We start from the raw sequence: 237,455 nt of genomic DNA, 5'->3' as shown, positions 1-237,455 counted from the left end.
GAGGAAATAGCATTTTTAAAGCAAATAGTCTACTTGCAGATCCTGTTGACTATAAAGATATTTATATCTGAAGATGTCATGATCTTCAATTCACAACAGTGAGATAATTCTGACATTAACACAAGTCACCCGTGGGGTGGGGGGTTCGATCTTTACCACAGTAAGGTTCACACGCTTAAAGAATGAAGTTAGCAGAGGGCAAAGAGGTGTGACAGCAGTTAGGAGCACTCGCTGCTCTTCCAGAGGACTATTGTTTGGTTCCCAGCACTTCTGTGAAACAGTTTGCAGTCACCTGTCACTCCAACTCCAGATCCAGGTCCCTCTTCTGGTCTACCTGGGCACCTGCATGCAAGTAACATTGATAAATACAGACAAATAAATGCAAATCTTAAAGAAACAATTTGTCAAAACAGCTGCGAAATAGAAAATATTAATGCTTATTTGATTTTTAAGTTTAGGGAGAACTTAAAAGTAACAAAAAGGTAAAACATCACAAGAAATAGCCATTGATTTTTGAAAAGTTCTGTGTAAAACAAAAATAATTCCATACTTTAAAATAGCAGTCAACTAAGAGCAGGAGAGAATGCTGTCTACAGCAGATGGTGGCCCAGAGATCAACACCTTCCTGTGGTGTCTGGCGAAGAACATGAGGGACCCCTGAAACCTTTTTGTTTAATGGTGTGTGTGTGTGTGTGTGTGTGTGTGTGTGTGTGTGCGCGCGTGCGTGCACCCTTGGAGGCCAGAGAGCATCTGAATCCTTGGAGCTGGAGTTCCAAACATTGAAGATCCTGTTCTAGGAACTGAACTTGGGTCCTCTGGAAGAACAACAAGTGCTCTTTAACTTGAGTCGTCTCACCAGCCCCAAGAAACTCTAATCAGTTAAAAATTTAATATAAAAACAGAAAATTAGCCAAGTAAACCAATGATTGGAATAAAAGTGGCCAAAAATATATGATAACATTTTTTAACTGTAAAAGAAGAATAAACTCAAATGAGACACTAGCCTCCAAACTGCCAAACAGCCTCTACTTAGCTTACACATGAATGGGCTTTATTATAGCGAGCTCATACACACCTCCCCTTCATAGTCTCTGCTCTGTCTCCCTGCACCCACACACTATCCCCTTTCTTGCCTGGTATTCCTCATTCTGCTTCCTTGACACGTAAAATTGCATGATGAAGACTAAAATCTAGAATCCACACATGAGCGACAATGTATGGCATTTGTCGTTCTAAGTATGAGGGACTTTGCTTAGTGTAATAATTTCCAGTTTTTTATTTTCTTTACAGCTGAATAAACTTCCACCGTGCTGTGCACATCACTACCGTATTTTCCTTATCTGTCCAGGCTGGCTTTTTCTAGCCATGGTAAATACTGTCGAAATTGCCAAAGTGTTTTTGGTTTGTTTTTGTACGTTCTTCAATGGAAGCTCCCAGTATTGACGAAGATTTAGAGGGAAGGTATAATTTCATGCATTGCTGGTGGACTACAGATGAGTTTGATGACTCTGGTGAGTGATTCGAAATCATTCCAGAGTCCATGTTTCATTGAAGTGTGTGTCATGATCAGTGTCACAAAGCAGCAGTGTGGACGCATGGCCACCCAGCCCATTTTAAGAATGAAAGTCAGGGACGGGAAGAAAGTTCTGGAGCAAAGAGGGAATGCTTTTTTACTGTTCTTAAGACTGAATCGCAAGGCTTCTGATGGCGCCAGTCGATCAGTGGGCATGGAGAACTGTAAACTCCTCCCTCTGGAGAATGGAGAAGCTGAGGGATGAATACTTTAACCAAGGCTTTAACTTCTCCTTCACAAGATGCACAAAAATAAAATAGAAAATAACAGTTTTTGTGTTTCAGTAAGCCCAGAAATTCAGTAATCACAAAAGGACAATTAGGAGTGGTAAGAAAGCTTTGTTTCCATGACGTTTACATATGTACATGTGTAAAATAATAATGGGATACTGTTATAACTTATGAGGTCTCCAACAGAGGGAACTGGAACTTTTTAAGAAACTTGACAACATCCACGCCGTTTGGGTGATTTAACATTTGAGAGTTATCCGACAGTCACACCACCACTACAACGACCCATGAATATTTCAACAGGTATGTAAACATTTCACACCATAAACACAGGTATCAAATGAAAACTCTAAGTGGAAAGCTATTCAAATAGACTTCCATTCGTCAACCAAATGGACCGGTATACAGACATAAGCAGATAATGGAGAGAATGTCCTTATCACTTCCTGTGTTTTTTTTTTTTTTTTTTGGTTCTTTTTTTTCGGAGCTGGGGACTGAACCCAGGGCCTTGCGCTTCCTAGGCAAGCGCTCTACCACTGAGCTAAATCCCCAGCCCCACTTCCTGTGTTTTTAATAGAAAGCAGAATACAGAACTATATAATCAATTTGTTTGCTTTTGTCATGTGATTTTTCTTTGTGGACGAATACTGTAAATCAGTGTCCTACTTGTGTGAACTGACATTATTCAGAGGTGGGATTATGTGTGTGTGCGTGTGCGTGTGCATGCGTGCATGCGTGCATACGTGTGTGTGTGTGTGTGTGTGTGTGTGTGTGTGTGTGTGATGTTTCCTGAGGATTGTACTCTAATCAGCAGTTACCCAAACCCTCATGACACACTCATGACGATGAGGTCGGACCCACTGGTAAGCCCTTGAAGAAAGAAGAAAGGAGCTCATGAGATCCCTGGGACTCACCAGCCTGTATGAGATCTGCCCCAGGCCCCTTTCTCCCTAAGGTTCATGTATATATAATATAAAAAGTAAGTGATTGGCTGGGGGAGGCGTTTCCCAGGGGTGCAGCTGCCCATCCGTTGGCCAAGGACGTCCCAGTAAAACTGCTTTTAGTCATGCTTGCTCTGGTACCCTAAGGAAGTCATTGGTTCCTCAAGCCAGAATCCTTTCTTGCTCTCTCTGGATGAATATAGATATTTTTTCTTTAGTACTCTCCAACAAAACCCATGCGAGAGTGGTGAACTCCGTAAGAATATAGGTAATCACTCCTTTTTCGAATTTAAACAATTGTAGAGAAACCCGGAGCACCGATGAAGTGTCAAGGGCAGAACCAGAAGCTTTATGGAAATAATATATTAAAAGAGAATTGGTCAGATGAAGGAGCGATGCCTTGTTGCATTTTAAATTGTTCGTGAAACAAGACCCTAAGTTGTTACTCGCTGCTTTACACCAATGCCCCTTGAGTATCAGTGTGAGCGCTCTACCGTGTAACCCCAAAGGAGAGATCCTTTACAGATTGGTCTACTGAGGCAACCCGTGGGCAAGAGATGATAACGTGCTACACTACCGCCAAGGTTCACTAAGGCCAGCCCGCGCAATCCGCTACCACGCTACTACCGCCGAGGGAAGCACGGTTCATGCTCGCATGGTTCATGCTCCGTGGCAGCCCCCATGCAGGCTTTATCTTGGCAGCCGCCTTAGCGCTTCCCAATGGGGCTGAGCTCGCACCTGTGCTTTCCTTTGATTGGCTGTCTCTTGCTGCCTAGGACTCCAGCTCACCAAGCCAAAAGAAAACACGAAAAGCAACAGCAACAATTGAACAGCAAACCGTGGAAAGAAAAAAGCAGAAAGAACAAACACATCTACCCACAGCTGCTAAGTTACAGCGAGATTGCCCCCGATTCCAGAAGGGGGAAAAAATCTTAAATAAACAAGGTCTGTAGTTTGTAAAATCAAGTTCTCCAGAGCTTCAAAGGCCATGACTTTAATGCATGACACAGAGAGAAGAAGATCAAACGTCTTCCCTAGCACTCAGAAAGTTTCCTTCACTGGGGAAGAAAATTCTGATGTGGGGAAGAAGCACGGGGAAAAAAATCATAAAACCTATGGGCATGGGACCAGTAACACCCCACTGCTAAATATCTAAGAGGCTGACAACCCTACCCCCACCCGTTAAGTCTGAGAACACAAGAGACATATGGTGGATTGGGTTTTAATGTAGTCTCTGAGCTCTGCTGTCAAGCTTCCCCATCTGACTCACTGTGGCATAAACGGGGCGGAGGTGAGCTTTGCTAACCAGCACAAGGCTTAGTTTATTCTCTTCCCTTAACCCAACCCAGGGTGTATCCTGCCTAAATCCAGGAACCCATGGGGCTTAGAACTGAGTTCTTGACTTTCTCATTTACTAAGGCTTGGGAGACACTGGTCATCACAGCACCGTCGAGTAACTCCTGACTTAGACAAATAGGTGTGCCCTGCCTTCCAACAGTATCTTCAATGACAGTGGGAGACTTGCCTTGCAGCTTAATGAGTGATGGAAAATAGCACTTAAGACAGTTGTCAGGGCCCACTAAAGACCAAGCAAATTATCAGCATTGGTTGCAATGGGAACAGGAACCAGGAGCCAAAGACGAGAGGGAGGAATCGGGCCCCAGAAGAATGAGGGGAACACATCTTTTAAAATCCACCCGCTGCTTGGCAGCATCTAGACACTACAAAGTCACTTTGGCGCTTCCACGGCGCTGACTGGAGACCACTGGATGGAACTGCTGGACTTTCTTCAGTTTGCCTAGAGAGTGACAAAGTAAAATTAGGTCAGTGACAGAAATAAGAATTTAAGAGAGATTCTAGGCCCACTCTAAATGTAGCGTTTCGCATGTTTTCAGCCTAAGAAGTGAATGGATCGCACCAGGAAACTTTTTTTTAATTGGATATATTTCTTTATTTACATTTCAAATGTTATTCCCTTTCCCAGTTTCCTGTCCATAAGCCCCCTATTCCCTCCCCCTCTCTCATAAAGGTGACCCCACCATCCACCTCCCCTTACCACCACCACTCCGACATTCCCCTGCACTGAGGGTCCAACCTTGGCAGGACCAAGGGCTTCTCCTTCTACTGGTGCCCCCAACAAGGCTGTTCTCTGCTACATATGCAGTTGGAGCCCTGGTTCAGTCCATGTAGTCTTTGGGTAGTGGTTTGGTCCCTGGCATTGTTGTTCTTATGGGGTTGCAAGCTCCTTCAGCTCTTTCAATCCTTCCAATAATTCCCCCAAAAGGGGTCCTGTTCTCAGTTCAGTGGTTTGCTGCTAGCATTCACCTCTGTATTGGACATGCTCTGGATGTGTCTCTCAGGAGAAATCTACATCCCCCACACCAGGAAACCTTAAGACAGAATGATATCTTGTCAAAGGGGAAACCACATCTGAACAACAGTAACATACACCTTACACAATGAGCTGTCTTCTCCCGGACCCCTGCTCAGGTCATGACTAGATATCTGCCTCGCCCGAGGCAGTCAACAAGAACCTGATACAAGCAACGCTTTCAGCTGTGCAAATATTTATCCTGGTAAACCTAAAAACGAAAAAGGAAATACTTGTAAATAAACCCTGCTAGAGTTTGCTGCATTCTGCGTACCCGGTGTTTTCCCTTGTTTTGCAACAGAAAGTCGTAACACGATCCTGGCGTTCTTGTCTCTGGGGTTGATTTTCTTTTCAGTTGCGGCTGATGGAACCTGGCCAAATCAATGTTTAATATCCTTATGTAATTTGAACAATAGCACGGCCAACTGACACGAATGTGCTATAGGAACAACCCAAGCTGTCCTTTTTTTGGGTTCGTTTGAAACAGAAGCTAAGCTGGTATCGGTGTTCTATCGCTTGGGGGAGCACAGTGGTTAGTGCTTTCCGTGAAGTGAACTGAAGCAGGTTTGCAGGAGACATTGCTACGGGGTCCTTCTTCAGGACCAAGTGACCCATGAGGAGGCAGAGAGAATAGGGAGGGGTGAGCAGCTCACTACAAATGAGGCATTATCCTCAGAGGGCTTGATCCTGGGGTGAGGTGGGAAAATGGTGAGAAAAGCATCTTAGAGAGAAAGACACAGCAACTGAATATTTCGGACCAAAGGTCAAAGTCAGGTCAAAGCACGTAGTACAAACCTTTCTTCTGCTCCCTAACTTCCTCCAGGTGTGATCACACCACAGTCCCAGACCATGGGACCAACATGAAACGGTAGGTAATGTCACCTGCGACATCGTGGAACCTTTGCCATTATCTTTTGAACCTCCATGGCATGGTCCTCGGGTATGAACTATATAGAAAATAATGTTGTGTTACAACATCTAAGACAAGTGTCAGGCAGGAAAATGGAACTCCAAACTTCCAGATGCTTCTCTGACACTTTAGACTTCCTAGCTGGGGAAACTCCTAACTGGAATGAGAGAAATTTTAAGGTTGAGTGAAATTTGGGAGTAGGCGCACGTTACAATAGGCAGCGCATTCCAGTTCCAAAATGAGACAGATCTTGTGTCTAAAACTAATCACACAGTGCCTGGTTGCCTAGTGATGACTGGAACAGGAATGGAGGCTGTCAAGTTTTCACTGGAGGAGGCAGTGAGCAACCTGAGATTTAGTTTATCTTCTGTTCATATCATATTGAGTTCACCTTATTTAAGAAGTTGACAGTTTAGGAAAATGTTGAAAAGGAAAGAGGGCATTATGAAAAAAAAAACAGTAGAAGTGAAAATCTGGCTTGCTGAACTACATAACAAAACACTTGAGTTTTTAAAATAGCTAGAGATAGACTTAAGGGCCTGGAGGGTGTGCCTAGAGGACTTCATTACACATCAGCAGAGGAGAGGGGTGTACCTGAAGAGGAGATCTAGAGAGATGGAAATATGAGAAGACTCTGTGCTTGTGTTTGTGTCCGTCATACAAGGCAGGCCAGAGGGACTGTCTTCAAAAAGTCATGATTAGTTATTTTTCAAAACTGGAGCTGAGATGGAGTTCCAGATTCAAGAAGTCTAACTAGTTCTAGCAGTTACACCAAGCAAACATTTCCGTATCCACAAATCGCAGTTTTAAAGATGAACAAACAAAATTAGCGATTAATGGGAAAAGGCAGATTAGTTTAACTGACCACAGACTTCTCAGCAGCCTTGGAGGCCAGGAGAGAAGGAAATATCGTTCCCACAGTGCCGAACAAAAATACTAAGAAAGCCAGAATTTAATTTCTACCCAAAGAAATGTTGCAAACTGGGGTTCATATTTTTTCATTGGAGACCAAACCTCAATTTTAAAAAAAAATATAAAGAAAGGAAGGAAATGAATTCTAAAAGAAGAAGTGGTCTACAGAGAGGGTTTTTCTAGGTAAGTGGTGACCGGATGGGTGAGTGGATGTGAGTCCACACTGTCTGCAGTCAACCAGAAGCAAAATTAATAATGGAAGGAGGAAAAAACAACTAAGACAGTAGACAAAAAAGGCATGTGATGAAGAGTCAGTAAGGAGAAAGACCTGACCTAGGAGTCCAAGGTCTTCTGTGCTTGAAGAACTGATTAACTTCAGAGTTTCCTAAGTCAAGTAAAAAAATTACTGGGTTGAATGGGGACTAGATGAAGTGACACAGGGATACAAACACAAACAAACAAAACACTCATACACACATGTGCACACACATGCACACACACATGTACACACACGCAAATAAATAAAAAGCTGATAGCACACAAAACAAAAAGGTTTCAATGAGACATACTCAAATTATAATAAGAAAATTAATCAAATGTTAATCAAAGTTCATGTAGCTGATACCAAACGAAAGAGACCATTCAGCGAAAGGTGCTGTTTGAAATGAAGAAAATCGCTATGCCTGTGAAGGAATTAATTGTTCTAAAAGTGGCTCTGCTGAAAAGCATCTTTCTACCTATAAAACCATTGTTCTTGCTTCTCACGCTCTAAGAAAGTATTCCTATCCCACCTCTCAAGTCATTGGTCCTAAAACTACTAAGCCCAGTTCCTCCCTCCCTCTTGTTAATGAACCCGGGGACAATCCCGCAGGTGTAAAGTCACTTATCTTTAAGCAATGCCAAGACAAATGGCTCACGTTGTTTCATTTGCTACACATGATGCAGAACGCAGCTAAAGGAATTTAGATTAGGGTGAGGGTTTGCTCTCTGCAGGCTGGGGTTGTTGATTCCAGTGTGTAAACAATGATAGGAAATGTTAAACATTATACAAAATAAATCTGGGTTTCAGCCATTCCAGAAGGTGGTTTGAGGAGCTAAGAGCCTCGTCCTTGCTTTCAGACACGTCTTGTATAACCCACATTCACACCAGTTTGCTTTCTTCCCACTTCCTGTCTGTGGATGAGGAGATCCCCCACATATGGAGGCAGAGGTGACACATGCTCTACCTAGCACAGCGTTGTTGTGAGGATAAAACTATATAGTGCACAGGAAGGCTCTTTAAAAACCTCCGAGTGCTGTGTGAGTGTGAGATACACTATGTATATTGGGCTGTGCTCTCATGGTGGACTGCCAACATTAAAAGCCACTATTTCTCGAACATGCCTGTGGAATCTCAGTCATCTGGTATCACGGGTCTTGTTGAACTTTTAAGAGCAAGACTGCTGACATCTGTGTAGTCAAATAAAGGCAGACAATGGCGAAGCACAGTGTTCCCTCCACTCCCTTCTCTATCACTGGATGTGCTCACAAGCCTAGAGCCACAGAGGAAGAAAATAGCCTGGGTGCTTAGTATAAATAAATATTTTCCCACCTACACCTCCTCCATGTTCCCTGAGCCCTGGCAGGGTGGGTGTGGAGTGACTGAGGCTGAGCGTTCATGGTCCCTTGATCTCAGCAATTTGGTCACCTATAAGTTTCTGCATTGACTTCTGCCTGCTGGAAGGAGGAGGTGGGCATAGAAGTAGGGGAAGAAGAGAAAGAGGAAGAGGAGGGGGAGGAAGAAGAAGAGGACAGGGAAGAAGGGGGAAAAGAGGAAGAGGAGGAGGAAGAAGACAAGGAAGAAGAGGAAAAGGAGGAGGAAGAGAAGAAGACAGGGAAGAAGAGGAAGAGGAGGAGGAGGAAGTTGTTTCTCTGACCAAGGTTATTCATTCATTGGAACATAGGCAACTTTCCAGTGGCCACACCCTTCAAAAAGAATGGTCCACCCTTCCCTGGCAGCTATCACATCTGATAGCTCTTTAGTAAGGTGTGGTTCCATCAGAACTCCTCCTCCATTCATGCCGGAACTTACCCGGTTTCATCTTGTGCAGGTAGCCAGAGATGCTGTGAGTCTATGGCTGTGATGGCCATGCTACGTCTATAAGACACAGTTCACAGCACACTTCCTAGCTCTCTGGGCCTTCAGAAGGCACATTCTGCTGCATCCATTAGACTCAGAAGATATTTATTATTTTTAAAAGTGAACGTGAAGTTGAGACTGGACTGTGTTGTGGGGACGATCTGGGACAGTTAGAGATGGTATTGGGAGTGGATATGGTCACATTTGGTTGTGTACATGTATGAAATCTCAAAGAATAAGTTTAATTTTTTTCTTAGCGATAGATTTTTGTAATTCTGGTAAACACGATCCCATTGACTTTGCCTTGACTCGCTGCATTTCATCCTTAAATTTTATGTAGGTGATCCTGAGTTCTTGAGGTAGACTGCATGAATCGGAAACAAAACAACTGAAAATGAATAAATGAATTGATTACCTTTTTTTTTTAACAAGACACAAATTGCAATGCTAAGCCAATCATTAGTTTATTGCCTTAGAGAAGTCAACGGGGAGTTTGTCTAACATGGCTGGATCCTGACCTTAATTTAAGGGGAAATGACAAAGCTGAGCCCTGTCTACCTATGACCAGAAGACCACCGAGGGAAACTTGACCTCATGTCAATTAGATGAAGAAAAGGAACGTCACAACAAAGAGCTGGAGCATTGGATGGTCACCCTGGGGAGGACATCGATGTGTTTCAGTGAATTTTGTAGCCTCAAGCTTCGTAGCCTCAAGCTAATCACAGGCAAATACCAACAGCTGGAGATTAAAGTGCCATGTATGTGAACCAACCACTGGTCTTTCCATCTCTCTGCAATGAAAAACAAAAGGCTGAGAAGCTATCTTGGGTTAAAGGAGACCAAGAAATAGATACCTAAATCTAGTAGTGACCCTGAGGTGAATTTTGAGCTTAAGGGAAAAAGAAAGTTGTACAGAGAACTATCGATGCAAGCAGTAACGTTGGGTCGTAGATTTGGCATGATAAAAGCAAGGGTCAACATTAAAGACCCTGAACCTGACCACTGCTGCCTGACAAGACAAGGGATTAATGTCGAGCTTAGGCGAGACACACAGTGTGGAGCGTTAAACCACTCGCTTACAAGTATGGCACTCATGCCATGTCCCTTTCAGTCCAGACACCCTTATGTCAGAGTGCTTGGAAAAGTATATTTTGCAGATTGGAGAGAGAGGCCCTGTGGAACAGGTCTTCTAAAGAAGCATTCACCTGGACGCACGGACAGGAAGTGACGTCATCAGAGATGGAGCACTGCTGCGATTCGTTGCGGTGCTAGTCTCCTGGCTCGCAGCCAGTGGCAAGAAAGAGAAACTGAGTCCAGTTCTCCTGGGTGGAACAGCAATCTTTTTCACTTGCATTTGGTGATTCATTGCTGTTCGTGCCAGAAACATCAACCTAGAGGATGTAGATTTTTATAAGTCTCTTACTAGCGTATACCAATCACCCACAGTAATGGACTTGGGTATGGCGTTTTCATGTGCGTATACAATGTATTTTGATCCTATTCGCCCACCATTATCTTCTCCCGTGTCCTCCAACTCCCACTGATGTGCTCAATTCGTTCTCCTTCACTTCCTCAACCCCCACCCCCCAGATTCTTCTTGTTATTGTTTTTCTGTGAACCATCAAACTTCATTACAGTTCCTTACAGAAGTGTGGACAACTTATCAGTCGCTACACCATTGAAGAAAATGTCACCTCTCCAGAACCTTAAACTGGCATGAATCTTCAGGAGGGGGCAAGCTTTGGGCCATCTGCTGCCCCCACCCGCAGCAGCAATGTTGCTTTTGTTTTTAAGGAGCGAGATCTAATTGTGTGCATTCTGGCTGTTGATCCATTAGTCAGAACTGACAGGATGGTTTATTTTGAAGGATTGGGAGGGGTGGTTTGCCTATCCACATAAGATATAAACCATCTCAGGGAGTAGATACTGAGCTAGTAAGGACGCTGTGGGCATCAGAGAGTGTTTTCTGCTTCTCACAGTCCCTATGCTAAATCAGCCTTACTTCTTCAAGTCTTATCTCAGTTTGCCCTCCCGAATGTCCCTTCTCCTGGACATTCCATTGACCTGAGAACACTGTGGCTCTCTAGACGGGCTGTCTGAGTCTCACCAGCCCCAGCAGTGACCCCTGTGTGAACCTGAATGCATTGCTGGGACTCTCTGTCCTCTCAATTTTATTATCTGTGTCCTACAGATAAGGATTCCAAGACCCGTTCCTCTCAACATGACTAAATCACCAAGCACCTGAGCCTTAGGCTGGGAGCTTCTGAGGGTCCTTTACTCCCTCACAGAGGTGAGAAATGATCTGCTACCATCAGCACCTGCAGCGTCTGAGCTTAAAGCCTTAACAAGTTGTTGTTTGAAAACAGAAGTCCTACTTTCCACAAAGCAAGCTCCCACTGTTCTGCCATTCCGTTACAATGAAGCATCTCCCCACAGAGGCAGAAAGCAGAAAGGGAAGGAAGAAGATGGCTTGGGTGTCAGAACCCTCAATTTGAAAACACCCTTTCCTACCTCCGTGGTCTCGCCCTGTTAAAATGGAAATTTTGCTGGGTTTGTATGCATAGGTAGGTTAAAAGGTCAACATGCAGTGCCTTCCTTTATTAAGGATCACCTCTGTTTTTGAACAGACTCTCACGGAGCCTTGAGCTTACCAATTGGTTAGAGCATCTAGCCAGAGAGACCAGGTATCTTCCTGTTTCCAATGTTGAAACACACCACCACCATCGTCAGCGATATTGTTATAGAGACACTGCCACCATTGGTGGTCTTGGACATTTTGATACTTCTTGTGCTTGGTAGGTCAAATAGCAATAAAACATGTAGGTGGTGGTAAGTCAGTCACACATAGCATATAAAAATGTATGCTACCAGAGTTTGGTGGTACACACCTGTCATCCCAGAACTTAGAGGCTGAGTCCAGAGATTGGCGTGAGTTTGAGACTAGCCTGAGCTATGAGTTCCAAGCCAACCTGAGCTACAGAATATGCCTTGTCTCAAACAATAAAATAAAATAAAACTAAAGGGCTTGTTCCTGCCTCTCTCCAGGAACCCTTATAAGGCATATGAATGAGAAACAGTAACTGTTGTTTTCCCCAGCCAGGCTGCCTAAAGGTCCCTCCAGAAGCAAGGACGCTGAGGCAGTCGAAATGTTACAATATTTGAGTTACTTTCCCCTGCTGTCCTTTTAAAGTTTTGTTTCCACTCCCAATTTTATGAAGGTTTTGTTGTTCCCCTTCGCTTTACATAGTCAGTTCTATCTAGTTTTTAAAATCCTCTCTTGTAATCTTGAACCCAGGAAGTCCTTCCTGATTCCCAGGGTCAGATCCTTTTTCATCCCTGTATTTCTCATTTCTCTCTCTCTCTCTCTCTCTCTCTCTCTCTCTCTCTCTCTCTCTCTCTCATCTCTCATCTCTTTTCCCCCCTCACATTGCACTCTGTAACCCATCCGGGATGTTTGTGGCTAAAAGGTTCTAAGTGCAGAGTCATCTGAATACCCAGGCCTCCTTGTTATGCAGCTCCGGACACTAGCTCAGGCCACTTCTGGGCCAGTGCACTGTCTTCTCAGCTGACCACTGTGAAATGGACTATTACGCCTGGGGGAGGGGGAGAGTCATAATGTGTATCTGTGGGGTTTGTCCTACGTTGTTCATTGTGTGTGGGAACATGTGCATGAGCTACTCATACAGCACATGTGCCTGTTCATATGTATATGGGCACATGTGCATGTACATACACGTTCATGCATACCTGTATGTGCCAGAGGTGGAGATGGTGTCTTTGTTTATCTAAACTATTTTTTGAGACAGGGTCTGACACTGAAGCTGGATCTCACTGACTTGGCTGGGCTGGCTGGCCAGAGACTCTAGAGGTCATCTCCACATTCATGGTGCTGGGATCACAGGTATATCGTTGAATATTTTAGTGCATGCTGAAGATATGAACTCAGTCTTTACTCCTGTGGGGCAAGCAGGAATGGCTCACCAGCCTCTGGTTGCTTCGTATTTAATGCAGAAAGTAAATGTGGTTTCTTTGTCTTGTTCAAGTGTGGACATGTTAACAGAGTATCTAAAACCTAAAGGTCAAGGCCTCCTTTAAGGTCTAAAGAAAAGGAAGTGGTGAGAATGTCACCACTTTATCAGCTACCCCATACCCCAACATCCCTTATCAGCCTGAGGCTGCATCTCCCTGTGCTTATCTTTTCCAAAGTCCTGTGGAACCATTTGTACAAGAAGACAAAGATCTAGTCAAGAAATCGGTGCAGGTACACCCACCCCTTCATTTATTCGTTCCTCTGTGACCCTAAAAGCTTTTCCAGGAACTTGACCTTTGAAAGAAAAGATATAGGATGAAGTCCGTCACTTAGGCTGGTGGGGACTGTGAGAGGAGGGACTTGGGTTAAGGGAAGGAGGAGGATGTGGTTGTTAGACCCAGTGACTCCCCACTGGAGAAAACCGATTTCGCTCTCCGAGAAGGTATCAATTGCAAATAACTTCTTGGTTAGCAGTGGGATCCCACCGTTCTCTTCCCCTTCTCTTGCTGGAATTCGGTGTGGTTTAAACCAGTGCAGGTCCTGTGCTTGCTGTCATGGCCTCTGGGAGTTCCTGTGTGCATCAGTCCTTTTGTATCTGGAAGACGCTGCTTCCTTGGAGTCACCCACTACCTCCAGCTCTGATCTCTCAGTCCCTTCCCTCACTTTCCCCTCCTACACCAGCCCCATGGAGGCCTTGTCTTGGAACAGTCTCCCTCAAGCAGACACAGTCAGATAAAAAAATCTTTGCAGTCCTGGTCTCAAAGCTCCACGGTGGGCACATGAAGTGAGTGGGTCTGGAGGGTGAGGAAGGGGAGCGGCAGGGAGGGGACAAGGAGAGGTCACAGTGCACTTGGCCAAGGAGAGGCAGGGAGAGGACAAGGTCAGAGCTTGGCCAATGAGAGGCAGGGAGGGAACAAGAAGAGGTCACAGCATGCTTGGCCAATGAGAGGTAGGGAAGAGGCAAGGAGAGGTCATAGCTTGGCCAATGAGAAGCAGGGAGAGGACAAGGAGAGACCACAGCCTGCTTGGCCAATGGTAACATCTAGACTCAGGAAATCAGGTGACTCTGTCAGTGAGAACACACACCGCCTGTCACCTTTATAAACAGAACTGCATCAGGGAGCTCCAGGGTGTGTGAGTGTTGGGCGGTAGGGAGGAGGGTGAAGCAGAAAGAAAGCCATGTGAGCTGCTTCTCCTCAACCCTCTCCAGGAAGAGAACTAGTCCTCTGCTAGAAACACACGCAGCCTATCTGTCCTGGCAAAGCTATCCCTCAGTCTGAGAAGTCACAGAAGGAGACCTTCCTTTCTGGGGGAGCAGCTTGAGGGCACACGACAGCAGAAAAGCCTTCTGAGGAAGCAAAACAGCATGTGTACAGGGAGGTTTTAAAAAGGAAAGGGGAAAAGGAGAAGAGAAGAGGGGGAGAAGAAGGAAGAAAGAAAAGAGGGAGGGGGAGGGAAGGAAGGAAGGAAGGAGGGAAGGGAGGAAGGAAGGAAGGAAGGAAAGAAAGAACCCTGTTCTTGTGCAGTTTCTACTGTGCTTAATAACAGGCTCCCTGTCGCTCTGTCTCTCTCTGATCTCTGTCTATCTGTCTGTCTGTTTCTGTCTGTCTATGTGTCTCTGTGTCTCTGTCTCTGTCTTTCTCTCTCTCTCTCTGTCTCTCTCTCTGTGTGTTTCTCTTTCTTGTCTCTGTCTCTGTTTCTCTCTCTCTCTCTCTCTCTCTCTCTCTCTCTCTCTCTCTCTGGTCTCTGTCTGTCTCTCTGTTTCTCTCTCTCTGGTCTCTGTCTGTCTCTCTGTTTCTCTCTCTCTCTGGTCTCTGTCTGTCTCTCTGTTTCTCTCTCTCTCTCTGGTCTCTGTCTGTCTCTCTGTCTCTCTGTCTCTCTCTCTCTGTCTCTCTCTCTCTCTCCCTCTTTCTCTCATAGCTGAAATAGTAGACACAGGCCTCCGTGCCCATCTCTTTGTACGCCAAGTCATCGAGTCACTTGGCTCTCAAGTCTCTTATGGTTCACAAAGTCCTATGCCCTTGCCCAGCTACTTCTCCAGTCTCGGCTTCTACAATTTTCCCCAATGCCTGGTCTTTATCCTGTTCTAACTTGTACATTTTCTAATTCACTAAGTTTCAGAGGTCAAGCTTTTCTCATTCTGTTCCCTTAACTGCCAAAAAGGGGTGTCCCTGTGCCTCAAGTCTCAGCTTCTCTAGATACCACCCCCCATTTTACACTTCAGGGAGGCAGAGGAATGGTCTCTCTGCTCTCCTGGGGCAGCTTGGCTAGGTCTTGTGCCTGAGCACCAACCATCCTTGCCCTCCTAGACCCCGACTCAGCTCAACAGGACAGCGATCTTATCACCCATTCCTTGCAGCCTCGGCTCATAGCACAGTCCTAGAATTTAACACATTAAGTGTTGAAGAATTCATGATTCTTTTATTTCTTTTCTTTTATGGATATTTTCTCTATTTACATTTCAAATGTTATCCCCTTTCCTGGTTTCCCGTCTGGAAACCCCCTATCCCATCTCCCCCTCCACCCACCCACTCCCTCCTGCCTCCCTGCCCTGGCATTCCCCTACACTGGAGCATTGAGCCTCCACAGGACCAAGGGAGGGCCTCTCCTCTCATTGATGCCAGACAAGGCCATCCTCTGCTACACATGCAGCTGGAGCCATGGGTCCCTCCATGAGTACTATTTGGATGGTGGTTTAGTCTCTGGGACCTTTGGGGGGTCTGGTTCGGTGACATTGTTGTTCTTCCTATGGGGTTGCAAACCCCTTCAGCTCCTTTAGTCCTTTCTCTAAGTTCTCCATTGGGGACCCCATTCTCAGTCCAATGGTTGTCTGTGAGCATCTGCCTCTGTATTTGTCATGCTCTGGCAGAGCCTCTCAGGAGACAGCTATACCAGGCTCCTATCAGCAAGCACCTCTTGGCATCCCCCATAGTGACTAGTTTTGGTGACTGCATGTGGGATGGATCCCCATAGGTGGCAGTCTCTGGATGACCTTTCCTTCTTAATGGTATCACCATTTTCCTGCCCACACCATGTAATTATCTAGTGTTTTCCAAAATTAATAACGCTCCATTCTCCCTCCCCTTCCTGCCACTTAGGAAAGACCCATGCTTGTTAGCCAAAGTCTATCTTTAAATCTCACAGTGGGAGGAGATTAAATATTGACAGCAGCACTCTGATGTCCTCCCGAAAGGCAAACCAAGAGGCAGGACCGAGGCACTGCCCTGTCATCGGGGAAAGTACGGGCAGCGTAACCCATGCACAGGGAAGGGTCCAACGCGTTATGAATGTTCTCCCCCCGAATCCCAGTGTGTTGTGCTCACAGGGAAGATATAAATTCACTTTGTCAGTGCAAACACTTCTCCTGGGGGACATCAGCTCAACCTGGAGGCGAGAGTAATGGCCGCAGCCCACAGGCAACAGGGGATGGTAATTCACTGCTGCTGCGTAATTAGTGCTGTTGGGGGGAGGAAGGGAGGCCTTCATTTAAAATTCCCTTTAAACCATATGTATCATGGCTCAGGGGATAATTTATGTATCATTAGAAAGTAGAAAACATATATCACACTAATAAATTGTCTCCCCCATTCACCGCAAACAACAGCTCCCCAGGGTCCTTAAGGAGACAGGCCTCAGCTGTCCTTATGATGCAAGGGTATGACAGGGCCCACGCTCTCGCTTCCACCCTAGCTCACTGACAGGGACTGACAGCACAGGAAACACTGCCCATAGCTTTTCACACAGTTGTTTGTGGCTGTGTTTGCCGTCAGGAGTCCCATGCAGAACAGCCACTAGATGTATTGTTTCTCTAACAGCTTAAGAGTTTATTTGGGGATTTAGTTTAGCTCTTCCAGAGCTGATGCAACCTTTTCTCTAAGAAAGGGGCCTGTTCAGCCATACCACTAGCCCTTCCAATCAAAAGTGGCTACAGGGGTACTGGAGAGAAGGCCATCGGGGCTGTGTGGGTCCCCAACATCTCCATTCACTGCATAAACTTTAATGTCACATGGGAGGAGTTCAGAAGTCAAACAACCCTCGATTCTCTGCCCGGGGGATGAAATAGAAAGCCTGAAAAAGATGCTCTGCCCTGAAAGGGAGTGGGCCCAGGGCCCAGGAAAGCATCACATGGCCTAAGAGCACAGGCCCTGGCGTCCTCAGCCCTGAGACTGGGCTCCACTGTGGTCAGACAAACAGCAGCCAGACGTACCATATATTGTGAAGACATGAAAGATACTGTAACCCAAGGCCTCTTTGTTATTTATTTATTCATTTATTTATTTATGTATTTAGTCATAATAGTGCTTTGGTTTGGTTTGGTGTTCTTTTACACAAGGTTCACGTTTCCCAGAACTGCCTGTGTTCAACACGTAGCTGACGACCGTGAAGTTCTGACTCTCCCAACTCCATCTCTCAGAGTGCTAGGATTTGGCATGTTTTATTTGGTGCCAAGGATCAAAATCAGAACTTCCTACAGGCCGGTCAGGCGCTCTACCAACTGCACTGCCTTGCTGACCTCTACCCGTAAGACTACATGAGCAAGCAGCGCCATAAGAAGACACGGAGGGAACCTGAAAACACCTGTGAGTGCAAAAGACCAATCAGAAAGGGCAGTAAGCCATAGGGGTCCAACGAGATGGCATACAGGAAGAAGAAAAAGAACAGAGACAGTGGGAAGATCGATTGGCAGTCGGCAAGGACTTGGAAGAAACGGGAAGAAGGGGCCAAGCACAGCAGGCGCTGTTCGGGGCAGGGAGAGTTCATGAATGGTCAGTAGCGGCTAAGATCGAACATTCTCCAGGGCCCCTAGAACACACATCATCAAGGGTGAGACCTAAGGCCACAATGGGCCATATGTGATGTGCACATCCAGGTTTACAGATGGGGTCGACAGATGTGCCGCTCATGCCTGGGAACCTGATGGAGGGAGAGGCCAGGCATCTGTGCAAGTGGAGAGGCCATGGGAATTCTCTTCACTTTCTGTTTTGCTGTGAACCTAAAAGTGCCCTAAAGTCTTGTTGTGTGAGAAATGCAATTCTAACTAACTCCAGCTCACTCACTATTATTATAGTTAATAAATTAAAAGTTTCACTCGGAGGGGTGGGTACACGCCTGTAATCCTGGCACTCGAGAGGCAGGAGGATTTCTGTGACTCCAAGGCAAACCTGTGTACACACTCAGTTTTGGGTCAGCCTGATAAGATCCTACCTCCCAAAATCAAGATGACGACAAATAAAGTACAAACCCAGAATTTAATCTTCTTTTTTTCTGCAATATTACAGTATCGATAAAATAAATGAAATATTTTTCTTTTATTGATTTTTTTATTTACATTTCAAATGTTATCCCTTTCCCAGTTTCCTTTCTGGAAACCTATCCCATCTCCCCTCCCCCTGCTTCTATGAGGGTGTTCCTCCATGCACCCAACCCCTCCCTCTCATCTCCCTGCCCTGGCGTTCCCCTACATTGGGGCAACGAGCCTAAGGAATATTTTTAAGGACGTTTCAAGGGCTCGAGAGATAACTCAGCAGTTAAGAGCGTATACTGCTCTTGCAGAAGTTCCTAGTTTGGTTCCCAGCACCCACATTGGGTGGATCACAAATGATTGTAAACTCCAGATCCAGAGGTCCAGGGATCCAACATTAGATCTGTGAGAATCCAAACACAGAGATGCGCAGACCAACACAGCTAATTAAACACATAGGCTTTTAAAATTAAATCGAAATCTAAACATTTAAAAGCGCGCTGTAATCATTAAATCATATCATCAGGATTACCTACTCCACCTGCGGAGGCCACTGAAAAGTGAACACATGGGTCTCTTGTCCCAAAACACAGTAAGAACGTCAAGACTGTTGGGGACAGGCTATTCAGTCAAATGCAGGACCTCTGAGAACATACAGGTCATGTGAGCACCAAGCTGACTGGAATCACCCATGTTGAGAGCCTGAGAGAGAGGGAAAGCAGAGGTGCTCAGCACTTCCTGAGGCAGCGAATCTCTCCAGTTCCCAGGCCACGGTGCCCAGTCTTTTAAGTGGCTGTATACAGAATGCTGCGCTTGGGGAAGTCTGCAGGGCCTTCTTCACCCTGCCAAGCAAGAGTGGATTCATGCACGCTCTCCAAATCGTGTGAGATTCTAGATACTTGGTGGAGAGCACAAAGTTGAAAACTTCAAATCTGAAGTCAGGCAGAGCAAAATAAAACTTGCCAAAGTCACAGATGAAAACAAAAGGTGGAACTGATCAACAATGATGTCCGTCTGTCCAGTATTACCAAGACAAGGAGCTGTCATGGGTGAGGGACTCATAGCCATCGCTAGTGTCAGGAAAGGGCTCTGGCCAACTCTGTAGGGCAGTTCCCAGGCATAGTTTGCTAATGACCTTTGGACTCCTGGTGCTCCGTGCCAGAACCAGGCTATTTTCAGGTGAGGGTACTCGGAATGTTGTTTGCCCTTGATAAGAAGCTGTGCGGCCGCACTTCATGCTCTCAAGGACCCAAGCCTGGGTTTCTGAGGGGTCAGTGCTCCACAGGACCGAGTCAAACGTGAGGAAGAGCTCGAGTGCTAATCTCATCGACTTGGTGGGGTTAAGAAGTGCTCAGAACGCTAGTGAGTCACACTTGTGGTGTGGCTGGGAGAGCATTTGCTGGAAGGGTGAGCTGAGGGCTCCCCGGACGGAATTTAGAAGCACAGAGAAAGGGACCATTTCTCCTTTCTCCGCTTCGTGATGGAACCACATGAGAGCAAGCAGCCTCGTGCTCCCGCTGCCAGGACGGCGCTGGTAGCCGCGCCTTGCCTCTCCTGCCGCGATGGACCAACTGACTGCATCTTCAACCGTGAGTCAGGACAAACCATTGCGCTTCTTCACTATTTGGTCACACAATGAAAAAAGTAACTCAGAGCTCTGTGTAAGTGCCCCTCCCCTCCTGTATACAACTGGATGCCACGTTGGATGCACTGGGGCTGAGAATGAAAATGCCCCGCATTTTGCTGTTGGGTTAAGTCTGGATAAGGACACAAGAGCTCCTGGTGGAGGAATGGGTTCTGAGTCTGTGTGTTCCTCACACGGTCCCTTTGTCATCTCATCTGGACAGATGGATACACAGAGGAGGACACTGATGCTGCTCCATCCTATCACTCCACAGCCACTTGTGGAGGTCCTAGAGTTGAATTACTCACTGTCCCCAGGGCAGAACCAGAGGTGGGTTTTCATGCCCCTAAAGTCCTTCCGCAAAGCAAAATCTACCAAGACTGTGCAGTTATCACGTAGAAAAAATGAAGATCTTCCTGTCTGGACCAGGGGAGTAGGTGTGCATGCACATTTGTAAACCAAGCAAGATGGGCGTCCTCAATAATCCCACAGTGGAGCATTGAGAGCCATGCCCCTGTCCATGAACTTTGCTTCTTTTAAATTTTGCAATCTCCATTGTGCACAGGGAGAAATAGAAACACACTGTGCACGGTCCAAAGAAACTGACAGAAGATCCCAGACACAATAGCTACAGAAGCAAATGCTTTCTATGTGCACCATTGCATGGGATCTGCTTCTAAACACAGTAGAAGATAGAAGGGACGTGGGTTTAAGGTCCACCCGAGTGCCAGGGTTCATGAGCTCTCAGAGTTCAGTCTCTGTTATTGAGATTTGTCACCATCAGCTCAAGGCAGAACGTGGCTTGTCCAGAGTCCCAAACCTACAGGCTGTGAGGGACTCAAGGGGCCTGCACGCTATGCTCGCTTCTGCCATTTCAGTCAAGTGGCTTTGGCTGTGTCATTGTAAGCCAAGATGGCGATTTCTACAAGGGGTGGAGATTTCAGAATGCAACTAAAAGGTAAAAGGGATTATACTCCCAGTCACAGTGAAGTACCCACGCTGAGGTCTAAGAGAAGAGAAGAAAGGGTTTGTTCCAGACCTGTCCCTCAGCAGTCACCCTACTACACCTTCAATAACACCGGAAAGAGAACACAGTGAGAAAAGCCGCTGTTGTTCAGAATGACTAAAAGGAAACAATGTTTCCACGGTAACCTTGAAAAATAGTCTTCTTCCTGAAAGCATTTAAGCCAACTGGAACAAAAGGAAACAAAAGGAAACACAAAAGCTGATTTTAAAAAGTAGCTAAGAACCGGTGATAACATCACAAATTTTCTACTCATATGGCAGTCAAAGCTGCAGACTGGAAATTTAGTCTGTTCAGAGCCAACCAGGCTAGCAGTGGCTCAAACATACACCTGATCTGGAACCAAAGAGAGAAGCCTAGAATCTCATTCTGATGCTCTTTAGTTTTAAAACCAAGCCCTGTAACTCTTGAAATATTTTTTTTGTAAAAAACAAAAAGAAACTAAAATTGTATTTTTAACTAAGCACTCTGTATGTAGGCATGAGTCTTTTTTCTTTAAAAAAGTTGAAGATTGATTTCTATTCCGTGTATGAGTGTTTGAGTTTCGTGGATCCATCTGTTCCGTGTTGCAGATGTCAGAAAAAGGCATGTGCTCCCTGGAACTGGAATTATGGGGTCATGTAAGCCACAATGTAGATGCTGGGAACAAAATTCAGATTGTCCCCAAGGACAGCAAAGACAGCCCTAGCAGGAAACATCTCCTCAGTTACAGGTCTCATTAACTGCTGGGTTTCTCTGCTTAGGTTTGATGGAAGCTGTGAAGAAGACCAGGGGCAAGGGGCAGGCAGAGAATCAGACAACAGGTCTTGGGGCAGAGACAAAGGCAGGGAATGGCAGGCAGGAGCTGCTCCGAGATGCTAACTCAGATCTCACTCTGCACCTCGTAACCCCCGATAGTTCAGCTATGATGTAATGATCTTAATCTCTTATCATTAGCACGAATCTTTATTAAATAGCATCCATGGACCAACCTCCAAAGCCCCTTCACCACTTGTTTAAAAATGACAGCTCTCTGGTGTAGAGAAAGTAAAGAAGGATGGTGTGATATGGAACTCTCACTCGGTAGACAGCACATTTTAACACAATAATAGTACAAGGCAGCATCACGAAAATAAATTTATTTAAGGAAAAATCCACATTTCCTTCCATGACAAGGGCAAAGCCCCACCACAGTGGAGCTGACTCATGAAATAGGTGGCCACGCCAAGTTTAGGGCCACTCACTCATCACGTGCACAGGGCGGGGAAGCTTGCCTGAGGGGGCAGCCAGGCGCTCTCTCTGTGCTAACGGACACTGCATGTCATGCCTGCTAAAGAAGCAAGCTCACAGTACAACCAGCCATGATCTGAGTTCTAGATATCTGCCTGCTAGTGTTTTGAGTGTGAGCCTTACATGGTTTATCAGTTCTCCAGTTTCAAGTCTTAATTTGGTATTGAAGCCAAATTTATTTCTATGTGGACCATGAATTAATGAATGTCTTTAAATCCAAGGATCACATTTTGAAATGAATCTTTTCCTGGAAATAAACATACACCTTGACCAGGGTTTAAATATTGCTTACACAACTTGGAAAAGGGAATACTTTTTTTTAACCTTTCAACATTATGATGGCACAAATGACCAGACTCCTGCTGAATTTCATTGTCACATTGCCCTCACATTAACTCCCAGGAGAGGCCTACTCTTCACACTCTGTGTTTATCAAAAGTAACTTTGGTATGTCAGTTCCCGTCAAGAGCTCACGGACACCCCTCCTTCTGGATCCACAACTTAGTAGGACAATCTTTGAATGAACTGCTGCTGCCTCTGGGCCTCTCCGTACAACCACAGCATGAAGAGGTGTGGACTTGATGGGCATTAGCCAAGGGTTTTAATCAACGAGAACCAAGTGGTCATCACTTCCTCTCCTGTAACAGAGAAGGGGATGAAGGAAAAAGAGAACACCGATTTTAGAAGTTTTGTTTGGATAGCCTTGTGTCATTGATGCTGTTGTTGTTGTTATTGTTGTTGTTGCTGTTGTTGTTTTAGACAGGGTCTCATGTATCTCAAACTAGCCTCCTCAAACTATGTAGTTAAGGATGACCTTGAATTCCTGATCCTCTGCTTCCCTTCCTAGAATACAAGCATCACCACATCTGACATTGACAGGGCTTACTTATTATTCTATTATTCAGATAGGAGGGCCCTGCCCAGTCTAGGCAACTCTTCTACCCCTGAGCTATAGCCCACCTGGACTCCCCAAAATCTTTACAAAAAGACTAGAACACACCCTATTCCAGACACACATAGCTCATGTTAGCAAAATGTGAAAGAGGAAGAAAACTGAGGAAGGGAAATGTATGGACTTTGAGGCTTGGATGGAGGCCCTGGAAACAACCCATAAGCAACCACTGTCTCTCAGGATCCTGCTCTATCAGAGTTGATCAATGACTACAAGGGCCAGATGCCTTCCTTCATAGCAGAGAAGGTTTGACAACTCATATCTGCCCAGCCAAACCTTTATCTCCAAAGACCCCCTTCATGTCAGGCTGGGAAGAGGAATCTGAGGCCATGAGGCTCACCCTGTGGCCATCAAGGGGTTCAGAGGGAGGCATAGACTCTATGCCTGGGTACCCAGTTGAGGGTGTTTCTAGAGATGTTTATCTGAGAAGGGAGAACTCTGGGAGGTGGGCAGCCCTGACTTGGAGTGAATGAAAGTTGACAATCAACCTTCGTCATCTTCTGCTTCTTCCCTGTGCCCCTCGTGACCAGCTGCCACATGCTCTGGTCACCGGGCTTTACTTGCTCAGACCCTGAGCTGCTGTAATCCCTTCGTTCCTTAAGTAGTTCACCATCAGGTATTTGTCACGACAGCCAGAAAAGCCATTAATATAATACCGACACGATGCCACGGTGGCCCCAAGAGACCTGCATTACCCTTCCCACGTCTTAAGAGGCAGCTGTCAATTAAGAAAATTAATTTTCCTTTATCCTGGCATCCACAGCAATAGTTTCATGCTCTGAGAGGATGAAAAGCAATTTCGAAAATGTCTCCGAAGACCTCATCTCACATTCACCAGACATTCTTCGGATGTGCTTACTCATCTTGCAAATCTCAAGATGCAGTGTGAGTCGATGGACAGAAAACTCATCACATGAGCCTAAGTAGCTATGATCTCCCAGCTTCCTTTGGGAATTGGATTTATAGACTCCTCAGAGAACAGGGGCAAGGGATACTTGAAAAATTTCCAGCCCTGACCCAAGTGAAAACAAATCTGAGTACGTTTGAGAAAACCAAGTCCATGTGACCTTCATTCTGGTCCCCATACAGCTGTGTAGCACACTCTGGTCACTGAGAATCAGGTCGTTTCCCTGCAAGCAATGATGTTGGTGTGTGCCTTTAACCAAGAACACTGTGGTGGTTTGAATGAGAATGGTCCCTGTAGGCTCCTATATTTGAATACTTAGTCCCCAGTTGGTGGAACTATTTGGGAAGGATTAGGAGGTGTGGCTTGTTAATGTTTTTACTTTGGAGTAAGCTTTGAGGTTCCAAAAGCATGTGCATTCCCAGCTAGCTATCTCTCTGCCTTATGCTTGTAGATCAGAACGTGAGCTCTCAGCTACTGCTCCAACTCCCGCCATGCTCCTGCTGCCATGCTCCCGCCATGATGGTCAAGGACTCACCCCCTGAAACTGTAAAAACCCCAATAAACTCTTTTCTGTTGTTGTTGTTGTTGCTTTTATCTTGGTGCTTTGTCACAGCAATAGGAAGGTATGTGGGACAGACACCAACAGCTTCCTCTCCCTCATGTGCTATCTGTTCAAGGAGCTGATTTGCTCCACATCCTGGGAAGAAAATGCCTTTGACGTGCCTGGAGGTCCACTTCTAGAACATGCACTCTGACCTCTTCCTTTGTCCTCTTAAGATCCAGTCTCCTGCCTCTGATCACAGTTCACCTCCTCCTGAGGCTCTCCTAAGATCCCTAACTAAGGGTTTCAGTGATGTCATGGAACTTTCTACACACACCTTATTGTGTAGAACACTGTTTTACAAGAAACTATTTCTCAAACAAATCTGTGTGGGAGGAAAGGCAGATTTCAGAGAGAGAGAGAGAGAGAGAGAGAGAGAGAGAGAGAGAGAGAGAGAGAGTTAAGTTGGGATGACTTCCATCCCACTACAGACACAACACTGACCTCCTCAGACAGCAGAAACAGGGCAGCAAGGCTGATGGCTCCTTCTGGTACCCTTCTTTGCTACCACTCTCCTTCAGGAATTTCTGCAGATCCGTTTCAGGAAACCCATTCTGCTGGTATTTCTTTAGAGAAGCACACAATGCCATTGTTACCTCCTGTCTGCAGCATGAGCAATGGCTCTCTTGGTCAACAAAGCAAACCCATGTCTGTGAAATGCAACTCCCCAAGTGCTAGTTCAGATCTAAGGAGTGCCATGAACAATGCAGAGTCAGTCTGTCAGTCCCAGAACAATCTGTCCATCCCAGAACAGTTAAGTGTGTGTGTGTGGGGGGGGTGGGTGGGGGGGATGGCAACTGAAAACAATGGAAGGGGAAACTCCAGAAAACAATCCAGGGGAGAGGGAGAAGTGTGCTGAAAAAGAATTGAAAGAAACCATCCAAACCAGAAAGCTAGAGTGTTAATCATGAGACCTGCAGTTGTCACTCCACACACTGCCCAACCTGGAATCTTACAGGGGTGTAATCTACATTCTCTGCTTACATGGAAGATGGCCACGGAGTGGGACAGGTGGTAGATTTTCCCTAACAGGCAAAACACCCCTAGCATCCAGTCGTGTTTAGTAAGTTCATCCTTCTCAATGTTCAGACTTGCTCCATACAAGGACACTTATGTCAACTTTGACCATGTCAAAGACACAATTTCATGTCAAGAGCCTGCAATACTGTCCCAACACACCTTGCTACGAGGGTCGACTACCACTCGTACCCTGAATCTGATCCTCACACACTGACCACTGAACAGCCTTCTTCTGCGTTTGTACGAGAAGGGCTGATCAGAAGGCACTGCCCAAGCATCCACCATGGTTCTGGTCATGAAGTCGTTTGGGTGCTGGTCCTGAAGTAGTTTTCCTAACACCAGCTCCCAAGACAGTGAGCATCCTTGGAGCTGCTGTCCATCAACCACAAAGGCCCAGTCTGAGAGGGCGTGCGTGGGATGTACCATCCGTTCCTTCACCGTAACAAAGTGCACACCTCAAGTATATAAGCTCTGTCACAGTCACGTCTCAGTGGTCAGGGTGGCAATCACCTCCCATCACTAGGAAACCTGTGTCCCAGCCACCCATTCAGGCAGGAGCACCTGTGGGCTCCGACAACAGCAGTCAGGTTGTTGAGTTTATTAGAAACAGCTTTTCCTGTTCTCTCTTTTTCCCAACACCTCCAACCCATACCAGGGGAGCAAGCAAAATGTTTCAAGTACCGTGCTCGCCAGTTCTATGTCGACTGGCGTAAGGGGGAGTTACCTGAAGTGAGGGAACCTCAACTGAGAAAATGACGTCACAAGGTCTGGCTGCAGGGCATTTTCTCAATGGTGGATTGACTGATGGGGGTTTCCAGCCCAGTGTGGCTGGTGCCATCCCTAGACTGGTGGCCCTCAGTTCTATAATAAAGCAGGCCAACTAAACCATGACGGGCCAGCCAATAAGCAGTGCCCCTTCATGGCCTCTGCATCAGTTCCTGCCTCCGGGTTCCCGCCTTGTTTGAGTCCCTGCCCTGACTTCCTTGGATGATGAGCTGTGATGTGGACATGTAAGCTGAGTAAACCATTTCCTCCCCAACTTGCTTTGGTCATGGAGTCTTCTCATCACAGCAATAGAAACTCTGACTAAGACAAGTGCATATTTAAAATTAGCCACCAGGACAAAAAAGGGAGGTGGTGGTATTTTCTAAAAATTTTTACAAGAAGGACAAAATTGTATTTCAATAAGATTACAGCCTTTTCTGGTGCTCAAATGCACACCGAGTTTATGATGCTTCTCTGCAGCAAACATCGGTCGTGACTTACCTTAATGGTGTGGTACGAATCGGTGATGAGCGCGATGAAAAGACTGAGGACCATGTAGATGAAGAGGCTGATGAAGGAGTACAAGTAGAGACGGCTGAACAGCCACACCAGGAGGCTCTTCTGCTGGATCTGAGCAAATGTGGCAAACATGTCATCACCGTTGACCAGAGAAAACAGGCATTCGGCAACGATGTTCAGGTTTTCAAACTGCAAGAGGAAGCGTAAAGGAACCCTGAGACTGAACCCCAGAGGAAGCTGGGGGCTGCAAGGAGATGCAGGAAGCTGCAAGGGGCTGCAGGAAGCTGCAGGGAGCAGTGGGGACAGCAGGGAGCTGTGAGGGAGCAGCGGGGAAGAGCAGGGGGCAGCAGGGGGCAGCAGGGAGCTTGTTTTCTTTGAGCTGTTCCTGTCATTAGTAGAACTATGATGTCTCTATACTACAGCCAGCAACATTTGGAAATGGTTGAGACTCAACACAACATAAAAGAGTTTTTCTAAAGACTATGCCAGAGACTTCCCAACCATATGATGAGAGCATTTTCCCAGGAACTTCCCACCCCCAAAGACAGGCCACAGCTAAGACAGATAGCAAGGCCTGTGTCAGAGCTGGGGTGAGACATACAGGCTCAATGATACTCCAAACTAGTTCTCAACAAAGGGAGAAAAAGGTTGTATTCAGTGACTATGGGAAATTGTGGTTCTGAGACAGCAATGTGATGAGAGACATCTGTGCTGAACTGCCCAGTGCCTTATTGAGACTGGAGCATACAGCAGGTTCAGTCCAGCTCACAAGCAGATTTGAGTGACTTCTCAGCCATGGGAGCAATGGGATTTGACACATACGTCTTTAAAAACTAAGAGCTTTTCGGAGATCTCCTATAACAGGATAGCCCAAGCCAGTCAGAAGTGACATCAAGAGTCCAAGTGAGGCAGAAAGTCCTAGACAGAAAAAAGAGAGAGACTCTGGAGAAAGTATATCTTTATGAAGGCTACGAGGGGTCCTGCGATGGTTAATCCTTATTGTTGACTTGAGCTGCTCCAGAACTACATAGAATCCTGCCACGTCCCTGGCAGGTGTCTGAGGAATTTCTAGTTAAACTTAAGTGGAAAGATACACCCTATATGTAGGTAGCAACATTTCCTGTGCTGACTAACATCCCAGGCTTATTAAAAAGGAAAAAGAGAGCTGAGCACCAGCATCTGTCTCTGTCTGCTTCCTGACTGTGGATGTCATGTGACCAGCGACCCCATGGTCTCACCATGATGGCGGCCCCAGCATGGCGGGATGTACCCTCAAACTGTAAGCCAAAGCAAATCCTTTCTTTAGTTTCTTTCGTTAGCTATTTTGTGGCAGCCACGAGAAAAATTACTATCCATAGGCTACTAATTGGCATTTTAGATACAATGTATCTGAGGCACCAAGTGGGAACTGGGACATTACGTTGCTGGCACATTAAGCACATGGAGCTGAGGCAGTGGCCCGAGGCTGACACACAGTATCGCTAGACCCCACAGTCAGTCATCCTGGCTCAGGAGAGTTATCAAACTGCCTCATCCCCACTCAAAGCAACTGTATGCCATTAATAAACAACGGATCTTTGGAGCCAGGGGTAGGCAGTAGATGACAATGAAAAGCTGCTGGGGTAATGGTGACTTAAACCATACAAAGACTATATAATATGGTTTTCAGAAATATATGAAAGGAGTTACTGTAGAGTTCTCAATCCATTCTGACATTAGGGGGGTCAGGTCTCTACGTTCATTAATTGAGCATGGCCTTGGGTACACCCAAGGCTTAGATAAGCATCTGGGATATTGTCATGGGGGAGGAGGGAGCTGCTGTCACATTACAGGTAACAAAGTGAACCTCTCTTTTCCCTATCCAAGAAAAGGGCTCTCCTTCTAAATTCCTCTGTTCCTCTAACTGAATCCAACCTCCACCCAACAGAAACATCTACACCAATATGACTGAGAACACCAAGTCTATACTGGCACGGCCAGTCGTCTCCCCACTCTTTGGTCCTCCAAAGTCCCTGTGCTTTGTGATGTGAGCCACTCTCTCTCTTCCTTTCTGATGTCATTACAGAAACTTCTAGAGGGTGGGGGCTCTTTGGCATGCTGTTCTCTTTACCTTGCAATCCAAACTGAAACAAGCCTAAGTCTCACAAAGATAGCTTCAAAGCCATTTCTCTTGTGTATGGCCATAAAACTGAAAACAGGAACACAGAAGGTTCCAATAAGTCCTTCTTCCATGTCACCTCGTGGTTGCCTCTTGTCGATATTAATATCTTCCCATCGTACATTTCCCTGGTAGAAACTGGTCTCTTCCTCTCACGTATTCTTCCTTTCCCTCTGCATCAAAGTCAACATTCAAGAGCTAAGTCAAGGTCTACTTGGGAATAAGATGCTCTGTCAGCTGCAGCTCTTGCTATATTATCAGCCAGAAGGCTGGAGAATGTGGTAGGGCTGTCTTTTAACTGCCCCCAAATGCATTTCTACACCTCAGCTGCAAAGCAAACCTTACATCGTACACTTGTCTTAGCACTAGATGGAGCAGGGCCGGATGCGGGTAGGAGAACATGTTCCAAACAGTGATCACTCTCAAGCCCTGGAAAAGTCAGCTCTGCAGAATGGGACTAACATTGCTTTCCTTGGAGTCTTGCAGGAAGCATCCAGTTGAGCAGATCTCTTAACAGCAAGTATGCAGACCGCTTAACAGACAGGAAGTTCTGTCATATCCCTTACTGTCACCAGCTTGAGACAATAATAAGGCTAAAGTTGGCTTCTCTGGATGCCAGTGAAATTCTAACAGCACCGTGGGGCTCATCGATTCTTTCATTTCAAGGCCTCTAACACTTTGTGCTTCCTGTTTCAGAAATTCAGATAGCTCGATGGTCAGTACCTATCAGATCTATGCCTTAGCTCCCTATGCAAGCACGCTCAGTATAGACACAGTGCCCGCTCAACCTTAACGTATGCATAGCCACTATACCTCTCCCTCCTGTGTACAAATCAGACCTAGTCTAGCCCACCAGATTATAGCAAAGACCTAATAAAGTAACTATTGTATACTGGGTCATTTTTCTACCACAAGAATAGACCACAACGAAAGTTGTTTTAGTGGTCAAATTCTAACACACAAGCATAAGAGAGGCCAATGAGCAGGTGCTAAAATGTCTTCAGTTGGACAGCACATGGGCTAGCCCTTAGGCACAACAAGACCCTGTGTCCAGCTGGTTTTCTTGTCATTATGAACAAATACCTAGCAAGGAAGGAGGATTTATCTTCCTCACAGGTTATTTTTTGGTGGGGGATGGGTCAGATATACAATTTATCATGTCAGGAAGGTGGGGCAGTGGGAGCGTTCAACAGCCACTTGCTTGCATCTCAGTGGGAGAAGAACCAGCATCAGGGCTTTCTCCTGGAGCTCTTCTTTTCCCCTTTATATTCATTCCGGACTCTGAGACCTTATGCCACTGACATCCAGGATGAGTCCTCTGTTAGAACTTTCTGGAAATGCCCAAATGTTAATGCCTACAGATGTGTCTCTGAGGTGACACTCCGTCTCGGCAGGTTAGCCCTCACACCCTGAAAGGTAGACCAACTGGCTCTCGCCGGCAAAGTCGATGAACACTTGACACATTCCAGGCACCAGGGTGGGCACCAAAAACAAGATGAGGAATGAACCACCATCTCTGCTTTCTAGGAACTACGCTGTGTGTACAGAGGCTGCTCATAAACAGCCAATGGGCAGTTCCGTTAAAAAGTCCTGGTGGTTGTATGAAATCACAGAACAGAACAGAACAAGCATTTATGTCACAAATGATGCTTGTAGGTGAGCCAAAAGACCTCTCGCTTAAATGCAGATACAGCCTGCAATCGCTTAGGTCCGAATGACTTCAGGTATGGTTGGAAGGCATGTAGCGAGACTCTCTTTGGATAGGTAGAATGTTTTAGCTGGATCACGATGAATAAGCAAAGCGTCTGGGCAAGAGCGGACGCCTTGGAAATCTCACAACCTTGGCCGTGGCTTCAGCAAAGCGCAATGGTTTATCGGTGGCTTGTTCCTCTTATTTGTAAAATGGAGATAATATAAAACTATTATTCATGCATCACAGTAAAAAAAAAAAAGTCCCCTGGAGACAGGAAATGTAAAAGCCACATTAGAGAGGTGCTTAATAATTCAGAGTACGGTGTGGAAGCTGATTGGCCGCCTTTAGCTCCCTGTGTCTAGGCATTTACAAGGAGCATGTGCCAAAGCCCATTAGTGCTGGAAATGGGCATCGATGTGACACTTGGGTTCCTGGGGCTGAAGTCAGATGTGTAACAGGAAGGCAGGAAGCTGAAGCGTCTGGTGCTTGGGCTCCAGTCGGCCGCAGCAAGTAAGAATTTCCCCGACACCTTCCCTTTGGAGTCTTTCGTTTGCTTGTTTGATTTAAGTGGTGAAATGGCTTTCACAGGCAAGGCTGCTGTGATTCGAAAAGTGCTAATGAACGCTGGTCTCGATGCTGCTCAGCTGTTCTTGATATCAGCATGTGATAACCGAGGCTGGCAGGCCGGGTGTGACGCTGTGATTTACTTACTGTCTGGGTGACCGCAGAAAAAGCCTTGGTACTTCAAGGTTCTTACTCTCCATTAAGGATGGTACTGTCTCACAGGGACGAGAAGATAGGGTATGGTGGCTCTGACCTCAAAATGACCCCAAAGGCACATGTGTTAAAGGCTTGGTCTCCAAACTCTAGCACCATTGGGCACCCTTAGGAGACAGCGCCTAGTGGGAGACCTCTGGGGATATTTGAAGGAGTTGTTGGAAACCCAACCCCTCCTGCTTCCCTCTTTCCTTTTGGATACTGTGCAGCAAATAGGCCTCCTCTGTCCTCTCCTGCCACGATGCACACTACCTGGTCACAGGCCCTAAGGCAATGGGGCCAAATGACCCTGCACTGACTCCAAGAGCTAAAATAAACCTTTCTTCCCTAAGAGTTGGTCTGCCAGGCATTGTATCCCAGTGAGAGGAGGGACAGAGCAAGGGAGATAAAGAACTTGGACACGGGGCCTAACAGAAGGCAAAGGATAGAAGCCATTCAGTAAACGTCAAACGGTATGAACTTTGAACCTTTCAGAATAATGACTGGGGACAGAACTGCACAGAGCGTGTGACAAAGGACATTGGACCACTTGTCCGACTGTCTTGGGACCAATGGTTGGATGAAAGCCTGTTTGGGCCCAATATTTATTCCACACAGTGCAACAGTGCCCTCTAGTGACAGAGAGGTGAAGCTGCTCCAGGAGCAGGAGGCAAGCAAGAGGAAGAAAAGTGCTAATTCTCCCGCAATTGGTAAGATAGTGAGCTCTCCATGTTAGAGTCATCATATCAAACAACAATCTTTACCCATGAGTCACCTTCAAAGAAGTGACACGAGACAGGGACAATCGATAGGATCTTAGGATTGACTGCTATGCTGGAGGCTGCCTCTTTGCTCATTGTACTGTTTTTCCAGAAAAAAAGATCAGGACTGCTTTTGGACACACTAAATGTGACAGACAGTGAACACTGGTGTCCCACACTGAGGTTTGATTGGATAGGACAGCAAGGAGGGTCTAAGCCATGTGTGTCACTCACTCTGAGTAAAGCTCACAAAGGACGTAGTATTTTGGTTAACGTCAAGGTCAGAATTTAGGGTTGAGCAATTGTCGGGGGAAAGAAATGCTGTGAGGTACAATGACCCTTTTCACTGTTTGGCTTGAAATACAGCCTCATGCATTTCCAATCAATTGTATCATGGTTTTGAGTCAAGGTCTCCTTCTGTTCCTAGGCTAGCCCAAAATATAGCATTTAGCCCAGGCTAGCCTTGAACTCACAGCACCACTTCCTGAAAGCTCTTGGGATTGACCATAGCTTGACCATATGCTTGACAGTCCTGGACTTAGGATAATGATGGAAAGGAAACGTAGTTAGAAACTCAGCTAAGACACAGACCTGAGACTGTCCAAACCACCCTCAAGGGTGTGCACGCACGTCAAGACAGGTGAAGTGCTCACTGCAGGCAGGGCTGTTACTGTCCTCTGTTGCACTCAGCCAATATGGATGGAGGCCCTAACACTTCACACTAGAGCAACTCTGTCATAATCCCCTTACTTTGTTTTTTAACGCTTGCTAACGGCGATCCCACAGGTAAACATGGTTCACTGCTAATGAGCTGATGGGACGCATCAGATCCTCAGCCAGGCTCAGACTTCTCTGAGAGGTGCTCCCACATCCTGATGTCACTTCTACATCCCCAAAAGGAGAAAACAGAGAAACAGAAAAAGAAACCCTGCGGGTACTGACATGGAGGGTGCGGGCTGGAAAAGAGAGGCAGAGGTAAGTGCTGGAGACCCAGGGAAAGGGCCCCGCGTGCCCGGCCACGTGCCCGCCGGGATGCAGAAAGAACTGGGGCTACACACCTTCTCGTGGTACGGCCCTAAGACAATCCAACCGCAGAACGTGTAGCCCAGGTAGATCAAACCGGCGCAAGCGCTGAACCGGAGCACTTTGGGCAGGGAGGCCTGCATGGTTAAAATGAGCGCCTGGAAGACAGAGGGGTGGAAGGCTCGGAGGTCGGAAACCATCCAGCAGAACCCGGAGGCGGAGCCCGTGTCAATCACGATGGCGCTTCTGGGAGCTTACATTGTACGTCTGAAAGTAACCCAGATATCGGATGACTCCAACCCAGACAAGGAGCGTCGACGTCCCGAGCAGGATGCTGCACAGGTCATAGTTTGTGAGGTTCTGAGGAAGGAAAAGAAAGCACCACTGAGACGGGCACCCGGGCCCCTTTAACGACGAGAAGAACCGAGTCTCCCCTGCCTGTGTCTGCCACCCCTGCATTTGCTAGGCTGAGACTACAGATTCAAATGCATTTCCAAGGCCAGCCTAGACTATATAGTAAGTTCTAAGCCAGACTGGACTATGTAGCCAGAGTGAGACCCTGTTTCAAAACAAAAATGAGGGAGAAGGAGGAGGAGGAGGAGGAGGAGGAGGGGGGGGGGAGGAGGAGGAGGAAGAGGAGGAGGAAGAGGAGGAGGAAGAGGAGGAGGAAGAGGAGGAGGAAGAGGAGGAGGAAGAGGAGGAGGAAGAGGAGGAGGAAGGAAGGAGGATGAGGAGGGGAAAAAAGAGGAGGAAAGTTTCAAATATCTGGTTTTTATTTTATTTTAGCATTTTAATCGTGAACTTATTTTTTTTCTAAATAACATTCTGAAATAGGATTTGCATTTGTCACTGACCTAGGCATGAAAGGGCCTGGTGTTTGGCAAAGAACAAGCAATACAGTCCAGCGACTTTCAGAAGCAAACTCCAGTGTGATTTACAGACATAGTTCCGGCTCTCAAGAGATTCTAGGCTTCATCGAAGAGACAAACAGCCATTTACTACAATATGCTGGATTCAATGAGAGATATGCTGGCCACTTGTCACAGAGGCCCTCCCGTGGGTATGGCCAGAGCAAAGCTGGACACACAGCATGGGCTAGAGAGAAGTCTACAGGCTTATGGACAGGGTCAGAGCGCATCCCCAAGGCTGAGATCTGGTGTGTGGAATGGTAGTGTTAGAGCCAGGATGGAAGCCAGAGACTTCCATCAAAGGCGGACCCTAGAGGCCATGATGAGGTGGGAGTCACTTCATCCTAAGTAGATCCTGGGAGGCAGAAAGGATGGTAACAGCAGGATGGGTACTTTCAGGAAGACTGCACAGACACTGTACGGCTGGGTCTGTGGGATACAACGTCAGAGACACAAACAAGAAGGCTGCTGAGACAAGCCAGGCCAGAGAGGAAGTCAGCCTGAGGGGAATAGAGATGGGGGGGGGACACTGAAGCCGAGGTGAGCACAGCTGTGTGAGGTTGATGGAGAACAGCGGAGAGAACAACAGTTGAGGGAGTCGGTCCGGCTGTGAGAGCAAAACAAACAACTTACACAACTGCTCAGACCATGTAGACACTCAAGACCCTCGGATCCCTCAGCCATCGGAGACCACACACATCTGAGATGCCCCCACACCTGCCAATGGCTCTTCAGGTGTGCTCAGACCACACACACACACACCTGCCACTGACCCCTCAGGTGTGTTTAGGAGAAATGTCTGCCCTGTGTACCAGCAACTTACACGAGTAAATAGAGACATTAGAAAATAAATACGAAGCCCATCCCTCAGTCGCCCCAAACTCAATCCCCATTCAATGATGCCATCATGCATTCCCACAGGGGGTCACCTTCCACAGCACAGCCTCCTGGGGAAGAGCGAGAAGCAGCCTCGTGCCGCAGGTGAGAGGGAGGAGAAAACGTGAGACGCAGGCTAGTCTCCAGAGAAATCCGTGTCTTACAGCACCTGAGGTCATCCGGGAGAATATACGGTTTTAGATGCCCCTTACCTTGGCTTTGATTTCCATCTTCAATATGGATCCAATTATTGTCATGAGGTCGCTGATAGTGACCAGGACGTACCATCCATTGATGAACTCCCACCGGTCAGCATCACACACGTGTTGTTTGTACTTCTCCAGGAAGAAGTTTAGAAATCTCTACCACAAACATTTAAAAAGCACGTCTTACAAATGACACTGCCCTCTGGAGGCAGAAGGCAAGAGCGAACAAGATGGCAGACCTACCTCGCAGGGAGACAGTGCCACAGACTAAGCTGTGCTGTCAACTCCCGTGTAAGCAAGCATTTGAGCATCTGCTAGATTAACCCAAACACCAAGCACATCCACTGCCCCTCCAACAGCGATATCCCAGAGTGTGTTCCAAATACTGCAAATGACACCCTCATAGAGCTGACTGATGACATCTCGTTGAACTAGGATCCTCCTGGGGTCCAGATGAGGACAATGTGTCCTCCCAGTGCTGTCCCTGAACTTGGCAGGGAGGGACCTCAACCTTGGATTCAGAATATCCAGAGGGTTGGAAGGCAGATATGAAGTAGATGTTTACAAAGTGAAAGTCTGGAGAGACGTCAGTTTAAGAGCGCTGGCTGTTCTTCCAGAAGACCTGGGTTCGATTCCCAGCACCCACGTGGCAGCTCGAAACTGTAGCTCCAGTTTCAGGAGATCTGATGCCCTTTCCTGGCCTCTGGGGGCCCTGGATGCACATGGTGCACAGACGCGCATGTGTGCAAAACACTCAGACATAAAATGAAAGTAAATAAATCTCAAAGAAATAATTTGAAACCAAAGTGGAAATCAAGATCTAAGAAAAGAGAACACGGGCTGTTTCCTGCTCTGAAGATCAGATTTCAGGGTCTTCCCGTTTCCCTAACCCCAGTGGGAACCTCTGACCTCAGGCCAGAGTAACACACAGGTAAGCTGAAGTCAGTAAGTTCTCCTGAGAAAACATGCTTTGTTACAATTAAACTAGTTAAGAAATCAAATCTAATTATTTTGTATTTCATTATAGCTCACTCCTTGTCAAAGTGAATTTGGACTTGAAGACAAAAGATGGAACCCACCCGTGCTCTTAGGATCATCCCTGTAATAAAATTTTTCTTCTGAGAGCTTCTAAATGCTTGAGAGATCACCACAAAACCTGTACTTGTTAGCTCAATTTTAAGCAGAATGATTATCTGACCCTCGTAAAATGACTAAAACCTTTTCCTTCTTAAAGATTGTCTGTGAGGGGCTGGAGAGATGGCTCAGCGGTTAAGAACACTGACTGCTCTTCCAGAGGTCCTGAGTTCAAATCCCAGCAACCACATGGTGGCTCACAACCATCTGTAATGGGATCTGATGCCCTCTTCTGGTGTGTCTGAGACAGCTGCAATGTGCTCATATAAATAAATAATAAATCTTAAAAAGAATTGGATGTGTGTATATGTGCATGTATGTTCATATGCACATGTATTATGTGTGCACATGTATGTGTACATATATGTGGAGGTCAGATGTAGAAGCCAGGTGTCTTCTTCAACCACTCTCCACCTTTGTTTGTTTGTTTGTTTGTTTGTTTGTTTGTTTGTTTTTAACAATGTCTCTCAGTGAACCTGGATTTTGCCAGACTGACTGGCCAGTGAGCCCCAAGGACTCTACCGTTCCATCTCCCCAGAGCCACTCACAGCCCTGTCCAGCTCTTTTCTGTGGGTGCTGGGACTCAAACTCAGACCCCCATGTTTGCATAGCAAGCACTTTACCAGCTTGCCTGTCACACTAGTCCCCACGGCCTCTTCTTACTTCCTGTGCCTCAGGGTAGTAAAGAAAAGTAAGAAAGGAAGGCATAGCCCAGGATCCATAGTTCCCTTGATTCAGACTAATGCGGGCTGTAGACTGAGTGGAGGGAGAAAGGGAGGAGCCCTTCTTACCTTCCTCAGCCTCAGAGCAAGAACAATGGATCTTGTGCACAGGATAAGGGATGCCAGGCAGATCGCAATGACAAACACATCAAACACCAGGACGTAGCGGGTGCTTCTCTGAACTGCAGAGCAAGGCAGGATGCAAATAAAGTTAAATAACATCTTGCACAAGTTGTGCAGAATAATCTTTTCAGCAGATGGCAGTCCGAAGGGAAATTCAAAGGAAAGCCGCTTTTCCCTTGTTGAAAGGATAGCTACGAGAAGCAGTATCATACTGCACTCATTCAGACATCCACGGACAAGCTGACACACCCTGAGGGGAAGAGCCACGCACTTACAAATGTAGGCGGTGTTAATCAGTGCACTTCAGTTCTTTATAAATATTTACTGCAGAACAGAATTCAACAGAATGCAATCCGTTTGGGCTCCACTCAGAAGAGGCCACTGTGGCCTGCGTCGCTTCACACAACGGCACGGAAAACGAGTTTCCCTTATTAATAAGAGAGCAAATTTAAATGCCACACTGAGAAGCCCCTCAGCTTCAGGGCCCACTGTCCCACCAGAGCACCAGTCTGACATGGTTTTCCTACACGTCAGCACCAAGAAAGGAACTCTGGGGACGAGCGAGTGAGTAGAGTCGCGTGTTTCCTTTGGAATGCACAGTGGCAGGAGAGTGTGACAGAGAGGGACAGATCTGTAAGTGTAGCTGCTCACAGACTGCATGGTCCACGCCCCTGGTGCTGGTCTCCCCAGCCACACTGTCACCACACCGGCCTCCCTCATCCCTGCCTGGGGGACCATCTACAAGCCACACACAACTGTACTTGGCCAGAATAGTACTTCAAATTATTTGTTTTGGGGGTCAAGTTTCCAATTTTTCTTTTTTATTTTATTTTATTTTATTTTATTTATTTATTTATTTATTTATTTATTTATTTATTTATTTATTTTTTTGGTTCTTTTTTTCGGAGCTGGGGACCGAACCCAGGGCCTTATGCTTCCTAGGCAAGCGCTCTACCACTGAGCTAAATCCCCAACCCCTTTCTTTTTTATTGATCAATTCTGTTGCTTGGCAGTTTTATACGTTTGTATAATGTATTCTGGCCTCCGTGCCCTGTCCTCTTGGCTCCTTCTCCTTCTCATCAATACCTAATCCCCTTCTCAGATTCATGGTCTGGTTTGTGACCCATCTGTGTGACCATTAGTCAGAACTTTGTGTTGGAGTCTGGCGGGGGTCACAGACGGGCATCCAACCGAACATGGTGGTTCTTGCCTTACTGAATCTGTGTGTGTGGTAGGTCCCTCCTCCTCCCGGGTCTGACTGTCCACCACCCGATCTCATGCATTCCCGGTGAAGAAGGCCTTTGATTCTGCAGCTGCTGAGCCTCTGAAATGCTTTGGAAATGGCTGCGACTTGCCCAGGTGATACCATTTCACGGCCTCCCTCCTTTCCCTCCACTGCCTTCTCGCCCCCACTCCTCCTCTCTCTGCTTCCTGGTTGTACGTTAAGGTGTGAGCCCTCAGCTTAGTTCTCCATGTCTGTGGTGTACTCCACACCTGTCTGTCACGATGGACTCTCATCCCATAAGCCCCAGTAAACTCCTCCTTTCCTAAGTCGCCTTGGTCATGGTGTTTGATGGCAGCAACAGACAAGCAACTAACACAATAACCTATGCTGAATGCAAACTAGTGAGAATGCTCCTGCCTCAGCTTCCCAAGTGCTGGCAACATCCAGCAGCCATTGATTTCTTAACCCCACTGAAGACATCTTGCCTTGCAGAAACATCTCCCAAACCTGAGTTTGGAAAACACTGGGTCAGAGTTATTCCCAGCCACTCTGACTAGGGACAGTCCACACCCACTCACTACACCCTCCCAGATACCTGATGCTTATAGACACTCTACCACTGTCTGCCTGAGGGACTCTGACTCAGTGCTATCCGATCTTACTAACTCTCAGTCCTGCAGTAAATAAACACCATTACACCCCATCACCACAGCCCTGTCCACCTTCTAAAGCCTCATGTGCCTGGCTATAAACTATAGCATATAAGATATAAGTTCTGGAGATCAGAATGCCCCTCAGGAAGCAGGTGAGGTGTGGCCGAACCTGGACATTGCCTGTTTTCGTTTTGAGGAAATGTGGATAACTGTGGATAGTGCCAAGAGGAAGCAAGCAGCCGCCGGGAAGCTGGGTGGGTGAGTAGAACATCAGAATACTTGGGAAACAGCGACCAGAGCCCACTAGATGTCGCCTGACTTCGTCTCATAGGCAGATCTCTCAATCCACCACACAGCTTCCAATGGAAGGGGTGGCATAACCCATCTCCTAAACTGATTTTAGATTAGTTAGATTTTTAGTAACTTCACAACCCCTCGCTCTATTTTAAATGTATGTTTTCCTAGTGATGAGGTCGAGTTTCTAAGACACGGCCTTAGGAATCACACATTTTAGGTCTGTGTGGCATGTGCTTCTCTCTGTTGGCCACACGGGGGAGCAAGAGTTCTTCTGGTCTGTGCATCCGTATTGTGGGGTGTGTGGAGGGAATCATTGTCCCGGGAGCTCTGTGGTTCACTTTGATCCTCATGGTGACTATTGTAAATCACAGTTTATATATGGCAAAGGCTACTGCCCTCCCCAAACATATAGCTTCAACCTTTGCTTGAACGTGAGGGTTACAATGTTGGTGCTGCTCTTTGAGTTATCTGCTGTGAAGTAGAAAATCCATTTTAGCGTGCTTCCTTAAGAGGAATGACTGAGCCCAAAGCTAGAAAAGAAAAAGAGAACTTCAAGATCATCAGCCATTGTACAGCTGAAAAGGAATAAGCCACCATGGAGTAAAAATCACATGACTCGGGGGGGTGGGGATTTAGCTCAGTGGTAGAGCGCTTACCTAGGAAGCGCAAGGCCCTGGGTTCAGTCCCCAGCTCCGAAAAAAAGAACCAAAAAAAAAAAATCACATGACTCATGTTTTGTCTTTCTGGTCATGTGGTCCTAGTGAGTTCATTTTAATGGAGCTCGCCAGTTCACCATGCCCAGCATTCTTCAGTGACACTGCCCTGACCACTAATAATCAAAACGGGATCCACATATCTTACGCTCCTCTTTTGGCTTAGGCTGGCCCTGAACTCGAAATTCTCCGTGTGTCTTCCTGCATAGCTGAGATTACAGGTATGTGATGCCAGACCCAACCCAACAAGGTTATTTAAATATGTGGACCATAAGGTGACCGAGATGTCCCCATGTTTATTCAGGTTCACCCTGGGGACTTGACTCTTCTGCTTGGTCCGAGGCTTTGCTCAGAGCACACCTCTTCCAAGGGTCATTTCATGACTCCACTGAGCCCTGGTCAAATTCACTCATTTCCCTTCTTGCTGAGGCCTTCCATACCTCCTCAGCTATCCCTACTCATAGCACACCAGAGATCTGGTCACATGGGTCTACCTCGCTAAGGCTTTCCCTTCTCACAGTCATCAGAGACAAGCAACTCTGATGACTTCTGTTCCCAGCACTCAGCACCAACACCCTCAATAGATACAGCCATTGCTCTTGCTTTGCAGAGGAAAACTCTGAGACAGAGAGGCCAGGCAATAGGTCCAAGCCTCCAGCCATGACGCACAGAACCAGAATGCAAGCTCAGGCCATCCGGCTGCAAGGATCAAACGCCCAAACCACCGACTCAAGAAGCGGTAAACACTTGCTGACTTGGCCTGGCGTTTGAGCTGTGTTTCTGAAACTTCTCCCCCACTGCCTTCCATACCAACCACATGGGTTCTCTAAGTCCCCCAAACTTCCTCCAACCCACGAAGGACAGACTGAACGGCACACTTACGAGACCCAGATAAGTTCATGTGTTTACATTCTTCTATGTTGGCCTCGCTGTTAAAGTAGATTTTGATTTTTCCACTGTGGGCCGTGTTGTCGAAGGTAATCTAGAGACAGAAACGGAGAGGTTACAGTCCAGCGAGGCGGGGGTCGGGTGGGAGTTGTCGGGAGTCAGCAGCACCCAGATGGAATTCTGACACAGAGACTGCAGGGATGAGAATCCCTCTGCATGAGGGTTCTGGTCCAGCTGCTGTTGCTATGGTGAAACGCTGGCCTTAAGCAGCTTGGGGAGGAAAGGGGTTATAATTCCAGGTCATACCCCAACCCTGAAAAGAAAGTCACAGCAGGAACTGTAGAACATGCCACGGAGGAAGTCTGCTCACTGGCTTGCTACATTCAACCTGCTTCCTGGTCTAGCCCAGGACCTGTCCACGGAGAGCAGGGCCTCTCCTGCATCAGTGAGCAGCCCAGAAAGTGCCCCACTGAGATGCTCACCAGCCAGTCTGATCTGGGTAATCCTTCAGTGAGCACACCCTCAGGACGCCATGGGCTGTGTCAGGCTGACAGCTGAAGCTAACCGGGAGGATTTGTTTATAATTTTCTTTTAATGATTAAAAACTATAGTGTAAAAGGTGAAGGTTTTCTGTGGGTGCTGGGGATTTGAACTCAGATCCCCACGCTTTCCGTATCAAGCCACCTTCCCAGCCCAGGAGTAGGGTTTTAGAGAGTTGGAAAGGACTGGCTCCAACCTCACAGGAAACAGTCTCTCCGTCAGGCACCACACCATCACTGAAGCGGTTCCAGCACAGTAACATCTAATGTCAGTAGGCTTATCCTCTTCTACAAAAGCCAGAGGGAACAGAACAGAGGCTGACATCAAACAGACACTTGCCGTATTCTGAAAGAGGTAACAGTCTGGTACCTCTCGGGAGTGAACTGCCTGTAGGTCAATTCCTTTGAGGGCAAAAGAGATATCCACTTGTACGAGCCTAAATAAAATAAAATACAGGAAAAGGGATAACAGTCAGCGTCGCTCTCCTTGTCTCCATGCCCCTCCACCCAGGCCTCCTCTCCTGGGTATTGAGACTCGATGCTGTGTTTACCGATGAAAATCCAGCCTGAAGAACGATGCCTGTGCCCAGTCCTCGGGGTCCTTGGTGAGCACCTGGAGGTCCAGGTGAGTGCAGTCTAGAGCAATGGACAGACAGGGAACGGTCACTCCTGGCCGGAGTCTGGTGCTGACATGAGTCCAGCAGCCATTGGGTGAGAAGGACCCTATGAACGTCTCAAAACGGCAGCCAGGAAATATCAACTAATTACGACGTGGAGCACGGTCACCCTCCAGGTGACCACCTTCATCCAAGGACCATGTCAACATGGCCAGTCTGGAGAGGAAGCAGGCGTCAGGTGCCTCCTGCTACGATGCTCTGAGAAGGACATGTCACCTGTGCATGTCCCTAGCTGCGGTCGTGATTAAATAAAAATGCACAGCAGAGGCTGGTCTTCCCCTTTAAGTTGCAGTGCTCCCCAGAGCATGGTTGGAAGCATCCGTGAGAGGAGCTCTGTGAGTTCAAGGTTAGCCTTGTCTTGGCTCACATAGCAAGTTCTAGGCCAGGCAGGGCTACAGAGCCCTCCATATAGATTAACCTCTGAACTGTGTGGCCCCGTGTCATTGCTTCACAGGACAAGGAGGAGGAGATCCAGAGGCAAGCATTGGCAAGGCCATGGAGACGGAGACTGGTGTGAAGCCCATGCTATGTCTTCATCTGCTGTGCTGTCTCTGGTGTGGAGAGGTCTGGACCTAGAGCAAGCTGGCTACCAATGGGTTCTCTGGATCTCTACGCTTTCCTAACATCGACTCCTTATTTGCTTCAGTAACACTTAAGATATGAGGGGTTTAATAAAAATGTGCTATCCTGGGCCAAAAACAGGGGCACAGAACTGAATGGACAATTCCACAAAACAGGGTGCTATGGGCAATGTGCTACGGCCCTGTATGTTCTCTGGTTAATGAATTGCTCTTTTTAATCCTCAGTGCAAACGTGAGAGGCAGGCAGTGCTGGTGCCATGTTATAGGTGAAGAAACCGAAGCAAGGAGGTCAAGAAACTTTTCTATGGTTGCACAATTATCCGCTATCAAGATGTAGACCCACCCATTCTTGCCTCCATGTCCTGAGTTACACCAAGACTGGCCCTTCTTCTTGGTTTTAGATTCCTTTTCTGGCATAGTTTAGCAGAAGTCTGCTAATGAGGTAGACAAGCACGGTTTGACCTTACACTGGAGGAAGCCCCTTGACTTTTCCTTGAACCGCGGAGAGCACAATCCTTCCATGCCGTCAATGCCAACGACTATTTATGTAGCTAGCTCACTTGGTGGGCTAGCCTCAGATCTAATTCACAGATAATTAAGTGTCCATTGATAAACAAGAAACAAACTCAACTTGGTCTACACAAGCAGTTTTGCATGTTGAGTTTCAGCCTACTGGGTGGCGGGCCAGACCAGTTGTTTGCATTTGAATACTGAAGGATGATTTAATATGTAGCAAAGGGCATGTTGCATTTGCAAGCCGTATGATTTAATATGTAGCAAAGGGAATGTCACATTTGACAGTGGCTAAGACAGGACAGCATCTCCTTAACTGCAAGCACATCCCAAGGGGATCAAATGTAACCACATTACACCATCTGGAGGCCTGAGTAAAATCAACCCACATTTACTTCACTTCCAGGCTTTCTCTAGTGTCTGCAAGAAAACTAAGTATCAGGTGTTTTTTTAAAAAAACCTTCATACCTTTTAATGCGCTGACGGATTCTTTTGACGGGTTATAATTAATAAGGTAAAAGAATGCAATGAATACAGTTAGGTAATCTCTCTTAAGATCAAATTCCTGGTCAACCTCTCTCCATCTACTCTAAAATATTCCATATACCTTTAGAAAGAAAATAAACAAGGTCACCACTGGGAAATAAATAAAACCTGCCTTTCAGTCCTGATCATCTGCCCTGACCATTGATACTGACTTTGGCCTGTAAGCAACCCTGACCAACTCATTGGTTCACTGAGCTGGTGGCTGGAGTCAGTTCTCTGGTCTATCATTGGTGCCCTATCTGGGATGAATATAAACTCCTTCACATCTCCTAGGAAAAGCCATACAACTACTACGCCAGTCTCAGGTGAGCAAGGCTACAGGGCATGAAGACCAGGAACGTTTCAGTGGTGGCTGATTCCCCTCTCAACATGGTCTCTAATGGCCGCCTGGTAGTCAGACACTGCATGGGGCAACCCCACTTAGTGACTACTTTCAGGAGCCAGAGCCCAGGACACACTTGTTCACACATGGGTTCTGAACAGCCAGTTCAAGGAAACACGTGAAATCTCCATTCTGTGAGGGGTCTTCTTGTGTTACCAAAAGACCTCAAGATCAGAATTAGAAATATGGCTGAACAGGCTTTACGACACCATCATTTAACTAAAGCCCACCCCATTCCTAGGACCTTTCCTCCTGAACTACCAGGCGCTTGAAAGACAAATTGGGTTTAGCTTTGGTCACCCGGTGACAGGGAACAAACCTGATGACATGGTCACAACTGCGATTCTGGAACATGGGCAAAAGTGTCTACCGCTAAGAGCACTTACTGAAGAATTTTAAAATGTACCAAAGAGATATGACAAAGAGAAACAGTGGTCCCTTCCCAGCTCCCTTCCCAGGAAGCACATGATTTCCTGAGCCAAGGCCTTTGGAGGAGGCCGAGAAAATGGCAGGCTGTGTCAGGGGAGCCTGTTCCACTGAGCTCCACTGGGCTCCACTGGGCTCCACTGAGTTGCTAGCACATGGGGGCCATTTTGCTCATCACAGGAAATGACAAAGTCACATGGTGAAATGGTCACTGGAGTTACCTGTCTCAATGTCACTGTCAATGTTCAGGGTCTCGTTAGAAGAAAACATGGCCCCGCTCTTGTAGTGCTGCTTACAGAATCTCAAGCCAGTTCTATTGTCTTCACTTTTTCCATAACCAAGGGTGGCCAGGGAAATGTTCTTTAGATGGCGATACTGTTTTTAAAAACACAGTTAAATTGTAGTTAAATAAACACACAGGTTCTTCAAAAGCCACAAATCGTACCACATGGAGTGGCTTCTACCTGCTTTTATTACTTATGCAATGCTTTTGGGGAGCAGTGACCAGCTCCACACAGCACAAAGGCTATGTTTTCTTTAGTTGAACAGGGACTCACAGAACTCTATACCAAACCAATATCCTGTGGGACACGGCCAACTTCCTCCCAGCCAAAACCAAGGGCTCACTTCTCTCTAAGATTTTATCTCATAATGGTCCCCCTTGGTTCTACCTGTAAAACCCAACCGGCCTCCAGGCAGTTTCCAGGGCCTGAGGACATTTTTCTACTTCTGGTTGGTTAGTTCCCTCTTCCTGGAACTCCATCTCTATCTGCTAGGTTCACACCTTCGAATCTTGGTCAAACGTCACCACGACCGTTTGACTTAACTCCTCCCAAGTGAGACTCCACTGAGCTCATGAAATTTGTTAACAGATACCACAACTTCACTTTGTACCTAATCATTATAACACAATTAATTATGTGTCAGTTAAAACAAAACAAAAAAACAGCTAGTGAAAATTCGAAACTTAGGAAACTGCAGACATCCTTCTCATAGCAGAAGTACCCCCATCTCCTTCCTTGGTTCACTGAGGACTTGAAACATCCACATGTCACAGATCACGCTCACATGACTAATACTCTTACATTAACACAGTTCTGCTGCTGGCTGCCTTCACTAATATGGCCTCACTAGACTCTGTCTTCATTTCTATGACTTCACTAAGAAACATTTACTATATCACAGAAATGTTATAACTACTAGCAGTTTCAAGAATATTAAAAAAAAAAAAACCTAAGTATGGTGGAACAGGCCTTTAATCCCAGCACTCAGGAGGCAAAAGCAGGTGGATCTCTATGTTTTTGAGACTGGTCTGGTCTACATAGTAAGTTCTAGGCCAACTAGGGCTACATAATGAGACCCTGTCTCAATAAAATGAAATCTTATCTACTTGGCTAACCATTAAAAATTTTAGTCTTACAAGAATTTCAAGACTCTGTCACTTCTCCCACAGCCTTCACATGCTGTGTTCACCAATCTTAAACTATCACAACATGGTCTTCACCCAGTTTTAATCAAGGTTCCTCTATGTGACTCCCACCCTACCCAAGGCACCATTTCTTCCTTATCGCTGCCAGCAAGAAACTCAGCTGTGCTTAACAGCATGTTTTGGGTGCTCTGACATTAAGGAGCCAGCCTTCAATACTACTCATCTTATTTATCTTCATTTATTTAGCTTTCTCTTCTAGACAGGCCATGATTTCATCTTTCTATTCCATGCTACCTCATCAATGTGTGGTGCTTGCAAAACACAAGGAACACAAGTATTTATGGAATTAATGAAAGGGGGGACACTACCCCCAAATGTTTTCTTCACGCCCACCAACTTCACAGAGTATCAAATCCCATGTTCTCAGTATCTAGCTAGGATTGTTAGTGCTATAATACTACATTTCAGACCACCACAGACCTTCAGACTTGGTTTCAAACCTACACCAAAACTGATTTTATAACCTCTTAACTCTTTGTTCTAAGTTAATTTCCCCCAAAGCAGTCGTCCTAAGTCAATAACCTAGAAAGATTAAAACCTAAAGAAAAAATGTAAATGGCCAGGTTCTACTATCAGTGCCTGAAGGAACAGTAAAGGTCTCTGCAGGCCATACGAAATTTATATGAGATAGTAGTGTTTACTGGTTTGCTGAGACGACACAGTCACAGATCTATACAGTGTTTACGGTAGGTTGTTTAAAACACTTGCCTGCTTTATAGCAAAAAAGATGCTCTCGTAGGCGTCCTCCTGAGTGTATATGCTGCAGCTGTAGTCATCTTCATCAACTCCAGAAAATCCTTTCAAAAACAAGTGCTTAAAAGCAACAGTGTTATCTTCTTTGAAAGCCACCACCAACTGGTTACCTAAGCCAAACCGAACAAGCTACAAAAGAAAACAAGAATGGTGGCTTTTACCATTTACCAGAGAAAGAAAATGGCTTCTGATCCTTATCAATTCTCACCTCTAAGCATCTGAAGAAAAAAAGTATCCATCCCCCTAATTTACACAAGAAGAGCAATGTTGTCAACAACAAGAGCCCCAGAAGAGGACCACCTGGTTGAGCTACATCAGCAGTACTCAGTAAAAGACTGTGTTAGGACTCAGAAAACATTCCAAAGACAGGTGCTTGAACATGCTTCTTGAGCTGAAGAAGCAGCCTTAAAGCCAGGTTTCTCCCAGCTGCCTTTGGAAAGACAGAACTGTCACGGGCTTCTCTGTCTCATCAGGCAGAGAAAAGCAAATGACTCTAGAAAAGACAGTTGACACCACACCCAGGACTTTGCTCCAGGATGCCTTCAGGACCTTTGCTCCCTTATAAATCACTTACTGCCAGACACAGCAGCCACTTCTATTATACCAGCATTCAGGGGACAAAGGCACAAGGGTTGCTGTGAGTTCAAGGCCAGCCTGGTTATGTGAGACCTTGTTTCATATAACCCAAAAGTGCCCTAAAGCTAAAGACTCAAAGGCATTCTTCACCAGGAGCAAAAGTTTTCCTCTCAGACGCCATAAACAGGAAAAACAGCTAGGACCAGAGTTTTATAAGAAACCAGGAGCCTACCCACAACACTTAGGCGCACATGCACACAAGCCTGCTCCCCCCTTCACACACATACTACATATGTGCACGTGCCTGCAATGCATGCCTTCACCCCTGCACTCTGTCACACAGAGCACACACTCATTCAAAGCTCCGCCCACACACGCTATCACAAAGGCATGATCTCTCTTACACACACACACACACACACACACACACACACACACACACACGTGCACATGGCTGCATGCATGCCTTCACCCCTGCACTCTTCACACAGAGCACATACTCATTCAAAGCTCTGCCCCCACCCACATATATACACTAGCAACTGTAGCGAAGTCAAGCCTCGGCAAGCTACTCTCACATCCCGTTCCCACTTTCCAAGCTGTCTTAAAAATCAAGACTCCAGAGTGTTTCATTTGGGTGCTCACCCAGCCAAATTCTCAGGGCACCTTGAACTGTTTCTCACATATAAAACCAGGAGAGTGGACTGGGTGGCCCTGTGGTAGTCATATCCTGTGTCACTCACCATACTATATCCACACAACGATCTACAAACGAAACAGCTCAGCCACTGAGACTAACGAAATTGGCAGAAGCTTCCTTCACAATGGCTCAGGTTTAGTTCTTATATTTTGTCTGGTTGGGTTTTCCCGTGTGTGTATGTTTGTATGCAAGTTTACATGTATGTATGTACATATGTGTGTGGAGACCTGCAGGTTACCATTGGGTGTCTTTTCTCCGCCTTATATATTTAAGTAGAGTCTCTCACTTGAACCCAGAGCTTGCTGGTTTGATTAGTCTAGCTAGACAGCTTGATCTGAGGAGGCCCTGTCTCTACCTCCCACGGCAGGGGGATCACAGGCAGGCTGCTATGCCTTCCTACCTCCACTTACATAGGTGTTTGGGATCAGAACCCTGGTCCTCACAGTTACACAAGGACACTTTACCCACTAAGCCGTGTTTCTAGTCTTCTTCTATAACCCTCTGGATCCATTTAGTGTTGAATGTGGCATTATATCTTGTTCATTTTTAAAGACTGAATAAATAAAACTGTAGCCACTGTGTTTTCAGGAACTGCTACAGGCCGAGACTCACACTAACAGCTTCCTTTGCACTGTCTTGTGCACTACTACAACCAGCCCTGGTTATCATGTCACTGCCACAGCTCACCCTTTACTCTACAAAGCTCGAACTGGACTCTAATATCTAATGCTTTACATCGCTAATAACCTCATGAAATTGCTCTCCCTCACCCACCTAGCTAGAATGGAAGCCAGGCCAACTCCAACGCTTTCTTACTATGCCTTAATAAAGCTGTGCCTTCTGACTAAAAACTTTAATAAAAGGTCTCTGGGAAGAAATGGATATTTAGTGCTAGCTTTTCAGAATTATAAGAGCAACACAGGTACACTTTTACACTGTTGGGATACTCGTTATTCCCTTAATATCACCAAGTCACATCCCTCAAAAACCAATAACTGGGTACTTACTACAAACACGGTTTCTAAGAAAAAAAAATCAGAGGGAATACCTGAGTCTATTCCAACCAGTACTGGAGAAATCACACGACCTAAAGTCAAATGCTCCCAGCACGTGACGCTGTCAATGGCGCCTGCAGGTGATGTCAGTGAATGACAGGTTGCCTTTTGAAAGCGAAAATAATAAACTAGGAAACCAACACAGGGCTGTTTGGAAGATGCGGAAGAGGCCAGCCCTCTCCCGACAGCCTGAGCAGTAGCCCTTGGATGAAACTCTCCGCCATTGTGTGGAGACTGGTCTTTTCCAAGCTGGGGTACAGTGAGAGTGAGATCGTGCACAGTACTGAGCAGGAACTCATCACGGAGTACTGGGCATTCTGATTGTGTGTGTGTGTGTGTGTGTGTGTGTGTGTGTGTGTGTAGTACATATTTTATATATATATATACATATATATATATATATATATATATATATATATATATAATGCATTGTCACTTCCATTACACTGGACTCCAAGAGGAAGAAGCTCCCCCCCCCCTTTTATTGTAGCACCGTAGAATCAGAGAGGGAATGAAGACCCAACTGTCACTGTCAAACAGAGCCCAGTGCTGGTTGAAACACCACTGTACACATATACAACCTGAAGTTGGGACACAGACTCAGGCAGGGCCATCTAGAAAGCCTCTAGAAGTGTCACATCTGCCTGACACTGAAGCCTGTTCATTCTCTCACCCTCCTTGCCACACTCTGCCCAACACTGCCCGCTGACTCTAGATGCGGGGAAATTTGACGCTGCCTTCCCGAGGTCACAGTGAAGTAGGAAGAACACAAAGTGTATGGACAGGGAATGGACAAGCTGACCAAGAGTGGGGCATACACTTGGTTGATATTTAAAGCCACTGCCTCATTGAAACTTAAAGCCATGAACATGGTGCTGAGAGGGTGGTGTTGTGACCTCTGCCTGGAACCTCTCTCTCTGTAACGACAAACAGGAAAATTTTCTGATTCTCTTGTTCCTGGAACAAACCGATGTCTTCATACACCGGCCAGCCTCACCAGGGAAGGGCTAAAATTGCCAAAGCTTCTCTAAGGAAGCGTGATCCTGAGCGGGAAGTGGCATAGTAGTCTCAGGCCTTGACAGGACAGGAGTCAGCAGAAGTGAGGGAGGATGGTGTCAACTAAATGACTATTTTCAAAAAGAGAATGACAGCAAGAAAATGCATCTGCGTGCCACTAACTAGATATCAAGATTTGCTGAGAACAAGAATCAAAACACACACACCACACACACACACACACACACACACACACACACACACACACACACACTGCTTGTTAAACGTAGTCTGGCAAATGCAGTCATTATGAAATCCATGTAGGAGAAAACGTACTGTGCCCAGTAAAAGCACGCCACTAACTAGATCTCAAGATTTGCTGTGAACAAGAATCACACACACGGGAGGCGGGGGGCAGACAGACAGACAGAATGCTCGTTAAATGTAGCCTGGCAAATGTAGTCACTGTAAAATCAATGTAGGAGAAAACATACTGTGCCCAGTAAAAGTGAGATTGCAGTGTGATTGGCACCAGCGATGTGATGGAAAGATTGACCCTCAGGAGAGAACACAGGGGCTTTCCTGAGATCGTAAATCACTGCAGAGCACAGCCACTGGTTTATTTGTTTGTTTTTCCTAAAGTTTCCTGCTGTGAAACCCTGACTAAATGCCTCTCATCTCTTCAGGGTCACTGACCTAGGAAGCCTTCCTACCTGTGAATCTGGGAGACAGAACCTATATCCAGAAGAAGACAGTGGGAGAGAACAGGAGTACAGTCCCACCCGGCTCAGGTCCCAGCTCCTCAGGGAACCAATGCAAGGGCTGTAAGCGAATTGTTGAACCCTTTTGTCCCAGTTTCTTCACCCATGAGAAGGGGATTCTAGCTGAACAATTATGGAGCAGAGAGAATAAACCGAGTTGGCACCTATGAAAAACTCCTTACGTTTGATAACGGCAAACACTAGCCTGTGATCTATTGGCAGCTGTACAAGGCACCTGCAGTGTGTCTCCAATTCGCTGCCCTGCAAGTGACATGTTTCTTCTGTGGTTTAAATCGGAGAGCAGAGCAGAGCAGATAGAAACAGGACTCAATGGCTAGGAGCACTTGCTGCTTTTGCAGAGGACCAGAGTTTGGCTCATGGCACCCACAGTGGGCAACTCGCAACCAGGTTTAATGCCAGCTCCGGGAGATCTGCTGCCTCCTCTGGTCTATCCAGGTACTGCGTCCATGCGTGTACATACACATAGACACTTAAATAAAAACTAAAACAAATCTAAGTCAGAGGTAAGAGACTATGCTAGAAGGGCCTTGAGCCTGGGGAAAGCTTGAGTGGGTGACATTTTGAAGAGGAAGTCGGTGGGATATAGCAGCATCGAGACTAAGGAAGTCAAGTTAAAGGCGGCCATTGTTTTTACGCCCATGTGAGCTACAACTTTAGTGACAGAACTAAATTAAAACATCAAAATCGAAGCACATTAGAAAACCGGTAAATAATGAGCGAAATCATTTCTTCATCTTCTGAGGAACACTAACAATAAAGAAGACCCTAACTTATAAGTCACCAAGACTAAAATCCAAAAACCAAGAATGGGCAAGTGTAAGAGAGCCATCTTCCTTACCGCACCCTGATGCTGGTCTTGCTGCTTCTGAAGTGACTGCTTTCCTTTCCTCCTTTCTTTAAACAATGATTTCTACTTTGTTTTATTCTATTAGTGTATATGAGTGTTTCTGCCTGAATGTATGTCTGTGCACAGCATGCACGCCTGGTACCCACAGAATCCAGAAGAGAGTTTCAGGTTCCCTAGGCCCAGAGTAAGATATGGTTGTGAGCCACCATGTGGTTGCTGGGAATTGAACTCAGATCTCTGGAGGAGCAGTCGGTGCTCTGAATCTCTAAGCCGTCTCTCCAGCCCCATGGCTTGCTTTTCTTGCAGCTGAATGAACTGGAACAGCGTGTCAATCAACTCAATGACCCCTCCCCCCGTTATGAACTCAGAGTAAGGCTGCAACTGCGCTTACTGAAGAAGCTCTCTAGTACCAAGACGGATGCGTCCTTTAAACCCTTTATATTATATTCCAGAACAATCATCCTTACAGTTTTGGGTTGATGGTACCAGTAGATTATGTACCAGTGGACCCAAAGACCCCCACGTCAGTACTGTTTGTTTTGTTTGTCTAGACACGTGTTTCCAAGGTAACCACCCTCAGAGAAGTTGCCATAGATGGGTTCAGTGTCACAACCAACAGCTACACAACTCTAATGACCATTCCTACTCTGGTGACGACCTTAAATCAAGGTCCAAATGTAAAGTTCATCCACTCTTGAGAGCACCCAGTAGTTAGTCTTTACCTGAGCACAATGCTAGAGGTACGAGAGAAAAATTAGCATTTTCTATATCTGAAGACTTTCAAATACATTTTAAATCAGGCCTGAAGGATTTTTTGAGAACACCTTGATGCTCGTGAACCTCACGTGGGTCAGGGGATGGAGGGATTTAGAAGGCCCTTCCTCATGGACCTTGTCTTATCTGGCATTTATATCTCCTGTGGAGATGTGGCCTCATGATCCCTTATCAAAACCAGGTCATCTGAATTGAACTTCGACCTGCCCTCTGCCCTCTGGAAGAGGTTTGGTTTTAGATTCGTGAACTTCTGTGGTGTGAGTCTTGCCGACCGACAAGCAAGGACAGGATAGTTGGAGGGGAAGCGTAAGGGTGTGAGTTACCTGTGTGGTTACCATGACTATCTTCAAAATCTGCAAGGCCAGTTTCCATGGGATCTGGCGTCTGGCTCGGTATTTCTCACAGGGACTCATGAAGTAGAACTTCAGGTCTTCCCTCAGACACTCTTCCTTCACCTCAGAATCAAGAGACGCCACTGCAGCTCTGCCAGAGAAGACAGGTTTTAAATACCCCGGAACAGCCTGCTTCTCACAAACTCCGGGCCTGCACTTCCTGTTCATATCCTTCACTCCGTTAGTTCCACAGACACAGAACCCTCAGACCAGTGAAGCTCGTGTCCCTAGAAATCCGAACAAGGACTCCACTCCTTTGCCACCTGCCTTTGCGCATAACCACCCAGTTCCCTCGAAATGCCTACTAGCAGAATTAAAAGTGTTGTCTGCTGTTTCCCACATCTTAACGTGCAACGCCTCCTGTTCCTAAGGAGTTAGAAAAATGCGTGAGTGAAAGGGAGGCCAAGAGCATGGGCGTGTGAGAGTTTCTCTGTGTGTGAGTGTGTTGTACTGATACAATCAAGATGGGACGCTATCAGGAACTTTGGGTTGGAAGTGACTGATATTTGATACATGGCAGTGGAATTAAACTACTGAAAAACTAGCAGGTCCTTGCCTATAACTCCAAGGATTATAGCCGCCATTTAGGAATGTTGTCAATGCTTACAAGACTCTAGCAGAGAGTTGCAGGGGATGGACATGATGGTGACACATTTTTAGCTGCAGGAAATTGGCAAAGAAGAGAGATTTACTTTGAAGGTGTAAATGGCTCAAGACAATTAGAACAGCAGCTCTCTGGCCATGGCCAGCTAGAGTTTGATCAACTTGCTTGTCAACACGAGACTCATGCTGGACACATGATTCACGGAGGCCAGAGACAATCAATGAGATGTGTTCAAACAACTGAGAGCATAACTGATGAGACACGTGGGGATTATTTTATTTTTAAATTAAGTCTTCAAACTGAGGAGTGTAAAGCATGCTGGGAGTATAGCAACTATTAATGCCCCTATTTTCATTTTGCCTAAAACCTAAAAACATGAATTTTATTAATAATGGAACATAGAACATGTGTAGCACAAATTGATCTTTGGATACTATGCATACAGCGTAATAGAATAACATATAGATTTCACAGTAGAATGTTATCAGCATGCTCACCGTGGGACTATTGTGATAAACTTCTGTTTGGACAAGTCAACAAAGATCAGAGATCATAGATGAAAAACACCGTCTGTGGAGTTTCTGGAGGGACTCTCACCATCACTGGAGGAGTTTGCAGAGACTGGAGCTAGCCCAGAAAGTCAGAAGAACCAGAAAAAGTGTCACCAGCACGCCTTTTTCCAACTGTCTCAGAAGCTATCCATCTCGAGCTTAAGTCTTGGTGTCTTGCGTCCCTTAAAGTAGGGCACGTCTTAAGCGTAAGTGCTGCTGGACAGGAAAACTGCTCAAGTAATGGATTCCTTAGGAAGGTTTTGGAACTGGGGGTTGTAAATCTTGTAAATCTGCTTACAGAGACTATTTAAACATCGTCCTGCATGCCTTATGATCTGTTATCTACCTTGACTAACAACTTTAAAGGAAGCTCAGAAAGGCAGGATGGGGCAGAACATAAACACTGTGGTGTGTGTGGGAAGTCAGAGGACAACTGAATGGAGCCAGTTCTCTCCTTCCACCTTTACGTGGGATTGAGCCAGGCTTCCACAGCAACTGCCTTTACCTGCTAAGCCGTCTTGTGGTCCTGTTTTTCTGCTTCTAATTTGGTAATTTTTCTTTCTTTTTTTTTTTTTTTTAAATCTTGCATCTAAGATTGGTACACTAGGTTAGCTTGAATTCTCCTGCCAGAAATGAAGAAATGAAGAAGAAGGAAGACAGGGAAGGAAAGACAGAGGGAGGGGAGAGAAAAGTGAGTAGAGAAAGAAGATGAGGGTGGGAGGTGGAGAAAACACTCCCCATGTGAAATCCACACTGCTTGAAGGTGGATGGAGAAAACCCCGTAAAGACCCAATGGTCCGTCTAACAGCGAGAGCTCCGGGGGCATCCACCAGATGTCCAGAGCAATGTCAACTGCCAGGCTCACACTCTGGGACTTAAGGGGTACTTTTATAATAGGGGACCAAGAAACTAGGGCTCAGGCCAGATCCCACCACGAGCTGACAGCAGAGTTTCCTCTCACACATATGTGTGCCCCAAAGCACTTTCATCTCTGGAAATAGGCTGAGAAACCACTCCTAAGGCCACCCCGCAGACCAGACTGACTCCATATCCTATTTCCAAAGTAAAGAGGAAATGAAAACGCCAGCCCATCCTCAGACATGCTAGCGGTAAATCAGACCAGTGGAACTCAGACCTAGGTGACTAGGGTACTTCAAAGTGTGGGGTTGCTTGAATCTGGAGGTTTCAAACTAGAACTTCCCTTTGTGCTTCTGGGGACTTGGGACAATATAATGTGTAAATCGTAAGCTATGACCAGCACCTCTTTAAACATACCCAGACCAGTGGTAATAAGATAACAAAAGACCTTAGAATGCAGCAGAAACCAAGCACGCACAACTGTGTGCACCAGAACTGGATATCTTGGAAAAGAGCCTTGTTGAGACTAGAGAGGTGGCTCAGTGGTTAACGTCACTGACTGCTTCTCCAGGGGACCCAAGTTCAATTCCAAGCACCCGTATGTTGCTATCAACTGCCTGTCTTCAGCTCTAGGAGATCAGATCCAAAGCTCTCTCCTAGGCACTTGCAAACATGTGGTGCACAGCAGGTAAAACACCCATCCACATAAAAATAAAGTGAAAAGAAAAAGAGAGTAGCCTAGCTTGCCATACAACATGGGTAAAACGCCTATAAGATAAACTTTAATAAACAAAATAACTTTTAAAAGTGAGAAACCAGCTACTAAACGAGTCTCATTTTAAAAGACAAAGCTGGACGTTGTGAATCGTATCTATAGTCTGAGCACTCCACAAGCTGAGACAAGAGGATTTGAAGGACTTCTAGGCCAACCTGAGCTACACAGCAAGTTTCAGGCCAGTCTGAGCTATACCTCAAGAAAGAATTTACATATGTGTTTGCCTTGAGCCTGCTACAGGCAGCTCCTTAGTTGGCCTTCCTGACTGATGGAGCACTTACTCTGTGGTCTGGTGCTTGGGACAGGACATGGAGCTGAGTAGGGTCCCTGAAGGTCACATGCTTGAGCTCCATCAGGACAGACTTATGAGCACATCATAATTAAGCAGGCAAGCAAGGGCTGCACTGTGGTTTACCCATGATTCCAGGCACAAAGTTCTGACTTCAAGGTGAGGGGTGCAGAATGTAAGGAGAGCTCCATCATAATACACGGGTGTCAATGCTGCAAGGGCACCTGACTGGGGAGGAGGAGGGACCCACTTATAAGAATGGATCATCTTCCCTGAGCCTGAGAACAGCATCCTCAGAAAGGAGCTTTAGAACCCCAAGAAGATGCCTGTGTGAGTGATAATTTTAGTCAGCCACCATCACTTTAGCTCTTGTGGTGATTTGAATATGCTTGACCCATGGGAAGTGGCACTATTAGGAGGTGTGGCCCTGCTGGAGTAGGTGTGGCCTTGTTGGAGGAAGTGAGTCACTGAGGGGGTTGGGGGGTGGGGTTGGGGGATTGACCTAGTGCTCAAGCTCTGCCTATGCAGAGAGTCTCCTCCTCGCCACCTTGGTTCCTCCAGCACCGTGTCTGCCTGCATGCTGCCTTGCTTTCTGCCATGATGATTATGGACTGAACCTCGGAAACTGTAAGCCAGCCCCAATTAGACGTTTGCCTTTATAAGAGTTGCCATGGTCATGGCGTCTCGTCACAGCAATGAAACCCTGACTAAGACAAGCACTAAATGATCCACCCTTATATTCATGATAAGCTTTTCATTTAGTAAATGTGAAAAGATGTTCTGAATCCTTAGAATCCTGATGTATGGAGAAGCCTTCACACACACAGAAGGGGGGAAGAGGGGGAGAGAGAGAGAGAGAGAGAGAGAGAGAGAGAGAGAGAGAGAGAGAGAGAGAGAGAGAGATTGATTGATTGTGTAAGAAATTCTGAACCCAAGCTTGTTTTTGCATGAAGAGTAGTAAACACACGAAGTGTTTGGTCAAGTGAACATCTGGAGAGCCAGCTTCTGCTGGCGACACTTCTGTGCCTTCTAGAGCTCAGGCCACTGAAGATGTGGAAGGCAGAAGTACAATTAAGACTTGTCGGGAGCTATATTGATGTACATCCTGGAGCAGAGGGGTATGCACTGCAGCCCAGCAGCTGCAAGAGACATCCAGCAATGTCTGCTCCTGATTCCTTCCCATCCCTAGCCACTCAGTGTTCAAGACCTGATAGCTGGTATTACCGTTATCCCAAGACCCTTTAGTAAGAAGCCCTGAGAGCTAGGGAGATATAGCTCAGTAAAGTGATTGCCTTGTAAGCAGGAACTGAATCTGATTTCCTAGAACCTACGGGAAATGCCAGCACGCTGTAATCTCATTTCCAGGGAAACAGAGAGAGGCACGCACAAAACATAGAACACACCTCTGTCTCTGTCTCTCTGTGTGTGTGTGTCTGCGTGTCTGTCTGTCTGTCTCTCTATCTTTCTCTCTGTCTCTGTGTCTCTCTGCCTCTCTCTGTGTCTCTCTTTGTGTCTCTGTCTCTGCTCTCTGTCTCTCTCTGTCTCTCTGTCTCTCTGTCTCTCTCTCTCTCTCACACACACACACACACACACACACACACACACACACACACACACACACACACACTAGCATAGTAGCCTCAGGCAGAGCCAGAAAAAAGAGAGCAAAAGCAACAAGGCTTTTGAAAAACCAAGATAATAAAAAGTATCAAAGCCCAAAAGTGAAACTCACCAAGATTTGTCTGAACTACAGTGACCTTTCAGACTGGTTGCTTAACTAACTCAGCTGTTAAGATGTTTCTAACACTGGGAAGGATTACCAGGAAGAAAACTCTCCGGAAAAAGCTCCCCCTCCCCAAAACCATGCAATCTGCAGAATACAGGAAAGCATCAGCAGGGTGAGACCGGTTGCTTGGATAATGAAAATACAGAGGAAAATGTTAGTTGACATAATAAATGATCGAGATATGATAGCTTTTAAAAATCCATTTCATTCAGATTTTAAATATCTAAAGAAATTTTGGAGAAAAGTAGATAATATTTGGGTTCAAAAATTCTTGTATCTCAAAGGAAAAGTTTAAATGTGTAAATTATTGAAATTTCCCTGATTGTTCATCTTCCCTCTTCCCAGTTTTGCCTGGGGCTGCCGGGTAGGTGAAGGCATCAGTACACAGCATGTTGCTATAGCAACAATAAAGGGGTGCAAACCAAAGGGACAGAAAAACTGAAGATCCTTAGGACTCTGGCCAGGAAGAGAGAAAGCAGGTAATCCCTTAGGACAAAATCATTCATTCATTCCACAGGCGTTGTGATGGGGAACGCCGGCCGAGGGATGGAGCAAGAGACCTGAAAACTGCACTCACTCCTTCCCCAAGCACAAACTCACTGGGTGAGAATACAGGAGAGATGCCACAACTCCCACCACAGACACAGCCAGCAACGGCTCAGAAAAGGACAAACTCTTTACATCAGGGGAGGTAAGAACAACTCTGACACTAAGTGGGAATCCGTGCATGTCTGATGACAACATCTCATCAACTGCCGCAGCCATGCACTTATGCTGCAAAAAAAAAAAAAACCCAAAAAACAAAAACAAACAAACAAAAACACAAACAAACAAGCAAAAAAAAACAGATCAGAACTCAGAATGACTACAGCATTTGCAAAGTATTAGTCCAGCCAAGCCAAAGGAAGTGCATGATTCGCACATGCTTATATACGTGAGTGCACATGTATCCATAAACACATGGAAGCCAGAGGCTGACATCAGGTGTCTCCCTTATGCCGCCATCACTGATGAAGGTGAGGAGGAGGAGGGGAAGAAGAGGAAGAGGAGGAGAGGAGGGAGGAGGGACAGAGGAGTAGAGGAGGAGGAGGAGGGAGGAGGAGGAGGAAAAGGAGGAGGAGGAGGGACAAGGAAGAGGAGGAGGAGCTAGCTTTCTCCCTGAATCTGGAGCTCACAGATTAGACTAGGCTAGCTGGCCAGAGAGTCCTAAGGACCTCCCCTGCCCTAGGATCTCAGGCAGGAGCCACCACAACCCTGACTTTTGTTTTTCCGTTTGTTTGTTTGTTTGTTTGTTTGTTTTAGCACAGATTCTAAAGATGGTGCTCATGATTGTATAACAAGCACTTACTAAGTCATATTCTTATCTCCTGAAACTTTATAAGCTTACTAAATAACACGGTTGAAGACCAAATTACCAAAGGTGGGGAAGGCGGGGGGGGGGGTGAGACAGTATCTATATGCATCAAAAAAAGATATGGAATAGAATAGAAACTCAGTCAGACTAGGGGTCAAACAAGTACTAGAGATGGGTGGAGGAGAAACCTGAGTCTGGTCCAGGGTTGGGAAGAAGAAGGGAGAAGGCCACAGTTGGGCTGGTTAATGAGAATATCTTCCCTTCCGTAAGCAATTGAGACCACGTGATGGTTGGGCTTAGGGTCATCATATGACTAAGGTTTTGTCAAACCAAGTATGTGGAAACCCGAAGCTTTGGAAAACAATTACCAATGATGTTTAACCATAGTGAGATCATAACCTTAAGTTTCACCGTAGGACTGAGACAAAGGTGCTTGACCTTTGCTTCTGAAACATGCATATACCGGGTACAACGATGGCATCTTGCTGGCAAAGATACAGCCACTCCAGGCTGCTATTGCTTTGAACTTGCACTTGGGTGACCATTACTCTGCCTGACAGGAGTGACAGGTGATTCTAATGACAGACCTGGATGAGAAGTGGCCTGTGGTTATCTCCTCCTGCTACCAGGGAGTCAAGTTGGGTAGTTTGAACCTAATACAAAAATCCGATTTTCACTGAGACTCAACTGTTACTCTTTCTCGATACCCAGGTTAGCATTTCTTGGGGACTGATGGCCAATAGAATGATCAGGGATGGAGGGCAAATGTTGAGTTCTCATATCTTCTTTGGAAAATATGTAAAATCCTGGCAAAATACCTAGATGCATAAATTCAGGAGGCTTCCCTGCTCTGGTGTGATCAAACTGAGAGGAAAGGAGACCACAGGTCACACGGTCTAGAACAACCCAGGAGAGAATCCTCAGTGTGCCTGTGAGTTCACTGAGGTGGGGAGACCCTGCTCTGAACGTGGCTGTCACTGTTCCCTGGGCTGAACAAAATGGAGGCAGAGAGGGAAATGTCAGCATTCATCTTTCTGTTCCTAGCTGTGAATCCATGTGAGGACGCCACATCTTCCTCAGATTCCTGCTGCCTTGACTTCCCTGCCGTGATGCACTGTAACTTACACTGGCCACAGTAAATTAGAGCCCATACAACTAGTCCCTGGTCCCTTGTTCATAAAGCTCAGAGCAAACCCCCTGCGGATTCCCCAGTACTGCTAAGCAGTGGCTTGCTGGCTGAGCAGCATCTGACACAGCTAACTGCCTGCCTGTGGCACAGCCCTTCCCTCAACTTCTGGAACATTTCGGGATTTTTTGTTTCCTTTCTTCACATGTCACCAGGCTACCTCAGCCTCCTTGCTGCTCCTCTTCTGTCTGACTTGTAAATGCCAGGGCTTACTCCAGTGGCTCTTCTGTTACCCTGTCATTTCCTCTAGAGAATTTATCCAGTCCTGTGATGTCAACACTATGCACTTGATGGGACTTCTCTCTCTCTCTCTCTCTCTCTCTCTCTCTCTCTCTCTCTCTCTCCCTCTCTCTCCCTCTCTCCTTCTCTCCCTCTCTCTCTCCCTTTCTCCCTCCTTCCCTCTTCCACCTCTACCTCTTTCTCTCAGTTCCCCCTCCCCCACCTATCTCTCTCCCCACTCCCCTGCTTCTCTCAACTCCCTTCCTCCCTCCCTCTCCCTCTCTCCCTCTCTCTCTCCTCCACCTCTACCTCTCTCTCTTAGTTCTCCCTCCACCACCTCTCTCCCTCCCTCCCCTAACTCTCTCTTCTCAGTTCCCCACCACCACCTCTCTCCCTTCCTCCCTCCCTCACTTTCTCTCCTCGTCCCCTCCCCCACCTATGTCTCTCCCTTCTCCCTTGCCTCTCTCAACTCCCCTCCACCACCTCTCTCTCTCCCTCCCTCTCTACCCCTTTCTCACCCCCCACCCCGCTCCATTCCCTTACCTACTCCTTTCTGGAAATTCCATCCACATATCTATAAGAATCCCCAAACCGATCCTCCTTCTGCCTCCTGCCTTCTCAGTGCAGCCACCTGTGATAGTCATCCAGGCAATTCTGTGGTTCCCTGTCAGTTCCACAGGAGAGCCACTTGGGCCATAGGCCCTGGACATGGCCTAATTAGCATGAGGTTTGCAGTGGGCGCCAGGGTGTCAGTTAGAGGTGACAGTGCTGAGAAACATCCCTCTCAGGTCCCATCTGTCAAGTCTTTCCTCAGCCCAGCTCCTCCTGCAGCCTCTCTGCTCTGGGCCCTTTTCTCTTACCTGATGAGAGGGGTGGCTTCCCAGGGCCCCACATCTCAGCTACAGAGCAAGACTTCGGACTGACTCAGTCACCTCTAAAGTGGTGACAGCCCATTTGGTTTGGTTTCCAGCTACAACCCCCTCTGGGACTTTCTCCTCCTCTCAGAACTAGCATGGACCCTCCTACCACTTCCTGGCCTTGCTCACAAGACTCTAGCCCACTTCCCACACTCCCTCTGCTTCCTCACTGCACCGTGGAGTCACTCCCAGCTCTGGAACATTCCCCTGACTTACGGGTTTACGCTTGCTGTTTCTGAGCTCTTTGCACACCTGGGTCTTTCTTGTCCTTTCTCGGTTCACTTGTCACCTTGTAAGACTGGCCTTTGGGCTTTTTCCTTGCAGGACTTGACACTGGACCTTGAACCTTGAATGTGGTAAGTCAGAGCTCTCCCACTAGCTAGGCTGTAGTCGAAACCCTCCTTTTACTTTTTATTCCCACATAGGGTCTCACGAGCCTAGGTTACCCATACTAGCCTTAAACTCACCCTGTTACCAGGCAGGTTTTGAATTAGAGCTCCTCCTGTCTCCACCTCCCAAAGGCTGAGATTACAGCGAGGGAGGCTTTGCTACTTGTGCCCACATTACTGCAATGGTGCTTCTGTTTCTTATTGTATACCTTTATCCTCCTCCAACCCAGTGGCACAACTCGCTTTCCTGTGAGAGCTTCCTCGAGCCCTGCTCCACTGTATCTGCCAACCCACATCAGACCACCTGAGGCCACCACTCTGGCCATATAAACTTTTCCTCAGTCGGTGTCCTTGAAAATCAAATCGTAGCAACAGAAACATCAATACCAACAATAGAAAGCTGAAAATGTTAGACTGAACTGAGTGAAATAATAAGGCCAATATGTTCAGAAGGTTCTGGGTAGTTTAGGTGCCCGGTTCACTGGTAGAAATGCTACTTTATTTTATTCGCTAATCCTGATTTTTTTTTATAAAAATCAACTTGATAAATCATTACCACTGTGGCCTGTGCTTTGGGCCAAAGACTGCCTCCAGAAATGAAATATGAAAATAGAAAAAAAATAGGTACATTAAAAAAATAAAATCAGTAGCTGAACCATATATATATATATATATATGTATATATATACACACACACATATATATGTATTGTGTGTGTATATGATGCATACAACATATATGATATGTATGATGTATGTGTATGATATGTGTGTATGTATATGATTATATGTATATGTATATTTGTATATATGATATAGATATATGTATATGATGTATGTATATGTGTATGTGTATGTATGTATTTTTGATGTGTCATTCTAAGTACAACAAGGCTCAGAAGGCTCGGACATGAGTGATAGAAGCAGGTGACATATGAGTCAAAAAGTAATAAAAGGCAGCAGGCTGGAGAGAGAGCTCAGGGATAAAGTGCTTGCTGAGGAAATGGGACAGTGTTCAGATTTGAGGAAGTGGGCCAGTGTTCAGATTCCCAGAAGCATGTCAAAGCCAGGCAGATGTGAGAGGCCTCTGTAATCCCAGCTCTCTGGAAGCAGAAGTAGGAGATCCAGGGCAGGAGCTGGCTAACTAGAGAAATGAACTGAACTGGTCCGGTTTTAATGAGACTCAGCCTCAATAAGTAAAAATCACAGAGCAGCTGAGGAAGACATCTGATGTCCACAGTGGGGCTACACACATATATGCAAATGTGCACACACACACACACACACACACACACACACACTCACAAGCAGAGTCAAATGGCAAACTCAGAGAAAGTCTGCATGATATTGAAGAAGCCTGAGGTTTACTGCTGTTAGTTACTAGGTTACTCATAGCCCAAACTATTAACAAGAAAAAGAGAGCTCAGAGTGGAGAGATGGCTCAGCCGTTAAAAGCTAGGCTCACAAGCAAGAATGTGAGAAAAAGACACAGCCACAGACAGGCAAAGGGTCTGAAAAGCAGATGGGCATTTACTCCCTAAAATCCTGTGGCAACCAGGTTGTCAGAAGTCCAACCCAGCCCCCAGTTATCAAACACAAGGGACGCAGAAGAAATGAAAGTATTAAAAATCACTCTATCTATGAGCATTTGTGTGATCAAGGACCAAGGTTCTATGGATTTTTCTGCAAATTTTAAAATAGCGATCTATTAAGAGGACTATAAAAATATTCAGTGCAATCAGACTTGTGTGTGTAAAAACCTGAAAATGCCGGTTACGTTGCTACATTTTAAAAATTATAAGACAAATATAGTATAATATTCTGTTTTAAGTAAGTTTTATGTTCATATTTCAACATTTTAAAACATCTAGAGCTAGGAAACAAAATCTAAAAAGAGCAGTGCGCATCCAGGCAATGTTTCCCAGGTGATATTGATTTTCTTCATGATTTCTTCAGTGTTGGTGATTAACATGAGAATTAGTTACTATTGCAAGTTAAAATAAAGGTGTCTGATGCATATCAGGGAACTAAGCACTCCTTTGCCTGTATTTCATGCCTGCTGAGCGGGAGGACAGAGTCAGGGAAGGTAAGTCTGAAGGGGCCACCGGGGGTTCCCACAACGGTGGCCACGTGGTCCCCAGCACTGAGTGTCAGATGGCCGGTCCAGCAGATGAAAACTTTGGCTCCCTCCTAGGAGCTACCACACACTTTTTCACTCCATTTCTTATTATGATCTAAGTTCCTTGTGAATTAGGTGGATTCCCGGTCTTCTAAGAGAAGTTAGCTGTGGTCCAAGTCAAGGAGGTTATTTAATGATAATAATAATAATAATAATAATAATAATAATAATAATAAGGCCTGGTTCCCTTTAGTATGTTTCTGAGAAGATGAACCTCATGGTCGCTCCAATCCCAGGAAGAGCCCTGGAGGAAGACTAAAGGGCTTCTCCTTACGGTTGGTGCTCTCACAGAAGATGAACATGAAGAATTTTCAGGAATTTCCCTGAAGACAGCTGTGTCACTGACTTCCTATGAAGCCAGCCCTGCCCTCCCTCTTGCCTCAGACTACCGAAATCAGAAGTACAGCCACGCGCCTCCAAGTGCCTCTTCTCAAGGAGCCACACTCCTTTTGAAAATGTCAGGAAGAATCGGCCCTCTGGGGCCCACAGGAAGAGGGAGTTGCGTCTTGTCAGCACCACAGGCCTTGAAAGCTGAGCAGCCTAGGATGCTGCAGGCTGAAATGATGGTGTGCCCAGACTGTCTTCTCTTTCCTAAATTTTCAACAAGTAGCTGATCCCAGTGTCCAGCTGATGGCTCTCTTGTAAAATTAGTTACAAATAAGTGTCAGGATGCTATTAAAAAATGGAGTTCAGAGCTAAACAAAGAATTCACAGCTGAGGAATGCCGAATGGCTGAGAAACACCTAAAGAAATGTTCAACATCTTTAGTCATAAGGGAAATGCAAATCAAAACAACCCTGAGATTTCACCTCACACCAGTGAGAATGGCTAAGATCAAAAACTCAGGTGACAGGAAATGCTGGCAAGGATGCGGTGAAAGAGGAACACTCCTCCATTGTTGGTGGGGTTGCAGACTGATACAACCATTCTGGAAATCAGTCTGGAGATTCCTCAGAAAGTTGGACATTGAACTGCCTGAGGATCCAGCTATACCTCTCTTGGGCATATACCCAAAAGATGCCCCAACATATAAAAATGACACATGCTCCACTATGTTCACTGCAGCCTTATTTATAATAGCCAGAAGCTGGAAAGAACCCAGATGCCCTTCAACAGAGGAATGGATACAGAAAATGTGGTACATCTACACAATGGAATATTACTCAGCTATCAAAAACAATGACTTTATGAAATTCGTAGGCAAATGGATGGAACTGGAAAATATCATCCTGAGTGAGGTAACCCAATCACAGAAAAACACACATGGTATGCACTCATTGATAAGTGGCTATTAGCCCAAATGCTTGAATTACCCTAGATGCACAGAACACATGAAACTCAAGAGGGATGATCAAAATGTGAATGCTTCACTCCTTCTTTAAAAGGGGGAACAAGAATACGCTTGGCAGGGAATAGGAAGGCAAAGTTTAGAACAGAGGCAGAAGGAACACCCATCCAGAGCCTGCCCTACATGTGGCCCATACATATACAGCTGCCAAACTAGATAAAATGGATGAAGCAAAGAAGTGCAGGCTGACAGGAACCGGATGTAGATCTCTCCTGAGAGACACACCCAGAATACAGCAAATACATAGGTGAATGCCAGCAGCAATGCACTGAACTGAGAACGGGACCCCCATTGAAGGAATCAGAGAAAGGACTGAAAGAGCTTGAAGGGGCTTGAGACCCCATATGAACAGCAATGCCAACCAACCAGAGCTTCCAGGGACTAAGCCACTACCCAAAGACTATACATGGACTGACCCTGGGCTCCAACCTCATAGGTAGCAATGAATAGCCTAGTAAGGGCACCAGTGGAAGGGGAAGCCCTTGGTCCTGCCAAGACTGAACCCCCAGTGAATGGGATTGTTGGGGGGAGGGTGGTAATGGGGGGAGGATGAGGAGGGGAAGCCCATATAGAAGGGGGGATGGGGAGGGGTTAAGTGGATGTTGGTCTGGAAACCGGGAAGGGGAATAACAATCGAAATGTAAATAAGAAATACTCAAGTTAATAAAGATTTTAAAAAATGAAAAAAAAGTGTCAGGATGCCTAGTTTACCTCAGTTAGCAATAAGCTGTCACACACTGTGCTCCTGAGTCTCTTGGTGGGCCACAGGTAAATCTCTAGTCAATCTCTCTAGCCGGGATGGACAATACAGTTTTCTTCTAAATGCCTAAATGCCCATTATTTAAACCAAGGGTCTTCAACAGTTAGGACATCAACGACAATGTTCCAGAAGTCATGGAGATGTATTTCAAAGAGAGAAAAAGTAAAGACAACTTTTGAAAGAGAAGAGGTGAAGACAGCCATCTGAGAGGAAAGGAATTGGACCCCCTGTGCCTACAAAGCAGGCTCTCCCTCTGGGGTAGAAAGAGCCGGGATGGAGGTCAAAACAGAACAGAGGTTCTGCAGCTGAAGGGTCCAAAAAGACTTCAGAGGGGAAATGCAAATGACTGCAGAAGCAAATGAGCACACATCGACACGTGCTCCATGCCAAACAGAGTGCCCCACACCAACAGAGTGCTCCACACCAACAGAGTGCTTCACACCAACAGAGTGCCCCACACCAACAGAGTGCTCCATGACAAACAGAGTGCTCCATGACAAACAGAGTGCTCCACACCAACAGAGTGCTCCATGCCAAATAGAGTGCTCCACACCAACAGAGTACTCCACACCAACAGAGTACTCCACGCCAAACAGAGTGCTCCATGCCAACAGAATGCTCCACACCAACAGAGTACTCCACACCAATAGAGTGCTCCACACCAACAGAGTGCTCCACACCAACAGAGTACTCCACGCCAAACAGAGTACTCCACGCCAAACAGAGTGCTCCATGCCAACAGAATGCTCCACACCAACAGAGTACTCCACACCAACAGAGTACTCCACACCAATAGAGTGCTCCACACCAACAGAGTGCTCCACACCAACAGAGTGCTCCACACCAACAGAGTGCTCCACACCAACAGAGTGCTCCACACCAACAGAGTACTCCACACCAATAGAGTGCTCCACACCAACAGAGTGCTCCACACCAACAGAGTTCTCCATGCCAAACAGAGTACTCCATGCCAGAGTGCTCCACACCAACAGAGTGCTCCACACCAACAGAGTGCTCCATGCCAAATAGAGTGCTCCATGCCAAACAGAGTGCTCCACACCAACAGAGTACTCCATGCCAAACAGAGTGCTCCACACCAACAGAGTGCTCCATGCCAAACAGAGTACTCCACACCAACAGAGTGCTCCACACCAACAGAGTGTTCCACACCAACAGAGTGCTCCATGCCAAATAGAGTGCTCCACACCAACAGAGTGCTCCACACCAACAGAGTGCTCCACACCAACAGAGTGTTCCACACCAACAAAGTACTCCATGCCAAACAGAGTGCTCCACACCAACAGAGTGCTCCACACCAACAGAGTGCTCCATGCCAAACAGAGTGCTCCATGCCAAACAGAGTGCTCCATACCAACAGAGTGCTCCACACCAACACAGTACTCCACACCAACAGAGTGCTCCACACCAACAGAGTGCTCCACACCAACAGAGTACTCCATGCCAAACAGAGTACTCCACACCAACAGAGTGCTCCACACCAACAGAGTACTCCATGCCAAACAGAGTGCTCCATGCCAAATAGAGTGCTCCACACCAACAGAGTGCTCCACACCAACAGAGTGCTCCACACCAACAGAGTGCTCCATGCCAAACAGAGTGCTCCAGGCCAAACAGAGTGCTCCAGGCCAAATAGAGTGCTGTGTTCTGCTTTTGTTAGTGTCTGGGACTGCAGCAGTGGCTCTGAGGTTAGAGGTGTTTGCTGCTATTCCAGAGGCCCTGAGGATGGGTTCTGGCATTCCCTTCAGGCAGCTCACAACCACATGTTACTCTAGCCCCAAGGGGTGAGAAGCCCCCTTCTGGCCTCTATGGGCACTTATACACTCAGCATGCATGCATACATACATACATACATACATACATACATACATACATACATACATTCAGAGAGAGAGAGAGAGAGAGAGAGAGAGAGAGAGAGAGAGAGAGAAATTAAAATAAATAATAACTAACAGAAAACACTTTTGGAAATAAAGTTGCTTTTCTCCATATGGGATGGGAGGTGCTCTGAAGAGTCATTTCACACTTCAGAAGTAATATTCAGACCTTAAATGCCAAGCCCCAGACGAAGAGAGCAGCTCACTTCAGTTCTTAGGGCCAAATTGGTTTTCTTTGGCGACTGTTGTTACTCACAAACCATAACCACAAGGAGCCGCCTGGTTGTTGGTGGTGATTTTTTTTCCACTAGGTTTCAGAAACAGTCTTAATTTGAGTTTCGTGCCAGTGGCAGGGAAGCTACTGAGCAGAGAGGTGAGCTCTAAGTCTATTCTTTTCTGACATTCAGTTTTGTTCAAAACGTGTCCCGAGTCTTCTGGCTTTGTTGGCAGACATCAGGGTTGTTACTTTTTCTTTTTTTTTTTTTTTTTTTTTGTTTAATAAAAATCATCCTTCTTGAGAAGAGAGTCTGAAACTCTTCATATAGGAGGTTACAGGAAAGGTGCCTGCTTTTAGACAGACCCTGGCCGTAGGACCTGGCTCAGGAAAGTTTTGCTGAATGGGAAAGGTGTGCCAGCATTGAATGTCTCCTAGGACTTACAGAGGAAGATGAGCACACATCCTACAGAATCCAGGTTCAAAACAGACAACCCATCCAACCTCCCCAGATGTGTGCTGTTGGCTGAGAACATCATGAACTTCGTGAGTAGCAAAGTTTGTGTTCACTTCCAGAGAGAGCTGTGTGCTTGGTCCCTTGTACACAGAACATCAGAATTTGCATCCATGGGCAGTTCCCTCACCTCCGGCAACACCTCACTTCTCCTTCCCACCAGTATGGGACAGCAGTGCACCTGCCTATGGTATATGTCACATCTACAAGCCTCCAGAAGTGGTTTCCATGCATGTGCAAGTCTCTGTCCTTTAGCAATGCACGCTTCGGACAGCACAGAATACGTGTTTAAAAAAAAAATCATTTAAGCCCTGAAGGAAAAACGAAAGTCAAATAAAAATAAAACTGAAAGTTAAGTATCACACCTAACATAAACACCACCGTTCTCCAGGCCAGAAGACAGTGAGTACATATCCCAGAGGCATTTGCTCCTCAGTTTTTAGGACTGTAATTCAGGGACAAGACAGAAGAGTAGGTGCCAAGTGGCCTCTTAAAAATAACCTCTGCTATCAAAGATGCAGCTTGCAGATTGCATGGCATTAGACATTTGGGTGGGTCATTCACAACTCTTCTCAGTTCTTCAAAGTTGCTCCAATGTTTTCTTTTAATGGATGAATGTGTATTCATGTATGCACCTATGTGTACACACGTATTTCGAATGTGGGGGCAGCTGTGGGAGTCATCCTCAGGAACAACACAGACCTCCTTTGAGAAAGGGTCTCTCACTGGCCTGGAGCTATGAAGTTAGGGCTGACTGACTGGCTGTGAACTTTGGGGGTCCTCCTGCCTGCATTAGGATCGATTACACCACCAAGTGTTTTTACCCGGCTCCAACAGCATTCCTTGAGCTTGCAAGAAAACATCTCTCCAGTCTCACCAACATGGTTTTATAGTTCAAAACTGGTCTTTTGAAGGCCTGAGAAATCTATGCTACCCTTGCAGAAAATTATCCACTCCAGTAGCCGTCACAGACAAATTCCCCCAGGACTCAGTTTTCCTTGCTGGCCCTGAGAGCACCCTGCTGGGAAGGCAGAGGCTGCTCATGGCTCCTTGCTACCTTAGAAAACTTTAACAACCCACCGCTATTTGTTTTAAGAGCAACAAGCAGGAGCCAAAGGCCACTTTGTCCTCACTTCCCTTCCCGGCTCAATTGCGCTGCTGCAGACATTCAAATTCAGGAGAGGTGGCTTGGCAGGGCCACCTGGCTTAACTGAACGCCTTTTCAGAGAGCTGAGGAAACCAGGGTTGACCACACCGCAACCCTCCCACCTAAGAAAAGGCCTGTCTGTTCCGGAAGGCAAAAAAAAAAAAAAAAAAAATCAGCCTTATTTTTAACTAAGTGCAAGCAGTTAGCATTAGCTTGTCCGAGGTAGCAAGAACTCTAAGGTAGAGCCAACCAGGATCTTTTCAGAGTCCTGTCTCCGGGAAAGAAACACAAACAAACAAATAAGCCAAAAAACAAAACTCGTGAAAACATCCCATCTCTCTCTCTCTCTCTGTCTCTGTCTCTCCGGGTCTCTTGCCTGGAAAAACCATCAGTTGCAGTGCCAGCGCTCCTCCGTCAGAACTTTCCAGGGCTCTGGGGACTGGAGGAGCTAGAAAGTGGGTCCACTGCGCATCCATTTCCCGCCGTGCGGGACAATGGTCCCCAAAAGGAAGCCTTAGGGAACCAAAGCCTCTTACTAGTCCAGCCAGCGCTCTAATCTCAGCCACGGGACTTTGCGGAAAGGCCGCTGGGTGCGCCCTGGTCGCTACACGTGGCCCTGTCCTCCCGCCACGCCCCCTCGTCCCCACCCGAAGCCGCTGACTTCCTTCAGTGCTGGGCGACCCAGGGCGCTGTCACGAAGGACAATTCTACGTGGCTGCGAGCCGGGGCACGAGGCAAAATAGGGGCCAGGTGTGGGCGCAGGGACACCTCGGCGGGGGATATTCCGGAAGGAGGTGACGCTGGAATCCAGAAGGCGACCAGACGTCTGCTGCCTGGGAGAGTACCCACCTGTGCTGGGGACCCCAAGCTGGGTCCGGGGCGCGGTTCCACGCTGGCAGGTCCAGCGTCTCTTCGCCTTCGGGCATGGCGCGACCCTAGATTCCCTCAGTCACCACTGTTCGGACACCCGGATCCGCCTGCGGGTGTCTCTGAGAGGCAGGTGGAGTGGACGCCCTTATAAAGGGAAGTCGCCCGGAAAGGCTGCTGTGAGGCCGCCCGTCGTCCACCCCGCCCCCGGCTACCCTGCCCTCCCCCTCCCGCCCCCTTTTCCCTCAAGACCTCTCTGTTTGACTCCTTCAAACGTTCGTTGCATTTCTTTTGAGCTCATTTTGTGGCCCACACTGGCATTGAACTCAGAGCAGTCCTCTTGCCTCAGCCTCCTGAGTATGAAGATTACAGCAAGCACGTGGCGGCGGGGGTGGGGTGGGGGTGGGTTGCCGGTTATTTGTTTCTGTCTCCAGTCTCTTTGGACAGGTAAAGTGCTGGCACTGTGATCTACCGGATGCAAAAACTGCAGCCCCTCCCTCTAGGCATCAAGTTCGTGGGGATAGGTTTCTTCATGAAGGAGTCTTTATTCTGATAACTCCCTGAGAAGTAGCTATGATGGGGCAAGCATGTGGAAAGCAAGTCCCCAGGCCCCAGGTTCCTGAGTCAGTTTTCTGCAGCTAGTCTTCTTGACCCCTGCATAGCCCAGAGCAGCCCACCCCAGGAGCCTCTATGCCCTTCTCCCTTGTTGCCTGAAAGCAGGAACCTTAAGACAATGGATCTCCATGAACCTGGCTACAATATTCCACCTGAAATTAGAAGGACATTTTGGACAGAACCGGCCTGCCCGGAGTCTCCTGTTTTCACCATGCAGTGGCGCTGAGCGAAGCCCTCCTAAATTCCAGGCTATGCACATAGTAAACAAAAGGTCCCCAGGTTTAGCTAGGGCAAAGGACAGTTTGTAGAGGATTATGCAGAAAGAGTTGGACAGAGCCTTATCGACCCTTTCGGTCAGGTTTTTGGTTTTTTTGTGGTTTTTGAGACAACCTCCTATTAACTAACCAAGACTGGCTTCCAACTTGCTATGAAGCTGAAGCTGAAGCTGGCCTTGAACTTCTGATCCTCCTGCCTGCACCTCACAAGTGCTGCTGGTATTAAGGCATATTCTGCCCCACCACACCCCCACCCCTCCAAATCTACTCTCTTTAAAAAGTCGCTTTCCAAAAGCTACTTGGTAAAAATGCTTGAGTTTTGTTGTTGTTTGTTTGTTTGTTTGTTTTAGTTTTTATCAGAATTTCTCTTAGTAGACATGCTCACTGGGTACGGAGAGTCTGTCGGAAAAGTCACGGTACCCACTGTGCCTTCATGCTCAGGATTCTGTATCCTGCCCCCAGCCAAAATGGCTAGGTGGGGCCAGCAAGACAGTTGAGGAAGTAAAGGTGCCTCTAGCCAGTCCTGGGTTTGACCGCAGAAGTATGGGGTGGACAGAGAGAATCCACTCCAGCAAGTGCTCTCAATAAGCAGTCAGTGATGTCTGTGTGGTGTCCCTCTTCCCACCACAAAATAAAAATTTGGGGACACACACAGAAAGGAGGAGAGAGGGAGAAGGGGGAGGGGGAGGGGGAGGGGGAGGGGGAGGGAGAGGGGAGGGGGAGGGGAGGGGAGGGGGAGGGGAGGGGAGGGGAGGGGGAGGGGAGGGGGAGGGGGAGGGGGAGAGAGAAGCAAGTTTAGAGAGGTTTGTTACTACTCCCAAGTCACATAAGTAGCAACCAGCAGATGCAATCTTTCCATTTAGGTCTTTGACTCTCCAAAACCTTTGTTCTCACTGTATCCACTCACTGACAGGACACATCATTAAAACAGTTGCTGGTGTTGGTAACTTTCTTCATCTGAAAGTGTTTCCTCTAAACAGGTTCCCACCTGCGACAATCTAGAAACAGTCTCACTGGTGGAGAAAACACGCATTTGCCTAGACAGTTGTAAAAGATAAGTATGATGTCCCTGTCATTTCTAGGAGACAGAGTCTCACAGCTGACATCTGGCACTCTGGTTAATAAAACCCTTCTGTCCCCTCTTCCAAGGCGTTCCCCAAGCAGGTATCCAATACCCTATGCAAAGTGGTCAGCCCTGAGATCTTATACACAAAAGTCATTCCAAAATGCACTCGACAAGATATATATATATATATGTGTGTGTGTGTGTGTGTGTGTGTGTATCACCGATCAAGAGGGAGTGAGGCAAGAGGGGTTGGAGGAGCAAGAAGAAAGGGGGAAAGTAATCTTATTACATTTTAAATAAAAATTTAAAATAAAATTTAAAGCTACTTTATCTAAATAGCTATAACTAATGAAGCTTGTATCACGAATACGTATAAAAATATTTAAAAATAAGCTCGGGTGCGGTACACTATGTCTATAATCCTGGCACTTGGAAGGCTGAGTTAGGAGGATCACACTGAGTTGGAAAAGAGCTTGGATCACAAAGTAGGTGCAGACCAGCCTGACCTGCACAACGCCACACACTCTCGAAATTTAATAAAAATAAATGTAAGAAATATAACCGGAAAACAAATTCCTTTTTAAAGGGGGGATTTGATTTTATGTTTATTTACATGTGTAATACCTGTGTACGTATGTGTGGGAATGTACACCCGAGTGCAGGGCCTGCATAGGCCGGGAGGGGGTGTTGGACCTCCTGGAGCAAGAGTTGCAGGGGGTTTTGAGCCCTTCTAATGTGGGTGCTGGGAACAGAACTCAGTCTCTCTAGCCCTGCAAATTCTCAGAGAGTACCATAGAGGAGAAGCTTCCTAAAGGAGGGTCCTGGGTATGGACACTCATAGACACCCACCCAGGCTGCCTCACAGAGACCAGGCAGTACTATGCACCCCCAACAGGAAGACACTACTCATGCAGGAAGCCCACATGCCGCCCTTAAAGTAGAAAGGGCCCCAAAACGACCACCTAAATGCAGGCAGGAGCTGTAGATACCGAAGAGGTGAAGAAAAGAAACACGGAAAATCATTGGAATTAGATGGCTGAAAGTTGGACTATCGGGTACGTCGGGAGACCTGAGTTACGGTTTCCCCGCACCCAGTTACAACACTCAGAGGTTAGTTCACCAGTGTCTTGTGTACAGTGGGGATCTGGGCTCGTTTGTCACTGGGTAGCACTAGACATTGCTTTGCGCGGCTGCACGCTGGGCGTTTCCGTCAGAGGCTTTTGCTCTGCGCGCCCCGTACTCCAGCGCTTGTGTCTTGGCTTTCGCACGACACAACCCTGTACCGTGGATCATATTACATTTAAGGTCTACCAATCACAGACATGATTGTCTCTTGCAGGTCTCCTTATGACAGTTTCATGAATTTACTGTGTTACAGGGGATTTTTTTTTCTTTTAAGACATCTGGAAAACGCGAACCAAGATAGTGGTAGGCACGCAACGGTTTTATAATAGGCAGTCAAGAGCAGCCTCTATTGGGAAGTCACTGTGTAGACAGAGCACAGTAAAATAACAAGGAAAGGAGCCTTTTATTTATGCGGTATCTCACTTTTTGTTGATGTGAATAAATAAGCTTTGAGGTTTCTATATATTAATCTTTTGTTGTTTTTTTTTAACAATTTATCCTGTCCTTTATCTTCTGAACTAGGTCTTCCTTGGACTAGGTCTTTCCTTTGATGATGAAAATCAACCCGATATCGATCTCTATGACCTATGCATTTCTGATGTCTGGAAGGAAGTTTTCTCTTGAGAGCCACGGGTGTTTGTCTCCTTCCCAGTAGCTCGGGTTTTATCTGCCAATCAAATTCTGCTGTGCTTCAACTCCGTGCACAGTAGGAGGTAAGACAGCTCTGCTCGGGCTTTTCTGTTGAAAGGAATCCAGCTCAACAACGAAGGCCTTTAACACTGCATTTGGTGACCTTTGTGTTCGAAGGGCAGTGTTTTAGCTTTGTGGATGGCTCTGACGTGCTTTAGGCTTGTGGATGATTGGCTCTGACTTGCTTGCTGTATGTAGGCTTGGTGGATGGCACTGCCTCTGTTACAACTGATGTGTGATGTGAAAACAGGTACAGACAAGAGGGAAACAAGAGAATGGTTTTGTTTCTCGGCTTATGAAAATATCATTTTTTTTAAAAAAATAGATTGTTTCTTAGAGCAGATATAGGTTCAAAGTGAGATTGATCAGAAGGCACAGAAGATTCCCACCCGTTCTCTGCCTCCTTCACATCAGGGTCACCCATCTGAGCTGCACTCGCTGAACTGCAAAACAGAAAGCAGGCTCTCACTTGGCACCTGGCAGCTTCACTGCCTTGACTCTGAGAACCTCCCAGCTCCCAGAACTGTGAAAAATAACCGTTTACTGTTGGGGTTAAAGTACTGAATCACTACTAGCGTGTTCTAGCAGCTAGAACTGACTGAACATTTCCTCTGCTAACCCTCTGTGTGCCTTCGATGAACTCCCCACCTGCTGTAGCTGTTAGGAATCACCGGGTTTTCTTCTGTCTCTGGTTTTCTTTTTCTAGAACTCCATACAGTTGGGAGCCTACAGCATGTGGCATTTTCACATCGACTTCTTTCGCGTCACAGTACCCAATTCAGCTTCTTTTATGTCCCTTCATAACCTGTCAGCTCACTACCTTTTAGTACTGAATAATGGCCCCTTGAATGGACATACCACAGCTATTGATCCAGCCACTTCAAGAGTACCTTGGCTGCTTGCACACGTTGTAAATTTTGAAGAGGGCTCGTTTAAGCATCTGTGCGACCACTGTTTTTGTTTGTCATTTAATGTGAGCATATTTCCAAATTCTTTGGATAAATGCTGAGAAGCACTAGAACTACTAATATATGCAAATATAGTTTTGTAGGGAACCACCTACAGTCCATTTTGAATTCTCTTCAGTGATAAAACAAGATTGACTCTTTTTTTTTTTTTTTTTTTTTTGGTTCTTTTTTTCGGAGCTGGGGACCGAACCCAGGGCCTTGCGCTTCCTAGGTAAGCGCTCTAACCACTGAGCTAAATCCCCAGCCCCAACAAGATTGACTCTTACAATGGTGTGTGGAGGTTGATTTCATTTGCAGTTCCCCAGTGACACGTGATGTTGAGTGTCTGTCCCACATCTGCTTGCCGTCTGTATGTCTGTATATTGCCCTTAATAAGGCATTTTCTCCAGTTATTGTATTCACGTTAAAGGGGAAATCTGTTTTCTTATTGTTGAATTTTGAGTTAAGAGTATATTATATTTGCCTGTCATTAGCTTGTTTTTTGCAAGCATTTTCTCCTACTCATTTTATTCTCCTCTTGGGGTCTTTTGCAGAGCATGAACTTCTTTTTTAAAGGGTTATTGCTGATTCAATTTCTTTAATAAATATTGCCTTAATCAAACTCTCCATTTTTTTAATTGGATACTTTTATTTACATATCAAATGTTATTCCCTTTCCCGGTTTCCAGGCCATAAGTCCACTATCCCATCCCCATCCCCTTCTTCTATAAGGGTGTTCCCCCTCCCCAACCACACCCTTCCCCCAACATTCCCCTACACTGGGGGTCCAGCCTTGGCAGGACCAAGGACTTCTCCTTCCATTGGTGTCCAACAAGGCCATCCTCTGCTATATAAGCAGCTGGAGCCATGGGTCAGTCCATGTATAGTCTTTGGGTAGTGATTTAGTCCCTGGGAACTCTGGTTGGTCGGCATTGTTGCTCATATGGGGTCTCGAGCCCCTTCAGCTCCTTCAATCCTTTCTCTAATTCCTCCACTGGGAGGTCCCGTTCTCAGTTCAGTGGTTTGTTGCTGGCGTTCGCCTGTGTATTTGTCATGCTCTGGCAGTGTCTCTCAGGAGACAGCTATATCAGGCTCCTGTCAACATGCACTTCTTAGCTTCATCAATATTATCTAGTTTTGGTGGCTGTACATATATCGGCTGTATACCTATGTGGGGCAGGCTCTGAATGGCCATTCCTTCAGTCTCTGCTCCAAATTTTGTCTCCATATCTCCTCCTGTGAATTTTTTTGTTCCCCCTTTTAAGAAGGACTAAAGCATCCACACTTTGGTCATCCTTCTTCTTAAGCTTCATGTGGTCTGTGGATTATATCTTGGGTAATTCAAGCATTTGGGCTAATATCCACTTATCAATGAGTGCATACTATGTGTGTTTTTCTGTGATTGGGTTACCTCATTCAGGATGATATTTTCTAGTTCCATCCATTTGCCTATGAATTTCATAAAGTCATTGTTTTTGATAGCTGAGTAATACTCCATTGTGTATATGTACCACATTTTCTGTATCCATCCCTCTGTTGAAGGGCATCTGGGTTCTTTCCAGCTTCTGGCTATTATAAATAAGGCTGCTATGAACATAGTGGAGCATGTGTCCTTGTTGTATGTTGGAGCGTCTTTTGGGTATATGCCCAAGAAACTCTCCATTTTTTATGCAGAAGTGTTGGCACACACGTTTAGCCCAGCACTTGGGAGGCAGAAGCAGACAGAGCTCTGTGAGTTTGAGGTCAGACTAGTTACATATCAAGTTCCAAGCAACCAGACCAATATAATTAAACTCTGTCTCAGAAAGGGGGAGGGGGGAAAAAGAGAAGATGAAAGAAATAATGAGTGGATAAAAAGAAACAGAAAGAAGAAAGATAAGAAGCAAGGAAAGAAGAAAAGAAAGAAGATAAGAAAGAGTGAAAGAAAAGAAAAGATGTTGAACTAACTAGTGTCCCCTGTGTGAATTTACCAATTGACTTATTTCATCTTCTGTTGCTGTAACAGAATGCCTGACACTGGGTAATTTATGAAGGAAAGAGTTACATTTGGTTCAGGTTCCAAAAGTCCAGAAGCATGCCACCTGCATCTGCTTGGCTTCGAGCAAACACTTTATACTGCTTCAGCCTGTGAGAAAACAGAAGGGAAAGGGGGACACTCACAAAGGAAGAGGAACAGGGGACAAACTTTCAGGACCACTGACTCCTCCCACAAGGAAACCATATATCCACTCATTAAGCCTCTATACCATGGACCAAGCCCCTTTCACGGGGGGGGGGGGGGGGGGGGCGGGGGGGGCGGGTTCCCAGCACATGGAGAGACATACTCAAACCAGCCTCTCACCTCTGCCCTCCCAGTCTTACACTTCCTGTTATGAGAATACATTTGTCTCCATAATTCCCAAGTCTCAACTGCTCCCAGATTCATCTGAGACAGGACATCAGGGCAAATGCCTGTCGGGTGAGAGGCTGTAAAATCGGGACAAGTCACCACCCGTGGGATGTAAGAGCGGGACAGGCTTAGGGTAAACACTCTCTCTCCCAGTGAGAAGAGTGGACCACAGGATGAACCAGCGAATGGCGCCCAACAGATCAGACACTACCTCTTAACACCTGACAGTCATCTTTCACGCCAAGTACAGGGTAGAAGGTGGGCTCCCAAGATTGAAGGCAGCTCTGCTCCAACAGTTCGTTGGCGCTCAATCAACATGGCTACTCTCTGCGGGTCAGAGGTGTCTTCACAGCATTGTAAGTAGCCTATCATTTTAAGAATCACAACTGCAGCTCCCCACCCCCAACCCTCTGCGCGTGCCCTTCTCCCCCTTCCCGTCCCTGCCCACCGTCCCTCAAGACCCCCCCCCCAGACACTGACCTGTTGCAGGGTCTGCCATGTCCTGTGCTGGCAGGTCCCCGGTGCAGCGCCCAAATAGTCCTTCTGAAGTTTAAGCGGAAGGCTCCACACCTTTGTAGCCCCTGTATTCTACTGGCCTGCTGAGTGTGCACTGGCAGCATTTGCTTACTGTGCCCTTCCCTGTGGCCGCGGCAGTGGCAGCGGCGGTGGCGGCAGCGGCAGTGGCGGTGGCTGTGGCGGTGGCCGCAGCACAGCTGGACCCATTGAGACTCAGCACAGCCGCCCAGGCTTATTCACTGGGTGCTTTGGATATACGAACAGAGGGATACCTGGATACACTGGAGAGTGATGCGCCATAGAAGATAGTCCAGCCACTCCTCCTGGAACCACTCTGCCCCACTAGGACTCTGGACTTTGATGAGAGAGGTAGACTCTAAGACTTCTGAAGAAGTAGCTTCAGGGCCTTTCACAATTGCTCTGAAGAGTAAGGGTTGCCTCTCAAATAGCAGCTTGGCCATGCACTCAGGGGTATCGGCTGACCATGCCTCTTACCTCCCCATGGCCAGCTACTAGTTCCCCGCTTTCAATACCTTGTTTCCTTCTTACCTGTGACTTCCAGGGTTAGCTGTCCCTTTTCTGTTGCATGCCCTGAGTGGTTAAGGGTGACTGGGAGTATCTGAGGAGCTCTGCGGCATATGTGGGCCTTATTCCAGTTAGAGAGTGCTCACATGGCCGCCCCTTTGCTTTCAGAGATGTAATGGGACAACTTTCACTCTGAGTCCCTGTGTCAACGACAGGGACTGAAGGTACCTGGAAGGAGAATGGGGGACAAGAAACACGAAGAAGGATGCCAAGACAAGGGTCTGATCAAGACGACAATTTTATTTTTCTCCAAGGCTGAATTTATACCATAACATGGGTAACAGAGGAAAGAGGGAAGTAAGAAACATTTAAGTAGGCCAAAGACACAATATTCGTGTGGTCAGGGAGTAGGCACCCCTACCAGGGGTGTCAGAATGTTGACAGGATGTCAGAAAGGTCACAGGTTTGTCATATCTATTAGTCAGCAGGATGTTGGTTTTTCAGAAAGGTTACAGGTCATCACATTGGGTATCTTGATGCATCATATTATTATTCATTTTGACCACCAGATTTGTATTAGTCTTCTGCAGCTGGTTAGGGATTTTCCATGAATCCAGTCATACTTAATTCTAACCATAATAATATCAATAATGGAGGGCCTCAAGGGCATTGCTCCCAACATCCCTGGAAGACTTTCTCATTTCTACATACAACCTTCTCATCTCCGCCTTCGTTTCCCACAGTTCTATCAGTGTTACAGTTTCCAGGTCGTCAAGTGTTGCCATAGCAACAGTCTATCCCTTCTTCATCCATTTCCTGCTGCTATAACAGAATGCCTGAAGCCGAGTAACTCATAAAGGAGAAATGTTCGTTTTGTCTCATAGTTCTGGAGCTTAGCTCCAGACGCTTTGGATGTTATTACATCCAAAAACATCTCAGCTTCTGGTGGGGGCTCCTGAGAGAAATCAGGAGAACGGAGCGTGTGAGGAGGAGAAAAGAAAGGAAGGAAGAAAGGAAGAAGGAAGGAAGGAGGCCAAAGCTCCATGATGCTAGCCCATTCCATGAAAAAGTCAGTCTGTTCTAGAGGGCTCAACTCTGTGACCCCAACACTTCCCATGAGGCACCCAGCTCCCACTGTGGGAACACGGATGAATTCAGTTTCTAACAGGTGAACTTTTAGGGATCCCACCCAAAACATAGAAGAACCGGTCCTTAGTTTGGGTAGAGGCTTGCTAACTTCACTGATCTTTAAAACAAAACAATATTTGGTGGTTTGTTCACTTTCTAGTGATTTACTATCTTCTTGTTTGACACTCCGATTTTATTTTATTTTTTTCTTGCCATAGGTTTCCACATTCTCATGCTTCTCTGATTTCCCAGGTAGATGCTTGGATAATGACTTTTAGATATTTCCTCTCTTCTAACACCACATCCAATTCTATACTCTGCCCGGACCCCGTAGAGCTCCCCTTACTGCACTGCACCGTGTCTTTTCTTTTAGCTTGCTTGCTTGCTTGTTTTCAGCCAGAGTCACCTTATGAATCCCTGGATGTCCTGGAACTGACTACAAAGAACTTTTATTTCTCCTAACATTTTTCTCCATTTCTAATAAATAGATCTGGCGTGCGTACATGTGTGTGTGCACATGCACACGTGCACGGAGTCCAGCAGTTGATGTCCAGAGTCTTCCACGATTGCTCTCCACTCAGTTCATTGAGGCAGATTCTCTCAAGTGAACCCAGAGCTCTCCAACACTGCTAGCCCATAGCTAGCTTTCTCTGCATGCAAAGGAAAACAACTCCAGTTCCAACCCTGGCTCGGTGGTTTTGTGTTTTCAAAGAAATATAATTGTTAGTCTAAAAACATCGCAGAAAGAATAACAGTAAGGACTTCTCGGATAATCAACACAGTTTTAAAATACATGTCGCGTCCTAATAAATTACAAAACAAACATGTTATCTGTGTGTCTTCATGAGGTCTCTGGTGCGACAGTAAAATGTTAAAATCTTTATTCGTTTTTGAAAGGCGCTCTTATAAAGTCCTTATTATACATAAATGAATTGATATCTACATGGATAAATAGTACACAAAATAATATTATACCACCAAATTCCCCGTAATTTTTATTGAAGAACTACAAAATGTAGAGCCTAATTTTGTGCCTTTTCGAGCTACATGTATTCACTTTAAAATTTTGCACATGGGTTCTCTCAAACTTCAAACTATAGAGCCACAAATCCTGACCCCAAATGGGTTTGCCCAGCCTGTATGGGCCTATGGAAGGCATGTTGTATCTCCAGTTTTTCCAACGCTAATTGGCTGCTAATAAAACCATCACTGTTTAATCAAATGCCTCCGTGGTGGGCTCTTTGACTTTATTCGGGTACAGACTCTCTTCCCACCTTGTACCTTAACACTGAAGGGCAGAGAAAACTTCTAAATGAACATGAGAGTCAAATCATGGCTGTCCTTAGAGCCAAGCATCCCACCCACAGCTGTGATGGGGTTCTCTCTACTGTTCTATCTTCATCTAAGGAGAGACTCTAAGATGTAGTAGTGTCCGATGTGCAATTATTAGTCTCTGAGAAGCCAAAGCTTATCTCCCGGTGCAGCCGTGAGGCGTGCCGTGTGGTAAAGGGGGTTAGAGAACGAGAGCTACAGCGACTAAGACAGTGACCTAGCAGCTCCCCTCATCAAATCAGAAAAGACATTAAATATTTAAAAATATATTTAACAGGCCCCGCAAAGTCATAGCTGTGAGTTAACTCAGAACACTAGTATCTGAACACACTGTTGCGTGATTACCAATAATCCATATTGTCTCTGACTCATCCACACACTGTATTTTCCTCCCAGGCACAGAGAAACCCGACAGTTACTTTTTGCAGCAGCAGAATAAAGAACCTGGAGGGTCATCTTCCAATCTGTATTTTCCAGAGTTGGGGAGGTCTTTGCATTCAGCGATAAACTTTCGAAGTTCCGTCTCTGGGAAGCCATCTTGCTGGTAGTGCTACACGGAAGGATGGGGAAGCCCTTGTTAGTTAATAAGGCCCCTCCAGTAGTGTTCCAAACTCAGAATGGAGCATTTAGCAGTGGAAGGGACGTCTCCAGGGGGACTTTGGCTCTCCCAGGCATTTCTAGGACATGTCACCTCTGGAAACACCAAGGCTAGGTGGGCCGGGGACTCCACAGCAGTCAGTCCTGCTGTGCTCACTGCTCCCAGTCGGCCTGTCCCACAGAGGTATGTGAATCTTGGCCGTAACCCTCTCTTGGGAAATACTTGACCAAGAATCATCTTAAATCCTACAGTGTCTACCCCCCCCCCAGTCTGCCTACAGCCTCAAGATTTCCTAGACAGTGTAAAGGAGGCTCCTTGGGTGAAACCTGGTTCAGGCAACCAGAATCCCATCTGATTTAGATTAGCAGAGCCTGACTGAGATCTAAGCAGTGAGTGTCCCTCATCTCCACAGACACTCTCAGTGAGCGTCCCTTATCCCCTCAGACACTCAGTGAGTGTCCCTCATCCCCTCAGACACTCTCAGTGAGCGTCCCTCATCCCCACAGACACTCTCAGTGAACATCCCTTATCCCCAGACACTCTCAGTGAACGTCCCTCATCTCCCACAGACACTCTCAGTGAGCATCCCTTATCCCCAGACACTCTCAGTGAACATCCCTTATCTCCACAGACACACTCAGTGAACATACCTTATCTCCACAGACACTCTCAGTGAGTGTCCCTCATCTCCACAGACACACTCAGTGAGCGTCCCTCATCCTCACAAACACTCTCAGTGAATGTCCCTCATCCCGACAGACACACTCAGTGAGCGTTCCTCATCTCCCACAGACACTCTCAGTGAGTGTCCCTCATCCCCACAGACACTCAGTGAGCATCCCTCATCCCCACAGACACTCAGTGAGCATCCCTCATCCCCACAGACACTCAGTGAGCATCCCTCATCCCCACAGACACTCTCAGTGAGCGTCCCTCATCCCCACAGACACTCTCAGTGAGCGTCCCTCATCCCCACAGACACAGACACTCTCAGTGAGCGTCCCTCATCCCCACAGACACTCTCAGTGAGCGTCCCTCATCCCCACAGACACTCAGTGAGCATCCCTCATCCCCACAGACACTCTCAGTGAGCGTCCCTCATCCCCACAGACACTCTCAGTGAGCGTCCCTCATCCCCACAGACACTCTCAGTGAGCATCCCTCATCCCCACAGACACAGACACTCTCAGTGAGCGTCCCTCATCCTCACAGACACTCTCAGTGAATGTCCCTCATCCCCACAGACACTCTCAGTGAATGTCCCTCATCCCCACAGACACTCTCAGTGAGCGTCCCTCATCTCCCACAGACACTCTCACAGAACTTCACCACTCTTATATGTCATCTACTTTGTACACCCAATACCTACTGACACTTCTTAGTCTAATAAACGATTAGAAAATGTACTTAAGGGTTGGGGACATGGAGTTCAATGGCACCGGGATTGCCTGACTGTGCCAGGCCCTGGCTTTAGCACAGCTAGCAATGAATAAAAGAGAACCCTTTTATTTTTTATTTTCTCAGTCACAAATACTGAGAAACAAGACGCTCAACATTCTAGAAATTCCTCTTCTCCTTCACTTTCTTCTTTTCCCCAATTATTAAAATTTAGTCGCGTGTCTCTGCCCCGGTAATGTCCTCTGAGTACTAAACTGTGCCGCCCCACACTCGTTCTTGATGGTCGGTGCCCGGGCTTCTGACAAACCTACCTTAATGGTTTCGTACGTGTCTGTGATGAGCGCGATGAAAAGGCTCAAGATCATGTAGATGAAGAGGCTGATGAACGAGTACAGGTAGACGCGGCTGAACAGCCACACCAGGTAACTTTTCTGCTGCATTTTCGCGAACGTGGAAAACATGTCGTCTCCATTTATCAGTGAGAATAGGCACTCAGAGACCTTGTTCAGAGAGCGGAACTGGGGGAGGGGTGAGAAAAGTCTATTTTCTTCTATGTTCCTTCATGTGGGAGACTTTTGTCCATGACATCATCCTGATCTGGAATGGCAGGTACCCCTTTCCCAACAACAAACCCAAGGGAGCCACCAGCCTTTGCCTTGGGGCCTAGGCCATGCCCTGGGCCTGTGGCTTTGTCAAGTAGCTTTCTTGTCACTCCACTGAGCTGCAAAGACCTGAACCAGTGCCAGAAGGAAGTTCTGCTCTCTCAGTGCCTTCCCTCCCCCTCTGTTCCCTCCCCTTCCCTTCCCTTCCCTCCCTCACCTACTCTGCCCTTCCCTTCCTTTCCCTCCCCTTCCTTTTCCTTCCCTCCCCTTCCCTTTCTTCCTCTTCCCTTCCTCTCCCTTCCCTCCCCCTCTCTCCCCTCCACTTCTTCCCCTCCTGTCTCTCCTCTACCCTGCCTTTCCCTCCCCTTTCCTCCCCTCCCTTTCCCTTCCCTTCCCTCCTTTTCCTTTCCTTCCCCTCCCATCCCCTCCTTTCCCCTCCTGCTCCTTCCCCTTTCCCTTTCACAGAAAGAGACCCTTGAAATGACTCGAATGCTTCTGCAGAGACTCAAATGGTCCTTAATCTCATCTTGAGGCTCATCCAACTCAAGATAACATCCAGCAGTCAATACAGTCCTCACAGCAAACTTTTCAAATATTCCTATAAGGTTTGTTTGGTTTGGGGTTTTTGTTGTTTGTTTGTTTGTTTTGGTTTTGGGGGGTTTTTTGGTATAGTTTTACAGATGTATATGGGTGAATTCAAACAGACTGAACAACTTCACTGGTGGTAAAAGAAAGAGACTTATCTAATATATTCCAAACAGGATCTCAGGTAGTGGAGCAGATCAATAATTCTCACGAGGTGTTCACAGTTGACTGATTCATAAATAGTGATACCCTCGTTATTGGTTCTATATGTGGATGTAGACATATGACTCTCCATATTTTAAGGCTGAATTACCACATCAAAGGAATTCATGTAGGAACGATAAACACTGTTGGCCTTTAATGGCCGCTGGTTGGGGATCCTTGGTCTGTGATCCCTGGTAGGTTGACCATACTCCAATGGATGGCCTCACCTATGTAGATACGAGTGGCATTAATTACACCAATGGGTTATAGAAAAAGAGAACATGAACTTAGGAGGGACATGTAAGGGAGGGTGTGGAAGGAGTTGGGATGAATATGATCAAAATATGTGCATGTGTAAAATTCTCAAAGAATAAATAAAAGAATTAACATTTTAAAGGGTAAAACAGCATATTAGATGTGTTAGAATACACCCAGCACTTGGGGGATAGAGGCAAGAGGGACTAGGCCCTCAAAGTCATCCTTGACTACATACATGAGTTCAAGACCAACCTGAACACAAACAAAACCAGAAATGAATAAACTGTAGTAGTCATAAAAATAGAAGCCGTTGGCCTTGTCACATGAGCTTGAAAAGGTCAGGAAGGGAGCTGGCTATCAGTACCTATGGTGCTTTGAATAGGAACGAGCCCCATTAGTGCATGTGTTTGAATGGTTGGCCTATGGGGAGTGGCACTATTAGGGGATGTGGCCCTGTTAGAGTGGGTGTGTCCTTGTTGGAGGAAGTGTGTTACTGTCAGGACAGGCTTTGATGTCTCAGAAGCTCAAGCCCGGGCTCAGTGGAACACAATTCTTGCTGCCTGTGGATGCGGATGTAGAACTCTCAGGTCTTCTTCCAGCACCATGTCTGCCTGCACGCTGTCACGCTTCCTGCCGTGACAATAATAGACTGAACCTCTGAACCTGTAAGCCAGCCCCAGTTAAATGCTGTCCTTTATGAGAGTCGCCGTAGCTGTGGTGTCTTCTCACAGGAACCTGATACAGTACCTTCTCATGGTAAGGGCCCAGCACAATCCATCCGCAAAAGCAATACCCAAGATAGATCATAGCCGCACAGCAACAGAACCTGATGACATTGGGCAGCGCTGCCTGGAGGGTCAGGATAAGGAGCTGTGGAAATGAGAGAGGGTGTTAGATCCCTCTGCCCTTTAGTCAAAATGGCGAAATAGCTCCAGTAGACTCAGTAGGATTCCTTACATTGTACTTCGCAAAGAAACCCAGGTATCGGATAACGCCAAGCCACACGAGCATGGTGGAAGTCCCAAGAAGTATGCTACAGACATCGTAGCTTGTAAGACTCTAGGTAGAATAGGAAAAATTGGGTAAATTGCAATGTCAGTTAGGCAAGAAATATTAAATAGCGTTGTTCCAGGAGCAGCTCTAGGTATAAAGAATAAAGCGATGGAAAAACTGTTTTGTTTTTTTTTTTAAACCTTCATAAAGCTTACACTCCAGTGGAATATATGGAGCAAAGACCAGCAATAGATTAATTCCGCCTTCAGTGCACTCAGTGATGGTAAATGCTGAGGGGGAAGGCACTGGTATGGGGAGAGGTAAGGAATGAGTGGGAGCCTGCAATTTGGAATCTCAATTGCAGTAAGAATCTCAATGAGTAAATGGCACGGAAGCAAAGATCTGAAACGAAGAAATAAGGGAGAAAGTTAGGCAAAAGCCTAGAGGAGCCCTGGGCATGTGGAACAGCCAATAGAAAGGACCAGAGGCAGCAGGGAGTCTGGCAAGAAGTGAACAGCACAGAGTAGCGGGGAGGTAAGGGGTGGGTAGTGTAAGACCTCAGGGGTACTTAAGGTTGTTTTTGTCAGAAAAGGTCAGATTGGTTTGAGAGCCCTGAAGAGGAGTGACATGGGCAAGTGTTGCCTGTGTGACTGCCAGCAGAGGCCTGGAGGAATACGAGGTTCTTGGAGTAATGTGAGAGCAGGTGATGACTGGGTCCAGGCTGGAACTGTAAAGGTGGCCAGCTCCCTCTAGGATTAAGCATGGGAGAGAGGGGTTTTATAGAAGAGGGAGAGCTTCAGTGAACGTGTGGTTCAGGGCAGGAACACAGAGAGGTGCCAACCCCACTGGAAAGGCAATGGGAGAGGAGGACTTGAACTTAGGAAGGAGGACTGGGAGAGTTCCGAGTTAGCTGTGTTAAACCTGAGAAGATAAGTAGACAGTCAGGATGTAAGGTTACACTTGGATACTCGGGCTGCAGCACTGAGACTTCTAAGGTGCAGATTTGACACACGTTGGTGCATTGGTACCAAAATATCTATCTGGGTCAGGACAACAATACCAAGGCAGTGACAGAAAAGACTGTCCAAACAGGATGCCTCAAAACATCCTCACGCTGAGGGTTGGCCATGAAAGGGAAGCAGCAAGGAAAACTCTGACAGACAGACAGACAGACAGACAGACAGACAGACAGACAGGGATCTGGAGAAAACCTGGTGTGAGAATCACCTCAGCTGAAAGGAACACATGCAGACCAGCGGTGAAAAGCTACAGATGGTCAGGGCAGAGACATCAGCAGAAAGGAGCTTCCATGGCAATGAGACAGCCAGATCAGAAGACATTCTGGTAGTTAGCGTTCACCAGCAGGATTAGGTACTACGTTGATTATCTTTTATCCTATAAACTGGAGTGGAGACATGGGGAAATAGTTGGACAAAGGACCTGGGAATTTAATTTTGCAGAAGAAGCAAAACCACAGTGTTGGGGAGTTACAGGAGAGAATTGCCAGAGGGAAGAAAGAACCTGGGGCCAGGTCCTGAGAGGCAAGAGAAAGAGCTAGCCTTGAACAACAGCCTAAATCATCCACAGTACGAGACTGGACAGACACTGGAGACAAGTAAACAGGTCTCTTTACTGCTATGAAACAGGAAGTGAGGTGAGGGCAGGAGGAAGTGCCTGTGCTTTCATAAGGAAACACAGTGGTCCAGAAAAATGAAGACAATGTTTCACACTATGAAGACTCACTGAAGGAAGTGATAGCTGAGGTTGATAAAAGAAAAGAAAATGTCATGCAGAGAGCATCCCCATAACCTCAGAACTAGGGAGGTGAAGGCAGGGAGATCAGGGTTCAAGATCAGGCCCTGATACATGGTGAGTTTGAAGAGAACCTGGGCTGCATACAATACTCTCTTTAAAACTAATAAAACAAATAAGTATTAACTATAAATCCACCATAATTGTTTTTTGGCTCCCTAAAGCTAAACTACAAAAAATACAGCCATGCTAGCATCGTCTTGCCCCTGCCTTCTTCTCAGGCTTCTTCTTCCCCAAAGCCCCTTGCAGGTGAGTTTCACTAATGAAGCCCTACAGTGTGTGAACAGGACTGAAACCGGCTACTCCTGAGCCACAGCCACATGACACCGGAAAGCTGCCACCATCTGGTATTTTCACTTCCCATAGGCTGGAGCCGGTTCATGAGGTAACCCTGTGTCAATCGTGAAGTCAAGATGAGCTCTTAGGATCTGGCCAAGAACAAAATGCAGGGAGCTTAGGTCCCTGAAAGATCTGCCGACCTAGAGCCCCACCCTGAATGCTTCGGAGGAGAAAAGCAAGCTGTCCTTTGACCCAGCCTGTGTTTGGAATTCACCTCGGTTCATAACCAGGGTCCTTGCCGATGTGTAGTTCGTTACAAGACTCATTTGAACAGTGTTAATTTTTAAATTTTATGTTTGTTTGGGAAAAAAGACTAATTCTAAACTAGAATTGTTTCAGGAGAATAATATCAATGGGAAAAGTAAGAAAGTGAGCAACCTTTACATTGAAAGGGCATGGGAAGCAAAGGTAGAAACACACAGGGTAGTACCTTGGCCTTATTTCCCTCCTCCCACACTCCTCCTCCTCCCACACTCCTCCTCCTCCCACATTCCTCCTCCTCCCACACTCCTCTTCCTCCCACACTCCTCCTCCTCCCACATTCCTCCTCCTCCCACACTCCTCCTCTTCCTCCCACATTCCTCCTCCTCCCACACTCCTCCTCCTCCTCCCACACTCCTCCTCCTCCCACACTCCTCCTCCTCCCACACTCCTCCTCTTCCTCCCACATTCCTCCTCCTCCTCCCACACTCCTCCTCCTCCTCCCACACTCCTCCTCCTCCTACACTCCTCCTCTTCCTCCCACATTCCTCCTCCTCCAACACTCCTCCTCCTCCTCCCACACTCCTCCTCCTCCCACACTCCTCCTCCTCCTCCCACACTCCTCCTCCTCCTCCCACACTCCTCCTCCTCCTCCCACACTCCTCCTCCTCCTCCCACACTCCTGCTCCTCCCACACTCCTCCTCCTCCTCCCACACTCCTCCTCCTACACTCCTCCTCCTCCTCCCACACTCCTCCTCTTCCTCCCACACTCCTCCTCCTCCCACACTCCTCCTCTTCCTCCCACACTCCTCCTCCCACACTCCTCCTCCTCCCACACTCCTCCTCCTCCCACACTCCTCCTCCTCCTCCCACACTCCTCCTCTTCCCACACTCCTCCTCTTCCTCCCACACTCCTCCTCCTCCCACACTCCTCCTCCTCCCACATTCCTCCGCCTCCCACACTCCTCCTCCTCCCACATTCCTCCTCCTCCCACACTCCTCCTCCTCCCACACTCCTCCTCTTCCTCCCACATTCCTCCTCCTCCCACACTCCTCCTCCTCCCACACTCCTCCTCCTCCTCCCACACTCCTCCTCTTCCTCCCACACTCCTCCTCTTCCACCCACACTCCTCCTCCTCTCACATTCCTCCTCCTCTTCCCACACTCCTCCTCCTCCTCCCACACTCCTCCTTGTCCTCTTCTTTTGGTTGAATATTTACCTTTTTAACATTTTCTGGGAGAACTCTTGCCAACTCTTAGCACATTTTCCTCGGTGTGTATATGACTTTTGGTGTATGTGACCTGGAGAGTTTGAACTCTCGAGGTCTAGCTCAGAGCACTTTCCAGTCACTCAGATGATACTGACCTATCAGTTTGAGGATTTTGCTTTTTAAAACTCTGTTTGAGAGACGTCTAGGAGCTGACCAGTGGTGACATACACCTTTCATCCCACCATTCAGGAGGCAGAGGCAGGCAGAGCTGTGAGATCAAGGCCAGCCTGGTCTACAGAAAGAGTTCCTAGACAGTCAAGTCTCCACAGGGACCCTCTCTCAAAATCCAAAGAAGATAGGTAGATAGATAGATAGATAGATAGATAGATAGATAGATAGATAGATAGATAGATAGATGGACAGACAGACATTTCGATTTAAGATTTAACTAGAGTTAAGAAAACTGCTGCTGTCAGTTTCAAGTTAATTGAACACAAAGCCCAGAAGAAAGCATTTTTTCACAGCTTGGAAAAATACATTTTACTATTGTAATATTTTACCATCGTGATAGCACAGTTGAGAAGAACCATTTTACCTTGGCTTGGATTTCCATTTTCAGAATCGATCCAACGATCGTCAGTATGTCACTAACGATGATCATAATGTACCACCCGTTGATGAACTCCATCTGATCAGAGGCCGAAACTTCCTTCTTGTAGTGAAGAAGGAAAAAGTTGACAAACTCCTTTTGGGAAGAGGAGAGACTCAGTGAGCTTCGGTGTGGCTGAGCACGTTGGTGACATCTTGGGGAACAGGGCTTACCTGCTGAAGCTGAAGACCCCGAATCACAGACCTGGCGCAGAGCACCAGCGAGGACAAGCAGGTCAGGATAACAAAGGCATCGAAGATCATCATGTAGTGGGTGTTCTTCTGAACTGGAAGACAGAGGCCGAGGAAGCGTTAAGAAGATGATGTGACTACTTTCTCGAATAATTCAGAGAATTCAAATGTTTCAGAATAGCATTCTTTCCATTAGCATTTAAAGAAAGCTGAGGGTCCTTCAAAAAACAAAACACTCCAAATCAAAGATCTTTCATTATCAGCCTATGGCGTTTATGCTAAAGAGGTTCTCCTCGTGGGTGTGACATACACACCCACTATCCCAGCAGTTGGGAGCAAGAAACGGGATTACCATGAGGTCTAGGCTAGCTTGGATTATATACTAAGTTTGAGGTCAACCTGGGTTACATATAGTGAAATCCTCTCAAAAATAAAGTCAGTCAATCAGTAAATAAGCCTCCAAACTCCTACATTGCTTGACAACATACTTAGCTGGGTATAAAATATCCATTAAGCAGCCTTATGTACCTGGCACTTTTCTAGGTGCTGGAACACAGTGGTGAATAAAACAGACAAGGCCCTTGACCTAACAGGAGCAACCGTGGCGGTGAGACAAGCAAGGAGTGAGCAGGCGCATGGGTAATTCACACAGATGGAGTGATACAAGAGACGTTAAATCACTGGCAAAGGCACACCTCCCACCTGACTCAGTTCCACGCACTTTGTGTGTTCAGGGTCCTCTCACCAGCCCCTGTGTAGCTGTAGTGCTTACCCCCACTTTGAACTCGAGAAAACTGAAACACAAGGAGGCCCCATCATGTGCTAGGCCACACACAGAATGAGCATGACTGGCGTTCAAATGTTCACTCTGCATCAGGTTGTTCTGTTTTAGTCCTGTCAGCAGTGGACATCCTCAGCTCTGGCCATAAAACTACTGAATCAGAAGTCATGTGTCCCTGAATCCTCCAGATAAGGCTATATTTCAGAGCCATCGCTCCACCCTGGAGAGGGTAGCCAGGAAAGAAAGCTCACCAAGGTTTTAACTGAGCCTTGGGTGACAAGAAATGAGCAGCTTCTGCCAGCCTTGGAGGCTCACATGTAAAGTCCCAGCATTTGGAGACCAAGACAGGAAGATGGTGAGTTTGAGGATAAGCGATGGAGGAGGAGGAGGAAAAGAGGAAAATAAGAGAGAGGAAGAAAAGAAAGAAGAAATGGATAGGAGAGAGAGAAAATGGAAGAGAGAGGGGGGATGGGGAGAGGAGGAGAGAACGTTTTTCAGCCATATTGAAATCCTAGAGAATCATAAATGCTGTCATGACCCACAAGACAGTGCCATTAAAGTGAAGCAGAGGTGGCAGTCACCAAATCCACTGATGTTATCTCTACCAGGAAGCCATGAGGAAGTAATTTCAGAAAGAGCTGTAATAAAGCACGCTGCTGATATTTGCCCAGTGGTTCCAATGGCTGCCTAAATGTCTAACTCTACCTCAGAAAGACTTAAAAGCCAAACACAAGCACATAAGAGGCAGCCTCTGTGCCGGACACTGGATGCACTCCACCTAGAGAAGTCCGTGACGGCGGTGAGGGTTGTGATTCCAGAGCCCCATATGCTTACACACAAACCGACACCAGTGACTACCCTCATGTCGGTCTGATGAACAACACTCACACAGTCCAGACCTAGCTCAGAGCTACCAATTCTAGTACAAAGCGGAGGAAATCGAGCCCTGGCAGGTGTCTAAGATACGTCCTCTTCTCAGTAGAACCCATGCAATCTCTTGTGTTGTGCAATCACGAGCAAAGTGCAGAGTGGCCTACCATTTGGTCAACTTAAGAGGACCTAGGTAATGGCTCAGGAAAAATCTTTCCTGGCAGTGTTCCTGTTCCGGACAGGACGCATTCTAATCTGAATTTTTGTTTGTGTTTCTAGAACAGATTTCCCCCCACATCACTCCACTTTTTACATCAGATGAAAGACCACTACAGCATGTCATAGCTTTGAGGTCAAATCCTCCCTTCTCTCTCAACATAAGACCCTCAGGTCATTACACATCCCTCCTGGGCCTTGATTTTTTTTTCATCTGTGAGTCTGCTGCTCGTTGCGATATTTGAAGATATTAAAAGAGGAAAATAGGTATACGTACGCCTTTAGTGAAGAACTATGAGTGTGCAGTTGGTAAGGAGGAGGCAGGTAAGGGCTGTGGAGAAGGGAAGGAGCTGCCGGATGATACTAACGTGTGTACTGACTGAATCATCAGACATCTACAGCAACCCAAGCTGCCTTCAGAATGTCAAGGGCTCGGGGCTGGCCCAGTCTTTTACTTGGTGGTCCCTACATCCTGCAGGCCCTGGTATAATGCTCGATGGTCTAATGACCATCATGGGAGTGAGCAGAGCTTATGACTTACTTGATCCAGACACGTGCCAATCTTTGCATTCTCTGATAGAAATGTCGTTGTCTAAACTTATTTTGATTCTTCCACTGTGTGCCTTGTTGTCGAATGTTATCTGTAAAGACAGGAAAGGGGGTCTAAGGATGCACGACTAGGTTTTGTAGTCAAGATACGTCTCTAAATCCAACAGGAAGCAATTCATCGAAGGATACAGGACATGCGGATCCTCACTTCTGACCAGCTGGTACTGGTCTCGGTTAATCCCTGAGGAATGCCCCTTCATCTCTCTGTGAGGTGATAACATTGAATCCGATCTGCTGTAGACAGATTCTAGCATCTACACCCCATGTTTCTAGGATGCATTCTAGCCCTGGACACGTTAGCAAGCAAGAGTGTTCTCCCTCCTGTGTCCAGACACTTGTGTGCTGAATTTGTACAGGTTTCCTCTGCCCACCTTCCCATGGGACCTTAGCAACGGATAGCTTTTGGTGTTCAGGCAAATTAGGCAAACACAGAAGCACAAGCACCAAACACATCACTCCTATCCTTAGACACCCCTGGTTGAGAGGTGTTTTGCATTTTTTTATTCTGGGCCTAGATTTCTCCATCACTCTGACACCCCACCTATTACAAAGGGCTTGGTGACAGTTGCTAGTGTGCTTGCCTCTGAGAAAACCAGCTGAAGGGGCTCCATGCAAGCAGCACAAAGCAGCCCTTTGTGTGTACTGTGTGTGATCCTCCTCTGTCTCCTTCTGACTCTCTTGCTTCTTCCATACATAGAGAAGGAAGGAAAGGCAAGAAAATCCAACTATATTTTTCTTTCCCTTTCCCACCCCCCACAAAAATGGAAAAAAGTTCATTTGAAAGTCCTTCATTTACAGCTTAGGCCTAAATGATTATCTACCTTACCCGACTCTATTGCCATGCTCAGAGAATATCACAGAAGGGGGAGGGGACAGAGAGCCTGTAAGACAGAGGGTGGGGGGACTGCTGTGAATGGTGTCTTCTGGACATAACAGGGCAACTGCACCCATGAACTCAGGGCAGCACAGGATCAAGTCAGCTGACTTTACAGCACAAAACGAGGGACACCTGAGACCACACCCTAGCTGAAGAGCTCTTGGCACCTGATGGCTACTGGAAGAGTGTTGTTTTTGTTCAGCTGTGTGGCCTCTGATAAGTTGTCCATGCTCTGGTGAGTAACCTCCTACCTGTGCACACTCTGACAGAGTCATCTGGACTAAGTGGGAAGGTTGTAGAATAGGGTCTGGGAGGAGTTGGAGGGGAGCAGTGCTAGTGAGTATTTTATTCTCCGCTGTTGGGTTTCGTTGAAGTTTCTCCACACAGAGAAGGCAGACAGAGCTTCAGGCATGAGATTCTAAGTAACTTCAAAGAGTCCAGTCATTCTGTGTCCCCTCGAGATGGAGTCTCAGCTTCTTTCCCTACACAGATGAAGCCACTGCCATTTGCTGCCCTCCCCATGGAAGAACACAGCCTACACCCTACACGAGGAGATGCCAGTGTCATTTGATGGGGTGAAAGTCCTTACTAAGGAGAAATTATTGACCCTCAAGAACTGACGGGGACTCAGCTGATATCTTGAGTGATATTTCAATAAGCCGCAGCAAAGGCTGAATCTCCCCAAGAAGAAAGTATGCTGAATGGGATTTTAAAGGAGTATCATGGGGTGGGGTGGGGGGCACTGGTAGTAATGCACTTGAAGACACACTTGTTACCTAAGTATGAGGGCTGGAGTTCAGATCCCTGGGATCTATGAAAGCCAGGCAGACATGGTGGCTGTCTCTAACTCTTGAGAAGCTGGGACAAGGGATCTCCTAGGCAAGTGGGCTATTGAAACTGGTGAGCTCTGGGTTTAGTAGGGGACCTGCCCCAATGCATAAAGGGGTAAGCAATCAGGAAGGACCATTGATATTAACTGTAGGCCTGTATACAGATGTACACCAACACATACATATATATGCATGTGTTGTAAACACATGTATGAACACATATATACAAGTACACACACAATCATGTGTCACACATGTGAGGACATACATTTAACACATACACATGCTAATAAGAACTCAGATGTTCATGCACCTAATGAAGAATCTCAAAGAAAAGTCAATCAATACTTGTGAATGCAAATGAACTATAAGCCCAATTCATCACACATGGGCAAGATTTAAATATTATTTCAATGAATCTGGTATGAATAGACTGAGGATTTAGATATTAGAATTGGGCCACTAGGGAGGACCCAGATTTCACAACCATTTTCTTGATTCATTCAACAAATAATAGCACCTCCTACTGCGTGTCGTCTGAGGGAAAAGATATTAATTAAGGAAGTGATTGAAAGCTTCAGGGAGCTTTCAGACTAACTGAGATTATGTCAAACATCTAGAAGATTCTAGAATAAAGAGTGAAGTGTCAACCACATAAAGTATAAAAAGGGGAGAAGGTAAATACAAGACAAAAGCTGGACCAAGAGAACCCAACAACTCCAGAGGCCGCCTGGGAGATTATCAAATGTGTATCCAGCTGAAGAGCCACAGAAACTCAACCAAGAAGGTATCAAGACTGTACAAATTCTGAAACCATCATTTCTCAAACTCAAGACAGAGAAGACTTGATGATCACTCAAAATCTTTAAAATCAAGTAACTTTGATGACTCACGACTCACTGGTTAATACCAGGATCGACATATATAGTAGAGTTCAAAATCCTCTTCAGGTTTGGGTGGCTTTTCATGTTAAACCACCTCTGTGGTCATTGTATTTTATGATGGAATATTATTTCATGCCTCTCCTGAAAAGTCAATGTTTCACAAACAATTAGTCAAGCTTCGTGAATGCTAGCTACTACAGAGGCCATACAATCTGGGTCATATAAAAAAGTTTTAAATTCTGTCTACATGTGGCCAGACAGAATGTGTTATTGATACAGCTTTTTAAAACCACATTTATTCACTGTGTGTGCATGTGTGTGTATGTGAGTGTGTGTGCATATTTGTGTGTGTGTATGTGAGTGTGTGTGCATGTTTGTGTGTGTGTGTGTGTGTGTGTGTAGCTCAGTCTGAAATTGGATACATACAATACAGAAGGTGAGGCAGAAGAAGAGAGATGAACCAGAGCACTCACGGCCACATAGGGGAGTTAAGAGCAATAATCCTCGGTCCCCAGCTCCGAAAAAAAGAACCAAAAAAAAAAAAAAAAAAAAAAAAAAAAAAAAAAAAAGAGCAATAATCCAAAGGCTATGGACATCCGTGATGAGAAAGCTCAACAAAGACCCCTTGGTAACTATGGAAAGTCATCTGTCTGTCTATCTATCTATCTATCTATCTATCTATCTATCTATCTATCGATCTATCTACCAATCATCTATCCATCCATCCATCCATCCATCTATCCCCCCACCCACCTATCTATCCATATCTCCCTCCTCCTCCCCCTCTTCTTCTCCCTCTTCCTTTCATGATACTGATCCTTTGGCATTTGGTCATCTGTTATACACCAGGCACCATACTGGGGACAGTAACACACAAGGTAAGTCCTTGCCTTACAGAACATGCACCAAGGTGCAGAAGACAAACAGGAAGTCAGCAACATGCAGTGACAGAGCTGGTTGGAACAAGGTCCCCAGGCACATCCTGTAGTTCAGACAATGCCTTAGCACCAGTGTACGAACCATACATCAGGTTAAAATAATTTTTCTCTAGTCAGGAGACACACTCAGCACAGCCCACACTTACAGTCAGGGTAAAGTCGTAACAGTCAGGAAGCTCCTGGTGGCGAACTGTCTGCAGGTTGATGGCTTTGAGCTTAAATTGGAGCTCCACTGTCAGAAGTCTGGAAAGCAAAGGATGCTTGCAATGAGGGTCACACAGAGGGCTGAGCTGTGCGCCCCTCCAGAGCATGCCTCAGATGAGGGTCACACAGGGCTGAGCTGTCCGCTCCTCTGCTCTCCTCACCTGTGGAAGTCCAGGGTCAGGTTGAGTTTGTTTTCTCCAGGTGTTCCCATGTGGAAAGCTTCCTCTGGCTCTATAAGGAAACAGTCTGCACAGAAGGGAGCAAAGCCATAAATAAAGCTGCATAAAGGACGGTGGTTAGGATCAGTTGCCCATGTTGACTCCTTTTAGAATCAGCAGAGTAAGAACTCGGGATCAATGCCCTGGTTCTGTGTCTCCTGTCTTTACGACATGAGACATTTCTGAAGTGGTCAGTGATTTAGAAAGGTTCAGACTGTCTCAGAACGCCATCGCTCTCCCCGCCTCGTGTTCCTTGATGCTTTACCTGCTTGCTTTTCCTTTGAATTCACGAGTTTTACAGCAAAGTGTTCACGATAGAAGTTGACAGATAAGGACCTCTGAATAGTTTTTCTACGACATAGGGCACCCCCCGTCAATGTTTATGGAGATGAAGTTATCATGGGGCTCAGGTTTAAATCAAGGAGTTAAAACAGTAGCTGGTGGTTATAGGGGATCATCACCTGTTTCGACTTCTGGATCGATGTCGAAGGTATCGTTCCCGGGGCAGATGGTGCCTTGCCTGTAGAAGTGCTGACAGACTGCCATTGCTGACTGCTTAGTCCCCTTGTTCTCATAAGCATGGTTGCCGACGGAGATGTTTCGAAGTTGCAAGTACTTCACCCGAAAAGAGAGAGACAGGGATGGAACACTGGCCAGAGCCAAAGGGATGGCAGCCAGGGCAGACGCAAGGCCATGATAACCTGCCCTGGTCATGTCCCCGTTGGGGTGCAGACATTCAGGAAACACACCCTTGGACGCCGCGTCTGAGTGAGAGACTCTGAAGAGGAGGAGTGGAGATCAGAAGGGGCCGTTGCTGAGTCTGGGGAAATCCCTCAGCAGCCTTGAATACTCAAATGCTTTATAGTCTGTCTACTCAGGAATTCTCCCAGGCAGCTGCCTCTGACCACTCCCTCCCACACCCCTGCTCCAGAATCTTCTGGTTTGGTGAGAGCCTCTCACCTGGATGCAGCGTCCTAAGTCATTCTTTGACTGGAAAAGTGAAAACAAATTAAAGATTTGTAGCCAAGCACTGCACTACAAGAAGTACAGCAAGTATAAGTTGCCCCTTCCCTGTCTTAAGGCCTCGTACGATGAGGATTTGAACCCATTAACAAACCTTTCTGTGTCTGTCTGATACTTCTGTCTTTGTGTGGTAATCACATCAAATACAATGGCAGGAAGCCATGGACAGAGGTTTAGACACAGTTGTGGACACTGACAGCTCATGTCTCTCTTACGTGTGTGTATGGATGTGGTCAGAATGTGCATCTCTCTATTGCATGAGCAGTACTGTGTAATACGAGCTGTGATTTTTTTTCTTTTTTTTTTAATTTAGAGAATACTTTATTAGTTTTTGTAATCAAACCCACGTAGATAAGACCTTACATATTTAATACAGTGTGTTACCCCTGTACAAATGGAAAAAACTTAAGTTCAACATTTCTAGACCAATATGGCTGTTAATTTCTGTACAGTGCCAACTCAACACAGTAAACGGGGATACTTTTTTCGAAAGTTGACAGCACAGGTAAAGTTTCAAAAAATTCAAATTATATATCTATATATATATATTTATATTTATATAAAAAGACCAATAATAGCAGTGTGTTATGCATCAACAGCAGCAACAGCTTTTCCAGGTTCTGCAGTCATCTGAACAAAACTGTAGAGACATCCAGCACACTCCATTAAAAAAAAAAAAGTAAAAAAACAAAACCCGAGAAAACAGCACAGTTCTGTTACTCTTGTGGTACCTGGCACCATTTTTTTTTTAAATTACGAGCTGTGATTTTTGGTGGATTCAGCAGAGGTGCTGAGTGGGGAATAAGAGAAACAGCCAGATGCAGGAATTAACATGCTACGTTTGACCCGTTAGACCAAACAGTGCCAGCATAACAGGACTGGAGGGACTGTGAGAACCCTTCGCCCATCTGCACCCCTTTCATCACAGAGGCCACAGCAAGGAGATACAAGAGCTGAGCATGTAGATGCCTTGATCTTACTTAGCCTCTCAGAACTATGACAAGGAAATGGCTTTCACGGCTCATCCTGCAGATATTTAACTACAGTAGCAGAAAGAAATGTGACAGCTAAGATAAGGACTCCTCGTGGAAGGAACGGGGAGATCTAACCAGCAGATTAGCTCCCAGGCCAGGTACAGTGTTTTGAGGAATGAGTTTAGTTCCACTGATAAAGGTAAAGATGTTATACAAGGAATTTACCAGGCCTTTAGTCGGACAAAGAGATTGCTTTTCAGAAGTGGAGGCAGCAGGATCAAGAGACCAATGCCAGCCTCTGCTTCAAAGAGTTTGAAGTCACCTTGGGTTATGTCAGGCCCCCATCTCAAACCAACAATTATAATGGATTGTTTACTACTCGTCTCTACATGCCCTCTAAGACACATATGAATCTAGTACAATGTTTTACAGATACTTAATACATTTAAACGTTAAATCTAGGACTGAGAGATGGCTCAGTGTGTAAAGTACTTACCACCAAATCATGAGGACCTGAGTTCAAATCCCCTACACTCATGGAAAGCCAGGCACAGTAGCATGCATCTGTAATTCCAGTGTTTCTATGTCAAGACAGGAGGCAGGGATAGGAGAATTCCTTAGAAGCTCTCAGGTCAACGAGCTTAGTGTATGGAATGAGGAGCAAGACTCTGACCTCAGACAGGGTGGAAACTAAGGAATGGCAACCAAGATTGTCCTCTGAGTCTCACCCAAGTGCCTGCAACTGTCCTGCATAAACATCTCTCTCTCTCTCTCTCTCTCTCTCTCTCTCTCTCTCTCTCTCACACACACACACACACACACACACACACACACACACACACACACACACAGTGGTGATTTGAATATGCTTGGCCCAAGGAGTAGAACTATTAAAAGGTGTGGCCTTGTTGGAGGAAATGTGTCACTGTGAGCACTGACTTTAAGACCCTCCTCCTAGCTACCTGGAAGCCAGCCTTCTCCAAGCAGTTTTCAGATGAAGATGTAGAACTCTCAGCTCCTCCTGCACCATGCCTGCCTGGATGCTGCCATGTTCCCGCCTTGATGATAATGGACTGAACCTCTGAACCTGTAAGCCAGCCCCAATTAAATGTTGTCCTTATGAAAGTTGCCTTGGTCATGGTGTCTGTTCACAGTAGTAAAACCCTAACTAAGACACATACTCTATCTCTCTCATGCACACACACATAAACACACACTCTTACACACACACTCACACATACAGACCCACTCTCTCACATGCATGCACATATACACACACACTCACAGATGCACATACACACTCTCACACACTCACTCACATGCACCCCCACACATGCACACAGCTTTTTTTTTTTTTGAAGTCTCTAAACTTATCTTCATCAATGTGTCTTCTGTGTCTGACTAAGTCTCCTAGTCGCACAGCTAGCCCAGAGTCCTGCTTCACAAAGATGTACTTCACCCTAGTGGCTCATGGACTCTGTTGGAATAAGCTGCCTCCAGAAATGAGGGGTGATGGTTGCTAGGGAATGTGTTTAAAGAAGGGATTTCATTATTTTTAAAAATGTGGTCTGTCTGTAGCTAACATAGGTCAAAAATACTGACCTCAAAAGCACGTTTAATTATCCCTTCAAAAGAAGTGATTTGGGACCTTGGGAAAGTACTAATTATAGCAAGAATAACCCAGAATGAAAACTTGACTCTGGAGTATGAAAAACAAGCTTATTTTCTTTTTCCTTTTTTTTTTTTTTTTTTTTTTGAGCTGGGGACCGAACCCAGGGCTTTTGCTTCCTAGGTAAGCGCTCTACCACTGAGCTAAATCCCCAGCCCCAACAAGCTTATTTTCTGTCAGGCAGTCGGTCAGCATCACTGAGTGATCCTCACCAGGCATGGCATAAAAGCCTCGCTTTCTCATGAGCTAGAAGGCCTTGCTTGTTACACAAGCTGCAAAACTAATCTTCTCGTTAGTTATTATAAGTCTCCAAGAGTATAAGCTTTGAAGACTTAATGACTACCTATATCCAGGGTTATGTTTATAATTTCAAAGACTGAAGCTCTCACATCAAGTCCTATCCCTGGTTCTTTCAAATGAGTCATTGAAGTTCTTCCTTTCTGCTAGTAGGAAACATACACGTTTTTAATCAATTTTTATTTGTATATGAATATAGCAATATTTCCCAATCAATTTTTAAATGTTTGTTTTATTTTACGTGTGTGTACATGTGTGTGTGCATGCACTTGTGTGTGTGTGTGTGTGTGTGTGTGTGTGTGTGTGAAGGGATACCTGTCAAGACCAGAAAGACAATAGATTCCCCTAAAACTGGGAATGCAAGACGTTTTGAGGGGCCCTATAAAGATTCTAGGAAGCAAAGTCAAGTCCTCTGAAAGAGCGGTCAGTGCTTTTAACTGCTGAGCCAGCTCTCCAGCCCTGTAACTATATTGAAATAGTTTATTCATAAGTTACCTCTGAGCAGAACTGTTCATCCGTGGAGTGCTGGTTTCTATATAACCCATTGCTACCACTTCTCCAGCCTGCTCTTCCTCCCAAGAATTCACACACTGTCTGAATATCTCACTATTAGAACGCTTGCCTAGCTTGTGCAAGGCTCAGAGTACCCCTAATACCTAATGCAAACAGAGTCAACACCTGAGGCACACAGTTGACTTACCCGGGTCACTGCAAAGATGATCTGGTCGTACACATCATTCTGAGTGTACACCGCGTAGGTGTCGTCCATTCGGTCCATGTAGCCTTTCAGGAAGAGGTGTTTGAAGGCTATCGTGTTCTCTTCCTTGAAAGCTACTACCATCTGGTTACTTAGTCCAAACAGAACCAGCTTAAAGAAGAGAGGAAACACCATGAGGAAGAAAACTCTGAGCAGGAGAGAAACAGTCATGTGGTTTAGGGCTTGACTAGCAGTAATTTATGAGGGATGTGGCAGCATATCCAGAAGGCTCTCAGTTTGGGGACCAGGAGATGGCTCCATGGATGACAACTTTTCTTACAAGTGTGAGGACCTGAGTTGGAAACCCCAGAGCCACTGAAAAGCCAGCTGTGTGCCAGCAGTCTGGTATGACTTTAGGGACACCGGATAAGAGATATCTGGAAACTCATGGGCCAGGGAGCCTGGTGTACACAGTAGCAAACAACAGATCCTGTTAGAAGGTAAAGGAGTGAGACTCAGATCTCCACACATGCATGCCCCCCGACCACCACACACACTAAGATATACACAGTGACAGTGAGGAGGGGGAGGGGGTGAAGGCTCCTGCCTGAAATGCTCTTAGGAGTCCAAGGCAACAAGACTGCACTAAATTTGCAGCCAGTCCAGCCTCCGTAGTGATTTCTAAACTAGCCTGGGCAATAGATTGAGAGCTCATCTCAAAAACAAACAAACCGTCCATTCCTTTTAAAATATTTAACTTAAACAAACACTTTTGTATGATTCTTACCAAAAGGCTTAAACCACTGACTAATGTTCCTCTGGGCCACTCTAGTAACTATTGGGAGATCGGATAAGTCCTCTAAAAGATGCGGAGTAATTCAGGACATGAGCCTGAGTGCAGCTCGGAGCGTGTACAGGTCTGAGCGTGTGCAGCTCTGAGCCTGTGCATCACTTTCTGTGCTCTGGTGTCCTGCATCCCACAGGGATGTGCACTAAGCCGGCTCACTGCCCCGAGGCAGAGATGCACTGCTCCGTAGTTAAGTCTTGAGCACCTGTGTAAAGCACTGAGCTTGGCCCACAGCCAGGACCCAAATGCACCTATTATTACTCTAAGCAAGGAGCATTCTTGCCTTGCAGATAGAGGTTCTGCCATTGAAGTGGCACAAATAAGCCTTCAGGCTGTGACATATTACACTGTCCCCTGAAATTAAGGATTTCAAGTGCAAGACGCCAAGTCTTGTACTGAGAACTGAGCGTGTTTTCGTGGCGATATATTAAAAAGAATCTGTGCCTGCTTCTGTGCAGCTACGTATGAGCTATGCAGACTTTTTAAACCGTAAGCATCAATATCCTTTTCTGTAAGGCAGAGACTGGGATTTCACTGCAGGAGGGTGGTTACAATGACAGGAATGGTCGCACCGGGCTGGGATGAGGGGTCACCCAAGTCCAGATAAGAACTCTACCAACTTCAGATGACTCTAGAAACCGTCTTGGCCTACTAGTCCTAAGTACTTGTTTTCAATGGGCAATTAAGATTAGCAATCTCAATATTAAAAAACAAAGACAAAAAAAAAACAAAAACAAAAAACAAAACCAACAACTCTCTGTCAATAGTTGATGTTTACCAAGAACTAAAAATAAAATTACAAACCTAAACGTTGCCTTCTTTTTTTCTTTCTGCTCTTAACAAGAGAACTTCCTCTCACCAGCACCTTTATTTTTAACATTTTTTTTTGTGTGTATGAGTGCACAGATATCAGGGGACAGTTGTCAAGAGTCAGCTCACGCCTCCTACCACGTGGGTTCTAGAAGTCAAATACACATGGCCGGCTCGACAGCAAGCACCTTCACCAGCAGAGCCATCTGGCCAGCCCCTCAAACATGTTTTAACAATAAACTACACCAGCATATGCAACTACCACAGAAACATGATTTCTCAAAAAAAAAGTAAAGAAGTTATGGAAAATGGATTGAAAATTTCCTTCCTAACAAAAATGAAGGCACACATTTCACAGCCAAAGTCCATATTCTTAGGTTACACACCTTTCATGATTCTGGGCTGCAGGAATCCAAGCGATTGCCTACAGCAGAAATCCACCCAGTGTCTAGAGAAAGAGATGCCCACAATATTAGGAATAAAAGAAAGATCTCATGTTGCAAATCAGCTAATTTCTGTGCATGATACCTCTCAAGAAATGTCTTCACTAGGATCCAAATGCTAAAAATGTTTATTCCTGAAAAGGAGTATGGGATTAAAATTATAATAATGAAAAACGAGAACGAGACAGGTGTCGTGGTACATACATTACCAACACTGGGAAGACAGAGTAGGTTGATCTCTGTGAGTTCAAGAGCAGTCTGATCTACAAAGGGAGTTCAAGGCCAACTGGGCCTACATAGTGAGCCTGTCTCAAAAATTTTTTTTAAAAAGAATCAAGAGAGAGAGAGAAAGAGAGGACAAGCAAACAAACACGAGTCAAAGGGAGAAGGGTTTAAGTTTGTATCTTTTTCTATTGTCTGTCCTTACAGGTGCAGTTAAAAGTCGTTTGAGGAACCAGTCCCTCCTCTGCTACTCAAAGAGGCGCCACCTAACTCGTGCTGGAAAATGCTTACCTGGATAGTCACCATAGCGATTTTCAGAATCTGTATGGCAAGTTTCCATGGCTTCCTACCCCGAGCCCAGAACTTCTCGCAAGGATTCATAAAAAAGAATTTGAGTTTCCGCCTCATCTGATCTTCTAAGAGAAGCTGCTCGGACTGGGATGAGCTCGGGTAGAAAGTGCAGGGACTTTCATCCTGGTGAGAACTGCAGCTGCTTACCACCACCTCAGGATTTGCCATCTCTGGGGAGAGAACCAAACACTTCCTCTCAGCTGGGAGAGGCAGGAGCCTGCATGGTGTTTGCCACTGCTGAAGCCTTAACAAAGGGTCACAGTCGGTGAGGTAGAGACCAGAAAGGGGGCGGGGCGTGAGAAAGGAGCGGGATGCGCTCCTGGCTCCTCCCACTGAGTGCGTGCTGAGTGCGGTTCTAGCCTCTCACCAGCTGAGAATCAGATGTTCAGCCACCATTAACCTTCGCTTAAGGCCTTCCTCCGTGTGCAAGGAACCCTGCATGGCTGCCCCAGTGTCCCTTACCTCCATACCACATTCGGTGGGCATAGACTACAACAGAGGATCAGTTCCCACTGGTTTCAACCAGTGAAATGAATGCTCTCCCAGGTGAAAGCAAATTCAAGGACTGCTCCCATCAGTAAAAAAGTTACATGCTTACACGTATGGCTGTATACCATATAAGTGTGCTTTCCGGCTCACTGGGTGACAGATACAGTCACGGCCAAGATCGGAAGCCTGAGAGGCTGTGAAAGGACTTCAGAGAGTAAATGGACCCTGAAATGATATGCAGATTTTTATGAGGATATGGTCATTCGTTTCCCTCTCTGGGGAGAAACAAAAAAACTTCCATATAATTATTAATCAATTAAATAGGTTTTCTACAGAAGCGGGAACCAGTTTGGATCTTGGTACTTCTATGACGTGAGTCGGCTCACTCAGCCTACACCAAGCCCCAGCCATGAAAAATGGTAATAATATATTTCTATCCTCATATGATTGTAGGAAACGTTAAATTAAGTGCAGATAAGGCTTTTATGTGGAATGTAGGCAGGCAGCCTCACCCTCTCTACCTTCATTAGCCACGCACGCTTTCCAATACCAGCTTATGTCGAGGGACAATGTGAGCCTCCACAACTGGGCTGTGCTACACTGGCGGGAGAGCAGGTTCTCAACTGCGGCCCAGTTCCTAAATGACCCATCCCTCTGTCTTCCTTATACTTACCAACACATTTTACCCTTTGGAGCACGTGTAGCTACTCTTTGGAATACCTCTCTGAAAGGGGGATACCACATAGTAGACTTTTTCAGACTGAGGAAGAAGTCTCTCCAGAGAGTGGGAATTATCCAGGACCTTCCCCTAGGCTAGCACTGACACTATGGAACCCATTCAAATATACTACCCCACACTCACCAAGACAACAGGGCCCTTCCACACAGAACAGAAGGCCCATCTGAGTTTAATGCTTTCATAAAGACTTACACTGAACAATGAAGAGAGGAAAATTAATCATATGACATCTGATAAATAATCGTATCTACAGCTTTCCAAGTCTAGAATCACACATTTGAGATAGATTACCACATTCTCAGTGCACCCAACATTCCTGAAATGTAGACCTGGGCTATAAAAACCAGCCATGGGGGACATTCTAAACTCCTGATTGATATAGAGATTAGTAAGACCACTGCTGAGTGAGGAAAATAATACAGAATAAATGTTACTATGTGACCAAGGCACTCCCCGAAGAAAGCCGTAATGGTGGACATTGACGTGTGGCTCTGTCGCAATACCACAGTGCGTCTCAAAGCATGGGTATATATAACGTCCTTAGGTAAAGGCATAAAGGAGAGGAAAAAGCCATTGATTCTTAGGGGAGATTGGTCAATGTCTTATCTTCTCCAAGAGTAGAACCTGAAGGGCTGAGTAGATGACTGAGGAACAGAGAGCTTGTCTCACATGAGCAAAGCTGTGGTCTCTGTCCCCAGCAAGGCAAAAACAAAAAAGGTGGGGTATTTTCGACAGCACTTGAGAAGACTATGTGTGAGACTGTGTGCTGATTGGTTTTTGTTGGTATGACACAAACTAGACGGATCTTGGAAGAGGAGATCTTAACTGAGAAAAGATCTTCATAAAGTTGACCTGTAGGCTAACTTCCAGGGCCTTTCTTTGATTAATATCAATGTGGCTGCAGGTGGTGGCACCATCCCTGGGTATAGGTGGTCTTCAGAAGTATAAAAAAGCAAGCTGAGGGGCTGGAGAGATGGCTCTGCAGTTAAGAGCACCGACTGCTCTTCCTGAGGTCCTGAGTTCAAATCCCAGCAACCACATGGTGGCTCACAACCATCTGAAGTGAGATCTGATGCCCTCTTCTGGTGTGTCTGAAGACATCGACAGTGTACTCACATATATAATAAATAAATCTTTAAAAAGAAAAGAAAAGAAAAGAAAAGAAAGCAAGCTGGGCAAGCCCTAAGGGGCAAGCCAGCAAGCATCCTTTCTCCGTGGCTTCTGCTTCAGTGCCTGGCTCGTCAGGTGCCTGTCCTGTGCCCCTGTCCTGACTTCCTAGTGAAGAGCTACGACTTGGGCATTACAAGTTGAAATAAACTTTCCTCCCCAGTCGCTTCTGGTCACAGTGTTTTATCACAGCAATAGAGATCCTAAGACTGACTTAAAGCAAGTTCTGTTGGTTGCTACATATGAATAATATTTAATTTGTTGGGAGTAAAGTGTGTTTGCGAACTACTGGTTTGAAATCCCACCAACCCCTTTTCCATTGTATTAGAGACAAAATTAAAGTTTAAGCACACCAGACATACACTATGTAACTGTAACTTAGAGGAACAAAGGGAAAATAGCCAACCACCATTAATTTATTCAAAACTCTGCTCAAGTTGTTCCTGAAGGCCAGCTCTCAGTCCCAGGCTGACTGGGAAATTTGCAAACTGCGGAGAGCCTCACTGGCTGACCAGGTATTGGCAGCTGCTCTTTGAAGTCAAGGCCCGAAGGGGTTCAGCAGAAGTCTACCTCAGGTGTCCTGGTGCCTGCCCTAGGCTGATACAGAGCCTTACTTACAGCAACCAGAAGCTAAATTGGGTTGGGCTGCAGAAAGGCATCGTTAGAGAGGGAATACATAATTGGAGAAAGCGCGGGCAACAAACTGCCACAGCTGGCCTCTTGAGCGTTGTCTCATCTCACCAGACAATACTTAAGCCCCTCCTCTCTCTCCTCCTCCCTAGTTCTACAATTTGATAAGTCTGACTTCAGGTAACCCTCTAGATCCACATGAAACCTCTGCCTTCGCTCCTGCAAAACTAGAACAGTGCTGTTCTTTCTGGTGCCTCCTTCCTCTTTCTTCTCCCATGCCATGGCACTACCTCTACAGCACTGGTTCTTAGCCACAAAGCAACGTCTGGCCTGCTGCTGGAGTCTGTGTGACATACGCAGAACCCGGGCTATTGCCCCCATTTCTACCCCTGGCCAAGGGCCTGTAACAAAGGTCGAGCCCAAGTTTAGGGCACACACAGAGCCGTTGCGGGTTATCTCTGAGACTTTAGTGGGAGGCAGTCCAGTTGGCCTCTGGGATCACAGGCTACCCAGAGAGAACGAACACTCTGGGCTGAAGGTGGCATCCGGCATTGGATTCTCACAGCCTGCTTCTTGGGAAGCAAAACTGGCATAGACAGGTAGGACTCTGCGGTCGCCTCCAAACCTTGCTGAGGTGACACAGAGTGTCCCCACCCCACCAGGCGCCTCACTGACCTGTGGTTCGTTGCCGGGTCCCGGTTGTGCCAAACCGGTGCATCTCACACTCTGCTCCCCCCTGTGTGCCCTCCATGACTCAGATGTCCTGGGCCCCTACCCTCCCTCTTTGTGCCACCCACGGCTGGAGACACAAGGCTCCCTCTCTGAGCGCAACAGGCAACGTTCCCAGGACACCTGATGCCCTGGGGCGGCGCCCGGCTAGGCTCACCTGAGGCCCAAGTCACACCGAGGGGGCACCGGCAGGAACAGCAGGGACCTGTGGGGAAGCTTCAGGTCCTGCTAGCCGCCGAGGGACAGGACACATCTGCGTAGGGTCACCCTCGGCTCTGAGCCCCACAGGCTCAGGCCATCCTCCTTCCTCTGGCCCCAGCCTTGTGACCCTCCTCCCCAGGGCTCGGGTTCCCTGCCACGCCCTTTGTGGGGCGGCCTTTCTCAGAGACAGGTGGGGAGGGGAGGCCGTCGGAGGAGTGCGGCTGTGGCACTGTCTTCTCTCCCCCACAGCCCCAGCATTTCGTCCCCTGCATTTCCACCAAACGTCCCCATTAACTTTCTCTGTGCGCTGGAAAACGTCGGGCAAAGTGGACCACTCAGGAACCATTCCAACAGATGGCTGTAAATGCGGTATCGGATACACACGGACGCTCACTCAGCAGCGTTTACTTCGCTCCCAGGCCTGCCGTGCTGACCTATGCAGACAAGGTGAACTCGGAAAACTGTAAGGCACCCATCCAGAGCCTTGGACCTTCAGTCAAAAGATAGGAAATAAATGCTGTTGACTCTCCCCGGGCTAGGGCACAGGCAGAGAAGGAGCCCTAGGGAGCCCTGAGATGCAGTGTAAATCTAAATATCTCAGGCAGGGCTACAAGGGTGCTTGTCAGAAAAGCACTTGCCTTGTACGCTTGAGGAACCGAGTCAATCCCCAAAATCCATGTGGCACCCACAATCTCAGTTCTGGGGGAGGTCGGAAACAGAGAGATCTCTGAGTCCATTGGCCAGCATTCCTAGTCTAATTGGTGGACTCTGGACCAATGAGAGACCCTGTCTCGATGGATTCTTGCAGATGGCACACCATAGGCAGGCCTCTGGCTCCCACAATCTGCAAGTGTACCGGCATGGCGGTACACATGTGCATCTCAGACACACTGGTACACACTAGCACATGCTATTTGTAAGTGCCTGGCTGGAGGAGTGGCTCAGCCATTAGGAGCACTTGCTGCCCTAGTAGAGGATCCAAGTTTGACTCCCAGAATCCGTTAGTAGCTTACAACGTCTGTAACTCCAGTTCCAGGGTACCAGGTGTACTATTCTAACCTCTGAGGAACACCAGGTAGACACTCAGGTGCACATCCACACACAAAGTCAACACACTTATACACGTAAAAATAATAGTAAATCCTTAGTGCAAATGCTTGGGAGCGGACTTTAGAAGAAGTCTTTTCTTCACGAATGCTTTTGAAACGTTTACTATTGGCTCTAGTACATATCACGGACAGCAAGAACTTTGGCTAGTTTTAGTTACAATCGCTTGAGATTTGTTTTAATCTATTATTTTATTTTTATTATCTTGGGGCATGAATACTTACCCAGGAGGGAAGATACCATAATCAAGAAGGTATTTTTTCCCAGGCTTATCCACTGCATTTCAGATGTTTTGGCCCTTGTGACTTCCCCCAAATGAGGGAAAATGCATAATTTGTGGTAGTGGGCAATCGTGTTCAAGCCTTCCCCTAAAACCATAGTTTTTTATTATAAAATAAGTATGATTTTCTAATGGAGTATTCTATAAACTATATCTGGAGCAGACAGACCATTTTGCCAAACTTTTTTTTCAACTCCTAGATCAGTTGACACAGGCCATTTATAAATGGAACTGCCGCCTCCTGTGCCTTTTTATGTGTGGAAGTGTTTTGTAGATTTGTCTTGCAGTGGAGTACGCCAAGCTTATTCGGTTCATTAACCTGAATCCCCAGCGTGCTGTACAGACAAGCTGGATACTCGGAGGATATAACTGGCACACTGTATTCTCAAGTGCAGTCTGGGAGAATAATCATCTCTAATGCCCCTGTGTCTCTGCACAGTTTAACACAGCCGTCTTACAACAGTAGCTGAAGTTACCATTGTAGCAAGTATTCAAAATGCACAATTGTTCAGAGACAATCTGAATTTTGGAGAGGTTTGCAGAAATACGCAATGGCTTTTCCTTGGCCCTACAGCCGCTGAGCTGTCTACTAGGGAGCAAAACACCAGGTTTTAGAGTCAGCTCAGGGAGGGTCCAAACTCTTCTGTCACTTCTTGACTTCTTTGTACTAAATCATTTACTCCCTCCCACTCTCCGCTTCCTTTCATGTCTAATCTGCCTAATGAATGGAACGGTGACCATCAATTAGTATGACACATGTAAAACATTCATATTTTATGTGCCTAGAGGTGTTCAGGCTTGGTTTTTAGACAATCAAAGTGAATGGGAAAATCAACCACGTTCATGAATTGTTAAGACTCAATATCGTTGAGATGTCAGTTTTTGCTCAAAGTAAATTCTTTTTTTTTGGAGCTGGGGACCAAACCCAGGGCCTTGCGCATGCTAGGCAAGTGCTCTACCACTGAGCCAAATCCCCAACCCCAAAGTAAATTCTTCTGTAAGTCTCTTGGTCATGGTGTTCTTATCGCAGCAACAGAACACCAACTAATACACCGTCCAAGAGTGACAAATGACACATTCTCGTCACTTCCTGTCTTTTCAAATGTATTATATTTTTGAAGAGAAGGTAACTGTAACACAGACTTAGGAGGACCCCTTTTGGAAGGCTTCACAAAGAGAATGTCAATATCAGAGGAGATGGCAGCTCCATGCAAGGGCGTCACCCTTGCAAACTCTCTAGTAGGATAAGGTTTTCAAGGAGAAGAAAATGACAATCTTGACTTTGTGTGGTCCTGGATTCATGTGTGGTTTTGTCTTCATTTTTATGAAAAAAAAATAAGCAAAGACAACAAACATAAAATATCTTTTGGAACAAGGATATAAAGAAAATATTTTCTATAATTACACAGTGTGCTGGTGTGTTTATTTTACTATTATCGAGAATTTATTTTCCATTGTTCCCTTCTTTTAATTATTATCATTACAAAATGGCTACAAGATAGTGATTACTATATATGATTGAAATAGTGTTTTGCATACTATTTTGATTTATTCTTTGAGACTATCATGCGTAGACAATATATTTACATCATATTCATCCCTCCTCTGCCTCCTTAGCACCCCAATATGTCCCCAGCAACTTCGTGTTCTCTTCTTCTTCATAACTCTCGGAGCCCAATTAGTGCTCTCTACAGTGTGTATAGGTGTGCGACCATGCACTGGAGCATAGACAGCCTACCCATGGAAATGCACACAAAGAAACATACTCTGCCTCCACGGCCATCAGGGGCCCAGAGCTCCCCAGCTGGGATGGGGCCTCCTGAGCTCCCCTCTCCATGGGGCCACACACCTGCAATCCTAAGAGATGGGAAGCTAAAAGATTTGGAGTTCGAGACCACTCTGGGATACATAGCAAGAAACTGTCTAGAAACAAAATCAATTGTGAGCAATAACTCTTAAGCCTACACTGAGTAATCAAGAAAATCATATCATGGGGCTGGAGAGATGGCTCAGCAGTTAAGAGCACTGACTGCTCTTCCAGAGGTACTGAGTTCAATTCCAGCAACCACATGGTGGCTCACAACCGTCTGTAATGGGATCCAATGTCCTCTTCTGGTGTGTCTGAAGACAGCCACATGCATAAAATAAATATATCTTAAAAAAAAAAGATCAAATCATTACCATGGGGATGAGAACCGCAGGAAAAGAAGCAGTCAGCAGACTCAGGAGGTCCAGTTTGAGTGGACGCTTGAGATGCTGTAGCGGGCTTCTCATGTTGTTTAAGGGCTTTTTTTCATTCCCATCACAAGTGAGTTATCTTATTATACAAACTGCTATCCATACAGTACAGACCGTTATAGGAGCAGACAGGGCATGAGTCATTCTGAGTCCTCACTGGGCTCAGTCACTCTGCAAAGGCAGTAAGACCGCCTCTCTGGGATAACAAGCCCCAACTCTGTCCAAATATAGTTACCCTCAAATTTCTATAAATTTATTTTTAACATTTATTTCAATACTTATTACATGGTATGACAGACTAGACACAAACACCCTTGGTTGGCACTGATCTACAGGACACATTTTGGATAAGTGTTTGTTATCTTGGAGAAATGCCTGGTAAAGGTGGGGTTTGATATTCAAGTTTTCATTTAATCATGACCAAAGAACTCACTTTGGACAGAATTTAAGATTCTGATTTAACAACAAATTCACTATGAAAAGCCACAGAGAGTTCTTGTGCTAAGTTTTCCACAGCAACGTCAAGAAAGAAGGGGCAGATTAAGGTCTACCAGAAGTCTAAAACAGCTAATGATTTGACATCTGATCTTACTGATATTATAAAAACACATTCACCACATATGTAACAGGAATAAGGAATGTGGTGGTCAATATTGTCAACTTGACAGGCCCAAGAATGGCTTAGGAAACCTAGAAGACACCTCTAGGCGTGCCTTGAGAGATGAGCTAGATTAGGTTAACTGAGATGGAAAGACCCACCCTAGTTGTAGGTGGTATCATTCTATGGACCTGGGTCCTGGGGAAGTGCGCTGAGTACCGGCATTCTCTCTGCTTCCTTCCTGACTAAGGGAGTAGCAGACCAGCTGAGTCTACCCCTTCCCGACCCTGATGTACTCTCCAACTAAGACCCAGATTATGACTACACTGAGTACTACTACTACTGGGAGTCTACATCTTCCCAGCCCTGATGTATTCTCCAACTATGACCCAGATTAAACACTTTCACTCTCAAACTGCTTTTGTAAGAGTTTGTTTTTGTTTTGTTTTGTTTTGTTTTTTAATCACCAAAACAAGAAAATCACCTGATTCAGGGAGGAATGGATTTCCCTTGCTAACATACATTCTCTTGATTACATTTCAAATAATGAAAAAGATAATTTTCAAAACTAGGAAACTTTGGGGACAGCTGCAACTGTTCAACAACATTGGCTAGCCTCGGGGAAGAGAAGCCATCTTTTGATTGAACCTTATGACTTGTTTCCTCACATGACAAAACTAGTCAACACAGATTTTATTTTAAATTGAAAGTTGTCTACTTGGCAGGGAGAAGAATCAGTTCATTCTCCCTTCGACTCCCTCGTCCACTTCTCCCCTTCCTTTCTTTAATAGAAAGTTCTTTGTGGGAACCAGGACTGGCTGAGGAGTTCTGATCTGCAAGAGGGGCTTGCCCCATCTTTTTCTGATTTCCTTTGAGGGAAGCCCCGTCACTCCTGCACTGAGATCTGGAAAGTTTAGCTTGTCAATGGTACTTGTTCAGGCAATAACAAATTTTGGCTTAAACATAATTTTCTTATTTTAAAGGCAGTATTGTTATTTTAAAAGCTTTCAAAAATGCCCTAAAAGTTAAAAATAATTAGACTTCTCTGGCGATGGTTCACCACTGCTCAATGCCTATAAACACCAAGGGTCGCTCCTTAGCACGCAGTGGCTCTCTTCCTCTCAGCTGTTTCTGAGAGTGTGAAGACTTACACAGCACAGTGTGCTCCATTTCCATATGAAGCTGTTTGCTCCCGAGCTCCCGCACTGGCCTCTCTGGAGACACCTGCTATCCATACAGTTCAGATCATACACAGGGGCAGACAAGGTGCTTACTGTGCAAATATGAGGGCCTGAAGTTGATCCCACCTAAAAAGGTCAGGCATGTGGTGTGCAAGTGTGTGTGGGGGGGGGGTGAAGGAGGAAGGGAAGAGGGAGAGGGAGAGAGAGATCCTAGTGTTGAGAAGGCAGAGATGAATGAATTTCTATTGTATTATGGTCAGCCAGTGTAGTCTATGATAAGCTGTCTCAAAATCCTCTATGGAGGGCTTGTGAGGAAAGAGATCCAAATCCAAGACCATCCTCTGACTCTATGCATACACACAGGCATGCACACATGTATGCATATGCATGTACACACACATGCACCTGCACACAAAGGGACTTGCACAGGTGGATGTTTACACACACACACACACACACACACACACACACACACACACTATATTTATATTAGAATTGGCTCTTTCCATCAGTAGCACAGCTCTGCCCCTGAATCAGGCCTCTCTGATTTTCTCATTTCTGAGAAGTGAGATTGAGATTCACCGTTCCTCTGTTCCCTCTGACACAGGCTAGTTTCCCAGAAACCTAGAAGCGATCTCAGAGCTCCAACAAGGCCCCTCCTTTCCTTCTCCCCTGCCCTCTCTCCCAAGCATACCTATGCAAACAATGATACAAAGACGTCCATTCACAGCCCTCCAGCCGAAATGCTTTAGTAAGCAAAATTAGTAAAAATCAATCTTATCTCTGACTTACCAGATTTTCTGCAGTAAACTCGATTTGAAATTTCTCTAGCCGTTATTTCCCACTGTCATTCTGTGACTCGCTGCCTCTTCCCTTAACTAACAAAACTAAAACTACTTTTTGAATATATTCAAGTTTGAGGCAAAGTTAATCCATGTCCTCTGAGAGTGCATAGGTGTTCACTAGTCGCCTTCACCCGGTCTGCTGGACACACCCACCAAAGAAGATGTCAATCATGAATCTGCAACGTGAAGAAATCACTCAACATTTCCTGTTCCTTTTTTTACTTTCTTGGTATTGTGACTTATGACTCATTCCTTGGGGCATGTCTAAAAGAAAGATGACAGCAAAACCCATGTCTCAGCCGAATCACAAGATTATGATCGTCCTCAAATCCACCAGGATTGTGGGGAATGGTTTTAAAGGAAAATATATCATGTGAGGAATACAAAAAAGCCTTTGTTATTTCTCCTGCATTTAACAGAATAAGCAATTAAGCATTATATATTTATATATAATTCATATAATATATACATTGTATATGTATATATTGTGTGTATGTATATATTACATATTTAACATGCATGTATTTATTATATTATATATGAATGTATCAATGTTGGGTGGGATCAATTTAAGCACATGAGCTATTACCCCAGCCTTAAGGTTAAGAGGGGAGATACCAAGTAATGTGGCCTCAGCTACACACCATGATAGTCAAACGGAAAAGCAAGAAGGACGAATGCCACCTGCTTACGTAGCTTTGCGGAGGAGACAGCATTTAAGCTGATCCCAGAAAGAGGAGCCCAGAAAGCCCTTATGGTACAGTGGAGGTGGAGAAGAATCCACAGCCTGGGGCAGGAGAAGAAGCAATACCTTGGTTTTAAGAGGAAGAGGCATCCTTGGGAGCCAGCAGGGGCCCCCGGGGACACACTGTCTCCTGAGTCAGAAGGTTAGGGCTGCAGAAAACCAACGGATGCATGTGTCATGGCTGCCTGTGTTTCGTTTTCATTCCATTTGATATCTATTTCAGTCAACAGAGACTTGACACATTTTAAAAATCGACATAAACATGAATATATATTGTGGAGCAGAATGTCAAATTCTCAAAAAAAAAAACAAAACAACAAAACAAAACAACCCTTTCCAAGAATGGATCATATACCAAATGCTCATGTGGGGACCAGAGAAGAACTTGGAGGGCTCTGTCCTTACCTCATCTCTCTGTATGAGCCTGGGGTTGCGAAAAGAACCTGGCACCTACCTACCAGATGTCTTTCAGGGTTTTGCACACATTTTTACACACAACCCTAACACGTGCAATAAAAGAGTGATCTCAGGCTTGAATCCCTGATTCAAAACACTCCACAGTAACTTAGAAAATGAATTAGGGGGAAGAAGGTGGTGAGTGTCCAAGCACTGTTGTTACTGGCTAGGACACAGATGAGGTCACCAGAAATAAGGAAAGGCAGCTATAGAGTCATTATCAGTGACATATTCAGGGAGGAAAACGGTAAAACTCAGTAATAGGTTGGCTCTGGGCAGGGCAACAGGAATCAGAGACGGCTCTCAGATTTCTAGTTTTGTCAATTGAGGAGAGGAACCTGATAGGGCTTCGAGATGCCTTAGAACCTAGCAAGTGTTAGGAACTCTGCTGGACTCCCCAGGAACCCTTGTAAAGCTGGGTGTGGTTGTGCACATCCGTAATCCCAGTGCTCCTACAATAAAAACAACGACCAGTGTAAGGCAAACTCCAATGCCTGAGATTTTCTTCTGACCTCCACATATGCATGGTGACACTTGCCTACACAACACATACAGAGAGGAAGAGAGAGAGGGAGGGAGGAAGGGGAGGGGGAGGGGGGAGAAAGAGAAAGAGAGGAGAGAAGAGAGAGGAGAGAGGAGAGAGGGGAGAGGGGAGAGGGGAGAGGGGAGAGAGGAGAGAGGAGAGAGGAGAGAGGAGAGAGAGAGAGAGAGAGAGAGAGAGAGAGAGAGAGAATTTAAAAGATATCTAAAGACAGTAAGTTAATCTTGGCTCTGTTAAACTGTGGCAGCATCTATCCATTCATCCATCCATCCACCCATCCACCCATACATCCTACATAGGGAGTTCTTAGAGCAGTAAGATCCTCTCTTAAACAAAACTCTTTAAATCAATTGTTGTGGTCAACTGCACTGCTTTACTAAATTTTGCCAGATCACACATTAGCAGTTTTAATTTGTACTTTTAAAGAAAAGAAGGAAAACTGGCGAGGTGAGCTTCGCTCTAAATATCCTGGAGGGGCCATAGTCAGATGAAACGATTCTTCAGTCAACAGAAACCCACCAAGCAGCTTTCTCTCTGAGACTTGTAGTTCCGGCTTGAGTCAAACTCTATACAAATTTCTTTGACCAGAAAAAGAAAAAAAAAAATGTACCGCAGTAGTCAAGGACGTCCAGGACAACCAGAATGCAACTTCCACAAGATACTCCATTTTTACACCAGTCCTTAGGTGCAGCCTGCTCCCCTCAACACCGAGGTCACTCAGGTGGCTGACCTAGGAGCTGCCCAACCGCACCCCACAAGAACTTCCCTTTGAGTAGCACTGCAGTGGATGCAAGGCAAGGCACGGACCTGGGTCAAGAGGGGTCACTGAGACCTAAATTGGGTGATGTCACAACATAGCAACCAATCACTAGCCGTCTATGAGAGGAAACTGTTGGGGAGAGGACACGGTATTGGTGAAGAGGTTCTGTCAATCTCAACAGAAGAGACTTTTTTTAATCTTAGCAACGGACGCGTCCTAGCAACAACTGCCAGCCACCTGTGGTTGGAAATTGGAGATTTATTTTTCTGGGCGAGAAGAGTCAGGCTCCCATCTCCTACTCTCGAAGGAGCGTTTCTCTGGGGAACTGCCAGGAGGCTGCTTTCTTTTCCCTTTAGTGATTCCAGGTAAGGGCGGTTCAGACCGGGAAAGGAGGCGGTAGGGGGGGAGGGAGGGGAGAGACTAAATATCTCATTACCATATCAAGGGCGTTCGGAAACATCCTTGACAGTGCTAGTGGAGGTGGACTCTACTAAATAGATATTTTTTCACTACTTTCGACAAGTTCGCTGCCAGAGCCAGTGAGACAAAAACAGCTAAGAGAGAGCAGTTAACGGCATCTAAGAATATCCGGAACCCGTGCCGCCTTGTTCTAGCTCTCGCATTGCTTGGCACGCAGCGGGAGCTCAATAAATTATGCATAAGTGAATATGAGAATGACGTGCTCCTGGTTACTCATCAACACAGTAGAGGATTACTGTGGACTGAAGCGGATCACTGGGGGATGGGGGAGGGCTAACCAAAAAGAGGAACCGAGAACATAAACTCTTGACGGAGGGCTCTGATCTTATTCCCCTAGTGATTAGCATATCTGGGACTTAATTGCTGCTCAGAGCGACTTCTCTTCCCCTGGAGGAACTGTAATGCTGAACGCTGAGTGAATCCACAGCAGCCCTTCAGGCAGCCTTGTGTTTGAGACCGGTCCTGTGTCAGCTCCTCACAGCACCACTGGAATATATCAGAACGAGACTGATTGAGGCAGAGAGAGAAGGCAGACCGCCAGAGCAGCATTAGCTTCTGACAAATGCTTCTAAGATTGCAAAATCCACTCCTGGGAAGTAAAGGGGTCTTAGGGAATCTGCATTTGAGTGACGTCGCTCTTACACTGGAGGAGAATGTCTTTGTATAAAAGAAGAAATTTGATCATTTTATGCATATAAGAATAACAGTATTCGTTGTATAAAATATGCAATGAACAGTAATGGTGGTAGCTGTAGTGTGTGTGTGTGTGTGTGTGTGTGTGTGTGTGTGTGTGTGCACAGATTGCACAGGAGCACGAACCTCTGTAACTGGGTTGCAGCTGTGTGAAGCCAGGCGATGTTTAAAGTGTTGTTGAGTATGTTTGGGCCAAATGAAACTGGCATAGAAAATGGAGAGGAATAAAGTGACGAGAAATCTTTCAAAAGAAAATGAGGCCCACGTCCTGAATCTATGAACGAGATGAAGAATACTCCATCTGAAAAACCGAGAGAGCCATTTATTGCAGAATACTTAAAAAGGTAGAAACTTGAACAAACGAGGTGGCTCAAGTTAAAACATTGTGCACACAGGGTAGCGGCGGGGGTGGGGGAAAGAAAGGGAGAAACTGAATAGACATTTCCAGAAACGTTAGACTTATAAAACATTGATCAAAGCATAAATTGTACCTCTGTCGACCAAGAGCATTGTTTTAAGTGGTCCTATTGGCGTGCTGGGTAGTTTCAAGTCAACTGGACACAAGCTAGAGTCATCTGAGAGGAGGAAGCCTCCGTCTAGAGAATTCCTCAGTGAGATCCTGCTGTAGGGCATTTTCCTAATTAGTGGTTGATGTAGGGAGGGTCCAGCCCATTGTGGGCGGGGCCATCCCTGGGTGGGTGGTCCTGGGTTCTTTAAGAAAGCAAGCTGAGCAGTCCAGTAAGCAGCACCCCTCCCTGGCTTCTACATCAGCTCCTGCCTACAGGTTCCTGCCCCGACTCCCTTCAATGATGGACTGTGATGTGGAAGTGTAAGACAAACAAACCCTTTCCTCCTCATCTTGCTTTTGGCTATGTGTGGTGTTTTATCACAGCAATAGAAACCCTAGTCGAGGTATATTTATAATGAAACAACAATCGAAGGATGCTGTAATGTGGAGGTTAAGAGTATGCCCACCGCTCTCCATGTCCCCACACCAATGACCTGACCTCACAGAGTGAGGAACTAACCGTAATAATAACATGTGACGGAGGTTAAGTTCACAGAAAATCAGAGGCAGAAATACCTTAAATTCAAAGCCAGTGTCAGTAGGCAAATAGGAAAATCCTGCCGCAGACCGAAAAAAATAAAAAAAATAAAAAAAAAATCATTGAACTTAAAATGCACATGAAATTCTTCAGACCGACTGGCATAAACACCTGTAAGTGTGACTGATAATTATTATTGTTTAAAAATGCACACATGATGGACTTTCCAGGCTCAGCATGAGACGTGCTCACTTTGCAAGCCTGACAGGCTGATCCCCAGAGCCCAAGTAATGGCGGAAAGAGAGAAACGACAAATGTTGTCCTTTGAGTATCTCACAAGCAGAGTCGCACATACAGCGCCCCTCCCCACCCACTTCATGCGTGTACACACATACACAATGATGAAAATAATGTTTTCAGTGCTTCAGTGCATGCAAGAAAGATGTTACAGTGTAATAAAGCAAAATGGTGAGAGAGACAGAGAGAGGGACAGGGAGAGACAGAGAGGGGGAGAGAGAGAGAGACAGAGAGAGAGAGAGAGAGAGAGTTATAGACAAGCACACAGACACCCATGTTTCGGTTAAGATTTTGCAATGAAGGGACTAAACAGTAACAAGACCTGGTGTTGTTTTAGCCGTCAGCTATAAAATAACGCTCAGACTGTGTTGATGTTAATTTGCTAAAATAAGACAAACCCTTCCTTAAGCACTTAATGATGATGTGATTTTTTTAATTATTTTTATTGAAGCTTCATATCCACCTTGTGAAGTATACTTTATTATCCCCATGAAAAAAAAGAAATAAACAGAAGGCAAGAAGGTCTGCAGTTTGCCTAGGACCATTCAGCTGAAAGCAGAGACTGTTTTCAAATCCTAATGCATAGACTCAGAAAAACCACTTGTCCCACACTGTAGCCCAGGCTGGCCTCAGATACATGGCAACCCTCCTGATTCAGCCTCCCGAGTGCTGTAATTTTAGGTCTGGCCACTATACCTGACTCTGAAATCACAGTTTTGACCACTTAATAGGATGCATCTATGGATACCAGGGACTCAAATATCATGCAGATGACCTCGTCCAGTGTTAACATCCCACGAAAGCACTCTGGGGTGTCGCAAATGAGGTCTTAATGGTTACATGGTCACATGCTAAGGCCTGTGTGACTTAAATTACATTCATTTAAAAATCATGTCCAGCAGCAGATGCTGGCGAGGATTCGGAGAAAAAGGAACACTCCTCCATTGTTGGTGGGATTGCAGACTGGTACAACCACTCTGGAAATCAGTCTGGAGGTTCCTCAGAAAATTGGACATTGAACTACCTGAGGACCCAGTTATACCTCTCTTGAGCATATACCCAAAAGATGCCCCAACATATAAAAAAGACACGTGCTCCACTATGTTCATCGCAGCCTTATTTATAATAGCCAGAAGCTGGAAAGAACCCAGATGCCCTTCAACAGAGGAATGGATACAGAAAATGTGGTACATCTACACAATGGAATATTACTCAGCTATCAAAAACAATGATTTCATGAAATTTAAAGGCAAATGGTTGGAACTGGAAAATATCATCCTGAGTGAGGTAACCCAATCACAGAAAAACACACATGGTATGCACTCATTGATAAGTGGCTATTAGCCCAAATGCTTGAATTACCCTAGATGCCTAGAACAAATGAAACTCAAGACGGATGATCAAAATGTGAATGCTTCACTCCTTCTTTAAAAGGGGAACAAGAATACTCTTGGCAGGGAATAGAGAGGCAAAGATTAAAACAGAGACAGAAGGAACACCCATTCAGAGCCTGCCCCACATGTGGCCCATGCATATACAGCCATCCAATTAGACAAGATGGATGAAGCAAAGAAGTGCAGGCCGACAGGAGCCGGATGTAGATCTCTCCTGAGAGACACAGCCAGAATACACCAAATACAGAGGCGAATGCCAGCAGCAAACCACTGAACTGAGAATAGGACCCCCGTTGAAGGAATCAGAGAAAGAACTGGAAGAGCTTGAAGGGGCTCGAGACCCCATATGTACAACAATGCCAAGCAACCAGAGCTTCCAGGGACTAAGCCACTACCTAAAGACTATACATGGACTGATCCTGGACTCTGACATAATAGGTAGCAATGAATATCCTAGTAAGAGCACCAGTGGAAGGGGAAGCCCTGGGTCCTGCTAAGACTGAACCCCCAGTGAACTAGATTGTTGGGGGGAGGGCAGCAAGGGGGGAGGATGGGGAGGGGAACACCCATAAAAAAGGAGAGGGGGGAGGGGAATGTTTGCCCAGAAACCGGGAAAGGGAATAACACTCAAAATGTATATAAGAAATACTCAAGTTAATAAAAAAAAAAGAAAAGAAAATAATTTCATTGAAAAAAAAATCATGTCCAGGTGTGCACGTCACACACCCACGAGTTAAGATTACTTTCAGATGTGCATGCTGTGGGCTGGACTCATCCCAAGGACTTTAGGCACATCTGTGAGGAGACAGCACACACCTGTGAGGAGACAGCACACACCTGTGAGGAGACAGCACACACCTGTGAGGAGACGACGCACCTGGTAGCACTGAGCACCTGCAGAAAGCTGCACCCCCGTGAAACAGAGACGGTGGTGATGCACCTCGGCCAACAGCTCCGTAGAAACAGGATCAATCACATTGCTGCTGTGCTAAAACCTTTAGTCTCGGTACAGGAGCCCGTCCTGAGAACAGATTGTGGATCCAGTCCAGGCCCAAACCTAGGAAATAGGGATCCTCACACCCGATAGCATAAGCAAGGATTTGATAACGATTTCTCTCTTTGCAGCCTACATCGGAGCCATGGCACCAAAAGCACAGAAGAGCCCCAAGGGTCAGAGAAAGGGCAAAAAGAAGACGAAGCAACAGTCGCTTGGTAGGATTGATGGCGGTGGTGGTTGTTGACTGTTGCTGTTGTCATGTATTATACAATGTGTACTGTGGCTTGACTTATAAGGTAAAACGAAACATTTTCACTTCTGTGAAGTCAGACACTGCAGTATCAAATGTTCAGAGGCTAGCATTCCCCACTTGCTTCACTCCAATATTAGTGAAATGCCACGGCACCTGCATCACTGAGGATGACCGTGAGAAAGACAGTTGCCTGCTTCGTCTGCAGCTGGCCACCGGGCACTTGAGTTCTCCAGTCCATGTCTGTATCTGTATGCTATGTTCTGGTGTTTTACAATATCATAACCAAGTGAGACAACGTGCTTCTTAAGGTGAAGCTGATGTTTCTTTGTGTTTTAGTTTCAGAAGAAGAGGAGCCAATGAACATGGAGAGCATGGGTAAGTGGAAATAACCAAGTTTGATTCCTAGAGCCTCACGGTGCGGCCCGAACAAGCCCCCAAACTACAGTTCTGCCTGCCTCTGCCTTACCAGAGTGTTTGGATTGCATCCACACACTTGGCCTTGAATTTTTAAAATAAAGAATTAAAAAAACAAATGCAAAAACAAAAACAAACAGAAAGCTGAACTTAAACTGAGAAATAGATTTAGACAACACAATCCTTTTAACAATAAATCTACTGAGAGAATTAAGGGTTAGCAGTGGCTCCATAGATACAGCACATTCCAGACAAACCTCACAACCTGAGTTTGATCCCCCGGAACCCCCCAAAATGAAGGGGAGTCTGGAGAGATGGCTCCCTGTTTAAGAACACCAGAAGCTCTTCTAAAAGGTGGCTCACAACCATCTGTAATGCCAGTTGCAGAGGAATCTGATGCCCTCTTCTGGCTTCTGAGGGCACCACATGCACCTGGTACACAGCGTGGTGTACATGCAGGCAAAACACCTGTACACATAAAATAAAAATAAATAATCTTTAAAATACTAAAAATTGCAAAATAACGTGGAAGGAGAGAACCAACTTCACAGTTGTTCTTTGATCTCCAAAGCTTGCTGCGTACTCATACCTACACACATACATCATACACTGCTGTGCATTCTCACCCACACATACATCATACACTGCTGTGCATTCTCACCCACACATACATCATACACTGCTGTGTACCCATACCCACATATACATCATACACTGCTGTGAGTTCACACCCATACATACATCATATACTGCTGTGCATTCTCACCCACACATACATCATACACTGCTGTGCATTCTCACCCACACATACATCATACACTGCTGTGCATTCTCACCCACACATACATCATACACTGCTGTGCATTCTCACCCACACATACATCATACACTGCTGTGCATTCTCACCCACACATACATCATACAGTGCTGTGCACCCCCACACACATCATACAGTGCTGTGCACCCCCACACATACATCATACACTGAGGTGCACTCACACCCACATATATACATTCTACACTGCTGTGCACCCACACCCCCACACATACATCATACATTGCTGTGCACACACACACACACACACACACACACACACCACACATACCCTCTACCCTATCATGAGAGTATTGAAAGCTCTTTTGTGGGAGGCCTATAAATTATGGCTTCCTCCAGAATCGCTTATTCCAAACTGTAGCTCAAAGGCAGTGTTCATCTGATATCAGCTCATTTTTGTTGAGCTCGTAGCCAACGGCCCCGTAGCTAACACCCGAGTGAAACCTCAGCCTCCTCCTCTGTTCCCAGGCCTTCCTCAGTCTCTTGGAAGCAGACAACATGTCACTAAGCTCTAGGTTCAATGAGTGCCTCTGCCTGCTGACCTCACAGCTTAAAACCTAATGAGAAGCCCTTCTCACTCAGTTTCACCACAGCCCCTGTGGGTTGGCAGCATCCTTGGGTCTTGCCCCATTCCATTCAGTCTGTAGTGCTGGGTCAGGGCCTGAACTAGACAGGATATACGTATTCTGTCGGCTGCCTTTTATTCACAGTGAACATCACCAGCTTACCTCAGCAACAATAAGTCTATAACGCTCACTAAATTCCGCGTAAGGAAATGTTAAATCCTATTTTTAAATTGCCTTTTAAAATGTCCAATTAGTGTAAATGAACCATTGTTATAAAAAATACCAGGCCAGTAGAATCAGAAATGTGTATCTGGTGGAAGCAAGAAACATGAAACACAATCTTGAGTTAGGAGAATAACCTCAAAACCAACCTGGTTTGCAACATGAATTCTAGGACAGCCTGGAATGTTACAGTGTGAGAGCCTGCTCCAGATCTTACTTTTGTTGTTGTTGGAGGTTGGCAAAATGCTTCCTCGCCCCTGTTACTTCTTCCCACTCAGAACAGCCCATTGCTAGGGTCTGGTCCAGGGTGGGAGGTAGAAACAAGAAGATCAGGGAGAGCAATAGAAGTTGAAAGAAAGCCTCCATACCTCTAGACCAGTGCCTTCACTTCTAAAGTTATCCCAAGAACATAGTTTGTAACACAAGAACAATTCACAGGCCTTCCTTAGTCTGTAAGAGTAACAAAATAAGAAACAAATAAGAAAAACTGAGCATTCCCCAGTAAGAACAAGGTTGAATGTTATGTTACAGAAACAAACTAATTTAAAATAGTGTTTCAGACATGTTATGTAATGTCCTAGTAGAAGTACATATGAGGTCACAGTAAAATGTTAAAAGCAGAATTTCTTAAGAGTTCTACATGGGATGAATAGAGCAAAATGTTATTAAGATGTTTCCTGAAGGATGTAAATAAGCCATAGGGTTTTTTTATTCAGATCAAGATTTTTTGTGTGTGTGTGTGTGTGTGTGTGTGTGTGTGTGCGTACACGCACGCATGCACGTTTGTGAATGAGTGGGTACATGTGTGTGCACATGTGTGCTTGCATGTGGAATTCAGAGGACACCCTCAGCCACCTGCTACATCTTTTATTGAGATGGGATCTCTCCTTGGCCTGGGACCTCTCCAAGTAGATGAGGCTGGGTAGCCAAGGAGCTCCAGGATTAGCCTGTTGTTGCGGTAAAATTAAAATAAAAGGCTTCCTGCACTAGGTCTGACACCATAGTGCCTCATGGCATCTGTTAGATATTTTCATCTCAGTCAGCAAAATGTCTCACCAGCTTAGCTCTAACCCATATCACACTGCCAATGACTACTCTCTGAGCCTGTCAATAATCTTTCTACACATCTAGTTCCCAAGGCAGGTTGCCACCATGCCAGACATACACATCCCAATTCTGTGGCTGCCCAGTGTCCTGCCACCATGCACTCCCTTGAACTCAATTAAATCACCACATGAAAGAACACACAACACAATAGCCTCTGATACAATTGATAAGATATAATTGCCCACTTAAATAACATAAAATTTGCTCATCTAGACACACAAAGCCCTGTACACATCCATCCCTTAAGAATAATCATAACAACCTGTAATATGTGCAGAGAGGAATTTTAACATCTGCTGCCATGTTCTCTCGGCTGCTCTCTCCCGTCCTCCAGTCTCCTCCTCCTCTCTACAACTTTTCTCCCACCCATCCTTCCTTCTTGTCCAATGACAGGCCTCATTTCTACCTTGTACCTGCCTTCACCTGCATAATGACATCATCCTACAGCCTGTCTCTCTCTCCCATCTCAAAGTTGCTGGTATTACAAGGGTACCCCAACATGCCCACCTTTTGCACGGGTGCTGCAGATAGAACTCAGGTCCTTGGGTGTACAAGGCAAGAGAGTTATTGACAGGCAAGGGACTGGGCCAGCTCAGTACAACCCTCATACATCAACATGGCCTCAGGCACCAGCCCAGACCAGGCACTTCCTCATGGCCTTTAGTGGTAACATGGGGCTTCAGACATGAAAAGGATCCTGGCTATGATAGGAACAGGGACTCAGACGTGGCCCCTGGTAGCAGCCCAGACCTGGACATCTCCATGGCCTCAGATGGTGGCACAGGCTCCCTCATCTCCACTGTGTCCAGTCCCACCTCTCTCCACAGTGCATGAGCCACTCGGCTTTGCTCTCTCCATCATCTCTCTACTGCACTCCCCATCTCGTCCATTCCTCCATCACAGACTCGACCATCATGGTGGCTCCCACCTCATGGCCGGTGTAGGCACTTGGTTGTCTTTCTTCTAAGTCTCAATATTTTTTTAAGCAAGAAAATTATTTAAAATTAATCAAGCATTTCCTGTTGCTAGTAGTTTTTTGTTGTTGTTGTTGTTGTTTTTTGGTTCTTTTTTTCGGAGCTGGGGATCGAACCCAGGGCCTTGCGCTTCCTGGGTAAGCGCTCTACCACTGAGCTAAATCCCCAACCCCTCTGTTGCTAGTAGTTTAAATTGTATTTAATGTCCAAATTCTACTCTGTGTTCACAGGCCATCCGGAGATTTACCCGTTAGTATTAACTGCCAAGACCCAGGAAATATTCAACTGTCGAATAGATGAAGATATGACAGATGAGCAAACATATAAACTCATCAAAAAAGAAGATATCTTGGCAGACTTGCAAAACCGAGCCGCAGTATCTGACTTCCACCCAGTCAAAAAAATTGTCCTGGTAAATATAATCTTGCTCTTTGCTCTCAGTCCTAACTCAAGAATTTCTCAGAATACGACACGAGGTAGGAAGGTTTTGTGTTCAATGCTGTCATCCCTTTACCTTCAGCCCCTGGGAGTCTGGTATGAGGGGCGCACATGAAAGGGCTACCCCCGTTAGAATAGCGATCTAGCTGGGCATGGTGGCACTTGGGAGGCCGAGGCCAGAGGATCACAAGTCTGAGGCCACCGTGGAGTATATAACAACTTCAAAGCCACCCTGAGCTACAAAGTTAAGATCCTGTCTCAAAATATTTTTCTTATACTACTTTAAACCATTTAGTTCATTGTTTGTCTTGTTCTGTTTCCTACCATATAGATTACACCACCAAACAATACTCACCCTTCCTTATTTTTTCCGTGTGTGTGTGTGTGTGTGTGTGTGTGTGTGTGTGTGTGTGTGTGTGTGTATTAGAGTGGGTAAGTATACCTCTGTGGGTACAGGTACATGTGTGTGTGCATGTGTTGTGGAGGGGTGTGTGTATGTAAAGAGGTGTGTATTTATATGTGTGTGTATGGAGGGGTGTTTGTGTGTGTGTGTGTGTGTGTGTGTGTGTGTGTTGAAATAGGTACATATACTTCTGTGGGTGCCAGTGCAAGTGTGTGTGTGCATGTGTTGTGGAGGGGTGTGTGTGTATGTGTGTGGGGGGTGTATATGGAGGTATGTGTATGTATGGAGGTTTGTGTGTGTGTGTGTGTATGGAGGTTTGGGTGTGTGTATGGAGGTGTGTGTGTGTGTGTGTGTGTGTGTGTGTGTGTGTGTGTGTGCGTGCATTTATCTCTATAAGTTCAGGGGGCAGCCTCAGGCATCTTCCTCAACAGCACTCCACTTGAGTTTTCTAGACAAGGCCACTCACTGAACCTGGAATCCATCAATTAGGCTAGCCTGGCTGACCAGTAAATTTAGACAACCTCCTGTCTCCCCCGACCACAGCCCTGAGATCACAGATCCTAGGAATCTGAACTCAGGTCCGTGCACAGCAGACACTTTATAATCTTGGCCGAGGGGTCCTTTCAATGCACAGTAGTGGGCAGCTGTCTGCCCTCCATACTCTTAGAATCCACATTCTTATCAATAACCCCAAGTTATCACTTACGATTAACTATGTTCCACCTGGACTGCTCATAACTCCAAATGGGCAGCCCTCCGGCCACACTCTCTCGACCTTTATCCTGTGGCCTTTCTCCTCTCTCCTCTCTCCTCTCCTCCTCTTCCTTTACCTCATGGTGGCTTCCTTGCTCCTTTCTTTCCTTGCTGCCATCCTCCCTCTGACTTAAGTCCACAAAACCTCAGCCCCATGTATGTCTCTTCTGCCCAGCTATTGGCGTCTTCATTTACCAATCACAACTAACTTGGGGCAAGGAGAAGCTAGCATCTACTTGTGACTCTCTCATCTCTAGGGCAACCAGTTTGGGGACCAAATTAGCATTAGAATATAGGCAGCATCAGGCCAACCCACTGACACAATGGGGCCATTTTCCTCAAACCTGATGTTTCCCTCTTTCTGTTAAAAATCAAATCATATGGTTCATGGGCTGGAGAGATGACTTGGCTGTTAAGAATACTGACTGTTCTTCCAAAGGAGGACCGGTTCCCATCATCCTCATGGTGCCTCTCAACCAGCTAACTCCAGTTCCAGGGGATCCAGCTTTCTCTTCTGACTGCCCCGAAATGAGACACACACATGGTTTAACAAATACAGTGAATAGGCAAAACACCTACGCCTGTAAAATGAAAAGTAATAAATCTGTTTTTTTTTTTTTTAGCACATGGTAAAATTTCCATGGACCGGTTGTGTTTTTAATGGAGTAATTTGGGAGTTGGGTTTAGAAGGCAGATTATGAGCAGGTTTACATTCCAGGCGTTGGCAGCAACTCCAACTGAATGAGCCCTAACCCTCGCCCCTGCTGATTCACTCCTACAGGAGTACCCGGGGGAGGAGCTCCTCCTCGTATATGACAAAGATTTCAAATATGGACTTAACTTTTACCTCATTGGAACAGAGGAAGGCAAGGAAAACTTTCTAAAGGTAAGTAGATCCGAAGGCCTTGCAGGCCGGCTGCTGGAGGGAGCAGTGCGCTGGCAGCACCCTAAGACCCTAGACATGGCTCTGCTCCCCGAGCCGTTCAGCTCCAGAATGGGGGGCACTGCCCTGAACCTGTAAAGGAACTTGAGAGGACAAATCATATCTCTGGGTTCTCCCAAATAGAATTCGACACACACACACACACACACACACGCACGCACGCACACACACACACTCAGACAGACAGACACACACAGACACAATGACACACAGACACACACTGACACATATGACACACAGACACACACACACACTCAGACAGACAGACACACACAGACACAATGACACACAGACACACACTGACACATATGACACACAGACACACACAGACAGACATACACACAGACAGACACACACAGACGGACAGACAGACACAAACACACACACACAGACAGACACACACACACTCAGACAGATAGACACACACACAGACACACACACAGACACACAGACACACACTTATATACATATTTACATATATACACTTTTTTCTTATAACCCTTCATGAACTCAGGGACACCGAGCTTCATATTTTAACCTGTATGATTTAATCTGTATGATTTGCAAAGACAGTCAGTAAATGATGCTTTCCTAACATGTGGGGTGTTCTCCTCTTCCTCCCCACCTTCATCTTACCTTGTCATCTCCCTGTATCCTGGTGTCTGTCTTTTTAATTCTTTATTCCTCTCCAACCCCTCCCGCTTTGTGGCTTAGTTCCCTACTGAAAGCATAGGATGATGAGAACATGGGAAGCACCCCATGCTCCCCCATGAAAGTCTGGTTTTCTGTGAGAGACGCACACATGTGAGAAGCCATGTGCGCTAGCATCTCTTTGGTTCCTCTCTAGGCACCAGAAATACCAGAGGAACAAGAAGATCTCAAGGAGCATGTTCCAGAAGACGTGTATATCTACAAGCCACCAGTCTCCAAGCCGTGGATATCTTTGGGCAGTGAGAAAGAAATTGAGGAGGAGTCCGTCCAAGAATCGAAAAAGCGGGTCAGTGTCTTCACGGTGCCTTCTAGTCTTTACCTTCCTCTACCTGGATGTTGTTCTTTCCAGAGAGGCTCTAAACTTTGCTGTATGTGCTATGGGAAAGTGCAAGTTTGTTTTGTTTTCTTAATTTGGGGGTGGGGGTGTTGTTACTGGTTCCTAATAGAAGAATGGTCTCTTTCTTGGGCAGCCATCACGATTGAATCTGTTTCTCAAAAAAGGACAGCATAAAGTCTCTTGACCCCTAGTTCCCTAGAGTGTGGCACTCCTGGTATGGGGGGGGGGTGTCTTTGCAAATCTAGTTTGCTATAATGAGGTCACAAGAAGAATAAGCCCCTAATCTGCTTTTATTGGTGTCCATGAGAAATTGATTACATCCAGATGTAGACAAAGATGCCATAAGAAAGAGAATGGGACCGTTAGCCCTCAAAGCCCTGGGTTCAGTCCCCAGCACACATGCCTGCTCAAAGACTGTAGAGATCTGAGGGTGAGTCTGTTTATGGTCAAGGAACAATGACGATTACTAGCTGGCACCAGGCATGGCAAAGAAGCAAGGTGGAGTTCCCCACTGCCCCTCAGCAGGATCCCCCAGACAGTCTCAGGTGTCTTGCCTCCACAGCTGTAAGACTGAACCCCCACCTCCCTGTTTTAAGTCACCCTAGCTGAGGTAGTTGGCTATGACAGCAGTTAGAAATGAGCACAGTTGGGGAACAAATGACTTAAGAAGGTGCTGGCCTGGGGTAGGGGGACAAGTTGGCCATAGTCTCTAGAGGGAAGGCTTTGTCTTGAGTTCCTAGAGGAACTCAGAAATACCATTACACTCAGGGTTATCCCAAATAGAAGGTGGGCTTCCACACGCCTCCTACCCGTCTCTTGCTGGTCCAGATGTAAACCTTCCCCACCCCACCCCACCCCCACCCCCATCACCTCTTGTCCTTTTTGCCCCCATCAAGGTGAGCATAGCTTCACTGAGGAGTAGTGGCTGCAGGCTGTGGGAACAAAAGTCACATGGAACTGGAGAGGGACAGCCAGATTCCAAGGGGCTCTGAGAGGGCCTGAGCACACTGCCACTGTGTCACACGGCCGTCCACTTTTCTCTGTGGACCTCGTTAGGTTTCCTTTGCTGCTTATGTGTGTTGCAGGTGACCTACATGATTTCTAGGAAACGGAGTCAATTTGGTGCACCCGTGACTTTCAGGGACCAGAATGCTTCTAGCGTAAAAGATGCCTACATTGAGTGTACGTCTTACCCAGATAAAAGTTACACCCTCACGCAAGTTGAGAAAGACATTGGCTTGCAAGTCATCGCTGAAGTCAAGGACACAAGCACACAGACCAGATGGTATGAGATGATATATAATAAACACGGGCATGCATCTGATTCAGGGAGACTGAATTCTACCCAATAACGCTCTTTTTAAAATCTTAGGGAACGAGATAAAATTATATACTAAGTACTACGAAGTAGGAAAATGAAAAATGGTTGACTCTCACCTGGAATCTTACTATTGTCTTTTAGAAGCTATCTCTTCCTGCTCAAAGACTTTGTTTATGATGGGAGTCTCACTATTTAGCCCAGGCTAGCCTGGAACTTGCCATGTATTTCAAATTGACTCCCAATTGGTAATGTTCCTGCCTCAGCTTCCCAAATGCCGGGTTACAGGCATGGACCTCCACAGTGTGGTGGTTGTTTTTATACCTCCAGTCAGATTGTCTGACTTCACTGACAAGATTAGCATCATCCTTGTGAAGAAACAAGACACTTCCATCCAGAGCCCTTTTGAATAGCATCTAAAGTTGTGTTTCTTTCACAGTGGAGTAGACAGAAAAGCAGTCCTGAACTCCACACACATTTATCCGCCTGTTTCCTTGACTCTCATAAGCATCTCAGGTTCAAATGCCCAAGCAAACTTAAGTTTATACCCCGAAGCCTGGGGCCTCCCGAATCACCCCCCTCTTAGTGAGTAGTAGTAATCTCTCTAAATTACTAAAATGTATCCACTTCTATCCTTCTGGACCAATCACATCAGGTCTGCCTCTTGATTGGACTATGGTAAATCCTTCTAATGAGGCTACAGTTGTCCATGCTTGCCCTCCTACCTCTATGAAGGCACAGTAATCCTGTTAAAATGGACCTCAGATCATATCCTGCCAAGGCCCTCCAAACTCCATCAAGACTCGGTGTGGCCTGGGTCTGCTTCCTAACCTTCAGCTTTACTTTTCCAGTTCTTCTTGCTCACTGCTGCCAGCCACACTGGCTTCTTGTTCTGGAATCTTTCAAACACACTTATGGCCAGTATACGTATTCTTGAAGAATGTTCCTTCTCTCCTCCGCATTCAGACCTCTGTTTGGATTAGGCATTCCCCTGGCCTCCTATAGAAACACACACGTTCCTTTAGTCTTAACCCCCAACCCCCACCATCTTTCTCCATGGTGCAGTCATCTCTCTGACCACACTTTTCATTGTCCCGTTTCTCCCACCATGCTTAGAGTTTAAGCTGTGTCTGTCTCTCTGTCCTTATTATTCTGCTGTACATCTGGGTCCTAGGACAGCTTCCGGCATGTACTTTTTAAATGGAGGAAGGGAAGAAATGGAGCACAGGACAAACAGAATGTTCAAAGGCCAGTTACATAGAGAAGGGAGACTGCGCAGTATGCTGATGCACTCAGTTCAGTGTCAGACAGACAGGCAGACAGAATTCATGACCGTTAAAATCAAGGGTTATAAGCGTGATGTACAATAATCATACTTTTCAGGTTCGAGTCAACCAAGTCAGAAGTCAGGCAAGCGTGGTATTAACATCCGGACACAGACACATGCACTCTAGAGGTCAGGCTGAGAAATGGGTAAGAAAGTAGGGATGATGAAAAGGGGCAGGCTCAAAGCAGAGGAAAAGAAAAGACTTCCAGTCAAGGCCAGTAACACCTAGAGGAAAGACGAAGACAGAAAGGAGAGATGGCTTCCTAGCTAAGACATCTAGGATACAGACAGATCCCAAAAGAGTCAGGCCAGTTCCGACTCAAGGAGATCGACTCAGAATGAACAGGGACCCAACCCACTGTACTTTGGATGTAGTAGGCTCTCAACAAACACTGACCAATAAAAGTAACGATCGATGTTTTTCTGGAGAGAGGGAGTAAATAGAAGAGAAATAAGGGGAAGGAACTCGAATGGCTCAACTAGATGACTAGGAGATGCTGGTGTTGCCTCATTACGTCCAGACGTCACAGCCACGCTAAAAACTCTAGAAGGTGACCCTGTCCCAAACAAGACAAGGTGACAAGCAATACTTGTGCTGTTCCCACCATGCCAGGTGTGACTTCAACACACCCAATCAGTCCTCACAGTGGTCCTCAAAGGGAGGCTCTGTCAACTGCTTACAAGGAAACAGTCAGAGGCAAAAAAGGATAAAAAACCGAAAACTCGGTTGGTGAACCTGCTCAGTGATAGTGCCTAACGCACACAGGACACTGGGCTCACACACACACACACACAACATACACACACAGGACACTGGGCTCACACACACACACACACACACACACACACACAGAAACACATACACATACCTACACACACACACAACACACACATGCACACACACAACATACACACATACACCCACATGCACACACATACACACACATGCACACACATACCTACACACACACAACATACACACACACCACTTAGACACACACACACAACATACACACACATACCACTCAGACACACACACACACAACATACACACACAACACTCAGACACACACATGAGACATGTACACACACACAAAAACAAGTCTATAATATGTTTTAACCTGAAGTACTGATGAGTAGTTTTGCTGAAAAGCAAAAGAACAAATCATTTTGAAGAATAAGAATGTCTCTTACTTGCCTTGCTACTTTCATAAACCCACGAACATCTTTTTTATTTCTGCCTGAGATCCAAACCCAAGTGTCTCAGGTTTCAGAATCAGCATTCCTTCTCACCACTCTTCTGCCCGCTGCCACGGATGTCAGCATAGGTCGGCAACAAGAACATGTCGTTCTACTCAGACTCCAAGCTCGGTACCTTGCTGCCTGACCGCCGTTCAACCCATTTGCCACTCACAGCAGCAATTGACTGCTGTTTTCAATAAACATGGAACGAATACCCCAGACTCTATTGAGCACCCTAAGCATTCTGGGTGCTCTCTTCAAAGCTCGCACAGACTCACCTAGCACACCCTGACAGTGACTCGGAGATGCTTTGAAGACTTCCATTCACAGACAAGAAAATAGGCTCAGAGTAGTTAAAGGATGAGCCAAGGGTCACGTGGCAAGTGATTGAACCAGACTTTCAAGCCAGATCGCCTGTCCTCGGAGTCTACTTTGATAGTGGCCAAGGATGCAAGGCTCACCAGTGAGTCAGACCGAGGATGACGGTCAGTACGCTGTGACATGCTTCCAGTGGAGGCAAGCCAACTGAATACAAACATGTCTCCATTGATGTGGATGTCATCGCTGCCCCAGTGTGACAAATGCCAGCTTTGCGTTCTCAGAGCAGGGCCTGCCACCGAATGGACGTTGACCAAGTAAACCTCTGCAATGGAGGCTTCACTGTGCTTTACAGGGTGTGTGCAGCCTAGGGCTCTGCCACTAGCTAGGCCTTAGTAGCGTTTGCCAAACACCTCTAGAGGATGTGGAATGGACTGTGCTTGTCTAAATGCACAGATACAGGGCCATGGAGACAGGTGGCTCAGATGGTGAGAGAACGAGCCATGTGAGTACGAGGACCTAGATTCCAAACACTAACACCCAGGGAAAAGCCCTGCACAGGAGTACCCGCACAGAAACCCCAATTCTCCGGAGGGAGGGCAGTGGTAGGAGTGTGGCTGAGGCTTGCTGGCCGGCCTACCTGGAAAACAATGAGCTCCAAGTGAAGGGGAGGATGATGTCTCCGGGGAATAGGCACACAGGGCACATAGGGCAGAGTGGGACACTCAGCATCATCGCTGGTCTCAGCACGCATGCGCACCTACACATACACGCCTCTACCTGGACATGTACTTAAACCATCCACATGTACAAGAGAGACAGACAGACAGACACAGAAAGACAGACAGAGACAGATACAGAACAGAAACAGAGAGAGAGAGAGACAGAGAGATAGATGCAGAGAGACAAAGAGACAAGAGACAGAGACACAGAGACTCAGAGACACACAGAGAGACAGACAGAGTCAGAGAGACACAGAGATAGAGACAAAGAAAGACAGAGACAGACACAGAGAGACAGAGTCAGAGAGACAGAGACAGAGAGATAGAGAGACAGAGACAAAGAAAGACAGAGACAGAGTCAGAGAGACACAGAGATAGAGACAAAGAAAGACAGAGACAGACACAGAGACACAGAAACACAGAAGAGATGCAGAGAGACAGAGTCAGAGAAACAGAGACAGAGACACAGACAGAGACAAAGACAGAGACAGACACAGACACAGAGACAGACAGAGTCAGAGAGACACAGAGATAGAGACAAAGAAAGACAGAGACAGACACAGAGAGACAGAGTCAGAGACAGAGAGAGACACAGAGAGACAGAGACAAAGACAGAGACAGACACACAGAGAGAGAGACAAAGACAGAGACAGACACAGAGAGACAGACAGAGTCAGAGACAGAGACAGACAGAGACACTGAGAGAGACAGACACAGAGATGCAGAGACACAGAAGAGACATGCAGAGAGGCAGAGTCAGAGAAACAGAGACAGACACAGAGAGACAGAGACAAAGACAGAGACAGACACAGAGACAGAGACAGACAGAGACAGACAGACAGAGACAGAGAGACAGACAGAGACAGACAGAGAGACAGAGAAGGACAGAGAGAGAGAAACTGATTGGATAAACTAGAGGAGAGAGAAAAGAGGGAGAATGAGGTAAATACTATAAATATCGACTTAAAGAGAAAGAAAAGTAAACTTGACAAATATCAGGGAATCTGGGTAAAGGACATATAGGAATTTCTTTATAATTAATTCTTCTTACAACTCTTCTATACTATTTTTTAAAGAATTATTTATTTATTATATATAAGCACCCTGTAGCTGACTTCAGAAGAAGGCATCAGATCCCATTACAGAGTATGGCTGTGAGCCACCATGTGGTTGCTGGGAATTGAACTCAGGACCTCTGGAAGAACAGTCAGTGCTCTTAACCGCTGAGCCTTCTCTCCAGCCTTCTTCTATAATATTATAAAATAATTTCCAAATCAGATTTTACAACCTAAGACCCTTTAAGGCTATTTTTAATGCAAGAGCACGCTGTCCATAGTCCTGGGTTTCATAAGAATATAATTACTTTCACCATGCTCTCCTCTTAGCTCTCATGGTTTTCCACACATTCTATCAGCTCCAGGGCCTCTTATATTATTATTATTATTATTATTATTATTATTATTATTGTTATTATTATTGTTGTTGTTGTTATTGTTATGTTGGAGAAATGTACATGTAAACTTTGGTAATCAATATTGATTTTATGATAAAGAAAAATACTTAGATAAAATATTTTGATATAAATATTCTGACACCACTGTCATAGAAATAGACTTTTAACCCCGGTATAACCTACACTTGGTCTTCTCTGATCCAAGTTTTGGTATTCAACTTTCTTTTCTATATTAGGGCATTTCCAAGAAATGCTACGACACAGTATTATCCAAGAGAATTCTCAGAAGAGGAGAAAAACGTTCTCGTAGAATCAAAATCCTTAGCTGAGTTTTTCAGCACTGTGTCCACCAGGTAAGAAAATCCAGGTTAAAAAACTTTAAAGATAGTATCACATGCTTGCTTTTAATCTCGGGGTCTTGGGAAGCAGATTCTTATGTGAGAACCGCTGGTCAGCCAGGCTTGAGCGGCGGAGTCTCGGAGATCCCTCTGCCAACTTACCACGGGCCTTTCATGGGAGAGCTGTACCAAACACCTCAAGGACAGCCCAGTGTGCCACGACGTTTTCCTAACTTCAAATTGGCACTTAAAAGCTGAACATTGCTGATCTGAGTGTTTGAGGCCAGAACATGACAGACTGTGGGTGGGACAAAAGTCTAAACACAATTCATTTATGTTTCACACACACACACACACACACACACACACACACACACATAGGCTGACATAGGAGGGTCTGACTTTTTATAACCTTTCAGGGGTAAAGGGACAGTTCACATCACGTGACTAGTTCTGCCTAACAAGGATCATAGAGCATCAGAATGCTATACATTGAGAACTGATCAGTCACAGCACAGAGAGCTTCTTAACTGTTTCAGAGAGAGGCAGGGGAAGCATGATCTGATCGAGGCTGTGAGATCAGCGGGTGCAGGCCCATGCTCTAACAAGAAGGGGCTCCTGTAGTTCCTTCCCTGTTGAAAAGGAAAGAGAACACAGACCCAAAAGCAAGCAGAAAACTTATATAAGAACTATGATAGCACTGGCCAGAGTAAATAAGAAACCAATAGTGATATTGTTTTTCTTCCCATTTTAGAACTGAACAACATTATTTCTGTTTTTAAGTTTGTGATGAGATTTCAGTCCGAGAGCAAGCACTCTTACAGAAGTGGGTTTCTTTTCTCTCGGAGTTTTGTCTAAATAAACCAAGTGTGGCATCATTCCCCAAAGAAGGCTATGAGAGAAACTTCCGAGGGATTCACACAGCGCCAGCTTTAGGGTTCTAAGCAGTAATGGCCCTCGTGTACACGCATCAACCCTGTGGTGACGGTTGCAGTGTCATTGGGTACTAACATCCAGTATGTGGGGTGCTTCTTTTTAAAAAATAAAACAGTGTCGAAATAGCCCTGCAGCAAAACGAGATCATGAACACATTTACTGATGACTGGAGGAGCCTCGCAGAGGAGGAGAGTACCTTTGGGGACAAGACTGACACCCATCTGAAGGAGTACCAGTCCTTCACAGACCTCCACAACACCATGGAGAAAATGATTACCTGCGTCTCTTGGCACCCCACCATCTACGGTGAGGAAGAAATGCTGGGGACTCCCTTTCGCGCTGACTTGGAGAAAGTCTTGCATTAATCTCTGAAACTTAAAATGAGGTTGATTTTAGCTAAACATATAAGACTTGCTGAGTGCCAGGCCCCCTACCAAGCAAGCGCTTGCTTTCCACACCTGCACTTAGGGCTGTGCCAGCTTAGGTCAAGGGCAGTGGACAGAGAACCTGCCTTTGCCTGTGATTTGCCAGACTCCTGTGCTCTGGAGTGACGCCTGTAAAGAAGTCAACAGCTAAGGGGAAAGCAATGTGTCCAGGTGCAGCCAGGAAGGTGCAGCCACATCCGGTGGCTCACCACTACCTGTAACGCCATCTCTGTTGGATCCAACATCTTCTACCGCTCCCTGTGGTACTCATACTGCACTCATGCACATACCCACACGGACCAACACACACACACACACACACACACACACACACACACAATTAAAAATAAAATGAAATCCTCATCTTTTATTACCAACCCTTGCAAGTCCCCTGTGTATGCTAACCACACATCTCAGTGGGGACCAGTTACATTTCCACGGCTAAGCAATGCATGCCTCAGGGATTAAATCTGCTACAACGACAGGCACCAGCTGGAGGTCTCTGGGGACAGCAGCTGCTGACTGCTTGGTACCTGTGTTTCACCCAGGGCTCATAGTCGTGTCGGTGGCCGTACGCCTCTCCTACGAAGAAAGGGTCCAGAATTCCAGTAGGCTACTGCTTCAGCCATCACTGATTCTCTTCTGGAGTTTCTCTGACCCCATACACCCTCAGGTAATCCATGGGAGTTAGAGCGGAAGCTTAACTTTTTCAAATAACCACATTATCATGTCCCCAGAAAAAGGTTAGCTGCAATGATCTGCTACTGTATGATCTCCTAATGGCGTGAGCTCTTAGGCAATCGGATTTCCTTTGTCACAGACTGCCGCCATTCAATCTGAACAAAGTGAAACTTCACACTTACATTATGGAACGTATATCGGACAAGTCAGTGTTTTAAAAATGGAAGCTGCCGGGTTGGGGTGATGTCTCAGTCCATAGAGTACCTGCCGTGGAAGCACGAGGGCTTGACTTCAGGTCCTCACAGACCATGGAAAAAGCCAGACTGGTTGTCACACCTGTCACCACAGTGCAGGAGGATCTCTGGGGGTCATTGGTCAGTTCAGGCCAATGAGTAACCTTCAGGTTCAGTGAATCAAAAGATAAAGTAGAAAAATAACTGAAGACAACGGCCCTCTAGCCTATACACACACACACACACTCACACACACACACACACACACACACACACACACACACACACACACACACCTTTAATGGACTGTATTTAAATATCGCGATATTCAAATGCACATAGATTTTTAGTTTCCTAAGAATTTGCTCAATTCTAAGGATTGTCAGTAGGGGTGCTAGAGAGTAAAATGACTGTGTAGGAGAGTGTGGAAACCATGATCTTCTTCAGCTCCCGCTGCACTGTGGCAGCCCGTCATCAAGGGAATCTGAGCTGAGTTGTAACTGTGTATTTGACTCTCCAAATTCTTCTAAGGAGTTTAACTAGAACACCCTCACAGGAGCATGCACACGTACACACTCACACACATTCAAACCAAACCCCACGTCAAGCCACAATTCTGCTCAGTAAGAGTTCTTACTTCGAGGCACTGTTAGTGTCATATTATTTTAATGCCCTTAAATGTAATAATACCCCATTCCTGAGGCTCTTAATTATTGCAGAACTAAGGCTCTCCCCTAATGAGATCTACCTTCCCTCCTCACTACATCTGCTTTAGGGCCATTTTGTCCTTGTGGGTGGAATATGTTTTTCCGTAAATGCAGAGATCCAAGTGGCAGGTCTCTAGTCCTTTACTCCCCACCCTCCCCAAACTAGTGCAGGCCTCTCTTTCCAGAGAGGGCAAAGTCCTGGTGCTACTGCCCCGGAGGGCGACTTCCCCTCTGTTATGAAGTGTGGCCAGTGCCTCTTCTGTTAGGATGTTAGGACACTTTCTTACCTCTATTTTAAAGATAAGCTTTAAAAAGACAAGCATGCACTATGGAGACAGCCCTGTGGGAAAAGCAGGTGTGTGAGGGTGAAGAACTGAATCCTGGTGCTCTGAGGCAGAGGGGACCGTGGGGCAGGCTGGGTGCCTAAAGATAGCTAAAGTAGCTGGGTTGACTGGCTTTCAGTTCAAGTGAGAGACCCTGACTCAAAAGGTGAGGGGGAGAATGATCACAGATGATACCTGACATCACCCTCTGACCTACACATACACATGTACACATACACACACATGCACATACACATATACATACATACACACATGTTCACACACACCACTCACACACATATACACACATACACACATGTTCACACACACATACACATACTTATGAACATACACACACGGACACATACACACATGCACATACACACACAAATATGCACATACACACAAATACACACATGCACACAAAATACATACATACACATGCACACACAAATACACACATATACACATGCACACACACCACTCGCACACACTTATACACACATACACACATGTTCATACACACCACTCACACACATACACATACTTATGAACATACACAGACAAATACATGCACATATACACATACTTATGAACATGCACACACATAGACACATACACACATGTCCCCACACATACTTACAAACATACACACACATGTACACATACATACACACACATATACACATACACATGTATATACACACCACTCACATACATACACATACTTACATACACACACGGACACATACACATACACACACACATGAACATACACACACTTACAAATATACACTCATATGCATACTTACACACACATACACATACTTAGGAATACACATGCATAGTTATAAAGACACACACACTCATTCTACACATGTGTATATACACACATACATGTGCACACACACACAAGAAGATACTTTTTAAGAGATTTTATGAGTGATCTACATTTCCTAATTAAAACCCTGATAACATTAGTATTTTTACTTTCACAAGTAAAGCTCTCTCTAAAATACAAAAAGTGCTGAAAACTACAATAATTCACCCAGGCCCAGTTGAAAAATCCAGTTGGGCCAGAAGGGGTGGTGCACACCTTTAATCCCAGCACTCAGGAGCAAGGGGCAGGTGGATCTCTGTGAGTTCGAATCCAGCCTGGTCTATATACAGTTAGTTCCTAGACAGCCAAAAGTACATAGAGGGACCCTTCTCAAAGAAAAGGAAAAAGGAGTGCAGTTGGAAACTCTGCCTTTGGTGCTGTGGTGGGTAACAGTCTCTGTGCACCTTCCCAGGTGTAACATTATATTAGAGTGGTGACTCCTTCATATTGTTTTAAAACTTTAAATATTAGCTAGGCAATGGTGGTGCATTCCCTTAATCCCAGCTCTCGGGAGGTAGAGGCTGGAGGATCTCTGAGTTCAAGACCAGCCTGATCTCCAGTGAGTTCCAGGACAGACAGGGTTACGCAGAGAAACCCTGTCTAGAAGAACCTTGAAATACTTACTCTATTACTTCCAGATTCTCCCACTCAGCGAATTTTCTCTTTGACTGCCCACAGCACACCTGATAGACATACAAAGAAGAAAGGCAAATATCTCATCCTCCCTCAATGTTTATCCTCTTCATTCTTTAGAAACACCAACTTCGTATTCTTTTGTTTGACATATGATAGCATGCCCCAATAATTATATAACCCTTGGGTGGGTGGTGGAAGGACCTAGATCCCTGAGAGAGACAAGTCTCATAGGTGGGACCAATGTCCATGATAAAATTCAACAAAAGGGCCTTCCATCCTAGAGGTCTGCCTCAGATGTGTGCTGCCCAGACAGCTACAAAATTAGACTTCTGCCCATCTCAATATCACTTAATACCTTTTGTTTTATTCATGGGGTTGACTTTAGTTGATGCTGGAGAGCCCTGATGACATCTTCTGCTTCGAGTTCTGTCCAAGTGACCCCAATATCATCGCTGGAGGCTGCATCAATGGACAGGTAGTTAAGGATTGTCTTTAGATGCTCATTAATGCTGTAAGACATTTTGACATTGGTAGCTTAGAACTTAAGGGCTCAGTGTGGCACAGGGATTAATCACTATGCCAGAACTTGGGTAGAAAGATACATCAGACATGGGGTTGGAACTGGAGATGTTTACAGAATAATTCAGTCAGGATAACCAAACTCAGTCTACTCCATTTCTTTCATTTACACAGCCCAGACCCTCCTGCCTAGGGTGGGACCTCCCACAGTGGGATGGGCCATTTCACACCAATCAGCAATCAAAAATAAATGCCCTGGAGACACACCCATGGGCCACTCTGCCCTAAGCAATCCCTAGGTTCCCTCTTCCCATGCAATTCTAGTTTAAGTCAAACTGACAATAAACATTATCCAATGTAGCAAGCTGTAAACATCATGACCTCTCATAGGAGATCAGTGCTGGAATTTTCCTGAAGTTATTTAAAAGTTATGAAATAATACAGAATTTAAATAGAAGTTCATTGGAAAATACGTATCATTGAAGTTGGATGTACTTGGCCCTATGTCTGCTTTGTTTAACTAACTTCAACCACATTGAGATTCTGCCCGTCGATATTGTTGTGTCAAGGAAGCAAAATAAAAATCTCTAAGGCCGTTCTATAAGCTTCAGGTGATTTCGATCCAGTGCGTTTGACTGTTGGAAACAGCACTTAAGATACAGAATGAAGCTGCAGAAGGGTCCTAGCCTGTGCAAAGTTTGATCCCCAGCCCTTCCTAAACAGCATGGTGGCACCCACCCCCACTCCCAGCCTTGGCAACATGGACAGTTTGAGATCAGCCTGGACTACCGGAGACCTTATCCCAGTTAATAAAATAAAATAAAGGTATCTGGTCATTCTGCGTGTGGCTAAAAAGGCTTCCGTAGCTGAGATTCAGACAGGAGCAGCTTCCAGATTCATTTCTCCACAACAGCAGGGAAATTAGGGAAACTAATGTCTCCACAGCTTCTGTTCAGCAACTACTGAGATCACAGTCGTGACCCAGAGCCACTGCCTAAGACAAGAGCATCCAAAGTGCCTTCGCTTTGTAACAAGAATGGCGTGGCTGTTTTAGAGCACTGTGGAAAAGAACATGAGAAAATAAAGCCACCCATGACTCTCCCATATCGGCCTTCACCAACATTTTATTTTGTGCCCCGGCAGGCTGTGTAGTCACTGACAGCGGCCCTGGCTTCCTGTTGAACATTCTATTCTGTTCTTCTTTTTAAAAGAATGAACGAATTCTAAGTTAGCCCTTACAGACAATTATGATAATTCATTTGCCTTTCTTCCCCCACATTTGGATGTTTGTACTTCAGTCTTGAGAGTTTGGGTAAAGTCTGTCCCTCCTGAGGTCTGAGCAAGCTGCACCTACATTCGAAGCAGAACAAAGGACAAAAATCTCCCAAGCACGGGGAAGCGCACGGTTTTTGTCTTGCATTTGTTTGCTCAGTCATAGTATCTGTTACCACAAACATAGAACAGGAGTTGGGGGTAGGAAAGAAAGATGGAAACATTCTCAAAGCCCATCTAAGGATGCTGAGTTACTTTTCCTACAATCCAGGCCAGATTATGCCCGACAATTGATGTCCCGCTAAAAACGAGGATCGGTTATGCAGTTGATCTCTCAGGTGGCACACCACTGGCTTCCCAAAAAGCAGCCTTTCAGACCCAATTCTCTGTGTCCTGAAAGTGCTATTCTGACACCTTTCTCTGCTTTAGATCATCCTGTGGGATATCACGGCACACGCGGAACGCATAGAGAACATCAAGACGGGCGGTAGCAGAAGTAAAAAGGCCACTCTCAAGGTTGGCTCTCCATAGATTCTCACTCACGGGGATGCTTTCTCCACACGAGGGTTTCTCAAAAACATCATATAGAGAAGCTCTGCCATGTTTCTAAAAGCTCGGTATAAGAAACACAGCCTTCATTTTCATTTTGCTATCTTTCGCATCTGTCTGTAGACCTGCCCCGAGTAACTTTGTATGGAATCACTCACTAAAAACAAAAGCTTCGGGGTTGGGGATTTAGCTCAGTGGTAGAGCGCTTGCCTAGGAAGCTCAAGGCCCTGGGTTCGGTCCCCAGCTCCGGGGGGGGGAAAAAAAAAAAGCTTCACTGGCCAGTACAGGAGTTTACAGGGTTTTGTTGTGTTTATTATTAAGGAAAATGAAGGAAGCAAATGCTTTGTCTAAAGTGATTTTGTTGAAGGACCCCAGGATAGAAGACTGGAGAGTCAGGGTACCAAGACACTGCCTCACAGGCCTTGGACGTGCTACCTCACCTCTCCACATGTATAAGATTAAAGAATGACAAGTCCTTTATGTTGAAAATATGCTACCAATGGACTGGCAGGATGGTTCAGTAGGTACACACATACACACATGCACACACACACACACACACATACACACACACACACACACACACACACACACACACACGCAAGTACACAAAATAAATAACGGAAACTTTAAGTTAAAAGATATGTTACAGTTCTGAGAGGCTACAGTTCCCAAAGAGTACTGAGAAGAGCAGCCAGCATCGAGGGGAGTGTTTCCCCCCACATCACACATCCTCTCCAGCCCCAGGTCTCCAGCCTTGCTATCATAGGTTTCTCCCTCCCTCCTTCAGGAATAGTTTGGGTTCATAATCCTTGTGAGATGTAGATATTACTTTGAAAGGGAAAGTTGCCAAGTCTGTTACTAAACATGGGGCATACGGAAACATTACTTTGTGTTTTACCCTGACTGAGACAACTCAGAGATTTTACAGTTTAGCTGGAATTTTACAGTTTACCGTCCGCCCGCCCGCCCGTCAGCTCCCTGAAATGTAACTTTCTTTTCACCTTTATCCAGCCAATGTTTCTCCTTGAACCAGACAGCAATAAAGAAATAATGTATGTCAGACACTGTGCAGTGTCTTCCATTGAAAACGGCCATAGGAAAGTAATCACAGATATACACTGGCTGCCGGACTCATTTGAGGTAAGCTTGGATGGTCACATAGGTGCTGGGAACCAAACCTGGGCTCTCTAGAAGCGCAAACAGTGCTCCTGACCACCCAGCCATCCCGCCAGCCTGGATTCCGTTCAATTTGTTTGTTTTGTTTTTTGAGACAGTGACTCTTGTCTCACAGGCCGACTTTGAACTTGAGTAGCCGTAGATGACCTTGAATTTCCGATTCTCCTGTCTCCACCTCCCAAGTGTGGGGCTTACACATGCCGGTACCTTATCTAGGGTACGGAGCGCTACTGGAGATGGAACCCAGGGTCCTGGGCACACTTGGCAGACAATGTACCTACTGAACTGCCCCCGGTCCCTGTTTAGTTTCTAAAATGTGGTTTTTAAGCGTCTGAAACAGTATTATGGCTTTGGGAGTTCACTCTAGCTTCTTTTCTACTGCTGTGGTAAAATGCTTTGACTGAAAGTATATTAGGAGAGGCAAGGGCTTGTTTGGGTTACCTTCCAATTCTATCCTTGAGGTAAGCTGAGGCAGGAACTTGAAGCAGAAACCACGGAGGAATAGTTCTTGTTGGCTCCATCATTACCCCCCTCTCAGGCTCGTGCCTGCTTTCCTTACACAGCTCAGAATCACCTACCTAAGGGTGATTCTCCCACCGTGGGTTGGGCCCTCAGACACCGAGTAATAAGGTAATTTCCCACAGACCTGCCCACAGCCCAGTTGGATGAAGGCAGTTCTCAATAGAGGCTTTCTTTTCCTTTAACAGAGATAACTAGGACAACATTCTAAATCTTTAAGATACAAAGCCCTGGAGTGCTGAGTCTCTGAGATCCTAGGGGTGTCCTCCGGAGAGGGAGAGATTCTTAAACTCTCAGATCGGAAGGACCAGCATACAGCACACAACCAGCTGATCCTGAAAGCCTGAAAGAGCTGCATTTCTAAAACTAGTGGACAGGAAGCTTATGGATATCATCTGCACTTTATAAAACAATTAAAAATAATCTGTGAATATGCACATAACATTTAGGTCATGTAAACTGAAAAGTCTGAGAATCAACACTTATATGCATCCTAATTAAAACCCTATAAAAATGTTTCTATGAACACAGAATGGATAAAAATTCCATGTAGAGCTGTGTTGGATCATAAAACCGGGACTCCAAGCGTCTGTGAGAGTATTAATGCTAATTTGACAAAACTTATTAAAAGAAAAAATTAAGGGAAAATAGCTGTAAGAAAAAGTAATTCTAGCTACTTGGAATTTACCTTTCTCTAATAATAGTTTCCATGCTTTGAGAATTGTATGTATATTTCTGGTGAAATGCCCACAGCTAGGCAGGTCAGAGGCAGCCTTAGCTGGGACCCACTACTGTTAGTTTACAGACTTCTCTTTTCTTAAACAATTTCTAACAGATCAACAGGATGGGATCCGTCTTTGAGAACCGAAGTGGAATAAACTGTCAGCTCATCACGTGCTCAGCAGACTGGTACGTCTCTCTTCAAACACTGCCTGGGGCCCATCCCGAACAGTGTTCTTTTGGCTTCCATGTCCCTAAAACCAATGTCTCCCTTCGCTCCCCAGTCATCGTTATCACAGCAGTTAAGCTAAAGTAACCGAGGAGAACTGCATAGACTATCGAGGGTCTGGGGGTTGCTGACATTTAAAACAAAGCCAGGGTTTGACCTGGAGCAGGTCACACCTTAACCCCACCACCACCACCCCCCTTCACCCCCAAACACAGAAGACTCCAGCAAGCCAAGTTCTATGAGGACGAGGCCGCATGGTCTACCAAGCAAGTTCCAGGCCGACCAGGGTTACATGTGAGATCCTGCCTCAAAAGAAAACAAGCGAGCTTTTTGTGGGGATAAATTAGGAAATGATAAGAAAATGGGAGCTAGGAAGAAGGCTCGTCTGACAAAAACCCTCGGCAGCAAGGCCTAACAACCCGAGTTCCCAGAACCCAGGGAGGAAGAGAGAGTGGACTCTCAAAGGTTGTCCTCTGACTGCCACACATGCAGCACAGCATGCCAGCGACCATGCACCACAACATGCCAGGGACCATGCCACGCATGCAGCACAGCATGCCAGGGACCATGCTCAGACACATCATGCACACAGTAATGACGTTGATATTAATAGTAAATAAAGTATGTTGGGGAAACAGAGTTAACTCAGCATGGCGTCGGTGCACAGCACTAGACACAGTTACTCTGCTTCTTCACACCCCACACTCATAACTTTATGGTACACTCTGTTTCCATTCAGTTTATCTCACTGACACAAGGGTTGTCACACACAGCAGGACAGCCTCTTGAAAGTGGAAGAGTGTCCACTTTTCTGATGCATATCTATATAGAGTGTTGTTAACACACAATGGCTAGGTTGAAGGCTCCTCATTTAGATGAGATCCTGTCTGCCTGATTATAGAATTAACTCATTGCAATGTGGGACACGTAATACGAACAAGTAATGCTTCTCTGGACTCCAAAACTTGAACGTGTTTCCACCAAAAACAGCTTTGTAGCTCATAACCAAAGCATTCAAAAGACTAAAGCCTCAGAGTTATGGATTAAGTTCAGCCTGAGCTGTATGGAGAGATCCCATTTACAAACAAAAACCTTTGACGTTGCATGTGGTGGGGCACACCTTTAATCCTTTAAAACCTGTGCACTGGATGACAAAGGCAGGAGGATCTCTGTGAGTTTGAGGCTAGCCTGATTTGCATACTGAGTTCCAGGACCGGTAGAGCTATGTAGTGAGACCCTGACTCAAAAATAAACAAACGGAAAACAAAAATTCTTTGACCTAAGTAGAAACGATGACTCCTTGTGCTAGGGAAGCAGACAGGAGCAGAAGCTGTGAGGACCAGGAAAAGAGGCTACTTTAACGGCCACCATTAAAACTGTACATTCTAAATAGATGACCTTATTATATATGAGTCATGTCTTAATAAAGCACTTGTATTCCCTTCTGAAGTAATCAGTTACAAACTGAGTCCATGTATTACCATCAAGACAAAGTAAATGATCTGGCATCCGTGGGCACAGTGTGATTCTGTAAAATGTGAACCAATGTGCTGGGGGGAATGAGTTAGTGCACTGGCTGCTCTGACAGAGGCCCAGGTCAGCTCCCAGCACCCACATGAGACAACTCCACCTCTGGTAACTCTAGCTCCGGGAGATCTGAGGCTTTCCTCTCACCTCTGCAGACATCACACCCATACAAAGTCACACCCAACCACATACAAATGCAGATAGTTAAAACCAAAGCTTTGAGAACGTGCAACGCAGAAAGGCCTTGTCTCAGAAAGGCTGAGTTTCAGGAACATTAAGATGTTGCCATTGTCTCCCGTGGTATCTGGACTTTGCACCTCCTACCTGGTCTTAATTTTCAAAAGACAATAACACAAGCTTTCTTTTAGCACAATTTGTTTTTGGGATATTCGACCCCAAAAACCTACAGTCACATCTGCAGCCACAGCCACAACCACAAGCACCACCAATACAAACCCCCAACAACCACCGGCAGAGAAGAAGAAAGAAGAAAGCATTGAAATTCCCTTTGATGTGCCCTCGACTTTCTTGCACCTAGATCTCTCCTGGAAACCCCTGAGTAGAGTAAGTAACATGGGCTTGGCTTCACCCTATACACCACACATGTTACATACATCACACCCACGCACCTACCCTCCGAATGAAGAATGGCTTGGGTTAACATGGGACCACGAGATCTGTGAATTCATCCATCCATCTATCCATCCATCCATCCATCCATCCAACAAACTCCCTGACTGACAGTGACTGGTGCTTGCCTAGACCAAACCAGACACACGAATCACAGTGAACTTGGCTGGAATGAGAGTTCTTGTGAACATGAGACACAGTTTAAAAATGGCCACAAGGTGATTCTTTAGCTGCATACTGACTCCTTGAAAATTGGTAACTACTTGGGTGCACCCAGGAAGATTAATTTTCCCCACGTCCATAGGAAAAGAACTGTGCCCATTTTGAATCTCTGTAGTAAGAAGGGATGCTATAATATTGCTGACCACACAGAACTGAGGAGGCATTGGATTTAGCTTGAGTCAGCCATTCGCCTTCAGAATAATACGGCTGCAACTGTGGGTGGGCCTCCTCTTTAGAATGTGTAATTCTAATCCAAAACTTAGTATTTATCTTTTCTTTTGATTTATGAATATCACGTCAACATTACTGAGTGGTTTGCTCCCAGAGAAGGAGCTTGGAGGGGTGAGAATATTTCTGAAGTAACTACGGAAGAACAGGAAAGAGAATGTTAGAAATTGTCTGGGGTAGGGAGCTGGGGAGATGGCTCAGTGGTTAAGATCAGCTGCTACTCTTGGAGAGGACCTGGGTTCAATTCTCGGCACTCCCCTGGTGACTTCCAACCATCACTTACTCCAGTCCCAAAGCATCTGGTATCCTCTGTAGACTTCTGTGAGCACTGTGCATGCACATTATGCACATACATACAAGCCAAACACCCATACACATAAAATAAATCGAAAAGAACTTTTTATAAAGAAAGGAAGAAAAGAAGTTGTCCGAAGGAGCGGGGAGACTTGCTGCCTTGTGAATAGTGGAAGCAAAACAAATGAATACTTGAGTGCACCAAAGAATAGTGGATAAACATCCAGAAAGAGAAAGCTGGGGAGACAGGCTTAGGGAAGAAACCTAAGGGTCTTTTGTCATTCTGGCCAGGACACACGATGCTGGCACAGGGCCACATCTGTCATTCAGGGTCAAGTATGTCCCTGATGGGGCCCGCACCCATCCAGGAAAAAGCAAGGTCTCTTCCTGAACCTTTGTCCTACCGAAAAGCTTAGGGAAGAAGGGTAGTAGTCCCTTGGTTGTTATCTCACAGTACAACTCGGAAAGGTGAGTTTTGGGATATAATATACAACACATAGAGAAAGAAAATAGCACTTTGGGGTTGGGAAATGTGTCGCCAGGCAGGCTTCCCTTGGTAGCATGGTTTTAGAAAGAAGGACTGGGGGCTGGGGATTTAGCTCAGTGGTAGAGCGCTTACCTAGGAAGCACAAGGCCCTGGGTTCGGTCCCCAGCTCCGAAAAAAAAGAAAAAAAAAAGGAAAAAAAAGAAAGAAGGACTGGGTGCTTTTCATGGAGAAAAACAACTGGGATAAAGGAGGATGGGGTGGGCGGTGGCGGGGTGGGGGGTACAAGGTCGGTTTGTAATGATCTAGAAGCAGAAGAGACAGGACAAAAAAAAAAAGCCAAGGGTTTTCTAAGAATTTATCTTTCTTTTATTTTCTTCCAAAAGATAAAACTGTCCAAGGGTGAAACAAGTTTAGACCACTGTCCAACCAAGCTGAGCCTGGGCGAAGACCCTGCTCTTTGCAAAATACAAGGTAACTAAAGTGCCTTTGTCTATCACAAGGGCATCTTGGAGCATTGCTGTGGATTTGTGTCTAAAGTGAGTCTCTTGCCAGAACTGTCTGACTCATAAAGAGAATTCAGCTAATGACACCTCCAAGATATACACTTATAATGAGGCTGGAGAGATGGCTCACGGGTTAAGAGCACTGTCTGCCCTTCCAGAGGTCCTGAGTTCAATTTCCAGGAACCACATGGTGGCTCACGACCATCTATAATGAGATCTGGTGCCCTCTTCTAGCCTGCAGGATTCATGCAGGCAGAACGCTGGATACATAATAATAAATAAGTCTTTTTAAAAAATTAAAGAAATTTATGAGAACTTATATCTCTTTATGAGAGAGATAGCTTATACTAAAATCATCAGAAGACAGAGAGCATGATGGAATTCTGGTTCAGTTCTGTAAGCACTGCCTGTGTGTGTGTGTGTGTGTGTGTGTGTGTGTGTGTGTGTGTGTGTTCTGTCTCCTACCTTTGTTGGTCTTGAACTCCTAGACTTGAGTAGAACTTCTCCCTCAGCCTCTGAGTTCAATAGCACCATGGATACATGCTTTCAAGGCAGCTTCTGTTTGTTTTGAAACCTCATGCCATTGCCTATTAAGGAAGAGATCGTTTTCTTCAGGGCTATGTCCTCTCACCTTGTCCATGCCCTAGTGGATGGCCCTATACCATCCTATACGTACACGTGGGTGGCACTAGCTGGAACCAGCGTGTAATAAAGGAAAAAAGGGCATAGCATAAAGTTAGGAGATGCTAGAAGTTGAGGGATGGGTGGTGTGCTGGCTAGTGTTACGTCAGTTTGACAGAGCTTAGAGACATCAGGGAAGAGGGAACCCCATCTGAGAAGATGCCTCCATAAGATAGAGCTGTAGGTGAGCCTGAGGGACGTCTTGTTTTAAATCAGAGATTGGTTGGGGAGCGTCCAGTCCTTTCTGGGTAGTGCCACTCCTGGGCTGGTGGTCCTGGGTTCTATTAGAAAACAGGCTAAGCAAGGAGTGAGCAGCATCCCTCCCTGGCCTCTGTATCATCTCCTGCCTCTGGGATGCTGTCCTGTTTCAGTTATTTCCCTAACTGCTGTGGATGATGACTACACACACACAAGTGTGAGTGGGAGAAACCCCTTCCTCCCGAGCTACCTTCGGCTGTGGCGTTTTTAATCCCAGCAACAGTGACCCTAGCAAAGGCAGGCAGATAGGATGGAACTACATTGTATACTTGAAGGAAATGTTCAAGAACACATAAATATAACACAATTTTAAATGAGCGAAGCCCACCTAAAGAATGGGTAGCATTCAGAGAATAATTTTACAGAATGAAACTTATCTGGGGTATACCAAAATACATTATGAGACACAAAGAAACAAATTTCCGTAAGTTAAAACTTCTGATTAGTAGTTTCATGGTGCCATGATAAATCAAACTGAATGAGAAAAAAAAATAGAAAGGTAATTTTTAAATCGAGCTTGGCTCGACCCATGCTCTTTCAGAATGCCATTGAAGGGCACACCCAACCTCTCAAAACCCTCAAAGTAAGCTTTGCTGAGCGCTCCGGCTGGAAATGCACACAAAAATGTATAAAGCTAAGTAGCAATTGAAGCATTTTCAGACACTTGCCTTGCCCCCAAAGATTTGGAATTTTGCAAAATTTCCAAAGTGCGGTTAAACAAAAGGAGATCTAAGTAAAAAAAGGTTATTTTAAATTATTTTTACTCATTCACTTTACATCCCACTCACTGCCCCCCTCCCAGGCACCCCCTCCAACAATGCTTCCCCCATCCTCCATTCCCCTTCTCCTCTGAGTGGGTGGGGGCTCCCCCTGGGAATCTCCCCCACTCCGGCACTTCAAATCTCTGTGAGGATAGACAACGTCACTTCCACTAAGATGAGACAAGGCAGCCCAGCTAGAAGAGCACATCTCACACACAGGCAACAGCTTTGGGGACAGCCCTTGCTCCAGTTGTTCAGGACCCACCTGAAGACCAAGCTGCACATCTGCCACATGTGTCTGGGGAAGCCTAGGTCCCAGCTCCAAGGAGATATATACACATACATTTCTCTTTGATGTAGTTAATGCCCAGTTGGATTTGGGGAAATTTTAAGAACACAGCATGTTTGTTTCCCTTTGGTGTCCAAAGAAACATTTTAAAGGAAACAGAGTCTTCCTCCTTTGGATTCAGTTTAACCATTATAATTGCTTGAGGTCCATCTGTGGCTCAGGGACTGTGCTAACAGAACACATGCCTTCATTCTGTGGGTCAGGGGCTGTGCTAATATTGCATGCGCTTTCCTTCATCTAACAAACACTCATGAAGGTCTCACCGTGAGGCTAGCATGGTGAATAGAGCCAGATGCCAATGCTTGCAACAACCTGCAAAGCCGGGAATTTTCACTAATGTTCTATAATTAGGAAAGCCAAAGCCAAGAGAGGTTAATGCAACTTGCTGATCCATTATCTTGTGCTAAATATCTTCGTATGTTTTCCTTACTGAGTAGCCCAGGGTGGCCTGGAATTCTCTATGTACTCTAAGCTGCCTTCCTTTTCCAGCACCCTCCACCCCCAGCCTCGGAAGTACTGAGTTGCAGATGTGAGCTTTCACCCCCAGCAACCTATTATCGTTTTTTAAAACTGGGTAGATACGAGCAGTCATGACGATGCGGAGACTATCCAGTTTAGACATGGAGATCATTACATTCTTTTGAGTGTGTAGAGTTTTATTCAACTTAATAATTTTGCTGTGGAATAAGAGAAATAAGGTATATTGTACATTAGTAAAGAACCTGGGCCGCTCGCACATGCACACCAAGGAGACACCACCACAGCCACCATCCCTCACTCCCAGAAGTGCCCTTTGTCATCTGTCCTAACTTCCTGCTACTCTATATCAATTTGCATTTTGTACAATTCTATACTAATTATTCAGAGTATGCACTCTCGTTTTTTAACCGGCTGTCTATTAAAATTGTTTCTTTGTCTTGTTTGTTTGGAGGGGACAGTTTGTTACTATGTAGCTCAGGCTAGCCTCACACTCACAATCCTCCTGCCTCGGCGTTCCTACTGCTAGGATTACAAGTGTACACTCCCACAGTCAGCTTTGGCTGGCCATTTTTAATTGGAAACATTATTTATGGATTTATCCACGTTACCTCTATCCCTAGCTCGCTCCTTTTCATTTTAGACTATCCTGCTTTGCTTCTTTGTTGCTGTGATAAAACACTACGACCAAAAGTACCTTGGTGAGCAAAGTCCATCATCCAGAGAAGCCAGGGTAGGAGTCCAAGACAAACACCAGTAGTGGGAACTGAAGCAGAGAACCCAGAGGAACGCTGCTTACTAGGTTTGTCTCCTGGGGCCCATGATTAGCCAGCTTCCCCGACCCAATTTCCTAGGAATGATGCTGCCCACAGTGGACTTCAATTAGCCACTAAGAAAATGCCCGGCAGGCAGGCATGCCCACAAGTCATTCTGCTGGAGGCGATACTTCAGTTGAGGTTCCCTCTTCCCAGGAGTCAAGCTGTCAAGCAGGATTAGCCATCACACAGACTACTATTTCATTGTATAGATACACCCTGTTAGAGGTGTCAGTTCAGGTGTCCCTGTGTTCTCAGTGACAGTTGATACATTGTTAGCTCGTTTCTGTTAGTGTTTGTTATTGTGTCCCAGACCCTAGTCTTTTATCCAGTATATGATTGTGGAATGTTTCTGTCTAGCTTGTGCTATGTTGTCTTGTTCTCTTAATAGTCTTTGCAAAATCAAGCGTTTCCAATTCTGAGGAAGTCCAATTTATCATTGGCTCTTTTGTGCATTATAAATGTGGGCGTTGCCTAACCTAAGGCTGCAAACCTTTTTCCCTAGGTATTTCCGGTGTTTCCCCTTTAGACCTATGATCTCTTTTGAGTTAAGTTTTATCTGGCATGGGTTGTGGTTATTTGTTATGTGTGTGTTCCTACACTCTGTTGAACACTCTCTCCTCTCTCCACAACTGATGTGTATGTTTGTCAAAAGTCACTTGCCCAAGCTGGGTGTGGTAGGTAACACCTATCATCCTAGCACTGGGGAGACCGCAACAGGGAGATGGCTTCAAGTTCAGGGTCAGGCTGAGCTACTTAGTGAGTTCCAAGCCAGCCTGGACTATAAAACAATGAAAGTCACTTCTCTACATGTTTAAGTGTGCTACTAACATTTGTCTATGTGACAAACAGGGACCAGACTCTGTCAAAAGCTCTCTCTGCATCTTTTGAGATGATTTTATATTGTGAGCAATTCAGGGGATGCTTTTATAGAGAGATTTATGTATATCATATACTATATATTATATATTTTATATATTTTTACTGTTTTAAGCTTGTTTACATGGTCAATTATATTAATTTTTAAAATCTATCTCATATATATATACATATATATGAAACAAGAAGGGAACAATTGTTTTTACTTATGATCCTTTTTCACCTGAGAAACTTTTTTACACAATCATATACAGACAGACAGATAGACACATATATGTATGTATGTATGTATGTATGTATAAAATTAGTATACAAATCAAGTATTTACCGATAATAAAACAAAAATATTTTTGAAACAAGTCTTTGGCGTGTTTATGGGTGAATACATGCATCTAAAATGTAGTTTATCAAAGATGAGGACAGAACTGCATATTGAGAAGATGAATGTGTGTGTCGGTTTGCACAACAAAAACAGTTGAGTGCTGACAGTAATAAAGCAGTGGAATTCTTTAAATCCACAACTAAACCATTGTGCTCACGTGAAAGCAGAAAACTGTATGCACAGTAAAAACTGTAATTCACGGCGCACAGGAGTCTCAAATCAGAGCCCAGGTATTCCAGGCGGCGATGCTGGTGTCAGGAGGCAGGACAGCATTGGAAGTACCAGGCATCACTGCTGTGTACTGGGGACCAAGGCTACACTGCGGCCACACAGGCGAGCAACACAGGAAAGGCTCAAATCCCATTATGTGTTTGATTTTGAATTACCCTTTGCTCAGTTCTCCTTCAAAAGCCCTTTTATTTGGGGGTGGGAGTGGGGGTGGAGGTTGAAACAGGATCCGTTTGTGTATTCTTGTCTGTCCTGGAACTCTCTATGCAGACGAGCTCACAGAGATCCACCTGCCTCTGCCTCCTGAGGGCTGAGATTCAAGGTGTGTGCCCAATGCCCGCATCAGAGACTTTTACTGATTTTTACTAATGCCCAGCCCCAGGCTCAGATAGGATGGGGGGTCATGGCCCCAACTTCAAGAAGCTGTGTAGCCCAATCAGCTAACAAAGCAAGGATGCTCCCATCAGTGAAGGGACACGTTCCAACGCTTACTATACCCGATCCGAACCACAAAAGCACAGAGTTATTCCATAGACAAGACAAAGTAAGAAGTTAACAGTCCTATTAATAAAAAGCAGAATTATGACTGTATCCTGGAATAAAGGTTCCGTGGGTCAGTCCCTGAAAGTCCTACGTTGTGCTTCCGGCTTTTCACTTGAATGTTTCCACAGCATCTCTTGAGCCTACCACTGCTTTCAGACTCTGGGATCATTAATAAGTTAAAGGGGGAGGGGTGGAAGGGGGAGTGCTGTCAGCTGAGCTCAAGCATGGCAGTCCTGCAGAAGCCTATTTGATTACCAAGGTGGCCAAGTGGCTGATGGGCAGGTGGCATGTGCAACATGGATGGGGGCTCCCTGGACAAATCATACCTTAGCAGCACGCAAGCAGACAGCGCAAGGCCTCATTGCTCTAAGGGGACTGCCATACAACCCAAAACTTGGGTTGACTTTAGGATTTTCCACTTGCTGTTCCCTAATGTCAGCTGACCTCTAAGTGACTAACTGAAATTGCGGAAAGCGAAACCACAGATGGCAGAGGCTCCTTGCTGAATTCCAGTCTCCTTGTCTTAGCAACTGCTTAGGGAAAGACTGTGGTCTTCGACGGTTGGCATGAGTCTAACTCTCTTTACTGCCATTCAGCTGGTGCTTCAAGTGTTTTGTAATTCTGTCTTTAGACAAATAAATCCTAAAAGCAATGTTTCTTTTTCTTTTGTTTTTTCCTCCCTCCCTTCCTTCCTTCCTTTTGTCTTTTCTTCCTTCTCTTCCTTTCTTTAATTCTTTCTTTCAAGAACTTAGAACTTCACATTTGCTAGATGCCATGTGCATTCTATATTGAGTCAACAAGTAGTTCTTAAACTCCCACCGTCCCAGACTCTAAGAGCACAATATTGAAAAGCACAGGCCTTGGGGCTGGAGAGGTGTAAGCTTAGCCCTCAAGAGCACTTCCTCCTCCTCTGTAGGATCCTGGTTCCATTCACAGCACCTGTCTCAGGTGGCTCACAACCTCCTACTCCAGCTTCCTGGGCTCTCACACACTCTTTTGGATGTGCACGTGACCATACGCACATAATTTAAAATCATAAATATTTTTAAAGATAAGTCTCTTCACAGACATAATATTCTGGTGGGGCAGACAGGAAATACTTGTGCATGCACCTAAGGAAAGCCTTTTTAAAGTAAGCAGCTAATAGAACACCCTTAGGTTGTCAAACATGAAAACACATCATCCCAATATTTTCTTTCTGCACAACATGGTTTTACATCTTACTTTTAAAGAAAAGCACTTGGGATAAATCATCATAGGAAGAATAGACATGTCCCCAGCAGAAACACAAGTAGGGCATCCAGAAATTCATGTTGCAGGCAATCCCATGGGCTCAGAGAGCTCTGCGACTTCCCGCCTCCTGTGTGAGTAACCAGCTTTAATAGTTTCATTAGACATCACCTGAGGTTTGGACGCACCGCCAGCCAAGCACCTGTTCTGACCAGTCTCTGATCTGTCCAGTAGAATGCACACACAACCTCCCTGGGGCATTTTGTCTATTGATCTGACACTGGATTCCTTGGACCATAAATCACAAGCTTCTGTCGAACCTGCCCACTTTTTCTGGTACTCTGTCGCCACCTAGTGACCAAGGACTTTTTGCCCATCATTCTAGAATCCAGAAGACCTTCCTCCCTTGGGATTTAGTGAGGGATTCCATTCAGGATTGGGTGTTCTAAGATCTCACGTTCTGCACACTGTCCACTGTGGGTCTCTGTGCTCCCATCAGCTGCAGGAGGAGGCTTCTCCGATGACGACTGAGCCAGGCACTGCTCCGTAGAGGCAGTGGGATGTCATTAGGAGTCATTTCTTTCTGGCTGCGTTCCTATAGCCGAGCAGTAGTGTTTGTGTTCTCCGTAGGTGCCTGGCCTGTCTAGTCTCAGGTTCTTGGACAACCAAGCAGCATCAGACCTGGGTTCCCTCTCACAGGGGTCAGGCTTGAACACAGTCAGATAGTGGTCGGTCACTCCCACAACATTTGTGCCACTACTGCACCAAGCATGTCGCGCAGGCGGGACCGTCACTAGCTGAACAGTTTATAGCTGGGTGGGTGCTCACCTCTCTCCTACAGTAGCATTCAGAGCATCGACCAACACCATGAAATGAGTCAGCAGGGGTGAAGGCCGTAGGCAGACACCAGCCAGACCTCTCCATGAGAAAACAGTATTTTAACAAGGAAGGCTTTAGTCCGACAGCTTTTGAATTCCTTCAGAGAGGCCGTCAGAGCCCACCATATGCTTTTTAAGCAGTGGCGTGGTGGTGATAAGTGGATTCTGGCTCGAACGGTCTGTGTTTAAAACCCACAGTTTATTATTGGACCAAGTAAATAACCGTTTCCCTTCATGCCTTACCTCATCCCTGTCCTGTCTGGGGAAAAGGTGAAAAGATATAAGGAGTATATAACAAAGGTATAGAACAAGGGGCACTGTGCAGATATGTTAATCCAGGAAGATACGCAGTTCAGTGCCTGGCGTGGAGCAGGTGTTCAATAAAAATCAGTTGCAGGAATTACTAACACCAAAGAGGTAAACTCTGTGGTGCATGATAGTAGCTTTGAGTTCATTAAATATCCAAGGTTATCCCACTCACCGTGGAGTAAGTGCAGTTGATGGAGATATTCTTCTCTGGCCTTTTGGACGCCATAGCATGAAGCTGCTGTATTTAAGCCACCAAGACGGTTCAGGGGGTACAGGGCTGACAGCACAAGCCCGAAGACCTGAGCTTGATGCCTGAGGGAGAGAGGGGATGTTTAGAGTCACTTAAGAGCACCGACTGCTCTTCCAGAGGTCCTGAGTTCAAAATCCCGGAAACCACATGGTGGCTCACACCCATCTGTAATGAGATCTGATGCCCTCTTCTGGTGTGTCTGAAGACAGCGTATGACAGTATGCTCTTACATAATAAATAAACAAATAGATCTTTAAAGTTGTTCTCTGATTTCACACTTGCAGCTCACATGCGCGTGCACGCACATACCCAGACTTTTTGAACACCCCACTATTTTGTTGATGCTACTCCCTCCTTAGTATTTGTGTGTCTCCTATCTCCCCACCTCTTCTATTTCTCCCACCGTGTTAAACATGGCGATTCCTTTTGTAAACTGTTCGTCTCTTTCTATGCATGTGAGTGTTTTGCTTGTGCATATATATATGCACCCCATGTATGACCAGGTCCCCCAGAAGCTTACCCGGTACTGGAGTTACGAATGGTGCTTAAATGCCACGTGGGTGCTGGGAACCGAGCCCAGGCCCTATAGAAGAGTAGCACGTGTTCTTCGGCACAGAGCTCTCCAGTCCCAGGATACGATCCACTTATTACAAAGCCTGTTTTATGTGTAGCCACAGAAATTTCCCTAGAGAGAGAAAGAGCAGTTCCTCTGCAGTGTTTACCTTTGAAAAACGTGGCGTTAAATGTGTTTGGTATTTGATTCGTGTTTTCCTCTATTTTCCAAAGCTTAACAATATTTATAAACTGTACACCATAATAACTCTGCTCTAAAATAAATTTATATCAAATATTTGGAAGAAAAATCCTAGTATTTCGACCTCAGCTTTAACGTGTAATATATAGTATGACATAGTTGGTGGTGGTCTGCAAAGGAGGAGGGAGGGTTCCTGCTAACCCGACCTAGTCACTGCCACATTGGGAAAGGAATGAATGGAACAGATGTGTGTGGAAAGCAACAGAAAATATAATGTGTGTTTTTAAAGATCTCTCTCTCTCTCTCTCTCTCTCTCTCTCTCTCTCTCTCTCTCTCTCTCTCTCTCTCTCTCTCTCAACAGGTACATCTTCCATCCATGTTCTTCTGAGAGACAAGATGCTAAGTCAGATGAAATTGCTGAAGGCAGCAGAAATAAACCCCTACCAAAACCTGGAAGGTGGGATGGCCAACATGCTCAAGCCGATTGAGGACTTCCGCACGAAGTTCTTTGTGGGAACGGAGGTAAAAACAGAACTGTCTGGTTTTTAAATTACACTCCCCTGTTGTGGGTTTTTTTTTTTTTGTTTTGTTTTGTTTTGTTTTGTTGTTTTTGTTTTTTTTTTTTTTTTCACCCCTATTGTACACGGCTCCTGTTCGAAGGCTTACAAAACGCACTTTCATGTTTTAATATGTTTGTTTGTATTTAAGATTTTTAACTTAGATGTTTGAAAGTTTCTTAACAGGGGCTGGGGATGTGACTCAGTCAGCCCAGTGCTTGCCTGGCGCGCACAGCACCACATAAACCAGGCTTGACAGTACATATCTATAATCTCAGCATGCCGAAGGTCCGGGGTTGGGGGTGGGGGCAGGGGGCAGGGAGGCAGGAGGGGCAGGTGACCTGGAATGCATTGACAATGAGCCTCCATGTTTTCATCCGTATGAGACACACGGGTCGGGCTTCTCCCCGTGTCACCGGCTGCTTCGGTCTCTTCTCCATTTAAGTGGCTCTATCTTTTTTGCTTCATGTCCCATCCTTCTGCCTTTCCCTCCTTAAAATGGTTGAGATTGTACTACCGTATCACGACTTTAAAAGGTGCACGTTAGGCTGCATCTCCCCTCTCCGTCTTGTCCTGAGGGCAAACCACCGACCGACCCAAACCTGCTGTGTTCCCAAAGCCAGCAGTTACGCATGCGGCCTCACAGCCTCGCGTGTTCCCCGTATGTCGCCGTGTGTACATAGAGTAAACTCATTCGAAATCCAAGTCGTCTTGAAATAGAACACAGTAACAACTCTGAGCCTCCTTCCCCCCTGGTGTACTGAATTCCCGCGTCTCTAGACTGACTTGCTGCTTTATCTTTGAGCCCTCCGACCCAGGGCAGGAGCGCCAGGTCTCTGACCTCTGACCTCGCCCTTGCGTTCATCCAGATCCTGTTCTCTCTCTAGGAAGGTGAGGTGATCTACACAGACTGGAAAATGGAGAGGGATTCTGAAACTGGGCGACTTATGGGTATGTCTGATCCGCTAACCTGTTAGTAAGAAGACCTCCTTTCTTTTTTAAGTTTTACTAGCATATGTTAACTATATGACAATGGGGTTCAGTGTGGCTTACTTAAGTGTAAAATGCATTCTATCACCTTCAGTCCTGTTGCCCCTGTTATCTGCCTCAGCCCCCACTGATGCCCTCTACCCTCTCACCTAGCCCTTACTAATTTATTTATTTATTTATTTATTTATTTATTTATTTATTTATTTATTTACTTACTTAATGGCTGCTGGGATTATGTGAATGGTTCCAGGTTGAGGGTCATTTACAGGAGAATGGGGTCCTTTGCCAGTGTCTACATCACTGAAGAGATGTCACAACTCCCGCAGCCACCATTAGCTGACTATAGATATTCAGGAATGGTGGTGCCTGATGAGCCCCTACCTGACTGAAAACCACTATCTGCCTACAGTTCCTCAGGGCCATCACTGGGCCCTCATGGGTCGTCTCTCTCACCGGGTCTTGTTCCCAGTATAGGACATCAACGGGTCCAGTCTTGCCCAGACGTTATCCCAGTAATCACAAGTGCTGTGAGATCGAGTGTGTAATCACAATGTCTGTTGTGAAGACAGCCTTCTACCTCGCTGCACTCCTTCCTTCCACATCCCTCACATCCCTTCTGTGGAGCTCTGGAGCCTTGAGGGTGTTGCTATATTTCCTAGGTATTTGATGGGCATTCATTGTGGGGTGTGTGTGCCACACGTCAGACACTGTGCAGCATGGCCGCATGGTTGCAGTCTCCACTCCTCTTGACACACAGTAGCGAGCTGGGTGCCTTTCTTCTGATCTCAGATCTGGAGGTCCCATCTCCTCCCAGAGCCAGCTTTTGAAACTATTTTTGTTGTTGTTGTTGTTGTTTTGATTAGGACCATGAAAAAAATAAGAGTCATTTATTTTAAATAGATTCTATTCCATTTCTGCACTGTGGGCCAGACACTGTTGATAACAGATGAGGACAAAGCACCCTCTTCTGACCTGTGGGAGAGGCAAGCACTATGGCTATGAGCAAACTGAAGAAGAAATGAACTCCAGAGAGGGGCTTTCTCTCCCTACCATGTTTTTTTCAACCCCAGTTGAGCTAGCTGGGTCCCGCAGGGTGGATTGGAAAATTTTCAGATAGGTTTGATGGAGGAAAACCTCCCTTGTCAAAGGAGCAGCAAGGCTGAGCTCATCGGAACCCAGAAGAACAGGGAGCAGGCGGGAGGAGGGAGAACTCAGTCTAGAGGTCAACCACAGCAGGACACAGCCAGCCATCTGAGTGCAGGTGGCAAAAGGCTGGGGTGGTCTTAACGAGAGTTACCAAGACAGAAAGGGATCCTGGCAAGAGGCGATGGGGGGCTTCGTCAGTGGGACTGGCTGTTTGTCAGAGGACTCCTAATAGCCATAGTAAAGACCCTTGACGAGCCATCAGCCAAGCACTGTGTAACAGGCAACACGGAGCCAGCCTGCCATTCCCACTGAATGCTGTTTGCAGGGCGGGAGAATTGGCACAGCCACACTGAGTTGTAACCCCTGTGCCCTATTCAGTCTGTGGGCTGCAGATGGTTTCCTTGTGAGCTCCCACACAGCATCTTCATAAACAGCAAGGAGATTTCCTGAGTGAAGCCAAGGCAGAGGAGGCAGAGTCAGAGAGGAAGAGGCAGCTACTACTGCAACCCCCCTCCCCCATTAACCAGGCAAAAGAGAGAATTCCATCCTCTTAAGAAACAAAACAAAGCTTTAAAAGAACCTCTGAAAGGGAGATCACCCCCAAATGACATGAGTGTGTGGGAGGTGGGGTGGGGGAGAGCCACACCAAGTATGTCCACGTGATCTAAGAGGCAAGCCAAGAAGTGCAGATTTGAGTGACAATGGTTGACACAAGTGTTCCATGTCGCAGGCCCTTAAACAACCAGCACACAGCCACGCCAGGCTCTGTGCCAAGTGCTCCTCATGGATAAACTCATGTCATCGTCGTCATAGCAGCCCTGTGGCATCACTGCCTTGGGCACCAGTGGCAGCCTTTGAGCCCAGGCAGTCTGCCGCCAATCTGTGCCTTTTGGTTTATTATAATTTTCTTTTGACAACGTGGCCCGGAGGCTCTGGCACCCCATCTAATAACTTAGGGACAGTCCCATTCATTGTCGAAAGTCACGCAGGTCTTCCAAAGGAAAAGATCGCCATGGGATGTTATTAAAACAAAACAAAACAGGACAGGACAAAACAAAACACTAGACCTTACCGTTGTGGTTGATGCCATAGCGAATCACGCTCTTCCGAGAGGGTTTCCAGCCCCCAGGACAGCCCTGTTCATCAGAGGTTGTGTGTGGGGGAAACTTCCCAGGGCAACCCCACAGAGACAGAAGCATCAGCAGAACAAAGCCACTGGTGTCTGGGAGTGTTGTCTGCCTTACCAGGAACTTTCTGGGTCACTCAAGAAAGCCTGGGAAGTATGCTCTGTGACCTCTTCAAGACGCTGTCTCAGAAAGTGGGTCTCTTACTTCCAATCTAGAGGGCCTACCTTTCTTCTTTAAGTTTGCTGAAATCAGTCTGTGACTTACTCTGTATTGTGCAAAACAGTGAGTTGTCAGACCGCACCCTGACCTAAGAGACTCCGTCTTACAAGCGGCCTTTTGGAGACGAAGGGTGACTTTTGGGCTTGGTAGACATTCTAATGGCATCATCTGTTTGCCACCACATCTGGTACCGCAGGGCACAGACAGACACATGATCGTAACTGAGACTAGAAATGGCAGTGCTCTGTCAATACACCAGGATGACTTGAGACCGTAAGGAAACGAAGTCTAATTAAAATAAGATCAGAGAAATGAGCCCCAGGGATTTACCAGGGCATCCAGACCTAGGAAAGTCTACAATTCCCTTGCCTCGACTCCCTCCATAAAGAGGTGGGCACTTGGCACTCCAGAGACCATGGCTCCCAACGATGGGTCAAGGACCTGCAGGCAGAGAGCCCCAGCTGTCCCAGGGGCGCTAGCTCAGCTCAGTCTCCTCCACCAATGTGGCCATCAGAATTGGTGCCTGTGGATCCTTTCATCCACCCGGACAAGCTTCTATCCATCCGCCCCCTCCCTTAACCTGCCCTTCTTTGCAAGTGGACTGAAGTATACAGCTCAACCCTGACCCTGCAGCCTGGATCTACAGCCAGCAAGTAATAACCATCTTCTCCCACTTGGTTTGGTTCGTCAACTCATGCATCTCCCTTAGCCTCTCTGCTTCTCAGAACCTTGAAGCCTCTGGAACCCCCACCTCTTAGCCCTTTGTAGTCACCCTAAAACCTGCTGTTAACTAAAACACTGCTCTCACCTCAAAGGCCATTCTGGGGCCAAAGGATCGTGTTCTGAAAACACAGATGTAAGTTACCCCAAATTCCATATTCGAATGTGGTTTTTAAAATTTCTTGAAATTTTTATAGTAACAAAGTGAAGGAAGTCATAAATCCAAATATTTTTCAAATACATGGTTGGAAACACCAGGTAGGTGTGTCGTGGCCAAGTGAGAGGACCTTTGCCGTGTGCCTCAGATGCTACCGATGATGTGCTTAGCTTTGGGGTTAGTGGAAACCTGTGGTCTATTAACATCATGATGATTACTGGGGATAGGACCCATTAGTCAGTTTAGAGGCAAGGACCTTGAAAGTGAACAATTCCATTTCTGCCCTTGGCCAGAAGCAGGAAATGTCCTTTTTTCCCAGGCCCTGAGGTCCAGTAGAGAAGTCTGGTTTCTTATTTTCTAAACAGACATCTCTGCCTAGAAGCTGCCCCCAAGCCTATGACTAAGACTCCAGTCCAGGCGCTCGTCCCTTCTGGTGAAGAGGCTTGGGTTAGATTTCTGGAATTTCATGGTAGGAATGGGTGATATTGGTTTCCTGATCACAACTCTTCTTCTAAGTGGTTTTAGGGTCTCCACTCTTGAGAGGAGAATATGACAGAAGCCTTGGAGGTATTGAAGATTGAAGACTGACCCTTTCATAACAGACTATTTCTGCCCCCAAATAAAGCCACAATTTCCTCATCTATTCCAAAGATAGGGATCAAACCTGGAAGAGCAGTCAATGTACTTAACCTCTCCAACCCAGGTTGAATAACGTCCCATGGCATCTCTACAGCACATTTTGTTCAGCCATTCATCCATGGATCCTCCCACCTCTCCTCTGTGGCAAGTGATGTTGTGTGAATGTGGACGGACCCAAAGCCTTTTAAAAGCCTACTTTATAATTTTCTTACAAACAAAAGGAGGTCCTGTTCTCCTGAGTATCCCATCAGCGTTTGGACTGGTGGCGATTCAGCCCTCACATAGCATCGAAGAGACAAGGTACAGAGTGTGTTTGTGGTTTTAGTGTAGAGACACTGCACCTTCTGTCAAGAGCGTGCACTTCCGTGGCCATCCCTAGAGATGGAGCAGAGAAGGAGTATTCAGGTCATCAGCCAACGCTGCAAACGGAAGGGAAACCCAGCTCTGATTCTAAGGAGTTCTGTGCAGAGACCAGAGAGGCAGGAAGACCCTGGGGCTGGAGCAGAGGCTCGGGAGAGCTCTGGTCTCAGCATCTGAACTTTGCCTCTCTTAGCTGCAATCAGGGAAGTTGTATCAAGCCCGTTGCTCTTGTCAGAAACCAGGCTGTTCTTAACACTTCACCTCACCCACTCTGCCTGGCCAAGCCATCCCCATATCTTGGTTCCTTCAGTCAAGTCACCCCTGCCTCTCACACCTACACGACCCCCGGAATCCTCATTGGGGTCCCCACCTGGCTTCCACCTGCCTGTCACCCATTTTCCCCATGACAAACCAGAAAACCTTTGGAAACATAGGCGGGTTTGAGCTAGACTCCTAGGAAGACATTGCACTATAGGCTTGGTCTGAACTCTCTTCCCGGCCATAATCTGACCCTTCTAGACCTTGTTTCCCATTTCATGCCTGTAGTTCCAGCTTCCACAAGGACAAAGGCACTTACTGGTCCTCTTTCCGGGACTCCAGGGTGTCCTCCTATCTGCACTGCTCCTCAGCACCAGAAACTTGCCAAGCTCAACTACACCCAAACGATCACTCCCCCGACGATTCAGTACGTTAGGAGTGTCCCCTGTCCCTCCTGCCTTGTAATGGCTTTTCTTTGGTCTGCACATAGACGGGTTTCCATCACTCCCTGAGGGATTTACTTACTGGGTATCTTTCCTTTCCACAAGATTGCCAGCCACTTGAGGACTGGACCATGTCGGGCTACTAGGTACCCATTGTCTAGCCACCCACATGAAGACCTTTGGATATATAAACAATCCACAAATATTCATAAATCCCATACTGGACTTATAAACAGGTGGATGAAGGAAGGAGAGTGGGGCATTGCTGAGGGCCTGAAAAGGGGCCCTGGGGGCAGGTTTCTGTGGCAGATCATGCACCCAAACTTGGTGTTGTCCACTTCCACAGCCAAGAAACCTGTGAACCTCTACACCGTCCATGATGGGGCTGTCCACACTGTCCAGAGGTCACCTTTCTTCAATGACATCATCCTCACTGTTGGGGGATGGAACGTGGCCATCTGGAAGGAGGAGGTCCTGGTAAGTTGCCTGCAGAACCGAGCAGGTGGGTGTGTCTTTGCCACTGAGAAAGACAGCAGGAACACGGGCTGTTCCGGGCTACTGTGACTGTGGGGCACTTTATAGAAAAATGAGAACAGATGGTCTGGCTGCAGCCTGTCAGCAGAACCACTGGAAACCTTTGAAAACACAACCACGTGCCTTTCTTTCCAGAGAGGAAGTGAACACAGCAAGGGCCTTGTCCTCTGAAACCTAACCACAGTTTTTCTTGGAAATGTCTCCTGTGGGCAGTTCATCTGACTTGAATTCTGCTCCTTGAGACTCAGAAGACGGATTCTGGTGACTAGCTGAAGTCCAGGGGTCATCCAGCCTGTCCACTTTTTATTCTGCACCAGGAGCATGTTGGCAGGGTCAGGAAGTTGGCCCTTGTAGACTGAGAGCCCAGAGTTGGCAGGGCACACCGCCTTGCAGACACACGTGAGCACCGGTAAGATTTGATCAGAATTTAGGCCGGTCCTGCTGGAGAGAAGCCAGCCTGCCACCATAAACAAACAAAAATACTGAGAGAATTGCATCCAGTGAAACCAGGGCAGGGCAGACCAGTTCCTTCGGGGAAAGTCTAAATTACTACGTCCCGTTGGTGGGATATAATGAGACTATGAAGAACCCGGAAGGGGAGAGACAGAGGCAGAGAGCATGTGCGGATCACAACTGGAACATACAAATTCTTTCTCCAAATAGCAGTCTCTTACGGATCCCTGATTCATACAAAGAATTTTAAAAGAAATGTGTGTCTTGTACCCAGGGTGCCACCGAGTAACCGGAAGGCTGCTTATGTCTTTATGAGCAAACTTTCAACAACATACTCTGTAGCTTTCGTCTTGTTCTTGTTTGTTTTTCCAATAAGGAGGTTGTGTAGTTAGAGCAAAGAAGAAAACCGGCATGATTAAGAGAAGACTGGCTGGACCCAAGATCCGGATCTCCCTAGAGGCTGAAAGAATGGGCACAAAAGGCTTTGGAGGTCACAAAGTCAGGGGCTGGCAAGGGAGCCCAGGCCTCGGCAGTCTTCTTACCTCACATTTCCTGTATGGGGGTTGACTCGTGGAAGACAACTGTAATAGAATCAGTTGAAGCTTATCTCCAACTAGCTTGCAGGACTCACACTATGGGTATTTTATTTGACTTTGACAATTACTGGGGGGTCACTCCTAATCTACTCTTCTAACTGCTTACCGGGCTACCTCCTCAGCGGTGTACCCCAGATACTTGCTGTTTCTCTGGCCATGTGTTCATGGTCCACCTCCCCTCATGGCGGCTTCCTTTCTCTCTTTGTTTCCCCCTCCAACCCTCCCTTCCTCCAACCAGCTCACTCCAAACCCACCTACCTCCTATCTCTAATCCCTCCAGTAATTGGCTGTATCCATATTTTTAGCCAATAGTTTTAAATCAAGGGACAAGGTTTGCATGACATGAGAAGTCATCCTTAGGCCTCCACCTTCCCTTTGGGTATAGAATTTAGCATTGCAATTCATATCGATAGACCAAGCCTCAACCAACATCGCCATGCCTTGCTTATGTCACCGAGGACATAAGGGACACTTGGATGTCTCTCATGGGTAGACAAACCTGACTGTGGGAGAAAGCATTTTCTAACCGCTCTTGACTGTTAGCAAAGTTAGCAAATCATCTCATGGTGGAGGGGGAAACAGGAGTTTATTTCACCTTGCTTTGGTGGCCTAAAGCCCCAAATCCATCCGCGGCCATCACGGCTGTTTATGAAACGTCCGTGGTCACTGCTGCTCATTTCCAGGGTGCAGTTCACAGCTGAGGCTGGCAGCTGCATCAGTGCCTTACATCGCTGTGACAAAAACATCTCAGTAATAACTTAGAAGAGTTGTTGCGGATGACTGGTATGTGGTTGTGTGACTTTGTTAGTTCCGGTCCCACACCGAAACCAAACACCATGAAAACAGCAGCGTGCGGATGAGGCCCTTTGCCTCAGGGTGGACAGAAAGTAGAAGGCACAGGACCAGGGCCAGGCATACCCTTCAATGGCACAACCTCTTCCCTCTAGCTGGGCCACAACACTTGAAGTTTCCAGAACATCTCAAAATAGTATCACCAGCTGGGAGCCAAGCGTTCAGCACAGGAGCCTGTGGAGGACCGGTATTCAAACCATAACAATAGACTTGTCATTTGCTTTTGTGGGCACCAGAACTGTTTGCGTGGGCAGCAGATCTCCGGCAGCCAGATAAAGTTATGAGGAACCTCTTTACACGCTACTGTCTGTTGTCTACACAGTCGCACAGAAGTAATATCACAGAGGAAGCTGGGTTATCAGGACCAACCGAAGCTAAATTGGAAGGTTCAACCTTTTCTAAAAAAGCAACTAAAAAAAAAAAAAAAGGAGGTTGCATGCTGTGGATTTGGTTTATTGCTTATATTGTGTTAGTTGGGATCCCAAATCACGTGGGAATTCACATGTCTTCAGGTAAGCCTCCAAGGGTCCCTCCCCCTAGTTGGCTCTAACCGGTAAATAATGTGGCCTGCAGCCAATGGCTGAGAAGGGAGATAGAGGCGGGACTTTAGGTTTCCCAGGCAACGGAACCCAGTGAAGAAGGAGGTAGTTACAGCCATTGCCAGAAAAGGCGAAGACTCTGGCCTGAGAAGTGTAGGACAGAGAGACAGAGAAATTGTCAACATATAAGAGTTTGGGATTGTGGCCCAGGAGGCTGCAGGCCTGGGTTAGGGTGGCCAGGATGGAATATAGATAATACGTAATTATTCAGGAATATCGGAGGGGAGAGGATGCTAGCAACATGGAGGAATGAAGTGGCCCAACCATTAAGGCATATTAAAATAGAAGGCTCTGTGTGTGTGTGTGTGTGTGTGTGTGTGTGTGTGTGTGTGTGTGTGTGTGTGTGTGTGTCGTCCATTTGAGAGAGAATCCAGTGCATTTTGGCAGGTGGTAAGCAACTTGCTCGCTGGGCAGCCATCAGCAGTGCAATTTGGGTAGCATTAATACCTAAATTGCTAAACTGTTGTATAATGAACGCAACATTTGCTTATAAAATAACTGGTAGAAAAACATTACTTGTCCTGTGTAAATCCCACAGCATTGCAGGCAAGATGGCTCAGTGGGTAAAGCTGTTCAGGGTTTATGAAGAATATTTGATCCCCCAGAAACTGTTATGGGTGTTGTGACATGTGGAAGTCAGTCTCTTTCAGTCTCTCCCCTCCCCCCCACTACCCTCTTCAAAGCCCTAGAACAACTGGAAATAGACTTCCTGGTGGGATAAACCCATGCTTAAGTAACTAACTGTGGCAAGCTGAGCTGTGCTTAAAAAACACCAAACAAACAAAAAGAAAATCATTGTCAGTTTCTCCAGGGCCACAGAAAGGAAAACAGGAAAGCTTGCGATGTGTCTTTTGCACTTGTCTTTAGACCGGACCACTCCTTCAAACGTGCTGCGCACCGAAAAGGTACACCGCAGGGCACTGGTCCCTGACAAGGCCTGGAGTATTCTACATCGGTCGAGAGGATGGATATGTCGATATCTGGGACCTCCTGGAGAAAACACATGAACCAGCCCAGTCGCAGAGTATCTGCATCACCATGATCACCTACATCAAACCCTGGACCTTCTCTTGTACGTTCACTCTAGCCCATGGAGCAACATGTTTGGTCGAAGTAGGAATGCTCTGGCGTTCATCTGAAAAACCTCCAGGGTTTGCCCCACCCACCCTTCCTCCCCTCCTCCTGTCTCCCTTCTTTCCCTCCCTCTCCCTCCTGCTCTCCCCTCTTCCCTTTGTTTCTCCAACAACATTCTCATCCTTTCCCTCCGCCCTTGCTCCCAAACTCTGGAAACCCCTTAGCGTCCCTCCGTGTTCATTCATTAGCCATGATTTCCCAGACATCTGATAAGGTCGGACTGAGGCTGACTTTGAACCACCGGATGGAAAGTGTCCATCTTGTCTTAACCTGACAGAATGGTCCTAAGCCTTTGCTGCTTTGGGGATATTTCTTTCCCAGAAATACGGAGTTCTGTTTCTTTGCCAAGCTTTTTTTTTTTTTTTATTAGATATATTTCTTTACTTAGATTTCAAATGTTATTCCCCTTCCCGGTTTCCTGTCCATAAGCTCCCATCCCTTCCCCCCCCCCCTTTCCCCCCATACATCCCCCTTACTGCCCTCTCCCCCAAATTAGAGGAAAGTTTTTTTTAAGTATTATGTATTTTAGTGATTCTCAGATGGGCCACACCAACAAGCATCTCGCTTCATAGGATCACATGGTTCTCCAGGGTTATATATTTATGTAAGCCGTAGACTCTGAGTTAAATATGTGTAAATAGCAATTTACTACCAAACAAGCATGAATTCAAGCATATGTCTACAGAAAACTAATTTATTTCCTTTGGGTTTTTTTTTCTTATTTGGGGTTCCCCCACCCTGGTTTGGCCCATTTAGCATTTTCTGTGCAACTCCAGTATGTCTGTCTTTCCTGGAAGAAGTTTCCTTTTGTTCCCAAAAGTCCATAGACATAAGATTGACTCTGATTTTTCTTAGAAACACCCCACCCAGACACTCGGCTTCAGGACCCTCTAGACTGTCTCAGTCCGGCTTCCGTTTAGTCATAAGGCACAACCAAAGTATGTTATCCTATCCCTGATACAAAAGACTGACTTTGTCCCTGCAGGGTTCTGAGTGTAGGACTCAGGAACTTGAGCCAGGCCTCCTGAGAATGAGAGGAAACATCGGGAAGTGATGGAGAATGAGCTCCTCACACACTCGTGCGGTCACAGGAAATCCGAGGTTGAGGCTGTGTCTCCAAAACTCATCCACACAGCCCAATCCTTCAGCTCCTGATGTCTGTGCTCCCTGCTCAGAACCTTCCCATGTGTTATCCCTGCCTCCTTAAACCACAGAAAAGAAGGCCGTCAGCCCCTCTCCTTATATACACACCGGGAGAGCCGGGGTTGAGGTTGTGGGAGCTGACAGAGACGTTCCTCATCAGCTGGAAAGAACGGCTTGTCCATGTTTACGTGGTTCTGTCATGAGCATCTGACAAGGTTGCTGGGGGTGCAGCAACCGTAGCAGGCCTTCCAGGAAACCACAAAAGGAAACGGATTTTGTGTCTAACCTCTTGAGATGGCTTTTGTTTGTTGAATTCCCCACACACACTCTTTTTTTTTTCAATGTTTCAGCTAAGCAGCAGTTTATAGCCATAGCAGACTACTATGGAACCCTGCATATCTTAGAGATCCCTTGGACACTAAGTCACCCTTCCACTAACGAGGTCAGTGAAGTTGAGACTTTGCATGTTTAAGGTTGCTGGGACATTTCTCTTTTAAAGAGTATACTTATTAATTTATTTGCAGTGGGGTGAGACACATGCCATGGCACACTTGTGGAGGTCAAGGGACAACTTGGTTCTCCCCTCCTCCCATGTGGTACCAGGGACTGAACTTGGGTCATCACACTTGGCAGCAACGGCCTGGCCTGCCAAACCACCTTATCTTTGGGGCATGCCTTAAAAGTGTGTTTTATATGTTGGCACTTTTGTTTTACAAGAGAATGAGAGATTTATTTTAAATAACATTTTATTTTAGGTCCATATTTTAATATTAATTTTTATTATTATGTATTATATTGCTTATTCATTTTATTTACTTTTATTTTAAATAATAAAAGAGTACTTTTTTTAATCATATGGATGAGATAGTTTGACACCAAGGAAAAGAACCGAACAGGAGATGAGAAGGAAGTCAAGTGAGTGAAGCACAAACTGGGAGAACTGTCGTGGGGAGTCGGCATTTTCAAAGCGTAACTGAGTTTTAGCCCTGTTGGCGTATTCACACACCCCAGCATATTGCCAGTCCCCCATCTGAACTGGCAGTACACTGCCCACTCCAACCCTACCCCGACCACCCAAGCATTTGGAGCAACACTGAGAGCAAGGACTTAAAGGGACCGATGAGTAGAAACCATAAACATCCATCCATGCCACTTAAATACACAGCCCACAATCTGATGCGAGTCCCAGCACCAGCGCGGCTCCTGCCAGGCAGGCCTGCCTTCCTTCCCCAGGCAGATAGATCGATGATGGTTTCCCTACTAATGTCCATGAGACACAGTGCTAAGCCCTCTGGGGACCAGAATCCAGTTCTGCTTCCAGTCCCTTTAGCCAGCTAGACTCACAAGTCTCCATAAATATCGTCCTCTGAGTTTACCAGTTCCGTGGAGGGCATGCAACTTCAGCCTCCTAAATAAGAAGAAAGAAGAGGGGAAGAGCAAATCCCTATATTTCTACTATAAAAATGGCAGGGTTTTGCAGCTCTCTCCTCCCATCCATAGCTGCCCCTGTCCTAGGAAGCTGCAAGCCACAGGGATCCTAATGTAAGCACAGAAGCAAGAACCTGGAGCTTGCCTCTCTGGCCTGCGGCACAACCCTCAAACCTCACTCACCTAAAGCAGTGGCTCTCAACCTGCGGGGGACCGGAACCCCCGTGGAGGTCAAATGACCCTTTCACTGGGTCGCCCAAGACTATCAGAAAACACTGATATTCACATCATGACTCACAACAGTAGCAACATTACAGTCATGAAGTATCAAGGAAAATAACCTAAAGGTCAGGGTCACCACAACGTGAGGCTCTGGACTGAAGGGCCACAGTGTTAGAAGGCTGAGGACCGCTGGCCGAGAGGAAGAGAAGCATTATGTCACCATCCTTCCACTTACAGTTAAGAAGGTGGTTGTTGGCATTGGGTGGCTAAGGAAGAACCAGCCTTGTAAAGGCCACGGGTGTCCCTGTGGGGTCAGCTCATCGTGGGCCCTTGTCCCTGACAGGTATCAAGTGTGAACTACTACTTTGAAAGAGAAGTCAAGCATCTGGAATACGTCCAGCAGCGCAAGGAAATCCGTGAGGAAGAAAAGAAAGCTATGGCCATGGAAATGATAAAGAAGAAAGCGGTGAGTGAAATCTCTGATTGAGAACTGCCATCTTCTCCCGCCAGTGGCGATGCCGCCGGGCTTATCCCACGAGAGTCCTGCGTTCTCCCCAGCTTTATGCCTTTCTTGTGGGCATCAGGAAGGCATAACTTTGATTTCCTACACAACCATGAGTGAGAACCACCGGTCGTGTTAGTGAGGTTCTGTCACACTTCTGCCTATCATGTGGAGTGCGTTCTGGGTGGTAAGACGGTACATAGCTCACAAATGGAGGTCAGAGTGTCGTCTATGAGGGTGAGCATTCTCCTTCTCTCATTAAGTGCCAGGGAAGAAACTTAGGTCATCAGCAGGCACCATACCCACTGAGCCACCTCACCAGCCCTGTGCATAATGAGATTCTGTCCAAGTCGCCTTTCTCTAGTCCACTCCAATTCCAAGGCCCTTTAGCACAGGTACAAAGATTCACCGATGAATGCTTTCATTGTGTGGAGTTTCTGTGTCTGGTGAGTGATGTATCGAAACAGGCCATGCGAAAAAGACCAACCAGAGAAGTCAAGACATGGGCTGACCTCCCATGGGTCTGGAGCAAGGCCTCCCTCCATCTTTGCTAAGCTTTGGTTGTCTTATCTGGAAAACAGGAATACCAACAGCTACCTCTGGCGATTGCTGGAAGGCTTTGGGCTAAATAATGTGATCATCTGCCATCAAACAGTTGCTCCAGCAACATAATCACTGATAGACTCGGGGGAAGGTGTTTGTCATACTGGGATAGGTAGTGCTGTGACCCTAAAACAGAGAAGTGGGGAACACATCCCTCTTACACCCAGCCAACAGAGGACAAGTCGTTCTACAGGCCCCACTCCCCTCTTTCTCGGCCCCTCTCCATGGGTCAGGCACTGGAATTGGGGACTTTTAAATACTCATAATCCGTTCTTTCCGAGTTCTCATCAGAGTCTCTCGGGTGTGGATTTCTGTTCCTTGGTGGCTTGTCTCCTCCCTCACCTCTTTGTCACCACAGTTTCCTAACTGGCCCTACCCATGGTCCCTTCACAGCCAAGCACAGGGCCTCCTCCCACTAAACTGCCCAGGTCTCCATGAAAAGTGCCAACACGTTAACGTCCCACACACGTCACCTGTTGACAGACATAGACTCACACAGTCAAAGCAGAGAGCTCATTTCAAAAGCCACCCTTGGTGGTGACAACAGATACGGAGATCCCAGTAAACTAACTTTCTGTCTAATCCGACTGCCGCAAACGGAGTGGTCTTTCGCTTTACTCTTCTGAACACTTGCAAACGCTGGTGTAGGTGCCCTGGTGGGAGACACTCAATGCCAACACTTTATCCACAGTTGCTAGACGTCTAAGCACAAAGCAGTTCTGCGAGTCACGGACGGCCCTCCAGCCACATAAGGAGGGCAGGACACTTGGGAAAGTTTGCAGGAGGGACTGGCTTATCGGTCTACAGCAGCGGTTCTCAACCCATGAGTCATGATCCCTTTGGGGGTGGGGCATGTAGAATGACCCTTTCACAGGGGTCACCTAAGACCATCAGAAAACACAGATATTTTCATAATGACTCATAACTGTAGCAAAATTATAATCTTAAAGTAGCAACAATGAATAATTGTATTGATTCTTTTATGTACAACACGAGGAACTGTATTAAAGGGTCACAGCAGCAGGAAGGCTGAGCAGCACTGCTACACAGAGAAGCAGTGAAGGGCAGGGTTTTGACAGTCCCCTCTTCTCCAGCACACCAGACTGCCCCTCCCGTCCATCTGTCTTCTACCCTCACACAGGCCCCTTCTAGAGAGCAGCCACAGCAGCTGTTCAGAAACCCTGGATCCCCTCACTCCTTCTTGGTTTTTAAGCTAATGGGGCTGTTTTGCTTATTCCCACCTAGAAAACCTATCATAGGTCCAAAGAACAAATGGAGGCTGAGCTGAAGTTGGAATATGAAAGCTATTTGGAACTTGAGCAGTCTGTCCTCTTCGCCCTCGGTCTAGGCAAGGTCTCAGAGAAGATGTCGTACTTGGACTTGCATTAGCAGAGATTCTCGAAGATGGTTGCTGGGAGACCCCAGTGGTCTTCCCCCTCCCTTTATTGTTTGTGTGAAGGTAAAATAGCAAACCGATCATATATAGGTTTATTTGTAAATACAGGCTTTTATTTAACTGGTATTAAAAGAATCAAATTTTATCAAATATATTTCAGTCTCACGTTGAGCATTATTGAACTGTATGTGGAGTATGGACTTTTCAAATAAGGACAGACATTTCCTCTAGTCATACTGCACAGATTCAGACCCCATCTCCCTCTTCTCCAGCACACCAGAAACGAAGATTGATTAACAGTAGAAAAGTGAACCAGAGATTGACTTGTCAGAGAAATTGTAAGAGGGTCACATATAGGAAACATTCGCTAAAATCCAACATTCAGGACAACGACACATTCTTAACAACTACAGAGAAGACCTTCTTTACCCGACAAAGGGCATCAAAAATACTGCTGTGATAAGACACCACCATCAAGGCAGCTTGTTAAAGAGTGCATTGAATTTGGGGCTCACAGCTTCAGGGGGTTAGAGCCCATGAGCACTGCTCCATGGCAGGGAGCAGTAGCTGAGAGCTTACCTCTTGAGACACAGCCAAGAGTCGGCACACCTCCTCCCATAAAGCCACGCCTCCTAATCCTTCACAAACAGTTCTACCGACTGGGGCCATTCTCATTCAAGCCACTACACTGGCAAAGAGCTAAGATGTGAAAGGACACTGCACTCCTTCAACCAGCGCAGGAAACTGAAGAAGCCACACCACCAACCCCCCACCTCCACCCCTGCACAAGGAGGGTGATTTTAGTTTGTGGGGGGATTAGCAGAAGGGCTAAGCAGGAAGTGGACACAACCCACTTTCTCTGTGAGAAGGTTAAGAATGGATTAGAACTGAGAGTCACCTAGCCAGAAATCTTCTTAAGAGGCCATGATACCTGTTCGAGGTGAAAGATGAGAAGGCCCTGGGGGTAGAGGGTGGCGCTGAGGGGCTCACTAAACAGGAAAAGGGAGACAGAGAAGAGAGCCACAGCTCACAAGTTCTTTAACAGTGGCTGAGCTCTGTGAGGGTATCATCCAGCCAGGCTGAAGCTACATACGGGGCAGCATTTGGGGGTTGGAGTTTATTGTTACTTAGAACAGCAAGCCCCTAGGCTGGTCTTGAACTCTCAACCATCCTGCCTCGAACTTCATCCAGGGAGCTTGAATTACTCAGTGCACACCTCTAAGTGACGGGGATCTGAGGCAGATCTGTACCTGTGGGAGGAGAGGAAAGGATGGAATGAGGCTGCCTTCAGCCGCCCAGCCTCATCTCAGTTATACACTGTTCCTCCCTCAGATGCCACAGACAAAGTCAGCACTGTCGCCTCCTTTAGAACAAGTTCTCTCTGGGCTGATGTTCTTCTCTCTGGCCCGGACCCTTCATTTAGCAGGCGACAAAACCGCTAAACGCCAGCAAAGAACTCAGGCAGGTGACGGACCTGCTGAACCCCAGCAAAGAACTCAGTTGAGCTGAGGCTCAAACTAGACAGGGACAGCTGGTGTGAGTGAAATGGATGCGCCTCCCCTCTTGTCCCTGTTCCCTGCTGTCCATTCCTTCCAAACCGTCTCAGTATTTTAGCTCAGTTCATATCTTCCTCTTCTGCCCTCTAGTCGTTTGGTCTGCCTTACAGCGTAGCAAAAAGAAAGGAACTGTAGATCCCAGCAGACTGAACTCAAAGCTCAGCTTCATCCCCTTGAACAAGCTACACTGTCCCTTAATGTGTGTGTGTGTGTGTCTCTCTCTCTCTCTCTCTCTCTCTCTCTCTCTCTCTCTCTCTCTCTCTCTCTGTGTGTGTGTGTGTGTGTGTGTGTGTGTGTCTGTCTCTCCTGTGTGTATGTGTGTGTGTGTCAGTCTCTCTCTCTCGTGTGTGTGTGTGTGTGTGTGTGTGTGTGTGTGTGTGTGTGTGCATCTGTGTGCCCATTTCTGCATTCTGTGTGCCCATTTCTGCATGTGGAGTCCAGAAGAGGACATCAGGTCCTTGCTCTATCTCTCTTTACATAGTCTATCTCTTTTTGTTTTTTTCTTTTCTTTTTTAGAACATAATACACTACCCAATTATTAGTCATCCAATATTTGATTATTTGGATTAAATATAATTATCGTTCAGACTCACAAATTGCTTTCTGCTCACCAAGAAATGTGTGATTAAGCCACCGTATATTCAGGCCCACAGGTAAGCACACCACCTGTGTGCATTTTAGATGGAAACCAATTAACGGCCGAGGACGGGGGCCATGTCCTCTGCAGGTTTGCAAACCCACTATAGTAAATAATTAACGGCTCCCTGTGCCCTTCTGGCCCTGAGCATGGGCAGGGGTAGGTGACACTCTATGTGGTTGCTAGGCTGCCACTGCCAGGGCAGATACTAAGTAACTGAGCTGTATCCCCATCAGGAAATTGAGTATCAGTGAAGGTCAGGTAAAAGCCCGCCTGATGAATCCACTCCTTGCACAGCCCATGAGCTGTCATTGGAGGACTGCAGTGGAACCCACACACCAGCTAAACCAGCCTGAGAAGCTCACTAAGGAAAGGAGAGTGAAGGAAGGAGAGTGAAGGAGAGTGAAGGAGTGTCAATTGATGTTGACAGATACTATTGCTATGTTTCCTTGCACCACGGCAGTGCACTGGAGTTGGAGGACAGAGGGAAAAGTGTCCCTTCAGCCCCAACTCAAATGTGTTCATGAACGTCTGCCATACTGTCTCCCTTCTTGAGGAGAGAGAAGAAAAGTGTAAAATAACGTTTCATGCTTTCTTCTCAACTAGACATGCATTTCCTCAGTGTAGAGACAATTCTAGCCCTGCTACTCTTAAGCTTCAGTGTTGGACAGTGTGTGTGTGTGTGTGTGTGTGTGTGTGTGTGTGTGTGTGTGTGTGTATGCGTGTGTGTGTTTGTGTCTCGCATGCAGTCTCTGTGGAGGGGTGTGTGTCTGCATGTGTGCACACACTGCAGTATCTCTGGTGTGCGTGTGTGTTTGTATGTATGCACACACATGCAGTATCTCTGTGTGTTCACATGCAGTATCTGTGGTACATGCATGTGTAGTGCACAGGAGTGTGCATTCACTCATGATCACATGTTAGAAGTGAGATTAAGAGTTCTGACTTCTATCACCTCCCACCTTGCCTTGACGATCTCTCACTGATGAGATACTCCCAGGCTGGTCGGTCTGCTCGCTCGCTCTCTCTCTCTCTCTCTCTCTCTCTCTCTCTCTCTCCCTCTCTCTCTCTCTCTCTCTCCCTCTCTCTCTCTCTCTCATGCTGGGACTGCCAACCCACACCACCATGCCCAGTTATTTCCATGGACATCAAGGATCCTAGTTCAGGTCCTCAGTCCTCTTACTCAGAGAGCATATGCTCTTCCCCACTGAGCCATCCCCGCCCTATAACCAGTTTGACCATCTCTTTATTAACACGTAGGGATAATAAGCCCCACCACATGGAATTGTAAAGACTCTGCAAAATATGAGAAACTACTATGTAGTGCTATAAAATGCATGTGAGGCGATATCAACAAGACTGAACTAATCTGAAATCTGCGGTGACCTGAATCTTGAAAGACAGATTGCTTAGAACTGCTCTGCTGTAGTTTTTGCTATGCTGTGATTCCTGAGAGTCAGTGTTTAACATTCAACTTACCGAGATCTCCATTCACACACCCAGTGGATGAACAAGCAAGTCCCATGTATTGACAGGCAACTGATCTGCTTCAACAATTGTCTAAAACTTAGACAACGGAGAAAAATCAAACTTTTGTTACAGAAAAAGACAGCTGCTGTGAAAGGGTGAAGGGACTTTCTGTATAGTCCTCTCAACTCTGCATCATCATCTCTCTGTATTTTACTTTCTCAAAGTATTAGATCTGTGTTTGTTTACATTTCTCCAACAGGCAATTCTTAGCCCAGCACCAGGAAAAAGCAAACCCCACAGAGACCTATTGGCTCTAAAAAGAGAACATCATGGAATGATCCTCAGGAATGGGGTAATGAGACAGAATCTGAAACAAAAGTCTCCATCAGCTCATGCTGGAAAGAGAGCGAAAGGCAGAAACTGGTTATTCTTGTCTCTTCCTGTGTGTCCATGTTTGTTGGCCCCCGGCGTGCTGGAGCTTTGTGACAGAGTTCTAGCCAGAGGGTGTGGGTAGAAAAGACAGAACCCCCTTTCAGGTCTTACCTGACCCTCATCCCCTAAGTCCCCCAACTTTTAACTTCTCCAGCTGTGTGTTCGAGATGCCATCATTCATAAACAGAGATGTGGCAGAACCTTCCCCTAATGAATAAAGATTTCAAGGAGCCAATCACTGGGCGAGAAGGCGGAACTTCCGGGTCGGAGAGAGGAAGAGGGGAAGCAGGAGAAAAGATACTCGCTTTTGGGATGGGAGAGAGTGTGGAGGCCAAAATGTAGGGGGAGGGGAGTGTGTGTGTGTGTGTGTGTGTGTGTGTGTGTGTGTGTGTGTGTGTGTGTGTGTGTTCCCAGCGATTGTGTTACCTGTTGATTCTAAACTAAGTTTGTGTGATGTTTTCCTCCACGCTGGGACTCAACTGGGTTTCAGAGAGAAAGGTACCGTGGCAAGGGATGGGTGCATCCCAGCTAGCCGTGGGAATTTGGAAGTGTGGGGCTGGTGGCCACCTTGGGAACTTAGGGAGTCAGGTGGAGAGAATTCAGAAACAGTTCTCAACCCGTATCAGATTTTAACAACCGAGAAGTCATCTTTCAACGTATTAAACCATCGAGAATTCTGGACTCCTTTGTAAATGCTGTAGCGGAGTCCACGCCGAGAAACTCAGGTAGATTGGCCACAGCTCTGCCCGGTCAGGACACAAACAAGCACTAAACCAGAAATTTGACTTAAACCTGCATATAGAAAAACAAACAAAAATACTACAAAATCTCAAAGTCCAAAAGGGAAACTTTCTAAGCTGACTTTACTTGTAGGTCCGCAGGTTGAGAGAGAATTCACCAACCTGAGCCAACTCAAGTCACACACCACATTGCTCATACCAGTTCAAATCCCGCATTTCAAAACCCACAGCACTAAAGCTGACGTCTGAACTAATTTGAATGCTGGGGTGACCTGTCTCAGAGGTCTGTCACCCCACGCCTTGCCACTGGTAAAGCTCAACCAAGCACCAAAGGGGCCGCAAATGAGCCACTGCCTCATAGAGCACAACAGTTATGTCACACTTCAGAAAGAGAGTAAATGCCTTCCTCCTATAGAGAATCAACAGTGGCCACGAATTGTTCAGCGAGCACAAAAGGACTCAACACCGGGCCAGCAACAGCTAACTAACAAAGAGTCAGCATCTGAGACATATGCATGATCACAGTTCTGGAGTCACCTAGAAGCTTGGGTGTTGATCACAATGAGCTTCTGAGGTGGCGGAAGTTCTCAGTGGCAAAGCACCCTTCCTGTTCCATGTACTTCTTGACATACGCACTCCAAGACCCCACTCTGTTTCCCCTTCTCTGGAAATGAGGCAGGACCTAAGTGGAAATGGCCAAGCATTCATTCTTGGACCCGCCATTCTGGGGAGGTATGAAGAGACCACACACAGACATCCTGGCTCTGGCCCAGCCAGTGGGCAGCAGGTGTAGATGCACACATTCTCAGATGACGCTGACTTTGATCCTTCAAACTACCCCAGTGTCTCTGACAGCTATTCCCACACTTGGACTTACATCACTGGGTTTGGGGGTGGTTTGCTATACGACAAAAAATATCTGGACGAAAGACCTCACTCAGCTCTTGTAGGGAATAAAGGAGAAAGAATATGTAAAACAAAATGCCTTTTCTGAAACATAGTGCATCCTCAATAACTGGTAGTTATCTATAATGTACCAATAACTGGAAATCACCCCTCGCATGCAATGTGAATTTATTCCTTCCTTTACTTTGTCCTGGGAAGGAATATAAAGATGTATCCTGTGCAGTGAGCCCCTGCCTTTAATATATACACTGTAAGAGATAATAAGGTGCATATTCAAATAACCACATTAAGGGGCTGGGGATTTAGCTCAGTGGTAGAGCGCTTACCTAGGAAGCGCAAGGCCCTGGGTTCGGTCCCCAGCTCCGAAAAAAAAAAAAAAAGAATCAAATAACCACATTAAAAACAGAATAAATAAATGCTGTGCATATGTCTAAAGTGTGGAGAGAGCTATTCAGGGATCATAGTAGAAATCACTTGCAAGTGGGATTGATTACTTTGCCACCTTTTCTATTTGACTGCAATTTCTACAGAAAACATGGATTTTTTTTTTTGTCTTTTCCACCTTGTGGAATTATCACTTGCTCACAATATAATATACAGATCTTAAATACATACTGGATCTTAGTCTTATTTATGCATTCGTCCATAGAACCAGAGGGCTTGACAGGGAGCAAATTTTCATTATGGCCCATAGAAGACTCAGCGTTGGATCCTAATGGAGCATTGTAAGCTCACCCTGTCTAAAACACTCCGAGCCTGTTCTGCTTTAGAACTCAAGGCCAGACCCCAAATGAGACCCAACAAGGTGCCCACAGGACTGCCTGCCACTGAGGTCCTTGCTCTGAGAATGTCTGGAAGCAGCTGGTGAGCCCTAGGTCATGGGTGAAGCGCTGATGTCTGTCAGTCCTCCTTTGCCTGGTCTCCTGTCTACCTTCTGCCTCCTTTTCATGGGGATCTATGATCCTTTTTAAGGCCCACCAGTGAAGCGAAGGGAGCCTCTCCGTCTCAAAGTCCTCAGTTGTATCCACCAAATCCTTCTTGCTGCATAAAGTAACATTTTCCGACTCGAGGATTGAGGGCATCGATGTGCTTAGGACAATTATTTCAGTTCATCACAAACTCATACAAAATGCTAAAGGGGGAAATTCTGAAATCTTTTATGTTCTCTGAAAAGCATAAAGCAAGAGATACATAGAGGTTTCCCTCTGGTGGAGGACACCAGTAGAACCCAGCCCACAGACTCACCTAAGCGGGGTTCACAGGGACCCATAGACTCTGAATGAGGAATCACGGAGCCTGTGTGGGTCTGCACTAGGTCCTCCCCACACACGTTGAGCTTGTTATCTCGGTGTTCCTGTGAGACTCCTAACAGAGGGAGCGGGGTGTCTCTGACTCTTGCTTGTTCTTGGGACCCCTTTCCTCCTGCTGGATTGCCTCGTCCAGTCATGATATGGGACTTGGTGCCTAGACTTACTGTAACTTGTTATACTGTGTTAAGTTGACAGCCCTGGGAGGCCCGCTCTTTTCTGAAGGGAAATGGAGGAAGACTGGATCTTGAGGAGAGAGGAAGTGGCGGGGGCACTGGGAGGAGAGGAAGGGAGGAGAAACTGCAGTCAGGTTGTAATATATGAGGAGGAGAAAAAAGAAAAGAGGTCTTCCTCTAGGTAAATATAAAATATCCTTCCAAAACAATAAGGGAAATTTCTTCTTTGTTTTTTATATAAAAATATTAGTGTTTCATGTGTGTGTTTGATACAGAGCCTCAGCCGCTTGTAGGTTGCTCACATTAGCTTTGAACTCCTGACACTCCTCATGCCTCTTCCTCTCAAATGCCGCCATACCTGGCTAGACTGGTTTATAGACTGAAGTGCATACTGGAAACACTTTTCTTGGGAAAAGCAAGAGCAGACAGCACACTACTGACGACAAGTGCTGTCACATGTAGCTCTCGTTAACTGCTTGTGAAGGTCAGGCTTACAGAGCTAAGGGACACACTGGTCTTCAGAGAGCTCGGAAACATCACGCTCTTGAACCTCCTGCAAGAGCAAAGTGCTGACCTCTTGTCCTAACAAGAGGGGATGTGGACACAAACGTGTGCAAGAAATTGGCACACTCATTGATGGAAAGACAGAAAACACGCCGAGTATCTGGGAGGAATCTCTGTTCTCCACCCATAAGGAGCAAAGGGAAAGAACTGTGTGAGCTGTGGGGATCGGAAGTCCATAGATGATCAAGGGAGACGTCATCACAATCAGAGGGTACTGGGCCCCAGTGGCACAAAAGTGTGCTTGTGTTGCAGGAAGTGGAGATCCTCATCTCCATAGCTGAGAGCCTGAGAGTGTGGCCGTCAGAACGTTGGTCACGTTTGCTTCTAAAATGGAAAGAAGATGCCATAAGAAGCGTAGATGAGCCATCGCCACCGCCAATTTAAGGAGCTCTCTGTCCACCATGTGGGTTCTGGGTACCAAACTCAGACCATCAGACAGAACCTGAATAATCTCTATACCCATCACTACAGACTGCTTCGAAATAACACTTACTTAATAAGAGCTCATGCGTGGTCTGTCTGCATGTGCATATGTGTATCGTGTGAAGGCCCAGTCCCTGAGGAGGCCAGGAGACTTGACTCCCCTGGAACAGGAGTTACAGAGGCCGTGCGTCGCCATGTGAGTACTGGGAACCAAACCTGGGGCCCCGGCAAGAGCAGTGAGGCACCCTTAAAGAAGGAGCCCTCGCTCCACCCCTAAAGCATTTCTTTTACTACTTGAAGGGATTTGGTTTTTTTTAATCATACCTTCAGTGACTTGAGAAATCTTTACAGATTCCAAGGTTTTCTTCGAGCAGTTTTGACACTTCTCAGCTTGGGGAAATTTAATTTTGGGGAGTGGTGTGGCACAGGAACAGGATCTGTGGGGCACTGGCTGTCTTAGAACTCACTTTGTAGACCAGGACTCAAACTCACAGAGATCCACCTGCCTTGGCCTGGTGGGATCAGAGACATGAACCGCCACTGGGCTGAGACTTCCCAGTGTTATACTTAGATCTACAACTCAGTTAACTTTTCTGTGGTCTGAGGTATGGGTGGGCAGTTTTTTTTGTTTTTTTGTTTTGTTTTGTTTTTTTTGTTTTGTTTTGTTTTGTTTTTTGTATATAAGATCATCCTTTTCCCGCTGGCCTGCCTTTCCTTTACAGGTTTAAGGTGTTGATGTGGGTACTTGATGACTGCCACATTATGTGTCATTTTAAATTCGGCCAGTGATGGCCTTCCAACTGTGGTTCGTCTTTCCAGTTGCTTCAGTTAGTTTAGGCCTTCACATGCAGGTTTAATATATTAAATTTTATGAAAGTCAAAATCATATGTAACTGAGTGACTGATAACTAATACAGAAGCCAAGGGACCCTACAGCTAAAAGAATCAAGAAAACTACGTTCGTTCCCCCTGGCATTTCCTGTGGAATATTCTAGAAAAGAATGTGTTTTGTTTTTTTTTATAAAATAAAGTGTAGCTGGGCATGGTGGTTTGTTTGCAATCCCATGAGGCAAAGACAGAATTGACATAAGTTTGAGTTCAGCCCAACTTACACAATGAGACTCTGTCTCAAATATTAAATGTGTTATTTCGTAGGTCAAAAAAGTCTCTCTCTCTCTCTCTCTCTCTCTCTCTCTCTCTCTCTCTCTCTGTCACACACACACACACACACACACACACACACACACACACCTGCGATTTTATTCAGAAAAGGGGCTGAGTTCTTCTAGGTGAGAATTCAGTGAGAGATGAGTTTTCCCGGAAGGTTAGAAGGAGGAGGAAGTGACGGAGGGAAAAGGAAAGGGAGAGGCAGCAGAGGCTGTGGTGTTAGCTGTGTGGGAGGCAAAGGAATGGCTCTGTGAGCTGTGAGCTCGAGGCAGCTAGAATGAGCACAAGTGGGGTGTCCTACAGCAGCAACTCCTAGTGAGTGCTTGAAAACCCTTTGCTGGTTTTGGCTGGTAATACACAGTTCGTTATCTCTGCTTCCTGCTCTTCTGGGGTGGGTGGGGAGGGGATGTTGTTCTCCACACTTCGTCAGTCAGGAGGAAGCAATAGGAGCAGTTGTGAGGAGACAGCTTCCTGCATGGTTCCTGTTTCCTAACGAGGGAGAAAACTCTAAACCACAAGACAGGAAAGGATTGAGTCCCAATTTGGCTCCCTCTTTTATGGGACCCAAAGTCAAAGCTCGCCCCATCTGAGTGACTGAAGGAGTCCTGTGTCTTCCTCACTGTCCCCACAGCCAGCCTGCAGCAGATTGTGTATATATTTTTAAAGGTCCCCCTTATTGTTTTTTATTTGTATATCTGAGTATGTGCATGAACGTAACGTACACTCAAAGCCCATAAAGTCAGCACCGGGTCCCTGGGAACTAGAGTTATAGGAGATCCGGACCCATCAGAAGAGATTACCATTTCGTGTAGTTTTACCCCTTTGCTCTGGATCAGCCAAACTAACAGCCACCACTCGGCTTCCCTTGACTCCTCAGACAAAAGACACATACACAGTTCTTTTACAACGTGCCTTCTTGGCACAGTTGCTGGGCGCTGATACCTCCTTGCTGGGAAAGCATGTCCTTACCAATGTATTATCTCCATCTCTCCACCTGTCCTAAGCTTCAGCGGCCATCCCACTAGCTCCCGCCAAACATCCCTGGCCACCACCTGTAGTAGTGGCCAGTTCCCCGTTCCCTCCACTCCTAAGACCTCACATGGTTGCTGAGTTCTTCTCCCTCCCAAACATGACAACAGAAACTCCTCTCTCCTTGCTTGTGTCTCCTTTTCCTCCTGGGACCCGAAAGTCCTGCCTGTACCTTTCTCTGAGCAGTTGGCCCTGGATCTCTTTACTGACAAATCAAGAACCAATTGGGGAGCAGGACCTTAGCACTAGACCCACCCGCCTTCATTTGCTAAAAACTGAAGTTAGGTCACCTGAAAGAGCAGCAACCATTGGCCATGTCTCCAGCCCACAAGGCACGGAGGTTGCTGTCTGTCTGTCTGTCTGTCTGTCTGTCTGTCTGCCTGTTTTATTGATCCAACAGGCTTTTGCAAGTGTTTGCAGTCGCGGACAAGGTGCATTCAATCCTTAAACAGAAAAAGTACTTCTTTTATGCCTACTAGTTTTACATACATGTATGCATGCATGTAGGTCTGTGTGTGCACCCAGTACATGGCTGTAAAGGCCAGAAGGTGGCATTAGAGCCCCTGAAGCGGGAGTCACAGACAGTTCTGAACCTACATGTGGGTTCTGGGAAGCAAAGCTGATCTGCAAAACTCAAGTGCTCTCCACCACTGAGCCATCTCTTCAGCCTAAACGTTTCTTCTTCTAGGTGGTAAAGGGGGCTCGCCCTGCTGCATCCAGCTCTGTATTGACGGTGTTTAAGACAAAAAAATTGAGTTAGGGCTTTGAGCTAGTGCAGCACACAGAGGTGTTGTGCAGTTTCTTCCTCCAATAAAGCATTGCTTACTGGAGGGCTGAGGAAGCTTCATACTCAAGAAGCCAAAAATTTACAGGACTCAAAGGGTAGTAGACCTCAAAACTAACAATCCACCTCCCGAAGTTTGCAAGCAGGGAACAATTACTGGAGGGAGGAGAGGCTCCCATAGCTCGGTCCCAGGATGCAGCTTCCTGAGTCCTTCCTCAGGGCTCAGTGGGCTCTCTGAGGAGGCAGCTGCCTCTGAGTCTCCCAGGCTCCCGTACACACATTCACCTCATAAAGTTACTGGCTGATCAGACTACACTTGGCAGGAATCTGTTTTGCTCTGTTGCGGGCGCTACCTGGAGCGAACAGACGTTTGTTCACGTCTCCCCGGGAAAAGCCAGACAAGATCAAATGTAGATTCCCAACCTTGGACAGGCAACAACGGTCTTCCTTCCCGCAGCATCTTCCGGTCTTGAGAAGCAGCTTTCACTCACCCAACCACCCTAACTCGCTCTGGGGGTGGCCTCGGGGGAGGGGGTGTGGTTAGGCAAGAGCTGACACGGACAAGCTGTCGAGCTGGCAACCTGCACCTGACTTCCCGGGCGAGCGAGCGAGCAAGCGTAGGTCAAGAACAAAAGGTCGCTGTTCACTATCTGCAGCTGGGGAAAGTCCGCAGGCTGCAGGTTGCTCTGGTAACGTCGCACAAACACCCCGGGTGTGAAAGGGGGTTCCCTTTCTTGACTTAACATGAACTGTAAATTTCTGAAGTTGGAACTTCAGCCTCTCCATGGAAGTGTGCTTTGGCGAGTGGAATTTCCACAGAAGTATATAGGCATACAGAAATTACCAAGACTTCACTACGCCCAGGTCTCCATTAGGCAAACACAGAGGTAAACGCAGATGACTTGAACATGAGTTGAGGCCTTAACGGGCAAGGATGAGGACAATCCAACCCAGAGGCTTAAACGCGGGACAAAGAAAATAAAAATGTCAAATGTATGACCCGTTTCCCCACGTGCCCTCTCTGCTACTCTATTAAGGGATCACAAGCCCAGATCACATTTACAAAATGATTTCCTTGTAATAAAGCAGAAAATAGAATTTTGCATTCTTAGGGGAAAGAAATTTATTTGCACTCAAGTGAATGGGGCCCAAATCAAAAGGGTGTGTTTTCCTCACCTCTAAGAGTCCATTTAAATAAAGTCTCCCTTAGAGGCCTGTCCTGTGCTATAATACACCTTTTCCTAAACAAATCATTTAAGGAATCGTTCTCACTTTGCAGCAGCTACTACCCAAAATTTACCCACCAACTTTTGAGAGTGACTAATCTCCCCGAGCCCATTCTAATCCCCAAATCCCAAAGCAAAGACATATCTTTGAGACAAAAAGACACACAGTTTATCACGGAGGAGTGTTTTCTGTGTGTGTTTGTATGCCAGGAGGGTGCTAGTGTTCACAGAGGTCACAACAAGGCACCAGGTCCACTGAGGCTAGAGCTATAGGTGACTCATGGGCCACAAGCGTTCCTAACGACTGAGCCATCCTTCCAGCCCCAAGGAGCTGGTCTGTTTTAATCACACAGAAAGTGCAGCTTATGGCTGCTAGTTTTTGCCTTTCCTCTATAAAAAGAGACAACCATTCTGAAACATCTTTTCCAGCCATTCACCTTTTAGTAAGCAGCTGACTGTCTTCTACATTATCGCCCCTCTAGGCATGTGGTGGTGAACTAGGCACACCAGCTTCTTGTTGCTATGAGAACACTGTTTACATCTGAAAGGTAGAGACAGATAAGGTAACTTGTGATAAACGCCTTGCTGGAGATGAGCCAGGGACAGTGGATGTGCATAGCTTAGTTTTGTAGAAATGTTTTAACTTATTTACTGTGCACGCGTACATGCGTGCATGCGTGTACTGCTGTGCTGCTGTTTTAAACAAAATCTCAAATGTTCAATTTTACCAAGAAAGACTCAGGAGCCAGATGCTGGGCTGAATGTCTGCTGGCTCAGAGACAGTGAAAGTGCCCAGCTGACCTTCCTCCTCAGTCAACATCCCAAAGGGAAAAGGAAGCTCTCCTTCCCCACACCACCTCAAAGATCCTTCAATGTCCCTCCCTCCTACTTCCTGTCTCTCTGACCGTCTTCCTAACTCCCTCTCACTCCCAATGGTTCTTCCTATGTTCACGCCCGCCAACTGGCTGTTTGTTACGACTCTTGACCAATGGTTGACTTTGTTTAATCATATTACAATAAACAGAAAGCTGTTGGTTAAAAGGTTTGGACTAGGGCTGAGCCGCACCACAACTAGAAACTGTTTTTTGTTTTTTGTTTTTTGTTTTTTTCAGTAAATAACACAATCCTGGGGTTCGCAGTGTGGTCAAATATCCTACAAGTGTTTGCTCATGGAAGTCAGAGCAGTTCTTTCATTTAACCACATGAATTAATTCTTTTGATCAAACCCAGGTCTTGCCTGCTGGGCCATCTCCAGCCAGTGGCAAACAAAACCATCCCCTCAGGCTCAGATATTTAAACACTTCATTCTCAGTGGATGGTGCTGTTTGGGAAGGCTTAGGAGGTGTGGTCTTACTGGAAGAAGTATGTCACGCGGGGCAGACTTTAAGGTTTAAAGGCCATGCACCATTCCCAGTTTTGCTCTCTGTTCCTGTGGAGTTAGAGGGACCAAGAGGTGAGCTCTCAACTTGCCATTCCAACGGCCGTGCCTGCCACTTTCCTGTCAGGATGGATCTCACCCCTCTGGAACTGTAAGACCAAATGCACCCTTCTTTCCATGAGCCACCTTGGCCATGGTGTTTTATCAGAGCAATAAAAAAGTAACTAATACTTGAATGGCACAAAAGGAACTACCCAAGTAACAGGGGGAGCTTGACACCTGCCCAGGCAGACGGGAGGGTGGAGAGGGAGCTCCTGAGCGTGAGGAGGACAAGGAACAATGGAAACGATGTTCTCTATCTCTCCAGATCACTTTAGTCTCTACAGATTATAGGGATGGTGGGCAGAGGGAACAGGAGCAACACCAATGGGGAGGAAGGAAGCATTAGACTGTCCTCAATATGGGATCTAGCACACCCAGATCATTGATGGATGAGTACAGAAGTAGATAGAAAAGATTAATACAGGAGCAACAGGGTAAGAACAGAATAGGGAAGGGTTGTGGACACACTTGAGCCATTTCTGCCCACTCAGCCGCCAGTGTTCCCTCGAAGCCAGAAAACTCACCACCATACGCTTTGGGCTGCAGCAGTTCTCAACCTGTGGGTCCCAAGGCCTTCAGAAATTGCATATCAGACATCCTAAATGTCAGATATTTATACTACAATCCACAAAAGTACCAGATCATGGTTATGAAGTAGCAATGAAATAATTGTTAGTGGGGGGGTCACCACAACATGAAGGGCTGTACTAAAGTGTCACAGCATCAGGAAGGGTGAGACCTCCCTCTAGGGAAAGGATACATGGCAAATTCCTGAAGAAAACTAGTACTTTCGTTGGGAAAGCCAAATCAGAAATGATGCAGATCTGCGGTGACCACAGTAGAAGCGGGGCCAGGCATGGCCTTGTCTGCCCCTCTTGGCCAGCCTGTTTCTGCCCCTTTCAGGCTTTCTTAGGCTGCCAGTTGCTTTTAATATATTTTAAAAACTGAAGCACATAACTTAGAAAAGTCACAGATCTCACTGGGCTTCCTGTGACAGAAACATCTTTGAGACCACCAAGGATGAGACATAAAAGTCTGTCAAGGCCGTTAGAGAGCCTCGCTTCTGAAGTGTAGATTTTGAAAGTCCTTTTCTGCCTGGGTTAGCCAGTTAATTTTTGGCTAAGTCAGAATGCGACCAAGTAACTTGCAGCACTCACTCATCAACTATGAGCCAATTTTGCCAACTGGTATGGAAATGAGGGTCAAAGGTCATTCCTCCTTCTAGCTAGAGCTCAGGCACACAGGAGCCAAACTGGGATTTGTGGGAATCTTTTGAGAAAGGGTTTCGCTAAATAGCCCTGGCTGGCCTTGAACTTGCCGTTTTCCTCCTGCCTCAGGATTGCTAGTTTCAAGGGCAATCCAACTCTATCATAACAAAGCACCTGAAGAATGGTGGTTTGGATCATAAAATTACTGTGTTCGGGAAATAAAACTCCAAATTCATTTTCTTTAGGGTTCCAAACATAAAACTACCTAACCTGCTGTTTTCCATAGACTGCCGTTAAACAAGATGTAGCATTCTCTAGAGATGAGCGATGAAGTCTTTTGTTTCCGGAGGCTGATGGTGCCTGGGTATCAGCACCAGACACGGGGTCCATCTTGCTTTTTAACATGGCATTACACAGCATGTAGATAAGCTAAGAACGTAGATAAGCAGCACGTAGTTCTCCTAAGAACATCGCACCTAAGAACCATTTTAACAGAAACGGTTTTGCTCTTTAGGATTTCTGTTTTGTTTTAGACAAGGTCTATGTAACCTGGCTGTCCTGGAACTAGGTACGTAGACCAGGCTGCCCACAAACTCAGAGAACTGCTTCTGCCTCGGGAGTGCTGGGAGTGAAGGTGCATGCCACCTTGTCTGGCATTTGATCTTTTTGGTGGCGACTCCGTTCTGCTGCCTGGGCTAGACCTCCAATGCCTGCAGATTCTTTTGGCTCCTACTTCAAAATATATCCATAATTCTCCTTGTGAGTTAATAAACATAACATAGGCAGGCAGGCACCCACCTCTGCTGCCACTGCTGTCTGAGTGACCAGGTGTCCATCTTCCTACAGAACAGGAAACGCTATTACCTAATGGGAAATGCCTTCAATGTTCCAAACTAGTTTCAGCATGAGACTACAAGCCCAGTCCAAATGAGGGATGGGGAAGAAATGGCGGCTTGGCGAGACCCAGAGATTCCAAGTTTATCTCTGAAGTATCCTGCTCACCCTCGCTCAGACGCAGGACCCCCAAGCTCACCCTCGCTCAGACGCAGGACCCCCAGGCTCACCCTCGCTCAGACGCAGGACCGCCAGTGTCTGGGAAGCTCTTTGAGATTGCCTTAGCTATACAGAAGATCCAGAAGCTATCGAATGCAGGTCTGAACACAATTCAGTGACAACTTGCTCTGGTCAGTGATGGCTCCATGAGTAAAAGTACTTGTTGCCAAGCATGGTGCCCAAGTTTGAGCCCTAAGGCTTTCATACACATGCCATGCCATTGTCACTCACTCCAACACATGCTTGCACGCGCGTGTGCGCGTGTGCTTGCACACATACACACACACACACAAATATATATAGTGCAATTTTTAAAAACTTTAAGTAGGGTGGATAGTGAAGGGAACACCCTTATAGAAGAAGGGGAGGGGAATGGGATCGGTGGTTTATGTCCAGGAAACCAGGAATGGGAATAACATTTGAAATATAAATAAAATAATATCCAATGAAAGAAAAAAGTGTTTGTGTAAAGGCACCTAAACTTGGGAATTCTGGAAGTGGCAAAGGCAATTTAAAAAAAGAAGCCCATAGCTGACAGTGATTTACTAAAAACGTCTGTCATACTCAAGGCAACAGAGACGGCTCAAGAACTAGTCTCATCAAAAGACAAGAATGAGCCTTAAAGTACCCCCGACTCCAGAAAACCCCAATTTTGGACAGATCAATGCTACACACTGTACGAATAACTTCTTTAGGGATACAAAAGTGAGCTGGGTGTGTGGTGATGCACACCTTTAGTCCCAGCACTCCACGGCAGAGGCAGGCCGGGCTCCGAGTTAGAGGTCAGACTGGTCTACAAAGCTAATTCCGGGACACAGCTACACAAAGAAAGTCTGTCTTTGCAACAACAACAACAACAACAAGAATATCGGCGTGATCTTTAGAATCAATTATAATAGCGTGACATGGTAGTAATATTTTAATAAAGCATTTACATTTATGTATTATACACGACATAGCAAACAAAAGGCACGAATAACTTCCTCTACAAAACATTTAAAAATACTCTGTTTACTCGTGATGTACACCGACTTCATCGTCTCTGGTATTTGTTACACAACGTTTTAAAAAAAAATGAAAGTCTCATAAAAATAGTTATTTTTCTTCATACCAACGGGCTTTCAAATTACCTGGATGTTATAGGCACTGCATAGAAGTGGTTACACTAAGTACCTGAATATTTAGAAAAGCAGTAAGAAACGGGCTTCCTTATGGCTGTCACACTTGGTAACTCAAGTTTCCGTTATACTTCTAAAATTACACATTCTGTAAGTATAAAAGTTTTAAACATCTGTGACACGTGGCATCCCGGCAAGACATCTTCTTTAGAAACAAGGACAACTAGTGAAGTCAACGTCTTAAGTATGCCACTATAAATAAATACTGAGAGTGTCCCAGGACACAGAGAGGCACGGAACGGGTGAAGTCTTCTGAAGTCACCGGATCCCTTCTGCAGCTGAAGGATGTCAACATAAAATCTAACTTCCCACAGGGATACAGTGTCTATAAAGCAAGAACAGAAAGGCTGTCGCTGCCCCTCCTCCAACAGTTCTAGAGTGTTTTCATTCAAGTGGTGTCTGTGTGACTTGTCCTTTTCACTTAAACATTCCTTCCCTGAAAGAGATTCTAAAGCTAGTCATTTTGGCCTTGTTTTTAAAATATGTGGAATGCTACAGTCAACCCCTTCCCCCATTCTAAAACCTACATGCATAATGAAGTTATAAATATATACATATTCTCGGACTCATAATGAAGTTATAAATATATACATATTCTCAGATTCATAATGAAGTTATAAATATACATATATTCTCAAATTCATAAAAATAATTTTTATAAGCTTAAATAATTACTGAACGTTAATACAGAATGCATTAACACCTGTATAATTTTACGTTTATAAAAACTTTTTTCTTATAGCAGCATTCATATTGCAAATGAAACATGACCAAATGACATTGCACAAGGACTCTGACTGCGAATCGGCCTGTCCAGTTGCAGTGTCCTCAGCAGAGAACATCTGTGTCCACCTACAGAACAGCTCCCACCAAAGCCTTGCCTGGGAATAACGAACCTGACCCTTACAGACGTCTGCATGTCTCCTCCATGCAGCTGCCAAGGTCTACTGAAATAGCCCCCAAAGTCTGGATCACCTTTATGCCCGGAACAGTTCCGTTCATAAGTAAATAAACATATCAATGAATAGTGATTACAACTGAATTACATGAACTTATTAGGAATTAACTTAAGGTTCCAACACTGTGTGTGTGTGTGTCTGTGTGTGTGTGTGTGTGTGTGTGTGTGTGTGTGTAAGGAAGAAGGCTTGACATGGAAACATCATCACAAATCAAACAACCCCTCCGCCTCAAACACTCATATTCAGCTTGTTTTTGCTGAGCTCACGTTCCAGATTGCCAATCAAAGTGTCAATGCTCTCTTGCAGATCTCTGAGGTTAGCTTTCTGATCCACTGTGGACTCGATGGTCTGCACCGTCAAGTACGTCTGAAACGTGCACCCTCCTGACACGGGGACTCGTGGCTCAGTCACGCCGTCCACTCTATCCATTTTGCCATAGTCTCTACCGTCTCCATCTTCTAAGGGAACGTCATCATAATCCAAATCCTTGAAATTTTCTGTTGTACTTGAAGAGTAGCTCTCCCCACAGCTGCTCCAGTCCCCTGCGTAGCGGTTACTGAGTGGGCTATCCAGTCGGGCCTGCCTTGGCCTCAGCACCCCTGATGAATCTGAACCGCTCAGATTCAACACACACGGTCGCTCTTTCTTTCGCCTCAAGTAATTCAGAGAAGACGACTGCTCCAGGCACAAACTGTCTCTGGGTTCCTTGACGGTTAGACACTGCACTAGAAGTGAACAATGCATGTACTTTAGTGACAGCCTTAAGAAGACAGAGCAGACAATGAAGCCATTTGATAATCAACTACAAACATGCGCGTGACAGAGACATGCGTTCTACTGAAAGGTCCCATGGTAATTCTTCTACTGCCACGTATAATTAGGATTAGGCGTACCACGCAGTACAACGTTCGGTGGTGCTACTTCATGTTAAACAATAACATCCCCCATAAAACTCAACGTTGATTAATTTTCTGTGCAAGTTAATTGCTATCTAGCTGTAATTCTAAGCGAGTAGCTTCTCTCACATTAAAGACTACAGCGAAAAAGCAGGCAAGGCACGGTGTGTAAACAGCGGGGAATAAGAGATCCCTTTGTACAGACATCTAGCCGAGGCAAAGGCATCTAAAGTGGTCACTCTAGCTCTGACCTTAGTGGGCTTCTTGACAGTAGTTAGCAGTGTGTCACCATTTACCAAGCAGCCCGGCTTCCACTCTGATAAAAACGCATGAATACTGGGCCTGGCCAGCAGTTACCTGAGGGTCATACAGCGTTAGCTACTAACAGTCTTCGTTTTTGGCCTGGAAATAGCACAGATATTTTATTTTCCAACTCCAGTTCGAGAGTTTAACAACCTCAAATCAACATTCCTCGTGTTTAAACTATTTTCCTCTGAGACAAGCCGCCCCATTCTATGTGCCTACATCCTACTGGCTGAACAGAAGACAATAGGCCCGGGGGTCTTCTTACAAAACAAGGCTTAGAACAGATTATTCGTCTACGGTTCTTCATATAAAATAGACTGTAGGATGCCAAGCTGTAGTTATTAAAGATTCCCCACATTATCTATCTCTTCTCTGCTTGTTTATTCTGTCCCGCTTTCCCGTACAGTCCTTCACTGAGATAAGGGTAACAGTCAGTGGTAACATCGATGTTGCAACACGGAATGAAGGTTTATTTACAAAAGAAAACAACTTAAAGGAGTTGGGGGTTTAGCTCAGTGGTAGAGCGCTTGCCTTGCAAGCGCAAGGCCCTGGGTTCGGTCCCCAGCTCCGAAAAAAAGAAAAAAGAAAAAGAAAGAAAAAAAAACAACTTAAAGGATACACGGTTTTCCAGACTTAATATTTCCCAACATTTTACAAGGATATTTTATTTACAGCTATATTTCAACTTTTATTTTAGACTCTGAATACTGTATGTTTCTTATACATTTCTATTTATTACATTTTTAAGACTTATTTTGTGTATGAATGTTGTGCCTGCACGTATACATGTGCCTGGTACCAGGAGAAGACAGAGAGGTCATGTGACCTTATCATCTTGCCGCTCCCTCGATTTCTTCCCATCATCCTCAGCGCTATTCCCATTGGGCCTGAAGGTTTGTCAAGGAATCCGCAGCACACCGGCAGTCCGGGGGGAAACCTATCTTCCTTTGGCTCAGCCAGGACTCTATTCAAACTCCACTCTTACTCGGTGTCTTGGAAGAACACTCAGGAAACCGACTAAGTCATCATTTTATGTTAAACTAAAAACTCAAATTTCTGAAATATCCATGTCACCGTCTTTTAAAACTACTGATACTGGGACATTTTCCTATAAACTTGTAAGGGAAACGGCGGATCTTAGCCTTGAAGGAGAAGCTCTCCTTTCCCTACGCTGCTGACGGGCTGGTTTTCAAGAGAATGAAGGGAAACCGCAGACAACTACAGCTGCTGGAAACGTGTCAGAGGGCAGTAGGTACTAAGAAACTTAACTTCTCCCTATGATTTGGGCCAGCAGAAGCTTACCTTTACTTAATAGAACTATATTAGGTGACTGGAAGCACTCTGCTAAGACCTGAGAATGATAAATAGCATCTATGACCTCACAAACTTTATAACCTTGTCAGAAATAGGAGGCCCTGCCCCAAATGTATTCGTCGTGGAGAATGTAGACTAGCAACAACTTTAACTCTACCTCTGCCTCTGGAAGGGTAAGACTGGCCTCACAACACCATTCAGTACGGTTTTCAATGGCAGAAACCATTTTTAAAAGCCCCAAACACCAAACCCATAAAGAGAAGACTGAAAGCCTGAAGGTTTCTACTGTGCCGGGACCCCTCCCTTATCTGACTGCAAGGTCACTGGCAGAGAAGCTCAGGGTACGCTGCACCCTGGATGACCAGGGCAGGGAGCAGCAGACTTCACTAATATGATAGGCTTCTAACTCAGAAGACAGGACTCTAGAGAAATCTCAAAGTGAATTATCTTCCTGCCCCCAAATTCAGGGGAAGCAGGGTGGGAGAGCCAAATAACATAAAAGCAAAATGTACAGAAAAAGAGAAAAGGAGGAAGCTGCTGGAGACTCTTGATAGCCCAGAGTGGAGGGAAATCTCTAAAGAAAAGCTAGCTCTGCCCCTCCATGGAAGGCCTGGGCCGGCAATGGCTCCCCCCCCACCCCCCAACCCCCCCACCCCCCCCCACCCCTCCTACCCTCCACCCCCCCACCCCCGGCCATTCCTAGGTTTCACATGCCCTGCAGCCACTGTGCCTTATTTACACGATGTCTGCCTTTCCTAAAATCCACAGCAGGTAATTTAGAGGGGAAAACCATTGTTTCCTCTCATCCTCCACCCGGTTCTGTCTTTTGTCTAGGAAAATAACAGGTTATAGAAAAAGGTTATTATTACAACCAGCAACAAAAGTCTCTGGAATAAGATGCTGAACACGAGACGTGGTGTAAGTCACCATTAAATACCGTCGATGGGCTGGAGAGGCAGCGCAGAGGTTACGGGTGCCGCCCGCTCCTGCATGCGCCCAGATTCAATCCCCAGCACCCAGGCGGCTGCCAGCAACTGTCTGCGGTCCCAAGAGCAGAGGATGTGACACCGCCTTCTGGCTCCCACAGAGATGCACACAAGTGAGATGCAGACAGACAGATGTGCAAGCAAAACACACATTCAACATAAATCTTAGCTAACTAAAATGTAGCCAACGATAAATCTTTTTAAGTTTATATATGTGTGGTTACCACACACAGGTAGGGGTGGGGCCTGTGAGTAACCAGATCATTGCACAAGGGTGAGGACCTGAGCTCCATCCACTGGGCCCACAAGGAGGATGGAGAGACGCTGTCCTCTGACCTCAAATGCACAATTCTTATCCACACCCACATGCGTATAAGTAAAAAACCAAACAATAAATCCTTTTATTGTGTGTGTGTGTCTGTATGCGTGTCTGTGCACCCTGTGCACATCTGGTGCCTGTGGAGCTGAGGAGAGGATTTCAGAGTCCCTGGTACCAGAGTTCTTGACAGTGTGAGTGACAGGTGGGTGCTGGGAACCGAACCTCTGGAAGAACGGCTAATGCTCTAACCGTCGAGTCATCTCCTCAGTGCCGAGCCAACAAACTTTTAAGACCAAAATATCAAAGGTAATTGCCAGCCAGCGCGAGCTGAAGCGATTTTAAGAGTAGCCATTAGGGGCTGGGGATTTAGCTCAGTGGTAGAGCGCTTACCTAGGAAGCGCAAGGCCCTGGGTTCGGTCCCCAGCTCCGAAAAAAAGAACCAAAAAAAAAAAAGAGTAGCCATTAGAACAGTAATTCTGTAAGAAAGAAGGACCGTGGGCTGGAGATGACTCGGTGGTTAAGAGCATTTGCTGCTTTTCCAGAGGATCCACATCTTGGTCGTTCACAATGGCCTGTTTAACTCCTGTTGCAGGGGACCCAATGCCATCTGCTGGCCTTCTCGGGCTCCCACATGCACAAGCACATCACATGAATAAAAATAAGGTAAATATTTAAAAATACAAAAAGAATAGGCTTAAAGAAGGAAATAAATCAGCTTCAAAACAAATTAACTAAATAAAGGTGAGAAATTGAATATTACGTGCTAAAGCCTGTGCTGAGCGCCTTCAGGACACCTTGGTACTTAATTTTCACACAAAGTCTATAAACTCCAAGATGGAGCACAGTAACGTCTACAGTTACAAAGAGCTTCCCAAGGTCACAGTGCCCTAAGGGGACAACTAGCATTTAGAGCCAGCTTTTAATACACACACACACACACACACACACACACACACACACACACACACACACGGCTCAAATGTCTACAACGTTACGTGCAAACACAAAATGTAAATGTCACACAATTCAGAGCAGGTGAGAACTGAAAATGCAAAAATCCAGATTTTTTTTTTTTGTTTCCCTAGTCATATCTGGGCACTTTAATCATTAGCTAATCCACATGTCCCACAGCTGATCAAGAAATGTTCTCCAGAGAATCCCTCACCTGGCCAGAGTTGGAGCAAGTAGTGAAGAACTTCGATGTGCTTCTTAAAGTCCAAAGCACTCGCAAGCTCTTCAGAGTCGGAGAAGACTCTGTTGTTGTGCGTCGACGTCTCTTGCCTCTGATTAAGCAACACTGGTCCAAAGCACACGGCCAAATTCTGGCAGGTCATCTTGTTCACTTCGTGGTAAGAAGCCACCAGTTTCAGATGATCTAACAACATCTTTAGGGTTGCCTGAGTATGCCGAAACATGAATTAATCCAGTAAGTCTAAATGTCTTACTAACGTCTATATAAGTAAAATACTTAGCAATATATTCTAAATTCCACTGGCCTCCTTAGGAATTACATCTCCCATCGGCTCCCTCCTCTTCCCTCTCCAAAGTGTTAACAACAGCTGTGGCCATGGGAAGCCATGTTAAATACCCATGATCCTTGGGTTTCAAGTGGAGACTGCTACACTGGGCAGCCTGAGGTTAGGGCTTAGGCCTCAACTGTGGCGATCCTCCAGGAAAAGGACGGCTTTCGAAGGTCAACACGCTTCTCCTGTCTTCCCGTCACACTTTTTAACTAATAGATATTTTAAGCAGACAAAACTATGAAGGGGGGGGGGGGAATATAACCCCATCCCAGCACTCTAGACACAGAGGCAGGTAGACTGCTTGAGTTTGAGGCCAGCTTGGTCTACAGAGAGAGTTTTAGCACAGCTAGGGCTACACAGAGAAACCAACCCCATTACAGACACACAGACACACACACACACACTCACTCACTCACACGCACACACACGCACACTGCCCCCCTTAGAATGCTGTTCTAAATCCTTAATTAATAAAGGAGGTTGGCACTAGGTGGGGCCACGGGAACCCAACAGAAGAGGAGGAAGGATTGCAGGAGCCGGAGGGGTCAAAGACACCATGAGAGACAGCCCACAAAATCAACTAAGCAGGGCTCACAGGAGAGACTGAAATGGAAGCAACAAGCAAGCAGCCTGCCTGGGTCTGAGCTAGGCTCTCTGCCTATCTCTTACAGTTGTGTAACCTGGTGTTCCTGTGGGACTCCCAACGACGGGAGTGGAGTGGGGTGACTGACTCTCTTGACTGCGCTGGCGACCCTTTTCCTCCTACTGGGCTGCCACATTCAGTTGTGATAAGGGGGTTTTGTGTGTTCACTGTATCTTGTTAGGTCTTTTTGGTGGGTATCCCTGGGAGGCCTGCTCTGCTCTTTGAAGAACAACCAAGAAGGAGTTAATCTGGGAGAGAGGGGAAGCAGGGAAGGGACTGGGAGCAGTGGGAGGAGGGGAACTGGGAGGGACGTAATGCATGAAGAAAGAAGATTAAAAGCTAAATAATAATAATAATAAAGAAATAAAGGAAGTTGGCTGAGAAAGTTTTAAGCACCTATGTAAAAGAGTGATTTTTTTTGAAGTAGTATATTTTATCATCGTCTTAAGAAATAAGCTCTGTAAATTGTATTTATAAACAAATTTATAAATATAATTTATAAATTAAACAATTTCTTTATAAATTATACTAAACAAGGATGTGAATTTAAAACTGATAATTACGGGCTGGAGCGATGGCTTAATGGTTAATTAAGAGTGTTGGCCGCTCTTGTAGCGAACAAGGGGTCAGATCCTGGCACTTCTATGGAGCAGGTCACAATGGCCCGTTAACTCCAGCTCCAGGAGATCTGGCACCCTCCTCTGACTGCTGTGGGCACCAGACATGCATGTGGTGCACAAGCACACATTTGGGCCCTCGTACATACACACAAAATGAGATAAAATCTACCTGTAAAGCAGAACTTAGAAGGCACATTCATGCCTGGGCTAAAGTTACACACAGAAAACAGGAAACTGATTCCCAGAGACATCTAGGAAGCAGTTAAGGCAGAGACAGAACCCGCCTGCCGCAAATGGCACACGAGTCCTGAGAGACGGTGCCGATGGAGCTACACGGCTAACACGTGCGCTAGCTAGGTCTCGGGAAAGACCTCTGTGGAGCAGACTTGCCTTCTCAACATCTGGCAGGCAGTTCAGTAGGTCGACAGTAAACCTGGAGTCACTGGACTCGTTCTCACAGCCATTCGACGACATTTTCAAAGGACTCTTCACCATGGCGTCTAACACGGCCTGGTACAGCTGCTTCGTTATTAGGGGAGAAGGGAGTTCTCTCAGGTAGTCCTTCAGAACACCTGTGGAATTAGATGGGAGACAGGAGTGACGGGTCTGCGTAGGGCAGTAAGTACAGCGGACTCGGATCTTAGAAAGGACTGAAAGAGCTTGAAGGGGCTCGAGACCCCATACGAACAACAATGCCAACCAAGCAGAGCTTCCAGGGACTAAGCCACTACCTAAAGACTATACATGGACTGACCCTGGACTCTGACCTCATAGGTAGCAATGAATAGCCTTGTTGGGGCACCAGTGGAAGGGGAAGCCCTTGGTCCTGCCAAGACTGAACCCCCAGTGAATGTGATTGTTGGGGGGAGGGCGGTAATCAGGGGAGGACGGGGAGGGAAACACCCATAGAGAAGGGGAGGTGGAGGGGTTGGGGGGATGTTGGCCCGGAAACCGGGAAGGGGAATAACAATTGAAATGTAAATAAGAAATACTCAAGTTAATAAAGATGAAAAACAAACAAACAAACAAACCACGAGCATTATGGCGGTCAACATCAACACTGAAAAACAGTTTAAACGGCAACATGAACGGTACTGTCACGAAACACTGACAGTTTATGGTCCTGTACGTTGCCTGAGAAACTGACTTTGTTTCGGAGCATGCTAAGATGCAGACACAATGTCCACGGTTTTGCGAAGTCGTGATGAAAGCCGTTCTTGATACATAAGCCCTATGGGCTCCTGCCCCCCTGTGTGAAACCCCTGCACATACAAGTTAAGAAGAGAGAGATGCAAACGCTGGCTGTAAGCTATTAAGTTACCCAGATTTTGAACTCCAGTGCCACACTGTCATACGAAAGGAGAAAGATCACTCCTCATACCAAGTAAACTAAAGCAAAAGTGGCTGGGCACGGTGCAGAATGTCTTTAACCCCAGCACGGAGGAGACGGATTTCTGTGAGTTCGAGGACAGCCTGCTCTACAGAATGAGTTCCGGGACAGCCAGAGCCGTTACACTTAGAAACCCTGTGTCAAAAACCAAAACCAAAACAAAACAAACCCACAAAAAAAAAAAAACGGGAAAACAAAGCAAAACAAACAAACAAACAAAAAAGCCAAAGGTCAAGAGCTAAAGGCATACCAGTGACTACAAAAGAGAAGCCTGCTGAATACTAGCTATAAGTTCATTTTCAAAAGTGTCTGTGATTCAGCAGAATTGGAGAAGGTGAAACATGATTCTTTGCCAGATTTCGTTTGGGCTTTACAATCCAACTGAGTCTTGAAGATGCTGCTTGAAATGGGGACACGGGAGGAACTACAGCCTAGCAGATAGGAAGAAGATTGTCTACGGGACAGGTGGGTTTGCTCCCTACAAAACTTGGAGGCTCAGGAGGACACAAGCAAAGGGCTGGCCGTGAGGATGAGCAGCTGAAAGACGGCTGTTGCTCAGGTGTAAGCCTAGCGGTCTGAATTGAAGGTCATCTTCTGTTACACAGAAAATTCCATGATGGCCTGATAACAGGGGCCCTGTCTCCTACCCCCAAGTGTGTGTGTGTGTGTATGGGGGCGGGGCAGCAAACAGACAGAGACAGACAGCCACAAACAGACAGACACAGGCAGACAAGCAGGCAGGTGACTCGGGAAGCAATAAGCAGAGACAAGAGATGACTAGGAAATAACTCCAAAGGGAAGAGCGCTCTCAAACATGACTAAGGAAGAGAAATAAAAGACGCCATGTGGCGAGAAAGTGTGGTGTTAGGATGAGGAGAAAGACATGGATGTTGCCCAGGAAGACAGGGGTAAGCTGTTTCAAGACAGAATTTGAGGTATCCAATGGTGTGCAGTAATAACCAGGTTAATAAGAATGGTCATAAATACCCTGGGGAACGGACCGTTCCGTTCTGGTCCGTTCCGAGATCCCTTGCCAGGGCCCTGTATTTATAAACAAATTCCTCCTGTGAGTCTAAGGCAGAGGCTTTTTGTAGCTAGCCGTAAGAGACAATGACTCAGAGGCAATGAGGTAAGGACAAGCAGTCACAAGCAACAAAGGCCAGTCATAGAGCCGGTCGGGATTTGAATGGGCATGAAAGAACGCAGCAGAAAGGTCTCCAAGGCCCAGGAGAGAGGGCCCGTAATCACCTGGGGAGGTCCCCAGAGCAGAAAGCAGAGACTCCTGAGAAAACAGGAAGGAGTGAAATCACTTCAAGATGTCTGGAAGATCGTTTGTATCCAACACTGAGGGCAAATGGGAAGGACGGGAATAAAAACACTGGCAGACTGGTCGAGGCAGAGGGCACTGCTCCATCCTAAGGGAAGTGAGGAGACGGGCAGCAGGTGCACCGGTGAGGCGCGGAGAGACCAAGAGACTAGGTAGACGCTGGAGAATAAGGGGTGGAGGACAAAGGGAGAGGGAGGAGGAGTGGGGGGCAGAGGGATGTGAGAGAAAGAAAAAAGCAATCCCAACACATCAGCACCACAAAGAATTAAATACTCAGGGAAACTATACGGGTGCGAGGTTTTACTCAGAAAAGGGACAGTCTAGAAAAGAACAAACAACTGTATCCCATGTTTCTACACCAGAAGATAACATTGTGAAGACAACCACACACCCTAAATTGATTATAGAATCAATACAGAGCCTACCAAATCCCAGCTCAGAGCTGGGGGTGTAACGCAATGATAGACGGCTTACTTCATATGCATAAGCCGTGAATTTGATCACCATTATCACCAAACAAAAGGAAAAATGAAACCCAGCCAGCTTTGTCACACGAACTTAAAAACTGATCCCAAAAATTATACCTAGGAAATTCAAACAGCCTAAAAGTCCTGGGAAGGAAAATGGGAGAGGCTAAACCTGCCAATTTCAAATTTTCCGGCTGAGCTTCAGTCATGCGTGTGATACCACAGGCATCAAGACGTTCAGCCTGGCAGACCAGTAATGGGAGCCCACAGTCAGTCATTGGGGTCTGGAGACATGGCTCGGGGGGTTACAAGTCTTGCCACTCTTGCAGAGGACCAGGGGTCAGTCCACCTCACAGCGTCTGGACTCTAGTTCCAGGACTCCAATGCCCTGCTCTGACCTCAGCAGGAGTCACGCATGCACACATGCACACGGTGCCCCTACACACATGCACATGGTGCACATCACACATGCACACCATGCACATACACACATGCAAGCAAACCGCTAATATACAAGACAAAATAAATAGTAGATAAAGAAAACGGCTGAACACAGTAGGGAGAAAAAAGACTCAACAGAAACTAAGACAAGCAGATACCCACTGACTAAAGACTAATAAAACTCCTTAGAAAAATGCACAAAACTTAATTTTAAGTGTAAGAAGTAAAATCATAAAATTCTCTGAAGAAAATGGTGAAAATTTTCATGATCTTGGGGTAAACAGGGCCTCAGATACAACAGCCATTTTCCCCCAGACAGGGTTTCTCTGTGTAGCCCACGCTGTCCTCAAACTCAAAAGATCTGCCTGCCCCTTCCTCCCAAGAGCTGGGCCTAAGGTGTGCACCTCCATGTCCAGCCTGAGACAAGTGATGTTTTAAAAAAAGAGTTTAATCTGCCTCATGATGTTGGAGGTTTCCATTCACGGCTGGCTGGCTCCATGGCTGTATCTGTGGTACAGCTGCTGGGATGGCGAGAGAGTGAGAGAGACCAGGGACATACCGGTGACACTGTTGGTCAGACCTTCCATTTTTCTACCATCTCCCAAAAACGATGTCAAATTATAAACCCAGCAGTGGGTTAATCCATTGACTGATCCACAGCCCTCATAATTCAACCATGCTCTAAGCTCCATATCTGAACACTTTGTTTCAAGGGATATCTCCTATCGAACGGTATCTGAAAATCTAAAGTCTCACTGTGTAATGCAGACAGCTAAGACAGTGCGACTGCAGCAGCACTAGACATGCATGTGCTACTACCATGTGCGTCTGGATATTCACGATGGCTTTATTTGTAACAGCCCCAAACTGGAAACAAATAAACGCTGGTTAAGAGATGAATGGACCCATCAACATTATATCCACTCTATCCAGAGTGGAACACTGCCCGGCATTAAAAAGGAAAACAGGCCAGACACTTGCAATAATGTGAGGGAATTTCACCAGTAAATAAAACCATGTACTTCTGTTTGCTTATAAAAAAGGTGAATTCCCAAGTTCTAGAAAATGAAGAATCAACTTATAGCAATAGAAAGATCTATGGCTGCCTGAGACTGGGGGCGAGGGAGGTGAGGGTGCAGGTAGGAGGGACCACAAAGGACATAAGTGCCACTTGGATCCTTTATACTCACTGCGGCTATGATTTCACAGTGCAAACCCGTATGAAAACGCCCAGCTGCATACTCTACATACATGCATTTTATTTTATGGCAATTATGCCTCAATCAAGCGGTTGTGTAAGACTAAATGCAGGCATTGGTCTTCCCAAAGGAAGGACGCTCAGGGCACTGAGTGCAAGTGGCTGAAATAACGAACCAGGGAAAAGAATACGGTAACAGTGAGGACTTAGGAGAAAGCAGCAAGGAAACAGAAGCTCAAGGAGACTCAGACAGAAAGAGCAACTGGAAAACAAAAGAGAACACCCCAAGGACCGGAAGGATCTGGAATTCGATCTGTTGGCTGCAAACGGGTTCTGCAAGACAAAACCAGGTTAGACCTTAGGAGTGAGTCACCACAGCAAAGGTGACGTGAAGGTCACTGGGCACCAAGACACTCGCACTCGATTGCAATCCCAGCACGTGGGAGGCTGATGCGGGATTGTAAATCGCAGACCGGACTGAGCTATTTCATGACTTTCTTCCGTCTCTATCAAAAAACCACTTGGGATGGCAAGGAACTAAGACTATAGTGTTCCGGAGTTGGGGATTTAGCTCAGTGGTAGAGCGCTTGCCTAGCAAGCTCAAGGCCCTGGATTCGGTCCCCAGCTCCGAAAAAAAGAACAAAAAAAAAAAGACTCTAGTGTTCCAAACAGGTTGTCTAAATGCTAAAGTCTTTTAAAATGATGGAAAATATAACCAGAAACAAGGCATCAAAGATTTCACAAGATAGACTTCATGCATTAAACCCTGTACCGAAGCACAACACTTTGTCTGGACTGTTCCCATCTCGTGCGCCATCCATTCCCTGTATTTCAGGTTCTCTTCGCTCGTATTTCCCTCAATTTGTGCAGAAATGTGAGTTCATGTAGAGTGAATGCCTGAGACAGCTCGTCACTGGCCAACTCACAAACCCACAGTGTTCTTTTTCTTTCTCTCTCTCTCTCTCTCTCTCTCTCTCTCTCTCTCTCTCTCTCTCTCTCTCTCTCTCTCTGAGCCCCTGTGTGGAATCCCAATTCATATGCTGCTTCTCAGACAAATCCTTTCATTGTCTTTTGTGTTTTTAATCAAGAAAGAAAGCAGCTTCAAACTCTTTTGAAAAATTGCTTTACTGAAATGGATCAGTGCAAATCTCAGAGGCAAGAACCATCTCGTCTGTGGCTTCCAACTCTCCTGTTTAGAAAAGGAGGCCACACAGCAGACCTTCACTAACCCGTGATCATATCTACAAACACTGCAAGTCTCCGAGGGCGAGGACCTGTTCTTAAACAAAACAGCCAACCCAGATCACACCTCCCACCCCCAGGACCTGAGCACGAGGCAACGCATTTATGTCCAAGCTAAGCTGAGACAAGCGTTCACTTTTGTTTATACTTTCCTAGAAATAGGTAATCTATAAAACTTTCCTTTAATGAATTCTTAGAGTGAATCCTTTGCTAATTTTGCAAGTCACGTGCTTTCTCCTTTTTTTTTTTTTTGGTTTTTTTTTTTTTTTTTTTGGTTCTTTTTTTTCGGAGCTGGGGACCGAACCCAGGGCCTTGCGCTTCCTAGGCAAGTGCTCTACCACTGAGCTAAATCCCCAACCCCGCTTTCTCGTTTTTTAAAGTAATAAGCTGCCCCTTACCAAAAATGTAAAAGTTTCCGAGTTGTTAAAATTTTATATGAGCCAGAGGCAGGAGGATCTCTGTGAGTTTGAGGCCAGCTTGGTCTACCTACAGTGGGTTCCAGGACAGCCAGAGCTACAGAGTGAGATCCTGTCTCAATTCCTCGGTTTGCTTTCTCTTAGTAAACTGCTTGAGATCAAAGTCACATCATTCGTTCAAGACAACAGACAGTAAGCACTCTACGTAAGTCACTCAAAACCAAAACCTCAACTACTCCTAAAGCCACAATTCTAAAAGTAAGGATCACAGTACACCATCTCTTCAGAGAAACGAACTTTCCTTAAACCACACCTAAAATTAATCTAAGGAAACAAACTAGGAGAGTTAAACATCTGCAGGTTAAGACAGAGAAGATGTTGGATGACATTTTCAGCAAAGACAAAGCTGCCAAAGCACGCTGAGGCAGGGGAATCCCACCGTGCACCTAGAGATGAGAAGGTTCGATGTCTGCAGTTCATTTCTCAATAATCATGATTTAGAGAGGATCAAAGAGGGGACAGAAGACAAGTTTGGTCAGGTGCTGATAACTAAGAAAAGCAGATGCCATGGAATGGATGTATCTCGAGGTATTCCGAGTCTGAATTGGCCCCCAAACGTTAGTAATTAAAAAGTAAAGACACAAGGAATGGTAAGTAAATGTGATGGTTTGCATATGCTTGGCCCAGGGAGTGGCACTATTAGGAGGTGTGGCCTTGTAAGAGCATGTGTGTCACTGTGGGCGTGGACTATCAGACCCTCACTTTAGCTGCCTGGAAGCCAGTCTTCCATGAGCAGTCTTCAGATGAAGATGTAGAACTCTCAGCTCCTCCTGCACCATGCCTGCCTGGACGATGCCATGTTCCTGACTTGATGATACTGGACTGAACCTCTGAACCTGTAAGCCAGCCTCAGTTAAATGTTGTCTTTCATAAGACTTGCATTGGTCATGGTGTCTGTTCACAGCAGTAAAACCCTAAGACAGTAAAGAATCAGACTGGGCAGATTGTCGGTAAGGTTACAAGCAATTTCCCCGCAGACTAATTCAAGCGCCTTTTCCTATTCTCTTAGAAACCAACACACACACACACACACACACACAGACACACACAGACACACACACAGACACACACACACACAGACACACACAGACACACACAGACACACAGACACACACACAGACACACACACACAGACACACACAGACACACAGACACACACACACACACACACACACACACACACACACACACACACACACACACACACGGCAGTGCTGCCACACTGTAATCTCTGCTGACTCTGGTTTCTCAAACTTGGACTCCTCTAAATAACTTTCCAAGGCTCTTCCTTCCTTGCCGACCCCCAGAGTTTGGAGACTGCCAGTTCTTGTACTTTTACGCTTTTGTGGACCATCCAGGGACTGAATTCTCTATGACACTTACTCTCAAGCCTCCATTTTCAGTACCTCACACTGTTAGTACTGTTCCCTATGCTGTATGTGGGGTTACAGTCACCGCCGAGACACATACGTCTCCTCGTGCTGGGTATGCTGGTGCAGACCCATAACCCCACCTCTTGGGCAGCTGAGGCAGGAGGATTGCAAATCTGATGCCAGTTTGAGGTACCTACTGAGGCCTTGTCTCAGGGGAGAAGAGAGGGACGCCCCAATTCCCACTCCTACTTTTCCTCAGCAGCAGATGAGAACTTTCCCTTGAATGTGTGTTTGCCCCCAGACCCCCTCACCCCCGAGATCTCCAAGGTTCCCCGACTTTCTCCCTCTCTTCTCTTCAGTCTGTCAAGTACAATTAATGTGCCTCAAAATAGCCTTTATCGACTCCAGTCTCCTACTCAAAAATCCTTACTGGATCCCTCTGCCTAGCTAAGTATCTAAGTTCTTTAATCGGGTGAATCAGCCACCTGAGGCCCGTCAGGCGGACTCCTGTGGCCTGTTGCTTCTCTCCTGTAGATGCGGGTCTGCTTCAGTGAAATAATCAGGTCTTACCTCCCCATCATATGTTGGCTCTTCAGGGATCGAGCTCCATTTTTAATACCCCCCTCAGAAAATGACAGTCAGTGGTTTATGAAGGAAAAGACTTCAGAACAGGACTAGAGAGATGGCTCAGCAGTTAAGAGCACTGACTGCTCTTCCAGAGGTCCTGAGTTCTAATCCCAGCAACCACATGGTGGCTCATAACCATCTGTAATGAGATCTGATGCCCTCTTCTGGTGTGTCTGAAGACAGTGACGGTGTACTTATATATGATAAATAAATAAATAAATCTTTAAAAAAGACTTCAGAACAACAGCAAAGCAGACACAGGTTATAAAAGAGTACCTCCACATTCTTTCCTACAGGGGAACACAAAATAAGGCCCGTGTTTTACCTGTTATTACATTTATATCTGGGTACTGGTCTTCACACAGACCGACAGTTTTGCTGTCCTTCTCAAAAGCCTCTCGAAGCTCTTTCTTCACAGCTGCTGAACCACACAATCGATACAGGCCTACAACCTAGGAACAAAACGCCACGTTACGGAGGCGATAATGAACACAACGGTGTAATGTAAATCACGTGAACTTGACAGTCAAAAATACCTTACAGTCATCCTAACTCCTCAAACGCAGCTTCTGAAATCTCAAGTTAACCGATGATAGTGACGGAAGAAAATAAAGCCTATTTTGGATTTTAAGAAAAGGTAATGAAGTAACCAAAACTAAAAGGGTAAAATGAAGCCTGCTGTTACAGTCATGCAGAGTTACACAGACCATGCTCACTCTGGAGCCTCCAATGGACACTCTTGTCAGGTGAGCACTGCTAGTCCTTCTAGTCACTGAGTCCTCGGGAGTTCAACACACATCCAGGAAGAGTAAGCCAACCTGGGCATGTAGTCCTGACAGCAGAGTGATGTGCTGGGCACAATCCCCAGTAGAGCATAAACCCGGTGTGGGGGCACATACGTCTGTGGGCCCAGATCCTGGGAGGTGGAAGTGGGAGGGTCAGGAATTTCAGATCATCTTTAGCTGCATGGCAAATTCAAAGCCAGCCTGGCCTGCATGAGTGTGATTTCGGGAGTCAGGGAGGGAGGGAAGGCGGGAAAGAGATAAATTTACAGAGAATAAAGGGTTGTCACCTGTACTCTCAAGTCAAAAGGTTATTTAAGGAAGCAGTCACCCTGAGTTGAAGGAACAATTATAGAAAATTATTTCACAATAACAAGGCATGACCAACCCTCAAAAGCTTGAATTAGGGATCTCCATATAATCTTTAAGAGCTCTAGAAAATGAGGAGGGCAACGGAGACGTCCGGGTTCACTTATGACCGCCTCTCCTCCAAATTACTGAACAACTGCCAAGAGCAGAGAGGCAGGCCTGATACAGGACTGCGGCGACAGTCACGCGGGCAAGCGGCACCCAAGGTTCTCAGATGACTGTGCACCCGAAACACGGTCAGAAGTCTGAATCTACTTCAGAGAATATCCATGCAAAGTGCTCCTACCGGCAAGGGGGTCAGAGACACATAAGGAAAACCAGGGAACGTGCTAGAAAGACAATTCCCATGTCCAAAGTCACGACTGTGGTCCTGAGCCATTCCTATGGATAACGGCAAGTGAGAACTAGCACGCCATCTCAGAAAACACACGGTGAGACCCCAGGCAGCGGTACACACATGGTACATAGACATACATGCAGGCAAAACACCCATGCACATGAAATAAAAAAAATTAAAAAGAAAGTCCAGACGGCTGGCAGATATAAAATCTGGAGAATCCACTTCTCTGTCAGGGTCCAACCCAGCAAATAGAATCCCTTTACGGAAAGAAACCCACGGATAACCTATGTTTGACGTTTTAGGCTATGCTATATTTTTAAGATTATATCCATGACAAAGAAAATAAAGCCCAGATATTAAATAGGACCAAGGGAAACGCTTCCACAGTAAGAGAAACCAATTTTATGACAGCCCATTTGGTATAAGCCCATTTAAGTGTTATAAAATCCTATACAGAGGAAGCACATACTTCTCTGAATTTGAAGACCTGTGACAGATTAAAGCACGATGTACGACAGTAAACAATAAGCTGATCAAACATTTCATCCCCCAAGACTCAAATCACAAACACAGATTGTTTTTAAAAGACACAGAAGTAAAAATTTAATGCGTACATCAAAGAAAGGAAGCTTAGGCTGTAGCCCTCACTTCAGAGGCTGATGTCTTGAGTCATGGACACACACTTGAGCTGACAAAGGCCATGAGTGATCCCTGCAGTGACCTTTCCTGTCAGAAGCAAAGGCCAACGGCATCTCAGGAAGTGCATGCTCGTGCCACACCCTCTCTTCGTATGAATCTCAAATAGTTTCACAGTGAAACGGCAAGAACAGAACGAAAGGGCAACAGACGCCTCCCAACATAAACCGTGGAACAGTGCAGCACGCTCTCAAATCACGGCAGCAAAAGCTACGACGTGAGACGCACTCCAAAATAATGATGGTGGTGATGGAATGCAAGGCTGGGGAAATGTCTAAATATTTTTCCTCCCCCCTTAGCCTTACCTTGAATACCTTTTCCCAAGACTCAACAACCAATTGAAAAAGGGGAAAGCAGACCAACAGCACAATACCTGACAGCCCCTCTTTTCAATCTCCATGATACATTTCTGTATCAGCAGCGGCACCATCAAGCCTGCGTTTTCTTTTTCTACAACTTTTTGGATGTCAACTCCAAACATCACTGATTCTCGGTTCTTATCCAGGCCGTGGAGAGAATTCTCCCACTGTTCCATCAAGGTTACCTTGACGTAAATGAGCCCTCTGGGTTCCAGCTTGACAGCCAGCTGATGTGTTCTTGTCACCCTGAACAAAGCTGGCAGGACGACCGTGCCGTGACAGCACACACGGTTCCTCCTGGGAGTGGGCTCCCAGCTGAACACCACCAGTTTCAAATGCTGTGCATTTTCGATCTCTATGTTGAAAGTGTGGTCCAGGTCCAAGAACGTCGTTCGACAGGTGAGCAGAGCTGTCCTGGCTTTGTTTACCGAGTCAACCTGAATGGCACAAAAGACATCTTTGGAGTCTATCCGGGGCGGTTTTAAACCCTCTGCTCCATAAAAGTGCACGCTCATGAGTCCGGATATGTACTGGGAGCACTTGGGTTGATCCGAGAAGCTGTAATGTCTAAAGGCACCAACGTCTATTTCATTTTTGCTACAACCGCTTGGAACGGCTTCTCTCCCTTTCCCAAGTCTGTGCTCGGATCCATGCTTGCTAGATCTAGTTCTAAGTTCGGGTGAGTCTCCGTCGCTGAGGTACCCACCCTTACAGGGATACCTGGAGCTCCCGAGGGGTTTCTTCTGGTAGCTGTGTTGAGAGGACACAGTGGTATCAAGGTGGTACCGGCTTATTACGTTGCTGGCTGGGTTCCCGGAAGGCAGAAGTACACTCTGAGGACCTTCTCCATAGTACCACTTAGACAAAGGAGGGGTCCTGTCTGGACTGTTGGTGTAGTGCAAGGCTCCCCTGGCACCCCGCTTCCGGCTGAACTCAGGCAACCTTTTCATTTTCATAGAGAGTTTCCTCACAGTGCGTGGAGATTTTATTTTGTCTGGTAAAGACCAGGTAATGGAGCTGCCTTTCTTCACGGGGCTGGGGCTTGGAGAAGGTGGCTCCAGAGCTCTCAGTTCAGTCCTATTTGTAGAGACTAAGATCCCGGGACCTTAAAAAGCAGAAAGAACGGTGTTACGAAGAGAAGGGAACGACTTCCCGTTGCATCCCTGCTCTGTAAGCAAACTGGTTCTCACCTGGACCTAGACACCCACATTGCTCAGCGGGCCTCGGTCTCAGCACAGAGATGGATTTTGGTAAGAGGATGTGACCCTGCCCGCCTGCTGTCCTGAAGCCCGGGACGCAGGGTCACGGGCTCCTGGTACATTTTTCCTTTTGCAGTGAGTGCAGAACCTGAAATAGTGAGTTCTGGAGGAACTAGAGAAGGCTCCATATCTCAATACATCCAACCAGAACCTGAACTCGAACATCACAATACTGCTTCAGTATTTATACCCTCTAAAGCCAAGGGTTGTCAACTTAAACCAAATGAATCTGTGATTTGGGCAGCAAAGAGGCCTTCTCTGTTCTAAAAGTCGATTAGGATATTGTATATCCAACCAAACTCCCTGGTAGGCTGGTTCTGGTTAAACAGCGCTAGGCTCTGCTAACTGCCAAACTTTTGAGTTTGTACATGTTCCCACTGAGTTTTCAAATTAACCAAAGAAAATAAAAATATGTTCTGGGTATGTAAGTTAAAATTTACTTTAAGGGATGGAGAGATGGGTTAAGAGCACTGACTGCTCCCCCAGGGGTTCTGAGTTCAATTCCCAGCAACCACATGGTGGCTCAGGACCATCTGTGATGGGATCCGACGCCCTCTTCTGGTGCGTCTGAAGACAGCGACAGTGCGTTCACATACATAAATAATTCTTTAGAGATTTCCTTTAAAAAGCAGTGCAGTCATCGCAATTATTTAATTCCTAATTTTCAGGTTTTGTCCACCCCTTTACGCAAGGGTATAATAATCTTAACACCAACCGGGATCTAATCTCGGCAAAGCCGCTTCAGGGTTAAAATGTGAACACACATTTGTTCGGAATCAGCAGATAAATGACCTTTCTTTAAAGCACTAACAGAAAGTCCCCTTCAGCCCATCTCTGTACCCTAATGACAACACTGTCTGTGTATAGGACAACGGCCATGCTAGGCCTGCAGACTGAGCTTTCCCAGTCAACAGCCAGTAAAGAATGGAGTACTTGCACAGGCATGGGACAAAGCATCCCCTGCAATCCAATCACAAAACAGCCCTCCTGGCTCACTGGCCTAGAACACTGTGTGGTAATCAGGGTCTGCTTCACCCAACATCAGCCCATCTTATTATAACCTAGAAGAGCCACCCAGTATACCAAACCCGCTCTGGGTTTTCCTAAATTATTAAGGGATTCCATATTCCGTCTCTTTTCATAAACTGTTGGTGAACAGTTTCTACTGTCATTCACTGGTAAGGTGAAATATTTTATTTGTTAGAGTCTCTTCTGCAGAGGGGGGAACTTTATTACTACAAAAAAAATTGGGGCTAAGGGGACAGTTTCCTGAGCAGTGCCCGGTGCATGAGCATGAGAACCTGAGTTCAAATCCTGAGAAGGTAAGTAAAGTCGGCTGTGCTGATGTGGTTCGTAGCCAGTGTTCCTGCCGTGAGATGGGAGGTGGAAGCGGGTGGCACACGCAGAGGTGACTGATAAAAGGGGACCTGCCTCAAACAAGGAGGCAGATGGGGACAGACGCACAAGGTCATCCTTGACCTCGTGAGGTCTGCACACGCGTGTGCCCCAACTTACACACAAGAACCAGCGCGTGCCCGCGCAGGCCTGTGTGAGTGCGAAATTGCCTTGATTCTTAAAATTCAAAAACGTAAAATCCGGTTTTCATCGAAACTACAATTATGCCAAGCAAATCACAAAAACAGCTACGAGAAGCAAGTATAAAATAAAAAATGATTAAATGTACAAAGGAATGTACCAAGCTGCAGGTGTCGGATGCTCTGGGAGCTGGAGTTATAAGTGGTTGTGACTGTGAGTTAAATGACGTGGGTATTAGGACCTAAACCCAGGTCCCCTGCAAGACCAACAACTTCTCTTAATGCTAAGCCATCTCTCTCCAGGGCTGAGATGCCTTCACTCAATAAGGACAGAGTCTAAGACACGTACAGCAGACATCGTCTACATGCAGGGTTGAACTATCAAAGACCTGGAAAGGAAGAAGTCTCAGGTGTCCAGTCACTCTTACCTGTAAAAGCAGATTTCAACCCGGGGCTGTCCTCTGCCGTCAGGCTCTCCTGTGTCCTGTGTCCTAATCTCTGTCTGCATGGCTGCACAATGTCTGTAGAATGAATGGAATCGACAGAATTAATTCCATTTGACTGTGAGGTCTGGACGTCACCTCGGTGTTGGGTAGGACACAGCAAGTCTTCACTACGAGTCTCTGCCTTCGCCAGGTCTCTAGCAGACAACATGCTCACACGGACGGCAGGGAGCTTCAGGGCAGCGGCGTTTGCCTCCTCCAGACTCAAGACGTGTGCTATGCCCAGGCTGTCGTCCTCGGGGATGGGGTTATACCATATTTCTCCTTCGTCATCGGCGTCGTCCTCACTGAAGGCTGAAGAGCCGTTTCTGGATGACGGAGAACCGGCGGCGTTACACACCGCGTGCGTGCAGGGTTCTCTGTGGGGTTTACAGAAAGGCTGCGGGAGCCGATGCCTGGGCGGAGACACGGGGGAGAGGGAGGAATAATGTCTGTCCAGACTGGGAGACCTCAGAGGGCTCTGATACAGCCAATTGCGTTTCTTTGAAACAGTGATGTTGTTCAGGGCCTGGTGACCACTAAGCTCGGTGTTACCCCTTCCACCTCCAGGGTCTCGTTTCTTCAGTGGAGACCCACAGACATTCTCGAATAAGTCTGCTTCAGAGGACAAAAGAGAGAACACAGAGGAAAGACTGTGAGACCAGGTATTAAAATGTTTAGAAATAAAAAGTGACATCAATCATATTCATTGATCAAAACCAAACCACAAAAGCTAATTTTTCCACCGAAATGTAATTTCAAGTTAGAAATCCAAGTGGGCACATCAATATTATGAAATTCTAAGGAAAAAAAAAAACAAGCTAGCACTGTCATTACTGTAAAATACAACAGAGCCCAAGTCTTACCATAATGTAATGTGTGTGTATGTGTGTGTATATGTATAAATGTTTATATAAATAATTTTTAGAAAGATCCTAAAGGACATTTTTTTATTCAGCAGTACACTTTTTTAAAAAAAAGATTTGTTCATTTATTATATATAAGTACACTGTAGCTGTCTTCAGATACACCAGAATAGGGCATCAGATCCCTTTACAGATGGTTGTGAGCCACCATGTGGTTGCTGGGAATTGAACTCAGGACCTCTGGAAGAGCAGTCGGTGTTCTTAACCGCTGAGCCACCTCTCCAGCCCCAGCAGTACACTTTTAATTGCTATCCAAATACTACCAACTCATGACATAAATATCATGACAAGCGTAAGCAACATTCTTTTTCTTTCATAGAGATTAATTTTTAATAAAAGTCTTTACATTTTAACTAACCTTAAAGACTTTAATTAAATCACAAACCTAAGGAACAAATAAACCCTGAAGAGAACATCCCTTTCCGGTGATCCAGGGAGCTTACATCTGCGTCTGTGTCAATACAGTGCTACACTGTTACCAGGATGTTATATTACTTGCAACTAAAGAAGTTTATGCCGCTAAAGGGTTGTGTTGAAAGGCAGTGAGTAAGATAAGCACACCTCTATCAAGAGTTCATTTTTGTGGAAATCTGAGACTGTATGATACCCTGAATGAATATATGGCTAATTCATTCTGTCACAGCAAATAAAGCATAGTGGTTTAATAGCAGTGATAACAACATTTTACGCCACGATAAGCTTAGTAGCAAACAAAAAATTAGGCCCATGTATAATCAAGGCTTTCAGTAACCTTCCATCTACGGAAAAAAAATCCTTTAAAATGTAAATCTGCCATTCTCCTTTTAAATCCTAAACTTGTACCCAATCAAGCAGCTTAATCAATGTAAGCCATGGATCTACTCAGTGAGTGACTACCTCGTGCCAAGCAGGAGAGAGAAAGCAGCAAGGAAGCTCCGAATCCCCTGACCTCTGCAGCAGAAGTCCTCAACTTTCCTGAGGCTGCAACCCTCTGATACAGTTCCTCATGTTGTGGAAATTTTTCGTTGCCACTCCGTAACTATGTTATGAATCGCAATGTAAATTTCTGTGTTCTCCAACAGTCTTCGCAACAACTTGAAAGAGTCCCCTGACTCCTGTGACCCACAGGGTGACAACCTGTGCTCTAGGCAATCCTTTGCACATAAGAGATGCTTGCAATGAAGCCTAACGTAAAATTAGCCCTCTTACCCTGTTACCCGCTAACAGTAGGGGAGAGCCCCTCACTGAACAGAGCACAGGACACTTCACCTTGTAAGGCAGCTGCTGATAAAGGATTGACAATACGTTTGTTTAAAATTGACTGACAACTAAGAGTCCTACTCAGACCAGCAGGGGAGTTTGTCTGGACCACCAGTTGGTAAACGCAAGAGCTTGCTTTCCTACTTTGACTCCCACCTTACAGAAGCCTGGGAAGAAAGGGCCATCTCTCCACCATCCAGGACTGGGCATGCAAACCTGTCACATATTCATCGCCCTGACCAGGTTTCCTCTTCAACACTTTCAACTCATGGAAACGTGATGCTGGAGAGAGAGCTCAGTTGTTAAGGTTACTTATGGCTCTTGGACCCAACTTGGATTATTCCCAGCACCCACAGCAGGAAGCCTACAGCCCCAGGGGCTGTGATTCCTCTTTCGGCCTCCACAGACACCGTGTTCACCAAGTCCACAGGACAAAGATACATAGACACATAACTGAAAAATGAGGCAGGGCTGGTGGTTCACAACTCTAATCCCAGCAGAGGCAGAGGCAGGCAGATCTCCGAGTTCAAGTCCAGACAGGTCTACAGAGCGAGTTCCAGGACAGCCAGGCCTATATAGAGAAACTGTCTTAAGAAAACAAAAAATTAAATAAAAATAAAATCTACATTTTTTTTTAAAAAAATTCCTTCTTCAGTTCCCTCTCCTTGCCATCCAAAGAGAACAAGTGCGAGGCCAGGAGTTGTTGGGCTTTGGGCTCCCAGGGATTGCATGTTCCTGTCCTGATGCCGAAATCAAGATCTATTTCATGAGTCAGTCCACAGCTCTTCTTATGTAATAGCATACCAGACCTGTGAGGGACACTGTTACACTCAGTTCTGACACAATTGCAAAGCTGAGGCCAGAAGTCACATCTTGTTTGCCTTCTCAGAGCTCCCTAACAACACCCAAACACTGTCTACTCGGATACATTGTTTTGTACTCTATCACTGTTCTCGCCCTGATAGGACCTACCTACATGCGCTACATTCCAAGGATCTACAGTAAAAGAAAAATAAAGCTTTTAGCATCCTGTATCTAAGCAAGCCAACGTGTCGAATGGAAACGTAGTTTACACTGTGAGACGCCAACTGGTTTTATTCCTGTGTGTGGTGTGTGAGAGTGTGAACATGTGTGTGCATCCATGTAGAAGCAGAGGCTGGCAGCAGGGTGCCCCAGAACTAGAGTTATGGAAAGTTGTGGGCCACCACGGGAGCACTGAGAACCAAACAACGCTCTTCACCACTAAGCCTTCTCTCCCACCTTCCATCTCGCTTTCCTGAGATAGAGTCTCTCACTGAACCTGGAAGCCCTAGGCAATCTTCTCTCCTTCCCTTCCGTGCTTAAAAAGTACCACCTAATTCAGCCGCACAGATTTAAGAGGTAGATTTTGCTTCAGAATATATGTTCACAAGACAACAGTAACAAAAATAAGTATACAAAGTTGCAGGGCAAAAAGCCCTCTCTTGCAACCATACATGCTAACTGGTCTAACTTAAAGGTTCTAATGGAAGTAATCTTACTTTGAAAGTCTGTAAGATAATTGCAACAATGGATACAGAGACAAGCAGGCTACAGAGCAAAACTACTCGAGCCCATTTTATTTTCTCAATAACTATTTCATAATAAAGCCAGATACCTTAGGATTAGTGAACATTTAGCCGCTCGGTAATTAACCCCATCTCAGCGGACTAAGTAGTTGTGCATCTCCACACTAACTGAAAACGTACAGCATCTGTGGGCATTTTTTCATCACTTTAAAATCTCTACTGAAGAGAGTGGTGTCCTTCCTTCTCTTTAAAAAACCAGCAAATACAAGTATTCTTATAAGCGTCAGATATTGACAACTATGCTTAGGTTTTGTTTAAGAAAACTGAACCTCTACGCATTTCCCAGATAAATCTGAAAGGAAGTAGAGGGTAAGGAAAGGCATTTTTTTCTTTTTCTCCCCTTGTGACTGACAATAAAAACCCTCAAGCAAACTATATGCTCACTTTTGAGACAGGAAAAAGTAGAAAGGAATACCTTGAGATCATTTTCAATTTTACAAAAGTAACAGGAGGCATATGAGAGAGAGAAAGAGAGAGAGAGAGAGAGAGAGAGAGAGAGAGAGAGAGAGAGAGAGCGAGCGCACAGAAGAGGCCAACAGAATAAGTATGGCTGGGGGTGGGGTGCTCCCTAGCTCAGCCTCAAAGCTCCCCCAGGCCCTCCTCCTCAGCTTTCAAACTACTCACACCAGCAGCATCCTAATGACCAGGGGCAAGGTAGCATCCTCACAAAGCCTGCCAAACGCCTACACAGAACCCAATTATGTTCCGATTCTCACAGCAGCCCACGGAAAGAAGCCACAAGAGGTTGAGAAACTAAGGTCAAGGAAGTAGTAAAAATCTGTCCAGAAACCCGGGTTCTGTTAACCACCGTTCCCATACGCTCCCCTCTCTGGCAGACTCCAAAATCACTAGTGCTGATTGGTGGTGAAACGGGATCCGTTGAGACCACTGCAAGCACTGACGATTCATAGGAGACTGGAGCAGACAGAGCTCTGTGCTTTGCTCTCACTGGGGTCAGTTTAAGTCTCAAGTATTAAGTAAGAAAGTCTTTCCTAAACTGAGGGACAGGAGAACTCCAGATCCTTACTAACCTGTGGCCTTCCAAACAGCACCCGACAAAGATGCAGACCCCCAGGGCCCTGCCCACACCGACTGACTCTGCACTTTAAGGAATCCACATGCACATGGTTTGAAAAGCATCCTTCTCCAACAGTGAACACCACACCTTCTTCAGCAAGGGCCTGAAAACAGTCCAATACGTCCTCAAAGGACAAACGGACGTCTCTTAGATTGGGAAAGCACAGGACTTTCAAACCAACACAACAGTACTTTCTGCTGATTTTGTAATTCTCAAAGTTTTCCAGCCACCAGCAACTCCAGTGTTCCATGGCACTCTTCCAAAACAACAAAACGAAAAAAAAGCTGCACTTGCTTCCAAAGGCTGGAAGGCCAGACTGTCTCAGCACAGGATTTAAAACCAGAAGACAGCCAGAAACCGTCCACTTGCTGTTACTAATGTTGGGGGTACTGGCGGGAGAGGGAGGTGCTGGCAGAGCATGGCTCCCCGCCCCAATCAAAAAAAAAAAAAAAAAAAAACGATAATGAAACCAGAGTTTCAGATACTTCAAAAAAGATACAGACGGGAATCTGTATCGCCCTATCAGCCTCACTTAAGATGGTTAAATATCTGCTAACAAGGTGGTCTGAGAGATGGTTGAGCATTTAAGAGGACCCTCTGCTCTTCCAGAGGACCCGGGTACTATGCCCAGTCCCGTACACGGCAGCTAACAATCATCTCTAACTGTGTGGACCGTCCCCCCCCCCCCGGCATGCCAGTGGCACACAAGTAAAACAGCCATACACATAAAAGTAGGTAAGTTTTTAAAGAGGGTAAAGGGAGAAAGAGATAATGAGGGGAAAGAGGGACGGAGGCAGGGCTGGGAACCGGAGCACAAGCCTTTAACCTCAGCACTCAGGAGACAGTAGACCTGCGTAAGTTCAAGGCCGGCCTGCCCAACATAGTGAGTTCCAGGGCTATGTAGAGAAACTCTATCTCCGAAAACCAAACCAACAAACAAAAAAAGATCTTACAAGCCAGGCTCTGAGGACATGGCTCAGTGCATACAGTGCTTGCCTAAGTGTGCATAAAGCCCTGGGCTCGATCCCCTGCACAGGACGGTCATGCACAGGTCTGAAGTTCAAGACCAGCACTGGCTACAACAACAACAACAAAGGATCGTGCCATCTAATTAACGCCACCTCAGAATTTTTAGGTAAATCATTAACAGCTAACTGTCCTAAGTGTCTCCTTTCACAGAAGCAAAAGTGGAGTCAAAGAGACTAAAGTACACTTCTCACACAACGGGCAGCCAAAATAGCCCAACCGGTGCTCCGAAATCTATTTCTAAAAATCACATGCTAATTAGGACTTTTCAAATAAAGGCTTACAATGAAGTGCAGTTGGCAAATATGCCATGGCCCCTTCATCATCTCAAGGCTTGCAGAAACTTGACAACATTTACTATGTGTAATGACTTAGGATTTCTTGAATAATCGTCTCAATTAGAACAAATTGGCCAATCTGTGAGTGCTGCAACACACTTAAATCCAACAGGCTGCAGGCTCCCAACACCATCACAAACGGTCTTGGTGAGAGCTAGAAATCAAAACTGAAAACCACTGTGTTTTGCACTTGTCGTAACAGTCTCAGTCAGATTAAGGATCTCTATCCCATTACCTATCTATCGTGGATTCTGACTCGTAATTTTATCTGTGAAGAAAATATCTGTATGAACACACAGAGAAAATGTGATATAGAACCTTTAAAACATTTACCATCTTTTGTACGACTAGGAATGTGCTGCTCGAAATAGGCTCTGGAGACTTTTTCAAAACAATGGCTGTAATTTTTTTTTCATTTTATTCTCTTTCGTGTGTTGAGGGAGGAGAGCGGACCTGATCTCAAACCCAGGTCTTGACCCTACTAAGCACAGACTCTCCCACCGAGCTACGTGAACAACCCAACAAAAGGACTCAAAACGTCCTCCAAGTAACGTCAACTTTAGGGAGAGGCGCACAGCAAGGCTGGAGAGATGGCTCAGCAGTAAAGAGCACTTGTTCTTGCAAAGGACCTAGGTTCGATTCCCAGCACCACGTGAAGGTTCACAGCGGCCTGTTATTCCAGTTGCAGAGGATCTGATGCCCTCCGAGGGCACCAGGTCATTAGTGCACATAAATATGTGCAAACATGTGGTGCGCATACATACATGTCCCCAAAACACCCACACACATAAAATAAATCTTAAAGAAATAATTCAGTCGAAAAATGAACTAAATCAAATTATCATTAAATTATTTAAAAGATGATAATAATAATAACAACAACGACAATAATAAAGTCTACGCTGAGAATCCCCCTTGAAGGAAGCCACTTAGTCCTCTAAACTGTCCACCCATCTCGTCAGGTCAAGACATTTAATGAATTAATTGGCTCAAGCCTCCTGGGAATTCAGAGCCTCTTTGACCTTATATGGAGGTTTCTGAGTCCAGAGAACTGAGTTTGAATCCTCAGGACAGTCTGGGTCTCAGTGCAGCAAGACAAGACACCGTGGGCCGACTCCTTAACCTGCAGGCTCCCTTGCTGCTGAATGACAATGGCCTCTTCTTGGGCGGAGCTGAGGGAGTAAAGCTCGTGAGAGAATCCAGAATTCTGGGACCAGCAGACCAAGCAAAACTGGTGTGGCTATCCATATCCTTAGGCACCTAACCACTATTTTACCATTTCCGGTTGCTGAAGAATTAATGTGTGATCAGGGAGGAATGGAGAAGGGCAACGCTTAGGTAGGAGACTGTGGCAGATTTGGGGTGGATTTCTTATAAAATACTGCTACAGTGGTTGCAGGATGCAGTTTTAATTTCTTTTAAGTTATTAGCACTTCCAGATTTAGTGTCCAAATGGAAGAAGCAACAAACTCATCCTATGAAGGGACATATTGATTTAGCTCCCTGATCTGCATGATTACTAAAGTAATTGGATGGTGAATGTTCTTACAGCTTTGTGATCAGTGAAAGTTATCGTACTGAGTCAAAGGGAGCTTGAAGGTTGTAAATGGAACATTTTTTATTACAAGTACTTCAGATCCAGAGGAAATTATTATTATTATTATTATTATTATTATTATTACTATTATTATTATGTGAGCTGGAAGAGTGCATCTCTCTTCACAAAGTCCCCCTACTACTCCTTTATTCTACTGAAGTTAGTTCTACAATCTGTTGTTGAATGTATATTGTCTATACGTCATACAAAATCATCTGTTAGTTAGAACTTGGTAAACTTTGTTTCTCCCCACATTTGCGCTCATTGTTGAAAGTTGGTGTGCAGTAACCCACCCCCGTGGGACGTGGGACCTCTTTTTTCTTTTTTAAAAAACAGGCCCTTACTCTGTAGGCCATCCTGGCCTTGACCTTACCAAGATGCACCTGACTCTGCCCCCAGAGTGCTGGGACTAAAGGCCTGCGCTGGGCTGGTGTGTACTCTCCCACGAAACCCCCAAGACTTCCAGGACTGAACTATTTTTAAAACTCCTCACTGAAAGTTTCTGTCTTTAAGGGGGTGTCAAGACGTCACGTGGATTTGATTCACCAGAGAATTTTATATTTACAACAAGATTCAGAGATTTCTAAAACTAGACCCTCAGCGATAATTAAAAAGCATGCACACTGCAAACCAAAGAACTCGAATACTATATAAGGACAACCAGACTTTAAGAAAAAAGTTTTTTCTACTATAAATAGTGTTCTCTAAGTTTTCAAGGGACCATAGGTGCATGAGACTAAGTGACAGTTATTTTCATTGCAATACCAGTATCCTAGGTGTTCTACGAGAGAACGGAATCTTAGCGTTGGATTGAGTTTGTGGGGTGTGTGTGTGTGTGTGTGTGTGTGTGTGGTGTGTCCAGTATTCTCATGTGTATGTCTAAGCTCAAGGATGTGTGGTGCCTGGGTGAGAAGAAAAAGAGCCTAATAAGTCAATGACAGTTTATGAAGCCTATAAAATCCTACCTTGGATCGAATTCAGACTCAGAAACTTCCCAAGTCTTAAAGTTTGCCTAGAGCTACAGGAAAAAAAAAAATCAAAGCCGCCCCCTCCCCCACGCCGCAGCCTCAAAACCTACAGAAAAAGCTGTAAAGAACTTAAAACTGTATTCACTGTTGTCCTAAGGGAGGGGACAAGCAGACTCTTGGAGAAGAGAAAAAAATTCCGAAAAGGGAAAGAAGGAAAAAAAGCAGGAAGTGAGAGAAAGGAAAAGGAGGAGGAGGAGGAGGGGGAATGAAGGGGGCTCGAAGAACACAAGATTTAATGCATGACACTGGCTGAGTCACGAGGACCCACGAAGGCAGAAGCCCACTGGGTAAACAAGGACACCAGTGGGTCTCAACCTCTGGTTCTCAACCTGTGGGTCTCGACCCCTGTGTTGCCTGAACTACTTTTTTTCTTCCGCTGGGCTAGCCCAAGACCCTCGGAAAACACAGATATTTACATTACGGGTCATAACGGCAGCAGAATCACAGTTATGAAGTAGCAACGAAAATAACTTTCTGGTTGGGGGTCGCCAGAACACGAGGAACTGGATTAAAGGGTCACAGCATCGGGAAGGCTGAGAACCACTACACTAGAGGCTAATGGCGTTGCCTAGCATATTGACCGCAAAGTGTCCTACCTGTCAGTGTGATTCTTTGGTCCGCTGTCACCGAGAGGACGTGGTTTTCATGCACTTTCCAACTGCCCAAATTTGGAGAGGTTGCCTGAGCTCCGGGAACTTTGGGTGCTGTCCCATGAGCGCGACCCTTCATCCCCAGGGACAACAGTCGTCCTTTATACATCCACTTCTGCAGTTTCTTGACAGTCACCGCAGGTGGCTTGAGGAGGGGAAGCTCCTCGGGATGGTCCTCTTGGCTGCAGGATATCACAGAGGTCCCCGCAGGATCCTTAAAGGGACGTCCCGAGGACCGGCTGGGGTCCTGGCAGAAGGGAGGCAGGAGAGCAGCGGACGTAGCAGCCCTGTGGCTGCCCCGGCTCCAGCCGTCCATCCCACCTCCACGTGGCTGGGGCTCCTCCCTGTCCCTGTGCGCGCCGCACCTGATCCAGCTGTCGCTCGCCCACCGCTGGAACAGAGGCGGCTGCGGGCTCACGCGGAGGCTCTCGAGACTTCTGCAACTGGACAGCTGCATCCGAGGACTGGGAGGCCGTCCCACTCTAGACTCCGTCGGAGACGACCGGGGCGGGGACACCTGCTGCGGAGGGCGGTCGCCGCCTCGGGGGCTGCAGGCTGGGCGCACGGCTGCGCCGCGGGGGAGAGGCGGCTGCTGGCCCTGAGCCTGGGCTCCCGCGGGTCCGCCCCGCCGCGTGCCCGAGTCAGGGGGCAGGTCGTGCATGGCCTGGATCAGCAGATAATAGGCCTCTCGCAACTGGGTCTGCAGCCTGCCTGTCTCCTGGCGGCCGCCCTCCATCCCCGGGGAGGAGCCCGCCGCTTGCGAAGGCGAGGCCCGCAGCGCCTCCGCCCCCTCGGGCGCGCAGCCCGCGGGCAGGTTCTCGTAGTAGTCGGCGCCCTCGTCCTCCCCGTCGTCGCCACTGCCCTCCGTGCCTGGGGAAGCGCAAGTAAGCGCGCGGCCCAGAGCGGCGGCCTCCTGAGCCCCGCGAGACCATGGGACCCGCGCGCCTAGCTGCTCGGAGCGCGCCCAGGTCCCCCACGCCGGCCGCTCCATGCCGGGGACCACGAGCTCTCGGAGCGGCGAGCGTCCCTCGGAGAGCGAGGCCGCCACGGCGTCCGCGTGCAGCCCGAGCACCCCGGGACCGCGCCGCTCTCGGAGCTAGCCGAGCGTCCTCCGCAGGGGCTCAGCCATGCGCGCCGCCTCAGCAGCCCGGCTCGCCCTGGGCGCGGGGCGGGCTCCGAGTCCCGCGCGGGCGGAGGCGGCGGCTCTCCATGACCGCGGCCGGTCCTCGCCAGCTCCTCACATACTTGGCATAACTCTGCAGCGGCGGGTCGGCGGAGGGGGGTGAGGGCGCCGCAGCGCGCATGCCCGGGAACTGGCCCGCGACGGGGCGCGCGGGCCAACACGCCGCGTTCTCGAGGTGGGCGCTCCGGGGGCGGGGCCAGCGGGGCTGCGGAGAGAGAAAGGTGGAGCGGGTCGGGCTGCCACCCTGCCACCCTCCCCGGCTCCTCCCCGCTGCCCCCTGCGCGAGGCGTGGCTCCGGTGCAGCAAGTCCTAGCTTGAGAGTAACAAAGACTGTTTGGACCGACCGAGTGTGAGCGCAGGTGTATGTCACTGGAGCAATGTTCCAGAGATGTTCTGATCCGTTCCCCGCTCACCGGAGCTGCTGGAAAAGAATTTGCGGGTCTGGAGAGGTCACTGGGCTGTTAGGATTGCTGGCTGCTCATGGGTAGGACACAGATTCGATCCTCAGCCGTCAGGAACTCCAGTGTCAGGAGTTCCAATGCCCTCTTCTGGCCTCTGCTGGCACCCGGCATGTGTATCGACATAGGTGCAGATAAAACAACCATGCACATAAAAATAAAAAATAAAAAAAGGAATTTTCTGCATACCTTTTCCGATAAGGATTTTAGGGGGGGGGGGAGAGCCTTTATGTCCTAAATCACTTCGGTTCCCTCTTCTTTAAATCTGGTTTTCCTTCTGTAAAATTGATGCTTGCCCATCCAACGTTAATCCCTAGATCAAACAAAACTTGTTAAATAGAACCACAGGTAAGAGCCCTGGGTACAACTACCAAGTTAAAAACGCTAGTTTAGGGGAGGGGGGAGGGGGATGTTTGCCCGGAAACCGGGAAAGGGAATAACACTCGAAATGTATATAAGAAATACTCAAGTTAATAAAAAAAAACAAAAAACAAAAAAAAACCCGCTAGTTTACAGCCTATAAATGTGAAAATGCTAACTGAAATTCTGTGTTGAGAAACTTGGGTGGAAATAGAGAAAGGGTGGAATGTGGAAATACCTACTTTCACAAAATAGGAAGGCCCATGCTGCGTACCGCAATGCCAAGCCCTGGCCTGTCAGTGATCGATAAGAATCAGAGTTGCTATCTGATTCAGCTATACTTTTTAGCTTTTATGCATTGAGAATGACCTTTGGGCTACTCATACCATACAAATATCAAGGCATACTTGCACTTAGTAGGTACTCAAGTCCTCAAAGAGTGGTGTCTGGATGAATGGTCCTTACTTCTTCCAGTATGAAGCCCTGCTGTTTCTAGACCTCTTAATTCTCTTGGGTCTGTGCTCCTTTTGTTAGAGCCTGGCTCAAAAAACCAAACAAAGGAACAAAGGAACTACAGGAGCGCTGGGCAAGTGAAGGTGAAGCCTTCAAGCCTACAGATTTGAGTCAATTGTATCAAGACCCACACCTGGAGGTGGGAAGCCATTGTTTTCTGACCTGTGACACACTCCAAAACACAGGAATGTAGAGAGGAGGTGGAAGGCTCCAATCCTTACCTTACCATGAAGTCAGCTCTCAGATGGACACGGTTATTTCTGCCAAACTCCAATAGTCCTTATTACTATCCAGCACACATGTTCAAAACACATACACCACACACAAACACACATACACCACACACACACCATACACACATACACACATATAACATACACAACACATACACACATATACCACATACACCACACATATACCACACACACATACATATATCCACACACAACACACATGCATTCAGATACACATAAACACACATTTATACCAAACATACACCACACGCATACACCATATAAAACACACAAACACATACACACATATACCATACACAATACAATATACCACATTCACACAACACACATGCATACTCATACAAACACACATTTGCACAAAGATGTACACACATACATCACACACTACACATATACCACACACACTATACACAATGCATGTACACCATACAAACACATACATACACCACACACACACATATACCACACACATAACACACACAACACCCATGCATATACACACAAACACACATATATACCAAATATACACCACACACACACATGGAGATACACATAAACTCACATATATCCCAAACATACACCACACACATATCCACACACCGTATACAATACACACACACAAACACATGCACACAGACACCACACAAACACACCATGCATACACCACACAAACACACCATGCACACACACCACAAACACACATGTGCAAACACACAAATCTTTATCATATATTGGAACAGATTGTTGCAGTTTTGTTTTACATAATTTGTATGCATGTTCTGTTTCTCTTATAAGAAAATTCAAAATTCACCCACTTCCTGAGGACAGAAACCAACAATAATTCCTTGTAGTATTGTGGTCAACGTGACATCTTAAACACTGTACATGATGACTCTTTTTAATCGACAGCAATGTGATAGAAAGCAAGTTCACTTCAGTTTCCAGTCTGTTGCTCAACTCGCCACTAAACCACAGTGACCTGGTCCTGCTTTAAAATCCTTTCGTAACAAATAGGAAAGCTCTAAACATAATCTCACGCTATGAAATATCATGCTATGCTGTTCAGCTCTCTATACCAACGGTGCTAGGATATTTTTATTGCAGGAGCCCAAGGCTATTTCATGAAGAGTCAAGGCCAAAATAGAGTTAAAATATTCCCCAGGGAAATATTCCCACAGGAAATGACTGATAGCCACGCTGCCAATAATGGGTTCTATAAACACAATTTGATCTCTATCTCAGAAGTTGTTTTCCTTCCAACTAAGTTGCACAATCTTTTTATTCTTTGTAGTTAACAGAGTTTAAAATGCTGTAAGCTGCACACACACACACACACACACACACACGCCATATACAATACACACACTGTGTGGTGTCTGTGAGCATGTGTTTGTGTGTGTTTACACATGCACACAGACACCACACAAACACACCATGCATACACTACACACACACACACCATGCACACACACGCCACACACACATGTGCAAACACACAAATCTTTATCATATATTGGAACAGATGGTTGCAGTTTTGTTTTACATAATTTGTATGCATGTTCTGTCTCTCTTATAAGAAAATTCAAACACACACAGACTTATATATTGGACTTGCTAACCTGTGTAAGAGTCATGAAATTTTCTGGTCAATGTAATCTGATGTGCTCTGCTCTAGGCATCACTAAGAACCAAGCTCAATAGAGCTTCTCACAGAGGAATTTAACCCTATTTAAAATTGATGGTGGGAACAGGGCTTGGAAGTTCAGGTTACCCTGAGAAGGTTCTAGAACTCGAAGTCACAATTTTAACTCTATTTTTGGTCACAGAAATTAATAATACAGCTATGATCTAAAGCTAAATATGTAAACCCTGGGTTTTCTATATGTGTATTAGATATCACTAAAAGGTTTGTAAACATGTCACTCTAAGACAAGATCCACAGAACTGTCACGATCTCCAGCAACAGTCACCGTAGCAAGGTTTTGATCTTCGGCTGTTCAACTATCTCCATGTCCTTTTTCATCTAATCTTGCAGATTCCTATGGGCATTACGGGGTGGCCAAGACAACTTCTGGTGTGTCTCCTTGTTTCTCAGAGGCTTAGCAGTCACCTTGGTGCCTTATGAATCCACAGCTACCGCATTGGCAGGGGCACAAGAGATTTAAAAGGGACGGGATAGTATGGCTCCAAGCAGGCAGGAAGCCAAGCAGTGACTCAGTCTGGGAGAAGGGAGCTGACAGACAGGCTGAGCACGGGGTTCGTTTAACAGTCGTGGAAGGGACTGTAACTAAGAGTGCTTCTGTCATTCTGTAGACACTCTGGTGTTTGTGTCTCACTGGTTCTCAGCATTCCATCATGCATGTAGAGGAACTGAAGGTGAATTGAGCCCTGGAATGTTTGCAGTTCTCTTCCTAAACTACTTCACCGGAAAGCCTGGCATGCAGACCGAGCCATCTCTCTAGCCCCATACCCGAGGTTCTTGATTAACACCTAGCCTTCTGCAACATTCCATATGTCCTTCTACCTTTCTGTAAAGTAATGAAAGGAAGACTAAATCTGCCTATGTTTTCGAACATTCAGAAACATTAATGCTTTAGAATACATTGACACCTCATGTATTCTATATATATATTCTTATATGATCTATATTATTACCTGCTCAAGTCCACCACAATGAGATGGGAAAACATTTCCCCATCCTCTCAGCATCTGATTGCAAAGCCACTACACCCCTGTGGCATTTCTAGAACAGAATTAGATGCTAGACACTCTTCCTAAGACAGTGTTTGCCCTTATGTGAGCATTCCTTGCTATAAATTAACTGATCACCTTCCAGAAAAGAGTTTAATTTTTCATGAGTTTGAGGGAAATGCAACTGAACCTTTGAATTGTTCTTTAAGCGATCCTCATCAGGGCTATTAGACCTTCAGCACACATTCTCATTTATCTGTGAGTTTATTTAACAACAAAAAAAAAAACATCAAAACACACAAGACAAAACAAACAAACAAAAACCCACAAAGTGGCATTTCATCCTGAAAAATGGAGTCTGATTTTAAAAGTAAGACAAAACAGTTTAGTAGGTTGCAGTAGTCACTGTTGTGGTTGTTTTTGTAGCCAAAAGAAGAGACCTGAGGGTTGAAGGATTTTTATTGGCTCACAGTTTGAGCGCGCCAGTCTGTAGTGTAGGATAAGGCATGTTTTCCCATCTCATTGTGGTGGACTTGAGCAGGTAATAATATAGATCATATAAGATTAGGGAACATGGGGTTGGGGATTTAGCTCAGTGGTAGAGCGCTTGCCTAGCAAGCGCAAGGCCCTGGGTTCAGTCCCCAGCTCCGGAAAAAAAGAAAAAAAGAAAAAAAAAAAGATTAGGGAACATGAGGTGTCAATGTATTCTAAAGCATTAATGTTTCTGAATGTTCGAAAACATAGGCAGATTTAGTCTTCCTTTCATTACTTTACAGAAAGGTAGAAGGACATATGGAATGTTGCAGAAGGTTAGGTGTTAATCAAGAACCTCGGTATGGGGCTAGAGAGATGGCTCGGTCTGCATGCTACTTGCTCACATTTCAAAACAAATCAGGGGGAGAGATGAAACTCAGCTCACCTTTTCCTTTTTCCTCTCCTATTGCATCCAACCCCAGAGCACGTGGGATGCTGCCGCCAAATGCAGGTTAAGTCTTCCCACCTAAATTAATCTTCTTTTAAATGTCCTCACCAACTCAACCAGAAGTGCACCTTGAGATCTCCCTCCCAGGCGATTCTAAATCCAATCCAGATGACAAACTGTCATGAGTTTTTGTTTTGTTTTGTTTTGTTATAGTTCAATTTACTTAGTTTTGAAATAGAGTCTCATGCATATATAAGGCTGGCTCCAAGCTTCTTATATAGTCCAAGATGGCCTTGAACCTTGATCTGTCTGCCTCTGACGGGGTCCAAGTGCTAAGATCATGAGCATATGCCAGTTCATTTGATTAGCACACAGATGTTATTTTTATTTTATGGTGTTTTTCTGGGTTTATTTTTTTGTTCGTTTATTTATTTTTGTTCCTGTGTTTGGTCGAGTGGTCAGTTGATTGATGTGTTTGTTTGAGACGCAGTCTCATCAGGTAGCTCTGGCTATCCCAGAACGAGTGCTGGGATTAAAGGCATGAACCACCATGCCTGGCCACACACTTCTTTTTTTAAGATTTATTTATGTATTCATTTTATAGATATGAGTACACTGTCACTAAAAGAGGGCATCAGACCCCATTACAGATAGTTGTGAGGCACCATGTGGTTACTGGGATTTGAATTCAGGACCTCTGGAAGAGCAGTCAGTGCTCTTAACCACTGAGCCATCTCTCCAGCCCGATGTTCTTTTAAAGATTCATTTTTAGTTATGCACATGTAATGTGTGCGTGATTGCCAAATGTGTGAACTGCCAACTGTACTCACAGAGAACAGAGGAGGGAGTAGGTGTCCTGGAGCTGGAACTACAGGGGGTTGTAAGAGACCTGATTTGAGTGCTGAGAACCAAACCTTGGAAGAGCAGCAGGCACACTGGGCCCCTCACTCTCCTCTCTGGCCTCTAGCACAGTGTTTCAGATGGGAAATGTTTGTGACCTTATGATCTGAGGATTTCAGGTAAGTCCCCCTTCTCCATTTTGTTTGAAGAGTGTCTCATTATGCAGCTCAGGTGGGGCTTGAACTCACTGTGTGGCTGAGGCTGTCTTCAGACTTGAGGCAGTCCTGTCCCAGCCTCTGGAGTGCTGAGAGCAGGAGTGAACCACGGAGCCCAAGTCAGATGAGATCGTTTTTAAATATCTCATTACCATTTTAGCAGTAAACATTGAAATACTCAAAAGGTCACATGAAGTCAAGGATTTACTTCAAAATGATTAAAAAGAAGAGAAATGTAGGCGAATGAAGACAGGCTTTGAGTTCAGGCTGGATGAAGGGTACATGGGGGGGCTTCGTTGTCACATAATTTTCACTTCTGACTGTTTGAAACTTGTATCTCTTGGAATATATATTTTTCATCTATGTATTTGTTACATATATAGACACATATGTATATTTCAATAGACTATATTGAAATTTCAAGTATGTATATATTTCAATTTTAACAGGAAACAGTCATTTACAGTAGGCCCTAGCAGCTGTTTAAAGTAACAAAGGTTTGAAGCCAGACAAATGCAGAGAGAGGACAAGAATACTCAGAGTCAGTTTCCAAAGCCAGAATCCCAGGGCAGACCTCAAGTGGCACAAGGAAATATTGGTAGCGAGATGGAATCCACTCCAATCCTGCCCTGACCAGTCACACGCATGCTCCGGAGCCTCCGATCATGGAACCCTGATGAACCTAGCCAATTCCACACCAGTGTTCTGTGTTTGTGAAAACCTACATCACTTCTGGATGCACGGCTTCCAGACACGCCCCGTCTTTTCCGACTGACATACAATGTGCTCAGCGGCCAAGTTCAGGTTAGAAAACTCCATGGTCAAGTTACCAAAAATAGTTGAAGAACAATCTCGTTGTTTTCAAAAATTGCAAAAGAAAAATATTGAAGGAGGGAAAAAAAAACTTTAAACAGGGTGTCACTGTGTAGCCCAAGCTGGCTTTAAACTCATGGAGATCTGCCTAGAGTCACCTTCCAGGCTGAAATCCCGAGTAGGTTTAGGGCTTCCTGTTGTCCTGCCTTTACAGTTGTCCGGGTCACGTGGTGCCCTGCTGCTTGCTTTTGGGAAGGCCCCGTAGCTCTCTGCTTTCTGTTGTCACCGACAGCGTTCTCTGCGCCATTCCGGCGTCTACTTCATTATTTTATTTTCTGCATCTCTAGCTCTCTTAGGGATCCCGTTATCTACATAAAGATACAGTCAATACTCGGGCGGGCCTGCCTTTCTTTCTTTTTCTTTCCTTCCTTTCTTTTTAATACCAAGTCTCACTTGTAACTATGGCTGTCGAAGAGATCCTCCTGCACGCACCACCACTCCGGGCCCCTGAGTTCTTGAATCCAGAGTCAGAGTCTCACCTTAGCCCTCGTTACAAGCAGCTAACCAACCACACCTCCACACACTGTTTCCTGACACTTGATCCACACCTAGCCCCACTCCCTTCTTCCTGCTTCCCCAAGGCAAAGGGCATATCCCTTGGGACTATCCCGGACGCTCCCTTTCCTACTGCCCTAGTCACTTGGTGAAACCTCAACCCTGGTTCGAACTACTGGTTCTTCACGATGTGTTTAGAGAAAGATAAAGGGGAGGGGAGGAGGTATGTTCTATGGAGGTGTTGTCAGGTATGGGGAAAGGGGGTCTCGGCGGGCCCATGCTGAGGCATCCCTTCCCCCAAAGGACCAGCCACACGCTATAGTATAGAATAGAGTTTATTCAGGGCATGGGCAGGGGAATTAAGAGGGTAGTAGAGGCAGAGGAAGGCAGAGAGAGTAGAGAAGTATAGAGGTAGAGAAGTAGAGGCCAGTCATGAGCACGTGGAAGGATGGGGGAGGGTTTGGGGAGAGGGTGGGAGCAGGAAGGGAAGAGCAGGAGAGAGGAGGGGCAAGCAGCTCCTTTTATAGTGAGTCAGGCATACCTGGCTGTTGCCAGGTAACTGTGGGGAGGCGCTTAGACAAATGGCTAACACTTTATTCCAGGGGTCCACCAACACAGCCACACAGCGGCACCAAATACCCTAACCCTTCTCTGGTGTATCAGCTCTCTGATGATGGATGTCCCTATCTCCACCAACCTTTCACTGAGTTGTGACTTTTCTCCCTGTTACCTGTGTGTTAGTCGTGTTCTGTTGCTGTGAAGACACCATGACCTCTTATATAGGAAAGCTGGGATCCTGCTAAAGTTCAGAGGTTTAATCCATCGTCATCATGGTAGTGAGCATGGCGACACACTTCCTAGTTTTTCCTTTTTAATCTACCAATCTCATTTCTATATTCCTAAAGCCACTGATTTTTCTGTCCCCACTACCATAAAAGTGAGCCCCACCCTCAAGCATCCTAAACGCCGGTCTTCTCACTGGGCTTTCAATTCTGTATATTCAATTTATAAGTGCAAGAGGCTGCTCAAAATGGAATTCATCAGTTACCAAAGAATTTAAATCTAGATTTACAAATTAAATCAACAGTAAGACGTTTCTGACCCCACAGTCTCTCAATCCACCACTCAGCCTTTAGAGACAGCCTCTGTCAGGCCTTGCTAGAATCAGGTGCTTTAGGAAAAACAAAACAAACAGAAAAACAATGGAAGAACTTCACCCAGTTCACCCACTCATGAGCAAAAAGATCTTTACTGAGAGAATCGTTATCTTTTTACATTCTTCCCCTATAGGACTGTTAAAGGGGAAGGAGTTACATATTACATAGTTTTAGAAAACATTAACTGTCTGGGGGAAAGTTTTTCCTTTAATTTTTTCTGGTTATAATTAGAAGATTATTATAAAGAAGCATATGTGAGTAAGTGTTCTTTTTTGTTTAATTTTTAAATTATACCTTTTTCCTTATTGTGTGTATAACAGCACATGTGAGCATGAAACAGTACATACATCTTGGTCAGAGGACAGGACAGCGTGCACACATGTTGATCAGAGGACAACTTACACATATGTTGATCAGAGGACAGCTGATACACATGTTTATCAGAGGACAGCTTGCACACATGTTTATCAGAGGACAGCTTGTACACATGTTTATCAGAGGACAGCTTACACACATGTTGTCAGAGGACAGCTTATACACATGTTGTCAGAGGGCAGCTTGCACACATATTGATCAGAGGACAGCTTGCACACATGTTGTCAGAGGACACCTTGCACACATGTTTATCAGAGGACAGCTTGCACACATGTTGTCAGAGGACAGCCTACAGGAATTGGTTCTCCTCTTCAACCATGTTGGTAGTGGGGATTGAACCCAGGTCACCAGATTTGGTGTCTGTTAGTTTCTATTGCTGTGAAGAGACACCGTGACCACAGCAACTTTTATAAAGGAAAGCATCTAATTGGGGCTGGCTTACAGGTTCAGAGTTCGGCCCATTGTCATCATGCAGGCAGACATGGTGCTGGAGAAGGAGCTGAGGGTTCTATATCCAGATCAGCAGGCAGCAGGAAGAGACAGAGAGCCAGTGGGCTTGGTCTGAGCTCCTAAAACCTCAAAGCCCATCCCCCAGTGACGCACTTCCTCCAGGAAGGCCACGCCTACCCCTACAAGACCACACTCCTAGTGCTACTTCCTAAGCAAATACGAGTCTCTGAGAACCAATCTTATTCAAAGTACCACACTTGGCATCAAGTACTTCTACCAGCTTAGCTGTCTCACCAGCTCACCAGGCTTTTAAAATGACTTGTTCATGATCTCGGGAGACGGCTTAGCAGGTCCTCACAAACCATATAAAAAGCTGGACACAACCCACATAGAAATCTAGAAGGATGGCACGCATCTGTACTCAAAGCATTCAACAGAGGGATGGACGCAGGAAAGAGGAGAACCTGCAGGATGCTTGGAGACTGACTAGGCCTAGGTACACGTCATGTAGTCCACGAGAGAGACAAGAATATCCTCTGACCTCCACACAAGCTCCATGAAAACTTGAACATGTACACGCGAGCATACAAGCACGCACACACACACACACACACACACACACACACTTAATAAACAATTTAGGTAATTTTTTAAACATTTCCAATTTGGCCTCTCGTGCCTTTTACAATTTTTTTTTAGATTTTTTTAAAAAAGATTGACTTATTTACTTCCTGTATGTGAGTATACTGCAGCTGTCTTCAGACACACCAGAAGAGGGCATCAGATCCCATTACAGATGGTTGTGAGCCACCATTGCTGGGAATTGAACTCAGGACCTCTGGAAGAACAGCCAGTGCTCTTAACCACTAAGCCATCTCTCCGGGCCACAAACTAGTTAATTTTTTTTTTAAAGATTTATTTCTTATATATAAGTACACTGTAGCTGTCTTCAGACACACCAGAAGAGGGCATCAGATCTCATTACAGATGGCTGTGAGCCACCATGTGGTTGCTGGGATTTGAACTCAGAACCTCTGGAAGAGCAGTCAGTGCTCTTAACCACTAAGCCATCTCTCCAGCCCAAACTAGTTAATTTTAGAAGTAGCGAAGTAACTTGTTTTCTATAGTTAATAGATTCGAAGAACGAAACATTTAGCTTTTGTTTATATTTGAGTAAAATGTCAATGCCACACCGGGAGGTTCAGACAATTTCTTTGTGCTGAAAATTCTATCTCTAGTTACTAATCACATGACAAAGCAGTCATCACCAAGGAGATGTTTCCTGAATTACGTTTTCTCTGAAGGTCATGTGTTAGTCTTTGAACCCACAGAGCTTGCCACTATACTTACGTACCCGGCTTTAAGCTCTGGACACCAGACTCAAGTCACATTTCCATACCTTCTTGTCAGGTTTGCTATCCAGTTCATCCAGCAATGAAATTCCTTCCCATGTTAGTAATAAATCTAAGGGGAGGCTTGGGACATCTATTTTGTCTTCATTATGGACAGCATCGTATCTCTAGTGACTCTCCAACTCACCGAGACCAACTGATGACAGTTCCCCGTGATGTATCTAGAGACAGCAAACCACTTCAAGGCCTCAGCTCATTGGCCTTGCTCTCACATTCCCCATTCTGGCTTGTCAACAGAACCTTCAATCCTATGTATTCAACAAATGACTTCTTAATTAAGGAGCTAGAGTCATCTTGGTTACTGACAGATACTACAAAGGTCAAAGCCCTTAGGAAAAGTCAGTCGTTACTATTTTTAAAAAAGGCAGTGGGGTTGAATTTGTTCAAAGATAACTTGATCTTGCATTTGTGTCAGAGGGTTCCAAACTCAGACATGCTCTACCAATATGGACACAGATCCAAGACTGCCTAGGAAAAGGGAACAATAACTTCCTTAGCCCAAGGAGTGGGAACTTACCAAGAGACCACCATGATCCTTGTCTTGAGTTCTTTGGTATCATCCTTTAGCTAAGAAAGTGATTATTTTTAAAATTTATGAGAATGGGTATTTGGCCTGTGCGTACATATGTCTACCACAATGGATTGCAGTGTCTTCCGAATCCAGGTTTTGGATCTCTTGAACTGGAGTTACACATAGTTGTGAGCTGCCATTTGGGTGCTGGGAATCAAACCCATGTCCTCCGGAAGAGCAGCCAAGTGCTTTCAACAACTGAGCCCTCCCACCCCTAGATATATTATCGTTAATTACATGTATATCTGTCTATGGTTATGGGCATGTATACGGTGCCCATGGAGGCCGGAAAAGGGTGTTGGATCCTCTGGAGTTATGGTTCCAGGAAGTTATGAGCTGTTGATATGGGTGCTGAGAACCCAGCTCAGGTTCCCTGCAAGAGCAGTACACACTCTAAAGCTCTGACCCGTCTTTCCATCACTGAATTCTTAAGGTTGCCATATAGGCAACTGTGGGTTAGGTCAACCAGATATACCAGCTAATTGCTACTTTTTTTTAACCTCTAATCTTCAGGAAGTAATGGGTAGAAGTTGTTTCTAGAATTAAAAAAAAAAAACCATTAAGTAGCTAAATATAATTTTAAAGATGTCTGTCAGCATTATGACCCTAGGTTAATATGTATGATAATAACCAAATGTTC

The 237,455-nt window shown here is 46.0% G+C and overlaps 4 protein-coding genes and 1 long non-coding RNA gene across 29 annotated transcripts; 2 read left to right on the top strand and 3 right to left on the bottom strand.

The window, feature by feature from the left end:
• Positions 1-22,079: 22,079 nt before the first annotated feature.
• Positions 22,080-71,459, bottom strand: Mcoln2 (mucolipin TRP cation channel 2). 14 transcript variants are annotated; one of them, XM_087617229.1, is made up of 15 exons: positions 71,277-71,459; positions 71,007-71,171; positions 53,105-53,264; positions 47,007-47,180; positions 45,031-45,184; positions 42,236-42,320; positions 42,025-42,121; positions 41,140-41,239; positions 37,316-37,428; positions 35,397-35,546; positions 33,659-33,760; positions 33,436-33,558; positions 26,992-27,198; positions 25,150-25,271; positions 22,080-22,883 (listed from the first exon to the last, which is right to left on the bottom strand). In XM_087617229.1, the coding sequence occupies exons 2-15, from the start codon at positions 71,081-71,083 to the stop codon at positions 22,847-22,849; spliced, it is 1,701 nt and encodes a 566-aa protein (XP_087473355.1). In that variant the 5' UTR covers positions 71,084-71,171; positions 71,277-71,459; the 3' UTR covers positions 22,080-22,846. The 14 variants fall into 14 exon arrangements, with proteins under 14 accessions (XP_087473355.1, XP_087473365.1, XP_087473356.1 ...); XM_087617239.1 differs by having other exon boundaries at positions 42,055-42,121; positions 71,277-71,330; XM_087617230.1 differs by lacking the exon at positions 71,277-71,459 and having other exon boundaries at positions 42,055-42,121; positions 71,007-71,227.
• A 2,449-nt stretch (positions 71,460-73,908) lies between these two features.
• Positions 73,909-76,369, top strand: LOC147996605 (uncharacterized). Its single transcript, XR_015677117.1, has 3 exons — positions 73,909-74,090; positions 74,628-74,818; positions 75,502-76,369. It is a non-coding gene; the product is annotated as an uncharacterized LOC147996605 (long non-coding RNA).
• Positions 76,370-79,452: 3,083 nt separating this feature from the next.
• On the bottom strand, positions 79,453-187,072 carry Mcoln3 (mucolipin TRP cation channel 3). 5 transcript variants are annotated; one of them, XM_087621362.1, is made up of 15 exons: positions 186,907-187,007; positions 158,981-159,145; positions 158,383-158,522; positions 104,375-104,604; positions 101,765-101,932; positions 97,563-97,716; positions 97,045-97,129; positions 96,826-96,922; positions 93,083-93,182; positions 90,657-90,769; positions 90,430-90,579; positions 86,235-86,336; positions 86,025-86,147; positions 83,940-84,146; positions 79,453-82,182 (listed from the first exon to the last, which is right to left on the bottom strand). In XM_087621362.1, exons 4-15 carry the CDS (start codon positions 104,600-104,602, stop codon positions 82,048-82,050), a joined length of 1,662 nt encoding a protein of 553 aa, XP_087477488.1. In that variant the 5' UTR covers positions 104,603-104,604; positions 158,383-158,522; positions 158,981-159,145; positions 186,907-187,007; the 3' UTR covers positions 79,453-82,047. The 5 variants fall into 5 exon arrangements, with proteins under 5 accessions (XP_087477488.1, XP_087477493.1, XP_087477491.1 ...); XM_087621367.1 differs by lacking the exon at positions 158,981-159,145 and having other exon boundaries at positions 186,907-187,072; XM_087621365.1 differs by lacking the exons at positions 158,383-158,522; positions 158,981-159,145; positions 186,907-187,007 and adding exons at positions 141,531-141,589; positions 141,898-142,051.
• Positions 117,401-175,446, top strand: Dnai3 (dynein axonemal intermediate chain 3). Its single transcript, NM_001134736.1, is given in 23 exon segments — positions 117,401-117,505; positions 122,176-122,262; positions 122,637-122,675; positions 126,649-126,830; positions 128,794-128,898; positions 129,803-129,952; positions 131,089-131,288; positions 136,620-136,736; positions 137,773-137,963; positions 138,631-138,755; positions 141,928-142,017; positions 143,763-143,849; positions 144,897-145,025; positions 146,416-146,489; positions 148,425-148,620; positions 150,301-150,388; positions 159,576-159,736; positions 160,659-160,722; positions 166,177-166,307; positions 169,732-169,936; positions 171,492-171,583; positions 173,135-173,257; positions 175,142-175,446. Coding segments are annotated over 22 exon segments (2,766 nt in total). The 5' UTR covers positions 117,401-117,505; positions 122,176-122,189; the 3' UTR covers positions 175,286-175,446.
• Positions 187,073-192,346: 5,274 nt separating the features above from the next.
• Syde2 (synapse defective Rho GTPase homolog 2) lies at positions 192,347-225,303 on the bottom strand. 8 transcript variants are annotated; one of them, XM_087621336.1, is made up of 8 exons: positions 223,993-225,289; positions 214,504-215,175; positions 211,296-212,386; positions 209,061-209,187; positions 200,585-200,766; positions 198,574-198,805; positions 194,841-194,885; positions 192,347-194,312 (listed from the first exon to the last, which is right to left on the bottom strand). In XM_087621336.1, exons 1-7 carry the CDS (start codon positions 225,035-225,037, stop codon positions 194,848-194,850), a joined length of 3,387 nt encoding a protein of 1,128 aa, XP_087477462.1. In that variant the 5' UTR covers positions 225,038-225,289; the 3' UTR covers positions 192,347-194,312; positions 194,841-194,847.
• Positions 225,304-237,455: the final 12,152 nt, after the last annotated feature.

Source organism: Rattus norvegicus, chromosome 2 (assembly GCF_021556685.1).
Source record: "Rattus norvegicus strain SHRSP/BbbUtx chromosome 2, alternate assembly SHRSP_T2T, whole genome shotgun sequence".
NCBI lineage: Eukaryota > Metazoa > Chordata > Mammalia > Rodentia > Muridae > Rattus > Rattus norvegicus.
Note: the sequence above shows the minus strand (reverse complement) of the source record. Positions and strands in the feature narration are given on the sequence as shown.

Bases quoted from the DNA above. Each gene is read 5' to 3' on its own strand.
- Mcoln2 (XM_087617229.1), bottom strand. From the start codon at position 71,083: ATGCCCGAAGGCGAAGAGACGCTGGACCTGCCAGCGTGGAACCGCGCC. The intron at 42,122-42,235 runs GTAAACACAGCA...TATTTTATTTAG, and splicing joins TTCAGGCTGGATTTTCATCG to GCTCGTACAAGTGGATATCT. The intron at 33,761-35,396 runs GTAAGGGGCATC...TTCCTTCCTCAG, and splicing joins AGATGGAAATCAAAGCCAAG to AACCTCACAAACTATGACCT.
- Mcoln3 (XM_087621367.1), bottom strand. From the start codon at position 104,602: ATGGCAAATCCTGAGGTGGTGGTAAGCAGCTGCAGTTCTCACCAGGAT. The intron at 101,933-104,374 runs GTAAGCATTTTC...CTCTTCTTTAAG, and splicing joins TCGCTATGGTGACTATCCAG to CTGGTTCTGTTTGGACTAAG. The intron at 97,717-101,764 runs GTAAGTCAACTG...TTTCGGGTGAAG, and splicing joins TCATCTTTGCAGTGACCCGG to TACTTGCAACTTCGAAACAT.
- Syde2 (XM_087621327.1), bottom strand. From the start codon at position 225,037: ATGGAGCGGCCGGCGTGGGGGACCTGGGCGCGCTCCGAGCAGCTAGGC. The intron at 215,176-223,992 runs GTAGGACACTTT...TGTCCTCTGAAG, and splicing joins CCAAAGAATCACACTGACAG to CAGACTTATTCGAGAATGTC. The intron at 212,387-214,503 runs GTAAGAGTGACT...CTGCTTTTTAAG, and splicing joins GTTGAAATCTGCTTTTACAG to GTCCCGGGATCTTAGTCTCT.